The sequence below is a fragment of the Bactrocera neohumeralis genome, chromosome 4 (genome assembly GCF_024586455.1).
Source record: "Bactrocera neohumeralis isolate Rockhampton chromosome 4, APGP_CSIRO_Bneo_wtdbg2-racon-allhic-juicebox.fasta_v2, whole genome shotgun sequence".
NCBI classification, from domain to species: Eukaryota; Metazoa; Arthropoda; class Insecta; order Diptera; family Tephritidae; genus Bactrocera; species Bactrocera neohumeralis.
The window spans coordinates 28,402,316-28,642,740 of NC_065921.1; the positions used below are offsets into that span (position 1 = coordinate 28,402,316).

At 34.3% G+C, this 240,425-nt stretch overlaps 23 protein-coding genes and 1 non-coding gene across 33 annotated transcripts; 8 read left to right on the forward strand and 16 right to left on the reverse strand.

Moving 5' to 3' along the window:
• Positions 1-23,853: 23,853 nt before the first annotated feature.
• Positions 23,854-42,572, reverse strand: LOC126755619 (protein wech). Of its 2 annotated transcripts, XM_050468319.1 has the most exons (6): positions 41,718-42,572; positions 30,004-30,289; positions 28,094-28,259; positions 26,339-28,033; positions 26,105-26,257; positions 23,854-25,134 (listed from the first exon to the last, which is right to left on the reverse strand). In XM_050468319.1, exons 2-6 carry the CDS (start codon positions 30,207-30,209, stop codon positions 24,964-24,966), a joined length of 2,391 nt encoding a protein of 796 aa, XP_050324276.1. In that variant the 5' UTR covers positions 30,210-30,289; positions 41,718-42,572; the 3' UTR covers positions 23,854-24,963. The 2 variants fall into 2 exon arrangements, with proteins under 2 accessions (XP_050324276.1, XP_050324275.1); XM_050468318.1 differs by having other exon boundaries at positions 26,339-28,259.
• A 4,446-nt stretch (positions 42,573-47,018) lies between these two features.
• Positions 47,019-49,677, reverse strand: LOC126755928 (mesoderm induction early response protein 1). The gene is made up of 4 exons (XM_050468657.1): positions 48,689-49,677; positions 48,130-48,614; positions 47,891-48,067; positions 47,019-47,822 (listed from the first exon to the last, which is right to left on the reverse strand). The coding sequence occupies exons 1-4, from the start codon at positions 49,575-49,577 to the stop codon at positions 47,388-47,390; spliced, it is 1,986 nt and encodes a 661-aa protein (XP_050324614.1). The 5' UTR covers positions 49,578-49,677; the 3' UTR covers positions 47,019-47,387.
• A 377-nt stretch (positions 49,678-50,054) lies between these two features.
• Positions 50,055-53,343, reverse strand: LOC126755925 (DNA replication licensing factor MCM4). Its single transcript, XM_050468653.1, has 9 exons — positions 53,164-53,343; positions 52,791-53,107; positions 51,807-52,729; positions 51,554-51,748; positions 51,316-51,492; positions 50,891-51,257; positions 50,592-50,833; positions 50,317-50,527; positions 50,055-50,250 (listed from the first exon to the last, which is right to left on the reverse strand). The coding sequence occupies exons 1-9, from the start codon at positions 53,234-53,236 to the stop codon at positions 50,155-50,157; spliced, it is 2,601 nt and encodes an 866-aa protein (XP_050324610.1). The 5' UTR covers positions 53,237-53,343; the 3' UTR covers positions 50,055-50,154.
• A 333-nt stretch (positions 53,344-53,676) lies between these two features.
• On the forward strand, positions 53,677-69,084 carry LOC126755921 (unconventional myosin-Va). Of its 2 annotated transcripts, XM_050468647.1 has the most exons (22): positions 53,677-54,140; positions 54,806-55,619; positions 55,700-55,824; positions 55,893-56,006; positions 56,078-56,569; positions 56,647-56,740; positions 56,818-57,044; positions 57,285-57,308; positions 57,678-57,791; positions 59,049-59,935; positions 59,997-60,565; positions 60,629-60,776; positions 60,845-60,942; positions 61,053-61,248; positions 61,919-62,144; positions 62,221-62,386; positions 62,543-62,669; positions 63,717-63,848; positions 63,919-64,447; positions 64,521-64,652; positions 66,334-66,426; positions 66,507-69,084. In XM_050468647.1, exons 1-22 carry the CDS (start codon positions 54,111-54,113, stop codon positions 66,642-66,644), a joined length of 5,475 nt encoding a protein of 1,824 aa, XP_050324604.1. In that variant the 5' UTR covers positions 53,677-54,110; the 3' UTR covers positions 66,645-69,084. The 2 variants fall into 2 exon arrangements, with proteins under 2 accessions (XP_050324604.1, XP_050324605.1); XM_050468648.1 differs by lacking the exon at positions 57,285-57,308.
• Positions 69,085-70,890, reverse strand: LOC126755935 (elongation factor Tu). Its single transcript, XM_050468666.1, has 4 exons — positions 70,326-70,890; positions 69,723-70,259; positions 69,417-69,645; positions 69,085-69,353 (listed from the first exon to the last, which is right to left on the reverse strand). The coding sequence occupies exons 1-4, from the start codon at positions 70,725-70,727 to the stop codon at positions 69,154-69,156; spliced, it is 1,368 nt and encodes a 455-aa protein (XP_050324623.1). The 5' UTR covers positions 70,728-70,890; the 3' UTR covers positions 69,085-69,153.
• A 189-nt stretch (positions 70,891-71,079) lies between these two features.
• LOC126755932 (zinc finger protein 431-like) lies at positions 71,080-73,593 on the reverse strand. The gene is made up of 4 exons (XM_050468660.1): positions 73,227-73,593; positions 73,039-73,158; positions 72,596-72,970; positions 71,080-72,519 (listed from the first exon to the last, which is right to left on the reverse strand). The coding sequence occupies exons 1-4, from the start codon at positions 73,527-73,529 to the stop codon at positions 71,572-71,574; spliced, it is 1,746 nt and encodes a 581-aa protein (XP_050324617.1). The 5' UTR covers positions 73,530-73,593; the 3' UTR covers positions 71,080-71,571.
• Positions 73,594-73,843: 250 nt separating this feature from the next.
• Positions 73,844-76,192, reverse strand: LOC126755930 (zinc finger protein 506-like). Its single transcript, XM_050468658.1, has 4 exons — positions 75,813-76,192; positions 75,588-75,713; positions 75,159-75,533; positions 73,844-75,091 (listed from the first exon to the last, which is right to left on the reverse strand). Exons 1-4 carry the CDS (start codon positions 76,113-76,115, stop codon positions 74,039-74,041), a joined length of 1,857 nt encoding a protein of 618 aa, XP_050324615.1. The 5' UTR covers positions 76,116-76,192; the 3' UTR covers positions 73,844-74,038.
• Positions 76,193-76,471: 279 nt separating this feature from the next.
• Positions 76,472-80,057, forward strand: LOC126755923 (uncharacterized). Its single transcript, XM_050468651.1, is given in 11 exon segments — positions 76,472-76,782; positions 76,845-77,223; positions 77,286-77,465; positions 77,529-77,659; positions 77,726-77,858; positions 77,860-77,944; positions 77,999-78,207; positions 78,266-78,869; positions 78,935-79,082; positions 79,186-79,522; positions 79,602-80,057. Coding segments are annotated over 11 exon segments (2,766 nt in total). The 5' UTR covers positions 76,472-76,624; the 3' UTR covers positions 80,004-80,057.
• Positions 80,052-83,293, reverse strand: LOC126755922 (origin recognition complex subunit 1). The gene is made up of 5 exons (XM_050468650.1): positions 82,015-83,293; positions 81,749-81,954; positions 80,859-81,689; positions 80,657-80,792; positions 80,052-80,574 (listed from the first exon to the last, which is right to left on the reverse strand). Exons 1-5 carry the CDS (start codon positions 83,130-83,132, stop codon positions 80,094-80,096), a joined length of 2,772 nt encoding a protein of 923 aa, XP_050324607.1. The 5' UTR covers positions 83,133-83,293; the 3' UTR covers positions 80,052-80,093.
• Positions 83,294-83,579: 286 nt separating this feature from the next.
• LOC126755926 (uncharacterized) lies at positions 83,580-86,929 on the forward strand. Of its 2 annotated transcripts, none has more exons than XM_050468654.1 (6): positions 83,580-84,276; positions 84,340-84,720; positions 84,781-84,879; positions 84,942-85,289; positions 85,355-86,333; positions 86,432-86,929. In XM_050468654.1, exons 1-6 carry the CDS (start codon positions 83,767-83,769, stop codon positions 86,443-86,445), a joined length of 2,331 nt encoding a protein of 776 aa, XP_050324611.1. In that variant the 5' UTR covers positions 83,580-83,766; the 3' UTR covers positions 86,446-86,929. The 2 variants fall into 2 exon arrangements, with proteins under 2 accessions (XP_050324611.1, XP_050324612.1); XM_050468655.1 differs by having other exon boundaries at positions 83,581-84,276; positions 84,781-84,870.
• Positions 86,930-88,743: 1,814 nt separating this feature from the next.
• LOC126755936 (uncharacterized) lies at positions 88,744-122,358 on the reverse strand. Of its 3 annotated transcripts, XM_050468669.1 has the most exons (6): positions 121,967-122,358; positions 121,821-121,895; positions 91,821-92,645; positions 91,599-91,746; positions 91,384-91,536; positions 88,744-90,592 (listed from the first exon to the last, which is right to left on the reverse strand). In XM_050468669.1, the coding sequence occupies exons 3-6, from the start codon at positions 92,573-92,575 to the stop codon at positions 90,476-90,478; spliced, it is 1,173 nt and encodes a 390-aa protein (XP_050324626.1). In that variant the 5' UTR covers positions 92,576-92,645; positions 121,821-121,895; positions 121,967-122,358; the 3' UTR covers positions 88,744-90,475. The 3 variants fall into 3 exon arrangements, with proteins under 3 accessions (XP_050324626.1, XP_050324625.1, XP_050324624.1); XM_050468668.1 differs by lacking the exons at positions 121,821-121,895; positions 121,967-122,358 and adding an exon at positions 117,165-117,376; XM_050468667.1 differs by lacking the exons at positions 121,821-121,895; positions 121,967-122,358 and adding an exon at positions 100,344-100,738.
• A 1,686-nt stretch (positions 122,359-124,044) lies between these two features.
• On the forward strand, positions 124,045-127,316 carry LOC126755941 (cytochrome b5). Its single transcript, XM_050468675.1, has 2 exons — positions 124,045-124,313; positions 126,680-127,316. Exons 1-2 carry the CDS (start codon positions 124,191-124,193, stop codon positions 126,953-126,955), a joined length of 399 nt encoding a protein of 132 aa, XP_050324632.1. The 5' UTR covers positions 124,045-124,190; the 3' UTR covers positions 126,956-127,316.
• Positions 127,317-130,303: 2,987 nt separating this feature from the next.
• Positions 130,304-151,699, reverse strand: LOC126755940 (uncharacterized). The gene is made up of 3 exons (XM_050468674.1): positions 151,616-151,699; positions 147,639-147,919; positions 130,304-130,818 (listed from the first exon to the last, which is right to left on the reverse strand). The coding sequence occupies exons 1-3, from the start codon at positions 151,689-151,691 to the stop codon at positions 130,435-130,437; spliced, it is 741 nt and encodes a 246-aa protein (XP_050324631.1). The 5' UTR covers positions 151,692-151,699; the 3' UTR covers positions 130,304-130,434.
• A 5,252-nt stretch (positions 151,700-156,951) lies between these two features.
• LOC126755924 (sarcosine dehydrogenase, mitochondrial) lies at positions 156,952-162,102 on the forward strand. Its single transcript, XM_050468652.1, has 4 exons — positions 156,952-157,444; positions 159,483-160,670; positions 160,725-160,867; positions 161,024-162,102. Exons 1-4 carry the CDS (start codon positions 157,040-157,042, stop codon positions 161,979-161,981), a joined length of 2,694 nt encoding a protein of 897 aa, XP_050324609.1. The 5' UTR covers positions 156,952-157,039; the 3' UTR covers positions 161,982-162,102.
• Positions 162,103-164,049: 1,947 nt separating this feature from the next.
• Positions 164,050-169,560, reverse strand: LOC126755933 (gastrula zinc finger protein XlCGF26.1-like). Of its 3 annotated transcripts, none has more exons than XM_050468664.1 (4): positions 168,824-169,560; positions 167,852-168,765; positions 167,418-167,799; positions 164,050-164,375 (listed from the first exon to the last, which is right to left on the reverse strand). In XM_050468664.1, exons 1-4 carry the CDS (start codon positions 168,944-168,946, stop codon positions 164,193-164,195), a joined length of 1,602 nt encoding a protein of 533 aa, XP_050324621.1. In that variant the 5' UTR covers positions 168,947-169,560; the 3' UTR covers positions 164,050-164,192. The 3 variants fall into 3 exon arrangements, with proteins under 3 accessions (XP_050324621.1, XP_050324619.1, XP_050324620.1); XM_050468662.1 differs by lacking the exons at positions 167,418-167,799; positions 167,852-168,765; positions 168,824-169,560 and adding exons at positions 164,470-164,851; positions 164,940-165,883; positions 165,942-167,142; XM_050468663.1 differs by lacking the exon at positions 164,050-164,375 and adding an exon at positions 166,054-167,334.
• A 1,656-nt stretch (positions 169,561-171,216) lies between these two features.
• LOC126755934 (transcription factor grauzone-like) lies at positions 171,217-174,306 on the reverse strand. Its single transcript, XM_050468665.1, has 5 exons — positions 174,023-174,306; positions 173,691-173,966; positions 172,162-172,724; positions 171,711-172,089; positions 171,217-171,626 (listed from the first exon to the last, which is right to left on the reverse strand). Exons 1-5 carry the CDS (start codon positions 174,152-174,154, stop codon positions 171,402-171,404), a joined length of 1,575 nt encoding a protein of 524 aa, XP_050324622.1. The 5' UTR covers positions 174,155-174,306; the 3' UTR covers positions 171,217-171,401.
• A 637-nt stretch (positions 174,307-174,943) lies between these two features.
• LOC126755931 (transcription factor grauzone-like) lies at positions 174,944-177,069 on the reverse strand. Its single transcript, XM_050468659.1, has 4 exons — positions 176,859-177,069; positions 175,768-176,798; positions 175,327-175,708; positions 174,944-175,262 (listed from the first exon to the last, which is right to left on the reverse strand). The coding sequence occupies exons 1-4, from the start codon at positions 176,991-176,993 to the stop codon at positions 175,038-175,040; spliced, it is 1,773 nt and encodes a 590-aa protein (XP_050324616.1). The 5' UTR covers positions 176,994-177,069; the 3' UTR covers positions 174,944-175,037.
• A 426-nt stretch (positions 177,070-177,495) lies between these two features.
• On the forward strand, positions 177,496-178,510 carry LOC126755938 (S-adenosylmethionine sensor upstream of mTORC1). The gene has a single exon (XM_050468670.1). The coding sequence runs from the start codon at positions 177,596-177,598 to the stop codon at positions 178,499-178,501; it is 906 nt and encodes a 301-aa protein (XP_050324627.1). The 5' UTR covers positions 177,496-177,595; the 3' UTR covers positions 178,502-178,510.
• Positions 178,511-178,542: 32 nt separating this feature from the next.
• On the reverse strand, positions 178,543-181,446 carry LOC126755927 (transcription factor grauzone). The gene is made up of 5 exons (XM_050468656.1): positions 181,160-181,446; positions 180,846-181,101; positions 179,625-180,768; positions 179,172-179,559; positions 178,543-179,104 (listed from the first exon to the last, which is right to left on the reverse strand). The coding sequence occupies exons 1-5, from the start codon at positions 181,280-181,282 to the stop codon at positions 178,778-178,780; spliced, it is 2,238 nt and encodes a 745-aa protein (XP_050324613.1). The 5' UTR covers positions 181,283-181,446; the 3' UTR covers positions 178,543-178,777.
• Positions 181,447-181,763: 317 nt separating this feature from the next.
• On the reverse strand, positions 181,764-188,958 carry LOC126755939 (cysteine dioxygenase type 1). Of its 2 annotated transcripts, none has more exons than XM_050468671.1 (3): positions 188,751-188,958; positions 182,471-183,056; positions 181,764-182,401 (listed from the first exon to the last, which is right to left on the reverse strand). In XM_050468671.1, the coding sequence occupies exons 2-3, from the start codon at positions 183,033-183,035 to the stop codon at positions 182,220-182,222; spliced, it is 747 nt and encodes a 248-aa protein (XP_050324628.1). In that variant the 5' UTR covers positions 183,036-183,056; positions 188,751-188,958; the 3' UTR covers positions 181,764-182,219. The 2 variants fall into 2 exon arrangements, with proteins under 2 accessions (XP_050324628.1, XP_050324629.1); XM_050468672.1 differs by lacking the exon at positions 188,751-188,958 and adding an exon at positions 185,871-186,052.
• A 12,019-nt stretch (positions 188,959-200,977) lies between these two features.
• Trnad-guc (transfer RNA aspartic acid (anticodon GUC)) lies at positions 200,978-201,049 on the forward strand. The gene has a single exon. It is a non-coding gene; the product is annotated as a tRNA-Asp (tRNA).
• A 66-nt stretch (positions 201,050-201,115) lies between these two features.
• LOC126754999 (ubiquitin-like modifier-activating enzyme ATG7) lies at positions 201,116-210,722 on the reverse strand. 2 transcript variants are annotated; one of them, XM_050467251.1, is made up of 10 exons: positions 210,207-210,722; positions 209,916-210,111; positions 209,211-209,548; positions 208,941-209,147; positions 208,566-208,869; positions 208,310-208,498; positions 208,043-208,222; positions 202,726-203,004; positions 202,522-202,638; positions 201,116-202,395 (listed from the first exon to the last, which is right to left on the reverse strand). In XM_050467251.1, exons 1-10 carry the CDS (start codon positions 210,395-210,397, stop codon positions 202,342-202,344), a joined length of 2,055 nt encoding a protein of 684 aa, XP_050323208.1. In that variant the 5' UTR covers positions 210,398-210,722; the 3' UTR covers positions 201,116-202,341. The 2 variants fall into 2 exon arrangements, with proteins under 2 accessions (XP_050323208.1, XP_050323209.1); XM_050467252.1 differs by lacking the exon at positions 209,916-210,111 and having other exon boundaries at positions 210,207-210,338.
• Positions 203,896-208,022, forward strand: LOC126755007 (32 kDa beta-galactoside-binding lectin). The gene is made up of 3 exons (XM_050467262.1): positions 203,896-205,353; positions 206,945-207,532; positions 207,605-208,022. The coding sequence occupies exons 1-3, from the start codon at positions 205,262-205,264 to the stop codon at positions 207,888-207,890; spliced, it is 966 nt and encodes a 321-aa protein (XP_050323219.1). The 5' UTR covers positions 203,896-205,261; the 3' UTR covers positions 207,891-208,022.
• A 219-nt stretch (positions 210,723-210,941) lies between the features above and the next one.
• LOC126755013 (ARL14 effector protein) lies at positions 210,942-212,024 on the reverse strand. The gene has a single exon (XM_050467272.1). The coding sequence runs from the start codon at positions 211,903-211,905 to the stop codon at positions 211,501-211,503; it is 405 nt and encodes a 134-aa protein (XP_050323229.1). The 5' UTR covers positions 211,906-212,024; the 3' UTR covers positions 210,942-211,500.
• Positions 212,025-240,425: the final 28,401 nt, after the last annotated feature.

Here is a 240,425-nt window from a genome sequence, read left to right on the forward strand (position 1 = left end):
ATCGTTCAAAGAACGATTGGACGAGAGAAATAATAAAAAAATACGTTAACTGTGCTTCGAAACACGTCTATGACAATGTAACAGGTGATGAGTGTATGGCTATCTTAAGATAAGCCGAACCCAACAAAAGTTGTTGACGCACGAAACACTTCCAAACAAATTGTTACCTGTTTTTATTTGAAAAACTGAACAAATCGGAATCATATCACTATAACAACGCAGAACAGTAAATTCTGTGTGGTACACAATCATTTCTTTGCGTGTTGCCTTCTAAGAAATTAGGAAGCCAACCGCCGAAGATGGATCACTCTTCATCATGATAATGCGAGCTCTCAAACATCGACTGAAACAATTGCATTTTTGAGCTCTCAAACCGTCAATTTGATGAGTCTTTCATCGTGTAGTCCTGACTCAAGACCGAATAACTTCCTTTTATTTAAGAAAAAATAAACTAAGAGTTCAACGTTTTTCGAAACCTTAAGAGGCGGTTGATGAGTTTTGGCGGAACCTCAAACAGACCGTGCCTCGACAAATGGTGCCTAAAATAGATAAATTTGAGGATAAACTTGGCCTAGCCCCTGTAAAATATCAGGATTTTGAAACATTCGGTTGACATTACTCTATATAATTGTTTTTACACCTTAAGGTATTTTCCTGGCTTTGATTCTAGCAAAGTGCAAGAGTATAAAATGTTTGGTTACACCCGAACTTAGGCCTTGTTTCAAATTGTATTTTCTAAATATGAAGTTAGACGGATATTTTATATCGAGTTATTTACTTAGGTCTTACTGTACATTAAAAATTTATTCGATATACTTTTAATTTCATAACCTTCTTGTTACATATGTACATACACACGTGCATAGTACGCATAGCTGAAGTGTTGTTTAAAACCTTTGCAGATTGACGAGTATTCGCCGACTTACCGTGAATACAAATTTTTCAAGCACACCGCTCTTTGTCATACACAGCAATCAAACGTACTACATCAAACGCATGTATTTATGCATGCATAATACTTGCATATAGCAATTTAATAGCACACCTCAAACATACTATACGTGCATAGGTACGTAAGTTTGTATATCTAAAAGCGAAACAAAAAAGTAAGTTAGTAAATAGTCACAACTTGTTAGTTGATTTGATTTAATTGACTAGGTATTTATACTTAAGTGATGCAAAAAAGTTACATGCCATGACAGTTTGAATTAGATGCGATTAACTTGGTATATAAAGAGTGTATTTGCAAACATATAAGTACAAATGTACGAGTTCGGTACAATAAGTACTTGGCGCATTCTCGCACATGGTATCGAGCTATCGAACTCGTCGTTGGAGCTAACACGGAGGATAACGTGACAAAAGTAAATGGCAGACCGCGGTAGACGTCTCTAAAGACCGCGTACATTTAGGTTAGGTCGATCCGCTGGGATCTCACTTGGACGGCATAGAACCTAGGTCTTTTATAAATGTTCATAATTACCTCATAAATCGACAAAGCGATTTGAGCCTATCACAATTTTGCTGAGACGGATAATATCAGTTTCGGCTATGCCTCCTGGTTCGTCGAAGGTAAGACTGTTGAGCTGTTTTAACCTCAATCTTGCACGGCTGGACAATGGAGGAGAAAGTGCCTGGTTGTTTCCACATCACCTTCCTCCTTACAACTTGCATCAAACAAGATTTTTAGCCTTACCGCATAAATGCCCCACTTCTGCGATGAACTTCATTAAGGGCAAGTAGTTCAGTAGATCTCCTGCGTTCTACTCGAGGCCAAAAGGATCGCACAGCGGCGCCTAATCGACCAACGCCTGATAAGTATATGTTAAGCAAAATCCATTGATCCAGTGCTAGAACGCATGATAACAATGGAGATTCAACTTAGTCCCATTCCCATAAAAGCGTGGTAATAATAGCCTTAATAGCAGTCACTTTTGTCTGAAAAACACTATAGCGGGGTTCGGTAGCCTAGAGCTAACTGATTGTATAAGAGTTCCATACTGAGAACTCCTCTCCCCACTGATCTTCCGTCCAAGCTTCGACCCATCTGTGAAAAATTTAATTGCACTTCTGCTCCAGAGACTCCTTCCCATCCACATATCCTCTGTCGATATGTGAGCAAAGGAAAAACTACGATGAGTAGGCTCTGCGACAAAGTGATCGAGGTCTTCAGGAACTATGGACTTTACCCAGCGAACCTATCCTATCTGCTGGCAAAGGTGATTATTACCGCTTTTTGGGATTAAAAAGGTGGTATCTAGATTGATTTCTTAAAAGAAGGGCAAAATGTCTCAGGTCTCTACTATGCCGAATTATTGGGCGAAAAAACTGATTTTCTACCATCGCAGCTGCTCATTCCTCCGCTATTGTCGGGGCCAAATTGGTCGAATTACAGCCATCGTAATTACTATCCGACGTATTCCTCGAGTTTCAAAACTTGAAAAAGCCCCGCGTTGGGCAAAAATTTGAGTTGAATTGGGAAACTAACGCCACAGAGAAACGTATTTCTCACACGGGCTAAAGAAGTGGGATCGCTGAGTCAAGTGCCTATGTAAATCAAGAAATAAATCGCAATTGTTCGAAAAATTTCTTTAGGCCAAGTACTTATCTGACTGTTTGTAGTTAGTTTAGGAGTAATCAAAAGTCATATACATATGTACATATCAATTTGTACATAGTCATGCATGTTTTAATCGCCAATACGAGTATATCTTAGACAATTTCAATTGAATATATGTATACACACACAGAAACGTGCATACACGCATATATTCCATAAGTAAAAATTACATAGTATAAGTATGTATGTGGTATATGAGTGGCAGTTACTCTTTGACATATAACCGCATTTACGAATAATTACATGTTACGCTTTTGATTTATATTTTATACGTTCATTTATGTATATATATGTCGCAAGTATGTACATATATGTGAGTACACAGTATGTATTTTTATATATTTTCATGCACCTACATTTTAATGTTTTAATTCAACAAGTTTGGCTGGTTTTAAAAATATTGGGCCAACCGGTGATTTAGATAATTACTAGTGAAATGAAAATTAAGTTATTCGATTACTAGTAAGAGCAAGAACAAGAATATTAATTACTTTGCAATTGCTAACTACAACAAAAAAAGACTTGTTAAGAATTTTTATAGTACAATTTGCTCAAAATGCGCTAGTCGCAAACAGTGCATTACCTATAAACTCCGTTAATTTGAGCTTATGCAGTGGCTGCCTAAGGTTTATGAACATTTTCCGATATGGAGTTTTTTCTAAATGTTACATAAAACAGTTAAATACCGTTGTTGTTGCTATGGTGACCGAAAGCATCCCTTAAATAATTTGAAAGAATGCTGCCGAGTTGACAGTCCTTGGCCGAATAAAATTCTGGGTTCGTTCCGGTTGCTAAGACCTGACTGCCGTGGGAACAGAGAATTTAACTGTCTGTTAAGGCTCACCAAACGTTCCCTGAAGATGAGAGCTATATGCTAGCTAAGTGGAAAATCCAGCTCTTTCCAAGTAAAAAATTTCCACTAAAGGATTTTAGTTTCGTTCCAAAAAAAAAAAACATTGTACACGAAGCCTTATTTTGTACTTGGAATAATTTATATTATGCCGATCTCAACTGCAGCAATAGCTGTCCAAACCATAGCATCTCCCATTTTCACAATAAGTCTTACATTTTTGAGACTAAATGGTCTATTCTACCCTTTCTCAACTCGATTTCGGAAGCTTACATAAGAATATCCTTATTAATGTGTGTTTTGGCAAACTATAGATGGTGAAGACCATTTTTATGACTTTTCATAGACTGTATTTCGTAAATATGTTTTATATGTTTTTCATTTTATTTGTAAATTGTGACAAAAAAGCACCCGAAAATTTTAAATAAATTCCTGTCCTTATTTACTACCTATGCCAAATATGAGCGCGATCTGCGAACCAGCCTGTTTACAGTAGTTGCTTAAGTCGGTACACCTCAGTAGTGCGTTGCGATTTTTACAATAGATAAGAACATCGAACAAGGAATTTGTCTCAAATTTTGTATTTCTTACTAAATGCGAGATCATTGCGAATGTTGGAAAAGTCTTACGATTCAGTAAATACACAAACCTTCGAGTTGTACAAAGCCTTTAAAGTCGTCAGGCAAGTTTTAGAGAGATGGCAAGAGAGCGCGACATATTTTATCTATTTCCATACTCTTTTGGAGGTAGGATTTCTTATAATATTTGCTACAGGTGAATTTGGTTGTTGTAGCTTTAATGGTTAGGAGATATGTTTTTCAAACATTTTAAGCCCTTGCTACTCCAAAATGTAAACAAATTAATTTTTTTTTTCAAAAAACGAAAATTCACGTTATTTTTTGAACACAGCTGTACGTACATATGTACATGCACATACTGGTGTACGTATGTATGTATGTCTAAAAAGTAAACTATTCATAAAATATGCTTAAATTAAAAACAACAACAATATAATTACGTCAATAAGTGTAAGCATTCCATGCAAATTTTATTGTTTATCGACAACAGTGTCGCTCAAACTGGTTCCAATTCAAATCTATTTATCAATATCTGATTATAGGACCAAAGAAATGAATGTAATTTTTTAAAAAAGCTTTAAAGAACATCCTCGAGAAAGAGCATTAAAATTAATAAAAACATATTTAAACAACGCAATTTATATTTTTTTCTTATTATTTGTCGATCTTATTAATTTCAATTTTATATGGAGGCTTGATAGCCTCAGACCAACACTTTATTCGAATAGGTTTTTTTTTTGCTTACAAGCCCAAATGTGGTTTTACTTTTTATTTACTACTTACTCATTTGACGCTTACTTTTTCACAAGGTCTTTCGTCGAATCTAGCCGATTTCAATATCGTATTAACCAATAGTTCATCGCACTTTCATGCCAACCCATTATTGCATTCCTCGTTTTGTTTTTATTTTATGCCTAGTTCGTTTATCAACATTCTGTGAAGAAAGTAAAATCGAGCAGAAACTGGTTCGCGAGAATACAGGTAAAAATAAATTATTCTTCTATTTCGAATAATGAATGTTTTGAGCGCAATTAATTTCTATTCTAACTGTAAATAAGCTACATATGTACATATGTACATATAAATAGAATTTTAGATACGTAAAAAGAATTGTTTTTGATACAGAATTTATATTTACAACACAATAAAATTGTTTACTAAACAATGAAATAAAATATACCCTTTAAATCCCTTTTTTTTGTTTTTTTTTTATTCAAAGAAAATTAATTTCTTATCGAAAGGTCACATAAATCTACAACAAATTAAATAATTTAACTAATTTTAACACCTTGGATTACATTATAGGCGTTACAATAAGAATCCCTAACTTTTTGTTTATCGGAGATAGTGTAGCGTTCCAACGGTGAAAGAATTCTTCATTCGTCAAGCAGTTTCAGAGTCTATTCCAGTCAAACAAGCAAACAATCAAATCTTTCCTCTTTATAATATGTATGTAATATGTATGTAAATATAAACAGTTGCACTTCCCTCGAATCACCACAATGCACGAAAAACTTCGAGTTAGAGAGTTCGAGTTATAAAAGCTTTCTTTAAAACATAAAATGTTTCAAAAAGCTGTACAATATGTTTGTACATGTATTTGTGATGGTCAGTTGTTTTAATATGCATATTTAAATAGGAATTTAAAGGATGATCCATTTCTAGGTTCCCTACTTTTCTAAAGAAAAAACACAGGAACTTCAAATTTAATGGCGAATGTTTATTATCATTTGAAAGAACATTCTTTGGCATTTACTTTTTGAAGATTATCTCTTTCAAATGTTGACCGCGGCTACGTCTCAGGTGGTCCATCCGATGAGTCCAATTTTCGATGATTCGTTCGAGCATTTCGACTAGTAACTGGCGAATAACACGTGTGATGTTTTGCTTCAAGGTACATAGGCTTTAGACTTTGCATCTCCCCACAGGAAAAAGTCTAATGGTGAAATTATCTGCTTACCGAAGTGTTCTCTCAATAAATCCATTGATAGATGCGATGTGGTGGAAGTGGCGCCGTCTTGTTGAAACCAAATGTCGCCAATATCACGAACTTCAATTTTAGGCATCAAATAGTCGGTTATTATTGCGCAATAACGGTCACCATTGACGTTACGTTCTCAGCGGCATCATTTTTGTAGAAATATAAACCAATGGTTCCACACCAAACCGTTGTTTTTCTGGATGAAATGGTAGCTCTTGCATCTCTTCATATTGCTCTTCGTCCCAAATATGGCAATTTCGATTGTTTACACACCCGTTAAGCTAGAAATGAGCCTCATCGCTGAACAAAACTTTACTCGAAAGCGGAGGATCTTCTTGGAACTTTTCAAGAGCGAAGCGATGTCGCTTGGGAAGGACGAGCGGCCTCAGTTCTTACACAATCTGTATTTTGTATGCTTTCAATTTAAGATCTCGACGTAAAATGCGCCAAGTCGTTTCATACGTCAGTCCGACTTGCTGCGAACGGCCGCTATATTTTCTTCAGTGCGTGCTAGACGTTGTCGGTTCGGTCGAGTTCTTTACAGAACGTGAATTTCAATATTATTTGTAATAGTAACATTTGAAGGGATAAATAATTGGAATTTTACCAAAAAACGAGCCAAGTTAGGAATTAAATTTGTATGACATTTTACTTCTATTGCCAATTCATGAATTCGAGTTATAGAGAACTTCGAGTTCAGAAAGTTTGAGTTATGGAAGTTCAACTGTATATAGTTTCAGAAATATTTTAAGCTTTTTTATGTTAAACAACAACAATCTCCACATACAACTGTTAATGCATTTAGTTTCCTTTAAATATATGTACTTCTATGCGAATGAATCGGCAATTTCCGCAGACAATCTGTCAATAACCTGATTATATGTATATAGTAAACTGCTAATTAGATAATTGTTTTCAATTTGATACCGAGTAATGGTCAATTAACTATAAAATGACAAAATTAACTAATTGCCCATTAATACTTAATAGATAATCAATTGAAAAGTGCAATGTCTAAACGTTTTGAATAATTTAATTTTCTCCTGCATAAAGCTAAATTCCGATCAAAGGCCGTCTGAAAGTGGCTGCCAAATGCAAATTTGATTGAATTGAATTTTTTGAGCAGCGAAAACTATGAATCAATTTACATCTCAATTACCTCATATTTTGTATAACAAACGCTTTATAAGGGTATATATTGATTCATAACCCCGATACTGAGTACTTTACTCTGATTACAAATTGTTCGGTTCCGCCCAAACTCAGCGCTTCCCTATAAGCTTTTATACTCGTGAAACATGTTTGCTACAGAGTATAATAGTTTTGTTCACCTAACGGTTGTTTGGCCCACCAAATACTAACCGATGTATATAAACTTATCTATACGTGACCTGGTCTACGAAAAGGGGGCTAACGTGCGAAAACTATTTTTCTGGGAAAAGCTGTTAAAAATAATTGTCAGTTTCATTCATCTCATTAATTGTTCTCCTTTTTTTTGACACCTAAGCCCCCTTTTCGTAGACCAGGTCACATATATACATGATCAGGATTACGAGGTGAGGCGAAATCAACGTGACTGTTTGCCCGTCTCTCCTTCCTTCTGTCTGTCCATGCAGGCAATAACTTGAGTAAAAATTTAAATATCTTGATGAGCTTGGTAGACATGCTCCTTGACACCATAAACAGTTTTGTATTGTAGATGGAAGTAATCGGACCACTGCGACGCTTACAAAACCCCATTAATCGAAACCCTATAATTTGTCATAACTAAGCCACAAATTAATACATACGAGTATACAAATAAAACTCTAATTTGGTACAACGAGTCGCATTAATGAGGGCGCCTGTGGTTGCAAAATATTTGAAAAGTGGCGTGACCCGTCCACGCGATAAACCAATAACTAAATGCATCCGAGACATAAAATTTTACACCTAGGATGATACGAAAAGGCTTTATGTTACCGCCCACATTTAGATGCTACTCCTGAGGTATTATTACCGACCCACATTTGCGGATCAGATGAAAAGTCCATCTGATTTGTCAGGCGCTACTATATACTATTGTCGACCAATATTCAATAAAAATCGTTAGGAAGATACATTGTCAAATTGAAAGTTTTCCTACAAGAACTTGATTCCGATCGTTCGGTTTTTATGGCAGCTATATGTTATAGTGGTCCGATATCGGCAGACAAAAACACATTTACAAAATTTGCCCATATTACACAACTTTAAAGTCCTCATATGATATATATACTTTAAATCAATCACAAACTTAATATACCCTGTTCAAAATAAATATCCGAATAAAACTTTGAGCGAATAGTGCGTTTGAAGTGTGTTCCTTTTTGACCGAAAATTGTCCAAATCGGACTTCCGTTAGCCCACATATGCCTAACATAAAATTTTCAAACTTCCGGTTGAACTTATACCATATATATCGGTCAATTTGAAAGATGTCTTAGTTAAAAATACCCGAACATATAATATTGGATATTCTATGGTGTAATGCCGAAAATATGTTCGTAGACTAAGGATTACACCAACTCTGAAAGTATGTTCTCAAATATACCTGAAATATATCACAATTAATGCAACAGACCCATCCTTCTCTGCTCCCAATATAGCATATACTATATTATGAGTGCCGACTTTACACATGACTTTAAAGCATACAGATTGGGCAAAATGTGTGATACTCGTATTTTAACGAAACTGAATGGACAAGTTGTCTTAAAAATTATGTGGTTTACCGCTGAATATGAATGAAATTGCTAATGAGTTCCGATAGTCTGGTTGACGTTTGCACACCAATTCTTTATATTAAATTTAGCCTCTTCGGTTGAGCTGACGCGAAGTAAAATGTAGTAATAGTTTTAGTCAGCCTATTACCTTTAATATACTAAGAAAAATTTGATGGTAATTTATTCATGATTTCGTCGAATAAAGAATATTGAATTCTTTGGCAGTTTTTTTATACCCTTGCAACATATTGCTACATATACATATAAGTTTTTTTTCAACTAACGGTTGTATAAGGTTTTTTCAATAGGACACCACAGTAGAGCGATAGGGACAGCAAATGACGCCATAATTTTCCACTTCTTTTGACATTTCTCTTCAGTAAGACTTGCCCTTTTATCATGGAAAGATATACGATCCAACAACTAGCCGAAATTATTAAAATTGACTACTGAAATTCGAAATCAGTGGCCTTAACTTTAAGACTATGAATCATCTAGCGAGATAGATGTAGGGTTATTCATATGTAAATGATCAGAATTACGAGCGGAGTTGAAATCCGGGTGACTGTCTGTCTGTAGCTTGAGTAAAAATTAAGATATTTTGATGAAATTTGGTACACCCACTTTTAGGTGAAATCATATATCTCGAGACCCGCGCTATCGATTTCAACAAAATTTTCTGAATTTTTATGTTACAGTGATAAAATGGACGAAATCGGAGTACAGCCACGTCTACTTCCCACTTAACATAATTGTAAATTCTATTTGAAACATTCACTTTTCAGTATACAAATCAGTAATGAATTAATATATCAGGATATAACATTGCACGAATGGTGCTTTTGAGGTGTGTCACCTTATGACTAAAAGTTACCTAAACGGAACAAAAACTGTTCGAGGTAGGTAGTGTATTTGTGCACCCTTGCTTATAGTTTAATTTTACCGAAAATATCAGTCGATGTGAAATTTACCGATAATATTATATATGTGTGCTACAACCTTACCCCCCATTTACCTAATATATAGATTTTCGAACTTCCGAGCGACTTTATACCTTGAGTTATCAAAATAAAATTAAAATAGGGTGTTTTTGTTATAACGGTAGACATTTGTTTTTAGAGTGAATAAAATCGGGTGAAAACTCGCCCTAGATCCTATATAACTAATAAGCCTTTTGGACCTGAAGGTACTTTCTGGTCTTTGATCTTTTCAAGTTGCAAAGTTGCAAGAGTATAGAATGTTTGGTTACACCCGAACTTAGCTCTTCCTTACTTGTGTCAATTTATAACTATTTTAAAGTAAACCATTTTACGGTTATAACCGCGTTAGCGGTGTCTACGCCAATAAAAAAGAAACCATTAAGGCAGTGTTGGGCATCTCACCCGAGATAAAAAATGTTATTTATTTGCATTTAGCTTCTAGGACTTAGTATTAATGATTAATTATATACGTACAGTACATACATAAGTATATGCGTATGTATGTTAATCTTAAAGTAATTATGGCAAGATGGAAGATAAAGACTGCTAACGCTTTTAAAATGTCTGAAAACAGGTATTACAAGCTATAAAAATATCGGATTGATTCTTAAAGGTAAACGTAAGAATAGCTAAATAATTAACTCAACAAAAACCATATTTGAAGGTTAGCGGAACGTGTTGAGAGCAACAAAGCGTAATTGATACCGAAAAATAGAGTTAGAAATAAATTAAAAACAGAAAAGAAGAAGAAGTTCAATAAAGATTACACTAACATTTAAATTATAAAATGTTTTTAGGTATGGAAAAACAAAAAAAATAGTCCGTCACTACAAATATTTTTGCAAGCACATAATATTTGCAAAAGTAAGATAAATCACCTAAAATACTCTCATTGAACTTTAGATGCTTAAAAATTCAACAATAGAAGTATAAATGTTCAAATAAGACAAAGTAAATGTGTTAAGTCTCTTTATGTAAAAATTAGTTATAATTAGTAATGTCTAGATGAATGGATTGAGTGTGTGACTGTCATCGAATTTGTAGGAGCTCCGCTTCTATGCTCTTCTATGCTCGTCACTCGAAGTTCAAACTTTTGTTCTGTGGCGACGTCCTATTGTAAATACCATACTATACGACGACCTTCGTAGGTAAACGAAAATTGAACATCAAAGGCACATTATCTTTTGTATACTCGTGTGATCCATCAATAATGGGTATTCTAATTTCTCTCCATCCGATTTTTGAACAATTTCGGAGCTGAAAATATGCTTTGCGAATTTTGACTTATTTGTTTTTTAAGGATCATTTTTGAAACTGTGAGTATACAAGTAAACTTTTTTAGAATATTTTTAGGTAATGTATTAAAGTTACTTGGGTTTTGAAATTTCAAAAATTCTTTTTTTATCTTTTCTTTTTATTGCTGGGATATGTCTAGAACATCTTCCCAAAGTTTCAAGGCAATCGCAATAAAAGTGTAGGAGATAGGACTTTTGAGAGAGCGAGCCGTCAGGCTAGGCCGGTCGGCTATTTCAATCGCGTTTTTCTCAAAAGTCGGTGATCACGATTTCTCAGAAACCCGGGTAGCGATCTTATTAAAATTTTTCATAGTTCTTCTAAATAGAATAACATATTGATTGAAGCATTTTTATTTTCGATTACAAGTATTTTTTTCAAAGCAATTTATGGTAAAAATTAGGCCTAAAATCATACTATTTTGTTTGCAACTTTGCCAAAAGTTAACTTTTCCCCAAATCCTTCGAAAAATCACGACCTATACTTACATATGTACTAAACGATGAAATTTTAAATGAATCCTTTGTCTGTTATGATGACCACCGCAGGGAGACGTTTTTGGACGATACCTCCGGAAAACAGCTGCCAATGACTGAATGTCCGAAAAAATTATGAAAAATTCACAAAATATTATTCTCTTTGATATACAGGGTGGCGCAAAAGTAATCCTCCTATCAGAAGATGCTATAAATTTTGCAATTGACCTCTAATGTCAGTTCTGTTTTGACATTTGTCTGGTAAACACATGCGAAATACACGTAAATAAACAATGGTACGCTACACTGCTCCAGAACGCAGGTTACTGGTGACTATTTATTTGACTAATAATCGGTCGGTTACTTCGGCACGACGTGAATTTCGTCGCAGATTTCCTGGCCGTCCGACGCCTACTGGTGAAACACTGCGACGTTTAGCCGCTCGCCTCGAAGAGACTGGCACAACACGAGATGCTGCATGGCAGACCCCGTAGTAGGCGTTCTGCAGAGAATATTGCTGCTGTTGCCGAGGATGTCATGGAAGCGCCGTCGACATCGACTAGACGACGTGCCACGCAAATGGTTATCAGTCGACGGTTTTTGGTACAAGATTTGAAGGTGTTTCCGTACAAAGTCCAGACGGCGCATCAGCTGTTAGCTGACCGCCAATCGCGTCTAACACACGCTCAAGCCATCCTTAATCACCACCAAGAGGAAGATGATTTTTCATCAAGAATAACCATGAGTGATGAGGCACATTTCCATCTTAGCGGGTACGTAAATAATCAAAATTTACGCTTCTGGGGCACTGAAAATCCGCGTGTAACCCATGAAGAGCCATTACACCCGCTCAAAGTCACTGTATGGTGTGCTGTTTTCGCTGGAGGAGTCATCGGACCTTTTTTCTTCGAAGACGTCGCGGGCCAAACGGTTACTGTGAGTGGTGAGCGCTACAGAGCAATGATCAACGAGTTCTTTTTGCCGCAACTTGATGAATTGGGATTGGAAAACATGTGGTTCCAACAGGACGGTGCAACGGCATACACTGCACGTGCAACAACCGATATGCTGAAGGATGCATTTCCCGGGCGCCTAATCTGCCGTTTTGCCGATTTGCATTGGCCAGATCGCCTAATTTGACCGCTCCAGACTTCTTTTTGTGGGGATTTTTGAACTCGCGGGTTTATGTCAACAAGCCTCAGACTCTTGCAGCTCTTAAAGACAATATCCGTCAAGAATATGAGGACCTATCGCCGAAAGTTCTGGCCAAAGGAAAATGGAAAATGCCATAAAAAGGGCTCAAATGACAATCAACTGTGGTGGCGGCCATTTACATGATATCATATTCTCGACTTGATGTAAAAAAAATCTAAAAGACCAAATAAAAATAATCCACAAGCAGAATCAAAGTTTTCCATTTTTTTTTTTTAATTACAGCCAAAAAACATCGGAAGGTTATTGTTGTACTTAAATGTTGTAATAAGTTAATTTATTTATTATATGAAAAAAATTGGTGAAAATAGTTGTATACTTTTGTGCCCTCAGTTCATGAAGCTATAAGGTGCGTTCCAAAGTAAACAGGACTTAAAAAAAAACAGAACAAATGGTTTTTTCGGCAAAATCAATTTATTTTATTCAAAATAGTCTCCTTCTGCTTCAATACAGCTTTTTGCATGGTCCAAAAGCATGTCGAACGAGTGTTTTAGCTCGTTGGCCGGTATGGCCGCCAGTATGCCGGTGCAAGCCTTTTGAATGACCTCTACGTCTGCATAACGCTTTCATTTCATGGGCAAGTGCATTTTTCCAAAAAGGAAGAAGTCGCACAGTGCCATATCAGGTGAATACGGGGAGTGGTTAATGGTTAAAATGTGAATTTTGGTCAAATAATCGTTCTTCGAATATTTTACTCAGAGCAATTTCTGGTCGTCAGTCAATTTGTGCGGAACAAACAGTGCACGCACCTTTCGTAAACCCAAATGTTCGGTCAAAATACGATAAATCGATGTTTTGGAGATGTTCAAATCCATTTCCATGAATTTCAATGATGATTTCGGCTGATTTTTAATGAATTCACGCACAGTTTTGATGGAATTTCCGGTGATCACGGATTTTAGTTGGCCCACATGTTGATCGTCATTTATGTCCTCACGACCACTTTGAAAACGTTGAAACCATTCGTGTTGAAACCACTGTTTCATCAATTGAAACGTTTCGGTAAAAGTTTTGCCAATTTTAAAACAAAATTTAATGTTGGCTCTTTGTTCGAGGCTCATTTTCGCACCGATAACACAAACACTGACACTTAAAACGCACTTCCAATCGATGAAATGTCATGAAATTCTCACTGGATAATCGATAAAGATAGCAGATTCCCAGCACCAGTTGACATATAGATGGAGCCACCAGGGGACGCTAGATTCAAAAAGTCCTGTTTACTTTGGAACGGACCTTGTATAAATGGTTTGACGGGATTTGAGCTAATTTATTTTTAAATCTTTATTTTCATTTCTTCTTCTTCTTAATTGGCGTAGACACCGCTTACGCGATTATGGCCGAGTTAACAACAGCGCGCCAGTCGTTTCTTCTTTTCGCTACGTGGCGCCAATTGAATATTCCAACCGAAGCCAGGTCCTTCTCCATCTGGTCCTTCCAACGGAGTGGAGGTCTTCCTCTTCCACTGCTTCCCCTTGGCGGGTACAAAAATCAGAAAACATAAAAAAAATAACAGAAATATTTTAATGTTAGTTTTTTTAACAATAAGAGGGCATCGAAATAAACAGAGACACAAATATCGAAACAGTTGTTATAGTTATTTTAATAAACCGTCATTTATGAGATTTTCTTTTATATTTTTCTAGCCAATAATCTGTTTTTAAGAACTAGTGGTAATCTGCCTTCCAATCAACATTTCTTCCATCATACAAGTACTTAGATCTTAGTTGAAACACTCTCAGATTATTATGAATACAGTCTAACTTGATACTCAAATTTACTCCTAAAGTCTAACAGTTCGTCAGCATATTTTGCGGAATTTAGTAATTAGTGGTTGCCTAGGAAATTTTCGACTATCAACACAAACCTATTCCATATTTAAATTTTCGGAACAGTTATAACTTTGATATAATCTGTATCTTTCATTAGTTAATAGCCGTATTTGAGGACCACCTAATATTCCACCTTTCAAGCTCAAAAAATTTGTTGCGATTTGTTGACTAGAAAACTAATTTTTTATTACCAACAAGCCGATATCTGTCAAAATATTAGATATAATATGTAATTATCTTAGCTGTTTTATTCAAAGCAACGCTACAATCTACAAACGAATTTTTCACCTCACAAGCTCTTTGAGCCTATCACATGAATGAATTTTGCTAAGGGCAAGTAGTTCAGAAGATCTCCTGCAATCTACGCCAAAAGTATCTTGCAGTCGCACAGGAGCGTACTAAGCGCACGCAAGGTCCATTGGTCCATAACCAAGCACCTAAACTAGTTTGATGATGAAGTAGCTAGATGCTATTTCTGATGAAGACAGACACTCCTTAATTAATTTTGAACGCACTGTGAGCGAGCAGGGCTATTATTGCCGCTCTGCTATCGGAGTAAATGCTCCCCTCTCTGAATGTGGCTGCACTTTGTAGCAGTACGTCTACCACCACCTCAATAGCAGCCACTTCTCCCTGAAAGACAATAAAGTGGTAAGGCAGCCTGAAGCTAAAATTTACAGACTGCTCCTTACAGAATACTTCTCCTCCAACCTTCCCTCCTAGCTCTGACCCATCCAAGAGGAAGCTCAAATCGCCTCTTCTCCAGTGACTTCTTGTCATCCACTTATCCTTCATAGAAATGTGGACAGAGAAAAATCCGCGAGTAGCCAAGTTTTCAGGAATGCAGTTGAAGGGGGAGAGAACTACGGCGTGCCCTTGTTCGGACCTCTTCATATTCCCAGCTTCCTTAAGGCTTAGTGCTCACTTCGTAATATTGCACCTGTCAGCAATATCCATGGGTGCTGCGTATAAAATGGCGTTACGTGCTAATGTTGGTGCATCGAAGATGTCAATGGGAGCTGCTTTTTGGTAGCGTTCAATCTGCTTAGTAAGTGTATCATCTATTGCACGAATACACTATAGAAAATTATTAGCTTTACTATGCTTACCTTGAACCAAAACACCACCTTACGTAAGAAACACCACCTTTTCTCTATAGCTTCTTTACAGCAATATAGTATGCATTCCTTTTTCTCTCCTCAATATTTGGCCTCCATGAAAGGTTTCTATTTTTTGATAAGGTATCTTAAAGAAATTTTTCAGTTTGTTAGAAAAAAGAAAATGGTTATATTTAGTATATGGGCGTTCGACCAGATTTTATCTGTTTTTGCCAATACCACGTACTAAAAAAATGTTCAATGGTTTCATAAAGTATCTCACATACAATCACTAATCATATGGTGTAAAGACTGCCAGATGTTCGAAAAGTTCTAGTTTTAGCCCAATTCTACATATCTGTTGTAGGCATAAAAATACACTCTTCATTTTCATTTAGATAACTCACATATTGGCCGATATGCATGATATAAAGTTACCCGGAAGTTCGAAAATCTTTATATTGGGTGTATGAGGAGTCCGGGAAGTATTGACCCGATTCAACCCATTTCTGACACATAGAGATACTATTGTATTATCAGGAAAATATTTTCTCTGAATCCCGTACATTGGACGATATTTTCGGCCAAAAGTCAACCATAGATACTGGGGTCCACATATTCGATACCTAGGAGTTTGAATCAAATGGAATTTAAAACTGTGTTATATAGGAAGTGAGCGTGGTTGTAGACCGATTTCGCCCATTTTCGCACTGTGACATATTTAGATATAGATTTATCGCACTTTAAGTAATTTTTAACAGTACCACTACATAGGGAGAGGACGGGGTTATCTTTTGATTTCATCCATTTCCACAGTGCCGATTGGGGTGCTAAACGCGTGACGTGGCGTGGTCCGATTATGCCCATCTACGACTCGTACGTTTTTTGTTGGCAAAAAGCATGTGTACCAAGTTTAATCAAGATATCTTAGTTTTAACTTAAGTTACAGTTTGCATGAACGGACTGATAGACAGACAGTAATCTGGATTTCAACTCTTATTGGCATCCTGATCATTTATAACCTATATCTCTCAACCGTTTGGTGAACAAAATTATTATAAACTGCTGCAACATGTTGCAAGAGTATAAAAATAATAAGTGACCTCAGATTTCTCGCTCTCTGCACAATTTAGAAATACATACTTGTAGATAAGTATGTAATAAAAGAAAATATTAACAGCTGATAAAAACAACACAGGCAGTACTTAAGCGCTTACATACTATACTATATTTGTACATATGTATGTATGTATGCATCCAAATCTATAGCATTAGAAAAAATAGTCATACAAAGCGAAACTTGTTTTCAAACTCGGCTTTGGCTTCAATAGCATCGCAATGTGGACTGGTTGGTCGCCGAAACGACGATTTACGACACAACCATGACAGTGATCTAGAGACGCCGATGTTTCTAACAAGCAGCTGTTCTGCTTGCATTACTTTTAACACTGACCTGAGTGCATCCGACATACATAAATACATGCATACAATTCTAAGAGTTATTCAGACGTATTGCATTTTGTGATTCTATTTGGTGGTGCATTTGCTCCGGCTATCATTTGAAAACGCGTAAATAATGCTTTGCGCGCGCATTTCAATACCAAGCGAAAACCAAAATTCAAAAAATCCATATACATATACATTTGTACATAGGTACATATGTATGTAGTATAAATAAATACCATATGTGTAATGGAATGAAATACACACATCGGAAGATGTGAACAATAACTTATTTTCGATTCTTTGCCTTTCAATGAAGTTATATGTATGTATGTATATACTACTATGAGCAAAAAATAGTAAGACTTTGTTAATAATTTTAAATTATTAATTTATTATTCAAAAATCTGGCGAAAAACTCACGAAGAATCAACGCAATATACGACGGTGCATTATTGTGGTCCAAAAACCAAAAGGTGTCGGCCAATAATTCCGGTTTCTTTTTACGAATAGCTTCGCGCAAACGATGCAAATGATCTTCCAAAATGGTTTTCACTGATTCTTCCGATATTTCAACGATGCCAGTAATATCTCTGACTGTTTATCGTCGATTCTCAGAAACCAAATCTTTTATTTTATTGACGTGTTGTTCATCAGTTCGTCGTCAACACCTTCTCGACCCTCTTTGAATAATGTGTACCAATCAAAAGCACTTGCACGCGACAAACAATTATCACCGAGGACCCTTTTCAACATTCTGAACCTTTCGGCACCAGAAAATTAATTCCGCACACCAAATTGAATGGAACTTCCTTCTAGAATAATTTCACTCAATGCAAAAATCGCCGATTTTTTTGCATTTCGTTAAGTGTAATATCTTAAAAATATTCCCTGAAAATTTCACGTTGATGCGATTATTAGTTTTTGAGTTATTCGACAAATAACAAAGAGAGCTCGGGCACTTCAAAGCGCTAGTGTGAAACTTTAAACGCGTTTTTCTCAAAACTATGTTTTTTGAACCGGTGACAACTGTAACTCGAAAACCGTTCAGTAGATTTTAATGAAATTTATACAGCTTTTAGAATACATAATAAACTCGGGCCTGATCGAAGGATTTTTATTTTTTCGAAAATTTCGATTTTTTAAGAACATTTAAGTGTTTTCGCAAAAATTTAGAAAAAAATTTCCTGAGGCCGACATTTTGTTAATTTTGAAAAAAAAATAAAAATCCTTCGATCAGGCCCAGGATTATCTATTATAAAACTAATTTTCTTTTGTCCGATTGATTTTAGATGAATCCCCAAGGACTTATGCTTGTCACCGCAAGTACCTTTTTTTGGAACAGGGTCAACACAAACAACTATAACTTTGGAAATTAATTGTTTTTTTTTTTTTGAAATTTTCGTGACTTCAAGTCAACACATCCTATAATAATGCTATATTACTACTTTTTTAAAATAACTTGATTTAATAGCAAAAAAAAAATACTGAAAACTCTCATTTTTTCGCTCCTCTGACTACCCCTAACCCCTTAACCACCTCGCCCACTTTCAATTGGCTAATACGAGATCATTAACGGTTGTCGCATCATCCTTCGTAGTATCTGTTTTAAAGCACTTGGGCGTTGCTCATCAAGTACCGACACTTGAAAGATGCCATCAAAAGAGCAGGGTCACCATTTACATTACCGTAACGTTCTTTGATTTCACTACGCCATCTCCCTTCCAAAAAGAGGAACCGATCAACCGACTCATCCATCTTTCTAAAAATCCTGAATACATTAGCAATGTGAAACTTGATAGCAAATTCTGTTGTTAAAGTATTATTGGGTTGAATGAAAAATTTCGAAAAAGTATTCTAACTTGTTGGTGATGAATCAATTAACTATACGTACATACTTATATTCAAATGATAAATATATAAATAATTTAAAATACATTAATATGTCTACTAATTACGATTCATTATACGTGGAGAACGTGGACCAATTTTTACCAACCTTTGTTGTCATATTCCCATATGGTGGTGGTAACATTTTCCCCCCAATTGAATTAAGACGACTTCGTTGTTATAAGATACATACATATACATATCTACATACTTCAACAGTCCGTCGTATATTAACATCCTTATATAGAAGATAGGAAATTGTGCGATTTTGTCCACTCTTCTTCTTCCTTCGTAAATTACAAAACAGCTAACAAAATATTCTCACCTGAATAGATATCTGAGATACTGACCCCTTTATACGGGTTAAAATTAATCGGAAAATCAAAATCAGATATACTCTTATTTTTAATTCCAAAACATTCTTACTTAAGATTACTCTTATTCTTATCGATTTCATCTTTATTTCGAAGAAATGTTTCGCATATTAGGGGCTACGTTTTTCTTTCGACATTCCTTTGTTGTGATTGAAGTTTTTGTATTTAATGGCAAAAGTTGTCAGAAGGCTGGTACGGGATCGGAATCTTACGCAACCAATGCGATTGAAACTGATGTACTGGTATAAGAAATGATATTACACATAAAAGTAAGCGGAGGCCAAGCTGTGTGAGAAGTTAATTAAAATTGAGACCACATCGTAGCACCAAGTTCCACCAAGTTAAAAAAAAAGTATATAAATGAAAGCAATGTCGTTTTTTTTCTGCGGCTATAGCATGCAAATTCTTTATTGGTTCTGTAAAATGTTTCGTAAAATTATTTTCTCGTACAAAATATATTTATGTATGTATGTATGTTTTTTATTACGTACAATAAAATATTTTATTATCTGCTTAACGCTTACTTTGCGCACATTATTGTAAGTATGTAAGTATATGCAGATATTCAGTTTTATCTCATTCGATTTTACTGTTTTTGTATACAACTTTATCGATTTTAGTATTAAACTATTTTAGTTTGGTCTTTCGTAGTATTAATAGAGTTAATGTTATTTGCAGTTAATATAGAGATTTTAATTGTATTCAATACTTAGTAGTATGTATGCGTGTTTTTTTCTTTATGATAGAATATTATAAATTTCTCTTAGAGGATTTCGAGACTTTTTTACTTGAAGTTTGTATTCGTTTGTATGATAAGTTTATGTTAATTTGTTCTTTGCATATGCCAACTTTCATAAAATTGTTTTTGTTCTCAATTTTAAATGCATGTTAACCACGTGTTGTGTTTTTTGTTTTTCGATTTTTTTTACATTTTTTTAGCTACATTAATTTAATTTAATTTAATTAGATTTTCATATATGTTTCATATATATGCAGTTTAGAGTAGTAACTGCATTGAGTGTTTATTACTCAATTTATTAAATTGTTTGTATATAATAATATGTTTTTTCTTTATTTTGCTAACGCACTAATGCACATTTAAATGCCTTTAGCGCTAATTTGTACTTTAGATTTGTACTCGAATTGCTTTTCATTCAATATTTATGCATATTTAAGCATATATTTTGTTCATAAACATTTATCGTCTCGTTTATCGATATTAAAATTCCTTCGAACTCGCATTTTGCACTCGAAATGTTACATAATTAGTTTATGCTTTCAAATTGTTTACCGAAGCACGTCAATTTTTAATTTTAATTTTAGTTTAATTTTCTTTAATATTTTTAATATTTTTTTTAATATGTTTGCTCGATTTTAAGTACGTAGTAGTAATGTAGCTTTTTTCCATAATTGTTTGTAGGTATAAAATTGAGTTAAATATTTTAGAAATTTATGTATGTATGCATGTAGTTTTTAGTTCAAAATAGCATTTTCTTAAATTTACGATTTATGTATTTGTTGGGTATAAAATAATTTTCGCCCCTTTATCGTATAAATTAATCTTTTTTTAATAAATTTTTCATTTTTTAGCATCGATTTTTATAGAATTATGCGTTCTAATTACAAAATTGTAATTTTGTCTCACAAATTAATCTTTTTTTAATGAATTTGTCATTTTAGCATCGATTTTTATAGAATTATGCGTTCTAATTAGAAAATTTTAATTGTCTCAATTTTCTTTTTTTTACTTTTATAAATCATAATACAGAATTAGGCAGTTTAGCTTTTAGTTAGCAGCATATACATATGTATATGTATGTAGCCGAAAGAGTTATTATACTAAATTTAAATGCATATCGAAGCCGACTTTTTTATAAACTACTCTGCTTAACTCATTAAAAATTTGTGGGTATATTAGCTGCTCATTAGTTTCGAGCGAAACTGCGCTTATCAAGCAAAGTTTACATTTTAGTTTTTTTTTTATTATTTTTAATATTTGCATTGCATTTTTGACAGCCAAAAATAGTCGTAATAAAAGATTATTTAAAATTAATTATGTTATTCAAAATTAATAGTAAGAAATTTTAAAAACTGCGCAATAAAATAAATTTAAAATTTTTTAATATTTCTTCTTGCGTGTTTTGTAATAAAATTAATTTTAATGTTGCGTTTATGAACAAGCCTCATAATTATCAATTTGATTTAAAAATAATAATAATTGTTATTTTTTAATTATTATTTTTTTTAATTATCATTAATTTTTTTTAATTGTTGTTATAATTTTTGTTTTGTTAGCTTTCAAATAGTTTCAGCTGCTTGTTGAAAAAACTAGCTTTTGCTTTCACAATACATACATATATAATTGGCAAAATAAATTTTACTACATACAACGAAATTAATTTAGAGTTATACCGTATACGAGTTACTCAAAACTACAATTTGTACTAACAGAATGGTTTCGCGTTTACACAATATAATGACAAAAGTCAAAATTATATATATATATATATTTAAATATATATATATGCATTTGTTTACATGTATTTTAACGTTTTATAAAACTGTTTTATGCATAAATTAATTACTTTTACATACATTTTATATATATTTTTTTCAATAAATGTAATAGTAAATATATTTTTTTTTACACATATATTTGCATTAGTTGTAAATTTCAGTAGGTCTGTATGAATGTATCAGTGTAAAAAAATTTAAATTATAAAAATTTGTTAATCAAATATACAAACAGTGCTGCCAATATGTTGAACTAGCAGCAAAGAAAAGTATGGTGTAAAATCTGTTGTCGTTTTCTTACTGAAAATATTTTTTTTAACTAGTATTTTGATTAAAAGCCTATGGCTGCAACTTTTTTTAAATATAATTAAATGAAAAAAACAGAAACTAAAATGTAAAATATATATTTTCTTGTTTAATAACAATTTAAAATGGCTCTTATTTTTTATACTGTAAACTGTGTTTTTCGGTATGGCAGTCTTTGTTAAATTAATATTTCTAATTATTAAAAATAGCAATATAGGAATTCTATGAAATCAAAGTCATCAGTTCTTTGCAATGAAAAGCAGTTTAACCGAATGTAATTGCAAAAATTATCTCTATATTAAATGAGCAAGTTGGCAATAGTTTTTTAAAATACATTCATATATGTATATTTCACTTTAAAATATAACGGCATAATTATGTAAATTATTTCACTGTAATTTTATGCACAACAAATTATTTTAAAATAATTTTACCAACTCACTCCTTTTTGCTTGTTTTGCTACAGTTAATTTTAAATTTGAGATCATTTTACTTTGAATTTTGCATTTATTTATATAACTACTTGTACTTAAATAGCTTGTTGTTGCATTACATTTAAGCAATTTTTTGAAAAATCAAACTTTTTATTTGCAAATACCTATAAATATGCGACTTAATTGTTGCTGCTGCTTAATGTCTATTTAACTTTTGCTGTTTTAATATTTTTATACCAAAATTTAGCATTTAAATTTCTTTAGTAATTTTGCGCCGCTGTTTAATTGTTTTCTTCACTACACTTGCATTTTAATTTTAATAAATATGAAATATGCACTCAACAGTCTCAAAATCTCATTACAATGGCGTTTGTTTGTTCTTGTTTGCCAAATATTTTGTATGCAACTGCATTAATTGTTGTTTGGCTCAAAATCTCATTTCAATGGCGTTTGCTTAACATGTTTGTTCTTGTTTGACAAATATTTTGTATGCAACTGTAATAATTGTTGTTTGTTGTTTTTTCTTTTTCTTTGTTTCTTTGCATGCATATTCTTTTCTTTTATTGCTATCTATTGTGTTTATAATTGTTGTTGTTGTTTATTGGTTTTCCATACGTGTTTTACAAAATGTGGAATTCCATCAGCATATTACCAGGGATCACAAAAAATAGTCTATTTACATACATATATTTTTAATTTACTATATTATTTATTTTGTAATTGTTGTTTTAGCATCTAATTTAAAGTCTTTCAAAGAACATGCTGAACTTTCGATCACATTCTTAATGTTTAACACAATTACATACTTATGTACATATTAGTTTTTCCTTTGTTGCCTCTTTGTTTGCATGCGGAGAGATGTTCAATGTCGCGCAACTGCTTAGAAAATGACAACGGAAAACTTTATACATATACACGCTTACATATAAAAATAATAAATATACGCTTTGCAAATATAAAATCGTACGGTGTTTTATCTTTTCTTTCATTTTGTTTTGTTTTTTTGTTTTGTTTGCTTTTAGAGTGTCAATTATTTGTAAAACAATTTTCGCACGGCGCACACCCGTCTGACAAGTGGTGAATTTGCATTCGAGGTGTGAGTAAATGGAATTTAACTGCATTTAATGCTGGTTTTGTTTCTTTTTACTTTTTTGGAAGGACTTTTGGTGGTGTGAACAGCAGCCGCAGCCAATTACAAATTATGTAAATGTCACTGTTTTTAAATTGGGTTTTTGTATTTTTTACTTTCTTTCGTTCCCATTACGCTCGCGTTCTCACTTTTATTGGCCTACTAACCAATAGGTACAGTTAATCGTTAATTTATGCTTGAAATTCGCTAACTTACAACTATTTGCTTGTATGTATGTATGTATCTGTTAGATGTTATATAATATGCATTACAACTATATTTTCGCTAAAGATTTTCTTTTTATCATTAATACTATAGTAATAATTTCAAAATTTTCGCTTTGCTTCACATCAATTTTTTTTTAATTGTTTCACTTTTTTTTTTGGATCGATCGAGGAACAATAAGTTTTGGCTTGTTACTCAAGATGTTGTGTTTTTTTTGTAATTTTTATATATTCGTAAATATTTTTGCGTACTTTGCATAGTGAACTTTTCAAGATGTACATATGGTTGTATGTATGCTGGCACAAGTTTGAAATCTCATTAACCATATTGTAAGTATGTATACCATACATATACATATATGTATGTATGTAATTATACTCGTATATAATATAGAATTGCGTTTTTTGTCAAACATACGCGTATAAATTTACATACATATGTATGTCTTATTTATCAACATGCAAATTTGCTAAACTTTAGTAATATATATATGTATATATGTATCATATACCATATATGTATGTTATATGTATGTTTATATGAATACAATTTGTTAAATCTTGTATATATAATTTATACTCTTTCAATAGTAATATTTAATAGTATAAATTTTCAATATATAATATATTTTATGCGCACTTACAGACTAAATATTTTTTCTAATTTTTGTAACTTTTAAATTCTAATGAACACAATCAAGTGAATTTTCACATAAAACACTGTCGAGATTGGTATTAGTGGCGTGCTTATAATTTCATGTCTTAGTCGCTTTGGCAGTCAGTCTTCTTTAAAAAGGTATAACCAAAGTACCACACAAACATATGCACTTGATTACAGTTAATTACAGTATTAAAAAACAAAACAAAAAACAGAGTGTATAAAACAAAATAAAATAATTCAAATTTCATATGAACTTACAGACAATTGTTAATCGATATGCATTGCATACAATTGTTGAAATAAAATTTGCGGTTTTCAACTATAATTAAAAAACGTGTACAAATCTTTTATAAGGATTTGTGCCTTCTTTGGAATCCGGCGATAGTTCGATTAGGAAAACAATGCGGCCATCGGGCATTAGTGCAACATCACATGTGCGATCCTTCTCGTCGAGAGTTTGTGGCATCAATGGGTTAACCGATGGACGTATCTCAATCTGTGGAGAAAGAAATTAAAGGAAAATTTTAATATTTTAAATCAAAACAGAAAAAAGATATTTTCAGTCAGTGTGCCGCTATATGCTATAGTGGTCAATCTGAACAATATGTTCGAATATTGTAGCGATGCAATAGATATCTTCGGAAAATACATATATACATTTTCCATACGAGCAACTCACTTTAAAGGGTTACATGGGTTACGGGTTTCAAAAAAGAAACAATTTTTTTACAGTCTAGTTCTACAATACCTCTAGAATATTGTCCTAAATTTTCCGAGTAATAGTTTCGGAGATACTTGAGAACTTGTGCGCTCGAGGCTAGCTAAGCGAAGTGCGCCAGCTTTACATAAACGCGTTTTTCTCAAAATTGTGTTTTTGACGTCGGTTGGCAAGATTTCTCGAGAACTCTGCAACCGTTCTTCATAAAATTTTGCACAGGTCTTTGAGATACAATTCTTAAAGATTTGAACAAATGTTTTTTTTTCGATTATAACGATTTTAATTTTTTTGTAAAAATGTCTGCCAAAAATTCAATTTTCAGTTTATTTCTCCTTCATCCAAGTTCTATGTTAAGGTTTTAACAAAAAAACGTTTTTTTTCAAGTTAGATGATCCTGTAAGGAGTTACCCTTCCAAAGCGAGTGCATATTTTTTCCGAGGGCTCACCGGAAATGGCGTCGTAATGGCCAAGTTTAAAATATTTTTTTTCCAAAAACTTCAGATTTTCTTTGTTAATAGTGTATGTTTGTAAGGTTAAAAAATTCTAATAAAATATTTCATTTTTTTTTGTATCAGAAAAAAATTTTTGAAAAAAAGGCTGGTTATTACCCGAGGAAACCCATGTAAACCCTTAAATGCTAATACATTCAAAATTTGTCGAATTAAGAGAAGTTTCCAGGTTGAGCAAAAAGCAGGAATTACCGTAAATCTAATTAAGGATTAATTAAGAAATTTTGTCAACAACTTACACTCCAGAGATACTCCAAGCTAGGACTATAGACGATTATACGTTGATTCTTTGAATCGGCAACGATAATGCGTCCGTCGTCATCACAGCAAATACCAGAAGGGCGATTAAATTCTTGAATGCCAGTACCCTCATGGCCTTTAGCAGATATAATCTGAAACGAAGACACATACTTAAGTTACATTGTAAATATATAAACGCAAACATATATACACAATGTGCCAAACATACATACCTCATTAATATCTGGATCGATCAGGTATAGACAGTGATTGTCAAAGTCCGATACTATAATATTGCCAGTTGGTGTATAACATACACCGCGCGGTGAAGCAATGCCTTTATTCTGACCGTGATTATCGAATACGATTTGTCGTATGAAACGGCCCTCCGAGTCGAATTGTTGTATACGATGATTACGCGAATCGGTGACAACAATTTGACGACGCGAATTTACAGCCACATCCCACGGATATTGGAACTGTCCATACTCTTTGCCATAGCTACCGAATTTCAACAAATACATGCCAGCCGCATTGAAAATCTGTACACGATGATTATCCTTGTCGACAACAATAATACGATTATCTATGTCGACACAAATGCCAGCCGGCAAGTCAAATTCGCCATTGCCAACACCTTTGCGACCGAATTTGAACTTCAAATTGCCATCCGGATTGAAAACTTGCACGCGATTATTACGTCTATCTGAGATCAAAACATGACCCATCTTATCGACGCACAGGCCCCACGGGCGACTAACCTGCCCATCGTCATGACCCTCGGTGGCAAAAGACAGCGAGAGTGTATTGGAATTACGTGCCTTTACGTGCTCAAGCGAACCGGGTATGGCCTGTGTGCTGCGCGGTGCACCAAAATGCAGATTTGGCGAAGTGCGCAAAACGCTGAGCTCCCATTCGAGACCGGTACTCTGAAAACCACATGCGCTGCCACCACGTACTGGTGGTAACAATGGTGATGGAATGCTATGGAAACTATTCTCACGGATGAACGGGCGACGCATATTCGGTGGCATCGCAACGTTGGCCACTGGCATATTAGGATTATTGGTTATCGGCATAACGGCACCCATTTCGGCACCTACAGCGGCGAGTACGCCACCACCGTTCACTATTGGCATATTTTGTTCGTCCACCAACACAACTCCTCCTTGATTGCGTATATCTTGCAATATATTATAGTCCGGCGAAATGAAACCGAACATCTCCTGTTTTGGCTGAAGATCCTTATATATGGCAGCGAATTGTTCGAGTTGCCGCTCGCCGTTTGCGATCTTCATCGCAATCTCAATGTGATCCATGCGTCCGCTATTCTCGATAATTTTTTGCAACATATCGGAAGTTTCAGCAAGTCCGGAAAGTGCCGATTTCAAGCCGGCCATTTGATCGTGCAGCGTGGCCAGGCGACGTTGACGCAATTTATCAACAAAATCCAAGAGGAAACGTTCGCGATCCTCGATGGCAATTATGAATTGTCGAAAGGCTTTACGTATAGTGTCACTCAGTTCGATGCAATTGCGCTCAATCATTCGTATAAATGTCAATGCCTTATCAATACTACTCTTAATGCACTTGGTGCCCGTACGGCTACTTTCAATGGCCGATTGTATCTTGTCGTTAGCTTCATCGACGAAACTAGCTATGGAAGCGTAATTGTGCTCTTTGTGTTCGTGCAAAGTACAACATTGACAGACTAACTTTTTGCACGAATCGCAAACGTAACGCAACATCTCATTGTGTTGATCGCAAACGTAGCTGGGCGATGGTGGCGGTGCTACCGGTGGCGCTACTGGTGCTGCAGCGGTTAATGTGGCACTAGAGACTCCACTGGTGGGTGAGGAGGCTGTGCCGATCGGTGTGGGCAACGCCACGATTGCATGATTCGCGAATACAGGACTCTTGCGATGTTCCTGCAGACAATTATTGCACATAAACTCATTACAATCAATACAACGTATGGAAGCACTTACTTCGCACCAACCGCAATTCATGCTCGAATTGCTAGACGACTCAGATGGGAATTTTCTGGGCCGAGTTATAGGCGGTCTGGGCATCCCAATGTTACCCAAATCACTTGATGGCCGTTCTACACCACCAAAGTAGTTATTAAAGGTGTAGTCGGTGATTGGAGGCGAACTAAAATGAGAACAATGAACACAATCAAAGTTAGCGACTGAAATAAATCGTGGACGATTTATAAATATACTATTTCCATTGTGGAATTTCTTGTTTTAAAAGTAGTAAACCACTTTTAATTTTTCTTATTGGCGTCAGCTCATCAGATTTATGCTCAAACGTAATCTAACCTAATCTTAATTTAGACCCAACCCACGATCAGTGACATTATTATTTTCCTGTGAAAACCTGTTCAGAAAACTAAAGCATGATCTGGCTCATTTATGTTATGTTCAGATGTTTTTACCTTGAAAACTATTATTTTGGATTCTTTCCTATTACTCTCGGTATATGTTGCATGGAGTATATAAATTGTGTAATACTTAAAACTATGTATATCAAATTGATTATAAAAGCAAGACGAAACCATAAACGGTTGTCCTTTGCAGATAATAATTCAAGAAAAATAAGAAAAAAACGTTAACTTCGGTTGCATCGCAGCTCACAGATGCATTTTTAAAGAAGGAAAGGTTATACAAATATCTGTAGGGTGATTATGATCGATCAGTTTATTTGACAACTATATGCTATAGTCGTCCGCTCTGAACAAAAAAGCTTACAGCGTCGTGTTGTCTCGATAATAACCTGAGCCAATTTTCGTTAAGTTAGTTGGTCAAGTAAAAAAGTTTTCAATACAAGGACTTTATTCGGATCGATCAGTTTGTAAGGCAACTATATTCTATAGTTGTTCGCTATCGGCGGTTCCAACAAATGAGCAGCATCTTAGGGAGAAAATGGCACATGCAAAATTTCGGATCAATATCTCAAAAACTAAGATACTAATTCGCGTATATACAGACAGATGCGAAAATCGCCACGTTGATCATTTATATATACATTTTGTAGGGTCTCCAATGTTTTATTTTCGGTGCTACGAGTACAAATTTAGGTATCTTAGTAAAACTGTGCCTTGATACCCTAATAAGATCGGTATTGCCAAGCCCACAAAAATCGTTAATGGAAAAAATCTAGTGATTTTTCTAAGTTAAAAATCAATTACAATTAAATTTAGAGCATATAGTAAAATCCGAGTAGGGGAATCTGTGGCCGCGTGACCCATCTCTCAAACTACACAAAGCTATATCAATCGAACGCAGTGAGAACATTGCTTTTGACCATCTTATGATACAAAGTAAAAATGGATAAAGTTAGATAATATTACTCGCATCTCTTTACAACAGTATTTTATTGTAGGTTCAATTCAATCTAATAACGGTAAACATATGAGTGCTTTTGTTCAACGAAAGGTCTCTATGACAAGCATCAGCACTTAAACCGATCCTTCAACGTTCGGAGGACTCGATTGTAGATTGTTAGTTATTAATACTGAACAATGGAATGTACTGAATGTTTACTAATTTTCTTCGAAAAATTGAGTTTCTGTGCCATATTACCAAAATTCGTTGGAATAAACTGTAATTTTTTTTGTGCCTTCGATTAAATCTCGACTCTCTCTCTTTCTCGACTGTGGTCTAACTTTTGACTAGTATGTGAAGAAACTCAAATACCTTCGTTTTGACTTAGAAGTGAACAAATGGATATACAGACAGACTACCTTACATTCTTTGGGGAATATAATTCCACCGAACCCCATAAAATGTGTTCCTTAAGGGCATAAAATATCAAAAGACGTTTCCTACTACTTTTCCAACACAAAATCGTCATAATTGCATATAAATGATAGAATTAACTTATGTGTACTTACAATTCATTACTTAAATGCTGCATCGATTGCGGAGCGGCAGCACGAGCGGCGGTCATATCCCATGATGGAAAGGCATCGAAAAAGTCGGCTAGCAAACGCTCTGCATGGCCATTTGGCATTTGGCCATTGCTACCGTTCGGTGGGTTATTGCCGGCTGCCATTTGTTGTTGTACGCTGGGGGAGCTTCCCGATATGAGTTCCATCATAAAATTGTACTTAAAGCGGCGAGTAAACTTTCGCGATCAATCGAACACACGTCCACCACTCCAACAATTAACTTCGCACACTGAATTTGAAAATTCAAAATACAAAAATACACTAATTCACGCTTCTTCACAAACACTGTAAAATATTTAGAAATGTTTTTAGGTCTTTTTTGGTTTTAAATAAACTTTGAGTTTATTTTATGGTTGATTTTTTGTAGTTGTTGTAAATAAAATTGTAATGTTTTTGAAACAAAACCGAAGTGTTTTAAAAACAAAAATTTTATTTTTTAAAACAAAATGTTTAAACTCGACTAAATCGATGTCTTTCTGACGGTGGCGCGAACAACACTGTGCAACGTGCTGACTCGGCCGCGCTGTTAAAGGGCGTCAGACGCAGGTATCTTGCAGCAGGAAGACAGCACAGGTCACAAATAATCTTTGCTTGGCTTGCTATTGTTTCAATGTCGGTAAGCGCATTTGTGTGCGTATGTATGTGTGGGTCGTAGGTGCCTATGTATGGTTGCAATGTTGCATGTGGGTATGTGTGTATGTGCGGCTGCAACAATTCTAGCAACATGTGTTTTGTTTTTACTATTTTCGGGAAGCTATTAAATGGCAAAGTATCAGTTCCGCTCTTTGAGTGCATAGATTTGAGAAGAAAGACATTCGTTTTCAGCTGCCAGAAATTCATCAAATACAAGTAAAGGTAGGATTATCGCCTGCTCGGCTTATCCCTGTTACCTTGCAATAACTGTTTGTGTGTGTAGGTGTGTAGGACCGACAATGTCGATCTAGACTAAGTGCACATACAAGTACATATGTATACATTTGTATATAGACCAAATTTAGGCCGAAATAGGTATATTACATTAACGTATGTATATACATATGTACTTATAAAGGAATGAATACCTTTGCAAAAATGCAAATCTAACTGCATAAGCATTAATATAATTTAGTATAATAAAATACATATTTTTTAACAAAGTTGTCATTTCAACAATTTTTGAATAACCCAAGAAATTGATGCAGTCGAAAACGGCGCAACTACATATATCAAAAATCTCCCATATTCAGATTATTAAACTTTGCCTTCAAATCGCTAGCTCGAAACCGGTTTTAGACCCATAGTCTCCTCGGTAAATTCGGCAAAATAAAACATTTCCTGCATACTCGATTTTATAATAAAAAATCGACCCACTCTAATGTACATATATGTAGGCATATTTACAATTAATGTTAAATAATCACAAAATAAGAAAAACGCTATGATTATAATATATTAATAATACATAATGTATTATGATACTTCAAAAAAATATTTTAGCAAGGCGGTAGGACTGTCCTTAATTACAATGCCAAATATGAGCGCGATCTGTCAACCAGTTTTTTTACAGTAGCTGCCTAAGTCGGTACATCTCAGTAGTGAGTTGCGATTTTTACAATGAATAAAAGGTATCAAGCAAAGAATTTGTCTCAACAAAATTTCGTATGCGGCATCGTTGCGAATGTTGGAAAAGTCTTACGTGATTCAGTTTAATCACAAAACACAAGCCTACGAGTGGTACAAAGCCTTCAAGGCAGTCGAGAGATCATTGAAGACATGCTTCGTTCTGGACCACCTTTGACCTATACATCTAATAAAAATATTAAAAAAAGTGAAAGATATGGTGCTTGAAAATTGTCAGACAAGTGTTAGAGAGATGGCAGGAGAGCTCGACATCTCTCGTGAGTCCGTTCGAATGATTTTGATGAATATTTTGTGTATAAAACGCGTTCTTGCTCAACTCGTTAAACCGAATTTTTTTCAAAAAAAGTACCGAAAACAGTTCTCTTTGGACATGCTTTACCTTGCGAATTCCGATCTTACATTCATGTATAGCACTATAACTGCCGATGAGGCAAGGGTTTATGAGTTTGACATGCAAACAAGTCAACAATCATCGGAATCTAGGGAAAAAACAAGCCGAAACCAACAAAAAACCACGCCAAGGCCGCTCAAATCAAGGTGATGCTCATCGTTTTTTTCGATATTCGTGGTTTGGGGCATCATGAATTTATTCCGGAGGGACGGACGGTCAGTAGGGAGTTCTATTTTGCTGTATTGAGGTGTTTGTGTTAGAACATCCGTCAAAAACGGCCGAATTTGTGGAAGAACAATTCATGGATTTTACACAATGATAATGTACCATCGCATCCAACCACGATTGTGATCGATTGTGATTAAAGCCAAAAACGCAATGAATACCTTCGATCAACCACCGTATTCATCAGATGTGGCTCCATATAATTTTTTCTTGTTGCCCAAACTGAAATTGCCGCTCCGTGGAACCCGTTTTCAGTCGATCGAAGAGATAAATTCGCTGAAGGAGCTGAAGGCCATCCCAAAAAGTGCTTATAAAAAGTGTTTCGAGGCCTGAAAAATCGTTGTCATTAGTGTATTACATCTGGTGGGGTTTACTTTAAAGGCGACAAAATAAATATTGATGAATAATTAAATATTTTGCGTTTTATTTACAATTTCCGAGCATGGTATCTGGGAGTTCGGGTTTTTTGTCACAATGTACATATATAACAGTTTGATCCCGATCGTGCAGTTTATATATATATAACAGTTTATTATACATATCTATGCCTCCGACAAATGAGCAGCTGACGTGTGAAATATTTCAGAGTAGTATCTCAAAAATTGTCGAAATTAACGAGTTGCCAAACTTTGACCGCAACGTGTCTATGTTTAGACGTGAAACTTGGGGCCGCGCGCCGTCTTGTTGGAAATAGACATCGTCCGCGTCGATTACATCAAATTCCGGGGAAAAAATCGTTCAACATTATATTATAACGCAATTGATGGTAACGGTTTTTTGCCCCATTTCGGAAGAAATAAGACCTGTTAATGCCCCCATACCAAATACGCAACAAACGGTCAAGTTTTGGGTGTGCCTTTACGTTTCCTGAACCCAACGATGACTTCACTCACCGCTATAGCAAGAATTTTGTTTGTTAACAAGGCCATTAGCCGGAAGTGGGCCTCATCTAAGAAGATGATTGGATAAACGTAAATTTGTAAATTTTTCGAAGAAGAAGAAGGCTGGATCCAAAAGCAAAACATAACATCTTCGGCTCATCAGTTGTTGTCATCGTCCAGGCCTCTGCACCATATAGCAGGACGGAATTATGAGTGACTTATAGAGTTTGGTCTTTGTTCGTCGAGGAGGACTTTGCTTCTCAATTGCCTGCCTTACAATAATACCTAATGAAATTTTCGACTTGCATCATACTAACAAAATATTAACAGAGTCCAACCTAGCAGAATTTCGTAGTGAAAAGGACCAGCTGACTACATTTATTGAACTCATTACAGCTAGGTATTTTCATTTCATGTTAAGTACCGTACCGACAAAGGAAGAGAAAGACCTCCACTCCGTTCGAAAGACCAGGTGAAGAAGCACCTGGCTGCACTTGGAATCTTTAATTGGCGCTAAACAGAGAAAAGAAATAACGACTGGAGAGCTGTTGTACTAGTAGTAAACTCGGCCATAACCGCGGTATCTATGCCAATGATGAAGAAGAAGAAACTTCAGATCAAGTGATGTCTCCTTCTCGACAAAGAGATTTTAAATCAGCTTAAAGAACTTCAGATGATTTTGAAAAAGATCCAGATTAGCCAAGCAACCTTGTGTGGTTTTTAATAATCAAAGCTTCGAATGTTGTTCACGGTGTGAATTTGATGAAAGAGAGTATGTGATCACCTCATTAAAAGGGTGTAACCATTTTCTTCTTTGTTTAACAGAGTTTAGACCAGTTTTACTATTATTAATGGCATATATTTTTTATTTTAAAAAATTCACCGTTAGTGCTTCCAATCAATTTGACTAGCAGTCAAAACATGTTCGATTCGCTACACTGTAACAGCTGACAGCTCACAATAGCATAAAAGTTTCTAAAGCATGCTGTTAAAATCTTGGAAAATGGTGCCTTGATGCCGCAACTAGGTAACTGCATACCTGAGTAGAAGTTGCAACGAGATTATGGATATTTCCCACTAACAGATAGTGCATGCAGATGCACAAAGTCATACAATATGCACGTATTCAACTAAAATTACGTTTTTTTTTTTCAAAAATTGATGAGTACACACACATCCATATGCTTGTGTGCATGAATAAATAAATCAAATAAATTGAATTATTGTGCGATTTTGAAAGAGATGCTGAGAAGGCATTAACAAGAGAACTGCAGCGCAAATCAAATCAATGTCCCTCTGCTCATTACCGTCGAACGAAATTCTAGGCGAGTCATCTGTTAACGGCTGAATGCATGCATATCCGCATAAAGTAGGTATGTAGCACAAACATACTCACGCACACACATACTTGCATACAAATGGAAGTGCGTAAATGCACGTACTTCGTTTGGCGTAAAGCGGCAGAGGGTTTTCTAGTACGGTCCTCGCCTCGCTTTTCTTTATTATTTTGTTCTTCTGCAATCGAAGTGTTACGAATGCGTAAGGAATCATATGCGTTCCTAACTACATGCAAACATACACAGAAACATACACATACACACATGCATGTATATGTATGTGATTTTCTTGAGAAGAGTGCCGCAGACAGCAGAACAACTACAATAACAGCGGGGAAGAAGTTTTTAACGCTAGGCCATGAAGGCACAGACAGTCGACGGAAAACCACCCTTGTTATTCATAGAAATTTGAACTAAAAGTAAACTCACCCCTAAAAAGATTAAATACTATTGCGATTTGTATGTCCTTCTGGAAGGTACCCTAACTCACCAGCCATGTACACCCAAATCTATATGCATACATATTTACTTTTATGGCATTACAAAGCAAACACACACATACCAATGTACCGATATAGTGCCGTATGGAGTTAAGGACACGATATGCCAAATGAAATGCTAAGAACTGTATTAAGACAAGGGCAAAACACACAAAGTGCGCAGAATGCAAAAACATTATACCTTTGTATATGTGTGTATGTATGTATGTTTGTATGTATCTGAGAATTGCGTAGAATAATTTCTTGGCTACACTCTTGCACGAAATTTAATAACTTCGTACCTATGTATGTATCGGGTGATTTTTTTGAGGTTAGGATTTTCATGCATTAGTATTTGACAGATCACGTGGGATTTCAGACATGGTGTCAAAGAGAAAGATGCTCAGTATGCTTTGACATTTCATCATGAATAGACTTACTAACGAGCAACGCTTGCAAATCATTGAATTTTATTACCAAAATCAGTGTTCGGTTCGAAATGTGTTTCGCGCTTTACGTCCGATTTATGGTCTACATAATCGACCAAGTGAGCAAACAATTAATGCGATTGTGACCAAGTTTCGCACTCAGTTTACTTTATTGGACATTAAACCAACCACACGAATGCGTACAGTGCGTACAGAAGATCTTGGTGTAAAACCGTATAAAATACAGCTCGTGCAAGAACTGAAGCCGAACGATCTGCCACAACGTCGAATTTTCAGTGAATGGGCCCTAGAAAAGTTGGCAGAAAATCCGCTTTTTTATCGACAAATTTTGTTCAGCGATGAGGCTCATTTCTGTTTGAATGGCTACGTAAATAAGCAAAATTGCCGCATTTGGGGTGAAGAGCAACCAGAAGCCGTTCAAGAACTGCCCATGCATCCCGAAAAATGCACTGTTTGGTGTGGTTTGTACGCTGGTGGAATCATTGGACCGTATTTTTTCAAAGATGCTGTTGGACGCAACGTTACGGTGAATGGCGATCGCTATCGTTCGATGCTAACAAACTTTTTGTTGCCAAAAATGGAAGAACTGAACTTGGTTGACATGTGGTTTCAACAAGATGGCGCTACATGCCACACAGCTCGCGATTCTATGGCCATTTTGAGGGAAAACTTCGGAGAACAATTCATCTCAAGAAATGGACCCGTAAGTTGGCCACCAAGATCATGCGATTTAACGCCTTTAGACTATTTTTTGTGGGGCTACGTCAAGTCTAAAGTCTACAGAAATAAGCCAGCAACTATTCCAGCTTTGGAAGACAACATTTCCGAAGAAATTCGGGCTATTCCGGCCGAAATGCTCGAAAAAGTTGCCCAAAATTGGACTTTCCGAATGGACCACCTAAGACGCAGCCGCGGTCAACATTTAAATGAAATTATCTTCAAAAAGTAAATGTCATGAACCAATCTAACGTTTCAAATAAAGAACCGATGAGATTTTGCAAATTTTATGCGTTTTTTTTTAAAAAAAAGTTATCAAGCTCTTAAAAAATCACCCGATACATATGTACATATGTATGTATGCTTACAGATTTCTCTGCTCCAGATAGTAACCCTACTACATACTTACATATGTGCTGGATTTAGGAAATTTCCTACAATTTTCAACTTAAAGAAGTAAAGAACGCAGTCTCAGCCAGAATAAATTCAAACATTGGGCTTGCAGGTGAGTATATTCGAGCTGGCACCCTTTTTATTTCAAGCCTGTATTTTCAGCGTTTAACCAGTTTTGGATTAAGAAAATCGAAGGCAAAAATGTTGGTCTTAAGTCCACTTAAAGATCCTAAAAACATCATTCACTTCAGCCATTTTGTGAAAAATGAATGAAATGCGCTTATCCTGGATAGAAAGCTTTTAAGGAGCCCAAAATTGAATGTTCAACATACAGAATACGTATAAAATGCATTTATTACTGTAAAGGAGCTACATCCAAAAGATGGAGGACTCTTACTAAAGGAGATCTTTTGGCTCTAAGGACCGTAGCCAAGCCAAAAATGTTCTATGGTGTATTCATCTGGCTCCTATTGGCATCTGCGGTTCATTACGGACTACACCAACAATACCACTAAATGCCATTTCAAACATAGCACCGCGTATATTCCTGCGAAATGTGCTCTACGGCTCTGGTAAGCTGGGCATATGAAGGGAACCGAATAAGGACATGTCGAAATTCTCTTCTCTTTCAATTGTATTACTGGCGCAGTGAGCTTTTTCACGGATGTGTCGATGCTAGGAGGGAGTTACTACTACGAAGAGCAGCTTTTTTCAGGGAGGTGAGCATTTACTGCCGACAAGCGCGGTGGGCTCGCTAACTGTGCGCTCAAAGCTAGTCAAGGAGTGTCTGTACCTACTAGTAATAGCATATGCTAACCAGAAGGGAAACTCTTGCCCCCCACTCGCTCACAACTCCATAGGTGTCTTGCGTTCTAGCACTGTACCAATGGACCTCGTATGCGCTTCACGACTGCGAGATCGTTTTGGCCTAGAATAGAACGCAGGAGATCTACGAAAATACTTTACCTTAGCGAAGTTCATCGAGAAGTACGTAATTGACATTGTCAAATGGGCATTCATGGGGTAAGGGTAAAAAGTTGCCGGAAGCCAGTTGCCAATGTTCTGACTGAGGCTGACACATCTCATGAACTCATCATTTATGATAGGCTCAATTTGTAAGAGGCTTACTATATATAGAAGTTTTTTAAGTACCGCAACGGCCGCGCGTTCTAATCTGTCCAAATGAGATCCCTGTTAGCGTCGGCCCCTACCTAACCTAATTTATTTAAAGCCAGTAGCTGTTATTTACATGAAAAAGTATCCAAAAATTCTGATTGTGATTGAAATTGTGACCAGAAAAAACGATCAACAAATTTAAATAACCAACAATATTAGGCGTAATACATATTTATGCCTTTTTGCCAAAGCCAAACTTTGTTAAACAGTTAACGCCAACATTTTGTCGTTGTAGTACACGTATTGTCTAAAATGGCCTCATTTCGTTACTTCGTTTCTATATTTTTTGATAAAGGTATATTAATACGAAATAATTCAAAAATTTTAAACTTAGAAGAAGTTCGAATAGCAATTGCCCGCCTGAAGAACAACAAAGCGGCAGGGGCCGACGGATTGCCGGCCGAGCTATTCAAACACGGCGGCGAAAACTGATAAATGCATCAGCTCCTTTGTAAAAATGGTCGGACGAAAGCATGCCCAACGATTGGAATTTAAGTGTGCTTCTTATGCCCAATCCATAAAAAAGGAGACCCCACAATCTGCGCCAACTACCGTGGGATTAGCCTCCTCAACATCGCATATAAGGTTCTATCGAGCGTATTGTGTGAAAGATTAAAGCCCACCGTCAACAAACTGATTGGACCTTATCAGTTGGCTTCAGATGCAAATCAACAACCGACCAGATATTCACCATGCGCCAAATCTTGGAAAAGACCCGTGAAAGGAGAATCGACACACACCACCTCTTCGTCGATTTCAAAGCTGCTATTCGACAGCACGAAAAGGACTGCCTTTATGCCGCGATGTCTGAATTTGGTATCCCCGCAAAACTAATACGGCTGTGTAAACTGACGTTGAGTAACATCAAAAGCTCCGTCAGGATGGGGAAGGACCTCTCCGAGCCGTTCGATACCAAACGAGGTTTCAGACAAGGCGATTCCCTATCGTGCGACTTTTTCAACCTGCTTTTGGAGAAAATAGTTCGAGCCGCAGAACTAAATAGAGAAGGTACCATCTTCTATAAGAGTGTACAGCTGCTGGCGTATGCCGATGATATTGATATAATCGGCCTTCAACACCCGCGCCGTTATTTCTGCTTTCTCCAGGCTGGACAAGGAAGCACAGAAAATGGGTCTGGCAGTGAACGAGGGCAAGACGAAATATCTCCTGTCATCAAACAAACAGTCGTCGCATTCGCGACTTGGCACTCACGTCACTGTTGACAGTCATAACTTTGAAGTCGTAGATAATTTCGTCTATCTTGGAACCAGCGTAAACACCACCAACAATGTCAGCCTAGAAATCCAACGTAGGATAACTCTTGCCAACAGGTGCACTTCGGACTGATAGGCAATTGAGAAGCAAAGTCCTCTCTCGACAAACAAAAACCAAACTCTAAAGTCATCAAATTCCCGTCCTGCTGTATGGTGCAAGTCTTGGACATGTCAACAACGACTTTGCGAGTTTTCGAGAGAAAAGTGAACGAGATGTACGACGACACCGACGTAGTTCAGCGATTTAAAAGACAGCGGCTACGCTGGCTAGGTCATGTTGTCCGGATGGACGAAAACACTCCAGCTCTGAAAGTATTCGACGCAGTACCCGCCGGGGGAAGCAGAGGAAGAGGAAGACCTCCACTCCGTTGGAAGGACCAAGTGGAGAAGGAATTCGCTTGGAATATTCTTTAGCGAGAAGAAGAAACGACTGGCGCGCTGTTGTTAACTCGGCTATAATCGCTTAAGCGGTTTCTACGCCAATTAAGAAGAAGAAGAAGTTCGGCTAGTAAATCAAAAATAAAATACCAAGCATATCCTTAATCAAATAAAAATCATCCTTATTCAATATTAATACTTTGGGAACTTCTTAATCATCAAGAAGTCATCCTTGAAACACAAAATAAAATGAATATTTAAAAAAGTAAAACAACTGGAAAGTCATCGAACAAATTGATGAAGAATCACCGGCTCTATTTAACGCAACATAAATGAAGAATGACTTAGCTTTACTTTTTGTTTCGAATTGCCATTATTTGCAACAGGACTAGACTAGATGATGAAAAAGGTTAAGATCCGTTCAAACAAAAAGTCGAAATTGACTGAAAAATCGTTGTCTAGTATACGCTGCGAGTTATTTCGATAAAGATTTTTCATTGTCCTATGAAAAATTATATCATGTTGGACTATGGTGTTCTACATATTGTTTTCGTAAATGCCATCTTAAGCTTTACCCGATTTCTGATTGCTGCGAGCTAAAGAGCTTATGTGAGTGAGGTTTAAACAAAGTGATGTCAATTTATTAATTTTCATCTAAATCTTTTACCATCAAGGAGCCATTGAACATCAAAGCTACTTTTAAGTAAATACTTCGTAAGGGACGCTTAAAACACTGGACCTAATCATTAAGAACTGCCTAAATGAAGCTAACCAAAAGTTGCATCAACTCAGCGTCGCCATCGTTACATTTTTCTTCTCACCAAGTACAGCTCCAGTTTCACCACAGCCTGCCATTTTATAACAAAGTCGTTTGACATTCTTTGAAATCTGATTAAATGTGTTATGAAACAAAAGCTTTGTAAAAATAGGGTGACGAGTGCGCTGCTAAGTAACTAAACCCTTAATAATTGAATTTTAACATAGTGTCCGATTACGGTAAAAATATAACATTTAAGAGCGTGTGAGAGAATGTTTTTTACTTTCTCATTTAGCATAAAATTGAATTTGCGAACTCCTTTATTGCCCATTAGCGTAAATTCTATCACATATTGACCACTCTTGAGAGTTACGGAACCCAACTGTTAAAAGTCTATTGGATATTAGTCAAAACATTAAGGAATTCAAAACCTTCAACTCTTAATAGGTTAGATCAGTCAAGAGCCCTAAAAAACGGTCTAACTGTGACAATTTATTCAAGAAGTAAGGAAAGAGGAATTGAAATTCCTTGCTTTAACCTTTTTGATTAAATAAAAAGTAAACAGGACTTTTTGAATCTGGTGCCGCCATTTACATGTGCGTGAATTCATTAAAATCAGCCGAAATCATCATTGAAATTCATGGAAATGGAATTGAACATCTCCAAAACATCGATTTATCGCATTTTGACCGAACATTTGGGCTTACGAAAGTTCCGCACAAATTGACTGACGACCAAAAATTGCTCTCATCGATCGACGCTTGTGACCGATTATTTGACCAAAAATCACATTTTAACCATTAACCACTTCCTGTATTCACCTGATATGGCATTGAGCGACTTCTTCCTTTTCGGAAAAATGCATTTGCCCATGAAAGGAAAGCGTTATGCAGACGTAGAGGCCATTCAAAAAGCTTGCACCGGCATACTGGCGGCTATACCGGCCAACGAGCTAAAACACTCGATCGACATACTTTTGGACCGTGCAAAAAGCTGTATTGAAGCAGAAGGAGACTATTTTGAATAAAATAAATTGATTTTGCCGAAAAAACCAATCCTAAAGTGTACTTTATATAAAAGATTTAATTTTTTAAATTCTTGGACAAGCATAACCAAAGACAAATCCTTCAACACTCAGTCAAAATGGTCGTCAAATAATTTACATACATACATACATATGTGAATATGTATACGAATGTATGTACATATTCTGTTGATAACAATATGTGTCAGTGGAAACCAAAATCTATACCACTAGTACAGTTAGAAGTAGTTTTTCCAACAGGCTTAACCGCGCCGCTCAATACATACACACATGTGTATGTACACAACATTTTACATACATATGTATGTACATATGTGTGTATTTGAACTTTTATCATTCAGATCTTAGGCGATTTAAATGCGTTGTAGCGAATGCAGTCCCGAATATATCCTTTTTACCTTTACTGTGTCAATATGCGCACACATACACACACAGTCGTAATTATATCTGAGTACATACATACATACATGCGTACTCGCTGTCTATAGCAAACTTATCTATGATGGCTTGTTATTTTTATCATTTTTGTACTTACGTTTCTTGGCACAGGCATACAAGTTTGCGTTTGTATATGTGTATGCGTGTTCAGTTGTTGTTGTTGTATCTGTGTCGTCGTCACTGCTGTCAGTGTTTTCGTAAGCGAAGGAAAGGCCGACACCAACGTATCTATGGGGTCTTTTCCGTTTCCCTTATACAACGTTCTGACTATTGCCTGTGTGCTGCGTTACGCCGTCTTGTTCTGCTTCTTCTGCTTCACCGTGCTGTTTCTATGCTTCTAACGAATACGAATACGAATACGAATCTACTTGCTTTGCATATGTATATAAAGGTGCTGGGATTTTTGCTTTGCTTTTCGCTCCCCAAATCTTCTATGTATTGGTTTTTTCTTGTTTTCGTCAATTTGTGTTGTACACAATCGCTTGCGTTTCTCTTTTATGTTATTTTCTCTTAAATTAAATTTTTTTTGTTTTTCTGCTTTTGATTTATGAATACTTTTAGGGTTGTATTCAGTCAATGCTGGGCTAACCGACTCCCAATTGGATTTTTAACACTATGATTTTATTTTTGTTTTTGTTGCTTGCAAGGGCCACGAGTATGCGTTAATTATATATTTAATTATTATTTTGTTTATAATTTTATTTTCAAGTCGTTTTTGCTTTTGTTTTTTATGATTTTACATAGATATAGTACTTTGGAAGAGTTCAGTCGATTTATGCTGGTGTTTTGCTGTTGTTGTTGTTCTTGTTATTTTTGTAATTTTCCAAATCTCCACTACGTCGCCGAAAACTTACTTCGCATTATCTTTCTATGTTTTCATGCATACATATGTACATATGTGTGTATGTATTTACATATGTATGAAAAGTATTTGTTTGATTGAGTGCATACATATATTTGTATGTATGTATGTTCGTTTGTCAAATGCACATAGAAATGCTTCAATCTAATGCCTTTTCATGTGTTTATGAGCACTCTTCGCTGCTTCTCGGATTCCTGCTGTTAGTTCTTTTCGTTTTTTTTTTCTTGTTCTTTTTTGATTTCCTTTTCGAATTTCGGGCGCACCACAGCAATGAAAACGTAACAGAAGTTAAAAGTGCGTTTTTTATTGTTTTTGCATTATTTTTTTGTAGTTTGCTGTTATTTTACTTAATTTGATTTTTTGTTTTCTAATTTGTTGTTGCACTGCCCCTGTATTGTTGTATTTAATTTTAAGTTTTTTTTTTTCGCTAATGCATTATACAATGTTTATATATATATTTATATAATATATAGTTAGGTATGTATATATTGTAAAAGTACCGCTTTTGAAGCCGTTCCCTTTTGTTAGTTGTAATTATATGAATTTATTTTATTGTTAATTTATGTAAAATCAGTAATACTCCCCTGCTCCTTTTATTCGATTTTTCGGCTTTGAAAGCACTCTTAAAAACTCTTATACATATTTATTTACATACACTTGTGTATGTATGTATTTTAGTTATTATATTATGGCCTTAGATTATTGCATAGTGTTTATTATTTATTTATTTATTTATTTCACATAAATTTATTTAAGTCTGATCAAATCCATTGCACGAGCTTTGTACAATCGCCAAAGCTGCTTTTAAACGCTGACTATATATATATATGTATTTATTTGTATATATATATATATATATACAGATATTACTTTTTGATATATCAAATCCAACGGAGACGCTCAGTTGCACGATTTAAGGACAATAATAACGAAGACTATACACCTTTCACACAACAGCTCTGACATGACACTAACTCACCGTTGAGGCAGCGCGCCCTTATGTTGTGTTGCCCAATTTCCTATCAGCAAGTCAATGAGAGAGCCCAGCTGGCGTGTTGGGCGCACACAAACACCCAAACTTACGGCATGCACGCACACATGGACATTTCCAAGCTTGCATATGTGCATATATATTTTATAGCGCTGCATTTATATACATACATACATTTATGTGAGCGCACGCAGGCGCTTACACACATGCGTACATGCATTTATATGTATGTACTATGTATGTGGTCAATGCTGGGTCCCCTTTTGCTTAAGGTTTTGGGGCTACCAAACGACATAGTGGTGGTGGTGGTGGTGGTGGTGACTTCTTGGCTTGTTGGTGTTGTTGTAGGCTACAAATGTAAACCAATGCGCAACAAACAGGACGAGAGAGTGCCTTAATAATGTGTAGATATGTATTTGGATTTGTGTGCAACTGTCTGTAAGTACGTCTATATCTACTTAAATGTGTATGTATGTATATGATAGAGAAAACTACAAGATATCAGAAAGTCAGCAATAAAAATGAAAATGTAAACGCAAGTAAATTATATTTACATTTTAATACATTATACTAACATATACAACTTAGAATAATATACACAATAACGTGAAAAGATAAAAATACACAAACCAATTACAAACCTTAATCCTTACAACTAACTACTACATTGTTGACTTTTGAGGCATACTGCTTCGGTCGAGACAAACAAACATACATACATACAGTCACACACGTATTTGCAAATCTATGTATGTATGTATTAAACTTGCAGTACTCGCAATAGTCGCACACTCCCTTTTCTGCAGTGCGTTGAGCGAAGAGTAGACATAGTCACCCCTATCGCACGTGCTGCCTTGCTGTCGGGTCACAATACATTCCCAAAAATTAATATCCCGACTTGCGAGCAGAATGAGTGGATGTTTGATGGTAGAGGCAGGAATCAGGAGTACTCATTACTTAAAGCACGCACACATGCACGCACCGTATATACATATATAAATATGTATGTATATAGGGAGCTTTGTAAAAGGTGGCACAAAAGCGGTTATTTAATTTTCAAAACCATATACATATATGGTATAGAATATTTTTATACCCTGAACCGGGTAAGAGTATATTAAGTATGCCATGTAGTCTAAACCACCTAGAAGGAAATATCGGAGACTGAATAAAAATATATGTATGTACTATATATATATGTAAATCAACAGCGCAACGAGTTGAGTCAATTTAGCCATGCCTATCTGTCTGTATTTACGTTTTTAGCTCAGCTTTTGAGATAGCCATTTGAAAATTTCTCCCTAAGAAACTCCACATTTGTTGGAACCGCTGATATGGAATTATTATAACATATAGCTCTTTACAAAATTGGCATTGATAGTTGGCCAAGATAAGTAGAAGAATTGAAGAACTGATAAGAAGCATGCATCAGCTTCTTTGTAAAATATGGTCGCACGAAAGCATGCCCAACGATTGGAATTTAAGTGTGCTATGCCCAATCCATAAAAAGGGAGACCCCACAATCTGCGCCAACTACCGAGGGATAAACCTCCTCAACATCGCATATAAGGTTCTATCGAGCGTACTGTGCCTACCGCCAACAAACTGTTTGGATCTTGTCTGTGTGGCTTTAGGCCTGGAAAATCAACAACTGACCAGATATTCATTTGATACCAAACGAGGTTTCAGACAAGGAGACTCCCTATCGTGCGACTTCTTCTATCTACTCCCGGAGAAAATAATTCCAGCTGCAGAGCTGAATAGAGAAGGTACAATCTTCTATAAGAGTGACAGACGCTTCCACGTCACTGTTGACCGTCATAACATAGAAGTCGTAGATAATTTCGTCTATCTTGAAAGCAGCATTAACACCAACAACAATGCAAGTCTCGAAATCCAACGAAAAGGAAGAACGAGTGGCGCGCTGTTGTAAACTCGGCTATAACCGCGAAAGCGGTGTATGTGCCATTAAAGATGAAGATATGTTATGTTCTAAGAGATTTGTGGGGTATTTGAGGCGTTCTGATGACGAGTTTGAGTTCAAAATTTTCAATTACGTACAGCTATTTTTGTATGTTTAGTAAATGGTGGTAATTTGACCCCCACACCCCTTGACTACAACATAAAAAATGCAACGTGTTTACTATTGTTTTCAGTTTTTTGCGATCCAAAATTGGCAAGAAATACAATCGCAAAATGTCTGTAAAGTGTTATTAGGGTTAGCAGTAAACGAGAAGTCGATCTAACTTAAGATCTAATGAATTTATAGTGTTGTTCATCCTATGAAAGTGACGGTTTGTCTCTCAGGTGTTCTCCAAATAACAATTCTACTTTCTGTGAGTCTTTGCGTGGGTAGTCCTAACTTATAGATAGTTGGTCTCATAAGATGGCCGCAACTTTATTTAAAATTATATTAAGTTCTATCGGCTAAATAGCCCCGAGACGGTCATAAGAGAGACAGTGCTAGCAGATACTACTAGATGTTTTTAATTGATCTTATAAGTTGTGATCACTAGTGATTTGATGATCTATTTCAGTGGTCTGCAAGGGAAGAGACGAAGAAGAATAAGAGAAACTGAAGGATTAGATCATTAACCAACACATCGGGGTTGCATCCAACAGCGATTATATTGGCGAATTTGTCTAGATCACGTTTATCCACCCTAACAACAACGATCATGAAAATCAACCTACACTTACTAATTGTTGGGTTGCGAGTGATAACACGGCCGAATGCGGCGTATTTTGTGAAGCGGACCTACCGATTTAAAAACTATGTATACATTCTCTCAAAACACAATATTGTTGCAATCGTAATAATAATGTTTCAGTTCCCATGACAGTCTGTTCTGCGTTACCAGAACTCTCCCGGATTTTCTTCAGCCAATGACCATCCTTTGCACGATCCACGAGCCAGACGAAAATCCAAGCATGTTCAAGTCTGACTGAGACCGACCAGTTCCGTAAAGGCGATCTATTTGATATTATATTGGTCTTATATACAGAAACCGGACCCGACTGTAGCGGGAACGGAGGTGGCCTTGGTTGTTGTTTTTGTTTTAAAGGATACCTACATCTAATCCCCGTTAGGATTGTAAGGATCAGTTAGGTCGTCTTCGACGTCATCCAACGGTAGGCCCTAGAAACATGCTGTTTCAATGGGTTCGGCCCAAAGGTGTAGGGGGACATATATTGGATATGTCAGGGTCTATTCTGGATAAGTAGGAGTTTAACCTACTACAGTATACGCAACAGCTATACAGCTTCGAAGTTGCGCAAGGGTCACTCTCGGTTTGACTCCAAGTACGCCACTCACTGAAAGGGAGTCGGTAAAGGTGTTGATGGCTCCACCGTGAATAGATTAGCTTAGATATGGCCTTGGTAATTAATATTGGTGTGGTATCCTGTAAGGTACGATGTGCAGAAAGGTGTGTCTAATATGGGTATCAAATGAAATTTCTGAAAACTTACACTTTTAATGGAAATAACTTCTTGAAGATTTATTATTTTATACATATGAGATTATATTGTGTATAAAAAACGCATACTATATGAATTCATACAGATCATACAGTAAAGGATTCAACATTTATGCTAAAGTCTGCAAACTTAACTAACTTATATAATTAAAAATAGAGTAGTAATAGTTTTTAATTTAATTGACAATAAAAAAAAATAAATTAAATTATTATTTATGTATTTTATGTTATATATATAGTATATATGTATGTATATATGTCGGAATATATAAAGAAATGTTAGTTATTTAATACTATTTACTTTCTTAACATTAGCAACCTAAGCAAAGTGTTGCGTGTAATACGCCAGTACCAGTAGGGCCCGGCTTTAACACGTCGCAGTTTGATTTGCTTTCTGCTTTCCGCTGCACTAGGAGACTATCCAATGATTCGTCATCATTTCGTTTGTGCAACCGGTGCTGGTATATTTTGATTTATTGGATTCTCAAAGTTACTATTGGTGTTTCCTACAACATTGCGTTTCCGATTGCTTGCTACTTTACTAGTATTGCCATTTATTTGTGCTGTTGTTGCTATCGGCGTACCGCTATTAGTGGTGGTGTTGCCTACCATCATTATGGAAATTGGATTTTTTTGAACGCAAGCGTTATTTTTTCTCGCACCTAGCGTTGCAGCACCATTAGCGTTGGAAGAATGCCCCGTTGTGGAGTTACCGTTAATTCCCGCTGTTGGACTGAAATCGCCACCCTCGTTCAAATAAATGTCCATGTGATCTACTGTGTCAGAGTTAGCAAAATTGTGATCACGACGATCACTTTTCTTCCAGATATAATAGAACTGCACCAGCTCACGCATTGTACGCGTACGCACCTTTAAATAGCGACGAATGCTATAAATTAATGCTCCAATCCTTGAATCTCATTAGAGATTATACTTGCCTGATTTTGGCGTATTTTGAAAAAATCTTTGCCAAACTTTTGTATACCCTCCTCGAATTTATGACACTCTTCTTCTGACCACAGGCTCATCGAACCAGTCAGTGGGAGGGCATTTAGACGTTTACGTCGTAAGGCCTCTTTAAAGTCATAACCGCATTGGACGAGTAAATGAAGTGCCTGTCGCATAGAATTTCTATTATTTTAAATTATTTTTATATAAAAATGTTTAACACACGTACCTGCTCATTATCCTTAATCACAGCAGTTGCATCAGCGCTTTCACTTGATAATGAAGTAACGGTGCTTAGCATGTCATCTGCTTTATTAATAAGAGACGACTCTTTATTTTCGACATCGACGCCATTTGATGCAACATTTGTTGTATCTAGGGTCTGTTCCTCTGTATTAGTAGTTCTTCTAGGCTCTTCACCTTCCTCGTCGCCATTATCTAACAAACTTGGTTTGATATCCCGTGCCTTAAGCAAGTATTCCTCAACTTGTCTCTCACTAACCTGACTGGGTTCCCAGATCAGTTTATCTTCATTTTCATAGGGTAACACATCGCCATATTGTGATAAACCATCTGGTATAGTTGCTTGGTATGATGGTCCTACCATAATGGTCTTCTTTACATAGTCGCTGTCAAATTCATCTTCTTCCTCCTCTTCGGCATCATTTACATCTTCCTCATTATCATCATCATAAAGTAGGTCGATTTGTGCGTCTAAAATTCAAAATGAATTAAAAATATATACATATATATATATATATATATATATATAGTTGCGAGTTACAAACCTTTTTCGGTTCCAACTCCTGAATTTAATACTTCAGTGAAAGACTCCTCTGGATAAAGGTCCATAAGATGTGTACGACGGTATTTATTTTTATCTGCAAGTCCATTTGTTAATTCCACACTTTCTACAGTTTCATCTTGTTTACAATCAAATTCATCTTCTTCTATACATTCTTCATTATCCTCGCACAATTCTGGAACTATCTTTTTGGCAATGTTTTCTTCATCACCACTCTCTTCAATCAAAATGATGTCACTTGTCGCTCTTTCTTTAGTATTCGGTTCATTAACTTCAACAGTTTCTAAAGTAGGTTCTGTAGGATCTTCAGAAATTACAGCTGATTCACTTGCAACTTTGCGATGTTTAGAGTTCTTACCACCACCAGCCGAACGTTTATTCTTTTTTCTATATGCTCCAACGTGTACAGGAGCTGGTGGTGTTACTTGATATTTTGCCAACAATTCTTCTAAAGGCATTTCACTTTCCTCTTGCAATGTAGCAATTTCATCGTTAGGGTCTTGCTGTTCCATTGCGGCTAAGGCTTCTTCCTCGTTCAAGGTCTGTTCATCGTCAAAATCGTTGACCATCATATCAATTGATGGTTCAAATGTGGCATCTGCACTGCAGTTACCTTGTGAGGTTGATGTGGAGGACGCCGGTGACAATGGAGCAGCAAAAGTCTCTAAAAGAGTTGATATGGCAATTGGCGATTTATTGCGGCGTTCGCGTTGTTTGCGCGGGACCATACAATCTGTTTGGTTGCTAATTTCACCAGAATCCGTTGGTGCAACCATATTACTTGATGTATCTATGGCTATAGACTCCATTTCCTCTTTTACTGCTTCAAAAGAGTTGCTCGGCATTATATCAGCAACTGGCTGAGGAGACATTATATTTTGGTGCTGAATTTGTATTAAATAAATTAATATACAAGAAAAACTTTTGACACATTCGACTTTTGCCAAACTTCAGTATAGTTGCGTTTTATTTCAACGACGTTTGAATTGATATAGCCGCTGAGCTCAACTATTACAGCGGCGGCATAATAAATAGGAAAGGAGTTAGAAACAGGGGTGTTAAACGAGCTAGGCGGTAGATATTTAAAATTACACTAGTTTACCGTGATATTTTTAATTTTGGGTTGACAAATCCGAAATTCGAGTAAATATTTCTTAACATTTAGCATTTTTTTGTGCTGTAGACAAAAATAGCTGTACGTGATGGAAACTTCTAATTTGTTTAGTAGTGTTATTAGGATAGGATTAGCCAAACTAAATAAAAACTAAAAAATAATAAATAAAAATATACAAATAAAAGTAAAAAGAACACACAATTTTTAAATAAAAGCGAGAAATTCAAAATGCCAGTTTTTAAAATATGTTAAAGACATTTATTTGGAATAATTTTAGATAATGAAATAAAAAACTATGACAAAAAACGTATATATGAATGTTCATGTGTTTGTACTTAACAGATTCTGATGGTATTTTTACCCATCACAACAATGGCGCCTTCATCTTGAATTTCTTTCAACGCATCCTCGAATTGTTCGCGTGTAATAAGCTAAAAGAACAAATTATACGATTATATGTACGTTACAAATGCTGGAATGATTTACTAAATACTTACAATTTGTGAAGCATCTTTGACTTCTTTAAATAGTTTCTGATACGGAACAGTTGGCACTTTGCCTTTCTTCTTAAGGTTTTCCTTAATAGCTAATACGAGATCAGCTCGTTTCTTACGTGCGGCAGTAGATAAACCTGTTGTAAGAATACCCACATCTATCTTGCCAGAAAGTGGATCGGTGGCAGACTGTTTCAAAGCTTCACGGTGTAATCTGTGCAATAAATTCATGTATTATTAATATTTATACTAAACAATATGGTAAGGCCAATTATTACCTCCAAGCTTCTTCTACATCCTCTACAGTTACTACGTTACTTAAGCGAACTTTGGCATGTGCTTCCGATAAACGTATCAAACTTTCCAACTGTCTGGGATACGCTGATATTTGACCGCGACGTGCGCCAACTTTGCGCATATCAACATATGCTTGAATGAGGCGTTGCTGAGCTTCCTCCGACAAAGTAGGAGAGCAGTGTTCACGAGCATAAGCAATGTAGTCACGTAGTACACTAACATCCTAAATAAAAATCGTATTTAATAAAATTTCTTAATGGAAATGTACTGAATCACTTACAAACATTGTGTCTTCTTCTTCGTGACGAGTCACATAATAAAGGGATACAAGATGATTTGCCAAGCGACGATCAAATTGCTCATCCTGTGGATCCAGTACAAGGAAAATTAAATCAAATCTTGACAGGAGCGTATGTGGCAATTGCACATTGTCGATTATATTCTTTTTCTTATTCCACTGCGATTCCGCTGGATTAGCAGCAGCTAAAATGGAGGTGCGTGCATTAAGCTGGCAAATGATACCAGCCTTAGCAATGCTTAGGGTCTGCTGTTCCATGACTTCATGCAGAACACTGCGCGTAGAATCATTCATTTTATCAAATTCATCGATACAGCAAACACCATTATCAGCCAATACCAGTGCACCGCTAAAATATATAGAAATTATTGATATTGCTTTTAAATCATAATTTAATAAATACTCACGTTTGCAACACTAGTTGTCGCGTTTCCGGATCTTTTGTAACATAAGCAGTTAAACCAACTGCCGAAGATCCTCTACCCGACGTGTACTGTGAGCGCGGTACTAAATTGAAAACATATTGTAGCAACTGAGACTTTGATGTACCGGGGTCACCACACAAAAGCAAGTGAATTTCCGCTCTATTAATTAAACACCATTTCAGTAGTAAAATAATTAAACAATAAATATTTTTAAGCATACCTGAAATTCTGTCTGCCCAAAGTTGAATGCTTTTTCTTCGTACCACCAAACAATTGCAATAAAATACCTTTCTTGATGTCATCATTTTCATAAATGGAAGGAGCAATGGCTCTAGATAAACGATCGTATATATCCGGTTTCTGTGAGAGTAAATGTAACAATTCCACACGCTCTGGTGTAAAAATATGCATTTTTCTATAAAGAAATATATGAATTTATTTTTTTGAAATCAGATAGAAATTTCTTTACTTACCCTTCCTCCTCTTCGTACAAACGGTTGCTGTCAACTTTCCGATAATGCACTACGTCAACATGTGTTTTGTAAACACTCTTAATATTGCGTCCCTTATCCTTCAATGGGACAGCGCGATATATACCAGTTACGGTGACGCGATCACCAGGCTGAACCTTATCCACTAAATCATTGTGAGCATATAGAAGCACATTGTGTGGTGTTTGACCGGCAGCCATGTCGTCCGGCGACTCTTGCAATTTAATTAGTTGTTTATCTGTAAATTCTGAACGATTGTGCACCAATCGGAAACAGTGATTTGTATTACAATTTGTACAGAGGGTTGGTTGAGCAATGCGTCCTCTATCGACTTCAACTGCGGTGCAGAAAGCACAAATTATACATTTGAAGAAAGCTTCACGCATTTCCGGAATAACACCAGATGTTCGTATTACCATTCCACTAATACTTAACAACTGATCCATATCCTCAGGGTTGAGTGAACGCATGTTTCGTGTCTTATCCGCATTAAAGGGGCGTACTTGAATCTGATGCTCTAATACAGCTGCTGGGTATCGTTCGAAAAACATTTCATTTACTGCCATATCGAAAGCTGGGATTACTTCTTGAGGGTAACAAATCAACTGGCGATAGAGTGCTTCATCAAATGTTTTCAAATGTGCGCAATTCACATTTAGGTAAGGCTCTTCTAGAGTGTGAATTTCTTCCAACTTTTGCATATATATTGGCTGATTTATATCTATATTTTCAGAAATTTCATCGCGCTCTACGTCAGGATCAATATAGCGCATAAGGAAAACTTTGAATTTTGTTTTGCATTGATGCACCACAACATTGGTGCCCCAAACAACCATCTGCGGTGTTGAAGACGATTCAGACACAGTATCAGTTCCTTCTGAGGGCTTCTCAGGAATTGGATCCAACTAAAAAAATTCAATTTTTGTATAAGAAAACAAAAGCACACACAATAAGTTGCATACTTACACCGGGTGCAGAACCACCAATAGTCACTTGACGCATCCTTTTATCTGTGCGTATATCGGGTCGTGCTCGCAAAGGTGTGCCGCGAATACCCGAACGTGGTGTGCGAATAGAACCAATGGAGCTTGGAGTACCATAGTTCAATGGTGAACTTAAATCAATTTCACTCATGCCCAGCGCACGGGCTGGACTTGTTGCTGGTAAACTTAAACCGCCCGGTGATGTTGGAGGCAAACTAATCTCCGATGGCTGTTGGCTCTGACGTTGAGTTGTTGGACCCATACGCATCGGTGTATCTGTTGCATCCTGAACAACAGGGTCTGCAATAGATCATCGTGATAAGTTTTATGTAGATATTAAATATTTAAATACTTACTTCGTGTTGGAGTACGTTCGCCTTGACCTCTTGGAGTAACCCCACCTTCGGGTGTTCGAGCGGGACTTGACATTTTAATATATTGATATTATATAGTTACCAAATATTAATAATATAACAATTTGATACTTTGGTTTTATTTGATTATATTCCAACAAATTCACGCTGCAAATGGGAATGTAAACGCAACTGACAAATAAAACCGCGCGAAAATTCGGATTGACATTTCTGAAGCACGATTGCATTTCGATTTAGATACTTGAATGTAACCGGTTTTTCTTTGAGAATTTCCCATTTCAAATTCTGTTGAAATATTTAAATTTAGAAGTGTCCAGAACTCATAAAAGAACCTCTTAAATGTTATTATTTTTTAATTTGCAATAAAATTCCGGAATTGTTACAAGATGAATGAGATAAGAAAGATCTCAAAAGTAACAGTTTTCTGGTAACGCTACGGCCGGCAGGTGTTTGTGTACGTGTGGTTCTGTATTTTCTATTGCTTTTTTGTTGTCAACGTCAACGTTCAGTTGACTAGACGTCAGAGTGAAAAATTTAGTTTATTTTACAAATTAATTTTGATTTTCTTTGTTTGAGGCAGCGAAATTTTCTGTAATATTAATATAATTAGAAAATATAGATAAAAATAAGAAAAACGTTAAGAAATATGCATTTGAAAGAAGTGAAACGCGTACGCTAAATTATAATAACATTAAAAAAGTAGATATAATTTAAAAAATAAGGTCACACACATTCATATACAAAAATAAACACTGATTAGCATTTACCTGGTGGGAAGAAGATACGAAGACGATACCAACAAATTGATTGAAAATTGGTTTTACCGCCGTAGTAAACACTTTTGTTACTTATATACAGTTTATGTGTGAAGTCATATACTAATCGCCCGAGTAGTAGACAAGGAGTTCCATTGAGATTACTACAAAATCATGTCGAACGAAGACATGTTATATGCAAAGGTATTTATTATACGCCGCTTTTCGGTTGTCTGCTTGAGTGATCAACTTGGTAGCAGCAGCCCTACAAGTGCAAGTGTAATGTGTTGACAAGTTGGATGGCCGACGAGCGGTTTCATGTACATAGACTAAACTTTGATACAAACCAATACTTCAATTATTCGGTTGAAACTTTATTCATAGTCTAGCTGGTCTAACTAGAATAATTCTTATACGCAATCGATTCTATTTTGAAGGACAAAATAAAAAAATGTTTGTTTTAGTTTCTAATAAGAAAAAAAATTTTACCAAGTGTGGTAAAGGTAAAAAAATCAAATGATATCAAAAAAAAAGTTAAACTAAGGGTGCATGATGATTCAGTGGTCTATCAATGTGAAGTGACTATTGCCAATGATAAGGCCAAATACAAGAATAAGTAATTGCTATTTTTGTATACAGCACTTGACAGCGCAGTCATTTTAAAAGAGTTAGCAGTGAATGTTTATATGTTTTCGAGCTTTGATTACTAATTGCATAGTATTGGAAATATAAAACAGCTGCAGTAAATTAAACCTTCCGTATATAGTTTTGAAATTAATGGAAAGAATGTTATTAATTTGAGAAAAAATCTTTTAATATTAATGTGATATTAAAATGAAAACATTGGTTTTTCTATACATATATTTTAGGGGTCCAAAATCTGGGTTCCCCATCCAGAGCAAGTATGGGAGACTGCCACAGTACAGAGGGATTATCACAAAGGCGACATAACCATACAGATCGTCAAAGATTCCGGCACTTCAGTGGAACTTTCTACAAAGCCCGATGGAAGTAATTTGCCACCACTGCGTAATCCCGCTATACTAATCGGACAAAATGATCTGACGGCTATGTCATATCTGCATGAACCTGCTGTATTACACAATCTAAAGGTACGTTTCTGCGAACGACAAATCATTTACACCTATTGTGGCATTATCTTAGTCGCCATAAATCCATATGCCGAATTACCCCTCTATGGCCCAAGTATTATACGAGCTTACCGTGGCCGTTCAATGGGCGAATTAGAGCCACACATATTCGCCTTAGCCGAAGAAGCATACACCAAGCTAGAACGTGAGAAATGTGATTTAAGCATAATTGTAAGCGGAGAGTCAGGTGCGGGCAAAACGGTATCTGCAAAGTATGCAATGCGTTATTTTGCTGCAGTTGGAGGTTCTGAATCCGAAACACAAGTTGAACGAAAAGTACTCGCCTCATCGCCAATCATGGAGGCATTCGGCAATGCAAAGACTACACGTAACGACAATAGTTCACGCTTTGGTAAATTTACGAAACTACTTTTCAAGAATAATATGAGTGTTATGAATCTTACGGGCGCTACAATGCATACATATTTGTTGGAGAAATCACGTGTTGTATTTCAAGCGCCGGGCGAGCGGAATTATCACATTTTCTATCAACTTTGCGATGCACGTGAAATGCATCCGGAGTTAATATTAGGTGCGTCTAATATCGAATATATGCAAATGTATTTTTCTGTATTCATCATTTTTTTTTTTTTGATAATTACATACTTGTAGATCATCAGGATAAGTTTGAGTATCTTAAAATGGGGAACTCGCCACATATTGATAGAGTCTCGGACAAAGAGCAATTCAAAGAAACCATACAGGCTATGATAGTGTTAGGTTTTAGCACATTGCAGGTGAGTTAAATGAGAAATTTTGAAATATTTGCAGACTTATTAATTTTTTTTTATATTTTCTATTGCAGATAACAGATATCTTAAACATTCTTGCAGGTATATTGCATTTAGGCAATATAATATTTGTACCACAGTATAAAAAAGGCACTAACGACGTCGATCCAGATGGTTGTGATATCAATGTATGTAAATTTAAATATAATTTGTCTATAAAATTGTAGAAAACCATCAACTTTACGTAATTTTTAAACAGCACAATGACCTACACCTGCATGTGACTGCTGACATGTTAAAAATTAATCCAGATGAGTTGCGTCAATGGTTAAAAACACGTCAAATCGAATCAGTTAACGAACAAGTGCTTATACCGAACAGCATTAGCACCGCGCAAGCTGCCAAAGATGCACTCGCAAAGCATATCTATGCGAAACTCTTTCAGTATATTGTACAAGTTATCAACAAGAGCCTAAATACGGCTAGTCGCAAGCAAAACAGTTTCATTGGCGTCTTGGATATTTATGGCTTCGAGACATTCGAAGTTAATTCATTCGAACAATTTTGCATTAACTATGCAAATGAGAAATTGCAGCAACAATTCAATCAACATGTATTCAAATTGGAACAAGAGGAATATTTGAAGGAAGGCATAACATGGACAATGATAGACTTTTATGATAATCAGCCCTGCATAGACTTAATAGAATCGAAGCTGGGCGTGCTAGATCTACTAGATGAGGAATGTAGGGTAAGTGTGTGTGTGTAGAGTGTAAAAAATATACGGATTTACATATTTACTTAACGAAATATTTAATATTTGTACAGATGCCCAAAGGCAGTGACGAGAGTTGGGCTTGTAAACTTATTGAAAAATGCAATAAATATCCACATTTTGAAAAACCACGCTTTGGCACCACAAGTAAGTGTTGAACGCCTAGACTAATATGTTTATCAATTTTAAATAATATATTTAATAAAATATGTCCTTTATTTAAGGCTTTTACATCAAGCATTTCTCCGATACGGTTGAATATGACGTTTATGGTTTTCTTGAAAAGAATCGTGATACCGTATCGAAAGAGCTGGTCAATGTTATACGGCAATCGCAGATGTCGCTATGCAAACAATTAATGGATATGGAGGAAATTGATACGCTGTGCGCAGACGCCGCAAAAGTGACAACGCTAGGTGGGCGTGTGGTGATCAGCGCAACTAGGCAACAGGTAAGTGTAATGTGTAGGTTTAAAATGCAAAGAATGTCTCTTTACTGCATATACTTATATGTACATATTAAATTTAACTATTTGAAGATTTCAGCAGTTTTTCCTAAAAAAAAACAAATTAGTTCTATGTACGCATTTCAATAAGTAACTGTTTTCGTATTGTTCTTTTCCTCTTTTTCGTCAACGTCACTGTATTGATTGAACCTTGATAATGATGTCGTTATTTGCGTGGATGTTTAGTTAACTGCGGACAATCGCAAGCGAGTTAGTGCTTTTAAATAGCATTTATGTGTTGTTGTTTTCTAACACAAAAATACTCAATATTCCCCAATTTTCTTATGAATACAAACAAAAACTAACATATTTATAACTGTAATAATGTTCTATGTGTTTATAAACGTAACTAATTTGGTTGATAAGCAAAGTCTAACCGTCATTTGGTTTACTCACTTGTGTTGCTTTCTAATAACCCACTTTTGACTTACCAAAATTTTAACCAAAACAAAAAACTAAAACCAAAAACAAGAAACATTGCATGCCGCATACTTAATTTCGACATTCAGTTATTTTTAACCATTTTACATCATTTTAAAAAAAAATTAACTGATGCCATTATATCGCGCTATCTTCTAGATCGCTCCGTCAAAGCAACATCGTCGTTCGGTTGGCTCACAATTTAGAGAGAGTCTTTCATCGCTCATATCTACTTTGCATGCAACAACACCACATTACGTGCGCTGCATAAAGGTGAGTGACATTAAACAGCAAAAATAATTATTTTATTTAAGAATATGCTAAATTAGAAATTGTCAGTTTTCTTCAGAAACTTTATGACTAAGATATTGTTCAGTAAAAATCCAACAATATTGTGTTAGGTCTCAATTAGTTCCAAATGAAAAAAAAAATTAAAATAAAAAACATTTTGGTATATATATGTACATACATATTAATTTTTGACTCGCTTTTTTACGGTCTTAACGTTAAATTTTTTAAATTCCTATCAAATTGTTGTAAAATTGGATACAAATTTTTTGTAATATCCATATATTGTTTTTCAATTAACATTTTTTTTCTTCAATGTCACTTTGAGGTTAGGAACGCTTTTTGTTAATTTATTTTTGTTTACTCGCTTTTTTGCGGCCTTAACGTTTAATTTTTTAAGTTCTTTTCAAAATGATGAAAAATTGGATACAAATTTGTTGTAATATATACTGTTTTTCAATTAACAATTTTATTTCTTCAATGCCATTTTGAGGTTAGGATTTTTTTCGTTTATTTTTTCTGTTCTGGAGTATGTATGTAAATATATCTTTTAACTAAAAGCAAGAAAATTTCAAAAATATTGCCTTAACCTCTATAGTTTAGAATAAACTATATCACGATTTAAAAGTTAAATACACGTTTGTATATATTTCTTTACATATACATTAGGGTGCTTCAAATTTTGTTTTTAATTTTTTTTCAACCTTTTAACTCTAAGGTGTCTCAATTTTTTTTAGGTTCCCATACATTTAACATAGGAATTTTCATTTTTTCATTCAAACTAAAATTTCACCAACTAATTTTCGTTTCTCAAAAATAACCATCACATATTCATAAAGTTGGATTTTCAAACTATACAACAAATATACAGTATATGTTAAAGATCGTACAAGTTTTTAGACGCAATCAATGTAAAACTGTTCGTAGTAGGTGCAAAATGTTGCCTATTTTCTATTTAACGGTATTTGTTTATAAGCTAAATTGTTAATTTATACCAAAAGAGATCAAAATAGATCTGTTGCTCCCACTTTTTCCGAAATATGTGAATTTTGAAAACCATTCTTCAAACTCGACTGTTTCGATTAATAATTTTGAAGAAGTTTCGAAAAAATAAGTTTAGATATTCAAATACTATTTTATAACACTACACTTATTAAAATATGAATAAAAACTGACTTAATAATTAAAAAAATCTCTATAATAATAAATGTATCTCGCCCTTCCTTCTACCACACTCTGTAGCCGAATGATGACAAAGTGGCCTTCAAGTGGGAGGCTTCAAAAATCGTTCAACAACTGCGCGCATGTGGCGTACTCGAAACGGTACGCATCTCAGCCGCTGGTTTCCCATCACGCTGGTCCTACCATGACTTTTATATGCGTTACCAATTGCTGTCTCATCGCACGTTGGTCAACAAAAATGACATGAAGCAATCGTGTCACAATATTGTGACTAAATGGATACTCGATGTGGACAAATATCGTTTCGGCAATACGCAAATATTCTTTCGGGCCGGTCAGGTAGCCTACCTGGAGCAGGTGCGCGCAAATCTGCGCAAGAAGTACATAACGATCATACAGTCGGTGGTGCGTCGTTTCATACAGCGGCGACGATTTCAGCGTTTGCAGCGGACGGCGCTCGGTATACAACGTTATGCTCGCGGCTATTTGGCTCGCCAGAAAGCGCAACAAATGCGCGAAGAGCATGCGGCTGTTGTCATATCGAAATATGCGCGCGGCTGGTTGTGCCGTCGACGTTACCTGCGTCTGCGCCACACAATTTGCGGCATACAACAGTATGCGCGTGGTATGCTGGCACGCCAACGCTTCCAGGCCGCCATGGATCACTATCGCGCTGTGCAAATACAACGCTTCATACGCGGCTACTTGGCGAGACGCGCCTATCAGAAGAAACGACGCGCTATCATTGTCTGCCAGTCGGCGGTGCGGCGTTTCCTGGCGCGTCGTCAATTCAAGCGACTGAAGGCGGAGGCGAAAACAATTTCGCATATACAGAAAATGTACAAAGGTCTCGAGAACAAGATCATATCAATGCAACAGAAGATTGACGAGCTTAATCGCGAGAATGTTAGCTTGAAGTCGAAGTCCAGCGAAATTTCCGTATTAAAGTAAGCATATTTCGAAAATTTTATATGAGCTTATATAAGACTTTGTAATTTTCATTTACAGAATGAAACTAGAAGTGAAGAAATCACTGGAACTTGAAGTGCGTAATCTGAAATCGATCGTCGCTGAAAAGGATAACAATTTGGTGGCATTGAATAAGCAATTGGAAGTTGAACGCGATGAAAAAATGCAATTACTCGAGGAGAAAGATCACACTGAGGAGGATTGGGTGCAACAGAAGCAGGTTTGGCGCATGGAAAATATCGAATTGCGCAAACAGATCGATCAAATGATCGAAATGGCGAAGAATGCCGAAATGAACACCAGTTCGCGTATGGAACGTACATTCTCTGAAGTTGAAACCTACGAAATTAATGAAGCCTACCAGCGTGCAATCAAAGAGAAGGAGATCATAGAAAATGAGAATTACATGCTGAAGGAGGAGTTGAGTCGCCATCAGAAACCGAATGGCACACGTGATAATAATCAACATTCACGTTCGGTTAGTAATGCTTCGAGTCAAAATGAAGACGACGTCGGCTATGTTTCCGCCAAGAATACGCTCGAACTGCGTCGCCATCAAGGTGGAGAGAATGCCAATCAAATATCACCGGAAACTTTTACGACAATCGGTAAATATATTTCATATATGAAACTAGCACTTATAAGCCTAATACTCAACTAAATACTTACAGAAACTACATCAACGCCGAAATCGGGACAAACGACTCTGATTTTGAAATTGCGCAGCATACTCGAAGAGGAGAAAAAGAAAAACAAGCAGTTAACCGAACAATTAGAGCGGCTGACGAAGCGAAATAATCAAACAGAAGACTCTATACGGTGAAATAAGAAGAAGCATATTGTTTCAAATTTAAAAATAATATTATTTCTATATTCCACATGTTTAGCGTTTCCGAACTGGAGGTGGAGAATGAGAAACTACGTAGCGACTATGATCTCTTGCGCAGCAGCATCAATCATGGCTCCGAAATGAATGAATTAGAAGGTAAAACTATTGGTATTGTGTTAACTAATGTCTTAACCAAGTGTAGCAGGAAATCTAAGATATTTCCTAAAATAAACAAATTTCAAATAATTGTGCTATTGTAATTTCAGCTCAATATCAAGCGTTGCAAGAGGAACTCCGACGTCGTCGTGATGAGTGTATCCAGCTAAAAGCTGTTCTACAACAGCAGAGTCAATCGTTGAAGTCATTCGGTACCACAGGCGTTTCGTTGCGTGGCGTGGATTTGAAGAATTTAAATGATAATGAATTGATCGAGGCTTTCCAAGCCCAGAAGCTGGTCAATCGGTAAGCGACTTGTGAAGTATAAAAATGTAATATATTGCTTTGACTGGACACAAATTGCGCAAACTTTTCAAAATTTATAAAAAAAAAAATTAATTTTGTTGAAGATTTTTTACGGTCATTTCATTTTTTTTAATGTATGCAAAATTACTGCAAAAAATCGTCAATTATTGACATTAGTTCTGACAGTTTGCTTGACAACTCTATCTGGCGGTTGTTCATCTCTGTACTCCGACAAAACTCTCATTGCTAAACTAAATGCATAAATGACAGGTGAAAATATCCTGCAAGCTGTTTCATATCCACTTGTCATTTGCTACATTTGACAACCGATTTCGGAGTTTGGTACTTTTTTTTTTTTATTTCTTGGCAACTCTCATAAATGCAGTGTTAAAATGGTTTCAAAAACGTTCTGAATACCATAGCAGGTTAAATTGTTTTTCAACTAACTGGCAAACCTAAATAAAAGCGTTGAGCGGCGCGTTAACGCGTTAATAAAACGGCAATTCTTTTTAAACTGAAAAATATTTCAAAAAAAGGATTATTATTTAAAAATAACGAAAAGAGTCGTAACCTTCAAGATTTCATATATAAAAACTTTAATCTTCTCAAAAAGCAGTTGGATTGTTTTTTCGAAATATTAATTATTCTTATTGTTACTTTATTATTGCAGACAATTGGAGTCCGAGTTAAGCGCTTTAACAGAAGAGAATAACGCACATCTCGCCGATCTAACACGGCAAATTGATGACTTGCGTCACGAAAAGACACAACTACAGGAACTGCTACATAACGGACTGGAGCAAATCGATGAAAGCAATATTGAGGCATTGCGTCAGAGTGAACGGTATCTGCGTTACGAGTTGCAACGTTCGGTATTGCAATACTCACAGCTACAGGTGGGTATTGAAAACAAAACGCTCTGCATGTGTGCACAGATTTAATATGATTATTTTCCTTTTAATCTCTATTCAGGAGGAAATGAATGCCATGACTCGCAAATTTGAGGCGCTAAAACAGGGCAACGACAAGCTAATGTTCAAACTAAAGGAGCACGGCATTCCTCAAGATGGTAATAGCAAGGAAAATGATAAAAAGGCTGTGACTAACGTGAGCAAGCAGAAGATACAAAATTATCAAGGTGAGTGCATTTATGTGATTTGTGTGTGATTAATATTATATTCTTTGTTAATTTTTATAATTTTGTTTTTATATTTTCATTAAATTTATTTATATTTATTATTTTACTTTATTTGTTTATTAAGAAACTAATAACTAGTATTTCCTTGTCCTTTAGGTGTCATGAAGTTCCGCAGTGAAGATCTCGATAAAATTCTGCAACGTCTGGTGGGCGATATGACGCCACGTTTGGCTATTGGACTATTGCCCGGTTTCCCTGCGTATATAATATTCATGTGTATACGGTAAGAGCATATAAATACTATGTACAACCACACTTTCCGATTTTTTTATTTCATGATTTTAATATTATTTAATTTTTTTTATATATTTTAAATATTTTTTATATTGCTTACATTTTTCTAAATATATATTCTTAAAATATTTTTTTAAATTTATTGTTGTAATATTAATTTAATTTCTTTAGTATATCTTAAATATTTCTTTTTTTATACTTTTAAATTAGTTTTTATTTTTTAATTTCTTGTTTTTAATATTAATTTTATTTTTTTTTTAATTCATTTTAATATATTTTTTAAATTTTTTTATACATTTTTTGTTGTTAATTTTTTTATTACTATATAATGTATTTAAAATTTTTACTATATTTTTACTTTTTTTTAATATTTTTGTATGTTTTGTTTTATATATTTTTTCTAATTTTTTTAAATTTCTTGTAATATTTAATTTCTTTAATATATTTTAAATATTTTTATTTTTTTAAGTATTTTTATTTTTTTAAATATAATTTTTAATATTTTTGTATGTTTCCTTTAGTATATTTTTTTAATACATTTTAATATATTTTATATTTTTTTAATTTTTTAAATATGTACATATGTATATGTATATATTTTTTAATTTTGTTTATAATTTTTTAATATAAAGTTTTAAATATTTTTTCTAATTTTTTTAAATTTCTTGTTTTAATATTAATTATTAAATTGATCTTTAATATATTTTAAATATTTTTTATATATTTTTTTAATATATTTTTTTTAATACATTTTAAAATATTAAAAAAAATTTTAATTTACATACATATATGTACATATATGTATATTTAATTTTTTTTAATTGCCACTAATTTTAAATATTTTTAATTTTTTTAAATATATTTTTTTAAATTTTGTTTTGTATTTTTTTTCTGTTTTTAGTCTATTTTCTTAAAATATTTTTAAAAAAATTGTTTGAACATTTTATTTATTATTTTGTTTTTATGTTTTCATTTATTTATTTTTTTATAACTATTTTAATGTTGTTTTGTATTTTTATGCGAAATTCTCATTCAGTTATACGGATCTTATAAATGCTGATGACGATGTACGCGATCTGCTGAGCAAATTCGTGATGCAAATCAAAAAAATACACCGTAACCCAAACGTAATCGAAATACGTTCACTTTGGTTGGTCAATTCCATCACGTATGTAACAATAAATATTTGGTGTATATAATACATTTAATTTTTTTTTTATATTTTCACATGTCAACAGACTTCTCAATTTATTGAAACAATATGGTGACGTTGAGGAATATGTTAAATTCAATACGGAAAAACAAAATCAACAACAACTAAAGAACTTCAATCTGTACGAGTATCGGCGCGTAATATTAGACATAATTATCAGTTTATACCAGGTGTTGGTGAAGCAGATACAAACCCTATTGGAGCGTTATATCGTACCAGCCATACTCGATAATGACGAAATCCAACGTAATCGGCAAGTACAAGGTATGCGAGGTCGTACTGCCTCAATGGATTCAACGTCATCACCCGAGCATGGTAAAGTAGCTGCCTGGAAGCTGCTCATCAATCACCTGGAACAATTTTATAAACAATTCCAACACTTCGGCTTAGATCGTTGTTACTCAGAACAGATTTTCCATCAATTGTTGTATTTCATTTGTGCGGTCGCACTAAATTGTTTAATGTTACGTGGTGATATTTGTATGTGGGAGACTGGCATGATTATACGTTACAATTTGGGTTATATTGAGGATTGGGTGCGGAGCAAGGGAATGGTGAGTGTGCAAAATTCAGTTTTATTGCTTGCATATATTATATATTCATTTGTTTTAAACACTTTTTTCATAGTCAAATGATGTGTTGGCACCATTGGCGCCACTGAATCAAGTATCACAGTTGTTGCAATCGCGCAAGAGCGAACAAGATGTGCAAAGTATTTGTGATTTGTGCACATCGTTGAATACGGCGCAAGTGTTGAAGGTAAGTGATAGTTTTTTATGTTTTTATGTTTCGTACGTAGACTCAATTTTATTTATATATACTTTTTTATTAATTTTATTTAATCAAGTATTTCAATTTAAGAATTTAATTACGATTTTTTTACCATTAGGGTAAAATTTATCAAAAAAAATCTTGAATTTAAAGTTCACAGAATACAAACAAAAAATATTTGTTTTAATATTTCACTCTTGTTTTTTTAACTAAAACTTTTAAATATTTCAGTTTTATTTATAAAGAAAGTTCAAATTTAATAAATAATTTTAAACTAAAATTTTAAATATTTGAATTTGATGAATTGAGGCATTATTTTTTTAAAAGGTGTGTTATATAAATTATTGTTAAATTAAATATATTTTATACATTTGATTATATAAAATCAAATTTATTATATTATAAAATATTTTTAAATTTAAAAAATATTTTTATACTCAAAATGAAGAGAAAAAAAAACATTTAAAAGTATTGCTTAATTTATTTAAATTAATTTTTTTAGTTTAAGCGTATAAATAAAAAAGTCAAAATTCTATATAAACAATTTTTATAAATCGTTGAAATTTTTAAATTTAAAGATATTTAATAGGAATATTATAAGTTATAGTTAAAGTTAATTGTTATACTTACTTTCTAAATTCTTAAACTCAAAATATCAAATATTTCTATCTTATAAACTATTTATGTAAAAAAGCTCGTTAGAAACTATTAATTATACTATCTTTTAAATATTTGAAAATGTACAACAGGGTTGTGTAATAATGCATTACAAAAAGTAATAATAAAAAAATGTTAATTACATTTTTTGTGGTTGGAGCGGCAGAATTCTGAATAAACATTTCATTTACATTGTTTTTGTGTTGCTAATAGCCGAAATAATAATTAAAAATAATATTTAAAATTACAAATATAAATACCGAAATAAAACAAATAATATGGAAATTAAAAAAAAATAATTCTACGGGATCGAAGAAAATATTGATTAGAAATCATTTTTAAACTTTTATTTGCATTTATTAAAATTAATACCAAAATGAGAAATGAAAAAATTTATCTCAAAAAAAATTTAATTCAATCTACCGGATTGAAAAAAATCCCTAGCTTATAATTCAAATAAAAAAAAGTTTTTGAATCTAAATTTTATCACGTTTGCGTAACGAAATTAATACCGAAAAGAAAAATAAAAAAAAAATAATTTCAAAATAAATTTAATTCAATAATTGAAAAAAAATCAAGCTTTTAATTCAAAATTAAAAACAAAAATTGCAAGAATCTAAATTTTATCGCGTTTGTGTACTTCATGTTCTGTCACTTTCGTTAATAAAAAAAAAATTAAAAATATTGCTAAATATTCAATATATTTCTAAGCTATAAGTTATTCACACCTATGTATGTATATTATATTATATATATTATATTATACATTTTTTATTATACTAAAAAATAATTTAATTATTTATTGAAATTCTGTTTCTGTTTAATATATAAATTATTATACTATAGATAGTATTTCAAAAAATATATTTAAGTTTAATGAAAAAAAATTAATATACATATTAAAATTTACTTGCTTTTAATGTAAGAAGCAAATTCTAACCTAAAAACTTGTATTTTAAACAACTTGTAAACATAATTATTAATAAAAAAAATATTTTTTCACTATTTTAAGGTTATGAAATCATACAAACTGGATGATTATGAAGGTGAAATAACGAATACGTTTTTGGAGAAACTCACCAAAAAGCTAAACGAACGTGCAATGGTAATATCAACACTACTCATTTTATACTTCTTAATATTTTCTTTAATTGTCAACTACAAACCAACATACTCAATTTACAGATTAAAAACGACGAATTTACTATGGATCAGAAATTCATACATCCCTTCAAAGTGGTTTTCAAGTATAGTGATGTCAAATTGGAGGATATTGAATTGCCGAAACATTTGGGCCTGGAAGACCTATTGGCGAAAATTTAAATTAACCGTTATGTGTGTAAGATGTGTAAACAATGTTGTTGCAAATTTATACAGTCCAAACATTCCACCCTCCGACAAAGAAAGAAAATATATACATATACATAAATTAATATTAGAAAATGCTAAAATTATGAATTTACATTAGCTAAGCCTTAGTTACCTATATACTTCCAAGCTAAAATTGTTATTGTTAGAAAAGAGTTGTGACAGAAAGATATATTGTGTACCTTGCGCAATTTGTTGCCATTGAAACATACACATATTATTATTAAAGTAAATTACGTACTTATGAATGAATTGAACATTCCCCCCTACACGAAAAAAAGTATTTTGTAACTGAATACTTTAATACTAGCGCTAATATACATAAATATATTTAGAAAAAAAAAACATGCATAGCATAAACACTAAATGGACTATTTCAGTTACTTAAAATAAATTATATAAATTATTTGTGTTAATTTATATTAAGCTTATAAGCAATTTTATTTAAAAAAAAATTGTTATGTATAATTGTACATGAAAAGTGTAAAACGTTTAAGAATTTGTTTAGAACATATGTTGACATTGTGCAACGACTTAAACTCGCCTATTAGTTAATTTATTCACGACAAAAGCTAAGCATCTCCATCTTCATAAAATACTAAAACATTTGAAAAACTTTGTTAACGGTACTTGTTAGTATTATTGGCATATACACATATACACATTAAATGAATTAGTAAAATAATGCAATAATTGATATAATCAGCTATATTAAATTTTGCAAGGTTACATTGAAATTGGAGTTGGAGTTGAAGTTGTATTTAAAGCGTGGGAAACTTTTTGAATAGCTTAATAATGTTAATAATGGTGAAACCACAGCAACATAGTTGCCTTAGTGTTGGCGAGCGAGCAGCAGCAACAGCAACACCGACCACTGAGTATGTGTTTGTGAGCAATCGTACATGTGATAAAAAAAAATAATATAAAAAAGAAAAATGTTTATTTATACACATACATACATCCTTATACATATGTATTAAAAGTACACATTAAATCTATAGAAATATATTATAAAGAAATCTACGTCTGTTGAATATGCAAATTCCTAAAAAGTTTAACTGCCTGCACTAGTAAGTAGCGAAGAACATAGCCCTTTTCGTTTATAGAGCACGCTGCTACTACATATTTGATAGACTTGTATTTATTGCATTTTGTTTTTCATTTATTTAGTTATATTACTTTTAGTGCAAAAATATTGTGAAACACTTGTGAAAATTAATATTGATTATGATTATAATTATTGTAAAAAGAAAATAAAACACAAAAATAAATTTGGTAAACAATGTAAAAACAGATAAAATTAAAAAAATAAGAACAAATTTAAAAAAATCCAACAAAACAATGGCACTTCAATAATAAAATCATAATTTAAAGTTGTTAAACACTTTTGGCATAATTTTAGCGCATTTAGAATATCCATCAAGCCTTGGTTACTTAAATATATACATTGTGGCAACTATTACTTCGTGTATACAACATTTTCCGCTCATAATTTATATATGTTGATTACTTTTCTTTACTCTAAACATAATTTATTTTACATACAATTATTTATTTGCCAAAATATTGCTGAAATTGTAATAAAATTAAAAAGTATTTGAGAAAAATCTTTATTTTGATTAGCTCATAAGCAAAAAAACATAAATTAGGTTGCTTTAAATTACTATAATATATGAACTTAGCGCATTTTATACATACATATGTATATAATTGTATGCATACACATATACACATATATATACATATGTACATATATATATACATATGTAGTACTTGCTAACTTTGTAAAGCAGCTAAAAATGATTTTTGTTTTTGTAGAGGCTTTAACTGCATGACACATGTAGACATAACAATTTTGAGACTTTGCCTGTTTATAAATATAAATGTTTTAGATAACATAATACTTAAAAATATTTGTTTTGAATGCAAACATAAATATTTAAAATTAAATAATGCAACATAATTGAAAAAATATATAAAACTGTATCTGTATTGAAAATTATTTTTTAAAAAGTTATAGAAAAGTTGCCAAAATTCGTTTATCTGAAAAACACTAATTTATTCAAATTCATAAGTTTCATTTTCTTAATGCCATTTAATTATTACAAATCTTGCCCAAATGTCTGAAATATTATTATTAGCTATGCAAAATCGCATTAATAAAATAATTTACTCTGAAATATGCATTGTAATGTAAATTAGCCGAAATGCCAAACTTTACACAGTATGCACATTCCTGAATACATATGTACATATTTAAATATTTATGTTAAGCTCCAAAAACTTCCGGTATTGCCATAAAATAACAACGATTTCCAATGTTAAATTTCAAAACATGCAATTACAAAACTACGTACATATTTCAAATAAATATAATATACATTAAAAAAACCAATTTGTTTTTCTTTATTTGCATTTTATTACACATACATACATACATCTAAATATAAGTATGCATGTCAACTCAACAAGTTACCACAATTTTAGACAATTTATTTTTTGGTATATCCAACGAGGCTTTTCTTTCGGTAATCATGCCCGTCGCCACGGTTGCACCATTTTCTCTTATCGTAAAAGCTTGTCCTGGTATTAAAACCATTTTTCGCAGTAGTGTTATGCGCACCTTGCCATGTTCGCCAGGCATTAACATGCCATCGGAGGGTACTGCATAAAATAAAAAAAAAAAACATAGAATAGTGCCTAATTGTTTATTTGCAAAATGCTTACCAATGTCAATGCGTGCCGGCGCATTCCAAGTGGCGCTAAATAATTGCTGTATGTATTTGGAGAGCATAGGTTTACTGCGTCCACCTTCTGCACGTGATAGTAAATACATGGAGGCCTCGAAGTGATTTGAGATATTTTCGGTGTCAGCCGCACATAGGAGCATACCACGCTCCACGCTAGAAATTTTAACGGCTCGTAATAAGACTCCAACATTTTCACCCGCTACAGCCTAGCGCAATATTTAAAACAAAAAAATTAAAAAATAAAAAATTCAGGGCAATTCTAATATGCATACAATACGTTTACCTTCGGTACACTCTTTTTGAAAATTTGTATATCTCCTAAACTAGTTTTGATATTCTGATTGAAACCAAGCAAATCGGCTAAATCATTTTTAAGCATTGTTCCACGTTTGATTGTGCCAACGACGACCGTACCACGTCCCGCCACTGTGAATGCATTATCAATTGGCAATATGAAGGGAGATGTATAATCACGCGTTGGCGTCGGTACATAAGTATCTAAATGTTGTAGTAAGCTTTCAATTGCTGGCACACCAAAAGCCGATGTATCACCATTTAAAGCCAACAATGCGGAACCGCAAATTACCGGACTGTTAATGCCATCAAAACCAAAATCTGATAACATTTCACGCATTTCTATTTCCACCAATTCTAATACTTCCTGATCAACTAGATCAGCTTTGTTTATGAACACGATAATACGTTCAATGCCAACCTGTTTGGCAAGTAGAAGATGCTCACGCGTTTGTGGCATTTGTCCATCGGTTGCGGCGACGACCAGTATAGCGCCATCCATTTGTGACGCGCCAGATATCATATTCTATAGGTAAAACCATCGATGCATACATTAACACATATTTGATGATTTAATTAATTATTCACACACCTTAATGTAATCGGCATGTCCCGGACAGTCGGTGTGTGCATAGGAACGTTGCGCTGTTGCGTATCCAATGTGACAAGCATTTATTGTTATGCCTCGCGCTTTCTCCTCGGGCGCCCTATCGATTTGATCGTATGATGCATATTGCGCCAGTCCTTTCTCTGCCAGAATTTTGGTTATAGCAGATGTTAACGTGGTTTTGCCATGGTCCACATGTCCAATTGTACCCACATTACAATGTCGCATATCATCATCCTGTGCTGCAGCAATGCTCGTATTGCTAAACCATTTTTTTCTTGTATCACATACACTGGCTAGCTTGGCGGTGGTTAGATACGAGTCTGCGGTTACGATGCGAAGAGAACGTAAACTAGTGCCGGCTAATTGTGAAAATAGTTTAATCATTTTAACTGTTACTATTAAAGCTATAAATTTACACTTCTATTTATTGAATGCACTATACTAAAGCAGTTCATTCAAATATTTTAAAATAAATTATTTTATTTTAATTGATGAGCGGAGCGGTTTGCATCACACTTCACCAATTTGATAAGCACAGCTGTTTTTGGCCAAATCAGCCGTTAAACAGCTGTTTGCAGTAGTTCTCAAGCTTGTTGTGAACAACTTTATTCAATTATATGTATGTATATAAAAACAAAAAAAAAACTAAACAAATATTTTATAGTCATTTAGTTTTATTCTTCTAAGTATATTAAAAACTTGAAATGTTTGCTTATAAATAATGGTACATGTCTAACGAAGTTTGGAAATATATATAAAACTTTAATAAATACATACAAACAAGTTATGCGGTATACATACTAATTTCATTTAATACATATTTTTTATGTAATCATTTTAAATAAAATAATTTTTGCGCTTTTATATATATTTATGTTTATAAAATACATATGCATTCTTTCTTTCTGAAAGTCATATTTAAAATATTAATGTATTATATATATGTACTTATTTAAAATGTATAATAATATGAAAAATATTGCTAATCCATATTTAGTTTCTTGCGAGTCTCAATTAATAGTAACTCCCCAAAACTGAACAAGCTATCATTCTTAAACAAAAAAGAACTGAATTTCGGTACAATATTAATGTTTGAATTGCTTGGTAATTTTTAATTATCGTTCGTTAATAGTTGGTCACATCCATACTATTAAATTCACTTGAAAAATCTTGGCTTAACTTTGTTTCGCATCCTTCCATGTTAAAATCAAATTCTGGTCTGTTCATTTTAGGACTTTTGTTGACTTTTAACTATGCCATGCGTCCTTTTCATATGCGAGTTTAATCCAACAAATTGATGAAATTTCGCTTCACATAATTTACAAGCGAATTTTTTAATTTCGGAATGTATTTGTCTATGTCGGATGAGTGAATGGCAATTGGTAAATCCTTTGCCACATGTTTCACATATTTTGTCGCGTATATTAAGATGAGCCTTTATGTGGTCTTTCAAATCACGTGCTTTCAAGAAATCTTTCGGGCACATTGTACATTTGTAAGCTCTTGTTTTCGTATGTATGGCATCTGAGTGATAACCCAATTGTGTCTTACTGCGAAAGGCTTTTCCGCATAATTCGCATACAAAGGGTTTTTGACCAGTATGCGTACCTATGTGTCGCTGCAAATCCACTTGTACGGCAAAACGTCTTTCACAGTAATCACATTTATGCACCTTTCCAACATGACTACGTTGCTCGTGCATTAGTAATGTTGCCTTGAATTCAAAGGTACGTCCACATTCCGTGCATTTGTGTGGCCAATCGCCGATATTGTGCTCCCTAAAGAGATGACTTTGTCGCGTCGTCTCATTTTGGAAAACTTTATTACATTCCGTACATTTCAATTTCAAATTTGGCGCTCTATTTGGTAGAAAAACACATTTTTTCATATAAATTTGTGCTGCACTTGATAAATCTTTTTCTGCTAAATCTTTCTCAAGGCGATTTTTTAGTTTGTAATACCAATGGCGTAAGTAGTAGATCCCTTTATAAATTTCGTCATCACTGAATTCTATGTTTTGTTTAGATTTAATAATATTTGACATTTCCTTGTATGTTTGTTTACGGACACTGGAGTTATTATAATCTTCATGCTTAGTATTATATAATACTGGGAAAAGAGCGTATGTTTCAATGAAAGTCTCAGTTACAGGATTTAGTTTTGCAAAGCTTAAATTCTGAAAGAGTATTCAATGAATATATATGTATATACATACGTACAAATTACTCAAAAAAAATTTGGTTTATATTTACGGTATTTGTGATGGGTGTCTCCTCTACTTCTTTGGCAAGATCGTCTTTCGCCACAGACAAAAAAGAACATTTTTGAAAATAGTCCATCACAACACCTGGTAATTTTTTTGTCTTCGACTTTGTCTTTTTTTGTTTTGCTTGATGTGTTGCCTGGTATTGCATATGCAATTTGCGGAAGCAGCTTTTCACTGTTTGATCAGTTAATATAACTTGACAGCGTTTTTTCATTTCTTCAATTATTTCTTTTTGACAATTTTCCCGTGCTACACTATTGTTATACTGATCATCACTGGGATCCCATAAGCATGGAGCTTTTTTATAAAGTTCAATGAAAATAGTTGTGCTAGCGTTGCGCCTATAAAATGTTGGATTAAACTGAAAACAGTACGTTAATATATGTACGCTAGATTAAAAATAATGTGATTTGTATCCCATATCCATACTTTTTTGTTCCTCGACATATCTTTTTTGCCATCTTCATCAGAGGAATCTGTATCAGTGTCAACATAATTCGCATCATTATCTTGACTTTGTTCTACATCCGAGGCGGTAGAGTCGGCATGCTGAATATGTAATTTAAATATAATAATTATGTATGAAATTCCTGGAGAGACTTCACTGATTATTTTACCTCGGATTTAACCGATTCTCTATCTGACAGAAATTCCATTTTCACATCAGAGTCATTAGACGTAAATTCAGTTGTGTCAATTTGAGTCATAGTTTCATCTTTTATCAACCCAACTACGATGTTTTCCTTATAATCCAATTCCACTAGTGGGTCTATACAAGGCTCTTCATAGTTTGTATTGTGCAAACTCCGTATATGATTAACAAAGGCGTCCCATTCTTCTATATCTGTTTCACAATATAGACATTTGAGCGCAAAGTTGAGTATGTCTTTTGAAACCAAAACATTTCCACATATATCCATTTTTTAAAATTAAAACTCAAGGAACTATGAATCGGCGATAAAATTCGGCGATTGTGTATTTTGTTTCACTTAATTTGGTCCAATTCACAATGATTTCATTTGCGGCCGATGTGAATGGGTACTGTTTTTAAAGAAGAAGGGTGTAAACAAAGTTTATTGTTATCAATAATGCTTGCCCTTATTTAAACGCATTTATTTTGTTTATCAATTTACTTTAGATATATGTATATTCGGTTATATTAAACCCCTTGTGAAACATTTTAAAATTACCGATTACCACAAATATTCTTATAAATTAAAACAATTTCTTTATTTTGTGTTTCTTATATAAATATCTTTTTATTAAACAGTAAGAACTAAAATTAAAATTAGAAATATTGAAATAGCCATTATACGGAGTCGAATACTTCAAAAAGTTGTATTGCATCCTTATATGTACAAAGGTAAAGTACAAAGTTCTTTTATAAATAATTCCACGAAAATGCATCATTTTTGTTGTTATAGCAGCATTATACATTCTCAAAAATGTTTGGGAGAACGCTGCTGGCCATATTTGTAGTCGATGTTTGCGGTAGTGGCTGTGTGTGAGGGATTTTATCGATTTTCTTTCCGCCGTTCTTATAAATGCCATGCCGGTGTTTCATATGTGAGTTAAGCCCCACAAACTGATAAAATCGTTTATCACAAAATTTACAAGCGTACTTTTTAAATTCCGCATGCAATTGCTTGTGCCGATGTAATCCATGGGCGCTTGTAAAATCTTTGCCACATGTATCACAAATCTTATCTCTTATGTTAAGATGAGCCTTTATGTGATCTTGCAAATCGCGTGCTTTCAAAAAATCTTTTGGGCACATAGTACATTTGAATGCTCTTATCTTTAGATGTATTGCATCGTTATGGAAACGTAACTTAGTCCTATTACGAAATCCTTTACCACACAATTCACATATATATGGCTTGTGACCAGTATGTATTCCCATGTGAGTTCTCAGATCTGCTGGTATAGCGTAAATTTTATCGCAGAATTCACATTTATGTATTTTTTCCGTATGAAATCTTCGTTTATGACCATTTAAAGCGGGTTTATTGGTAAAGCTTTTATCGCATAAATCACATTTGTAGGGCAATTCACCGATATTATGCACAGTGTGAAGATGGGCCTGCCTGTCTGCATTAGTTTTAAATAACTCATCACACTCTGTACATGGCAAATCTGTGTCGAATCGCTTCTCACCCCTTGATCTTCTGGTAAGGAAAGCTAACTTTTCGACATAATGTTGTGCTGCTTTTGTCAAAGACTCAAATTTCAAATTCTTTCCAAGACGTTTTTTCAGCTTAAAATACCATTGACGCATATACTCAATTCCTTTGAAGATATCATCATCGCTGAACTCAACATTTTGTTCAATCCGAAGGATGTCAGCCATATCCTTGTAGGTTTGTCTACGTTTAGCTTGTTGGTAGTAATCTGGGTGTTTGTAATCGTAAAGAGACGGGAAACGTTCATATGTGTCGATAAATGCTATCGTTATAGTGTTTTTAGAAGCAAAGCTTATGTTCTGTAAATTAATTTTGTATTAATTAAAAATGTTAAATTAAAATATATTTGAATATGTCTATACAAACCCTAGCAGTATTTGGCGTATCTTCAAATATATCCAAAAATCCATCTAATGCTACAGAGAGAAATGAACACTTCTCATAATATCCTAGCACAGTTGGAGACAATTTTTTGTATCTTGAACCTGATTTCTTCTCTATGGCCTCCCCCACTGTCTTGTACAACATGTGCAACTCCCGAAAGCACTCCCACAATTTTTTGTATGTTAATGTTATTTGACATCTTTGTTCCATCCCTTGTATCATTTCAGTTTTACATTTTGAACGTTCTGTGTTATTATTATAATTTTCGTCATTAGGATTCCATAAGCAAGGAGATTTTTCATACATTTCAATGAATGCGTTTGTGTTTTTGTTATTCCTATAAAATGATGGCTTAAACTGTAAGAAAATATTTTATTTACTGATGCATTTAAGTAGTTTGAGTAAGCAAACCTTTTTTGGAACTTTTTGTTTATTTTTTTCTAGGTATTCTTGCGAAGAGTCTGAGTCAGAGTTACTGTCATTGTCTTCATCATAACTGTGGTCTCCGACATTATCAGAAACTGGGTCTTCTGTTGGCTGCGTGAAGAAAATATAAAAACGCATTAAAATTTAAAAAATCACTATATATATATACATATATATGTATGTATATAGGTACAAAATTTGGTAAATTACCTCAGTTTTACAGGCTTCCCCATCTGAAGGTGCTTCCACTTTTAAAGCATCTACATTTTCATTCCAATGATCGCCATCAGTGGATGGCATAACTTCATCTTTTAACCATTCTAAAGCATTGTTTTCTTTATAATCCAATTCCACTATGGGATCAATGCATGGTTCCTCTAGGTCGCTATTGTGCAAACTTTGAATGTGATTAACAAAACTTTCCCACTCATTTATATCTTCTTCACAATATAAACATTTTAAAGCAAAATTCAGCACGTCTTTTGAGACAAATACACTTCCACAAATATTCATGTTTCTGAAAGAATATGATATATAATGGATAAACTTTTACGATTAGTAGTTTGACAACTGTGTATCTTAGAAAATGGTTATTAAACTCAGAATTTAATTATCGAACAAATTTTTAGAGATGTGCTACTCGTTTTAGTGAAATTAATATAACACAAAATTTTTAAGCAATCTTACTTTCAAAAGTTGCAGCATGGTTTGATAATATTCACTAATTTTTCTTAAAAAAACGTTTCCATGTTCTATTAATATAAATTAAAAACAATATTACTTCAGGAATTGAAATAAAGAGTTATCGATTTCTTATCGAAAAGCTAAAATTATTGTGATGTTTGGGTTAAGGAAATGAACAGTGAACAGCTGATTTCTATGATTGTTTTTGATTTATTTTCAATAAATTTTTGATTAATCGGTGACTGCTATGGGATCAATTTCTATCTGTGTTAAATTTTAAATAAGAATAGGAAATTGTTTGCTTCTTCAATGATTGTTATGCGAATACGGCATTACAGATGGAAAAATCAAGTACTATTAGATATTTTCTAATGTGGATGATAGTGACGTTTATTTTTGGCGCGTCAATTTTTCTAACTGGCTTCTTCCCCATAAACAATTATACATTAGATCGTGCAGTAGCTGAAGACAAACCAAAAGATTTAGATGGATTGAGGTAAAGTAAATTAAAATCAATATATTCTTTAAAAAAGAACACAATTTTTATATTTTTCAAAGTTTAACGCCGCCAACTCAAATTTACGCACAAACCATACTAATGCTGGTGGATGCTCTACGTTTCGATTTTGCCAGTCAAAATGGTATGGAGTTTTCTTATAACAACTCATGTAATCGTCTCAAATTGCGAGTGAATATTCCTACTGTTACCATGCCCCGGCTAAAAAGCTTAACAACCGGCACCATTTCAAATTTTATTGATATAGTCTTAAACATTGGTCATGTTGAGCAGCTTGCAGACTCTTTAATACACCGCTTACAAGTACGTAATGAAATTACGGTTTTTGCCGGTGATCGTACTTGGATAAGTCTCTTTCCAAAACAATTTACACGTTTTACCGCTAACTCAGATTCATTTTATGTAAACGACTTTTATGAGGTGAATATGACGTATTAATGTGATGCACGTTTATATTTTTTAGCTCATCTTTGTCCTCATAGGGTGACAAGAATGTGACAGAAGTACTGACCAAAGAATTGCAAAATGACGACTGGATGTTGCTGGTGCTTCATTATTTGGGCTTAGATCACATTGGTCATGTTGAAGGTAGTGATAGCTCTAAAATCCCGCTTAAGCTAAAAGAAATGGATGACGTTGTGCTAAAGCTCTACAAAGCAAAGGTATTCTAAACTAATAATTTTGGTCTTGTTATGAGATGACACATATTTCGATATGCAAAACAGCATTTTCACAGGCAGCTACTAATATTAACTGGTGACCACGGTATGCGAGATGGTGGAGGCCATGGTGGAAGTACAGCTGGTGAATTGTATGTGCCATTATTTGTTCTCAAAGAAAATTGCACTACAAGAGGGTAAATAATTGCAAAAAAAATTAAAATAATTTTGTATAGTTTATATATTACATACATATATTGTAGCTCTAGTAAAACTAACGAGTATAATCAAATTGATGTGGCTCCCACATTAGCCATTCTGTGGTCCATGGAAATTCCACCAATGTCAATTGGCTGTTTAATACCCGAGCTCTTGCATGAATTTAACTTAGAGGAATCAACTATATGCTTATTACTATAATGCTTTACATTTAATGCAAAAAGCTAACAACAAATTTGGTCAAGATTATGTTAATAATAATGGTGAGTTTGCACATACATCCAGTTTTGCATTTAATTAATTACCATTTATTATAGCATTCAGCAAATGGTTTACAACAGCGAAATCTGCGCATAAGCAATTCCTTTTAAAAAAGCGTAATAATAATTTTGAAAATGCCTTTATTTTCGAGGACGCTAAAATACATTATATACGTTTGGCACGCGAAATTTCAAATCAGCTCTCCGATTCGTTAGTACAATTCGATTACGGGCTGATCACATTAGGACTTGCGCTAACCACAATTGTAAGAACTGTGTTAATGGCACAAAAATCATATTTTCTTAAATTAAACATATTTCCAGGTGGTGCTCAATGCGCTATTGGCTTTTTGCACGGCAACTAATCGCGTTTTTATCAAAGGCAAAGGCGCCTTACTGTCCCTATTAGCTTTCGCCGCATGCATAAATAAATGGTGTCATTATCATGGATATTTCACAACCACTGGCACAATGAGTACCGTTGTGATATTGCTGGCGATAATGGCTAGCGTTTATATGCTAATAAATATAGCGAATTTATTATTGCGACGAATGCAGACGAGCAATAATCTACAGAACTCACTTCCGAAACAAATTTGGATGCTGCTAAGCTGTTTACTAATTCACACACTAACGCTGGCCTCCTCTTCATTCATCGAAAGCGAGAATAAAACTTGGCATTATCTTGGTGCTAGCGCTTTAATTTTGCTTTGTGTGCAAAGTTTTCAAAAAGACTTATTGTCTTCAAAGCTGGAAGCGTGTATCAATGGTGTAGCGCTGTATAAAGTTGTTTTGCGCAATTTACAAAAATTACAGACATCCTTTCTGATAATTGGCGGGCTGGGTATTTTATACCGTTTAGACGGCGCGGCATCCTATCTAACGCAGGAAGCAACAAAAACATGGTTAAGTTGCATATTCGTTGCGGGTATGTGTGTGCTGCAGTTAAACGTAAAAACTATCGTAAACATCCATTTGAATGTAATATTGTAGGTCTACTCCTTTATGTGCTGTGTTTGCGCAAGCATAAACTCGTGCAAACGCGTAAGGAGCTTGTGATCTATCTTACAGCTGCCATGCTGATCTATTGCTATCGCGCTTCTAAGGGAGTGGTTTCCTCTGTGTTTGACACAAACTGTTGGTAAGCATTGCTATAATTTGATCTATATATACCTATATGTATATCGCTTATTCATATATTGTTTGTTAACATATTTATCGTAATTTCACTGCTACCCTTACAGTACTAAAATTGTTTTGCCCATATTTTGGATGGTTGTCATTATTGCTGCCTGCATTTCAACTGTGATATTATATACCAAACGTCGTCTTAGTTACCAAATTCAACACACTTTGTTAACTGGTTGCTTTAAAATTCTTCTAACTTTACTGCTGACAATTTGCTTGCTGCTGCATAAACCGCAAAACGTTTGTCTAGTCGCTTATTTGATATACACACTCTCTTTATGTTATGAGTTGTGTGACAAATTCGAAAAGAACACACTTCGCACTTCCAACTACAAGTATTTGTCGAAGCTGCTGTGCACTATTCTCGTGGGCAATATGTTTTACTTCTACCAGGTAAAAGCGCTGAAATTGTGTAGTTGATAGCAGAATTTAGAAAACATTTAACATTTTATTTATTTATATTGATTTGTAGGGTAATTCGAACAGTTTTGCCACCATCGATCTAAATCCAGGCTACATTGGTCAAACTTCATATAATCCAATAATTGTAGGTATTCTTGTCACTTTAAATATGTATTCCGCACAGTTTATTGCATTTTTATACTTAATTACGCATATTTTGCAAGAAAGTGATAATAACAAAACACATGATATGTCTGCAAATGAGCATATTGATTTCATTATTTATTTCTACACATTAAGCATATTTGTACCGGTTTTAATTTATTTATGGTTATTGCTATTCTTTCGTTACCACCTGTTTATTTATTCAGTATTTGCACCAAAAGCGCTGTATGAATTTTACCGAGTAATTGTACTTTTCTTTACATATTTAATGACAACAATTAACTTGTACATATTCAATCAAAAATAAAAGTTGTTTTTGTTAAATTATAAAATAATAATAATGAGTGAATTTACAAAGAAATGAGTGTATGTTATTTGTTAAAAACACAAGTGTTAGTTAAATACCATTCACGCGCAATGCATAATGTATATCATCGACACTAACATTGAGTAGTATTTTTTGGAAAATATCATTACGCCCACATTCGGCAATAAGCAAACGTTCGGCGCACAATTTTGAGCAAATGCGTAAACAATTGCCCGTTGTAGGCATGTTGATGCCCTCAAAGGCTGCCAGACTTTCCACTTGTGAGTAGACGCCCATAAATGAAGTTTCCTCGACACCAGTTCGAGTCACCTCCGCAAGCACAGCCTGCAGGAATATTTGCTCCAAGCAAGAACAATTTTTTATTGCTTGAACTTTGGCGCTAGCTATCATTTCGGAGAGTGCCTGTTGCACATGTGCAATACCGACAAACTTTTGCATTGGCATTACGTTGTCGTTATCTTTTGGAAGTATAGCGGATTCGGCAATTTCTGTAGCACGGCGACATATATCTAAGGCACGACGAGCATCACCAGATACTGCAGCCACCTTACTGTGAATAGAAAAATTTAATTTTTTTAGTATATACTATAGGCGTTATAATAATTTTAATTTTTAATTCAAGTCATACTAACCGTGCAACAAGTTGAACAGCATCACTTTTAAAGGCCTCGGAGCCGCTAAGGCGCATCGTAACGATCTCCTGCAATTGCTTATGCGTATATGGTTGAAAGGTGAGACGTGTTAGCCCCAGACGTGAAGTAACTTTGCCTAAAACAAATCAAATAAAGTCATGTAAATATTTTGCTAATATAACAAACGACAATCACAACATACCCATTAGCAAACGCTCTGGCAAATCCATTGTATTGGCTATAGTTATCACCACCAAATGCGCCGCAGACTTTGTGGGCCAATCCAATAAATTATACACAACATCTTGTCGCCGATTACACAAAATGTCCAATTCATCAACCAGCAGCACTGTAGTAACACGCCGTGGTGCCGGTGTTGTGAAACGTTTTTCCAGCAGCGAATGCGCTTGTTCCCACGAAACAGTTTTGCCCGTTAATTGTTTATAAATTTGTACGTACGCCTGGCGTGGTTCAGTTAAACGCATACCGTTGATTTCGACAAACTCAAATGGTGGTAATTCATCGTTCGCTTGTTTACGTTGTAGCATACGTATGACACCGGTAACGGTTGCTGTTTTACCTGTACCCGGTACACCAGATACATACATGCAACCGCCACATTGGTCCTCAATTTTACCTTCTAAAAATGCGAAAACATTGTCGAATTCTTTTTCACGACATGGCAGACTTTGTGGCACTACCGATACGTGCAACCGCTCGCGTGCCAATTGTAGATCGGATTTTTTTGCTTTTGCTGCTGTTGAAATGGAGGAGGTGGGCCTGCTTTCCATTGTTGGTGATAATTCGCCGCTACGGATCTTTTTAAGTTTTTGTGATGGTGTCATTGCGCCAGCAACTGCTGTTGTGGAATTTCGGCGACGGATTATTGCCGCATTTTTTATAGCCGATCGTTTGATGTCGTGATCATCGCCTTTTGGTTTACGTTTTGGTGTTGAAATCAAATCCTCATTGTTGAAGACGCGTTTTTCGACAACATCCGACAATTGTATACTTCGTTTTGGTGTGCTATCACCTAATTTAATTTTTTTATTAGCGACGGATGTAAAAAAAAAGTACTTACATTGTGATTACCTGTGCGTCTTACTGCTGATTTAAGTATACTCTTACGTCGCGTAGTTGGGGTCATTTCAGTCTCTTCGGTAATTCCTTTAGATTTTTTAGTTGGAGTGGAATAAATCTCCTCTGGTGTATTTTTAATTACACGCTCAATTTCCACATTAATGGAAAGTGGATCATTGAACTGTTCATCCATGGCTGCCAGTTTGGTTGTGCGTTGTCTAGTAAAAATGAAAAGTAAAATTTATGTTTTTTAAAACATTTGAATTCCTTAAACTTACTTAGCGGATAATCTGAGCTTTATTTTCATGTCATTAGTTGGCTCCTGCGCCGCAGTAGGAGTTTTTACGATGGAATAATTTAAGCAGTCAGAGTCCACACTGGTATCAGCACCAGTATCCAAACTTAAATTCAAATTACGCCGTGCGGCTGTAACACGTGTTGTTGGAGTGACATCCCCTCTGTTGCGTTCTGTGAGTGGTGATGTGGGCACGCAGCAACCCATTTCATCATTCGGTGTCGACATTTTCTTTTTCGCCGACAAACGGATAACATTTCTACCTCCTATTATTTTAATAGGAGACACTTTGTCTTCACGTTGAAACACATTACAATCAATGAACTCTAATGCGGTTGCAGCAGCCATGGAGGCACGACGTTTTCTTACGCCCACATTGCCATATGACTTATCCTTACGTGTTGATGCACTCCTAGAAACACGTGGTGTTTTCTTTTCCTTAGTATTTATACTTGGCGAGTCCTCTGCGCAGCTCTTCTTTCTACCACGGCTTTTTATCGCACTCTCTGTCGGCGCAGTTGGAATATCGGTATTCCATTCTAATGGCACAAGTTTGTAGGAGTTTTTATCCTTAATAAATTTATATCTGCAGACAAACATTGGATAGGTGTTGCGTTTAGCGTTATATTTGTGTAAAATAGCACTGGCAGATTCATCAGATCTACCAAATAAGACAACACATTTGCGAAAAACGGTCTCAAGGGAAATATCTGAATCATATGGTCGATATTCTTCAATCAATTCTGTGCCGAAATCAATGCAAATATCATCACGATCAAACTCTTTGTGAGGCACACACTCAGGACGAGAGTACCACTGTACGATTGCGCGATAGGGATCGCGATCGACAGAATCACATAATTCATATAAGTGTAATATCTTGCCGATGTCGCAGCCTTCCACTGTATCCGGCTCAGCAGCATCAGCATTCGACACAAGCACAAAGTCGCCCAAAGAAAGTGTTAAATCGCCAAAGATACACTTTTGATAAAAATTCACTTCTTTATGTACCAACCTGGGTACATCTACTACCGTGTCAGTATGATTTCCAATCCACTTTACAACTGGTCGCCCATTTATTTTATTCTCTTTGAGCACCATAATTAAAACTTTATAAAATGCAAACTAAGCAAATATATTAATATTTAGAACAACAGTGCTGGAAAAATCTCTGCGCCAGCAATATAATTTCTGATGTTGATTTCTTTTTGGCGCTAAATTGAATGACATTAGGGATGCATTTGTGTTTAAATCCCAATATGGGAAAGTACAAAAAGGGTCACAGTTGCAAATAATCAGTGAATGAACGTAACTTAGACACGTAACGCAACGTAGATAAAAAATAATTTTTAGATAAAAAATAATTTTTGAAATTGTCGAAACGTTATATTTTTCAGAAATGTTTTTATACACTAATGATTTAAATTTTAAGTTAATTATTTGCCATTTACATTATATGTATATATTACCTTATAGATATATTAACCATACTTTTATATTTCGCCATAGTACATGTGCACTAGCTATTCACAACTAAACTCACTTCAGAGTGTGAGTTTCACTGCAAAAAGAAGAAGAGTCCCGCTAATTTTTATTGTTTTGGTGGGAAAAAATAGTTTTCTATATTTAAGTGCATGTTTAAGTGTTTCGAACTATTAAAATTTAAAATTAAATATTTAACGCTTTTGAACAGTATTTAATACAACATTCAATACGGCGTTGGTACGTGCATATAATGAGTAATGCTAATATTTTAGCGGAGCTTAAACCTTGTGGCTATATTTTGGCAACAAGGCAGTATAAGTACTTTGCATTAAAATGCATTCATTGTGATAAAAAATATGGTCACTGGTCAACGTTTTTACAACATTTGAAAGAATTTCATAATGAAATTGAAGATGAGGCGCATTGGCTTTATGAATGCACTGAAGAAACATTGTCATCGACCTGTGAACAAAGTGAGGAATACCCTGTGGAGTGTCTGACCGAAGCCCTACCTGCAAACGAAAGGGAAGCTCCTACTAGCGCTTTTCTAATGGAAGGAAAAAATGATTGTGTCGATAATGATTTCAGAAATTTGTTTTCCGACAATAAAATGAACGAAGACTCCTTAGCGGAAGAGGCCGAAGATGTGCTCTCAAATAGAGAGGACTCGCCATCCCCAACTAATCGGTTTTTAAACGAAACCTTTGAAGATTCGCATGACCAATTAAGTAATTGTGTTACAGCTGAAAAAATCAAAAATGTAAGAGAAAAATGACCTCTATTATCTTAAAACAATTATTTTGTAAATGATTTATATTTATAGGTTACAGTTAATTTAAATATTGATAATGAAGTCACCGTACAGCTTATAACAATATATAGAAAATTTCCATCATTGTGGATTTTGGATAAAAATGCATCCAATAAGAAGAATGTAAAATTTAAAGAGAGGCAAGAAATGTTAAAATCGCTTGCAACACATAACGTACATATATCTATGGATGATTTAGAAGAGTGTCTGACACAACTTCATTTACAATATTGTGATATATCGAGAAGGTTAGAAGAAGGAATAGAGATTTCAGATATTGAAGAGAAATATTTCGAAATGTGTGCATTTTTGAAACCAATAAATAAACCACATCTTGTTATAACTGAAGATGAAAGTGAGAAGTCTGAAACTTTGGATGGAGAAGGTGATAAGGTAATTTTTGTATTCAATTTCCTCGCTTGTATATAATATACTTTTATTTGATAATTTAAGTTTATAGGCGATAATGATTTTAACGAAGGCTCACAAAGTGGATATGGCTCCTCCGATGGCGAAGCATTTCAAAGTAAATTGATTGAAACGGTAAGTATTGTATGTAGAAGCATGTATATGTTGTTGTTGTCGACGCTAATTTCATAATTTTATTCTCTTAGCAAACACTTGTTAGGTTTTCGATACGTAATAAAATCACCTCTGATTTTATAAAAGGTCTTCGAGAACAGCCCTGTCTATGGGATTCGCAAGACCCTGCTTATAATGACCCAAAAGAGCGTTTACAAGCAATAAATAAGTTGAAAGATTATTTTCTTTCTAACTACAGTATACCCCTTACGGAGGCAAAAATTACAACCGAAATAAGACGTTTGTACAGCTTTTATAAAAGATGTGTGGTTACGCGGAACACCTTGAATGCTAATCGTCAATATTATTATGACAGCTGCGCATTTTTGGCAGGTGCAGAATTGGATGATGTACTCCTAAAACGCACTTACACATATCGTGTGAGTAATTCCTTAAATAATACATTATGGTTGCTAACACTAAATCACTTTGTTTTTAATTGCAGAAAATTTCGTTTCAAACAGTCGATGATTTTACGCTGGGCTTCATTGATTTCTGCGCTATGCATCCTGTACTATGGGACAAAAGCGATCCCAATTATTCCGTATTAAATGTACGTCGACAGGCTTACGAAGAAATTGCAAAAAATTTACAACAAATTTACAATGTTGAATTGAATAATGATGAGATTTATTATGCAATTTCTCGGCTTAAGCATCATTATTATACGTTGCAACGCAAGAATTTACTAAACGGTTCCCTTAACAACATGGAGCAGGAGTTTTTAGAGCGCTGTAGCTTTTTACCAACTTCAAATAACAATCTGCAGTGTCTGATTTGTGAACGAATATTGCGCAGTTATTCCACCTTACAAACACATATGCTAAAAGAGCACAATATTGGTGAACTGCCACATAAATGTGAACATTGCGAACAACGCTTCGAACGAAGAGCTTTGAAAGTTGAACATGAAGTCCGCGCTCATACCAAGCAATTTGAATGGTTTTGCGCATATTGTTCCAAAGGGTTTGCCACGCGTCGTGATATGGAAATACACACATTGGTTCATACGGGAGAGCATACATGCGTTTGCGAACATTGCGGTAAAGGTTTTCGCCTGAAACATCAAATGACCGAGCATGTGAAGATCATGCACGAACGTTTGAAACGCTTCAAGTGCACCATGTGTCCAAAGGACTTCTTTCGAAAACGTCAACTTGACGATCATGTACGTGCACATCTGAATATACGGGATAAAATTTGTAATATTTGTGGCAAAGGATTTACCAGCATACATGGACTTTTCCGACACAAACAATTACATTCGGACGTAAAGAAATATGAATGCAATATTTGTGGTAAGCGTTTTCATCGTATTTCTGCTTTGAATTCACATAAAAAACTGACGCATAAAAAAGCTAAACAACAAGAGAGTTTTTTAAATATTATAAGTGAAGAAGAAGAGGATGATAGCGACGCTAATGGTAAGTGCATAAAACAATTATAAAATATACATATATTTATAAAATATATAATACTTTCATTTATGTAGTAATTGTTTTTATGAAATTTTCAATTTTAGAAATTTCTCTTTGATACGCTTAAACTTTTCAACAACATTCTATATGTATAAAACGTAAACATACTGACGTTCTACATTACGTTTCCATATAGAATTAATATCAACGTTATAAACTTTACTGACGGAGGCTGTCATAGTTAAATGGTTTACGAGTGTGTTCTGGATACATCTCTCGCATATTTGTAGACATACCTTTTTGTGCGTTATGCCACCTCCATTTCCCATCATCGACGATTTCTAAACTACTTTATTTATATATATATTAATAAGTATATATTTGAGTTTCCAAATGACTGCACTGTTGACCGGACATCCAGTTGAAACTAGTATATATCTATATTATTTATAATTATATTTTAGTAATAAATCAATAATAATTTGATAAATCTAAACGTAGTGCTAATATTAAATGCTTATAACTATGATTTTTTTACATTTTACAATTAAAATATTTGTCGGGAGTCTGTTTTATATAAATAAAAAATTATCTCTGGTAAACAGTTCACTTATCTACGAGCAATGTTAAGAATATTATTAAGAGTTATCACAACTGATTTTTTTTATAATCCATTTAATATCTTCAAGTAGTTAAACATATCCGGACTTGCGAGTTGTTAATGCAAATTAGTAATGCACAAAAATTTCGTGCATTTAGCTGAATTTACCAAATTTGAGTATGCAACACTGCCCAAAAATGGCCAATTTTTTCTATTGTTTGACAGATGTTGCTTGAAGTCTGCCGCCTTCTCCGTATTTACAGCATCAGAGGTAAACAGTTTTTATATTGCTAATTAAATTATGTGCAAGTATGTTAACAAAAACAAATTTTAATATTTTTATGTGGCAAAAAATGGCACAGTTTGCTAACAATTTTTCCAATATTCTTAACTTTTTCGCGTTACAATCAAGTATTGCTTTTAATTGCACTTTACTATCTTTCAACGTATTTAATAATGAACGAATTTTTTCGTTAAATTTATATTAATTTTCCAAAAATATCAAAATTGCCATTAATAATTTCCTCTTATCCATTTTTATTTCACTTTTTTTTAATGAATAAACAAATCTCACACTCAGCTGTCTAAATGCACGATTTTGCCGTCTGTCACCATAAATTTTTAATGCACCTTAGCATTTCTTAATGCGCATTAATTTTGCTCGTCTGCAAGGCTATAAGAAAGGGCTAAGTTGGGGGTGCAACCGAAAATTTTATACCTTGCAATTTGCATGAATCAAAGTCAGCTGGAAGTTCGAAAATCTTTATATTAAGTATGTGAGGCCTCAGGAAAGTATTGACCTGATTCAACCCATTTATTCATACACAGAATTACTATTGTCGGGAAAGGATTCTCTCTGAATTTCAAATGTATATCTCACACGTTGACCGATATGTTCGGTCAAAAGTAAACTATAGATACTGGGGTCCACATATTCGGTACCTAGGGGCTTGAAAAGTTTTGGTTGGATTTGGTCATACTTTAAAATAATTATTATTGCAAAATTGTATCCCGTTATACTAATTACTTCTTGATTTGATTGTGTTGTATGGGTTGTATTCGTGGATAAATTAAAGGGATCTACAAATAGGTAGATACATATGTAGTATCAAGCGATGACTTTTGACTTGAATGACATATTTTGGGTATGGACAGAACAATGCTGAATGTTTCTGATTCATAAAGCAATTGTTATTTTCTATTTTTGAGCTTTTTTAAATCCTGAATAGGTAATTACTATAGCACATAGCTACCATACAAGCTGACAGATCAAAATCTGTTCCCCATACGGAAAACTTTTTTATTTGACAAGATATCTTCACGAAATTCGGCATAGATTATTGTGCGAGACAACACTATAATATCCGAGCATACTAGCAGCAAACTGACCGATCCAAGTCAGAATAAATTTCTTTTTTTTTACCCTTTTATCCTATAAGACATGCACCTGTGAAGGGTATATAGCTTCGGTGTATCATAAAGTGACCGTTTTTACTTGTTTTAAACTCTCTTAATTTATTTAAGTCAAGTCTGCGAAATTAGGAGGGCTCAAAAATCCACAAATAGTTTGGAAACATTATTAATAATCTTTTCTTGTTTGTTAAAAACATGTGCTGTATTATGGATTATTCGCTGTTTTAGCATCCATATCAGACTTGCTTTGCAATTCTGGTTTGCAAGTTCATCCAAATTCTACGAAGTTTTCTAACGTTGCTAAAATGTATCTTGTCCAAAGATCGTTTATAAGCAACAACTGGATCACCACTGCTTGCTTTGCATCTTCCATCTTCATTTCACAAAAGAAAACTGAAACAATTTGATTTTAATTGTTTTTATTTAATAAATTTTACCTTAAATTCTTGTACATACAACACTGCAAAAATTTTCCGCCGCTTATGACAACAAATTCTGCCAGCTGATCAATAACTTTGAATAATATTTAATTTGAAATAGTACAAATTGTAGTTATGTACCAGCATAAATAGCGGTTTAATAATAGAATTAACAGTTTATAATAAATTAATATGAAACAGCTACAAGGATTTGAATTTTTATTACATTTTTTATTTCTTTACTTTTATTTTGTTTTTTTAATATGTATTTGTTCATTGTGTAGTACGATGCACTGAGAATAAATTTTTTAATAATTACAAACTAAAATTATAAATCCGTCAACACACAGTATGTATGTATAAATGTATGTGTATATATATATAAATATATAGGTACATATATATAATTAATTATTTACAAAAATATAACGTTTATAAAATAATCACAAGCAAGTAATTATAATTAATTATTGAAAGTACAACTAAAAATGAATTACCAATTCACATACTAATACATTTTGGTTGGGGGGGGAGGGGAGAAGTGATAATATTTTTACATTTTTATGTATATGAATGAAATAAATAATAAAAAAGTAATAAAAAACCAAATAATTAAGCATTAATTTTATAATCACAATAAATGAAGTCATATACATAATATTGACAAATATATGTATGTATGTATGCAATAATATTTGTTGCGCTTAAAGCAATAAGAAAATCAACACTAATGAAAGCGTTTTATTGCAACTAACTTAAAAACTAAAAGCTCTTACACTGCGCGTCTACATTTGTATGTGTGTGTGTATGGGTATGTTTGGGTCTTGTGATGAACCGTCTAAGTTGGTGAATAAAAAAGTAAAAACTACACTTTTCGTTAAACGCGACAAGAAGCCAACAAATGTTCAGAATTTTGTGTACATTTCCGATAATGTATGATCTTGTGTTTCCATTAAACTTAGATGTATGTAAATATATGTATGTGTGCATATGTAAGTATTGCATTCATGCCGCTGGCCCCTGAGCGATCTACGAATTCAGTCACTTTTATTAGAATTTAAATTTTTACGACTTTAGCAAACATATTTGAGAGTTCATAGGCGTGTGTGCATATGTGCTACTACATAGCTAGTTATCCTTTTTCGATAGTTTTTTCGGATGAGTGTGTTTTCAATATTGGCATGAATGCAAATTTTTTAGATAATACCATGTTTTCATGTTTTAGGTATATGTATATCTTATGTACCTACACTATATGTGATGCTTAAGTGTGTGTGTGTGATTTGCATTAATGAACCGTTATTACAATGTGGGCATATGTTGCATTGGTCGTCAAAAGCGTTTAAAAAAATCGTATGCATTATACACAAAAACTTCTGGTTTAAAGAATTTTTGTACACCAATTTTTTTCGTTAAATTAGACTGGTTACTCGTGCTTATTGGCTTTTGTGCTGACGACCAATGCTACATATTTTCCTATCCATGAAGGTTATAAATTTGTTGTTGTTGAATTTTTTTCTGATTTAAATCTAAAATATTATTATCCTCTGCTAGAATAAACATACAAATAATTTCTGTTGGTTATGTGTTAAATAATCATTATATGCCAGCGTAGGATCGCGCGTCCATATACCATTCCTTGCGGTTGGAGTGGAGTTGTGAAAGAAATACTTGTGATGTCGCCGTTACAGCCGTGACATTCGGTTAGTTGTGATCTATTCGATATCGTGAAATTTCAATAGGGCACGACCGGGTATCTCGGAGGTGCATAGTTTCTGCACGACCTCTGTTGCTTGTTCGCAGGGAAACACCGAATGTGGTATGGGTTCGATCTGAAAATATATAAAAAAATATTCAAATTAACAAATTTTTATTTTTTGAGGATACTATCAAAAATGATATATTTTATAAGTTTTAAGTCGCCTCAAAATGAAGGGTTTAGTTTAGAAGATATTCATGTTGAAGACAGAAAAAAAAAACAATTTTCATTTCATCAATTTTGTAGCTCTTGTAATTTGACTTTACACAGCTCCACTATTCACCTTTGCATGCATCTTTTATTAATCCAAATACATACTTATTTACATACATGCGTGGTTTACATAACCTGTACGATTGTTACATAACCTGTAACAATTATTTCGTTTAGAACTGGAAATGGTGTGCAACAACGACGTAATAATTTCTTTTTGTTTTTGAATTTAATAAATAAAGTTAGGTTAGGTCAGTGTACCGACAAATAATGCTTATTAGAAAGGGAGTTCTTAAGAAAATCCATAAAACATTGTGCAAGTTAGACTGGAGGACGTTTCTGTCTCTGTATTATTTAGCTAATTCTCATAAAGCATTCCGAATTTGTATTACAAGTCATCGCATAAGTTCGTACCAGTGTTTTGGTTAGTCTAACGTGACCTTTGGTAAGAAAAATTATCGAAACATCAAGTGCTAAGCTTTTAAGTTTAAATGAAAGTTTCGAAGATCTTTTAGGTCGAAAATGTTTTATCCATATAACCAGAGAGACTAAGGATAATGCCAAAAAATACTACGGACCTAGCTCCATTTAACTTCCCATTCAATTAACTAACCACAACAACAAAGTCAACTAATTCTAATTTTTACTCACCGTTTTGCTAGCCACTAACTGTACTAACTCGTGCAGCTGTTCCACTGTACCGTTTGATATGGGAATAATCTCTTGCTGATATTCGATTGACAAACGTGAAAATTTGGGCATCAATTTCTCAGCCACATCCTCACTCATAAGCACAACGCCGCCCTAAAACAACGCAATAACACACTGTATTTACCGTTACTTAATGAAATTCTACAATTAATTACCTTAGACAGGCAGTGCATTGAACGATGCAGACTGCGAGATGTTGTACCGAAATCGATGACAACATCCACCGGTCCGCCGCACACATCCTTGGTGCGCTCAATCAGTTGTGGCTCATAGAGGCATTCATTCCACTGCACAACGCTGACACTGTTGAATAAAAAAATAAATAAATGATTTTAGCTTGTTTTGCGCAACTTTCTTTAATTCTCGCATTAAATTACTTTTCAATCTCTGTGGCCAAGCGGAAGCCCTCATCCCGCAGACTGGCGACAGTCACGTCCACATAATTGTTGGCGCCAGTCGAGGCAAAGTGGTGTGTTGCGATGCGTACAGCCCACAACGCCAAACCACCGGTACCGACAATAAGTATTTTAAATTTCTTATTTGCCTCCTCAGCTGGACGCTTCTTCGACAATTCTGTAACCACTTCGTATGCCTTGAAGACGGCATTCATGGCCAACAAAGCACCAGTCGGCAATAGAGCAGCAATGCTTAGTGGTAAATTATCTGGAATCGGTACTATATATTTGAGATCGGGTACAACCATTAATTCGGCATAACCGGCTGGTGCCTCATCAAATGGATAAACGACAACACGTTGACCAATACGTAGGCCATAGTTGTTGGCATCTGTGATTTCGGAGCCGAGCGACTCGATAACACCGGCTACCTCATAACCGGCATAAATGGTACCCTCACGTAGACCTTGATGTGCGGGATTTTCACGCATCTGATGTGCAGGTGACGACTGGGCGGGCAAAGTCGGACAATAATCGCTTAAATCTGACGATACGGACGACATGCTGGTAATTGAAGCGGAACGATCGCGACGACGGAAGCACGCACCGGCATAAACAATCTTGATGCGTGCACCCTGTGGCGGTGTGTCTTCGATAGGTACGAAAAAGTTGAAGACACAATTCTTCACCACCGGTCCGGGCGACTCAATTGACACTTGACGACAGAGTTTGTTCATGTTGCGTGGCTTCTCTCTGGGTGGTAGCGACGAGGTATCTGCGGTCGATGCGGCTACAGAGCTGGACTCACTGCAAATAAAAATTAAATATAGTTTTATATTAATTAAATAAGTAGGTAAATTGCTTAGATTATAAAAAAGAAGATAAAAAGTATTAAATTTATTTTTAAATTTGCTATGTTGCTATTGGCATTAACAGTTATTTGTTCAGAAGTTGAATTGCAAATAGAAATCACCTGACTTAAGTGGCTCTCTTACGATAATTTTTTAAGAAAGCATTTGTATAGTAAACAATAGGATCTAGAATTGATTGCACTCAGCCTTGTTTTTTTTTATTTAATCGACATGACACTTTATTTGTTAAAAAAATATTATATATTACCTTAGATACCACTTTAAAGCGCTTGACAATCTTATTTCACATAATCGTGAAAAATACTACTAGCAATAAACTTGAATGCTTTAATTGTCCGGATTACGAGTTTGAGTTCAAAATTAAAAAAATATTAAGTTTAATTTAATTAAAAAATAAATTGCATTAAAAATTTAAAAATTTTAACAATGATTTCTTAAAATTAAACAACATTCAATGAAAAAAGTATTTTACAGTTTTTTTCGGTATCTGTTTTTTTTAAAATCATACTTTCCTAGAACAAAAAATGTTTCCTTGAAAAGACTCGCATGTTGTTTTGTTGTTAAGATGCCAGTGATTCTGTATATACGTATGTACATAAATGTATCCATGTATAATATTATATACATATGTATATTAGGGTGATTAAAAAAAATTTTTTTTTTTTCAATTGGTACTCGCAAAAATAGGTTCCTAGACACCTCTAAGAAAGCCTCTTCAAATATGAGTTTTTAATTGTAACGGGAAGGTTCTCCGCCTAACGGTTTTCTATTTTTTCTTATTATCAGATAGAAAAATTTATATCTCGCTTCCAACTACTTGAAAAAATATCTTGTTAATTAGGTTTTGTAGGAAATTGAATGCTCTAAAATATGGTCTCTTATGATTTTTTCGTAAACCCAACCGTTTAAAAGATATTAACGGTTGAAATTTGGCTATTTTTGGAAAAATTCTTTATTTCTTATTAATTTTATAACTCAATGAAAAAAAATTATTATGAATAGATAGATTTAATTGTAAAAAAAATAAAAAAAATTTTTTTTGAATCGCCCTAATGTACATATATATGTATGTATGTACATATATTGTATGTAGGTATAATCTTTGTCAATACAAAGATATGTACGTACATTTGTATGTATGTACTTACTTCTAATGACTTCCGTAATCACTATTCTATTCTAGTTTTAAGCTATTTATATTTCCATTACATTTTTGAAGGCCAAAAACGCTCGTAAAGGGTTTTTAATCTAATTTTACAAGCAACAATTTTTTTTATTTAACAAGTGCCTTCAAAATAACTAAAAACATGCTTACACCTGCAAAATCATGTATGTGCAAAATAAACATGTATGTACATATGTATATATTATTTGGAAGTAAGTGTGTAAATGTAACATATCTATAGCATAAGTATGCGTGACGTACGTTATGGGTGTATCGATACATACATATGTATGTATGTTTATTTACGACCTTTAATTTACGATTGCATATATGTATTGATATTCATAGTATACATATATACTATATATATGTTTGTATTTATTTACATATGTATATATGTATATCGTTTTTATTATTATCGAGTTACAAGTGTCATCTAATTGGCAAAGCAATAATACGCGTCATGAAAATTTTAACGATAATTACTTTGATAATGAAAAAACCGACATCTCAAGTTCGCTGCACCCACACACATGATTGACACTATTTATCATATGACACGAACATATGCAATGGTATAAGTGTCACGTTGCGTATGAGTGTTTACGAAAGTGCTTTGTTGTCATCTGTTTAGAATGTGTATGAAAACATGCCGAAAAAATGGCCCTGCAAGATTACAGACATAAGTAAATACCTGCGCATTTTTAAGTGTTACGATAACACGCAAGAATATTTAAAAGTTGGTAATTGAGAATACACACATGCATAGCCAAGTGACTGTATAAGTGCACGCGGTTCATGTGGCCGCCGGCTGCTCACTTTGTTTACTCATTGCTTTTGTTGCTTTTAAAGGTAAACAAAAATCGTTTAACATTTATAAACAGAATTGTTAATAAGCTAGAAAAAAACAAATATGGCATATTTAAAGAATAAATGTGTACTTGGACAATTAAAGAGCGATAGGTAATAAATTTCTCAGTTGCATTCGGAAAATTGCTTATTCTGATTGTTACCATCTGGCACGAATTACGAAATGAACTTTCAAAAGCATTTGCTGACATCAATTGCTAGTAATGCAAGTATAAAGAAAAAATATACTATGTACATATTTGTACCATACAAGTATGTGTATTGTTTTATATTCCATTAAATACAAACGTTTCTGGACACAGCAACTATAATATAAGTTATTTGTTTTTGTTTTCGAAATGCGCGTGTTATTTATGAAAACATTGTGTTTAGTTTTTGGTAATTAAATATATATATGTACATATGTACAAGCTTATATTTATAATTACATCACAATTCAATAGTGTTTACATAATTGTGAGAAAAAAATTAACTTTTGAATTATTTATTTAATTAATTTCTTGCTATTGATACTTTTTCTGCATATTTAGTTTTAAGTTTATTTAGTTGTATTTAATATATTAGCTTGATTTTAATTTTTTTAATTTTTTAAATTATAAAATTTTATATTCAGGTAATTTTGTATAATAAATTTTAGAATTTATTTAGATTTAATATAGATTGAACTATTTTAATTTTTCTTTTACACTTTATTTACATTTTAGTTAATTCAATTTAATTTTATTTATTAAAAATTGTTTTATTTCTTTTTAATTTCCAATTATTTTTTTAATTTTTTAAATTCATTAATATTTACATTACAAATATAAATATTTTTTTTTTATAAATTTTCTCTTATATGTTTTTTTGTTTATTTAAATATTTTTTTTATTTAAAGAAAAATGTATTCTTTCAAAAAATGTAATTACATAATTGTTTCACATCAAAAAATGTATACTCATACATTATTATTTCTTGTGCTTTAATATATGTATGTACATACGTACATGTACATATATGTATATTTTTAACCCTTAAACCCTACAATACAAAATTTATTGTAATATAATGTTTGTTTTGAATATTTAGCTTCATTTTTTTAATAATTTTTTGTAATTTTTATGACGTCACAATATGAATAAGAAAACGTCAACTAAAAATTAATAACTTTTTGGGAAACTGCGTTTGAAACAAATGAATAAAAGAAGTAAAAATAAATATAAGCCTTGTTTTTTTAATTTGATTTTTTAACAAAAAAAATTATTGTAACATATGTATGTATCTATGTACATATGTATTTGTTTTGAATTACTAGCTTTAGAATTTTTTAATTTTTTGGAATTTCATGACATTACTATAGGAAAATGGGAACGTTAAATAAAAATTAATAACTTTTCTGGAAACTTTGTTTGAAATAAATTAATGAAAAAGTAAATATACATAAATAAGCCTTATTTTTTAATTTGATTTATAAAATATATGGATATTCGATAACATGTTTTAAATATTTTTTTTGTTGTATCGTTGCAATATTTAGTTTTAAAAATATTTTCTTGGTTGTTGTTTACAAATATTAAAAAAACATAAATTATTGCTATTTAGTTTTTATGAAGCTTTAAATAATTATTTTTATTTAATTTGATTGTCTATTTTATTTATTTATTCGTATTATATTATGTATATTGTTTTTTATTTTATTTACTTCTTTATTTATTTTTTGTGAAGCTTTAAATAATTATTTTTATTTACTTAATTTAATATTTTATTTTATTTATTTATTTATTCATTTTATTTTATTTTTTTTTATTTTATTTATATTAATTCTAATACAAATTTAAATGTAAATAAAATTTATTCTTTGAATTTTATATTTTTTTCCAATATACTTATTTTTGTCATAACTTTCATTTTAGTATTTTAATTTATATTAAATTTTAGTTCTTTTAAATTTTATGTATATTTTGTAACAGTTATTTAATAATTTTTTAAGATTTTTTTTATAAAAAATACGTTTTTGCATATTTAAAATTAGTTTGAAACCCAATTTTTTTTAGTTAAGCTTTATTTTTAATTGCATTTTTGATACAATTTAATTATGTTCTTATTATTAGTTAAATTATTTTAAGTACATACATATATTTATTTAAAGAAGTTTTTTTTAACCATTTCACCATTTTTTCCATATATGTTTTTAAGAAAAAATACTAGTTTGCTTATTTTTTTTCTTTTTGTTACCCTATCTGGATTATTTAATTTTATTGAATTCGCTCTCATTAAATTATATTTACGGTATGCCACTGCCAGTAGAATGCTTACATAAGTCATAAGTGTCTTATTAAATTAAGTAAGTGGTAGGAGATTTGGTTAGTAAGTAGGCATGATTAAGTTGAATGGGCATTTCTATTCTTAGCAGAAATACTATTCTTAGCCATAAGTGTTTTATCAGCTTCTAACGGTAGTTAAGCCATAAATACGAATGTGTCTAGCCAACGGCTTTTAAACACACTCATGACTTTCTATTTCTATTTTTTTTATATGACAGTATACTACACATAAGCATTCATCGAGCGACTAATCACAATCAGTCATTCCAAAAATTTTATGACAGTTGCTATAAATGCAATTCGTATTTATCTAAATTTCTAGTCTGGTACTATTTTTGTTTTTATGAGCCCGCTCTTATCTGCAATAACCCACACGCTCTTGAACCCACTTCAAACAGGATAAACATGCATTAATGTACTTATTGATGAAAAGGGATTTAATGAAAATTTGCAATAAGCCCATGACAATTGCGTCAGCAAATTGGATTTTTATTTATCAAAACAGAAACAGGCACTTATAGCCATTTAATATATAATACATACATATATATACATATATGTATATTTGTATATAATATTTAATTAAAAACATTTTATTCATGCGATTGTATTGCATACTCCTCTTTTGAGAGCTGTTAGATTTAATCAAATGTTATCTATGCACTCGTTAATTGCAAGTTATCGCATTATATGTGTTTAGATACTTATAGTGAGCATTTGCGGATATTAACAGACCCGCATTGCAATATTTGTTTATTATAATTTTGTATATCTTCCTGATTAGTTGCATTTAATTACTTATGCATGGTAGATGTATGGATATATACATATATATATGTGCATATACATACATACATACATACATATGTATGTGTTTGTCACACAATTTTCCTTGTCTAATTCAAGGTGATCAATGATCGCAGCAGTAAACATATTTGTTGTTTTTTGCGATCAGTAATTGTTCTTTATTGCATTTCTTGCTGGCTCATGAGCATATTAAATAAATTACAATTGACTCGTGACAGACATAATTGTAATGACATAAAATATATGAGTTCCTATATATGTATGTACATATGTATGTATATAAAAAACAACAACTTTAATTGACAAGAAATAACCTTTGCTTTGACATATTTATTATGTAAAATAGTATTCGTACTAGGGTGAGGCGAGAATGTTTTAAGTCGAATATAAAAAATATACTACAGAATATATTGCCTACATTTCGGAGCGCTTATTAAAAAATTATACGAACAAACACTGCAAAGAAAATCACTTATTCGGATATAACTAAACCCTCTGATAATGCATTAAGTTGGGTTCCGTTATAGAGGCTTCAGCATAAATATTAGAATAAAATATTCACCGTTCTGTGAATTTTTTTTTAAATCTTGATTATACATACAATATTTTTCATTTTCATTTGTGCCTGCTTTAAAGTCAATTTAACTTTTAAAGTCCAATAATCGACCACCCTATGATTTATATTTATGTATGATATTCTTTAATATTATGATCAATTAGGAAAATTACCATTGCCATTATGTGAACTTTACACTTTTGTTTATTATAAACATAAAAAACAACAATCAAAATGTGATTGGTTAGTTGCGCCAATTTAGAGAATGGAAAAACTATTATTGTTCTTTCTAATATTCTTCTTAAAAAAGACTTTAATAGCAAATGTTTTTAAGAAGCATGCGCGTACATTGATTGAGTTTGTTAAAATGTTGATTAAAGTAATAAAAGAATTAGCTTCTAAAGTAAGCTCTTTGATGACTAGCAACTTTGACTAAATAGATTAAAAAATATATTATATATTTTTTATAAAATATATATATTCTATGTTTTATAAATATATATTTTTTTATTTATGCTTTATTTATTTTTAGTAAAATTTTTATGAAATAAATTACTTTGAGCAAACAGGCATATTTTAAAAGTTTAAATCATCTTATTTTATAAAAAAACTAAATTTTTAATAATAAAAATTATTTTAAACATGTTTTAAAATTAATTTAAAATATTAAAAATAATTAAAAAAAAAAATTAAAACAATTTAAGAATTCAAATGAACTAAAATAACAATAAAACATAAATATAATATAATTTTTGGTTTTAATATTTTCGTAAATATATACATACATAAAAATTAATTATAAAATATTTGAAGTTATCTTAAAATGTTAGAGTCTTAATTTTTTTTAATTATAAAACTATTTTAAAAAATTCTCAAAGTATTAAAAAAAACAATTTATTTAAAATATTTAATACCTTCGTGAAGATGCAATATATTTAAAAAATTTTAAAAATTATTAAAAAATTTTAAGTTATTTTAAAATATGATGGTTTTTCAAAAATTGTAACTTTGGTAAAATATGAAAAACTATTTTAATTTATTTAAAAAAAGTTCTCAAATTATTTAAAAAAAAATTCAATTTATTTGAAATATTTAATATCTTTCGGATATTTTACACAATATATTTCATAAAACCTTAAAAATTATTAAACAATTTAAGTTATTTTAAAATATTAGTCTTAATTTCTTTTTGTAATCGTAATTTTGGTAAAATGTTAAAAAATATTAAAAAAAAATAATTATTTAAAATAAATTCTTAAATTTTTTAAAATATTTATTATTTTCGTTAATATAATATAATTACTTCTTAATTTTTTGCGAAAATACATACATATACCCATAAAAGTTATTATTATTATAAACAATTTTAATTTATTTTAAAATATTAAAGTTATAAATACCACAAATTTTTAAAATTTCGAAACTACAAAAATTTTCAAATTATTTTTAAAAAAATTTCACTGTATTTAAAACATTTGATACTTTCCTAAATATACAGATATTTGATGCAATATATTTAATAATTCATTAGCTGTTTTTTTAATTTTAAAACTAAAAAAATCCTCAAATTATTAAAAAAATTTCAATTTATTTAAAATATTTAATATTTTCGTAAATATACAGATATTCAATACAATATACTTAAAAATACATTAAAAATTATTTAAAAAAACATTTGATGTTAGTCTTAAATTTTTTTTCAAAAATTTTAACTTTGGTAAAATATTAAAAACCATTTCAAAAAATCTTGAATTATTATAAAAAAAAATTTATATAAGAAAATTCTGGAATTATTTAATTTATTTCAAATTATTTAAATATTTTCCTAAATATAGTGTATTAAATTTGTATCGAGCAAAAGTAATTAAATTAACTATTTTTTATTTTATTACTACTAAAAATATTAATATGAACTTAAAAAATTATACATACGGCTCCAGCGTAAATGTGGGGCGACTGCATATATCAACCGGCATTTTGTATACAATTATTTTACACTTTTATTAAAAAAAATAATTAACCACTAGAAAAACACGTAATTCAACCCTTCAATTAACTAAAGAAATGTTTTGTAATTATTTTGCATAAACGTTTGTGTGCTTGTGGTTCTGCTGTCCATTAGATAAAATTTGCTCTTCACTGGCACTTCACTTTCTTTCTCTGTATGTTGTTTATTATAATGTCCTTGCAGGATAATAAAACACAAATTATGATGCGCACAAAGGACTACTTTGTAATAATTATGGAAGTCTATTATTTAAGAGCGCTAATTTAGGCTGATGCTTTCAGGCGTAGTAATACCATACAACTGAAACTTGCTTGCGCTTATGAGAGCCACAAATGTGGAGTGTGGCAGTACCGTGGTGGCGAACTCGTCATACATCGGCTAAATGTCTGATATATGTATATATCATATATGTATGTACATTTATCTACATACATACATTCATATGTGTTTGTGGAAAGACGTGCAAACTCATAAGCATGTGTCGTACAAACACACTTGTATATGGAAGCTTTTGTAAGTAGCGGGGTTTCCAATAGGCATGGTACGATTTTTAAATATCGTTTCGGCCAGTTTTAATATGTCATGATCTGTAATTTTTTTTTTCATTATCTTCAGTAATTTTTACAATTTTTTCATGGAAGACATACTCAAAACGCTTAAAAATTATTCAATATTATTATCAAAATAATCGTTTTCCAATTGGAACATTTCGTGCGCTCTTGCTATTTTATTTATGGTCGTTATAATCTTTTTTATATAATGTTGAAGTGTCAATAACACAAAGAACTACTCGAAGAAATGAAAATATTGCTGCCTTTTAGGCAAGTGTTGCTTAAGACAGCAATTTGTCGATTCTAAGACGTTCTCAAGTATTGGGACTGTCTCAAAGCACAATCTGGCAGATTTTGAGAAAGGATTTGGGCTTGCATCCATATAAAATTGTTCACACTTAGGAACTGAAGCCTTTGGACCATTATAAACGTCGTGAATTTGCTGTTTTCTCTTGGAACAACTTTGAAACGGCAACGATTTTTTTAAGAAAATCATCTTCTTCGATGAACAACCATTACATTCGCCTAAATTGACAATTTGTGTAGTGGTTTTGGTCCATACTTCTTTCGAAAAGAAGCTGGTGACACCGTTACTTTCAATGGAGAGCGGTATAGATCGATGATAACCACCCTTTTATGGCCGCAATCGGAAGAAGTTGATCTTGACAACATCTGGTTCCAACAAGACGGGTCTACGTGCCACACAGGCCGTGCAACAACCGAATTATTGCGAGAAAAGTTTGAAGATTCGATTATTTTAAGAAATTTTGACATGGAATGGCCTCCAAGAAGTAGTGATTTAACACCAATACACAACTTTTTGTGTGGTTATTTGAAGTCATTGGTCTTTAGCAAAAAATCAGAGTCTCTTCTTAGTGGAAAAAGTACTCGAAAGTTGGGTTAATTGAATTCGTTTCTGCAAAAGAAGTCGGAAGTCGTGGAGGCCATTTGAATGATGATATATTCCGAACTAAATTGTGTCGATTGTACTTCGCACTTCAAAAAAAAAAAAAAAAAAACATTTAAATTTCCTTAACAATTAGTGTGTGTGTTTTTTTAAGAAATCATATCATACTTATTGGAAAACCCTGTACTTCTACCTTCCACGCCGCTTACACATGCGCTTGTTTGCCTTTTTGCTTGCTTTTTGTTACCTTTTGCTCTTTTCCATGTGTGCTTTCGAGAACTTGTACTTGTTTATTTATTTATCTATTGGCCTTTTTATGCATTATTGGTATATATGAAACTCATTGTATCTACATATGTACGTAAGTATGCATATTTTTGTCCATGAAGTACATATCGTCTGTTTATATGTATGTTGTGTAGCTGCATGCGTGTGTTTGTGTTGCAATAAATACTCTTCTCTTGGTATATATGTACATAATTGTACGTAGACATGCATGCTTTGGATGATCTTGAGCCAACCCGTCTTCTTTTATAAGTCTTCCCGGTTGTCTGCACATGCACACATTCATATTTACACAGATATGCCAATTCAATCTTATACTGCAGCTCGGTTGCAATGCCAGTTATAATAATAGCATATGCATATGTACATATGTATGTAGGTATACTGCTTTTTCCGATGGCTAAATTGCTGTATTTCCATTGCCTAAGACTGCTCTTCCACAGAAACAAAAATGTATAAAAGTAAAAAATTGCCTAGCGTCACACTTTGACTGATTGCAAGAAAAATTTTTCCTTCTAAACTTTTATATTAATTGCCCTTACTAAATTGATACAATAGGATCAATGGCCTACGATCCTAAATTAGTTTTCTATTGGCTAACAATTAACGCTAGTTGTATGAGAACTAGTTCGATGCGGTTCAAATTCTCTTGTAATATTATATTTTAGTCGGTAATTTATACATATGTACGTACATATGTATGTATGTTATGTAATTAGGTACATACATATATGTGGGCCAAACTAAACTGCGTGGAAAGTAGTGAAAATAAAAACGGAAATTTATTTCCCAGATCTGCTGTACATAGTATATCCCAAAAACAAAATTTTTTTTTGGTTTGAAGGTCTTCTTTTTTTTATTAATTAAATATCTATTTTTATCTCATCTTTGCTCAAACAGGTTAGGGCTAGAAGACCAATTTCGCGTATTTAGCCCTTAGTTATGCCTAGAGGAGTGAGCATAATTTTGAAAAAGTCGGGATCGTTTCGTAAATCACCGTTTTATTTAAAGGGGCTGTGCTATAGTTTCACCCGAAACGAGTCACCCTTAATGGATTTCGTGATTTATAAAACGTTTTAAACACATTTTGAGTTGCTTGATAGAATTTTTTTTATTTATCTGCCAAAAAATTCTTAAAAAAATATTTTTTTTAACTTAATTTAATAGTTTTTTAAATGTATTTCAATATTTTTTTTTATTAATTTATTGTTATTTTTTAATGTAATTAAATATTTTTTTAAATTTATTTTAATATTTTTTAATATTTATTTTAATATTTTTTAAAATTAATTTAAACTTTTTATTTTTTCATTTATCTGCCAAAAATGTTTAAAAACATATTTTTTTAACTTAATTTAATATTTTTTTTTGTAAATTTAATTTAACATTTTTTGTTTTTTAAATTAAATATATTTTTTAATTAAATTTAAGATTTTTTTAAATTAAATCATTCTCAAGTCTAAATATAGAAAAAAACAAAAGATTCCGAAAAGTCCAAGTTTTACGTGTCAAAATCGGTTTATCTCGATTTCCGACAAGACTACGCGTCCTATGGAAACAATTTTTACAGCTAAGTTGTAGATAATGACAAGATTTACAATTTTTGTGTAATCAACTTTTTCACATAACCTCAAAATTTGTGCGAAAAATTCAAATAACCAATTTTTTTTGGCGAAATTTGAACTGAGCTAATCTTTTTATATGCCAAATGCATTGTTCTCATTTAAAATATTTATTTTTTCAATTTATTTTCAATTTAGTTCAGTTGTTTGCTACATTCGGCACTCTCTTAGTTTTGACAAATCGCAACTTTCAATCCGCGTCTGCAATCTTCTCCAGGCAGCAAAAACTAAATCAGACTTCTAGAAACTAGAAATAACCGATTCCTGAAAGCTTTCTATTGAATATAAAAATTGCAGTACTCCTTAGTGTTCAAAGTTTAGTGTTAATTGTAACATAAATATTTGTGTAAATGGTGTTTACAATCAACATTTATAGGAACTCAAATCTCACATTTTAGTTGTAGTTATTATTAGTAGACTTATGGGATTTCACATTTTTTTGTTTTTAATTTCAAAAAATTTCCAACTGTAGTTTTCCAAACATTTATACATATGTATGTAATTACTATATCCACATTATCCGCTATTATTTAATTCTACATCTGGGGTTTCGAAACTACAATTTACATTTGGTGAAAGGTTAAATAATTAATTGACAATGCAACAATAAATCAATTAAACATTCAGCTTCTAAATAGCAAAATGCAACTGGTTTAAATTGTCTAAAAAAATTGCCTTCCTTTACATACAAACATATCATGTACATATGTATATACCTATGTATGTGTATACATATATGCTTGCCGGTACTTATTACGAGCATGTAATCGCTTAGGGATATTATACTACTAGACTTTATTGCTTATGTCATTAAATTTTAGAAAGTCATTTTCATTTCGTTAACATTGTTATTTATACACAACAATTATAAATAGAAATATGTACAAATGTAAGTGCAAGTGTATACATAAACATTCTATGTGATGTTATGAATGTGAGAATAATCCTACAATGAAATCAATTATTTGCGGCTATAAATATTTAACTACCCATTATATTATATTTATGGCAATCAACTACATATGTATATATGTAAATACATATGTATGTACATGCAAGATTATATACTTTAATGCTAATGAAGAAGGTTTACGAGCTTGGCAGAGAAATAAATGATATGCCAATTTTCTGAGCTACTTTTATAGGTAAAACGTTCATGATCCGGAAATGTGTTAAGGATCTGTTGAGAGTCGCCAAACATTTACTTAAGTTCCTAAAAACTGTTAAATACTACTAGAAAATTCAATGTCAGAGAAAATTTTGTCAAGACCCATCAACTATTGTTATCATACATCAATAAAACTTTTATTTTAAATTATTCTTTTGGTTCAAAATAGACCTCGGTATCTGAGTATTCTTCTCAGCAAGAATTGTTGTGAGATTTGTGAACAGGAAAAATCAATGGGCGTCGCATTCCTATTCCGCATCCACTGCAATCTGGTGTATGGCAACAATAGTTGATTGGTCTTGACAAAATTTCCTTTGACCTTGACTTTTCTAGTACCTTTTGGGCATTTTCAACCTGATCCTATTGTATTTTGTTGCTATCGTTTTGATAGTCAAATCCATTATTCATAAACGATTTGTCCGATAGGTTTCTTTTATGTTTTTATACAGTATCGACCTCAACGGCAAACTTTATAAAACGAATATAAAAAATTATTTTGTGTGTTTTTTTTAAGTTTCGTGCGTCACTTTAAATGCTCACGGACCAATTATCCGACAGCTGTGAAATTTGCTGAACTTTTAAAGATTAGGCTTAACATGCAAATCAAATTTTAGTGCCCCTTTCAAAGAACCGATATGAATTTTGCGGCTTGCTTGCTTTAAAAAATGCTTTTACGTATATTACCATGTCCGTACAAAAAAGGTCCGTTAAAGTGTATAATATTGAATAGGTATCAATCTAATAGGTATTATTCATTAAATAGAGTTGAAATAACTTTTTCATTAAAACAAACATATTGCTTAATTCAGTATTGATCAAAAACGGTATCATATTTTCAAAGAATAACAGGATAATTTAAAAATAAAGATACCTATTCCGGTTCGAAATTTTTCCAAAGAAAAAACGATCATAGAAACTCGTTCTTCAAGTTCTGATTTTACAGCCTGAGGATACTTCAACAAATCAGAGCAAACAGAGAATGCTTCAAAAGCAGTCTGGGTCTCGTAATTGTATTAATACAGATTTGTATATGATTATGTACATATATAGATTTGTATGATCTTTTCAAGTTTACTAATTTTTACTATTTCACAGAAACTTCTTTTAATGCTACAACAGTATTTCACACCCAGAATTGGATATCGGACTTCCTACTAAATGAGGTTATGTTGTACTATAACTGTTTTAAAGGTTGACATCGGTTTAATTTCGGTATGCAATCTCTAATAATGTTAAATATTACCGCTATCTGCTGATTTTTTATTATAAAAATTCTGGTTATTAATTTTAAAATACTAGAATCTGCAGATGGTTCTTTCGTTTAGGCATTTTTTCGGCCAAAAATAATTTTGAAACTTCTATATCTTCGCTATTTTAATATTTTTTGTACTGGCGAGTGGCAACAAGCGCACTTGCCTTCGACAGCTGCCAAAGTATTACGTATATTCATTATTATAGCCAAAAATAATGCAAATCAACACAAGCAATTGTTGACTTCAAGAATACTAGGCATAGTTTCTCTATACCCTTAACAGGGTAAGTTAGGTTTGCCACGAAGTTTGTTTGAAGGAAACGACAGAGTTCCTATAAAATATAGATATAAAAGATCAGCGAGACATGCTGTGTCGATATAACCATGCCCGTCTGTCTGTATACAAGTAATAGGTTGTCAAGAAAGTTTTGCGGTATTTTCGGTAGTTGGCGCTGAAAGCGCGTAGTTCTAGTTTTATTCGTCGCATCGGGTCATGCTATACCTTTTTGGAAAACTCATTTCACGCGCTAACACGTGTTTGATTGATTGTCGTTTCTTTTAAGTCGTTCGTGAGTTATAGCGTCGCAAACATGGAGCAAAATAAAGAGAAAATACGGCTTATTTTACAGTTTTATACGAACTAATGCCGATCTGAAATTTTACATCCGTGCGTTTCTCACTACAAAGTTACTCATTTGTCGGAACGGCCGATATCGAACCATAATAACATACAAACTGAACGATGGCAATAAAGTACTTGTATGGTAAGCATTTTGAATTGAAGACATATCTTCAAGAAATTTTGGCATGTATTATTGCCTAAGGCAAAGATACAATATCCGAAGAAATGGTACAGATCGGAGCACTATAGCATATAGTTGCCATATAAAATAATAAAGTGCTTGTAAGGAATCTTTTGTATTTGTGAAGGGTATTATAGCTTCGACGCAACCAAAGTTAACGTTTTTTCTTATTTTTATTTAATTTTTTTTCTGTTTTTCAAATTCAACCAAAACGCGCCAACCGAAATTGAGAGCATTTTAATTTTACCGCTTATTGACAAACTGACCACGCACAAAGCATTGCCGTCTATCCCAAAGTAATCGTGATATTTCTTATTTTAACTTTTTTTTTTGGTTCAATGCCTACTATTAGACCATTTGACGTTGCTGTTGTTGTTATGCTGATGACGTTGAGGCTTGCTAATCGCGTGAGCAATACATTTCTCACGTAGCGCAGCCAAAATGAGCCGGCTGAAGCACACCGCTATCACATGCCAACGAAAGCCAAAAAACACATTTGCATACATATACTTTATGTAGGTATGTATGTGTGAGTGTTTGTCGCTTTCCAACTGTATGTAGATTTGTATTTTTTATACGCAAGCTGTTGTACTTTGGAACGCGTTGCATTTTCTATAAATACTTATAAAAATGCAAATTCTAAGCATACATGTATCTATGTATGTACTTGTTTGTATATTTATAGCCATATGTAGGTTTGTTGTGGGTGATGCTGCTTGTCAGGGTTAGCGAGTGCATAGTATATGCAAAGGCCGCGATTAGCAACTAGAACGCTAATTACATTCGTACATATACTTACATACATACATATGTTGATATGCGGATGTGTATGTGTGTATGTAATATTGTATATGTATGCGATTGAATTAATTAGCACAATTGACTCATTGTGCGGCAAAGTACAAATATTGGAGCGGCAGCCGGACTGGCTACACTATTAGTAGCGGCAAAACATAAACAAAATAGAATTTAGCGCTCAAAGGTAAATTGAGAAAATGAGAAACAAAAAATAAAAATAAAAGCATTTTACGAAACGATCGTCATAAACAATTACATTGTATTTATGTATGTACAGAAGTGCATAACACATACATACAAACGTATTTACATAACGAATAGATACACTCGCCTGCACATAAGTACATATTGCAAATATATTATACATGTACATGCCTATGCATGTATACATACATACATATACATATGTACGTTTATATTGCGCGCTGAACAGTAAAGGGAAACCGGCGAGAGAGCCACGCAGTTAGCCTGCCATATGCTAGATGGAACACAGCTGAGATATATGTATAAACAAAAGAAAATTAAACGAAAAACAAAAAGTTTAAAAAACAAGTAGGTGAGTTTGTTGCGCTTCAGTCAGCCGATCGCGGCGTGATCGTCACGCATTGCAACGTGATCAGCACAATTTATGCCAGCATTTTGCCCATTTTTTGTTTTTCCTTTTTTGCTTTTTGGTTTTAATGTGTGTATGTGTGCGTGTGTTTCGTTTTGTGCTGGATTTGTGGTTTTTGATTTTTTGAATATCAACATTGTTGCTCTGCTTTACAGCAAACTTTTTCGCAAAACAAAACCAAAAATCAAAAACCTCTCAACGACAGCGTGATATTGCTTGGACGCTTCTGTTGTTTGTCGCTGTCATCTTCGTTTCGCTTTTGACTGCATTTACCGCTTAGTTGTTTAGTTGCGCATGCGTGATTCTTTCTTTTCATTGCATTTGCGTCGCTTACTCGCATACACACATACAAAACATTCATATGTGAATAGTTGGAAATTTCCGTTGAGGAAAGCAGCGATAGCAACAGCGGATTTTTAAGTGTGTTAAAACGTTAATTGCTATTTGATTTCTTTAGTTGTCATACCCTTTTGAGCGGTAATGGTAAACGAGTATTTTAATTTTTTATACCCTGAACACGAAGTTTGTAACACCCAGAAGAAAAAGTCGGAGACAACATAAAGTACATTGTGACAAAAAAGCACCAAGAAATTGTAATGAAACTCGCCGGGTAAATGATATTTGAAACAAGTAAGGAAGCGCTAAGTTCGGCTGCAACCGAACATTTTATACTCTTGCAACTTGCAAGAATCAAAGCCAAGGATACTATAAGGTGTAAAACTAATCATATAAAGTAAAGTCCGCCGGATGTTCGAAAATGCTGATATTAGTTATATAGGGGCTAGGCCAAGTTTTCGCTCAAATTTATCTATTTTGGGCACAAAGATACACTGTTATAAATAAAACACGCTCTCTTATTTTCATGGAGATAACTCACATATTGGGCGATATATGCGGTACAAAGTCACCCCGAATTCCGAAAATCTTTATATTAAATATATAGGGGCTAAGAGAAGTATTGGTCCGATTCAACCCATTTTTGACATACAGACATACCGTTATAGCAGAAGGATTATCCCTAATTTCAGTTATACATACATATATATCACACATTGATCGACATTTTCGATCAAAAGTCAACTGTAGACAATTTTTGGTCATAAGGTGGCACACACTAAAGACATTTTTCGTGCAAAGTTTTATCCCGTTATATTAAACGCTTCGTGATATGCGTACTGGAAACTGAACGAATCAAGTGGAATCTAAAATTGTGTTATATGGGAAGTAGGCGTTGTTGTTGTCCGATTTCTTACATTTTTACAATGAGACATAAGAATATCAAAATGCTAGGTAGCAAATTTTGTCGAAATCGGTTGGACGAGTCCCGAGATATGGGGTTTCACCAAAAAATGGGCGGTGCCACGCCCATCTTCCAATTTTCACACCGGCTCTCATAAAGCTCTCTCATGCCATCTCGTTGGTAAAATTTAATGTATCTGTCGCGTTTAGTTATTGATTTATCGCGCTTTTAGTCGTTTTTAACAGTACCGTTATATGGGGAGTGAGCGTGGTTGTCCTCCGATTTCATCCATTTTCACACTGACGGTAGAAGTTCTTATAAGATTTGGGCTCAGCAAATTTGGTTAATGTAGCTTCAGTGGTTTAGGAGTTATGTCTTTTGTATTTTGTATCCCATAACCTAACATCATATTACATTACCTTACATCACATCGCACAGGCCAGTGTGATGTTGATCACTAAGCATCAGTTTATTGTAATTAGATGACATAATATACATCACATGATATTGCATCATGTCATCATATCACACCATGCAGCATCACATGACTCCTCACATCATACATTATTACATGAAAATTTCATTAACCTAACATCATATGACATTATATCACATCACATCGCATATGCCAGTGTGATGTTGATCACTAAGCATACAAAATTACACACTGTAACCTAACATCATATGACATTACAACGTATATTCAAGCGCTATGTTGGTCACTGAGCATTAGTTTAATGTAACTAGCATTAAAATACATCCAATAGCTAACATCTTATCACATCACAATATCACATCATATATGCCAGTGCATTGTTGATGACTAAGCATTAATGTAATTATGACATAATACATCACATGATATCGCATCATGTCATCATATTACAGGATCACAACGCCACATAATGCCTCACATCATACATCATCACATCAAAATTTGATATAACATTATATCACATCACATCGCATATGCCAGTGTGCTGTTGATCACTAACTATCACTTTAATGTATTTAGCAGTTTTGAATTATTGCAATTATTTGGTGGTAAGGGCAAAATACTTCAGACAAATGGAAATATATTTATATTTGTTTATATAAAATACCCGAGGTCTAGGTATTATAAAAAAACATATATGTAAATTTCTTTGCTTTCTCGCAAAATATATTTTCAACTGCATATATATATATAACAAGGTCATGAGAATACTGTAAATATTCATAAACTGGATCGAGAATATTTAGCGCAATTAACATTTAGATGATTATGCACAAATATAAATGTTTGTATGTATGTATATGTGTATATGAAATACAAGTACACAATTAGCGTGCTCATACCATTTCGGACGAGCCTACGAAATTTGTAGAGGAATTAACAATTAGAATAGATATTGAAATTGGAATGCCAAGCGTTTTCATGAGACAAGGTCCAACAAGAGCTTGGTTTGTATCTAAATGCTGAATGTTTTAAAGGCCCTTGCCACATATTTTGATCTTGTGTAAATTGCTTTTAGTGTTATTTATGTAATTTTTTTCATTTCATTTGTCATATTTCAGATTTCTTTGCGTTTCCTTTTATATATTCCACATATGTACTTATAAATATACACAAAGCAAGTGAGCTTACTTTTTTCGCATGAACTGTTCATTGTTTATGTTTACTTCGAATGTAACCCACCGGTAAGCCACCGCCTTTGTCGTAAATTTATTTCTTTTGTTCAAGTCAAAAAACAATTAACCTCCTCTTAAGCCCGTTAAACCATGTAAAAAGGAGCACACAAAAGACACTGTAGGTGGTGCGCATAAAAAGTAAGAGAGACTAAAAATAGACACTGAAAAAGTTATGGCACAAAAAGTGAAATTCGAAATTAAAGTCTTTATGTCCAGTTAAAAATTCAGACATGTCTATATGTATATCGAATTATCAATTTAATTTTTGGACATTTGTGTGTATTCTTTTGTTTTAAGTGATTCAATACACAAGTGTCAAATATTATATGTACCTCTTTTCATTCTTCCCACTTAATTGATTTTAATTTAGTATTCAACCAATTTCAACACAATTTTAAGTGTGTGACAAATGGTCGCGGCGAAAGAATGTTTTGAAAAATAATATTCAAAATAAGAGTTAGAAGTAAGTGCAGTAAAAGTCTAGAAAAAATAAGTCTTAAAGCTAAGTGCCATGTCTATGGCCTGATTTTTTTATGAAAATATAAAAATTAAATATATTATTTGTATATTTATACACAATAAATGACATTTGAGAGTTTGTTTAATTTTTTGGTTTTGTTTACTATTACTTCATTTTCATTCGAATTATTGACAGAATATTAACTTCCCTTTCCATTTAGTAATTAATTTGAGCCATTTATATTTCCTACTGGGTATCTATACATACATACATATACGATTGTTTATGCATAACAATATATTTGGAGTATTTGGCCGTAAAAACAACTTAAAATTAATGTGCCATATTTTAATAAAGATGTCAATTGAAATTGATTAGATGTTGTTTTCACGCCGTTTTTAATTGACAACACGCACTACTAAAGCTTGCTCACTCTTATCTGCGATAATTGTTATTGTAAATACTACAAATTAATAACAATTTAAATTTATTTATTCATATAACACTAGAAGGTGTTTTTGTAAATAGATATTCATGTAGATCCCCCAGAGGTGGTCTAGTGACTGATCTCCAGAGCATTCTTAAATTATGGAAGGAACACTTCTCCAGCCTGCTGAATGGCAGTGAAAACATAACACCTGGAGATGGTGAACCCGATTCTCCAATCGATGACGATGGAGCAGACATTCCATTTGCCGACCATGAGGAAGTTTGAATAGCAATTAGCCGTCTGAAAAACAACAAAGCGGGGGCCTATGGATTGCCGGCCGAGCTGTTCAAATACGGCGGAACTGATAAGCAGAATGCATTAGCTTCTTTGTAGTATATGGTCGAGCGAAAGCATGCCCAACGATAGGAAATTAAGTGTGCTCTGCCCAAAAAAGAAGGGCTCTCAATCAGCGCCAACTACCGTGGTATAAGCCTCCTCAACATCGCATATAAGAATCTACTTGTATAGAGCGTACTATATGAAAGACCCACCATCAACAAACTGATTGGACCTTATCAGTGTGGCTTTAGCCCTGGAAAATCAACAACTGACCAGATATTCACCATGCGCCAAATCTTGGAAAAGACCCATGGAAAGAGGGTTGACACACACCACCTCTTCGTTGATTTCAAAGTTGCTTTTGACGGCACGAAAAGAAGGTGCTTAAACCTATTCTTGGAGAAAATAATTCGAGATGCAGATCTGAATAGAGAAGTTGCAATCTTCTACAAGAGTGTACAACTGCTGGTGTATACCGATGATATTAATGTCATTGACCTCAACATCCGCGCCGTTAGTTCTGCTTTCTTCAGACTGGATAAGGAAGCGAAGCAAATGGATCTGGTAGTGAACGAGGTCAAGACGAAATATCTCCTTTTATCAAACAAACAGTCGTCACACTCGCGGTTTGCCTACCATGTCACTGTTGACAGTCACAACTTTGAACTCGTAGATAATTTCGTCTGTCTTGGAACCATTATTAACGACAACAACAATGTCATTGAGAAGTAAAATCCTCTCTCGACGAACAAAAACCAAACTCTATAAGTCACTCACTGCTATATGGTGCAGAGGCATAGACAATGACAACATCTGATGAGTTCTGCGGAAGATTTAAAGTCCTTTGCGCATTGGCAACGGCGAATACCGATCTTCGATAGAACGATGAGCTGTACGAGAAATACGACGAAATTGACATAGTTCAGCGAATTAAGAGACAGCGGCTCCGTTGGCTGGGACATGTCGTCCGAATGAATGAAAACACTTCAGCTCTGAGAGTATTCGTCGCAGTACCCGCCGGGGGAAGCAGATAAAGAGGAAGACATCCACTCCGTTGGAAAGACCAGATGGAGAAGCACTTGTATACACTTGGAATCTCCAATTAGTGCCAAACAGAGGAAGAACGACTGAAGCGGTGTTGTAAATTCCGCTATTACCGAAAAGCGGTGTCTACGCCAGTAAAGAAGAAGAAGAAAACTGCTGCTAGAGATCCCATAAATACAGATCAGTTAATGATACCCCCTCGGGGGTAGAAAATATACCCTATACAGTTGATTTGTGTTGTAGTTTAAAGTTAATCCGATAATACCAAATCGGATTAATCGTTGTAAGAGCTTTCGCTGGCATTAATCACTATAAAAAATTTACCGATTTTTAACGGTACAATTGAAAAATCGTTGACTAATTTTTGCGCGATACTATATGCATTGAAACAGATATACAATGTATAATAGCACGAAATGTTATTGTTGTAAGCGGTTAAAATGTACATATACATACATATATTTGCATATAAGAATGTTGAGTAAAAAGTTAAATTAATAGCGTAAATTTCTCAAGAGGTGATTTGTGATGTTCGCCAAGTTAATTGGGTTCAATGCCAAATATTTCGTGCTACAAACGATTATAGGTACATAATAACATGCATATGTACATATGTATATGTATTTATGTAAATATATATGTATGTACATAGCAATTGTTTCAATCAGCTGGTGCACTGTAAAAAGCACACTCATGAACTCTCTTGAAGCACTTTTTTTATTTCGAAAATAAGTATACTTTGTTCTGCAAATGAATTTCAATATACATACATACATATGTATATTTAAAAATTTTTTTTTAATTTTCTATATATGTACATACTCTTATTAATATGCATTTTTTCTTCATATTTTATGCAATCTCTTTGGCTTTTTATATTATATATCGCATATGCATCAGCTTATACATAGTATATACAAGTATAATATAATGTATTTCATATTTTTTCAAGTTGGCGTTTCCTTGACGAGTTCATTGCATTTTCATTGTTCTCTTAACGGCTTTTCGAAATTGTACAATTTTTTACAACGAATATTTCATATTCTAAATATATTTTACTCAGCTGTGGGCGTATGCCGTTCATTGCAATGCACGCTAATGTATACGTAAATGCACTATACGTGTGTAAGTCTATGCATTTGTACAGTGAAACCTGTTATAAATAAACTCTACAATCTGTGCTTCAAATTGTTTAAACCAAGAGTCTAAAATATATGTTTACTATATAAAATTAATAAATAAAATATTATAAAAGCATTATTATTATTTTTAAATACATATTTTGGATTGAACTACGGTAATTTTGCGAAAGAAAAGTTGAGAAGTTACTTCGCTTTTTTAAAATTTCTTGTATACTATTTACCAAATCCATTCTGATAAGCCAGAGTCGGCACAAAAACAATTTTTACTTTTCACCTTAGGGCATTTCTGATGGGATTCTAGGTTAAGTCTTTCACTTTCAGACTCACACTTTCTAGTCGTAGAGAAATGCTTGCTTATGTTAGAAATCCTGAATGGAACAGTTAGCAGTTTGTCTGCTGTCTGAAGTTAAATGTAATATCCCGTTTCACTTTTCGAGGCAGTTTAGAACCATACTGTTAAAATCTTCTAGATCAAATTTTGAACTTAACGAACCATTCCGTCACTAATGTCATGATTTTAATTCTCGCTCCTGCACGAGTTTTAAATTTAAAAGACCATATTGCTTTTTCCAATAAATAAAATCATAAAAATTTTTTATAACGTATTTTTAATCTTAGCTGTTGATATTTTTGGTTCTGTAGCTGAACAGTTTTAGATCTCGACACTTAAAAACTCGCTTGCGTCGCGTCGGTTGGCCGGGAGGAGGGTATTAATCTTAATGATTTGAAAAATGCCCGATTGTTTATTTCTCTTTGAGTTTCTTCATCTATTTGCCTCTACCTTAAGGCTTTAATGAGATTCACGGCTTCGAAAAAAAAAACAATTTTTTTATTGTCTTATTTAATTCTATAACATCAATAAAATATTGTCGTAAATTGTCAAAATAAGCTGAATAATAGTTTTGGAGATACAGCCTTGAACGTATTTTTCTTATAATTGTGAATATTTGTGCTTAGAATGAATAAAATCGGATGAAAATTCGCTCCAGACTCCATATGACTCCAGGCCTTATGTACCTGATGGTACTTCCTTGGAAGTTGCAAGAATATGAAATGTTCGGTTATACCCGAAATTATCTCTTCCTTATTTGTTATTGTTACTTTTGAAGATCCTGTAAGAAGTTCTGCTGTCAACGCAGAATGAAAGGAATATATGAAAAGGTAGTGATCAAAGGACTAGTGAAAATTTTGTTTTTTGAAGTTACATATTATTAAAATTCTTTAAGCAACCCAAATAGTTTGTGTTGCCATCTCCGATTCGGATTCGTGCTTCAACTATTTCACTGTCTTCTTTTCGAGATATTTTAATGTTTCTTCCGTTCCTCTTAACATAGAAAGCATAGATCTTCTATTACATTATACTTATTTAGAAAAAGAAATTGTTCTCTTCTCTTTAAAAACCTTAAGAAGTAACTTCGTCTAGAGGAGTTAGAGTACAGAAAGAGATCGGCATGTGAAGTAGGGAGACAGGGCTAATAAATAAAATATTTTTTATGAAAAGAAATAACGAACGACACTCAATCTAACTGTCGAAACGTCAAATCAAATATTATAAATTTTAGAACTACACTAGTTTGAATGCATAGGAAGAGAAGGAAACGTAAGCAATGAGCAATAACTTTAGTGAGTTTATTTTAGTATGTAATATTTTCGGAAACTTGGCATTGGTGCCCATAAAGAGGTGTTTCACTGTATACACATACATATGTATATATATATATTTGTGTGTGCCGCACAAAACCATAAACATACATAAGTATATAAAAGCAAAACTGAATACCATATATTTACGTATAATTTCAAGAACTCTTTGGTATTTTTTTTCAAAGCTGCAGAAAACGCACCGTCAGACGCATAACAACGATCTGATCAATTTTTAGACACAATCAAACGCTTCCTTCTGCCGTTCAATGCAAATATACATACATATGCATATGTATACTATGTACATATGTACATATGTACACGAGTGTGAAAACATGCTCTTCAAATATTAATTAATTTTGGTTGTTGGTCATAATCAGCGTACTTTGTTTTGCCACTTTTAACTAGCCAAGATAAAGATCTGATTTATAATGTACAGAAATACATATCTATACTGTATGTATGTATATATATGTACATATAGTACATCTGTGTCTGTAGATTACCACCAGCGGTCAGCAACTGAAAACCCGCAACACTTCAGCATTCTACAAAGAATATGACTTTAGAACTAACTTTACTTTGTTTTTGTAGTTGTTGTTTTAGTTTGTTTTCAATTTTTTCAAGGTATGGCGTTGCTCACGATTTATGAACAATATCAGTAATTTATTATTAACAAATCTACTTTTATGCGTTCATACATACATATGTATGTATGTATGTATGTGTGTACTGTTTACTTGAACTTCCTTAATTATTTTCGATTTTGCACTTACACTTGCTCGGCCATTGTTGTTTGGAACGTTGTTTTTCACTTTTGTGCGTGAATTGGTCAAAAACAGTTTTAGGTAATAATGGACCTAACCAAAAAGTTATCCACACAGCGTTGCAGCAATGATTACGAGCGATTTTGTTTGCACTGAAAGCGTTTTTGTATGAAATTCGTTTTGCGTTCTGTGTGTTTTTGTAAGAAGCGTCTAAAGCGGTGAATACTTTGCAACCGTATGATTTGAATTTTGTTGCTCTCCGCAGACTCGTGCGGCAAAAGCGCAAGCAATATACGTAACCGTTATGTATGTATATATGCATTGCATTTACATATGCAAATATGTTTTCCTTTTTTGTTGTATACATATGTAAATATGTGTATTGGAACATGCATTATATCTATTTGTTTGTTTGTTTTTGTTTACACCCAAAACAAAAGCACTGCTGCATTCAAGATGGCGCTGCTTTCTTTGTTGACGTTGAACTGCATACTATATAAGCTAGCGGATTAATGAGTTAGGCATTGACCTTTGCTTGCCAATATTTTATTGTGTGGGAAACCTATGAATAGGCAAGCGAAGGAACTCCCTTATATTGAGATCAGATTTGATTGAGGATGCCAAAAATCATAGAGGGAAGTACATAAGTATGTACATGAGTATATAGCTTATGGAACTCTGTTATATTATGTGTTGTTATACGTATTCTATTCTATAATGACTCATATACTGCTATTGGACCAAGTTATCAATAGTTGGTATTTTGAATTTCAACAGGCATAAATCCAAATTTCTGTTGGAACTTGTGTACTTCGTTATCAGAAAGCTGGTTGACACCAGTTTTGGTTTGCTTTATTAATATCACACAAATCCATTGGATAAAAATTTATTTAAAGTATATAATATGTATTACATGGGCTGAAAGATCTTTAGTCTAATAATGAAAGAACGTTTTTTGCATAAAAATATGGGTTTATTCTTCGGCATAATCTCCAACTAGAGCAGTACATTTGCTGTAATTTCAATATGGGTTCGACGGCGTGCAGGTTCGAACTCTTCAAAGCAGTCGTTTGTTACCGTTCTTGACCTCGTCTTTGAGTGAAATTTTGTTTTAGCTTCTGGAAAAAAATCACTAGGGCTCCAAAAAACGTCAATCGTTTCGTATTGAAATGCTGAGAAAATATTCGTGTAATGACAGCAGGGGCTTGTGGCGAAAATGTGTACTAGCCTTGAACTCATTAACAGTGTGTTAACAGCCTTTTACGAAAGCGCATGTACCGATGGTGAACCAGCGCCGGAAAAGCTTCCGAGAAATCCGGCTATCTGGTAGTAGAACACAAGGGGATATGGGAGCACCGACCCACTCCCCTTCTACCGATAACGGTTCTAGGGTACCTTTCCTTGGTTGCTCATCAGCTTTGCAATTTTCTGCAATTCCGCTATGGCCGCACCCTTACCAGTCTTATGACAAAGACACTCGATGCTATTGATAGCTAGGTTAGGCACTCCACGACCAACCTGAGCAATGCAAATGGGTTCGAGGTTAGTATCGTCGCTCTGCTATCTAAGTGAATGGTCACTTCTCGGTAATAGTCAAGAAGTCTGCAGGTGGAGTTGATAAGGGCTCCTGGCAATAAACACCTCCACTAACCTTCCCCCCAGCTTTGAAGAAGCTAACTGCGCACCTCTTTCAACGGCTCTTTCCCACCAACAACTTCTTCGTCGGTACAAGGGTAGAGAAGGTGCCGTCTTGGTGACTCCATGATCCAAGTGATCCGGTATGAAGTCACGGTGTGTGAGGACATCCGAGTGTTCAGATACGTGTTCTTTTAAGAACCCAGATTCTCCGAGTTTGATAGCAACTTTTGCAGCTATACACCTTCCGACGATGTTTACGGGCACTATGTGCAAGAGGGCTTTAAGTGCCATGATTGGAGTGAACCTTAGTGCACCACAAATGCTGATGAGCGCCACCCGCTGAACGCTCTCGAGTTTCTTTGCAAGTGTGGTCTTTTATAGATCCCTCCACCACCTAAAGACTCCATAGAACATAATGGGCTTGACTATGTTGTCATTGCCAATGACTCCTCTACAGCAGTATAAGGCAATCGATGCCTTGATGGTTGATCTTAATATTATTATTTCGGACATGCAAAACGTAGTAATGAAACCAAGTGAGCCTATGACCTATGCTACTCGTTTATGTTAATAAAATAGCAAATTTGGTTGTAATGCGTTCTGTTTTTTTCGAATAGTGCATGTTGAATTATTTCATAACAGTTTTCAATTAAAGATTTATAACACCTGAAGGTATTTTCCCGGCTTTAATCCATGCAAGTTGTGAGAGTATAAAATATTCGTCTATACTCGAACTTGGTCCCTACTTAATTCTGATTTTGGGACTAAAAATTAATTTCTAAATTTTTAATACCGATTTTGTAGTTAAAAATTGTAATTACAAAGCTGCAGCCCGGATATATGTATGTACATTAGAGTGGGTCAATTTTTTTTTGACAAAGCGGTTATCAAAATAAAATATTCGAAAATTTCGTATATTGTATTTTGTAAAAAAAAAAAATCCAATTCCTATACTCGACTTGTTTTGTAGCTCGAAAATTAGTCAAATTTGGTATGTGATATTTAAGCAGAAAATTCACAGATTTTAAAAATTTTTAATACCGATTTTGTATTTTACATCTTGAGTTTGGTATTCGGTGTTGTATTGAATTTCTGCTGTTATTTTATTTGTTTGCTATGATTTTATCATCAGAGAAAGCAAAGCAAGTTAATAAAACAAGAATCGCTTTATACATCCGAAGTTTTTCACCTAAGGAAGAAGTGTTTCTAGCGTCTTTTAATTATGGAGTCATCCCCTATATCAATTAGTACTAAAGATATTACATTATCAAATCTCTCGGAATCATATTTGAAGCATATGTCAGATCCAAATTTTAGTGCTTTTGGTTTGCCAAGTGATTGCGATGTTTTAAAATATTTTTGAGTGGTCGGTCTAAAAAATTAATTCGTACGCATCTTTTACTCCACAAGGGGCGGATAAATTGATTGAAATTTGGAGCAAATTGAATATTAGCATAATGACGAAGAAAACCGTAATAAACAAGCTGAAAATCTTGCTCAACTCAATAACTCATATTTTGCACATTCAAAAAATGTTCTACTAACAATGCTTTTTGATGCCAGAAAGGAAGTGCGCCAGAGTGCTTTAAAAAAAATTTTGTACTATCGTGAAAAACTTTACGACCCAACAAAATTAAGAGCTTGTTAACTGCACTGATTATGTTGAGATGATAAACTTAGATAACAATAGCATTTTGTCGGAGCCGCCCTTCACTGCAAACATACCCTATGACCATTTGCTCGAATACATAGAATTTGACAATCCTCCACTTCCGGATCCACAAATTCCTCCACATATTCAAGGAACAGAGCGCTTTGTGCAACTGCTGACTAGCGTTTCACGTCGAACTATAGAAAAAAATCGCGATGGTGTTATGGCAGTCACGGTTGCAAGTCGAAACGCAACATCTAGGATGGACAGCAAACAAGACCTTAAAACTAATTAATTCTGAACTTTAGAAGTATATTATATTTTGTGTGTCGCTTAACAGTTAAGTTTTTGCTTTATATATAGATATAAAATGATATTGTTAACTGCAATACGATTTCGCGGAAGATGAAAGCTATTAAAGTTTGAATTTTATTTATTATTATTTTAATTTTTATGGGTGGATAGGTAAGATATACACACACCGACCACAGCGGCCAACGACCATACCACGCTGAATACATCGGTTCTCGTCCGATTTCATTTCATTTATTGAAAAAAAAAAACAAAATGAAAAGTTTCTCGTTAAAAACCGGAGGCTCCGTTTTGATTTTAGAGCCATGGTTTCTTGGGCAAATTTTCTTAGAATTCATCGTAGTTTACGATTTTGATAGCCGCTTGGTGCATTTTTTTTGCTCCATACAAATTGACCCACTCTAATGTACATATAGTTATGATGAACTATTGCATCCGAATTTTCACCTTTCTTAGTTTCTTTGAGTACTAAGATAATTAGATTGAAGAAGAGCGGGACGAGAGTTATGCGGTTTTGTAACACCATAATTAAATTCCAAAATGTTAACTGTTTATTTGTTGCCAATTGTAGGTGCACATGCACTTTTTTGTTTTTTGCTTTAAGGAAAATGCAACCTAAAAGAGGCACTAGCATGGCGCACTGTTGGAATATGAAAACTTAAAGTGTAATACATACATCTGTATATACTTATGTACATATATTGATCCTTAAGCGCAGCTAATTTCCATTTACCTCGTTTCTAGGCGTATTTCCTGGTATACCAACACCTTTAAGAGTTTAAAGAGTAGAATGTTCGGGGAAAGAGATCAACAATGGCTTCCAGTACTGCCGTTATTACGCTTTGTGCCGTAATTTATGGTATTAAAGTATGATGAAAAAAATATTACTTTTGACCACTGTTATCGGCTTTACCTTTGCACGATTATTGAAAGCAATTTCACAAATAATTCCACCTATTACGTTATATATACACACATACATGTGTACTTATGTACATAACTCCGAATTTACATATGTACATAAGTACATACATACATAGCTCAATACATGAAACTTTACTTACGCTCAACTTTAGGAAAATTCGATAAAGTCCGAAGTGACACAGCGGCAGTTTCTTCTCATGCACGACTTTAGTTTGCTAAAAATTTAAAATTGCATAATATTAGCTTTTGCTTTTAAACAGCGATTTGTTCGCTCTTTAATTCTTACCGTGGTGATTCGTTTCCTTTTCACAACCGAGCTGCTGCCTCTGTTGCTGAATATTTCATGGATTCGTAAGAATTGAAAAATTACACAAGAATTTTTATAATCACTAAATTTATTAGGAATCAGAGTTCGTATTAGTTTATATACATATTTATTTATTACAAATATTGGAAGTACACGTTTATTCGTATTTTATCGTAAATGTAATATTTTTGTGTGTTTTTTTCTTAATTTTTTTCTCTCAATTGTATTTGGGTTTTTGGCGACAACTAACTGTTAACTGCGTACAAAAGATTTGACTTTGAAGTCTCCTTTGGTAGCGACGACTACTGGCAAATAAAAGGTCGCGTGAATTGTTGCAATGCTATTGAGCGCCCAACCACCCCCATTTTGGACATTGCGCAGGCACGTAATGCGCATTATCCTCTCGCATGCGTTCCACTTGCAATCCAATGTTTATATAATACCGCTTCGCTGCGTGGAGGAATAGGTTTTAAATTTTATAGACATTGTAAATAAAAATATGTACATATGTACATATGTAAATATGTGGTAGCAACGTAGAGTAAAGTAGAGCTTGATAATGATTATTGTTACTAGTGACGATTGTTTTTAAGTGGGGAACTATTATATAGTTGATACTGGATCAAAATCATTTTGATCCTCAGACTCCGACATTACAAAATGTCGTTTTTAATCTTCGCCTATCTTATACCTTAGACATCTTGTAATGTCGTAGTCTGAAGATCCAAATGATTTCGAACAATTTCTCTCTAGCTTTGTTAGTAGAGCACTGTGTCCGATTTATATTAACTTCAGAACGTTATTTTTAAAAGGCCAATCAACTGGGATCTTTCCCCAAAAAGCTTCACCTGTTGCCGCTCTCTTACCTCTGGCTGCGCCATTAATTCGTTAATACTTTGTGTACTTGATGCCTACTTTGTGTTTTCTTCCTGATCCTAGAGAACTATGCAAACTTACCAAGCTATTTTGCTGCTACATATTAGTGAGTTCTATATTCTCAATTTTATTCAATTTTACATCTTTATTATACACCGAGAGCCTTGGTATGATTCCTAAAGCAGAAGAAAAAGATTTATTACACTCGTATAACAAGAAATGTTTCTTTAAATTCACCTGTCATCATTGACATATCTACTCTTTGTCAGTCAGCGGAGTCTTGGGATCCAAATGATAGTAAATTACAGACGAAAATCTAGGTTTGTCTAGCGGGAGTCATTAATACCTGCACAAATAGGGTCAGTAGCAGGCCTCATTCCTATTTATCCGGACTACTATAACACTTCTCTTGATAGAATGTAAGAACTTTTAGTAGAAAAAAAAACAAAAATTTAGATATAAGCTCTAAGCCTGGATCAACTCAGCATATTCTAGTTATTATTTCGGGGATTAAGCTCATAACGACATGTAAAACATATAAGTATAAAAAAGCTAAAAAATCGAGGCAAAGTCATCGCTTAGCCGCTTTTTTCTATACAATTGATACCCTATATCTTCTTCTTGTTCCTGAAACTTAAAAGCAAAAGTTCTTCGGAACTCTTAAATATTTGAATTTCAACGAACTTTCCGTTGAACAGAAAGTTTTCTATTTCAGTATCAAAGTATGTAAACTTCAATTTCGTTTCATCAAGTTTTTGGTAAAAATTTATATTTTTTCTAAAGTAATCAAGTTTTTAGTAAGAATCAATATTTTTTACTATATATTACTACTTTAGATCCTTATTTTATTTAACCAAGTGCTAGTTACTTGATTTTATTGGTTCCATTATCATTAAATTATATATTTAAAATCCGGATTTATTTGTGTATTATCGATAAATATATTATCGATATATACATACATATATATATATATATATATATATTTTAAATTACTATCTTTCTAAAAATATTTTTTTTAGAAAGCTGTAACTTAATAGTTTGCACAAACTTTATGAAAAAGAATAAAGTCGTATGTGCACCCTGTGTCGAGAATGCAACCATGTATAAACGTGGTATTCGAATTTCGAAGTGCACTAATAAATTTCGGCGACGTCATTTCGACTTTCGAACCAACATCTACCTATTTGGTGTGGTAGTGCGATTACTATTATTTCATTTCCAATTCTTGAATCGTTCAAAACTTCATCACTTATATACGGTGCTTATTGTAGTTTTATACAATTTAAACGCAAATAAAGAAAACTAAAAATATAGAAATAATATAATGGCTGCCGAAGGAGAGGTTAAACTTTACTCACGCGAGGAAATCTCAAAACACAATTCAAACAAAAACACTTGGATGATAATCCATAATAACGTGTACGATGTGACTGAATTTTTAAATGAGGTAAGTAGGTACGAATAATTAACCGAAGTAGAAAAAAAAATAGACGTAGGGTTCAGGTCAATGTGCATAAAAATTTCAATAATATGCACAGTGTCGCATATTGCGCCATAATTGCCGATCTCCGCTCATTATTGAACTTGAAATGAATATTTTATGATAGCGGTTGTACAAAACAAAACTAGTAAATTTTATATAAAGAAATGTGTATGTGTTTGTTAACATGTTGCGCTCAAGTGTTTACGCTTCCAATCTTTAAGTTCATGAGCACATATTCAGTAACTTGTGGATCTACATATAAATATTATATACGTATGTATATTAAGAGAGGAGAATAATTATAGTAAAGCAAAAACAGATGATTTGATGTATTTAGTTTTAAGCGCGTATTTAATATTTTTTTTTGTTAGACTTGATTAATTATACATGCATGTTTATTCACAAGGAATATTATTAGGAACTTATTTTACAGTTTCACTCCACATCTCGTACATCTATGACTAGTTTACGAAATGTGTATTTTAATGTGTAGAATACCGATGTGTATGCGTGCTAATAATCACATCACATTAGTCAGCTAGTCAGTTAAATTGTTATCATTGCTGTATCATTGTCATAATACTGTAGTGTGCCACAGCGACAAAACTCGATAAGTATTCTAGATTAATATTTGTACCTTTTTCAGCTCTTCGGTACAAAGTTTCCAACAACATTTTTGTTAAATTTATAGTGTTATTAATAATGCCTATACTTCAAACTGACGCTATTTCTCAAGTGAAATTGTAAATATTGAATTAATTTGGTATTCACAACAGCAAAGTTATTTCATTTACAATTTGCACGTCATACATTTCCCTACTAATTAATTGATAAACGGCTGTCAGTTCATTTTATTTACTAGCACTCATTTTTTGCACTTTTTATATAAAATAAATATACAAATATAAAGTAATTTTTACATTTTTTTTGTATAAAATAAATATACATACAAATATAAAGCTACAAATATCGTTTTGAAGGTTTTGCACAACCGCATTTGCATTTCGCATCACATTCGTTTTACCTACCTAATATTTGTTGCTTTATACACGTTATATTTTGGATTAGTATGTCAAAAACTCTCAAACTCTTTTTCTCTTTGCTTACTATATATTTTATAATAATTGTGCTTTTATGCATGACTAAGTATTTTGCTGCTGAACTATATTTAAAACTTATGTTAAGGTAGCTCCTTATGTATCTTATCAATTTAAAATGTACACAAGTGTTATATAAGTTTGCGCTTATCAAAATCGGTCGAAAATGTTCATGTCATCGCCGGCTCTTATACACATATGTAGTAAACGATCTTATCAATTCAAAATATACATAAGTGTTATATAAGTTTATGCATATTGATGTCGGCCTAAATTCTTCAAGTCATCGCCGGCTCTTACACACATGTGTAGTATAAGGTAAATAAAACAGCTGGTGATGTTTAAAGTAATAGGCTATGTATTTGAAAACTATACATAAATTTATATGAATATACTTAGTAATGTTATTATATTTGTTTTGCACTCGTTCTATTGTGCTATTGTGGTTTCTAATCAAATGTTGATTAGATAAGGACAAATTTGCATTCACGATTTAATTCAAATGGTTTAATCAATTACATGATAGCTGGTAGTTAGAAATTTTATTTATGTAGTATTGACACGTATTTTTTTAAGCATATTTTGATGTATATTAGTATTTCATACGTTCATAAATTTTCAATTATTAATTGTTTAGCCTGATTTTTAAAATTTCCATAGATATTTTATTTCTTATTTGCCACATCCGCTAGAAGTGGAAATATTTTACATATTGTCTCCATGTTATACATATGCACATACATATTTTACAAAGCGTTAGGTATGGCGACAAAATAAAATGCAAATATCCAGACAAAGTTCAGGTGAAGAAAAGAGTAAAGAAAACTAAGCAACAAACAAAACACATACAAAATGGAAGTATTTATATATCGGCCTAATAACTTTTCATCTCAAGTTCAATAGGAGCACATCTATATACATATATCCATCCATGAGTAAATGTATAAACACATAATGAAAAAATGTTTGCATATTTTTAAGAGCAAACTATTCAAATTCATATGTACATGCATACATATATATTTAACATACACGTGTTGGAGTTTTGCCACGCTATTACGGCGCGTTTTAGATTATTGTGCCTATTGTTGAATAAAACATTTCTGTCTTAAAGTTGAACTATTATTCAAATTGCTACTTCAATACAGACAATACTCAATTGTATTGTATTTATTTGTTTATACATTTTTTCTTTGTATTTCACTTGCTTTAATGTTAAATTTAATATTCTAGCATCCCGGTGGAGAAGAAGTGCTGATCGAACAAGGCGGCAAAGAAGCTACAGAGAATTTCGAAGATGTCGGTCACAGCTCTGATGCGCGCGAAATGATGAAAAAATACAAAATCGGCGAACTAGTCGAATCCGAACGTACGAATGTGCCTCAGAAGAGCGAACCCTCATGGAACGCGGATCAGAAAACAGAAGACTCATCGATGCGTTCATGGCTAGTGCCATTGGTACTTGGTTTGGTGGCTACAATTTTATACAGATATTTCTTTAAAGTGTAAATTTTGCAAAAAAAAAGTAAACAAAAAAGCGTGCAAACAACAAATATTTTTACGATTAATTTCCTTCGTCGTTGCGTTGTAAAGTTTATTTAAGAAACCATTCCCTTTAATTAATTAGTAAAAGGAAGTGTCTGCATTTATGCCTAGAGATGCACAAAACCGTACCAAAACAGGAAGAATAATTTCAAAATATTTTGCATACAAATGAAAAGTGTATAATGGTTGCTGCTTGCTTAATAGATAAATTTTACCATATGTAATTTTTTAAAGAGAAAAATGTAAAAATTTATTATACATAGTATGTTTATATTCTATTGATGAGGAAATTATACAAATAAATATGTATAAGTACTTGGGTATATGTGTTTTGTGTTTTACTTTTATGAAATATTTAAATTTTATTGATTTCTCCGCTACGCTTCTGATATTATTCCGCTGTTCTTCAAAAATTTTAACATACTTTTAGGTGAATATGCTATATTTATATATTTTTCGGTATTGTATCAAAAATTGTATATTTACGATATAGTGAATATTCGATCTTTGAAAATATTCACTGCTAATTTTTGTCTTTTCAAAAAGTAAATTTTAGCTTAGAAAAATTGAAAATTTCCCACAGCTCTAAGAGCACTCTGCATGAATTTCGTTAAGGTAATAACGGCATTTCAGACACGATGATATTGTCTGCCAACCAGAAATCAGTCTCCATCGAAAAATGTCTTCTCATCTCGTACATTTCGGGCTTTCTCGGCGCTTTTTATTAAATTTTTTCTTTTATTTATTTATTTTATTATTTTGATTAATTAATTTTTATTTATTTATTTATTTGGTATTATTTTTATTTATATATTATTTTTAAATTAATTAGTTATTACTTAATTGTTTTTTTTTTAATATTTTTTATTTTTTAATTAAAAAAAAATTATATTTTTTAAAATTAATCTTTTTTATACTCTTACAATCATTTGCAACAGAGTATTATAGTTTTGTTCACCTAACGGTTGTACCTGTCACCTAAAACTAAGCGAGATAAATATAGGGTTATATACATATGTGTATATAAATGATCAGCATGACGAGAAAAGTTGAAATCCGATTGACTGTCTGTCTGTCCCTCCGTCAGTGCAAGCTGTAACTTGAGTAAAAATTGAGATATCTCGATGAAACTTGGGGTTATGTGGGTTCCTTAGTACAAAGAAAATTACGAGTTCGTAGATGAGCGTAATCGGACCACTGCCTCACAAATCTCCATTAACCGAAAGTCCCATAACTAAGCACTAAATTAAGATATAAAGAGGATCCCAGTAGCAAGAGGCATCTGTGGGCAAAATATTTTGAAAAAGTAGGGGTGCCCAAAATTGTGAAAACTGGACGATGGGAGTGGCACCGCCCACTTTTTGGTGAAATCCCATATCTTAGGACCCGACCAACCGATTTAGTACGTTGCACTCTTCTTAAATTCTTATGTCACATTGTGAAAATCGACGAAATCGGACAACAACCACGACTACTTCCCATATAACACAATTTTAAATTCCACTTGATTCGTTCAGTTTCCAGTAAACAAATCAAGAAGCAACTAATATAACGGGATACATCTTTGCACGAATAATATTATCAACTTATGACCAAAATTGAAAATAAGAGAGCGTGACTTTTTATATGTTCGATTATTATCAGCATTTTCAGAAATTAGGCTGACTTTACTATATATAATGGTTTTATGTCAAATTCCTGCAAATTGAATCGGACCAAGATATTCTTAGGCCCCATATGCTTAAAATAAAGATTTTCGAACTTCCGGTTGACATATATATGGCATTGTGTATATACATATTAATGTTTTATATTTTTATATCCCTCTGTCTGTCTATCAAGATATTTGGTCGTTGTTGTTGTAACGGGTACCTAGTCCTCATTAGGATGCTAAGGACTAGCTAAGTTGTCATCGAGGTCATCCAACGTTAGGCCCATGAGACGCGGCAGAGGGGTTTCAGATGAGTAGATGATGTCAAATACGAGGACTCGTTGTACGCTAGACAACCTTTTGTAGTCCGGAGTGCAGTGTTCTGATATGTCTTCCTCGTCTGCGTTTCACCGCATCCAGGCGACCATATTAATGCGGCGTAGTTAAGGACTGGCCGACCGATTGCCTGTATGTTGCCAACAACGGTTCTTTGCCTTTTTCCCTTGTGCTGCCGGCTAGCGACTTGAGAAAAATTGTCTGCGTGCGAGGAGTGGAAGAGCACAGTCTGATTCCTATACTCTTAGGGTTATTGACAATTAGAATTTTTTACGCAATCGACTGTAATATTAAGGTCAAGTCTGTACTCCTTCGTGCAGTTAATGAATATGGTCACTGTAGATTTAGTGGGTGAGTGTGTTAGGTTCCGTGCAAAGAGGAAGCGAGAAAAGTCGAAGAGATAGCAGTTTACGCTTGAGTACATGCCATAGATTCCATTGCCGAACGTCATCATCGTGCAATCATCAGCGTACGAGGTGATAGAAATTCCCTCTAGTGGTTGAGGAAGTTTCGAGATGTAGAAGTTATGTAAACAGCAACGGGGAGAGGACACCACCCTGCAGAATCCTCTGTTTAATTCTTCTCAATTTAGAGTTTTTACCTCGAAACAGTACGGATGATTGTCGACCGCTCAGGTAGCTCATAGTCCATCTCTTCAGTTCTGGAGGGAGCGTAGATTTTTCGATGTCCTCAAGTAGCGTTGTGTGATTGACTGTGTCAAAAGTTTCTGACAAGTCTAACGCTAGGAAGATCGTCCTCTCGCTGGGTGGTTTTTGGTTGAGGCCATGAAGTATCTGAGCGTTAATGACGCTAAGTGCTGTGGTGATGCTATGCACTTTTCGGAAGCCATGCTGGTGGTTTGCTTATCTCAGGTGGTGCATGAAGGTCGGGAGTAGCAAGACCTCAAGTGTCTTTACTACTGGGAAGAGTAGACGACTATAACATACAGCTGCCACACAAACTGGTCGATTAAACTCAAGTCCTGCTATGGAAAACTCTTTCAAACTTGGCAGAGATTTTTATCCAAGGCATCGCTACAATGTCCAAATTGTACAGATCGGATAACTATAGCATATCGGTGCCAATTGAACTAGCCAACTGTCTTTTTCTTCCTATTTTCTTCACATTTTTTTTGTTTTGTTTCTTTTTGTTTTTCTAAAATACAAACAAACAAATTTGTGGTTGGGCGCTACAACAAAATCTTTAAAGTCTCAACAGCAGCAGTGATTAAGTCGCAACGTTCGCAATTATTTATAATACGGCCATAAAATTCATCTTTATTATATAATAAGCTATTAGCTCTACGTACACACTTGTGTTAATACTTATTTCCTTAAATATATTTAAATAATTAATTTTATTTGCAAAGTATAAATCTGTGCATAAAATCTTAGGTATCTATACAACTGTAATTCTAAATATATTAATATGTATGTATGTATGTATGTGTATGTGATTAGCGTATTGAACTTTGCGCATTTGAGTGGTTCGTGTGATAAAGTTGATGATGCATTTGTGTTATGTCGTGATTATGTTTTACATGCTGTTCCGGTTGCTGTTCGAAAAAGACACAATTGTTGTTGTTGTTGTTTACATTGATGTCCTCCACCATGGGTTCGTCCGCGGTGTACCAGTGGTGTGAGTGCAGCATATTGACTGTTTCCTGCTGATAGCTCGCGCTGTTGTTGCTGCAATTGCCGTTACTCGTGTTGCTCATGCGTCCATATTTGGAAAATGCATTGCGCGAATTACTCCATTCGGTGGGCGAATATTGGAGTGCTTGCAGACGACCGCTGCTGTTGCTATTATTTTGCATGTGATGGAAGCCGAAGGGCCAAGTCTGTAAGAAAGACATGAGTATGTATGTAGCTCGTTAAATTCTTGTTTGTTATTATTAACAAAAATTTCAAAATCTCGTAAATATTCTCAAATAATACTAAAGAATTTTGTCAAGTTGATAAGCTTTGTACGGATGTAAATCCCGTACCGTTTCGATTACTTAGACCTGCAGTGGAAAAAATTATAAAGGGAGTTCCAAGTAGAGGTACTTTTTTCAATAGCCTTTTTTTTTGAAAGAACACGCGTGAGTCGTGTCAAGCTGTCATGTTATTTTTGTTTAGATTCGTTTGGAATTTCATAGTGGAAAGACTTGCGCCTGAACAACGTTTAAAAATCTTTCAACTTTATTACGAAAATTCACGTTCTGTAAAGAATGTGTTTCGCTCAACTTTTGGTCAATTCAATCGACGTACTATTCGCAACACCATCACCCATCTGGAGAACCAGCATTCATTATTGACTAGTAATCTTCCGAACAGACCACGTCCAGCACGCAGTGAAGAAAATAAAGCAGCCGTAGCTGAGAGTGTACACGAAGACCGTGGAGATCCGATTCGGCGCCGTTCGCACCAACTCGTTCTGACGTTTGGAACGATTTGGCGCATTTTACGTCGAACATCTTAAATTGAAAGCGTGAAATATACAATTTGTGCAAGAACTGAAACCGCTCAACCTTCCCAAACGATATTGCTTTGCTCTATGGGATCTTGAAAAGTTTCAAGAAGATCTGACGTTTTCGAGCCAAATTTTGTTCAACGATGAGTCCCATTTCTGGCTCAACGGGTATGTAAAGAAGCCGGTGGAATTATCGGTTCAGATTTCTTCCAAAATGCTGCCGACTATTTGATGCCTGAAATTGAAGCTCGTGATCTTGGCGACATTTGGTTTCAACAAGATGGTGCCACTTCCCACACATCGCATCAATCAATGGATTTATTGAGAGAATACTTCGGTGAGCAGATAATTTCACGTTTTGGGCCGGTCGCGCCTGCCATACGCCAGTTACCAGTCGAAATGCTCGAACGAGTCATCCGAAATTGGACTCAACGGATGGACCATCTGAGACGTAGCCGCGGCCAATATTTGAAAGAGATAATCTTCAAAAACTAAATGCTAAAGAATGTTCTTTTGAATGATAATAAACATTCCCCATTAAATTTGAGTTTCTGTGTTTTTTCTTAAAAAAAAGTAGGGAACCTCGAAATTGATAATCCTTTAAAATTATAAATTGGTAAACTGCTTATTCAAAGCTCAATTCTTCGAAAATAATTGGAATGCTTTCAATTAATATTGCGAATTAGACGCGACCTCGTCGAATTTCCAATTATCTGAGCATACTTTTCGGCAGACTTTGTTAAAGTTTTGGCAGCATAATTTTCAATTTTGTGAAATTCTGTTTAATTTTACTTTTTTGGACAGGTGGAGAGTCTATTTCAAAATAGAGGACTACCCGAATAGTGTTCTTAATTGTGTTAAGAGTGTTTGGTTTACTTATCATAACATTTTTAGTTTCGCTTAATTCATGAGTTACGAAAATCTTTCATATACTTAAAAAATTACTTTTGAAGAAGTCGGAAGTGAAAACTGAGTGAAAAATTAGGAAACAAGAACCTATTTTAAATGCCTCGAACCTTCACACTATAGAGGACCGTTACAACAAGCCGCTACCGATGTCACAGTATAAAAACAGGCGAAATGGGACAACAACCACGTTACACCACACCTATTTGTGCCAATCATGTAAAATCTGGTTTCCATAGTTTCCGCTTATGCGGTTAAAGCCGATTTAGCAACAGCGCGACAGTCGTTCTTCCTTTTCGCTGTTTGCCACCAATTGAAGATTCTAAGTATAGCCAGGTCCTTCTCCACCTGGGCTTTACAACAGCAGGAGGTTTTCCTCTTCTTCTGCTTCCCCCGGTGGATACTGCGTCGAATACTCTCAGAGCTGGAGTATTTTCATCCAATCGGTCGACAAGACTGGCCTCTGCAGATCGTATTATTTTCTCTTGGCTGAAACCTCATTTGGTATCGAACGGCTCAGTGAGGTTCTTCCCGATCCTGACGGAGCTTTTGGTATTGCCCAAAGTCAGTTTAAACAGCCGTATTAGTTTTGCGGAGATATCAAATTCTGACATAGCGGCATGAACGCAGCTCCTTTTCTTGCTGTCAAAAGCAGCTTTGAAATCGACGGACGAAGAGGTGGTGTGTGACGATCATCTTCTCACGAGCCTTTTCTAAGATTTGGCGCATGGTGCATATCGATAGAACCCGATAGAACCTTATATGCGATTTTGAGGAGGCTTATCGCACGGCATGCTTTCGTCCGACCATATTATACAAAGAAGCTGATATACATATGCTCCTTATCAGCTCGGCCGGGCGGACATACGACGAGCTAAGTGGATTTAGCCTGAGTTTTTTTTTTTTTGTTTTTTTTTTTACAAGGAGGAAGCATCGAAAGCCTGAACCTCATGCCAGTGTGGAACTTTAATCCGAACTAAACCTCCTTCCGTCATGTACCGTTCCCCCCGGTACCACCGTCAAGTATTACGTCGGGAGGATGGTTGAGTGACACTCAAGCGTACGTGATGGTCAAAATGCATTCAGTTACAAGTTGCATTTACTTGGCCCCACCTCTGTTAGTCTGATAACCCCCCTGTTCGTCGCCAACCCTTCCCGTCACGTCAACGTTTGTGTGTTTGAGTCGTGGTTGTCCGTTACATTTCTTCCCCGCCGCTGTTCGCTGGCACGTTGGGAATTTACAGCTGCAATTGTGGATCTTGCCTTTCTGAATCCGAATTGGTTGGGTGATAACCCACCGGCATCGTCGATTGCCTTATTTAGCCGTTGGTATATGATCCGCTCCAGAATCTTTCCAGCGGAGTCTAACATGCAAATGGGCCGAAAGTGGGACGGTTCGGTCATTGGTTTGTTAGGTTTCGGCAATAGTATCAGGTTTTGCCTTTTCCATATGGTGGGAAAGCGGCCTTCCTGGATGCATGTATTATACATGGTTCGAAAGGGGTCTATGTTTGTAGTAATCGCTGTTTTTAGCACTACATTCGGAATTCCATCTGGTCCTGGGGCTTTAGATGGGTTTAACCGTTTGCATGCTTCTTGGACTTAGACATGCTTCTTAGCCTGAGTGTCTGCCTGTCCATCTGTCTGTCCGTTGGTACTTATATACACGTAGAGGTCACAAAGTTTTTGAGACATCAATCTGAAATTTTGCACACGTTATTTTCTCCTCAAGAAACGAATAATTTTTCGGAACCGCCGACAGCATATAGCTGCCATACAAACTGAACATTCGGAGTCAAGTGTTTATATGGAAGGAATTTTCTTGCCTTTGATCCTTGCAAATTTTGATAGTATAAAATATTCGATTACGCCTAAACCTAACCCTTCTTTACTTGTTTATCATAACTTCTTGAAATCTTAATTTGATGAAAGGTGCCAACTCTTTTGTTAAAGTGTGAGTGTGATACATCAAGTATACAAATAAATCATACTGCGGATATTGCTTACATATCTATACGAGTATGTGTACATACATACATATGTACATATGTATTTATAAACGTGAAAACGCTTGTTGCTTCGTATATTTAACTGCTCAATAAGTGGAAGTGTTTAATGAATGTGGATCACCGCAAAATGCGAAATGTGTGAAGTGTGAACTGTGAACAGCTGTTTGCGGGGTGTTGCTCAATGGTATTCCGAGTTTTTTTATTTACACAAATGTGATTGCGTTAACAATCACTTAAACATAACAATAACAAAATAACAAAACAATCATAAAGCCTATTAAAATGAAGGATTGGCTACAAAAGGGCGCTTATTACATGCATATGTTTATTATACTTTATACAAATGTACATGCCTATGCAAAGGCATACACACACACACTCGCATATGCGTTTGCAGTCTCGGAAGAAATGTGCAGCCAAATGGTTGTTGACTACGCAAACATTAGGGTAAAAGCGAGCAAAGACAAAACAAAGCTAAACAATCCGCTATCAGCCAAAACAAATCCGCCGAGCGACCAATCATGCGCCCTCCCTATCAAAACAACAACTAACATAAAATGGAGCAAAGAAAAAGTCGCGGCATTTGGCAGTTTGGTGTGTGCCATGATCGCTGAGAACAGACGGTGAATGTTGATTTATTCGAGTCTACATAGAAATATGTAAACAAGACAAATTTGACGTTTCCCATGCTTAGTTATGTAGATCTATGCTCATACAGTTATGGGTACGATATTAAGATCACTTATAAACATTTTTGCTTTTTGATTTTAAACGTCCCTAAAGTATCAATTCCCGTTTGAAAGATTAAATTGCCGATGAAAGCGAGATGCACCAATGCTACAGCTCTGTATTGTTCTAAAGCGTGATACATTTCGAGGTTCCCTACTTTTTTAAAGAAAGAACACATAAACTTCAAATTCTATGGAGAATGTAAATTATGATTCGAAAGAACATTCTTTGGCATTTATGTTTTGAAGATTAACTCTTTCAAATGTTCATGTCCATCCGTTGAGTTCAATTTTCGATGATTCGTTCGAGCATTTCGAAGGTTAACGCCTGAATCGATGCGGGATTGTCCGCATAGGTTTTAGACTGTGCATATGCTCACAGGAAAAAGTGTAAGAGTTTGATATCACACGATCTTGGTGGCCAATCGACCTGCCAAATACGTGAAATTACCAGCTCACCGAAGTGTTCTCTCAATAAATCCATGATGCGATGTGTGAGAAGTGGCACCGTCTTGTTGAGACCCAATGTTGCCGAGATCACGAACTTTAATTTCAGACATCAAATATGTAGTTATCAGAGCGCGATAACGATTGCCATTGATGGTTACGTTCTCACCGGCATCAATTTTGAAGAAATATGGATCGATGATTCCACCGGCTCACAAATCACATCAAATTGTTGTTTTTTCTGAATGAAATGGCAGCTCTTGATTATGTTTATTTACATACCCCCACCCACAGAAACGGGCCTGATCGCTGAACAAAATTTGGCTCGAAAACGTTGGATCTTCTTGAAATTTTTCAAGATCCCACAGAGCGAAGAGATGTACTAGGGAAGATCGAGCGGCTTCAGTCCTTGCGCAAACTGTATTACGCTTTCAATTTAAAATCTCGACGTAAAATGCGCCAAGTTATTCCATACATAAGTCCCAGTTACTGCGAACGGCGCCGAATCGACTCTCCACGGCAGAGAAGGACGTGTGTAAAATTTTAGATCGATACCTCAAAAACAGGGACTCTGGCACTAGTTTGCGTATATACAGACAGAAAAGCGCTCAGTTCAATCCCATCTATCAGTTAATTTATATACGCGTTTTTCTCAAAACCTATAAATTTTTATTTCGGCATGCTCTTTATATAGTTCTCCATACAATGATCTACCAATTTTTTTATCTGAACTAGCCAAAAAAGACCAACATTTTGGGTAAAATTCAACTTGTTTTCTGGTAGAGAATTTTAGTTTTAATCCACGGATAAGGTTGGAATCACTGTATTAGTGGAGAACCTTTTTTTTAGGTCTGTAGGAGATTGCGAGTAACTCAAAAATTAATTTTTTCCTCACAATTTTTGCTGTGTATTCTTAAAATGTGTAAAAACATACTCCAATAATTGCCTTTCAAACTAGGCGTGACCCTTAACTGAAACTGAAACTTTAAATTCATCTAATTGTCATTCGTACACAATTCGGTAAAAATTAGATACCGTTCAAATTTGTCTTGAAAAAATTGCACTGGACACTCTTTGAGATTTTAGAGGCATCCGGTTGAAGTGTTATCCCCTGTCCTTAATATTTAGCACATGACTGCATGTGCTTGAATCTTTGAATAAAGTCGACATGGAAGTAAACAACGGACGAAACACCTTTAATGCGTGGCGCTTGTGGTTAACGCCACATTTAGTGGTTTGCCATTCATCACAAACTATTAAAAATTTGCTTAAAACCATATGTTTCGGTGTCTCATAATTCAAAATGTTTATATTATACATTCACCGTCATTTAACGGGTTGTGATTGGGGAAACAGACGCGAGGTGAACACATTAACAGCAACCCATTCATAAAGAGAGGAAGGACAAAGAGACACATAATAGATCCTAACGGTTTACTTCTTGATAGATGAGAAATCATCTTAGTCTAAGTCCATTTCCCTGGACCGTACATGGAGAGTACGGTGTTATTCAGCGCAGTAGAACATTCAATCTGGGTATCAACATTCTCTCCAATTATAAAAAGGCGTTTAGGAAAAGGGCGAGAACAGCAGGCAATGAAGGAGAAAGTAAGATGATCAGAAAAATTTAGTTAGGTTGTTTATCAGTTCACATAACTTTTTTTTTTAAACTTGAATTAGTATTTGTTCGAGCCAGACATTTTAGAAAAACTTGTCTCGGTGTAGTTAAATAAAAAAAAATAAACTTCGGGTCCACCGAATCTCCAGTACAGTTTACAAGTGTGTTTCTTATAGCATCTATGTAAGTATATATACCATCTGATCAAATTTGACCCAGATTGATATAAATCACTGTACCATATTTTAATACAAATCTATATTATCGCCTGCAAAATAGGCTCCTCAATCAATACAATCATGCCAACGCCTTATCCAATTGTTCATAGACTTGTTATAAGCATCGAGTGGGATGGTCGTCAGTGCATCCATAGATTTTTGGTGTTCGGTTAATTTCATTCGTTAGATTGTTGGACAGTTTCGATGTCATATTCATAAACCTACGCCTCGTTATCAGTAAGATCGCGTTTGATGAGTGTAGGGTCCTCAAGCATCTATTTTACAACCTCTATCCGACGTCGTTTTTGCAAAAGATTTAGATCTTTTGGTACAAGCTTAGCAATGGCTTCATACTCAAACATTAACCAAAATATGTTAATCAAACGTTCTGTAAAAGTTATTGAGATTATCTACTATCTCTCTGATTCTTTCACTTTTTGATGATTGTGACTTCACAAAAAACTTTTGCAACGCGTAGGCAGTTGAGTCCTCCCTCAATGAACAAAAACCGAACTCTATAAGTCCCTCATTCTTCCCGTCCTGCTATATGGATGAAAACACTCCGGCTCTGAGAGTAAGTCAGTAAGCAGAGGAAGAGGAAGCCTCTACTCCGTTGGAAAGACCAGATATAAAAGGACCTGACCACACTTGGAATCTTCAGTTGGCGCCAAACAGCGAAAAGGAAGAACGACTGGCGCGTTGTTGTAACCTCGGCTATAACCACGTAAGCAGTGTCTACGCCAATAAAGAAGAAGAAGCTTTTATGGTATCTACATATACGCTATAGTGGTCCGATCTGAACAATATACTTGGAGATTAAAGCGTTACTGTGGACAACGTAACGATATCGGCGGTTTCGACAAATATTCATTGGTTCATCTTCATGTGAAGAAAAAAATTTTTAATCGATAACTCAAAAACTGAGAGACCCGTTCGCGTACATACAGAGAGACAGACCATGGGCAAATCGACTCATCCATGTCCGTGGTCATTAGTCTCCGACGTTTCACTGTCTGTTCAGGGTATAAAAAAAAACTGATAAATTTCGTCCTTACGAGTCGCGATTCCGCTATTGATGCATCTCTATAGAAGTTGATTTCCAGCAAAGCATCAACCAATATTTCCATAAGCAAAATACTGGTAAAGTCCAAAGTTCGAGTATCTGGTACGAAGTGACTCTTAATTTTTCCATGAACCATTTTTACCTCAACTGTAAATCAATATCGTCGCACAATTTCCCGTGCTTGAAATGGTGACAGTTTGCACTGATCTGTCAGTCATTTTGAAGAGACGTTTTTAAAAATATCACTGTCACTGGTTTTTCTGAAGTGTTTTCTTTAAACTATGAAGGATAGGTATGTATATAAGAAGATATGTGAAAATGTATGCTTGCACCTAGTCTATGTATGTACATACATACATATGTGCACTCGCACCAAAATTGCATAGGCACCATTCTTGAAGATCTGTCATATTCATAGTTGAAAGTGAAAAATATCGAATTACAGGAAATTTGATTGTAGAATTGCGTGTTGACTTTTCAAAATTGTTTTTGCATTTGCGCGGTTACACACTTAATATACTTATGTATATTAAGGTACAAATGTACACATGAATATGTAATAAACATGAAATAAGTACGTACATATGTGTATATACATTATGTATATACAATATAGTATTTATTATTTGACATTGGATTATATTTGGTATGTGTGTCACGTATTATTTAATTTTTTTTGTGACTAACAAAAAGTTATTCGAAATTTGTTTTGTATAAATTGTGTTCACATATGCATATACAAACTCATATGTTAGTTTCAATCATTTGATTAAAATTTGGTTATGGCCATTGTTAATACATACATACATATGTATGTATGTATATTGATTCGCTACTTCTCCTCTCACTCTCGTTAAAGTGCCATATTCGTTTGATTTCAATTGCCGCTCGAAAAGTTCGTATCGTTTGAAGAAAAATGTTTTACAAAATCCGTTCTTGCATCCCGAAAAATACTGTTTGGTGTGGTTTGTACGCTGGTGGAATCTTTTGGACCGTATTTTTTGTATCATGCTGTTGACGCAACGTTACGGTGAATGGCGATCGCTATCGATCATGCTAACAAACTTTTTGTTGCCAAAATGTTGAAGAACTGAACTTTGTTGACATGTTGTTTCTAAAACAAGATGGGTTATATATGCCAACAGCTGATTCTTTCCGGAGAACTTCTGTCTCAAGAAATGGACCCGTAAGTTGGCTACCAAGATCATGCGATTTAACGCCTTTAGACTATTTTTTTGAGATATCATAAATGAAACTAAGCCAGCAAATATTCCTTGGCTTCCATGGAAGACAACATTTCGAAGATGAAAAGTGGGCAAATTCCGGCCGAACTGCTCGAAAAATGGCGGAACTTTCCGAAAACCTTTGTCATAACATTTAAATGAAAATCAAAAAGATATTGAAAATCTGAAATTTCAAATAAATCGATTGAGAGCAAATTTTATGCGTTTTTTTTTTTTAAAAACCCGATACTTATGTATTTTTGTACAAATGTACACATGAATATGTAAAGGAGTACATAGTGTGTATATATGTAGGTATGTACGATATAATATTTATTATTTGACATTGGATTATATTTAGTATGTGTGTCACGTATTATTTAATTTTTTTTTGTGACTAACAAAAAGTTATTCGAAATTTGTTTTGTATAAATTGTGTTCACATATGCATATACAAACTCATATGTTAGTTTCAATCATTTGATTAAAATTTTATATATTGTTAATACATACATACATATGTATGAGTATATTGAAATCGGTTACTTCTCTCACTCTCGTTAAAGTGCCATATTTTTGATTTCCAATTGCCGCTCGAAAATTCGTATTGTTTGAAGAAAAATGTTTTACAAAATCCGTTCAAATTATTGAAAACATACTTATAAATGATGATAATTTGGATTAGATCACTTTTTGTATCACGCTTTTTATAACATGCCTCGATCATGGCTATTACTTGTTTTGATAACATTTCATTGTGGGAAAGCTTCCTTCCAAAAACATTCTCTTGAGATCTGTGAAAAGACAAAGTCGTTAGAGGCCAAGTGTAGAGAATTTGGTGAATTCGTAAGCGCTTTAAAGTCCAAATCATGCCGTAATTTCTATACGATAGCATTTTTAATTTTTCCTAACCACTGTTCAAATAAAAACAACTATAAGAATCTATTTTTGGTGTTTTACTACTGTGATCAAATTGAAAGGGGAATTTTGTGCATTTCATTTCCTTCAAAGTAATCCCCTCCCACTGCAATACATACACTTATGTATGCCAACGAATTTTCCAGTCACCAAAGCATTTGGAAAAATCCTCCGTCGTGATGGCCATCAGAGCCTTCTTCGATTCAGCTTTTATATCGTCAATTGTGTCAAAACGGTGTCCTCGGAGCGGTCATTTGAATTTGCTGAATAGCCAGAAATTACACGAAGGTAAATCAGGCGAATGCGGTGGTTGCGGCACGATATTAGTTGAAAATGTGGCGGAATGATCACGAATAACCAATGCAGTATGAGATGGTGGATTATCGCACTTCTCTGTTCAATAAATTCAGACATAGTAGAAATCAAATCGAAAGATCGAAAGAATCGAATTCACCTTTCAATTTGCGACGGTTCGATGAGTAATGAACACGAAATGTACATTGTGACAAAAAAGCACCCGGAAATTGTAATTAAATTCCCTGGTAAACGATATTTCAGAAATATATATTTTGCTAAGGGGAGTTCAATCTCAAGATCAAGATCGTCCTATCAGTTAACAACGGTGCAGCGATGAACTTAATTCAATATTGGGCGATAAAGCTCCATCAATGACCAGTGTTTATCGACCAGTGCGTATCGATTTGTCAAGAGAAACGTTAAAAAATACGATAACGGTGCTTCGAAACACGTCTATGACAAAGTGACGGATGATGAATCGTGAGCCCGATATTAAACAGCAGTCGACCGTATGACTGTTTCACAATGAGCCGAATTCCAAGCAAATACTGTTTTTTTTAAAAAAAAACCGAACATGTCGCAACAATAACATTAGAGCAATACAGATCAGTAAATTATGAGTGGTACATAACCATTTGCTAACCAGTTGTTTTTCAAGAAATCAGCAAAACTAACCACCGAAGACGAATCACTCTTCATTACGACAATGCGAGTTTTCATGCATCGCTTGAATCAACTGCATTTTTTGAGCACTTAAGTCAAGTCGATGTTGACGAGTAAAGCAGCGTAAAGTCTTGACTTGGCATTGCATGACTTCTTTTTATTCTCGTATGTACGTAATAGAGAAACTAATAGGTCAACTTTTTTCGACACATGATGAGGCGGTTGAGGCGTTTAGAGCGCATGTTTTGGAGATACCTCAATCAAAGTGGTGAAAATGCTTCGACATATAGTTCAAATGCATGCAAAAGTGTATAGAAATAGAGAATATTGTGAAAAACAACACAGCTTACAAAGAAGCCATGTGAGGCTCAAAAAAATTAGAACGTAGCGCTTCAAGAATTCTTAGTAATGACAGACTTTAAATAAATGTATATTTGAAACCAAATAGCTAGCTATTTGGATAGCTACCGCTCGAGGGACTGGGTTCAGATGCCCGCTCGGAAAAATATACTTTAATTGACAGAATCATTTTCCTAATATCGACTGTACATTGGCTTCCAGTATTAAAGCTTGGACTTTACAAATTTTATTATATAGCTAGAAGACGAAAACTATTAAATTGAGATCAAACTCGAACAAACACCTAATAAACCACTTTATTTAATGCGTTAAATATTTAAATATGCATAACGTCTAAAGCCTATCTTCTTGTAGGTTACCCACAGAGTGGACGTTCAAAGCCGAACCGTGCTTAAATGCGCCTGTTGCGTCCGTCTGCAATAAGGGTGGCCAACTGTCTAAAAGCCCCAGCCCAGCCCGTATATTCTATTTTAAAAATACATACATACATATGTATGTATGTCTAATGATTTTATAGATCTGTACTTAGCAAATAGTTTTAGACTTTAATCCAGAGATTTATAAAAACTATTTTAGTATAATGATTTTAATTGAGAACTACTCGCCAGCTCGTCGTCTTTACAAACAAACATATACCCCACAAACATTTGCGGCGCACACTTTCATGTATGTATGTATTTAGATTATACATATACATATGTATGTACGTACATTTGTCCCATTGTGTAGATGCGGACGCTGCTTCGGCTGCTAATGTGACAGCCAAATTTGACATCGACGCTCGCGCCATTAATTGACAAAATGCACCTGTGGCCATATGGAGTACGTACTTAAATGCCGACGAGTGCTTCTGGAGCAGCAGCGGCAGTGACATCACTTAAAAATACACCTACTTACACACCAAAAAACATACATACATACATACATATGTACATGCGGAATAGGTTACTTTGCGGTATAAGTTGTGTTTGATTTTGTTTTTGGAGGGGGTGTTGAGGTTCGTATACTTATCGTCTCATATGTTTATTATGTGGCAAATTAAAGAGAGATAACTCAACTGTTGTAAATTACCAGTGGCAGAAGTGTTGAGCAGCGCAATACAATGTAATAAGCACTAATCGTTCTTTACGGATTATAACACGTAAATATGTGTGAGTTTTTTGAGTCGCAATTAACCAAGGACGGCTAATTAGATAGTAAAATAACAACATTTTATATAATTATATGTAGATAATTGTTAACAGTAACATAGTCAACATTGAGTAATATTCACTCACTTGAGATAGTGACGTAGTGTCTCGTTGTTGTTTTGTTAACTTACTATTTATATGGTAGATAATTTCTCAAGGAATATAAAGTCAATAATAAAAACCTGTTAGCTGTATTGTATTTGTATTTTCGGTGTTACATAGATTTTCTCGAGCATAAAACCGCATATCATCAACATTTTTTTTTCATATAAAAGATTAAATATTTTATTCAAATTTTTTATTTTGCCAAAGATACATACTACTGTGGGCGAAAAATAGTAAGACTTTCTTATTTAATTATTCATCGACATAATTTTTTCGAGGTTTGTTTAGGTTGTCAAATATCTCCCTTCCGCTTTTTTGCGCTTTATTCACTAGTTCATACGCTTTATAAAAAGTGTTACAGTGATCGGATTTAGTTCAAATGTGCGCCGTTTCGTGCGATAATCTGCAATTTTATAATACCCCCCTCGTAGAAGCCCCCCTCCTTATTTGCGAAGAACTCGGGCAGCCACTTTTCACAAGCCTCTTTTGAGTTCAACTTTACACCAACAAGAGCGTTCGCCAAGGACAGGAACAGGTGGTAATCCCGGCTATATAGTGGATGCGATAAAACCTCCCATCCGAGCTCCCTTAACTTCTGACGAGTCATCAACGAAGTGTGTGGTTTGGCGTTGTTCTGATGGAACACTACACCCTTCCTGTTGGCCAATTCTGGACGCTTCTGGTCGATCGCCTGCTTCAAGTGGTCCAGTTGTTCGCAGTAGATGGTAGAATTAAGCGTCTGGCCATATGGGAGCAGCTCATAGTGGATGATTCCCTTCCAATCCCACCAAACACACAGCAAAACCTTCCTGGCCGTCAATCCCGGCTTGGCCACTGTTTGGGGCGATTCACCGGCCTTCGATCACGACCATATTTCGCTTGATATTGTCCTATGTGATCCATTTTTCGTCGCCAGTCACCATCCGCTTCAAAAATGGTTCGAGTTCGTTCCATTTCAGCAGCATTCGCAGGCGTTGTTTCGGTCCAGAAGGTTTTTTTGCGTCAAATCATGCGGCACCCAAACATCAAGCTTTTGTTTGTATCCAGCCTTCTGCAGATGGCTTAAAATGGTTTGGTGACTAACTCCCATCTTCTGGGCGATGTCACGAGATGCCACATGCCGGTCTAACTCGATGTTTTCCATGATTTGATCGGTATTCGTCATCACAGGTCTTCCGCCGGCTGGCTTATTCATGGTGTCGTTTTCACCCATTCCTCCGCAGTTCGAAGTGATAGAGTACCATCCCCCAAAACAACATTAATCTCACGAAACGTTTCTCCAGCAGATTTGCCTTTAACGAAGGAAAACTTTAAAATAGCGCGAATAACTATAACTGTTGAACGCAATATCCAAACTAATCATGCATAGCGCGGTTTTGTAGGTTATTTCAAGACCTTTCAAAGATGTATAGTATTGCCAGATACGAGCTCTGTAACGCTTTATACATAGCCGCGAAATTCAAAAGACAAAAAGGCGGAAGGCAGATATTTGACAACCTAATATTAAAGTACACACGTTCTTAAGGACACAGTTATTGAGGCAGCTGTACAACTACATAACTGTGTCCATAAGAACGTGTGTATTTTAATATTTGATAGTTGTCGCTTGCAGTCTGTCGCACTCTATACGTTTAGTATACGCATGTATTTCTGAAGTACATAAAGATCATTCAGCGATTTTGACGCTGAGTGAAATTATTCAACAAAGAAGTTTCATTAAATTTTGTGTGCGGAATTAAATTTATGATGCCGAAACCTTCAGAATGTTGAAAAAGTCCTTCGGTGTTAATTGTTTGTCGCAAGCAAGTATTTTAGATTGTTACAAATTATTCAAGGAAGGTCGAGAACGCGTTGATGACGAACCACATCCAGGGCGGCCATAAACATCAACTGATGATCAACACGTCAATAAAATAAAGAAATTGGTGCTTGAGAATCGACGATTAGAGATCGATCGAGATCTTACTGGCATCGTTGAAATATCGGAAGGATAAGTGGAAAACATTTTGAAAGATCATTTGGGCCTCAGACAAGTGAAAGCGCGATTGGCCCAAAATCACTACATTTTTTCTGAAAACAGCGTCGCGTTAACGTCGTTGAAACAATGCTCTCCGACTATTAGGATGTCATGAAACGTATTATTAATGGCGATGAGTCTTGGATCTATGCTTACGACACGGAAACAGACGATAAATCGACCGAATATTGTGGCAAAGTTGAACCGAAGCCGAAGAAACCACGTGTGGTGCACTCCGGATTCCTTCCGACCGGCCAAACTGTTAACAAGCAATACTATTTCGATGTTATCTATTCGTAAAAAGAGGCCGAAAGTATGGGCTTACCACTCTTAGTTTTTGCACCACAATGAAGCACCGTCGTATACTGCATTGATTCTTCGTGAATTTTTCGTCAGACTTTCAATCAATATCGTACCGCAATCGCCGTATTCGCTAATTTAGCTCCGTTTGGTCTCTAGCTATTCAGCAAACTCAAGCGAACGCTCCGGGTAAACGGTTTTGAGTCAGTTGAAGACATTAAACGGCGATACACTTAAAATACCGAAGTTCGAAATGCCGACATATCAAAATACGGACAAAATTAAAATATGCACTAAATCAAAATACCGACAAATCAAAACATCGACAAACCGACATGTGAAAAGTATTTTACCTTGTCCGCCCTTATTTCTACCGAAGCACAGAAAGAAAATTCTACTGGTTATGATCCTGAGCGTGTTCGTGGCCGGAGACGGAAGGGCGCAGGGCTTTGAACGAACAACGCCACCTTTTCTTGATTTGTCGGTGTTTTTTTTGACTCTCGGGATTCTAACTTTCGAGATTTTTATTGTCGGCATTACGTTATACACCCAATTAAAAGTGAATCGTTACGCGCACTGAAGGCTATTCCGGAAATTGACTTTAACAACTGTTTCGAGGATTGGGAAAAATGTCGGCACAAGTGTATTGGGGCTAAGAGGAATTACTTTGAGGTGGTCGACATAGATTTTGGAAAACAAATTATGAACAGAGTCTTACTATTTTTTGCTCAGAGTAGTATTTTAAAAAGATTTTTGAAATTTTTAAAGGAAAATATTCAAAACTCGGCCATTATGAGGTCACATCCGGCGTCTCCAGCAGAATTACAGGATGATGAAGTAAAAAGAAAATAATCGTTTTTTGAAGTCATGCATCCCACTGTTTTATAAAAAATTACATTACCAGTGGCAAGCTGAAAAGTTCATATCGATTAAAATGAACTATTCTTGGGATGAAAATGGTGATGATACCAAAAAAGAGTTTGTTAAGTGTTGCCTGAACTCTGTGCAAGGTGAGACAACCATTTGTAAATGGTTTGCTAAATTCTGTACAAGCTATATTGCAACGAAGGCTTAAAATAAAATGTAATATTTTTTATCGTTGGAGCACCTCTAGAAGAACCCGCCGATTCGTTTGTGACCATCAACAGAGAATATATTGTTTGTAAGTTGTAACTTAAAGCTTGTGCTATGCTTCTAAAACACAACCGAAGAGATCTGACTGAGAAATGAAAAATTCAGAATAGAAGGCATGATTAATTTGATATGGTATACATATCTATGCAATTTCGGTTTTTTGAAAAAAAATATTTATTCGTTCGTATTCATTAACGTTGTCGGCTTTAAAATAGTACTCATTTCATATTAAGCACTTATGCCAGCGCTTCTCCAAATTATCTGAAACTCAATTTTTGGGATAGCCTTTAGCTCTTTGACCGATTTTCAGCAATCTTGTAAAACTGCGGCCTCTTAATTTTTGGAAATAGGAAAATGTCACACGAAGCCATGTCTGGCGAATATGGAGGCATCGTTACATTATTGTTTTTCACGAACAAGAAACGAAATGAGAGCTTTTAACAAAAGAAAATCCCTCAGCTCATAAAAACACGACTACCCTTAGCGGCTGCTACAGATGAATTAAGCAATGAATACAGCTGAAGATTGCATCGTACTTCAGAGGATTTTCCACACTCGCAAGCCATTTCTTTCTAAACATGCCTCAAATACAGCTTCGCAACCTAACCATTAGAGGATGTATTGTGAAAATAATTATGACTTCGCGTTTTTAAGGAAGCAAGTGTCCAGCTCTATTGTTAAAAAATAAAATGTTCTCTAGTAGTAGACGGTTTACTCGGTCTACGATTGGATCCGTACCGGTTATACAGAACGAAAGGTTGGTAGAAAGAAATCTTCAGGTTTATTATTCATATTACCCTTAGGTTATGTATTGCAAACATTTCCAACAGGTTAAGATAATTAATAACCAGGAATTTAAGACTAAACTTGCTTTTATTGTCGAATTTTGTGAGTGTGGCTTAGTGCATTGAAAATCTTTCTTAGTTTATGATTAATATGAAAAAATATTTAAAATAAACGAATATATGTATTAGTATAAATATTTAATAGTTACGAAAATATGTACTTACCATGCTTTGTGGCACGCCTTGCATATTGAAAATCCCCGCCGACTCTTGAAAGGCCTCTGGACTCTCTACCGTCGCTGTGCCACCTTCTACAAGCACTTTTAACTGTTTAATATACATTGTCGCTAAACGCAGTGTGTCCAATTTGGATAACTTCGTGTCCGGCGGAATGTTTGGTAGTTTTGTTTTGAGTCGCCCAAAAGCGCTGGAGAGAACACGCATGCGTGCACGCTCTCTTGCATTGGCAGCGTTACGTTGTATTGGTGGATTGCCATTTTTGGAACCTGGAAGTTCAAGTAGTAATGATTTTTTGTGATTATCAGCGAATAGACTTTATTTTTTATACATATTTTTAGCGAATTAAGCAGCCGTTAGTACTCAATATCATCAAAAATATGAAGAAAGGATCACACTCTCACTTCTGATTTATCATTTGTGCCAATTTTTTTTCTGGTACAGTTTCAATACATTTGAATTTTCGGTAAAAATTGTTAAAATTAGTAGACTGACATCAAATATAGACCACATTAAACCAAAACGATTATATAACATTTTTTTAATTTAAAACACACATACTCCCACTAACATTTTCTGAGGGTAGATTACTAGAATTAAATTTAAACTATTTATCTGTTCGACTGCATGCTGCCAAAATGTAGAAAATTATATGATTTTAGTGAGAATTCAGAAGGGCAGTTAACTTTTTACAGTGTGTATAATTTATATTATGACAAGAAAAAAACACCCGAGTTTTAATTCAATTCCACGGGTAAATGATATTTCAAGTTGCGATTTTTACAAAAGATAAAAATATCGGTCAAAGAATTTTGCATTTCTAAGCAAATTTCGTGTGCGGGATCATTGCGAATGTTGAAAAAGGCTCAGTTTTATCAAAAGCACAAACCTACGACTGGTAAAAATCCTTCAAACACGGTCAAGAGATCGTTGAAGACATGCCTCGTCCTGGACGACCTTCGACCTCTTCATATGATGAAAATATTAAAAAAGTGAAAGATATGGTTCTTGAAAAGCAAGTGTTAGAGAGAAAACAAGAGAGCTCGTCATCTCCCGCAAGTCCGTTCGAATGACTTTGGTGGATATTTTGGGTATGAAACGCGTTCTTACTAGATTCGTCCCAATAAAGCTGACTTTCTCAAAAATAGTACCGTAAACAAGTCTCCTTTCACATCCTTGAACGTGTGAAATCCGGTCCCACATTTATGGAAAACTTTATAGCTGCCTGTGGGACAATGGTTCCTGAGTTTGACATGCAAACAAGTCAACAATCATCGGAGTAGAGAAAAAAAACCAAAAAATTAACATTAAAGTCGCTCAAGAATCTAGGTGTTGCTCATTGTTTTTTTCGATATTCGTTGTTATTCGTCATAAATTTGTTTCGGGGGGACAGACGGTCAATAAGGAGTTCTATTTGATCGTTTTGAGACGTTTGCGTGAAAACATCCGTCGAAAACGGCCGGAATTGTGGAAGAACAATTCATGAATTTTGCACGATGATAATGCACCATCGCATCGAGCCACGATTCTGACCGAATTTAAAGCCAACAACGCAATGAATACCATCGATCAACCACCGTATTCACCATATTTGACTCCGTTTGATTTTTTCTTGTTCGCCAAACTGAAATTGCCGCTCAGTTTCATTCGATCGAGGAGATAAAATAAAATTCGCTGAAGGAGCTGAAGGCCATCAAAATGCTTCTGAAAAGTGTTTCGAGAACTTGAATCGTTGGCATAAGTGTATTACATCTGGTGGGGACTACTTTGAAGACAACAAAATAAATATTGATGAACAATTAAATAAGTTGCGTTTTCTTTACAACTTCCGGGTACTTTTTTGTCGCAATGTATATTGTATTCTTCAATAATTTAGTTTTGCATTATATTTCCGAAATTATTATTTTTTGACTTAGAAACGGTTTCTGCAAAAGTCAGGTCTTCATAACCTGAACGGACCTGTTTCTATGCTCGACGTTTATCATATAAAATGTTTAGTGAGTAAGGAAACATTATGTCCATGAAGAAAACGGATATAACGACCAATTTACATACTTAGTTTTGTTAAGATTTTTTTATCTTGAGAATTTCATTGTGAAGTCAACGGGAAAGTCAAAAATTTTTACATTCGGTGGGTGGGTTCGTTGGTATTGGCCGATTTTGATAATTTTAGGGAACTCTCTATAAAATTTCAGGTTTCATGTACCTAAATCTTTGATTGGATACTATAATTAGTCTCTGAGTTTCAGCGTGGTGTTTTAAAGGTGATGAGTTGCGACTTTTTTTTTGGTATTTTGGAAGAGAAAACGTTAATTTCGGTTGCATTGAAGCTAGAATACCCTTCACAAATAAAAAAATATTATATGCAAGAACTTGATTTAGATCAGTTAAATTGAATGAGAGCTATATGCTATAGTGGTCCGGTCTGAACAATTTCTGCGACGAACTCAGTACTGCCATGCCAATTTGATGAAGATATCTTCTCAAATGAAACTGTTTTCGATACATGCACTTGGTACCGATAGTTAAGTTTGTATGGTAGGTATATGTTATAGTGATCCATGAGTAATTTCTTGCAGAGAAACAGATTTGTGCAAAATTTCAGATAAATATCTAAAAAATTACGAATTTGTTCGCGTATATACTGACGGTTGGACAGACAGACGGACATGGCTAAATCGACTTAGCGACGCTTTCTTAATGTCTGGTTAACAGCTACTTATCTGTCACTTCAGTTGGCGGTGGCGGAGAAAACGGTTCAACGGCTATCTCTTCAATCTTTCTCGCTTCCTCACTGCACAGAACCTAACACTCTCCCCCACTAAATCAACAGAGGTCATATTCACTAACTGAACAAGACAATCGGTCGACCGGCCCTTAACTACGTCCCACCAATATCTTCACCTCCGGACTACGACAAGATGCCTCTTGATGTCTCCCATCGAACACCTGCACAGTGAGGCCCGTATGTTCCCAGTTAAGGAACTGCAGTATGTAAGCAGTTTCTGCTGGGGTGCTTTCGCGGAAACTATCCCTGCAGTCACCTGCTTGGAGCGTAACCGCCTCCTAGGAGCATCAAGAAGTCCTTCCTCAACTACGTCGACGACATAAAACAATACGCCGAAGAGACTTCGAACACAACAAACTTCAGACATGCACTGACCGCCATTTACAGTGTAGCCATAAACACCTTCACCGAAGCCCCTCAGTGAATGGCGTACTTGGAGTCAAGCCACAACCCATTGCAGACGAAGAGCTCGAGATGCCGCGAGAATCGAGAATCGAGAATGACCCTTGCGCAGCTTCGTTCTGGATACTGTAGCAGGTTAAACTCCTACTTGTCCAGAATCGACCCTGACATATCAAATATGTGTCCAATGTACAATAAGTTCCTGTATTACACTAACCACCTCTTTGCATGCCCTTCTAACCCTATACATCTGACACCCCTTTCCCTATGGTCCGACCCCGTCGAAACGTTTCCTTGGCCTACCGTTTGATGACCTCGATGACAACTTATCTAATCCTTACCATCCTAACGGGGATTAGGTACCCGTTAGAACAACAAAACGGTCCTTAGCTCGTAACGCTGCTCATTTATATATAATACATACTTAATGGGGTCTCTGATAGTTACCTATAGCGACAAGAAAACTCACACTTAATTTATTCGTGGTAAGAAAACATGATCAGACAAACACATTAAAATCAATTATCAGCTTTTTGAGTTTAGATATGCGTTTATACGCTTTTTCTGTAGTAACAATTAAAAGAAATAAGGGTATATGTATGTATGTATATCGTCTCGTTAGAAAAACCATATTATTCCTCTATGTTTTAACTACTCTTTAGGTAATTTTGACTGCTCTTTCAGCAATACTTTAACTAGAGTCCATTTATAAGAAGTTGTTTTTAAACACTTTGATATTCCATATTTTATAACGTGCTTTTCATTTAACACCTACTTTGCGAACTGGCGTCCTCATCAAAATCATCATCGAATGTATCAAATGGGCTGGAAGCTCGTTTTCTTCTTGGCATTATTATTTTTTTAAAGTTATGTTTTTTATCTATATGCTTTTATTTTCTTAGTAAAATATATATATATTTTTTTTAATTCACTTTCACTGTAAGTTTAATTTCATGTCACTTTTTTGTATAATGGTTTTCAAATTCTATCACAGTTTTTCTTTAATCACAGCACGAGAACACCAAAAAAACGATGTCGAATAATGCTTTATGCGCGTCAACCGACCGTAACGAACCATACACAATGCGTTTCTGGTATAAGATCTTAGAACATCTTAGTATTTACGCTCATTTACGCGCCCGAGTGCCATTGAATCGACCAAAGGACTATTTTTAGAGCATTGTGGGTGGAGCATATGATCAATATATATACATATGTACATATATATATATACTGGCGGTTCTTTAACTAGCAGATCTTAAGACAATCTCATTGGTAGCAAGCTAGCTGAGGAATAGACAAATAGAAGACGACTCTACGCATACGAATGAGTATGTAAGTGGTAAACATATGGGCGATCATGTAAATAAATAAACGAATCGAAAGGCGACCATGTGAAAAGTAGCTGAACGAATTGCTAAAGATACGGTCCAGCCTTGTTTTGATACCAAAATTTGTTTACATGAAATGTTTCGAGTTGTTAAACTAATGTGATAGATTTGTAGTTGAATGCATGCATACTTACTTTTCAAAACTATCGAAAGTTTTTCATCCCAGATTGTATTTCGTCATCGTTCCAAAGATTTAACTCTGTGATTATAGGCAAAACCGAAAATCTTTATCTATTCGAACAACGTTTCTTAATAAACGTAATACCTTATAGGACTTAAGTGATATTCGCCATTTTTAAAACGTAAAGATGCTTACGGCTTTTGGAAAATTTTTCAACAAATCTCTAAAACCATCTCATAAGATATAATCGTCCATGCCTTCTGCATCTTTTGTAGATGGAAATGCATTTTATAAAAGTTTAAATTGTCGGGCTTTATAATCAGTTTCCTCAACATTAGATAAAGAAGTTATATGACTATGTTTCGTCTGAAACCTCGCATTTTTTTCGGAAAAAATAGCGCGCTTTTGCGTTCTTACTGATCTGGTGAGAGTGACACTGAAGGCAGCACCATTTTGTGGTGGATAAAAACTTGTCAAACATCGGATTATATTAAGTTTCTGACAGTATATTGACGATTTTCCATGTCCAAAGCAAAATTGATAAGTTCCAATCAAATCGTCTATGATAACCTTTAGCTGTTGTTACAAACTCCAGAGGGAACCTTATTTGCGTTATAGTAGGCCTTTAGCTTTCGCCTGACCACATTCTACACCAGAATTCCGCTCTTTCTCAACCTTTGGCCACTGCATTTAAATAGCTTATAGTCTCGGTTAGAACGAAAGAAGCATGAAGAAATTCTTTATCAGCAGCCAGCTGTTTCGAACAAGAACATGCGAGCAAGAGTTCCTTCGTCGTCCTCTCGCCTACGAAAATCGGTTTGGCAGGCAAAAAGTGTCTGGGTCTAAACAAGCACTTATGTATGTCTGTATTGAGCGAGTAGTAACGACGAACTTGAGCGTGACGATCGCCAAAGGACAACAATAGTAGAGTTTACTGTGTTTTTAATTTTCAATAAGTATATAATGTACATACATATGTACATACTATAATAACAACTGTATGTATTAAAAAATTATATTTTTATAGCATTTAATATATTCTTATCTCTGATTTAGATGCCTCAAATTAAGTGCTAAACATTAGCCGAAACTGGTATGTCTTCAAAAGTTTGACTTGTTATCAAAGCTTTTCTTCAAAAGCACAATAAGCGTGTACTACTCTGATAATATAAGCAAATGTTCCAAATGTAAAAAATCAATAAAAATTACATAAAAAACTACTAAAGCCTAAAAATAAGTAGAGGTTAATTGATACTCAGACTGTCCATTCTAAACAGTTACTAATTACCTGGGAAGACATAACCTTATTTAATATATACAAGGTGCGTTCCAAAGTAAACAGGACTTTAAAAAAACAAATAGAACAAATGATTTTTTCGGCAAAATCAATTTATTTTATTCAAAATAGTCTCCTTCTGCTTCAATACAGCTTTTTGCACGGTCCAAAAGTATGTCGATCGAGTGTTTTAGCTCGTTGGCCGGTATGGCCGCCAGTATGCCCGTGCAAGCTTTTTGAATGGCCTCTACGTCTGCATAATGCTTTCCTTTTATGGGCAAATGCATTTTTCCGAAAAGGAAGAAGTCGCACGGTGCCATATCAGGTGAATACGTGGAGTGGTTAATGGTTAAAATGTGATTTTTGGTCAAATAATCGGTCTCAAGAGCCGATAATGATGTCCTTCGAATGTTTTATTCAGAGCAATTTTTGGTCATCAGTCAATTTGTGCGGAACAAACCGTGCACACACCTTTCGTAAGCCCAAATGTTCGATCAAAATGCGATAAATCGATGTTTTGGAGATGTTCAATTCCATTTCCATGAATTTCAATGATGATTTCGGCTGATTTTGATGAATTCACGCACAGTTTTGATGGAATTTCCGGTGACAACGGATTTTGATTGGCCCACATGTTGATCGTCATATATGTCCTTACGACCACTTTGAAAACGTTGAAACCACTCGTGCACTCTGCTACAGGATAGGCAATCATCGCCATAAAAAAGTTTTACAAATTTTAAAACAAAATTTAATGTTGGCTCTTTGTTCGAAGCTCATTTTCGCACCGATAACACAAACATACTGACATTTAAAACGCAATAACTTCACTTCCAATCAATGAAATGTCATGAAATTCTCACTGGACAATCGATAAAGATAGCAGATTCTAACGTACCAGTCGACATATAAATGGCGCCACCAGGTGCCTATTTATTTTGTAACGCACCTTGTACATCCTTTATATTTTTTGTACATAATTACTTGAATTATTACAAAAGTACTAATACAATTCTTTTAATTTCAGCTCCGGAAATTCAAAGTATCAACAAAACAACCTAAGTGGATAATCTATTAATAACACACTTAGCAAATAACATATTTATACAAATTAATCACGCAAGCAATAATTCTTATCAGGTAAGTAGTACTAATTTTTGTAAATTATAATTTCTATTTTGTAAACTAAAGCTTGTTAACATATTTAAATATAATTTTACAATGTTTTCTACATATAAATTCAGACTGTTCGAAGCAAGTGGTTTAAAACACGTCACTAATCTTTAAAATATGGCAATCAGTCTCGCAATGAATATAATCATCTTTATTTAATCATGGATGACATTAGACCGATAATACTAAACCGCAAATTAACCTTTGATTTTATGAGGTATCCGAGCTTGAGGTTCTGAGTGTTTGAAGGCCTAAAATCATTTCTTTAACTAACCGAAAACAACACATCATCTAATTAATAACAACTGTGACTTAGCAGTAATCTTTTCAAAGTATTTGAAGCATACATATACAATGTTTTCGAAGAACAGAATCGAAAAAACGGCATATTGAAATCTTTTATAAACCTAATCAACTTGCAAGTAGTATTTTATAATAATTAAAAATCGAAATTTTTTAAGTTTTACCCAATTCGAGCTTATAATACATCGCTGAATACTTATTTAAATTTTCGATACGCTTTCAGGGAAAAAATTTCATCGCCATCTGAAATGTTGATTTATGAAATATCGTATTTTTGGAAATTTTGGATCAAGTTTAGGGCGAAGATTCTTTATATCGGGTTCTGAGATGAGATTTGGCAGTTTCGGCAATTATCATTAATTCTACAGTAAGTTCTAAGCTTATTGTGATTAAAAAAATTATTTTCTGACTCGCTATTATGGCAAACTTATCCTCAGTTCTGCTGACCAATTATAATTACACCAGCCAATGTTCTCTGCGACATTTATTTGCTTTTGAGTTTCGACTAATAGATGATTTATAGGGTGTTATACCGTATGGAGACATCGAAGTGACATAGTCGAATTTAGAAATAGGTTTCTACATTTTAGTATTTATAAACTCCTGCTACGTGCAAGGATTAAAGCCAGGGAAGTACCTTCAAGTGCATAAGGCTTGTTAGTTATATGGGGTTTAAGGCAAGTTTTTACCCGATTTTATTCATTCTAAGCACAAATGTGCACCGTTATAAGAAAAGCACGCTCTATAAATGATAACCCTCATATTGACATTTTTGAGCGTTTCGAAATTTTTAAATAAAAAGAATTGAAATTTGGAGATATGGCGGTAAATCACTCCAATAGACCCTGATAAAATGTGGGTATCGTTTTGTTTTTTCCGTTTCCACTGCAGTCGGTTCTAAGTAACCGGAACGGACCCGGACTTCTATCCGGGCAAGGACTGTTAACTCGGCATCATGCCTCGACATTACTTCAGGAATGCTTTCTGCCGCTACAACAACAACAAGGTATCGCTTTGAAAAAGAGAGTTTCGAGAAAAAGGCGTTTAAAGTTTCGCGTAAAGCCGAACCAGTTTGGACGCTGGATCAGTAAAATACGTTTGTATATCTCCGAAAATATATTGAATTTTGAAAAATCCTGTTGTGAACATATTCTTGAATATTTAAAAAAAGTAAAAAAATTTAGACTAGAACACTCCGTTAAAAAAACTAAATTGTAAACTAATGGAATATTTCAAATATACATATTTGAAAGTATACTTCTTGTAAAGATTTTCATTTTTACTACATATTCTTTTTTACAATTATCATTATTATTTGTCTTTCGATTAGCTCTTTCTAAGAAGTTCTGCTGACAAAATTTATCCCACAAAAGCTATCAGCTGAATTTCAAATCGGAATGCCAAATGACACTCCCGATTTCTTCTTCCGATGAATGTTTTCTACAAATACTGAACATCGCAATAAATTCTTGAACGTAACTAAGTATAATTAACTTATACTTGTTATTTTGGAAATACCTAAATGCATATATTTCTCCCAAATGAATAACATAACCTCCAAATATTGATTAAATACCGAAAAATTATACCCAATCCCCATTTATGTATATACTCGTATAATCAAAGTTTTTCTATTAGACTCAAATTCGTGTACCTATTTACATACATATACTTTAACTTAAACGCCATTCAAGCATTTTCAAGTCCGTTTCAACTTTGCTTACTACTGGGCTATATAACAAACACTTTTATCTCCTTCCTTTATCAGCTTTCTATGACCTTCTGTTGGTAATTAGCCGTTATAAATATTTGCCATCTACGCAATCGTGCTTTTTTTTTGTAAAATTATTATTTAAGCTTTGATTTTGAATTAAATAGAAATAATTTCTGTTCAGTCGTGATTGAAAACTTAAGCGCAATACTTACTACGAATCAATGTGGAAGCTTAGCAGAAAAACATTATTGGCAGGAAAGACGAGCCTCTCGTCAAACACAGCGGCAGTGACAGCACAACAGCGCCATAGCAGTGTCAAGTCAGAGACTGCTGTGCCCCAAATACCCTCAACAGCAGATGTGGTTATCATTGGTGGCGGTTCGGCAGGATGTCATACATTGTATCACTTGGCTAAGCGCGGCGTGAAGGCGGTGCTGTTGGAGCGTGCTAAACTAACAGCCGGCACCACCTGGCATACGGCGGGCTTGATATGGCGTTTACGACCCAACGATGTGGATATACAATTGTTGAACAATTCACGAAATATGCTCACACAATTGGAAGAGGATACGGGATATGATCCGGGTTGGATACAGAATGGCGGCTTATTCATAGCACACACCGAAGTAAGAATATAAATCCAGTTGTGTGTATTTTAAAATTCAATATTATGGACATTTGTGTTTTGTGTATGATGAACTTGATAGACTTGAATCGGGTGAACAGAAATGCCTGCACTTCAGCGATTAAATATTATTAGACGGTGAACGATGGACTTTAAAAAGAAGTTGGCACAGGATTGGCTACTCTTATACTATATTTAGCTTGATAGCAAGTTTATAGAAGTCTGCCGATAGTGCTTCGAAATGGCGCATCCAGCGCTAATTGAGGTCAAAGCGTTTTTGAAACGACATTTTTTCGTACCGGTTACATACAACTTACTTCCTTCGAGGTTTCTATATGATAAACGTTCAATTTCAATGTCGAAGGTGTTCCAAATATTAATTTATATATGTAAAAATGTATGTTATATAGATTTTTTCTGTTATCGCTTAACTTTATTAATTAAAAGTACGGAGATTAATAAGATTTTTGAGATTACGTGGAATTTAATATAATATAAAGGTAGCATTTCGGCATTATTTGTTTGAACTTTTGCTTTATAACGGTAACCGGTTATGTCTAGTTTCAACAACCGTATTTTTTTATTAAAAATTTCTAATTTTTCGTGTGCGTTCAACCATTTAGTATGCTCGCAATTTGGAAGCATTGAACTTGTGTTAAATGAAATGAGACTCTACCACACTAATAGATATAGATTGTATTCTCACGGTACTCTATTGAGGGATTTGGTTTTTGTTTTGAAATAGGCCCCAGATTCAAATTTTCACAACAATATGTTCATCTGGCATCGTTGGAATATTGGAAAGATCAGTGAAAAGTGAAGCAGGATTAGTACCAAAATCAATAAATATTTTCGAAAACGTCTCTGAAACAGTGATTTCCGACGACCCGGAAGCAGACGATAAATCGATTGAATATCGTGACAAAGATGAGCCGAAGCCGTTAAAAAATAACGTCAAATCAGGTCAAAATTCAAGGTTATGTTGACAGTTTTCTTCGATTATCGAGGTGTACTGCACTCCGAACTCCTTCCGATCGGCCAAACTGTCAACAAGGAACACTATTTGAGTGTTATGCGTCAATTGCGCGAAGCTATTTGTAAAAAGAGACTGGATTTATGGGCCGACACCTCTTGGTTTTTGTACCACGATAATGCACCGTCGCATACTGCTTTGATTCTTCGTGAGTTTTTCGCCAAATTTTAAACCAATATCGTGCAGGAACCACCGTATTCGCCTGATTTAGCTTCGTGTACCTTCTGGCGATTCAGCAAATTCGAACGATCGCTCCGGCGAAACCGTTTTGAGTTAATTGAAGACATTAAACGTGAATCGCTACGCGCATTGAAGATTATTCCGGAGGATTTGGAAAAAAAATCCTCAGATTTGGTACTCTGAGGGGGACGACATAGATTTTGAAGAATAAATTAAGAATTTGAAAATTATGAACAAAGTCTTACTATTTTTTGCTCATAGTAGTATACTCATAAGTTTGTGGAGTTTCGTCCGTAGCCGAGAAAGACCTCTTCGTTCATCATTTTCGGTACACAAACGGTTTTTTACAAAAATTAGCAATCACTTATGAATGGTTATTTCACATAAAGCGAAGCAGAGAGAAAATAATTACTATCAAACTTTTTGAAAATACCAAAACTAGCGTTACCTAGAAGGCTATATCTTACGAACCAATTGTCCCTCAGCTGTGAAATTTAGAGATGTTTATTTTAGAGGTTGCGTTCAACTTCAACTGTGGATTCAATATTTTTGCATAACTTCATTTTGTGTGTGTGGCAATTTGAAGTTTCTTTAAGATCTTCTTTAAGACCTTCTACTCGAGATCGATTTGACTCGCCATGCTAATAAATTCAACAACATTCAGGTCAACATTATTATAACTATCGATGATAAACGCATTTCATTCATATGTAAAATACAATCGCAGCACAATCATCCTCATCAATCATCAAAGATTCTTCATCTTTTCAATTGTGGTTTAAGTTTAAAAATATAAACATATATTTCTTCTAATTTTAACCATTAGAAACGTTTGGATGAATATAGACGTCTCGCCACTGTGGGCAATGCTTTGGGCATTGAAAATCATATACTAGGACCCGAAGAGACGCAAAAGTTATTTCCACTTCTTGATCCGAAATCATTTATTGGTGCGCTCTATTCACCAGGCGACGGTGTCGTTGATCCAGCAATGTTGTGTACGGCTTTGACACGTGGTGCGGTTCAGAATGGAGGTCGGGTTATTGAGAATTGCAATGTCACAGATCTGTTAGTCGAAGACACGTCTAAGGGCAAAGAACTGGTCGGTGTGGCTACACCATACGGCAATATAAAAACAAAGACCGTCGTGAATGCGACGGGTGTTTGGGGTCGCGATTTAGTGCAAAAGCATGGCTCGTATTTACCACTTATACCCATGAAGCACTCGTATATTATTTCCGAGACCATACCCGGTGTGCGTGGCATACCGAATATACGCGACCACGATTATTCCACTTATTTTCGCATACAAGGCGATGCAATTTGCATGGGTGGTTATGAGCCGGATCCTATTATATTGGAACCGGTGGCGAAAGACTTTCACTTCGGTCTTTACGACTTGGATTGGTCCCTGTTTGATGTACATCTGAATGGTGCGATAAAATTGTGTCCTTCGTATGGAAATTATGGCGTGAAGAGTACAATATGTGGCCCTGAATCTTTTACACCCGATCACAAGCCTCTTATGGGTCCCGATACCGTTATAAATGGTTTGTATCATAATTGTGGCTTCAATTCGGCTGGCATGATGTTTGGTGGCGGTTGCGGTGAACAAACAGCACTTTGGATAATTAACGGTAAACCTGATTTGGCAATGTTTAGCTTCGATTTGCGTCGTTTCACGGTCGCACAGAGTCGTGACACACAATGGATACGCGAACGTTCGCATGAGAGTTATGCTAAGAATTATAGTATGGTCTTTAAATATGATCAGGTACTTGCCGGACGTAATTTCCAGAAAGATCCATTGCATGAGGATATGTTGGCACAAAATGCGTTTATGGAAGAGAAGCAAGGCTGGGAGCGACCTGGCTTTTTCATGAAACAAAAAGCGGAAGTGTTACCCTATGATTGGTATGGTTGTTATGGCAACGAGAGACACGTCGAAAGCGCTTATGAAGAGGCGCTCGAGGGTGACTTAAAGTATTCGGAATTTTCCGATCATCATAAATTGGTACGTCGCAAATAAATGAGAATAGTGCAACAGTTATATGTGTATATATTGCAGATTGGTGAAGAGGCACTGGCTTGCCGAAACGCCGCCGCTATCTTTAACATGAGCTATTTTTGCAAATTGGTTATGTCCGGACCGGATGCACAAAAGGCCGCTGACTGGATCTTTAGCGCCAACACTAATCGTGATGCTAACAAGTGAGTAACCGTTTAAAACTTGGAGAGTGTTAAACTCGATGCCGCTTATTGCGTCTCGGTGAATTTGACAGTTTCTGCGGTTTTTTTTTTCTTTTTACTCTCTATTACCACCTCTTCAATTGAGCGACGACATTAAAGGTTTCTATTTCTTACCAGAACCGTTTACACCTGCGTGCTCAACAGCAGTGGTGGTGTGGAAGCTGACGTTACCGTATCACGTCTCAATTCTGGCACTGGCGCAGTACACGATCCTAAGTTTACCGGTCAAGGATATTATATTGTGGCTGGTGGTGCCTCCGCATATTACACCTACTCTACACTACTCGCAGAAATAAGTCAAAAGGGCTTCAATGTCACGTTACGCGACGTTACCAGCGACTTGGGAGTTATATCCATACAGGGGCCACGTAGTCGCGACATACTCCAACGTATTATCGACTGTGATCTATCGAATGAGAACATTCCACCGAATGGTACACAAGTGACAAGTGTTAAGTGCCCAACAAGTAAGGGTGAACAAGTGGGTGTGCGCGTATTGCGTGTGAGTTTCGTCGGTGAGCTCGGCTATGAATTGCATGTGCCAAAAGAACATTGCTCTGCTGTCTATCAATCACTTTTGGCGGTCGGTAAACCCGATGGTGTGCGAAATGCTGGCTATCGTGCCCTCTACTCGTTAAGCAGCGAAAAGGGCTATCATTTGTGGAGTTTCGATTTAAGACCCGATGATACACCCATTGAAGCTGGTCTTTCGTTTACCTGCCGCAAAAATGGTGACTACAAAGGCAAAACGGCAATAGATCGGCAACGTAACGAGGGCATTAGACGACGTTTAGTGTATTTAACCTTAAACGAACAAGTGCCTATTTGGGGTTTAGAGGGTGTGTATCGTAATGGTGAAGCGGTTGGCTTCCTCCGACGTGCGGAATACGGTTATGCATTGGGAAAATCAATCGGCCAAGCATATGTTAGTCGAAAAGACGGCGAAATCATAGATAATGATTACGTTACGCAGGGCACATACGAAGTCGACATTTTGGGGAAACGTTATAAGGCTGAGTGTCATTTGAGAAGTCCCTTCGATCCAGAGGGTAAACGCATATTAGGCATTTATTAACTATGTACAAGGAATATACATATACGGATGGTAATTTAAGAAAAATTTAGATAAATTATAATTTTCATATATAACGTATGTCTAAATTCGAGATGAGGAAATAAATACATATAAGATAAAAGTCTTATTTCGTCTTTGAAAATAGACAGCAATTGCTGAAACTAGTTCTGATTGGTAGGATTTTTCTGAACCTCACTTATACTTCATTGTTTACCCAGGAGAGAATCTTTAATTACTAGAACAGGTTGAATATTTTTTCTATCATGTGAAGGTACTTAAATGTCCTGATGGAACCCCTCGTCATCCAAATTTGCTGAAATTCCAGATGAGAATTCAGCACATGTATTTTTAAGGAGATATTCAGTATAATTCATATACGGAGAAAGTAAATTCCAGTTGTTTAATTTACTATTGAACCTAAAACCTGAGTATGTTTTTTTGGGAAAATTTAAATCACGTATTAAATCGTTCAAATCACTTTGTTTCAATAAATTCGGTTCTTTTGAAGTTGACAGTTAATAACTTGGGTCACTATCTTCAGATACTTCATCGTGCTGACTTAAAACAGGCTCCAGTGTAGAATTCTGATTTTCTGATCGAGATGGAGTCTTTGGCACAGGCAGTTTGGCTTTATATAGGTTGGGTCTGTTGGCCGAAGACAAGCCTACCGTGTATAGTGTGTTTGAACTTAATTTTAATGCCATTTGTTTGAGTTCCGTTAAAACTGTTCGTTCAAAGTCAAAATAAAAATCTTTTCATACCCTTTTAATACATTCGAAAACTCAAAAGGCTCAAAACAATTGTTATAAGTTTAATTTTTTCAGTGTCTTTATTCGATCAAAAGACTGAATATATAATATTAGCCCGATAAACCGTATTTTAGAATGCATCGTTTGGGCACTTTAACTCGTACTATTGTTTTCGAATTGGAATAAACCTTTGCAAATTGTTAGATTGAGCTCCTTATCGTTTTTGTAATGTGTAGCGAGAAATGGTGAGTCCAACTAGGCACATGCCGCTTCTTAATATATTCGATATTTTATAATCGTCTTTTGTGGAGATATGAACCCATCATTAAACGAGTGCCGGTCAACCATAAAGAAGCAACTTTTTATTGAAAAATATTAATTTATGAGAATTATCCTCGATTGCAACCCTGTGTCTAAAGTCGCGTTTACTATCAATGGCTTGAAGGGAGTGATACTACAAATTTTTATCAAAACTGCTTTAATTCATCAGATCGGTGTATACATATGTATGTTTGTATGTATGTATTCATAAGTACAAACGCAAAGTGCATGTAAACCAAAACATTAAAATTTAACACTGTTCACACAGCAGGGACACTTAAGTACAAAGAAACTCAATGCCTTCGACGGCAGTGGCATACGTTGACGCAGCAATAAATTAAGTATGGCAAAGACAACTGTTTGGTAGTCAATTGCATGCGCAATATTAACCAAAGCTGAGCGTACACCGTTACAGATGTACTTTCCCACTGCCCTACAGTCCGAATTTTTCTCCGCATACAGAGGTGTTTCATTACTTTCTTTGAAGTGGCCCAATTTATTATCAATGGCTGCTTACATACATATAAATATGTATACCTATCTTTTCTCATACATATGTATGTATGTATATAAATGCATGTGTATACCGGAGGGTCCCCGCACTCATAGTTTTGACACTTTTGCGGTCACCGAAAAATTATAACTCAATTAAAATTAATGTGTGATTATGATAGTTTGAGTGTTTTTCGTAGAAGGCTTGCATTACGTGCAATTTGTACACATACATACAAACTGTATATCTCTACCTAAATGTGTTTTCAGAGGCAGCCAGACAGACGTAGCCCCGATGTGTACACACACATACATATGTATGTCTGTGTATTATATGTATTTCATAGCAGACGTTGTGTCGCCAAGCGAGCACTGAGTATTATAGTTAGTGGAGAAGGTAAATATTAAGTATGTTAAGTGTGATCTACATTAGGGTAGGCATAAAAACATTTTTTAAACAATTTTTTTTTTGTTTCAACAGCTCTAATCTATTATATAGTTTATGGTTCAGGCTAAATATTATTTCTTTATTTGCTGTGCATTACCATGTTTTCTAAATACTTTCAGAGAAATGGATATAAATGCTTCTTATTCACAGCATTAATAAATAAACAATTGTTAAATATCCTGACGCTCATAGATTTTTTTATTAGTCAGTTACGACAGGTTGCTTCAAGGGTACCGCTAAGCTTTTCTTCAACGCGCATTGCTGTGCCCACTCCTTAGCGTGTTTCTTCTTTCGATGAGAGTACATATTGGCATTAGATTTGAAAGTTTGTGGACAAAAACTACAGGTATATAAAGCTTCTCCGGTATGGGTGGCCATGTGCTCCTGCAATTTTAATTATAGAAAGTATTTGCACAATTATTTGTTTACAAATATAAGTAGATACATATGTATGTCTGTGCACAAGCTTATAACTCACTTTGAAATCGGTAAGCCGCTTAAAGGCCTTGTCACATAATTTGCAGACATGTTTCCTTTGCAAAGAATGCATATATTTTATATGGTTACGGTGAGCCTGCAGAGATGGTGACACTTTAGAGCACATTGGGCAGACCTGTGGCGTCTGATACTCTTCAGTATGCATAGTTTTCATATGACGTGCTAGACCATATTTTGTAGTGAGCGCAGCATCACATAGATCACATTTGATTAGTTTTCGTGGCACACCAGCATGCTCGGCCTGATGCCGTTCCAGAGCATCGCGCCCCTTTATCGATATACCACAAATATCACATATTTTTGCATAAACATTCAAATGGGTTAGACGCATGTGTTTTCTTAATTCAACGTCGTCTGGGAAGCTGAAAGAAATTTAATTTTTAAATAATTGAATTCTGGTACAATATACTTGTAGATCCAATATTTTTAAATATTTACTATAGTACTTACGTTTTACCACATTCTAAACACGGTACCGTTTTTTGATCTTCTGTAACGTGAATATTATAATGCTGTTTTAAACAAGATGCTCGGAAAAATCCTTTAGAACAAATTGAACAACGATGTACTCGTTCCCGATTTCCATGCGCATACTGAAGGTGAAGATCGAGGCTACGTCGCTCCGACATTCGCTTTCCGCAATGTTTACATTTGAAGTAGTCAGGATCTTCATGAAAATGAATATGATCAATTAACAAACCGCGTTCAGGTAATTTTTTACCACAACATAGCACATAACCACTCGTTTGATGTTCTTCACGAAAATGACTTTTCAAATGTTTGAAGTTTTCCAATGAAGTTTGACAAATGCAACAAGAAAATTTAAAATTTTTCTTTGCTATATATTCATCCGATTCCGCAGTTTTTTTATTAACACCTTTTCTTTTATTTATTTTACGATATTTTCTTTTTGTTTGTTTATCTTCTTCATTCTCACTCTCCGATTCTTCGTAGTCTGAACTAAATGTCGATATAGAATTATCCATACATTTTTCGAGCAAGGACTCATCTTTAACCTCTAAGGCTTCAGAAACAATCTGAGATTGATTACATATATCTTTGGGACTCATGGAGGCGGGTAATATTAGTTCTTCAATTTTAACTTGACATTCCTTGAGTGGTATGGAAGGCTCACAAAGGACTTCGACAGTTTCAGCTCCTCTTTGCCGTTTAGGACGTCCCCTACGACGTCTTGGTTCAACTTGTGCGTTGTCATTATTTATGATTTCTTCTTTTATTTCTAAGATTTCCTCTTCTAAAGTCACGCTTTTCAATGTATTCGCCGCTTCCTGGTGCACTTGCTTCACATGTTCATAAAAGTTATGAAATGTATCTACCAAATCCCAGCATTTTCGACAAATGAATTTTATTTCAATTTGAGACATCATATCCAACTAAAAAAATAAAAATACAATTTCACAAATAATAAGTGTAATCCGTACAATGACGTACCTCCTCTTTAAAATGCAATTCAATCACTTCCCGCCCATTCAAACCGATACCTTCTTTGCAGTCCAAATCTATTTGATCCTTTGAACTTTCCAAGCATAGTAAACAACATGACTCATTAAACATTTTTATATATTTTGTCTATTAAATAAAATAATCAACTTCTACAAAACAATTTGTTTACAACATGCCAGAGGTACCACTTGTTTAAAAGTTATTATTAATCGTTTAACAGGGTGATGCAACCTTATCAATGATTCAAGTAGATGGAAAATATATCGATAGGTTTGTAAAAAGAAGCTGTTGAATGCAAACATTTATCGGTGGAATTTGCCAGGATACATCCTTTTATATATAAGTATTTAACCTCTAAATATTTTTGATTTAATAAAAATATCAAATCTCAATATCGATTACATATATTTTTCCGGTTCATTAATGATTATAGAATGACCAAGCTCTCTTCTGACGGTAAATACTGTTTAAAAGGATATTGCCTGATCTCTTTGGTTTTATAATTTCAACGACATCTGATTATACTATACCGGATTTGACATAATGTTTTTATTTTAAGCGCTGTTATAATATCAATCCAATTATGTAACGCTTTAAGATAAATTTGTCTCTGGTAGGACGGTTTGTTCACTATCATTAAAAATTTTCAGAGCGTCTATTTGATGTCCATATACAGTCGGGCCTCGATTATCCGTGATGGTCGAGACCAGAAGCATTCCGGATAATCGATTTTCACGGTTAATCGAATAACAATTTTGAGTATAGTTTTTTTTTAAATATTTTTACATTTTTAAAACATGAGGCTTAAAAAAGAACATTAAGCAAAAAAAGAATACAATACGTATACAGACTTGTGTGAGCGTTTGCTTCCTAGATGCTTCTGTACTTAATAAAAACAAAAATTAAAAAAAAAAAATTCTGCCATCACGGATAATAGAGATAATCACGGTAGATTATTGTTATATTGACGAGAAGAGAATTTTTTTTATAATTTCTGTTGTTTATCTCACGAAACATTAATAATTGGCTATACTTTGCTATTGCTAATGTAATTTTTTGTTAGGTTCTATTAAATCGGAGTAGATGTTTGCGAGTTCATAATCAAACCGTCAATGAAAAAAAAAATAATTATTACATACTTTGACGCTTTCAAATTAGCTTTAACATTTTCGCACCGAATTCGCTAAAGTTTTTTTTATCAGTCAGTTGCGACTGTCTGATTTAAAATTACCGCTAAGCTTTTCTTCAACGCGCATTGTTCTGCCCACTCCTTAGAATGTTTCTTTTTTCGATGAGAATACATATTAGCATTAGACTTGAAAGTTTGTGGACAAAAACTACAGGTATATAAAGCTTCTCCGGTATGGGTGGCCATGTGCTCCTGCAATTTTAAATATAAAAAATTATTAAATTATAATACAATACAAATAAATATGTAGATATGCACACAAATTAATATCTCACTTTGAAATCGGTAAGCCGTTTAAAGGCCTTGTCGCATAAATTACATACATGCTTCTTTTCCAAGGAATGCATATATCGTATGTGCTTACGATGAGCCTGCAGAGACGGCGACACTTTAGAACACATTGGGCAAACTTGTGGTGTCTGATACTCTTCCGTATGCATTGTTTTCATATGACGTGCTAGACCATATTTCGTTGTGAGCGCAGCATCACATAGATCACATTTTATTAATTTTCGCATCATCCCATTATGCACAGCTTGATGACGTTTGAGAGCGTCGCACCCTTTTACCGATACACCACAAATATCACATATTTTTGCATAACCTTTCAAATGGGTTAGACGCATATGTTTTCTTAATTCAATATCGTATGAGAAACTGAAAGATGCGTAATATTGAAATAAATGCATTTAGGTATATAAGCACTTACGTTTTGTCACATTCTAAGCACGATATCGATTTTTGATTTTCTGTATCTTTAATTTTATAATGCTGTTTCAAACAAGATGCATGCTTATACTGGAGATGAAGATCAAGGCTACGACGTTCCGTCATTCTCTTTCCACAATGCTTACATTTGAAGTAGTCAGGATCCTCATGCAAATTAATATGATCAATTAACAAACCGCGTTCAGGCAATTTTTTACCACAACATAGCACATAGCCACGAGTTTGATGTACTACACGAAAATGGCTTTTTAAATGTTTGAAGTTTTCTAATGAAGTTTGACAAATGCAACAAGAAAATTTAAAATTTTTCTTTGCGATATACTCATCCGAATCCGCAGTTTTTTTATTAACGCCTTTTATTTTATTTATTTTACGAGACACCCTTTTCGAATATCTATCTTCGTTATCACTCTCTGTTTCTTCAGGGTCCGAACTGTATTCTGATACCGAGTTCTCCATATGTTCTTTGAGTAAAATATCATCTTTAACCTCTAATACTTCAGAAAAAATTTCAGATTGATTACATATATCTGTCCGACTAGTTGAACCGGAAACGGGTAATTTTAGTTCTCCAATTTTAACTTGACATTCTTTAAGCGGTATGGAAGACTCACAAGGGACTTCGACAGTTTCAGGTTCTCTTTGACGTTTTGGACGTCCCCTACGACGTCTTGGTTCAACTTGTACGTCGTCAATATGTATGAGTTCCTCTTTTAGTTCTAAGATTTCCTCTTTTATTTCTAAAATTTCTTCTTCCAAAGTCACGCTTTTCAATGAGTTCGCCGCTTCCTTGTGCACTTCTTTCACATTTTCATAAAATGTATGAAATGTTTGTACATAATCCCAACATATCCGACAAAGGAATTTTATTTCAATTTGAGATATAATATCCAACTAAGTAAATAATTAAAAATTTTATAAATAATAAGTGTGATCCATACAAATTACGCACCATCTCCTTGAAATGCAATTCAATAACTTCTCGTCCATTCAAACCGATATCTTCTTTGCAATCCAAATCTATTTGATCCTTTGAACTTTCTAAGCATAGTAAACAACATGTCTCATTAAACATTTTAATATATTTTGTGTATTAAAATAATCAACTTCTACAAAACAATTTGTTTACAACATGCCAGTGATCCCACTTGTTTAAAAGTTAATATTAATATCATCAACGTTATACAGGGTGTTATGTCATTCTCGATAACTGAAAATGATTGATGATGATGATGTCTTATTGCAATGAATTTGGATAATTGACTAAATTTGCAGACAGTATACATCTTCCAGTTAAAATGTCTTCCACTGTGACCAAATCGAACATTTTTTTAATTTGAGCTTACTATACTGTTTGAGTTTACTGAAAGGAATATCAGTGTAGTATAGTTATATGACTTAACGATAACTAATAGAAAAGAAAACTTTTAGTTTGACCTTTAACAGCTTGTAAACCCCATTATTTGCACATTTTTTTTTACAAATCCCAAATATATATTTCGAAAATAGCCAAGAGTTGTTTGTTTTTACTTTTTGCATAAAGTTGTATATATGTAAGTTTGAAAATAACAATGATTTAGGAGTATTATTATTAAAATAACAGCGTCCGGAACCTTTTCCAGCAATATGGCGCTTATTTTATGTTGTTTTACCGTTTCCTCTTTCTCATTTTGTAATTAAGTTTTTATGCTCAAATTAAAAAAATAACTATTCTACTGTTGATACCAATTTGTTCTGCGCCTGTTGCACCCTTCTAGTCGAAATAATTCGCTTTGCACATTTTTCAATCCATTCCTCTGGATGTTTTCTCTTACGATGTGCATACATATTCGACTTGGAGTTGAAAGTTTGAGGGCAGAATGGGCAAGTATATAATTTTTCTCCGGTGTGTGTAGCCATATGTTCCTAAATAATAATTTTTATCTAAATATTTTAACACTGGATTATATTACAGTAAATTGAAATGTTATTATTTACCCTTAAAGATTTAGGCAGTTTAAATGTTTTGTCACAAACAGTGCAAATGTGTTTTTTCACGCTGTGCGTATACTCCATGTGAGTTTTATGCGCCCGTAGAGTGGGAGATACTTTAGAGCAAACTGGACAGATCTGCGGTGTTTGAAACGGTTCGGTATGCATCGTTTTCATATGTCTCGCCAGACCATATTTCGTCTTTAGCTCCATATTGCATATTTTACACTTCTCCAATGTTCGTTGCACACCAGCATGTTCATCCTGATGCCGTTGGAAAGCTTCACTGCCGTTCACTGATTTGCCACAAATGTCACAAATTTTAGCATATAAATTGAGATGGCTCAGATTTAGATGTTGTTTCATAGTGTACTTATTGCAGAATCTAAATTCACAAACATATATGTACATACATCTTTATAAAAAAAAAATTATAAAGAAAAACTTACGTTTTCTCACACTGGGTGCATTTCACATTTCTCTTTTCATCGGGTGCGTGGATTAGGTAATCTTGCAATAAATTGATCATGGTCCAATGTTTTGTGTCGTTTCTTATTTCGGGGCTTAGGGGCTCTTTTTGTTTTTGTTTTCTGTCTTTTCTCTTCCTGGACATCTTCTTGACTTTCAGAGTTTACAGAAGATGAGCTCATTGACCTACTGTTTTCACCATCCGAGTGATCGGAATCTTTTTCTTCACTCTGTAAATCATAATTTTTATAAATAGATTTTATATACATATGTATCGCATTATTTGTGAAAATATACATACATATGTATATCGTCCTATTTTGCGCATACATATGTACATAGATAAGTATATAAGTACATATGAGCTTTGTTATCAAATACATATATGGAGAATATCTATAAATGATATCCATAGTCGTTTGCGCATTACAAATACGCGAATCTGTAAGCGTACATTTGTAAACGTTGAAATTAGCATCACTTTTCTCATTTAACAATGAAAATGCTCAATTCTGCTATTTTCGACCCCTTCATGTTAAATATTGGTGAAATCCACTAATAGAAAACTCAACCCCTCCAAAAAGAGGAACGTGATGACAATCGGCACACCATGAACCTTCTCTATATTATACGTTCTCTGGGAATAGTGTCACATTATTATTTCTGCTGTTTATTTATCTACGCATCCGATTGCGATTTTTAATTGGATCTGAATCCTCAGCTTAAAAATCGTATTATTTTAAATTTAAATTAAGCTTTCATGCGATAATGCGGTTATTTATCGAAACATCGATGCATTGTTCTAGATTATTTGATTTCTTATCACAAGTATTATAATTGACATTTTGGCTTTTTTATTTACATTACATTGGAGGAATTCAGATTAGTTAAATTGAAAGACAATAGGGCAATTTATGTTAAAAAAGTGTATTAATTATTTATGTATTTAAATTGATAAAATACTTAAAACGAAATTTTTTTCCCATTCCTCAATAACAATAATAGTTTTTATACAATTTGAATATTTTTATACACATTATTAAAAATGCATTCAACATTTAATGATTGTTAATGATAATGAGCTTCTCCATTTAATTTGTTTCATCCGTATCTTTCACTGTTTCGGTTATGGATTGTAAGTCATTTATTAGCTGTTGTCCCATTCCTGTAGAAGTACTTCGCTTCGCACATTTTTCAGCCCATTCTTTAGGATGTTTTCGCTTTCGATGTGCGTACATGTTCGCATCTGAATTGAATGTTTGTGGGCAAAATGTGCACGTATATAATTTTTCTCCGGTGTGTGTGGCCATATGTTCCTGAACAATAATTTATGTATATTTGTATATGTAAATATTTTAACACTGAATTATATTACAGTAAATTGGAATGTTATTATTTACCCTTAAACATTTAGGCAGTTTAAATGTTTTGTCACAAACAGTGCAAACGTGTTTTTTACCGCTGTGCATATACTCCATGTGACTTTTATGCGCCCGTAGAGTGGGAGATACTTTAGAGCAAACTGGACAGATCTGCGGTGTTTGAAACGGTTCGGTATGCCTTGTTTTCATATGTCTCGCCAGACCATATTTCGTCTTTAGCTCCATATTGCATATTTTACATTTCTCCCTTGTTCGTTGCACACCAGCATGTTCATCCTGATGCCGTTGGAAAGCTTCGCTGCCGTTTAGTGATTTGCCACAAATATCACAAATTTTAGCATATAAATTGAGATGGCTCAGATTTAGATGTTGTTTCATAAGGTACTGATTGCAGAATCTAAATTCACAAATACATACATACATTTTTATATGAAATTATATACAAAAAAATGTATAAAGAATAACTTACGTTTTTTCACACTGGGTGCATTTCACATTTCTTTGTTCTTCGGGTGCATGGATTAGGTAATGCCGTGCAAGAACTTTGCGTCGATAAAAACTTTTGCCACATATTTCACATCTATATATCGTACGTTCTTTGGAATCATGAAAATGTTGTAAATGTGATTCGAGATTACTTCGATCGCATAACACTTTTTCACAAAATTTACACTTGAAGTATTCTGGATTAATATGAAAGTGAATATGATCAACGAGAACGCCACGATTGTACAACTTTTTATTACAACACTTAGCATAGCCATTTGTTTGATGTTCTTGGCGATAATGAATTTTCAATTCTCGAAAATCTTTCAACGATTTTTCACATAAACAGCAGATCAATTTAAAATTTTGTGCAATAAATTGATCATGGTCCAATGTTTTGTGTCGTTTCTTATTTCGGGGTTTAGGGGCTCTTTTTGTTTTTGTTTTCTGTCTTTTCTCTTCCTGGACATCTTCTTGACTTTCAGAGTTTACAGAAGATGAGCTACTATTTTCATCATCCGAGTAATCGGAATCTTTTTCTTCACCCTGTAAATCATAGTTTTTATTAAACAGATTGTATATACTTATGTATCGCATTATTTGTGTAAATATATATCGTCCTTTTTTGCGAAATTATTGAATGTTACAAAAATCAAATTTTACAGGAGAGCGTTTTTTTTTCAATTTGGCTTGGGACAAAGTTACACAGCACAATAAATGTCATTCATTTGTGAAATATCTAATCATCATTTTATTCAAAGTTTCAATAATAAATTTTTGATACACTGCAAAAGTGATTCCTTCATTTACTAAGCTGTATTCAAAAGATCTATTACGCCTTTTTATATGTGTTTCGGGAGTCCTTCTACGGCCAATTGGTTTCGGTTTATTGCAAGACAATAACCATGCTTTTCTTCTTATTTCGGATAATCCCCATTAATTAATAATCCCATCATTAATAAAATACCTTCACGGGCAGTCTTAGAAAAGCGTAACCAAACGCACTCAGTCTTAGTATTGGCATTAAGAGTAGCCTTAATTGCCGCTTGGCTATTCACTAGAATGTTTATGGATTTGCTGGTCAGAGCAAAAGCCTAATTCGAACAATCTGTTATGTCAACAATTTCGGCCTGAAATACTGAATTGTAGTCATTTAATTTGAAACTACTTTCTGTGTATGGATTTTATGGATTACTACAGAAGACCGCTCTATTTTCTTTGTTGTTTTTGGTAATATTCCATCACAGTATGTAAGTGTAAAGGCATATCTTTGTATGGCACATACGATAATATTGCTATTAAAGATAATCGGCATGGCACAAACGCTAAAATGTAACTCGTCATAGCTTTTTCCATGAAAGGAATGTCTTTATAATATTTTACTACGTGATGAGTAGGTTACTTTAGAACAACTTTGCATAAAAACCGCAATTTCGTCAAAAATTATATACACTAAAATTTCGTAAAAACGAACGATATAAGCATACACATATTTTTTGTTGTTTTTCTTACGACTGGTGATGAAGCCAATGTGTCAACAATATCCGGTTCCACTTTAATGTCTGTAATCGTTATTTCCTCCAACTCTTGCAAAGCCAATTTGTCTTCAGCATCCGGTTCCACTTTAATGTCTGTAACCGATATTTCACACTCTTGCAAAGCCTTGAGTTTGTTATGCGCTTGCAGATGGGCTTGTGTTACTTGGATATAAAATTCATGAAATGACTTCAGCAATTCCCAACATTTTTTACATACAATTTGATTTGATAATGTTGGCATCGTGAAGATCTATGTAGAAACAAAACGTGAAAATAAAATCACATTTTAATATAAATTATGTTTACCTCTTCCTTGAAATGTTGTTCAATTATATTCCGCACATTTACCGATTCCGAGTCATCGCTATTGATATTTATTCTGTTGTCAGTGGGACTAACTTTTTCTAAACATAACAGACAACACTGATCAAAAGGCATTCTGTAAATATTATCCTAATAAGGTACTTCTTAAAATAGTAATTATCTGAATTCTGTATTTTGATACAGTCACAAGCCAGTCTCTGAATTTGGGATTTTAAATTAAACAATTTAAGGTACTCAGTACACGAAAGTCACAAACAAGAATAGAGGGATCCCAACTTATTCCAGGGTGAGAGCGCCTCCACAATAGCGTTTTTCATAACATTTTCCATTGTAGCCAGATCGAAATAAATAATAATTTTTGGGTATTAAAATTAAAACACCCAAACATTTATTACGATTAAATATTATTATGAATTGGACTTTTAATATATGGAGAAACTTTTTAAACCTTTTTTTATGAGTTTATAGTACATTAAGACAACTGACTTTGAACTTTCAATATTTAAATGTTAGCTCTTAATTAATAAATGTTTTTACATACATTTAAATTGCGCATTTTCTTTAAATTTCATTACTTTTAATTTTTTATTTGCGATCTTGAACGCCGACAACAAATCCCCTCGTTCACATATATTTTTGTTAGAATTTCAATCTGGCCGTTCTAGTCATTCCAATTGCGAAACGTCAAAAAAAGTCGGGTAGATGAGCTGCTCTCTCATTTCCAATGACAGGAGAGTTGGGCATCTCTTTATCTCTGGTCACAAAAATCTCTCAATTGAAAGCAAACAGATCTAACCAGCTGTTAGAAAGAAAATAAACACTTGTCGGTAACAATTATTAAATTTTCTATAACGCAGTCAAAAAGCATAATAACATTCCCTACACATTAAATCGTAGAATTGATTTAAAAGTTTTTATAGAATTTGTATATTTTTATACGCATTATTAAAAATACAATCAACATTTAATGATTCTTAATGTTGATGGGCTTCTCCATTTAATTTGTTTCATCCGTATCTTTTACTGATTCGATTATGGATTCTAAGTCCTTTTGTATCTGTTGTCCCATTCCTATAGAAGTATTTCGCTTTGCACATTTTTCAGCCCATTCTTTAGGATGTTTTCGCTTTCGATGTGCATACATATTCGCATTCGAGTTGAATGTTTGTGGACAAAATGTGCACGTATATAGAACTTCTCCGGTATGAGTTGTCATATGTTCCTACAATAAAAAATGGATTTTATGATAAATATAAAGTTTAACAAAAACATGTAATTTTTTATACTCGTAAGTCTTTGGGTCGTTTAAAAGCTTTGTCACACATTTTGCAGGAGTGTTTTTTCTCGGTGGCATGCATAAATTTAAAATGGGTATGATGTGCGCGGAGAGACGGTGATATTTTAGAGCATACTGGGCAAACTTGAGGTGTTTGATATTCCTCCGTGTGCATTACTTTCATATGCCGTGCTAAACCATACTTTGTCGTCAGTTCAGCATTACATAATTCACACTTAATCGGTAATCTTGGTATACCAGCGTGCTCCTGCTGATGCCGGCGGAATGCTTCACCTCCATGGAAGGATTTTCCACAAATGTCACATATTTTCGAATACGAATGTAGATGAACTATTTTTAAATGCTGTAGCATATTGTATTTATAGCAGAACCTGCAATATTACGAACAGATTCAGAATTGCTGATGAAATATAAACTCTGGCATACTTACGTCTTCTCACACTGAGGGCATTTGATGTTCTTCTGTTCTTCAGGTGCGTGTATAACGTAGTGCCGAGTGAGTAATTCACGACGAAAGAATCCTTTGGAACAAATATCACAGCGATAAATACGTTCTCTAGAACCGTGTGAAAATTGAAGATGCGCCTCAAGGCCACGCCCATCGGCAAACAGTTTTTCACAATGTTCGCATTTGAAGTATTCTGGGTTGGTATGAAATTTTATATGATCAACAAGTACGCCACGTCTAATTAGTTTTTTACCACAACATTTCACATATCCATTAGTCTGATGCTCTTCCCGAAAATGTATTTTAAGTTCTCTAAAGTTTTCTAGTGGGTTTTCGCAAAGAGCGCATGTTAGTTTAAAATTTTTGGCAATAAACTCATCATAATCCGATGTTTTATTTCGTTGCGTGTTTAATTCATTTTTAATTCCTGTATTTAATGCCTTACTATTTTTCTCGGTACGCTTTCGTTTTTGCCTCTTCTTGGTACGGACTGTTTTCTGTTTTTGTGGCGCACCGGTTTCTAAGTTCTTTGCAGGACTGGTAGGTACTACCGCAATTCCTGATTCGCTCTCATTATTAGACATTTGTGGTGAATAAATTGGATCAATAGATTCATTTTCATCAGGTATTACCTCACTCTTAACTTCCAAAAACTCCAAGTTTTTATCTTCGGTTTTGTTGATGTTACTGTTATAAGGAAAAGTTAGTGGTTCAATCCGAACACTGCACTCTTTTAAAACAATTGATGGCTGTGATTCCAAAACATGTTCGTTCGGCTTTTCTCGCCGCGGTCGCCCCCGACGACGTTTTGGGGGCGAAGCCAGCTCGTCTAATGCATCAGGTTCCATTTTTATTTCAGTAACCGCTATCTCTAACTCTTGCAAGGACTTTAGCGTGTTAGTTGCCGTCAAGTGAGCGTTTTGTACGCGCACATAGAATTCATGAAATGATAGTAACAGTTCCCAGCATTGTTGACATAACACTTTGTTTGTAAGGTACGGCTTCATGCTGAGCTATAATTAGGAATTGATACACATGTAAGCTATTCTAAAATCTTTTAACAAAAGGTTTACCTCTTCCTTGAAATGTTGTTCAACCATCGCGCGAGCTTTTACTGCTTGCGGATCATCAGATTCAATATTTATTTGACCGTTTGAAACATTGTTTTTTTCCAAGCATAATAAACAGGACAGTTTGTCAAACATCATCCGTTTTTATAAAATGAAAAGTTAATTATGATTTTATAAAGTGTAATTCTTAATATTTTTGTTTTAATACTACAAAATCATAGTTTATTTGCTAAAGTTGCCACCAGATATAATTTTTATTATTGAAGGAGAAGTAATGTGGAGATTAAAGTCAATATTTATGGATGAAAAGACAGAGATTTAAAATAAAATTATAATGATTATATGAACGGATAGAGGAGGTTTTCTTAATAATATATAGACTTATAGATTTTATGTAATTTGTTAACATAAATAATAATTTTAACCTGTTGAGTATGCTTTTATAGATTACACAAATTTAAATTTTTCAAATTATCCTCTTTTAGAGTATCGATTTAAAAAAAGCAGTACATTGCGATTCTAAAATAAATTAATTAAATACGGATGACTGATATTTTATTTGCTAAAATAGTTATCACATCCATGTGCTAACTTATTTATTTTTGCTTAATTTCGTGTAAATCATTTGTAACGACAGCACTTCTCAAACATTCAAATACCAGCTGATTTGGTTTGAGTATTTTGTATAGTGGCAAAAATTTTGTATTTTTTTAAGTAAAATAATAAATAATAATACAAAGATGGATGAGTGCGCTAATGATTCTAAAGAGGAACATTTGCGACTGGCATCGATCATCAAGGACTGTCACGACAAATTGAGATCTCAATCCAAATTGAAAGGAATGAAAGAAGCTTGGAGTGAGCATTTACAGAACACTGCGCTTTTGGAGCAATACTCGACAGCTATGCATCGTTTAGCTTCTATTTGGGAAACTAACACTACAAATCCTAATTTATATGCTCGCAGTCGTGTAAAATGGATAATTGACTACTGCAATTCATATTTTTTTACGAACAAAGTTTTTCTCGAAAAACGTGATCGTGAACAACGACTGGCGGCATCGTACACAGATATGCCAACATTTGAAGCAAGTGAATTAAGAACATCCTTTACAAATTCTGTAAATGTACTTGACGTAGGCAGTTGTTTTAATCCCTTTGCTGGCGAAAGCAATTTTAACGTCACCGCAATTGATCTGTGCCCAGCGACAAGTGATGTTCTAAAAGGAGATTTCTTAAAAATTATGGTAGACAAAAAAATAATCACTGAAGGTGGAGAAGTGCTACGCTTACCATGTGAATATTACGATTGTGTTATATTTAGTCTACTATTAGAATATATACCATCGCCAGAGGAACGGCTACATTGTTGTCAAAAGGCGTACGAACTTTTACATGCTGAAGGCATTTTGATAATCATAACACCAGATTCACAGCATGTAGGCAAAAATGCGAAATTAATGAAAAATTGGCGTTATACACTGGGTACCTTGGGATTTTATAGAATCTGTTTTGAAAAATTGGCACACATCACTTGTATGGTATTCAGAAAATCGCTTATTCCAGCAGTCGCACAACGTTGGGCTGAATTGCATCGCGAGGATTATATGTCAAAGACAATAAATATACCACAAGATAAAGTGTGATTATAAACACTACATGTTTTTTTATACTTGAGTGTGGAATCTGTCGATTTTTTTTTTCATTATTTACTATCGAAAATTAAAAAGTTTAATTCAATTATGTAAAACTCTTTTAAGCATGCCTTTATTTGTATGCATATACATACTTATACAGTTTTTTTATAACTGTTGGAAATACTATTATAGTTATTTTGAGCGACTTATATTTAACTTAATAAATAACTGTGTTTATGATATATATATATGTATATATATTATTCTCTTTAATCTCAGTGAATCTTATTGTATAGTCATTTCTAAATGTTGTTGCACGGCCTCCGGATTGGCATTGACACTTTCTGTACTAATCGTACTAACACTCGTGTTCATCTTTTGTGCGAAAAAAGCCGTTGCCGCACCTACAGCTTGTTTTGCTTTCAAAGCGGCTGTCGCACCCATAGCCTGCGCCATAATATTCGCTATATGCCTGGGCTTTTTCCTATCCGCCTCCCATTCAGCACGATGCAAACGCTGTCGATGTTTATACATATTAGCATTCGAGAAGAAAGTCATTGGACAATTAGGACAGGTGTATAACACTTCACCAGTATGTGTTGAGGTATGCTCCTATAATTATAAAATACAAAGGTGAATATATATAAACTTGTATATATTCAACGGCTACTGCCATTACCCTAAGATCTTGTGGTCGCTTGAATGCCTTCTCGCACATTGTACATTTGAATTTGCGCTCACATTCATGATTGAGGTAAATATGACGCCTGAGTGCGCGTGATGTTGTCGAGACTTTATTACAAATCTGGCAGCGATGCTCACCACCCGGATCTTCATGTATCGATTTCATATGCTGTTTAAGGCCAGACATGTGTCGCAACCAAGTGCCACATATCTGACACTGCATTGGCTGGGGCACAGGCCGTGGCACTTCGGAATGCTCCAGTTGATGGTGCTTTTTAAGGTACTGCGTGCGCACCTGTTTGCCGCATTTGTCACAAATAATTGTGCTTTCCGGATCGTGATTATACTTAATGTGATCCTTGAGCTTACGTTGTGTTGGTAATCTAGTAAAGAGATTATAAATGCGTATATTTTTAAAAACAAAAGCGAAATGTTGAAATCGACTTACTTTTTATTGCACTGCGTGCATGCGAATTTGAATTCTGACTTGGGCACGTGCTTGGAAAAGGAGTGATGTTCAAAAGCCGCCTTTGTTGTGAAAACTTTCGGACATTTGTCACACTGGAACATTTTGCGCTCCTTCGGTTCGGGTGGATTAACATGCGCCTCTTCATGTTGCTCGAGATTACGACTGTCGGTGAATAGCCTACCGCATGTGGTGCATTTAAAGTGTTCTGGATTCCAATGTAAATAAATATGCTCGGCCAAAGCTTTTCTCTGTGGAAATTTGCGACCGCAACACATCATATAACCCGGATCCTCATTATGCGAAGCACGAAAATGCCCACGTATTTCGGCAAAATTTTGTACCAGCAATTCACATTTAGGACAAGCAAAACGTCCGAAAAATTGACGTATTACTCTATCGTATTCATCTTGTTGTGCACGCTTCGCCTCGATCTCCTCACGTGACATACGTTTAGGAGGCACAAGTGGTTTTTCGCGTTTACGATACTTTTTCGGCTTAACAATCTTTCTTTTCGGTATGACAGCATATTGTGGCTTAGGTTCGAAGTCGGGTAAACTGTGATCAGAATCTGTATGTTCGCTGCTGGAGTCAACGCTATCATCTGTTCCAGATACGCCGCCGGCAGGGGCAAAGTCGTGATCATTGTCTACAAATTCGTCGTCGCTATTCATAATACTACACTCATTTTTTATGTCACCTTTCGTGTCATCTTTATTATTAGGTTTTTCTTCATCATTTCGTACTTTTCTAGGTCTACCACGTCTTCGTTTCTCCGGTTCCGCAGTTGCGGTAGTTGTAACTTCTTTTTCACTTGATTTTTCGTCTTGTGGTAATGTATCAATAGAAGATTTAGCATCTTCCTTGGTATCAGTCTTGATACTAGTACTTAGTAAGACAGATAAAGGCAATTCGGTTTCTGAATCATCATCATCATTATTTTCAGCACACGGCTGAGGTGTTTCTTGCTTTACACGTTTAGTAGTTGCTGATATTTTGGCATTTGCATCTTTTGGAGGACGGCCACGACGCTTTGCGCGTTGTGCCCTTTCACTTATGGGTGTGCTCTCTTCGATGATTTCGATTTGTGGTAATAAATCCAAATCGTACACTTCCAATTTTACTTCTAAATATATATATATTTTTATATCAAAACTTATTAGTTGTGCACAAAACAAACTCTTTTAGTATATTTACACAAACCTGAGTCGAATATGTTCTCTTCCACATTTATAGAGTTTTGTAACTTTTCCTCGGTATCCACCGCGTCTTCCGATTTAAGATGAATTTCTTGTGGCAATGGATCGTTTTCCTGCTCCTGCTCAATATGAGCAAATGGAGTCTTCCAATCTGCACGATTATGTACCTCGGCTACACGTTGATAAAATATATGAAAGTCCCGTAAAGCCTCCCAACATGTCCAACAGATGCGTTGACCCGTACATATATCCCGTTCAGGCTAAATACCGCTCCACAGTTAATAATTAAATTTTATTTATTACATTTATTTTACTTACTTTCAACCACAAATGCTTGGCTATAATGCTGCAGACTGTCATTTGGCAACCTTCTTCAGAGAAAATATCAATGAAACGTTGTGCCGGTGTTGTGGCAACCTCCATGCAAAGCAAACACGCCATTGCACAAATGTTAAAATATTATATTTTTTAAATTAAACGCAATTATTTGTCGTACATTTGCATTAAATATCCTTCTAAAGCATAAATATGACACAAAAACACAACTAAAATCAGCAACTTCTGAAAATACACAAAACTGCAACAAAAGCGTACCCACTAACACAAACAAGCTATGCAAAAAATATGAGAAATGTCAAAATGACAGACATCATAAAGCGAAATGTCAGCGCTTTTCAAATTGGACAGCCTCGTTTCAAGTTAGAATTCAATTTTTTTTTACTATATTGCAACTGAAATATTAAAGTTGAGTTTTTAATTTTCGAAAATTATTTTAAATTCTCATTTTTTTACAACATCGCATAAAATACATAACTCAAAACACGTACATATATGGACTGGCAACTCTATTTACATATTTGTGTTGCCGCCAGTGTGATGTAGTGATACAGAGTGGTTGTTAAGAATTAAAACTTTTAACACATATTTTTAGTATTAATTATTTTATTATGTTTTTATTTGTGCATTTTAAATTTTATTGCCTTATAAATAAGTTTGTATATAAAAATCACAAATTTTCAATATAACAAATAAATTAAGGTTTAAGTTTGAAGTCTACTATAATAAAAACTTTAAATATCTATACAAAATATTATATCATTTTTTTTTAATCTTTCTTTTTTTTTGCCTATGATTTCTTTTTATACAATTTTATATATTTTAGTAGAAAAACCAGTTGCTGGTTGTTTGGAATGTTGTTTTTTCTTAAATTCAACAAACATAAGAAAGTGTTTACATTATAATTTATATAAAATATACATATATTAAATTCCTAAGTGAATGAGCATAATATTAGGATTTTCGGCGATCAACAAAAATCACGTTAATTGCTGCCCAAAAGTGGACAAACTAGCCAATATAACGGCTATTTCACACGTAACTATTTGTTGGACTCAGTTTGACGCACGCCATACTTGCTCCAGAATGTAACGGGACATTTTATACGCTTGCCAGAGTTTTTGTGAAAAACAGAACACTCATCGAAAGGTGGACAATATAAATGCAGTGACACAGCGGTCTCAATGTGACTCGGATTCTCCACACGATGCAAGCCGAGGTTATCTAAGATTATAAAAAAAGAAATTAGTTTAATAAACAGTTTAACGCCAAATTGTTTGACGAGATGCCTACCATTTATGTATGCCACATCATTAACAGTTATTGTGGTGTCGCCCTCGGCTGTCAGTTCTGCACTATCGAAAACATGCTCCCCCTCACTATCGCTATCCACTTGTCCAATGTCCGCCCCATTGGACATCTCTATGGCCTGCGTGCATGGCATTTTGTAGCGCGTCTCCTTCAGATCACCCTTAAGCATCTTCATAAAACAATGCGAATCGGCATGATCGTGTATGGCGGAGCCTTGGCCTTCACCCCAACATAAGATCATCAAATTGAATTTGCCATTGCCGGCATCGACCAAATTGCGCGTGTACTTAAAACGATCGAACTTGGCGAAACGCTTCCATTCGCGTGCATTCGATTTGTATGTCAACATTATGTGATTGACCATCTCGATATTTACGAAGTTCGTCTCGAACTCTTTGTGTAGTGCAGTGATCAAATCACTTAAGCTATCTATGCTGGGACCATATTTCAGTGGTTTTTCTATGCCACAAAAATAACGTGTGGCATCACGCAAATAACGCTCCTGCTCCAAATCTGCATTTCCGCTGTTGACTTTGGCAAGCGCCATATCGGTGCAAGTTTGATTAACCTGTGTCGGAGCAAGAAAATAATGATTGAAGTTTTTTCTTTGTTAAAGCTTGTATTATAACTGTTTTAAAGAGAATTCTACTAAATTTTTCTAAAGACGCGTTTCAATACGACTGACCAAGTGACCAATTTGATCTCTTTTCCTAGAAATCGGATTTCTCTGATTTGTTAGGTCTCTTATAATCTAAACATTTTTGATTTTTGATTTCTATTATCTTTGACCACTGGTTTGTCCCATTAGCTCTAGAAATTTTGTTGGAAATGTCATTCTTTTGATAATGATTTTTTTTTTTCAAATAATTAAAACAAATTATGTGTATTTTCGATTTAATGGTCAGAAATTATCTCTATAATGCGTGTTTAAATTGGTTTTATAACAAATAAAACAAATTGACTCAATTGACATTACTGTATATTTAACGGTACATTTATACCTATTTGATAACCGCTTTTTAAAATTTTATGTGTTAATAGTTTTAATTTCCGGAATACATATGTATGTATATGTACTATATATACAATACGTGTGAATATGTATATATGTACATATAAAGTATATTGACACAATTTTGTGTATGCGCAGTAGAAAGCATTTGTGATAATATTTTTTGAAAAAAAAACAGCAAACAGTTTGTGATTCCTTAACATCTGTCCAAAGCACTAAAATAGTCGCATACTTGTGACATATACATATATATGCATGTGTTTGTATGTGTACGTACGTAGATAAGCTCTGATTTGTGATTGCTTCTGGTTTTAGGTTTTTATATGTTTGAAAATATAGTTTCATCGTCACATGGAATGAGTGTGTCATGTGCGCTTTGCTACAGACAATAAATTTAATTAAGAGCATTAAACAAAAAAATTTTACTTATATTTGATTGATTGCAAATTAACCAATTTGTACTTTTAACACAATCGAAACGAAGTCTAAGCACCATGTTATTATTATTAACATCTAACATACAAATGTTAATATGCCTATTGACAGCGTTTTGACATTTTGCTTTTATTTTGACTAATATAAAATACTTGCAAAATAAATTATTTAATTTATATGAAGAAAAAAAATTGTAATTTTAATGGACAATACTAAATATGTCTTCGATCACATTAATACTCAAGATGATCGGTCTAAACCAATTAGTCATTTCAATATCTGCAGTTAAAGGTGATCTGCATTTGTACTGCAAAGGCAGTTAAGACCGAAGGCACTAATTTTATCACGTTATAATAACTAGTGTTTATTAATAATACGCAATTACATATGTATATAATTTGTGTAATTTATATAACTATAGACAAAATTGAGTACTGGCTAACACATTTGTTGGCTTGACTGCGGAGAAGAGGTTATGTTAACACAACTAGGAGTAACAGCCTCAAAAGTACGCAGTTTCGATTGAATTATAAAATGTATATAAGATAATAACGATAAATTGGATAGTAACTCAAAAATTCTCATTACGCCCAAATTGGGTATATAATAATAATGTACCCAAATAGTTGGAACTTTTAAATTTGTATGTAGAATGTGGAATTTTTGTTGCAAAAGTTAAAGTTCCAAACACACCTGGTTAGTAGTGGGTCAACAAGTTTACCTAATTAAAAACATACAAAATTTATGTCAATTAAAAAGTTTTTCACTAACATTGAATAGAAAAACATTTAATTTCTAATCGACAGGTGTTTTTTACACCCTAAACAAATACATACTCACACACTCATACCCAAAACTTGAATCATTGCTTCAGATTTTGCACACGTTTTCAAAATAACAGTTAAACTCACCATTTGTAACACGTGAATTACTGGGATTTCCGCAAAGCGGTATTATGTCTGGTTGTGATGTGTGTATATGCACATGAATGATAATCTTAGAATTATATTTTTGATTTTGATGCTGTAAAACATATTCGTTCTTATATGAGCTACATAAAATTCTTATCGCTTATATACAACTATGGGCAAAAATTATTTAATTGAAATTTCGCGCGAAACCCATTCGTCGAAAAAACGAATTAAACGTGAATCGCCAACGTATTGAAAGTTATTCCGGAATTTGACTTTAACAACTGTTTCGAGGTTTGGAAAAAAACCTTGGCACAAGTTTGGGGCCAGAGAGGATTACTGTTAGCTGGACAACATAGTTTTGAAATATAAATTGAGAATTTAAAATTATGAACAAAGTATTTGTTGCTCATAGTATATTTTGCTCATAGTAGTATAACCAAATACACCTTTTATTGTGTAATTATTCGAGTATGTGTATGTTTTACTGTTTTTCTGTAAGCAGAGTTTACAGATTGGTATCCCGGCTTTTAAATAATTTATGTATAACGGTAGTTAATTAAGCTGAGTTCACACGACGCGATATTCGGCACTACGTAAGCAGAAGTGTGCCGAATTTATCGAGGATTATTGTTTTCGCAACATTTTCCAAAACAATTTGACGAATATCTTAAATAATCCAACAATAAAATAATCAAAATAGTGTTATATCTGAGCTAAATCGATATATGCATTTAAAACGTAATTGAAATATAAGCTTATTTATTTCATATGTACGAGTATGTAGTATGTGAGTAAAAAAAGAGCGTTTGGTGCTTTAAGGTCAATATTCATTAATTAATCAGCAGATTACGGCATCAAAAAGTGATTTTTTCATTGTGATAAATATATACATAAACATACGTATTTATTATTAATTAATATTTCTGTCCGCAACTAACACTTCGAATTTAAAAAGAAATACTAGTAATAAAAATAAAATTTCTCTCTGAAGAAACATCCTTGTAATATGCTTTAAACTTACACTTGAATTTGTTTGCTATCCTATGTACGTGTATATCCGTGATTTTTTTTGTATTGTCTTTATACATTCAGCTTTTAGCTTTAAAATTCGATATTAAATTGAAAATATTTTTCGAATGTTTTTGTTTTTAATTTTTTAATCACTGATTTAGGCTCGACGCGTACGTTTCGAAAAAGAGAATATGAATGATTCGAGAATCACAATTCTTTGCTGAGCTGAGATTGAAGCTCGCGATAGATGCCTTTAATCTACTTGTATACATACATATATACATATATACAGTAAATATAATTTTTGTAAATAAAATAAATCATATATTTACAAATACATGCTTATAAATTTATGAGCCAAAGTAGAGTTACATACATGTACATATGTGTATGAACATACATATATACATGTACTATATACATATAGATATATATATATACATATACGAGTATATGTAAACATTATGGCAATTCCGTTAATAATTTCGCAGTACTGTTACATAAAAATTTGGAATATGCTTGAGCTTTAAGCGTAAATTGGACTATTTAAAATCAATAATATTTACTTCGTATCCGGTTATGTTTGTATGTATGTATGTTAAATTAAGAGAAATTTGTTGTAATTTTACGCAAATAAAAATATTTATTTATTTACGTGCAATTAGATTAATCAGAATAGTTATTTTGAAAAAAAATATGTTGTGAATTTTCTCGTATGACATACCAATGACGTACATACACAAATTAAGTAAAATAATACAATATTTATACCGTACTGTTTATACATAAATTAGTTAAGGTCTAGCCACCGAAGAATTTTCAAAATAAAAATGGAATGGAGTACACAATTTCAATGTTTTCGGGGTATTTTCTTAACTCAATCGAAAGTCTAAGCGCCATATTATTATTGACATTGTCCAACATATAAATATTAATGTGCAGATTGACAGCCTTTTGACATTTAACTTTTATTTTGACTAATTTGCAAGATTTGCAAAATAAATTATTTTACTTATAAGGAGACAAAAAATTTGTAATTTAAATGGACAGAATTAATTAAGACTTCGATCACATTAATGCTCAAGATGACTGGCCTAAACATTTACATAAATATCTGCAATTAAACGCGATCTACATTTATACTGGCTCTGCAAAGCCAGTTAAGGTCGCAGACTCTGATTTAACGTTCCATCCATCGCGATATAATAATTAGGGCAGTTTTCTCAATGTCTGGTTAGCAGCCATCCGTCAGTTAAGATCTGGTTAAAAAAAGCTTCTTTACCGAAAGTCGTGGTTAAGTTAACAAGAGCTTAACTGTCAAATGTCTGCTAACTCGACATTAAGTAATGTTTTAATGTTTTTTGACACATTTGTTAATGCGCAGTTATGTATATAATTTCGGAAACTCATATGACTATAGACAAATTTGAGTGCTTGTAAGTATATACTGGCTAACACAACTAAGGATATAAGGTTAAAAAATGCGCAGTTTTGATGTGATTATATAGTGTATGGTATAATGCATAGTAAATAATGAATTCAAATAGTGTCAGGCTCAAAATTGCTCAGTTTTTTATTAAAAAAAAAATAAATAATTTCGCATTTTAATTATAAAAAATATAATTTTTTTTACAAAATTTTTTAAATTATGAAAAAATAAAAAAACAGTTTTTTTCTTGGATCTGGTGGTCAAATTCAACCATTAATTGTAAAAATCTAGAGTACATTCTAATAATGTTTTCTATTCTATATTTTCTAATAAATATTTTGGTTCCATTTAAAAAAATATGCATTTATTTTATTTCTTTCAATTATTTTTGTATAATATTTAGCAATTTTCTACCCCTAAACTAAAATCTATAACATCGTGCCACTTGGCTTCAATGATTTTAGAACTTTGCTCCTAAATGTAGGCAATATATTTTCAATTCGGCTCGTCATTAATGTTTTCACGAAAGCACAGTTAGTTTAGAATACCAACCTACGCAATTCTATTCGGAGTAACATATTGTGAGAAGTAAAACCAACAAACAAATACATTTGAAAAAATTTCGTTCGCAGTCCACATACAAAAAAATGTATTTTCTATTCGACAGGTGGTTTCTTTCTAAGAGCAATGTATCGTCCGTGTTTTTTACTCATACACAAAACTCGTATAGCTGATTAATATTTTCCACACGTTATCAAAATCACACTGAACCCATTATTTGTGACACCAACGCGATAGTGACAAAGTATACTCGTATGAAAGCATTTCACGCGATTTTGTTTTTTGGAAGGTGGTATACTCATGCTCATATTTTATTTTTAAGGTGTAGTGCAGTCGTGCTAATTTGGCTTTGCGCTACATAAAAACATATATGTACATATGTATATTAAGAACTAAATAAATAAATCTAAATAATTTTTGTTGAATTTCTTCTACCCTAATTACTTACAAATACAAAGTTGACTATATCATTTTTTTTGGTAATTGTTTTCATTATTGTAAGCAGAGGTCATAGAGTACTGATTGCAATACTCTTACACCTACACTGAAATCACTTATAACGGTATCAACATTTTTAAGTTGAGAGTACAAATGGAAAAATAATAAATGCATTTGAGCCACTCGTTGGGCTTATCTCTCGGCTAAAACGTTACTTTAAAACGTAATTGAAAAGTGTGCTTATTTATTACGTATCTTTGTATGTGCATATGTAAGTATGTATGTATGTATGGCGTACGGTGCGTTAAGGTCAGCGTTCATTAATTAAACAGCTGATTAGGGCATCAACATTTTTTTTTTACTTTTTCTATAAATGTTTATGGAAAATTCCTGACCACAACCTTTTTGAATTAAAAAAATAATAATTTTTTTCACAAATATTCTTGTCTTGTTCGAACTTACAATTCAAATTGCGTGTTATCCTATATGTGAGTGTATCCGTGTTTTATATATATGTATGTGTGTATATAGTAATCCCCTCTTGCAGCTGATAACTCGATATTAAACTGAAAATATTTTTCGTTAATTCTTAAAACGTTCTTAATTTCAGAATTTTCAAAAGGCTCGACGCGCACGTTTCGAATAAGAGAATATGAATGATTCGAGAATCCTAGTTGTTCGATAAGCTGAGATTGAAGCTCGCGATAGCTTCTTTTAATAATATATAGGTTCAAGTTTTATATATAACATCAAATAAATATCTGTTTGTATACGCTCACGTACATACATACATAAATAAGTTCAAATATATGAGTCAAATAATATATACATATGATATTTATAAATGTATGGTATATTAAGGGTGTTTTTTAGCGGTATAGAGTTTTTATTTCAAATAACGCAAATAATGTTTAGGCCTTTCATTATGTACCATCCTTGTTGGAACAATTTCGCACTACATTTTCCAGCATAGTCCTCCTCCAACAAGTATAGAATATTGACTCAATTACTAGATTTAACGAAATCTGTTTGTTGTTTTTTATTTCAGAGAATCCAGTTCAGAGATATAGTGATCACCGCAAAACGTCTTTTTTTGAGAGGAGCTCCCGGAGATCAGCTGTAGTTGCTTTCCAAATAAATATTTTTACTAATACCAAGTCTTATAATACAGTTAAAATATACCATAATATGTGGAAACATTTTTGGATCAATATACATATTTAAAAGTTTTCTCAGAAAAAATTCTGGAAAATTCGCTTTTTTCGGCCCTCTCTGTATATAACCCCTAAAGTGCTTGTACAAAAAACGTACTATTATCTGACAAGTGTAACCGCCCTCCAAAAGTGTCTATTCTTTATATAAATATATCGGGAATAACAGTATCGAAAAGCTTTAACTCTAGCACTCACCACTGATGTCAAAGTCTGCTATGAAAAAGTATAGACCAATAACGCCTTAATCATTCAAAACACCATAGATTGTAGTTTTATAAATGTAAGAGGCCTAGGGAGCATTTTCATTCGAGATCAATCGGACACCGTTGTTTTTTTAAACAGTGAAAGTGTATTTACTTTGACAACTGAGGTTGAGATCTTTCTCTCTATGAAAATCTGTACCTCTAAAAAAAATACCCTATACTTAGTATGGGTTTTCCTGCGATTGGGGGTTTTTTCGTGACAACATTTTAGAAATCTACGAGATATTTTATTTATTTATTACTGTCTAAAAACATGAAGCGTTAAAACTTTCGTGGTAGGTGTGTTATATGAGCCTAACATTCTAGTGATAAGTAGACCATTAGATCATTTTGTTCATTTAGTAATCACAATCATATGTTCATGTCATATGTGTCAGGGAAGTACCTTCAGATACATAAGGTCTGTTAGTTATATGTGGTTTAGGGCGTGTTTTCACCCGATCTTATTCATTCTAAGCACAAATATGCACCGTTATAAGAAAAACGTCGTATAGTCACCCGGAAATTCGAAAATATTTATATTAAGCTAAAATAAACTATAAGTACTAGTGTCCTGTCTACATATTTGGTACCCAGGGGCTTGAATAGTTTTTGTTAGTTTTGGACAATTTTTGGTCATAAGGTGGCGTACTTCAAAGGCAGTATTCGTGCAAAGTTTTATCCCATTATGTTAATTGCTTCTTAATTTTTACACTCGAGAGGAAGGAATCAGATGAAATTTAAAATTATGTTATAAGCGACTTCGTGGCCGCAGTCCGTTTTCGCTCATTTTCACACTGCAATATGAAATTGTCAGAGGAATGCCACGTACCAAATTTGATTGAAATCGGTCGGTCAGTAGTTTCTATATATTTTTGACAAAATGATTCGGAAAACCTAAAGAAAAGTGATAGAAACCGTCTTTTCAAAACCCGCAATGAAAACTTGGAGACAATAGACTTCATTTATGAGAGTTCAGTCACATATATATGTAATTATTTTCTATCTAGTCTAACATATATACTATCTTTGTAAGCCTAGATACAACTTTTTTCGGCGATAAATTGAAAAATACAATTTTGTGCTCAGTTTGTGAGGCTTCACCGAGAGTTTTTTGGAGTTTGGCACGATTTTCAGCAAATGGTGGCATTGTAAAAGTGAATTAATATATATATTTTATCTTATTCTATAACCATTCTTTGACTAAGCATCAAGTTTTCAAAAATATTGTTCTTCTCGAAGATATTTTGTTCATTAAATTTCTGATGACAATTGCTTTGAGACAAGATATATGTACATGAGAAAAGGGATATCCGACTCTGAAATGCTGGTAATCAACTCTCAGCTCTTAAAATATATTATATATTTTTTAACGAAACATGTGCATTCGATGGAACGCTGAGCTGTATGAGATATACAACGACATTGACACAGTTCAGGGAATTAAGAGACAGCGGCTGCGCTGGACTATGGACATGTCTAAAATATACGACATATGGACGAAAGGACCATCTCTAATTGCCGCCACCTTGCAAAAAGTAGAAACGACTGGCGCGCAGTTGTTAACTCGGCTATAACCGCGTAAGCGTTGTCGATGCCAGTTATGAAAAAGAAAATCGAAGTGAGGTAAATATGTATATCATTCGTGCTCATGCTCGTGGGATGAATATATCATTATATAAGCTTCTCAGAAGCAGCAGAGTGAATATAGCGGCTTTCAGAGTGATTCCCAAAAATGTTTATATAGAAGACATATCAAAATGACTTGCTATTATTACATGCGGGCCGATGTGCCCAGCCCCTTCACATGCGCCAGCTTTATTTTGACAAATCAATTAAAATTTAGCGGCTACTATGACTAACTCAACTTAGCCGAAGGGTTCTCAACTCACTAGCTCCAGAAAGCGCTCAATCTGACAGTTCTTGGTTGTAGAAGGGTTTGGAAGGGATCAATTTGTAAAAGTGTAAACAAAATCTGAGCTTTCGTTTGGCCAGTTCGAGAAGAAGCTGACAAGTTTTTTACCATGCTAGTAAGCAAAAACTGCCGAGACCTTTGTTATTGTGGCCTTCTGGTCCCACACATTTTTAATCTAACATATGCCTTGCACTTCTCTGAACATTTTTCTAACCACCAATTGCAAATAAATTAGTTAGACTCACCATGGTGGCACTTCTGGTCTCCGCAGTCCTTTGATTATCGCTGCTATCCCGGTTCGTTGACTCGACAGTATCTTTCTTCTCAGTATTGGCTGAATGCTGTAAACGCTTGCGGCGACACATTAGTGGAAACTCGCACTGATCGCACACACTTTATAAAAGCCAAACAATTTAACGAGCGCGCAATTTACCTCAACGCTTAACGAAAACCGTTGCAATCGATGATTGCGCTCGCTTCAATGCCGATGAAAGTTTAAGCTGCACAACAGTAATATGGCAATATGGCAATAAAACAACCGACTGCAGCAAATGATCTGCTGTGTTATGATCCTCACTTGATGTATAAAGTTTGTGTGATTAGCTTGTGGTTGCAAAGACGCTGGCGTGTGGCATGAATATTCACGAGCTGATAATGTTTTCTCAATGCACTTGTAACATTTGGTTTTTCACTAATTACTGAATGTTTACGATGTTGTTGCCTTTGTTGTTGTTTTTGTTGTTTACACGAATTGTTTGCATGATTTAGTGGCATTTGTTAGTCGACGCAGCGAGTTGTAACTTCGAATGGCTCTGAACCGTTAGTGTTGCGTACCTGCACGTTTGTGTGGCTTTTATCCACAGCTCAGCCTCGCACAATCACAACAACAACAACATTTTCGTATCATCACATTTTCATGTGATTTACTCAATTCCATTGGCTGCTATGCCAGCCACACAGCAGACGCGGCTTGCTAGCTTTCCTTGTGTGTCTCCAGTTTGTTGTTGTTGCTGTTGTTTTGCTACCTTTGCTATCATCAATGGCGCTACAACCTCAACCTGCGCTCTATTCTGTTTTTTGTTATTTTAATATTTTCTCTTTGAGTGTTTGCAATCAGCGGTGCCTGTGGTACCGCAACAACAACACGCCGTTGTCGCATTGATCCAATTGGTGGCTGCTAAGTGTGTATTGACATGTCTGCTCTTTGAGTGTTTTCAAATCGGCAATTAATGCCTGCCAACAGTAGCACTTCGGCGGTAGTTTTCGGGTCATTAACATAAATAACGGTAACTTAGGGCGCATATGTATGTATGTGTGTGTAATCTACATAATTATGTGGACATCACTTGCTACCTGTTTCTACGTGCGCGTCAACATTGTTTGTTGTAATATGGTTTTTGTTGCCATATTAGTTTGCCATCTTTCACCTTCTCTAATAAAGACATTGAGAATTATTTTTTTTTTTCGTTGTTTGCTTTGCCCAAAATAATATTTACTAAAGAGAAATGTTACGTGTTCTTCCGTTGCTCGAGCGTCTTAGCTCAAGTCTCCTCTTAGGCAAACAGTTGCTCAAGTCGAGGTTGCAGCTGTTCAGCTGATAATTTGTTTCCAAATAGTTTCATCAGCAATTTTTGGCGTTGTGGGGTCATGTTGTTGCAATATATTATGATAAACTAATTCAGAATGAAAAGAAGATGAAAAACATTACGTGTCTCGCATTTTATTTTATGCATAATTGGAAAGTTGTTAGTTTGTTACACTGACGTGGTTTTCGATTATGTAAATAGGGTTCTTTGTGAATTTACTTTTAATGTAACTGTAAATAATTGCATTATAGTTACATATATATGTGACATAATTATCAGAAACAACTCGCTGCTTAAAAGTCTAGTAAAATTAAAAGTTTTCCTTACAAGGACTTGAATCTGATCGTTCAGTTTGTATGGCAGCTATATGCTATAGTGATCCGATATCGACGATTGTTATAAATGAGCAACTTCTGGGGAAGAAAAGGACGTGCGAAAAGTTTCAAATCGATATCTCAAAAACTACGGGACTAGTTCGCATATAAATAGACACACGGATATGACTAAATCGACTCTCTTCTCTGTTAAATTTCCCGGGAAAACGATATTTCAAAAAAATATATTTTGCTAAATTGATAGGACTGTCTTTAATTTCTATGCCAAATATGAGCGCGATCTGTCAAACAGTTTACAGTTTACAGGCGCTACATAAAACGGTACACATCAGTAGTGCGTTACGATTTTTACAATGGATAAAAATACCGAACAAAGATCTTGTCTTAAATTTTGAATTTCTAACCAAATTTCGTGTGCGAAGTGATTGCGAATGTTGGAACAAGCTTAAGGCGATTAAGTTTTATCAAAAGCACAAGCCAACGAGTGGTACAAAGCCTTCAAAGTCTGGACGCCCTTCGACCTCTTCAACTGATGAAAATATTAAAAAAGTGAAGTGTTTGAAAATCGTTAAGCAAGTGTTAGTGAGATGGCAAGAGAGCTCGACATCTCTCGCGAGCCCGTTCGAAAGATTTTGGTGGATATCCGATAAAGCTGAATTTTTTCAAAAGATTGGACATGCTTAATCGTTGGAATTCCGATCCCATATTCATAGATTAGCTCCGGAGGAACAGAAGGTCAATACGGAGTTCTATTTGTCTATATTAAGGCGTTTGCCTGAGCACATCCATCGAAAACGGCCGGAATTGTCGAAGAACAATTCATGGATTTTACACGATGATAATGTACCATCGCATCGAGCCACGATTGTGACCGAATTTATAACCAAAAACGCAATGAATACCATCGATCAACCACCGTATTCCCCAGAATGTGAATCCATGTGATTTTTTCTTGTTACCCACCCTGAAATTGCCGCTCCGTGGAACCCGTTTTCAGTCGATTGAAGAGATAAGACAAAATACGCTGAAGGAGCTAAAGGCCATCCCAAAAAGTGCTTATGTAAAGTCTTTGAAGACTGAAAATCGTTGGCATAAGTGTATTACATCTGGGGATTACTTTGAAGGCGACAAAAGAAATATTGATAAATAATTAAATTTTTGCGTTTTATTTACAATTCCCGATGTATAAAAACCTATATAGTTTATAATATCTCCGATATTTCCTTCTGGGTGTCATAAATTTCATTTAATATACCAAAACAAATGGTAGTCAAAAGAGGCAAGGTCTGCCCTACAAGGCGGGTGAGACAAAACTTTCCAGCCGGCGTTTTCCAAATACATAGTTGGAAAATTGTTGCCTTGTCTAGTTGCAAACTCCGGCTTTTTTCGGCAGTCTCTCGCTTCAATTCGTTGAGTTGTTGTCGGTAACATTATTCATTAATAGTTTCACTTGGCTTTTCTAGCTCATAATACTGCACGCCCTTCTGATCCCACCACATACCATATGCAGAATTACTTTGGCGATATGGGTATTCGTCTTTGTTGTTGATTTGACTCGCTGGCCAAATGTAATGTATCCGGCTGCTTTTAACCGGTTTGAAATGTCTGCTTGAGTGACTCCCAAGGATTGTGTTTGGCAACAATCTTCATCGAATAATGCTTTCAATTCCTCATCTTCAAACTTCTTTGGCTGCTCAGGACGTTCCGAGTCAAAACCACCTAGCACCGATCCACCAAAGGATCGGAATTCATTATAATGATTAATTAGATTAATATACAAGGTGTGTTCCATAGTAAACAGGATTTAAAAAAAAACGAAACAAATGATTTTTTCGGCAAAATCAATTTATTTTATTCAAAATAGTCTCCTTCTCCTTCAATACAGCTTTTTGCTTGGTCCAAAAGCATCTCGAACGAGTGTTTTAGCTCGTTGGCCGGTATGGCTGCCAGTATGCCGGTGCAAGCCTTTTGAATGGCCTCTACGTCTGCATAACGCTTTCCTTTTATGGGCAAATGCATTTTTCCGAAAAGGAAGAAGTCGCAAGGTGCCATATCAGGTGAATAAGGGGAGTGGTTAATGGTTAAAATGTGATTTTTGGTCAAATAATTGTCCTTCGAATGTTGGATTCTGAGCAATTTTTGGTCATCAGTCAATTTGTGCGGAACAAACCGTGCACACACCTTTCGTAAGCCCAAATGTTCGATCAAAATGCGATAAATCGATATTTTGGAGATGTTCAATTCCATTTTCATGAATTTCAATGATGATTTCGGCTGATTTTTGATGAATTCATGCACAGTTTCGATGGAATTTCCGGTGATCACGGATTTTGATTGGCCCACATGTTGATCGTCATTTATGTCCTCACGACCACTTTGAAAACGTTGAAACCACTCGTGCACTCTGCTACAGGATAGGCAATCATCGCCATAAAAAAGTTTTACAAATTTTAAAACAAAATTTAATGTTGGCTTTTTGTTCGAAGCTCATTTTCGAACCGATAACACAAATATACTGACACTTAAAACGCAATAACTTCACTTCCAATCAATGAAATGTCATGAAATTCTCACTGGACAATCGATAAAGATAGCTGATTCTAACGTACCAGTCGACATATAGAAAAAGTCCTGTTTATTCTGGAACGCACCTTGTATTAGGGATATGAGGTTCAATTTTATTTATTTATAATAAGCACTAAACCGTTAATATAATTTAATAACTTTTAAAATGTCTCTACTTAATTTCATTAAAATATCACACATTTTGACCAACCTGGGGTCAAGTGCAATAGGATATAGTGGGGGGCAAAGAAATGGAAGGGCTGATTGCATTAATTTTTGACATTGCCTAAATATACTTGAGGACTTATTCTCAAGTAATTTATGGACTAAAGCCAGCCGGATGTTTAAAAAAAGTTTTGGCGCGATTTTATCAATTTTAGGCACAAAGATACACAGTTATTAGAATTTCATTAATATATCTCAAAGATTGACCGATATTTTCGGCAAAAAGTCAGTCATACGTACTGGCGTCCACATATTCGGTCGGATTTTAACAATTTTTAGACTCGACTGGCATACGTCAAAAACACTATTTGTGCAAAGTTTTATTCCGAATATACATATTCATTGAGGCTTGATTTGGTTTCTTTCATTGGGAGGTGTTTTTTACGTGACCGGTCCCAAACCCAGCGCACAACCCTCGGAACGGATGTTTTTTAGCTACCCAGAGGATATTTGGTCTAAGGCCGGAAGTCGTGTGCTGCTTGAGCCATATATATGTAAAATAATTGTTTCTGACCATTCCCAAGTGAATGACACTCAAAGAACTTTCCCCACTTGCGTGCACTTTTACACATGACTCCATCTGCGTTACAAGTTTTTGATAGAAAGGTTCTGCGGAAGATTTATCTGAAAACACTCCATCTCTGAGAGTATTCGATGCAGTAGTACTTTTATCTATTTTCACATTGTCGGGGGTTCTTATAATATTTGCTGTCAACGGTTGTTGTAATCTTCTGCACCAAATTATAGATTAATATCTCAATTTGGTAATTAGTTATGTCATTTTATAAGCTCTCGATTAATGCCCTTCTATGAACTCCTTACTTTTTTGCCAAGGAACGTGTACCAAGTTTCATTAAGATATTGTATATCAAGTTATCACTTGCACGAACGGACGGATAGACAGACAGTCAGTCGGAGTTGAAGGGGATCAATACTTCCCTGCGCTCACATATAATTAATATAAAGATTTTCGAACTTACGTGTGACTTTGTACCGCATATATCGGCCAATATGTGAGTACTCATGACAGTGTATTTTTTCTAAAATAGCTGAAAAAGGGCTAATATTTTAAGCGTATTTTACTCATGACAGTACGTACCTTAATAGAACATTTTTTAATATGTGGCATTAATAGACGGAATCGGTTAGATACTACTCCAACTCCCATATACTATATATAATGATTTTCGTTTTTCTAACAAACCTTATGTCGGTCTGTGTATGATTTATATATATATAGTGATGTATATATAAAATTGCTTGAAGTCCGATCGTCTGGCTGACGTTTTACATCGTAAGTTATTTCCCTGACTTTGATTGCTGCAGTTGCAGAGATTATAAAATAATCGGTTGCACCCGCACTTAGCCCTTCCTTACTTGTTCTATTTATTTTTTATTTTTCTGACATGCCTTTTGGCATTAATCTGCACTTGTATAAAATATGTACAAATTTATTTACGACAAAACACACTACATATATACTGCATACAAATGTACATACTTATATTTATATATGTATGTATGTGTTTACCATTTTATATTAACACAGTGATAACAGAATATCATTATAAACAAATTAATTAATCTGAAGACTTGTTTATATATTCATAACAATGGCTTTGGCCAGATGTCAATGGGCAAAGATTTTTTGTTTAAGGAAGTTAGTGAAATTAAAATATTAAAATGTTTTAAAATAAATTATAATTTTTGCAAATTAATATGAATAAATATTAAATTTATTTTGTATTAAAGAAGTAGAAAATAAATTAATATTTAGAAACTCGGTTTAAGACCTTTATATGGTATTCTAAAGACATACGAGTATGTACATACCTATATTATATAGATATACATATGTATACAAACTTTAAAAATAATCCGTATAATACTATTAGTAAAAAATAGTAACACCTTTTTCATAATTTAAAAATTCTTAATTTATTCTTCAAATCTACATCGTCCCCCTCATAGTTATAATCTTTTGCAATCCTCGAAACAGTTGTTAAAGTCAATTTCCGGAATAGCCTTCAATGCGCGTAGCGATGCACGTTTAATGTCTTTAATTGACTGAAAACGGTTTTCCCTGCGCGGTCGTTTGCTGAATAGCCAGAAGACACACGGAGCTAAATCAGGCGAATATGGTGGTTGTGGCATGATATTGGTTTAAAAATTTGACGAAAAAATCACGAAGAATCAATGCAATATGCGACGGTGCATAATCGTGGTGCACCAAGAGTTGTCGGTCCATAATTCACTTTTCTTAGGCCCAAATGATCTTTCAAAATAGTTTTCAACTGGTCCTTCCGATATTTTAACGATGCCAGTAAGATCCTTGACTGATTTCCAACACCAGCTGTGTCAACAGTGATTCATTACAGCAGTATTAAGTATTTCACATCAGAAACCAATTGATTCATTATAATAATATAAAATAAGCCTTATTAATAAGGTCAGGTGACTTTGTAAGTCAGCCAGCTCATAAACTCAATTTCATTTCAAATAAATGAGTGTTTTGCCAACATGCTGGTAAGCTTGGGGTCGTTGTCTTGTTGATAAAGAAATTTCAGCGGCAATATCTTTCATCTTGTGGTAGCGTAGTCGACTTCATTATTTCAACGTTTAATTTGGCATCCATGTTTCCTTTAATCCAAAATAACGGACCTCTACTGTAGTAAGAGAAGCACCCCCATACGTTGGTTTTGGCGCCTCCGTGTATTACTGTCCGGGAAACACATCTAGTATCAAATGAAGCATATTCTGGCTTTCGGTGTCCTTGGTAACCAAATAAAACAATTTTCGTTTCGTCGGATCAAAATATTTTGCGAAATGTTTCATCTGTTTAACTGTGGCCTGCACATGACAGGGTTAAATTTGTGGATTTTTTCTTAAGCTCCTGCCGAAAAGGTCAGCTATTATCAACATTTTTCTTAATGTGGACATAGGAACACTAATTTTTCACTAATATTTAATTTTTTTAGTTATAAAATGGCTTTCTTTGGTCCCAAATCACAACTTTTCTCAACTGGGGTCGCGAAAGAGCCTCTTTCTGTCCTCTGGATTTGGCTTCAATTTTTTTGCATTCGCAACTACTTTGGCAGAACATCCGAGTAAATATTCGATAAACTTGTAAGATTTTCCTTCTCCCAACAACTTTTTAATGAGATTATATTCTTCTTTAAAACAGTGACTGAAAGGGCTTTTTTCAACAAAGGGGGGTTAAAAATTTACAGTGAAATGTTCATGTAATATTGAATGTATGCTGATCGCAATAATGCCTCTAATTGTCTTAATCTCACGATTGGTCACCTGACGATCCTGCAGTTTGCACAGAGCATCAATAGTTACCGGAACAACTGATATTGGTTTACCTTCCTGAAATTCCTTTTAGAGTGATCTACGACCTCGATTGAATTTACCATGCCATCGATAAATACTGGTCATTGATAGAGCTTCATCAAAATTTAATTAAGTTTATCCAAAGAAATGTTTCAGAAGTAGTCCACGTTGAAAGTTGTAAAAATAATTACGCGAAAATGTTCGCCATTTAATTCCATTTTTTTACTGAGATGAATATTTTAAGTTCCTGTAAACAACACAAATAGCCGTCGTATGACAATCGTTCTCAGTATGTTTAACATCAAAAATGTCAAACTTTTCGATAAAGTTGTGAGTTGCCGGATTGCAACACCAGCATTGCCAAATTTCGAAATATATGTAAAAGGAACCTGCGTATGTTACATAATCTGTTGGGTAAGGGTAGAAGACAATAGACACAACAAACATGTATAAACACATATAGTTGTATTAAACATAAATGTACTTAAATTATTACTAGTATTTTAATTTTGTAATAAATAATATTATTTTTTTAGTTTAATAAATATTTTTATTTTTATTTGTATATTTTTTTTAAATAAATATTATTATTAATTTATTAATATATTTTTTTAAATAAATATTTTTAGCATGTTTTTATTAGTTTTAAATTAATAGGAAATCATTAGGGGGATTCTCTTGCTCTTATAAGATTGCAGATTGCAAAAATCCTATACCGAAATACATAAGGGCACGAGAGCACCCATTACAGAATCTAGTGATATCATTCTTAACAAAGAAAACTGTAACAAATCTTTAAAATTTAAATAGAATTTATAAAATCTATTTAAAATTTACATTCCTCAACAATTTAACGTCATAATATGTATTTAAGTAAAATGACAGCTAGCATAGGGTTGCAATTATTTTTTTACGTGTCATTGCACGTAAATAAACATGGGTTTTGGTCTGACATATTTTACAGCCCTTGCAAATATTTTTCTGCGTGTGTTTGTTGTAGTGCCGTTGCATTAGGTGGAAAAATCTGCAAATCGTGCACCGTGCAAGGGTTTTGCAAGAGCAAGAGAATACCCCTAATGATTTCCTATTAATTTAAAACCTCTTCTCCAACGTATATTTTGCTTCCATGTCGTTTGATTTCTTCAAAAGCTCCATCGTTTACTTATCATTATGTATCAAATAAGCTTTCAATGAAAAACTGTTGCTTCCGAACAAAGAATTATTCGCTGTCATTTATCATAAATACACATATTGACAACTTATTTTCAACATCCTCGATAGTATAGTGGTCAGTATCCCCGCCTGTCACGCGGGAGACCGGGGTTCAATTCCCCGTCGGGGAGATTACGAATAGTATTTTTTTCGTTGCAAAAGATTTTTATTTATTATTGATAACACATTTTAATAACTAATTTTTTTATTTATTTATTTCAAATGTGACACATTTTTTTAATTTATAAAAAAATACTTATATATTTTCATATAAAAGGTAAATTATGTAAGTTTTGAATTATTTTGTGCAATAATTTCATTCGGTGAGTAGATGTTTCTTTTCTTATGAACTATTTCTCGGTTAACCTCATTAAATCCACACCAATGGGGACAAGTGGAGTTTGTTTGACATTTGTGTTTTATACAGGTGTAAGCGCCATGTTATTGATTGTTATGGTGTGTTTTGGTTAACAGTAAAGCCGAATGACGTTTCATTCAGTTTATAAATTCGGTAAATATTTTTATAAAATTAATTATAAAATAACTTGGAATTGGAAAAATTAAGAAAAAAATAGGTTCAATCGGTTTATTAATAAATAAATCTGTATATGTAAACGAGCGTACACACATATAAACATATAAGAATGCACATGCATATTACTGCTTTTATTTTTTTGTTTTGATAAAAGTAGTTCGGGTTTTGATTAAAAAAAATTTGTTTTTCGTGTTTTTTATAATTTTTATTTAGCCAACATACATATCTATACAAATATAAGCCGTTTTAATTTTGTAGAAATATTCGGTTATGGTAATTGAAATACTTTCTTAATACAAGAATTTTGAAAACCCTAATCAATTCATTTTATTACAATTAATGTAAAACTTTAGTTATTTAGTTGGTATTGGAATTTCATTGCTTAAATTTCTCAAAACAACTTTTGCCCTCTTATTAGTTTCCAAGCTCATTAACTACGTAGCATAAAATATCGTTGTTAATAATTTCTTTGTATTGCAATTTCATTAATCAATTAATTTTTATTTTTATTTTTTTTTTTACTTTTACACTTTATACACGTTTAAATATTGTATGCAAAGGACTAAACATAAAACATAGCACAAATAAACCTACCTAGTACGTTGTATATTTACATACATAGGTACTATATATGTTTAAAATTAAGCTACATTCTTTGGGCTTAAAAATTAAGGAAATTTCGTGTTATAAAATCTTCGTTAAACATAATAATTTCAGTTTTTTATAAATGCTATAAAATCGAATTTAAAAAATATATGCTTAAGGTTACTGTTAAAATATGCAATTGACTTTTATGAATATAAATATGTATACAATTACTGACGCTAAAAGCAAACAACCACTTTCAAGCGTTAAGTCAGTAAGTATAAGAAATTGCGTTGCTAAAAATTACATATCCTCCGTTTCTGACATTTCCAAGTCGGAGTCATCGAAGTCGATGATCTAAAAAAAAATAAAAATTGTTTAATATTTGTTTTTAATATGTTTTAGAAATATTATAATATATATATAAATATGTATGTATGTACATATTTTTTTTAATTATTATTTCTCTTTATTCACACTCACCGCACTATCCAATGCCTTAAAATCAGAGATGCCAGTCAAGTCTTCTAAATATTTGGCCGTTTCGAACGCTTTGAATAAAAATGCATTGCCTTGCGCGCGATATTCCGCAATTATTTTCTGCGAATAGCAAAAGTGTGAAATATTCATTACATTCATGTACATATGTAGGTATACAAACAGTTAGTTATTAATAAAACTACTTACCTCCGAACATGCAATGCACTGGGAGAATTTCTGCGTTGCCGGCAAAATATTTTCGAAATTGCTCAGCTGCCCGCGTATCGAGTGCGGTATGACGCCGAGTAGCCCCTCTGGCTCCTTGTAATTTGATTTGCCGTTAGCACAATAGTAGGCGGGTGCATGGTCGCGCAGTGGATGCTGCAGCAGTGACACCAACAGTTCGACTGCATAGCTAGCGGCAATACACGATACACCTGGTCGTGTAACGGTACATTGCTGATCCAGTGTGCGATCCTTGAGCGACTGGAGTTAGAAAAATATTTGGAATGTTAATTCGGCATATAAATTTAATTGATATTTATTTAATATGGTTTAGAGTACAGTTATATCCACATATTTAGGAGAGCGTAAAGAAGACATTGGTTACTTTATACTGCCGTGGAGGCGCTATAGGCTAAAGGTGTGGAATCTCAACAAAGGGGAGGTCCGCTCTCAATCAATCTTAGCTTTAACCTGCAGGACCACTAGTATTATTCATCCAAAAGGAGCTGAGGAGGATGAGGAGGAAATATTCAGGCACGTTTTCTGCCATTCTTCAGCGTTTGTAAGACTGAGGTTCAAACATCTCGGTAGTTTCTCCTTCGGCGAATCAGAAGTCATAAAATATTACCCTTTAACCTAACCTAACGTGAAATGAGAAGGCTGCTCTGCAGAAAACCCCTGCGAAAAGTATGGATCAAAGGTTCAAGGGAAACTTTTTTAGACGTTTTTTCTCGGGTCTAAACTTCGAATAAAATAACATATAATCATATTTATTCCTGTTTATCATATATAAAAATTGTCAGGTTTTATATTTTGCAGGTTTTGCATATTTTCTTATTACAAGCAATAAATTAATTGAAACTAGCTAATACTGGGGAATACCCTTTAGTTAGCTTTAGTAATTTATCAGAATTACAAAAAAAAACTTAAATTTTTCAAAACTATCCACTAGTGGAGCTCGTTTAACATTTGGTACAGGTGTAAGCGCCATGTTATTGAGTGTTATGGTCTGTTTTAGTTAACAGTTAAGCAGAATGACGTTTCATTCATGTTTATACATTCGGTGAATGTTATTTTTATAAAATACTCGGCACTGGAAAAAATACAAAAAGAAGCTGCATTTAGGTTATTAATAAAAAAATCTGTATATGTAAATATATGTAGATACATATGTAAATGAATGCACATGCATGTGATTGCAATTTGTAAATGTTTAGTATGAGTGACTATTATTTGTTTTGAGTGCAAAAGTGCCCGGTGAACACAACGAAAGTGTAAAATTTTAAGACAAAACAGAGAGAAGAGCGCCGTGGCATTCATATCAAACGGTGAGCAACATAACAAAGAGTTAATAAATTGCTAAGCTGCGTGAAAAGAGCCAAAAGAGATAATTGTTAAATGTGACGTAAGAAGAAACAAGTTTCAAATAAGCAAACAAACAAAAATTTAATAAAAACATACGATTACAAAAAGTGAATTAATTAGAGATGTTAGCGGGCACGCACAACACGCACGCAGCAGACAAATGCGAAAATGGTATGTACAAATGGCAAAAACTGTTTGCGGTGTATTTTTGTGTAAATAAGCGTAGTGAATTCGCATAAAATAATAATTATTTTTATAATCGGCAATGAAAGTAATAATGTTTGCATACTTAATTTCGTATGCAGTCGCTGTGGGTCATGCGAAACTATTGCGACTCGAGAACACATTGACTGGCGCGCTTGTGTTGACTGCAGACGCTATCGGAGGTGCTGCTACGTGGAATTAGCAAGCATGCGATTGAGCAGCAAGTGCCGGTGGGAAAATATTAACAAAATGACAAAAAACGTGTGTTTAAATATCTGTTTTGTGGAAAAGTATGTATAGTAAATAAATAAAGCTGGTAAAACAGCTGAGTATTTTTATGAGTACGGAGAGTAACAGCAAGTGCAACAGTTGTGTTGAAGCAGAGTTATAAACAGATACTAAGGTGCGCGAGCAAGAAACAGGAATAAATTAAATAAAGAGCAACAAAGAATATAAAAATTAATAGTGACAACAAGTTAAAAGTTAAACAACAAAACATAAAATAAAATGAAATCGAAAATACAACAATTAATAACAAAAAATTTTCCCGCAGCACCAAGGAATTCCAGCAACTGTTTATTTAATGATTAGATAAAAGTCAAAACAACAACAAATATACTAAGTCAAAGCCCAAAAGTTACACATACGCCTAGTGGCGACTACACATACTACGATAGCAGTAAATGAAACATTATCAACGTTAAAGCAGATATGTACTTAAACACATTCGTACAAAGTACATATGTATGTATGTATGTAAATATGTATTTATTGAAACTTTAAAATATCTAGGCAATACGCTGATAACATTCGCGGTTTTTACCTTTCGCAGTTGATTTTTGCCTTTTGCGAAGTGCGGCCAAAACCGTTTTGTGTTGTGAGAACGTGCGGGTTTATAATAAAATCAATATAAATTATTAAAAAAATAAAAAAATTGATATAAGCAAAAATGTTAACAGAATTTGCGGGCAATTTGGCACATCACCTGGAATTTGGTCATGCCTTGGAGATTGTGGCGAAGACCATAGACAGCGCCTCAAGGTAAACGGCGATTGTGCTTGCTCCAGTTCAACATATGTACATATGTGTGTATGTATGCATAAACAAACGACCATTTCAATTAGCTGACACGCATAAATTTTGGCAAAACATGTATTATACCATATTTTCTCACGCGAATATAATTTCATGCGTTTCATTTGTAATTACAATAAATATTTGAAATAGCTGTGTATTTCAAAAATTCGTATCGTTATCAGCTATCAGTGATGAGCAATACGCTAAGTGACGTGTTAGACAAATACATGCAAACATTTGGCAGCGTTTAACAAAAGTAATGATAATGTAATCTACTTTCGTAATAATGAATAATCAACACTGATTATATACACATTTATGATTTTATTGACCGCAAATATTTAAATTTAACTATTAATAAATTTTTAAACGGTGTGAGTAATGTTTGCGTTATTATTTACACATTTGTTACTCGCAACTGAAGTAAAAGCCATATTAATATAGAAGTTATAAAAAACATGAAAACACAGTTTTTTGGGTCGTGCGCAAAATTTCAGTTCGGTATCTTAAAAGCTTAGAGACTATTTTGCGTATATACAGAAGGATAGACAGCGGACATGTCTCCGACGTTTCCTTCTGTGTGATTCGAACTTCATGATAAACTCAGTATACCTTGTTCAGGGTATAATAATAAAAAATATATTTAATTAATGTAATAATTTGCATACAACTTAGAGTATTTTTAAAACTCCTTTTAGAACACTTAACTGTTGTCCATAAAATTGAGTTTGAGCAATGAAATATAGTTGTTATTAATGTTAAAAATATAAAATGTACTTTCATAAAGGTGTAAAAATATTTTGTTTCAATTTGGACGAAAACTCTCAAATAAGTTACTACAAATGTAATAAAGCTATTTCTTGCCAGACAATGTTAGGAGACAATGGCTCTCTCGCTTTAATTTTTTTGTGGAAGAAAAAAAACAATTCTCTCAATACTCGGATGATTAATAAATCAATTCTAACAAAGTAAAATCCCAACCCCTTCAGACAACCCAGCTAATTACACAAATATCAATCTTTAGTTAGTCGTTACAACAACACCAAACAATAGCGCTCGCTATTACTGACAGCAGCTAATAAGCTACTGAGATGATCATACCTCAACGTTTTTCAGATTGTTGTAACAGCATTGAGTCGGGTTTTGATTTGAACTTAATCATATAACTTACTAACAGAGAATAACGAATTCAAAACTGCCGCAAAACAGGGGCTAAAGAATACTGTTATCTCTTAACTAACCAGCTTTAGAGGCCTTTCGCTTAGAATGCTAAAAAATTAGTTAATTGGTGGTTGTTGTAATTGTAATTGGTAACAATCAACGGTATAAACTTAATTTGTAGTATACATTTGGGCGCATGAATAAAAATAGGAGAAGGGAAGGTAGATTCCAACAAATATTAGCAGTTTACGCAAACAGCTTGGGCAATGCTTTGTGAACTACAAAATTTAACCGTTAGAAAGTTGAAAAAAGTCGTTTGTTTATATACATACATACATGTAAGTAAATAAATCGTGCAATTTTTGACTAATTAACATAATTAATTCGCTTCAAGATTCCAAATCAGTTTGTCGACGACCAAATCGGTGATAGATCCAAATGCCGACATCGGTTTGCGCTTCGCTTGCTACTTTCGCAAGGACATAATTGTGCGCAATGCACGTATCGGTGGCGTGTGGGGTGCGGAGGAGATACATGACATTGAAGGTCATTCATTGCAGAATCCCATTGAGTCGGGAGAGTTTTTCGTAATTTACATACTCGCTTGTGAGGAGAAATTTCACATAGCGATCAACAATCGGCCCTTTTGCACATTCAGATACCGCATGCCACTCCAGTCGCTGCGCAGCATCGAGATAAGCGAGCAAATACAGGTGATTAAGCAGGTGGATCATCGCGCTGTCTTTCCCTATCCCTGGCCAGCAATACAATCATCCGATTTTGGCAAAGCTTTCAGTAATGATTCGCCGATAATGTTCAGCCCCGGGCATTTGATTGTGATAACCGCGCGTTGTTTCGATAATAAGAAGGGTCAATTTATAATTAAGTTTTTGGATAGCGACACGAAACGTGAGGAGCTGCATTTCAGCGTGCGTTTCGATCAGAAAGCTGTGGTGCGCAATTCAATGAATAAGGCCTTTGAGTGAGTCTACTAAAAATAACTATTATAACAATTTATAAATTTATTTTCAATACACACATTGTATCTACACAGATTTGGACAAGAGGAGCGCCATGGCGGTTTTCCATTCGTCTTTAATCAGCAATTCAAGCTTGCCATCGCCTTTACGGAGCGCGAATTCCTCACCGCCGTGGACGGCTATAACTTCTGCAGCTATGCCTATCGCACAACAAATGTATTTCAAAATCTTGTCGGCTTCAAGGTCACATGCATAAATGGCTTGCACATGCATGTGACGGGTGTGGACCACTTGCAAATGGGTGACCCTTCTTGCACGGGTTTCGAAAAGTATTCAAAGCACGACTATGAATGTGCTTAGCACCAAACATACCGTAAAACAAATTTTCTTGTTTCACGCATTGAATATAAGTATAAATATTTTTTGTACAAAACTATTAGTCATACATAAGATTTCAAATGCGAAATAAAAATCGCCTACGAATAATACATATTTTTAATGCTTGTACTCACATTTCCTGGCGCTGTGACGTCGTTGCAGAAGTAACAACCCAAATTGCCACCACCGATACACTTCAGATCACCTAAATCAATTGGTTGCGCAGCATCGCCAGCTGCTTCGTTGTTTGGCGAACCGGCGCCATGACGCATCACCAAGTAGCTGTCAAAGCCTAACGCGGCGTTGATAACTATCTGTAAAAAAAAAATATAGAAAGGTAATAAAAAAGGAGTAATTTTCATTCGAAATTAAGCAATTGCAAGCTATCACTCCACACGCACCTTTTGAAAAGTATTACCCAGCAGTGTGGGCAGCCAACGGCTCTCGCGCGAATCGGTCAACAAGAAAATAACGTCATGCTCCTCTACTAAACTTTTGATAGTGTTCAAATCCTCATTGGTTTGTTGCTCCATCGATGCGCCTATGGTGTGACCCGGCATAGGTATTTGCATGACATGCCCCGTGGAGACCTAAAAAGTGAAATACATAGTTTTACAACTACAAATCACCACTACAAAGCTACAAAAATTTACGCACAGCAGTTGGATTGATTTCCTTCACGCGCTTGGCCGCCGTAACCGCCTTCATTGCATTGCCAGCAATGGCGTCAGCGTGCGTGTAGAGCGTTTGCCGCAATGGATTTGAATAGCTGACACGACCATTATCCAGAAACGTTAAATGCTTAAAGCCCCAAGCGAGTAAATTGCGCGCCACATTACAACCGAGTGTGCCGGCGCCAAACAGTAAACATTTCGTGTTCGCAATTATGTCTAAATTCAAATCGGGCACTAAACGCCATTTCATCAGTTTCAAATTCAAGTTTATGGCACTTTCGACTAGACTGGAAATAATAAAAAATATATATATGTACATATTTTTAATTATTTTGCTGCTACCACGTGCAAAACTTACATTTTAGGATCCATGCTGTCCCGCATCGACACCATACGTGGACCCATTTTGTTATTGCGGTTGGGTTCCCAACCAACGAATGGCGTGCTCTCATCAAAACTCACCGGCTCGGTTTGTAGCACCGTCCAAACGAGGCTATTGCCACAATTATTTTTACTATCGTAGCGCAAACCCAAAAATTTCACCGTTTTACCAACTAGGTCGGGACTGTATTTGTAATAAAATAAAAATTATAAATATTAACGAGAATCAGGTTTAAATTTAACTAACCATTTGTAAAAAATGTACGCCGCATATACACGCATCAGCCACGAGGGATGCTCGTATTCACTGGGGTCCGCGAAACCAAAATAAAGTTCATCACTTTGCTCTGCTAATGCCGTACTAGTTGCAAGTAAATCTTTAAGTGTATAAATAGTATCCTTTTCGTTGCTTTTGACTACAAAAAAATTTGGCTTTTGTGTTTGACTTTTAAGCAAACTTTCTAAATGCTGCAATTCTGGAATGTCTGACAACGACTGTGGCGAGGAACCATTTTCAACTTTTAGTGTTGGTGTTAGTGGACAGGGAAATGCAAACCAGTAGTAGTAATTGTAAGTAGTTAGATCCTGAAAGGGTATAAATTGTACGGCTTAACAAAAAATTAATTAAAATAATATCAAATATTATTCTAAGATACATTATTACTTCAAAACATAAAGAAGAACGAAAAAAGTTATAATACCGAACAGATGTCATTGTTAAATCGAGTTAGTTCGTCAAGCTGACCATTTATAAATATAAATTTTATTTGGCCCTCGACGTTTTCTTTTGGGTGTTACAAATGTCAGTTTGCTTCTTAATATTAATTTTTTTTTCAGGGTGTAAATATTAGTTCATCTCTACAAACATATATATTACGAATACAACGGTTGCAAAATTCCACCCCGAATATTCAAAAACAAGTGACGTCATAATTAATAAGGTATATATTACCGCAAATGAAAGAACAAAGAATCGCGCAAGTAATTTGGGGTCATCCAGTACACGGTCAGTTCGAAAATCATCCACCAATTTACGTCCCTCTAACCGCAACAACTCATTTTTATCACAAGCTTTGAAGTCTTCAATTGTATTTTTGTTGTACAGCGTACCGACGGCAGGGTAATATAGTCTTGGCGCCATAAAGTCGCTGGAATTTGCCAAGTGTTTTATTTACATTAGCAATTAGCGCACAGCTATCTTAGATTATTATTTTTTTTTTGCTCATCTTATATATGAACTCACCCGTTGAAAGCAGCATAATCTGTTTCTAACAGACATGCCTTTGCGTTGAAATTGGTGTAGTAAGCAAAAATGGGCTTTGGCGCATCCGATAGTCGATCATGGTTCAATTTAATATCAGACAATTTGTGCCAAAATGTTGGATTCACAAAGGATTGCAGTGGTGCATATTGTAGGACGGTTGGGTCTGACATAGCGCACTAATTTTAGTTAACTGTCACTTTTAGATAACACTTAATTTGATAAACTTTCTGTGCTGCTGATAATCCAGCCGTCGTCGTCGTTGGTTTTATCTCAAATATACATCTAGCTGGAGCAGCTCTGTAAAAATATTGTTCTTTGTGTCTACTCACGCAAGCGTATTTTACGTTTTGTTTATTTCACTTCGTTCTGCTGGTGTTTTTGTGTACACAATGCCAAATCTAGACGCTGAGCTACTAAAATCAATATTCTATAGATAAAAGCAAAAGAAATATGTATTGTAATCAATGTTTCGCAAATAAAAACACAAACATTTGTAAGTCGTAAAAAAACTCAAATCGTCAGCTGATAGAAACAATGACAATTGTGTTGCCACCTCAACTGAATTTCACGTTTTAACCCAAAAATTACACTTTGGGTGCACGGTGACCGATGTACATGAAAAGTAAGCAATAATTTTCATAATGTTTTTTTTTATTGGTATCATTATTTATTTATCATTATTTATTAGATTAATTTAAAATATAGCATTGATAATTTGACTTTGTACTTGAAAGATTTTTATTTGAAAATGGTGAAAATAGAAAATATTTGTTATTGTTGTCGTAACATAACATATGTCGTCTAAATAATTTTGAGGAACGCTGTCGCACGCGCAGGCTTTGGTTGGGTAAAAGTTGTGTCATTCCGGTCGCGTCAAATATACAGACCTTGGAACAAAATTCTATTGAGGTGTCAGTCCTTGATTTAGAATTGCTGTTCTAATAATAATTTATTTTATTATAAGTTTTCTTATAAATACAACTGAAATATTATTTATTTTAAAAATTTAACAACTTTCTCAAAATGTCCTATATTGATTTAAATTAATTAAGATACTTTTATGATTACATTTATAGAAAAGGTATTATAATTTATTCCATAATCACTATAGTTACATACAATCTTATATTATAATTAATAAAATCAATGCGCAGAATAATTACTTAAATACTCAATGCCATATAAAATATTAAAAAGCAGTCTCGTACAACTGTGCAACAGAAAGTCTGCATGAAAATCACGCAATTCTCTTTTAAAACCTCACTTTTATCAACTACAATACGAATTTGTTTTTTATCACCACATCTTTGCCATCAAATGTGATTTCATCCACGAACTGTTTTCTATTCACACGGCACTGTACGCCACAACGCGTTGAGCCACAATTTTTGCACTCAAACCAACAACCTGGACACTTCTCATCCAAGCAATCGCAAATATCCATGCCATTATGACGCATGTGACCATACTCATCGTAAACAGTGGAACGTGAATTGGTTAACTTTCGTTTCAGTTTGCGCTTTTCACGATTTGATTTTTCAGGGTCAAAATCCTCTAGGAACTTCAAATCTTCCGAGCGTTCGCGTAGTCGCCGATCTGACTGTTGTTTGCGTGGCCGTTCACGCAAAGACATACGCAGTGCGCCGACACCCTCAGTTAGCTCGCTATCAGCATCCATAATAATATGTAGTTTTACTATTTTCTCTTAAAATAATTTTAGAATAATTAACTTGAAGAAATAAATATTTTTTTAGCGCTAGCGTTGTAAATTTTAATTTTTTGACAGCCGGATTATTGATCAGCTGTTTAATATATCTTGTAGTTGCCAGACCAACATGAATTCTTAACACTTTTTAGTTGAGGAATTTAAGTGCAATAAATGCTGAGTGAGAAAATAAAGCAGTGTATTAATTATGAGATTGTTTTCTATAAATTAAGTGTTGCCACTTTTTATAGGGAGTTTTTAGAAAGCGATATATAAAAAAAATAATAATTATTAAAATAAATATAGAAAATATATTTGAACTAAATTCTTATGGCAATTCACTTCTTTCCACCAAAAATGCTTCAGACTCCGGAAATCTTTTATATATTTATATACAAATATATGTTTATAATATTTATATGTATATAAATATTTGTAGATATATACATACATATTTACTTCATTGTCACCTATTTTTAAACATTAGCTTTTACTTTCGGTTAACAACGAGTATTTTTTGGCAATCAGTCTAAATCAATCTAGTCTTAGTTTTGGCATGAGCCAACTTACCACTTTCTATTTATTGTTGGAATTTGCTCATCGTCCTCGGCGTTGGTTTGTTTTAATGTATGTACCATATTTATTGCTTTCCAATTATGTACTTAAATGTATGTGGAAATAAATTTATTATGCGCACCTATATTTATAGTCTTTTGTATGTGTGTAGTGAGTTAATGGCTAACGCCAATTTAGCGGCTAAGGTGAATATAAAAATTCCAACACGTTCACTCACATTATGAAAGCAATGCATAGTTTTAATACAACAAGCGTTGCCTCAATAATGTGATAACTCAAATATAGAAAACAATTTATTTTTTTTAGAAATTTTTATTCCATAAATACATATTGTCACCTAAAATGCGAAACAAATCGAAAATCGCTGTTAGATATAATAACCAATCTATAACCATTTTATAACAATTATATAACAACAACTCAAAACTTGTTTCAATATGAGTGCATGATAACCAGTATATAACCATTTTATAACCACAACTGAAATTTTGTTTCAATATTAGTGGTTTCTATTATATTTTTACTTCGCCTGTAAACTTATGAAAAGTAATGTTACGTTATTTTACATTTTAGGTGACGTTATTTATATTCGGAAATAATTTATTTCATTTTTAAAAACATGAAAATATGATTTTGCTTTAGTTTAATTTATTTCTAAGAACTCACAACTGGCATACATATCCATTTATTTGAAATAGTGCTTTTATTAAGAAACTCAATGCCGATTTTGCGGTTTTCAACTTGAAATTATAAAGCTTACATACAGATATACATTTGTGTATTGAAGAAAATTTGATAGCAAGCACTTTAATATAGTATTATTTCGAGTATAGTTTGGCAGTGTTTTCATAAACTTGGTCCAGCAATATTTTCATCATTTCTAGGCCTCTTTAAATTATTTTCATTCCGTTTTGCTTTTGGCGCCATTGTTTTAGTCGCCATGGTTTCCAAACTGTGGTTCATGCTTTTCCGAAAATTTTTTCCATATCCGAGGCATAAGTCTTCAAAGTTTATAAATAGTGTTTCTAGATTCTTTGTAGGATAAGATTATGTTGACGTCATTATTTCTCTATGCTTGCCGAACACTACCAATTTGCTTCTACATTCACAAGTATTTACCATAGTTCTCCATGTAAGAATCAAAAATCGAATTTTTCCAGGATAAAACCGACCAAAATCTAAAAAAATTCAACAAAATTGGTAAATTTCTGATTTTTCGACCGAGCGTCATTGTACGGATAATAATTTCTAGAGCAGATTTCTTTTGGCTTTCATCCACGGAGAAGGTCGGCCCGAGTCCGTTTTTAGCGCCGTCGTAGAGCGTGCGTAACTCGAAAAATATCAATTTTTTATAAGTTTACTGAATATTCTTAAAATATGTATAAATATACCCTTTTAAATATTAAAATAATTCATAAAGTAAAGTATCAGACGCGCCCCTTAAGTGTTATGAAAAACTGAAAAGTAACAACAACGATCCCTTACTATAAAAAAGTTGAGGTTCAAGTCTCAATGTCCCCTACTACAGCAAGTTTAGATAAGAATTCTACAGATAGCGCCCGTGATGTGAAGTAAAATCTCTCCGAGCCGTTTGATACCAAACGAGGTTTCAGAGAAGGCGACTTCCTATAGTGCGAATTCTTCAATCTACTGCTGGAAAAAATAATGCGAGCTGCAGAACTAAATAGAAATGGTACCATCTTCTTTAAGTGTGTACAGCTGCTGGCGTACGCCGATGATATTGATATCAGTGACCGCAACAGACTGGATAAGGAAGCGAAGTAAATGGGCCTGGTAGTGAAAGAGTGCAAGACGAAATATCTCCTGCCATCAAATAAACAGTCGTCGCACTCGTAACTTGGATCCCACATCACTGTCGACAGTCATAACTTCGAAGTCTTAGATAAGTTCGTCCATCTTGGAACCAGCATCAACACCAACAACAATATCAGCTACGAAATCCAACGTAGAATAACTCTTGCCAACAGGTGCTACTTCGGACGTAGACAATTGAGAAGTAAAGTCCTCTCTCGACGAACAAAGACCAAATTCTACAAGTCATTCATCATCCCCGTCTTGCTATATGGTGCAGAGGCAAGGACGATGACGATGAGTCGGGGTTACGAGTTTTCGAGAGAAAGGTTCTGCGGAAGATTTATGGTCCTTTGCGCATTGGCAACGGCGAGAAATACATACTACGACATCGACTTACATACATAGTTCAGCGAATTTAGAGACAGCGGCCACTGGCTGGCTAGGTGATGTCGTCCAAATGACTGAAAACACTCCAGCTGTGAGAGTATTCGACGGGAAGCAAAATTCCACTTGAAATCCATCCAAATTAAAAAAATTTTAAAATTTAATTCACATCGACGAAAAAGTGTAATTAATTCACCATTTTGTAAGCCGAAGTTTTGCAATCTGTTTAATATAACTTACAGCGAAGGACCTACTTTGTCTTCTGCAGCCAAATCTAATATTAGAAGCGATGGATAAGATAAAAATTCACCCACTCCGTTCTCACTATAACCTTAGTAAGGAATGTTTTCTTTCGCTGCAACATCAACTCAAAACTTTACACACGAAAGCTATCCGAAGTTTAAATAACAAAGTTTTTATTGTATTTTTCTAAGTTTCATAGAAAAGGACCGTTTCCGAAATATTCAGCTCTTCGTAATAGGAACGAAACAGGATTTTATCTGGTCAAAGACTCTCAACTCGGCTGCTACCGTCTAGACGGGTTTAAATGTCGTGCAAAATGTAAAAATGTTCGGTCGTCACTAGGTGGGGAGTGAATTTTGAGTTTTTTTCTTTTTGGCTTGAAAAACGTTAAGGCGACCCATTTTACGGTTCTTTAAGAAAAAGGAGTAAAAGTGGAGCTTAGTAGTGCCCGCCCGGGAACTCTAATATACATAGATGATCAGTATGTTGAGCTGAGTAGATTTAACTATGTGCCACTGTTTGTCTGTATATATGCGAATTAGTCCCTCATTTTTTGAGATATCGGTCTGAAATTTTGCTCAGCTTCTTTTTTCCCCAACAAGTTGCTCGTTTGTCGGAACGGCGGATATCGGATCACTATAGCATTATAGCGGCTTTAAAAACTGAACGATCGCAATCAACTTCTTCTAAGGAACTTTTCTACTTATTATAGTTACTCAACAAGCAAAATAAAATTGGTTTACTGAAAATCTATGCTATTTTATATAAATATGCGTAGAATAAACACATTTAATGACGCTCGAAATAGGTCCTTCTATTGTTTTGTACAGCAGTGTATTTGTTTTTCTTGTCGATTTTTGAATTGTTTTTCAGGCGATGTTTCTTTGAGGCAAAGAGCCAAATATTTTTACCGTTATTATTTATATTCAAATATTATGTAAATTATTACCGTTATTATTTATATTTTTATTACAATATTTTTACATTATTCTGTATACCAATATATGTCTTTTACCGTTATTTTGTATATTTTGTTCACACAATGTTGCTTGCACCGTTGAAATAATTGACTAGATGAGGCATAGCCGCTTTCAAAGAGCATGGCGCACAAGCCTAACTTCAGCTATGCCGACATCTTGCCAACTGATCAACAGATTTTTGATGAAAAAATCTGGATGAAAAAATTTACACGTTGTGTAATTAACTTCATTTTTTTAATCAAATAATTTTTTTCTCAATTTGAATATTTTTTATACTTTAAATATATGTATATTTTTTAAATTTGAATATACATATATAGTTTTTAATTTAAACATTTTTATTAACTCAAATAGTTTTTTATTAATTTTTTTTTTTCAATTTAAATATTTTTTATTTAAATATAATTTTTTTTAATTTAAATTTTTTTAATATAATTTTTTATTTTAAATATTTTTTTAAATTTAAATATTTCTTTTTTTATTTTTTTTTATGAAATATTTTATTTGTATTATTTTTTTAATTTAAATATATTTTTATTTAAATATTTTTTATTATATATTTTTTTTATTTTAAATATTTTTTTTTAATTTAAACAGTTTTTTATTTAATTTTTTTGTTGTACATTAAAGTTTTTACTATTAAAATATGTTTTTTTATATTTTAATTCAATTATTATTTTTTAATTAAAATACTTTTTTCTGAATTGCTTTTTTTAAACAATTTTTAACAAAAATATATTTTTAATAAAGAATATTTTTATTTTAATTTTTAATATAAATCTTAGCATAATAATTTTTTATATTATATTGTATTCGAAATACTTTTTTATATAAATAAATTTGTACAAAATTATATTTTTAGTTTTTTAATCGGAAAATTTATTTTTAATTTATGTCATTGAATTTTTGTTAATAATTATTTAATATAGTTGTTAACAAATTTTTTTTCGAAATATTTTTTTTCAATATTTTTTTCAAAAATGTTTTTTTTATTTTTAAACGGGAAATTTATTTTTAATTTATGTAATTTAATTTTAATTTATTCTTTTTTAATTTAAAATTTCTTTAATTTAAATAAAAATATATTTATTGAAATATGTTTTTATTTGAATTTTTATTTTATTGCATTTTTGCATTGAAAATTTCTTTAATTGTAAGTACATTTTTATTTTGTGTTTTTTAATATTTGTTTTTGTGCTTTTGATTTTTTTTTTTTACAATTTTTTTTTTTTTTTGTTAAAAAAAAATACAAAAAATTGCGAAAAAACGCTCGGAAATTTTATTTGTGATTTATGTCATTTACTTTCTATTAATAATATTTTAATTAAAATTTTCTTAAAATTTAAATATCTTTTTTTACATTTTTTTTGAATATTGTTTTTTATGTAATTTTTTGTTTGTTTTTAATTGAAATGTACTTTTTGTTTATACACGTTTTATGAAATTTTTTTTGAATATATTTTTTTATTCAATATTTGTTATTTCAGTTTTTTGGAATGTTAAAGTTAGTTCTGATAAATTTTGGTATTTTTGATAAATTTTGATATTTTTTAATATTATGAATTTTTTTCATACACATTTTTTATTCAGTATTTTTTATTTACGTTTTTTTTTTTAATGTTTTAAATATTTTTTATAATTTTTTATATTTAATATAATTTTTAATTTATAAAACATTTTTTTTAATTTTTAAAATTTTTCATATTTGTGATATTTTTATTATTATGAAATGTTTTAAAAATATTTTTTTAATATATTTTTTTATTCGATATTTTTATTTCAAGGTTTTTTTTAATGTTTTAAATATTTTATATAATTTTGGATTTTTTTATAATTTTTAATAAATTTTGTAAGTTTTGTTATTTTTTATAATTTTTAAATTTATTCAATATTTTTCATTTCAAGGTTTTTTTAATGTTTTAAATATTTTAGATAATTTTGTATTTTTTTTATAATTTTCAATAAATTTTATAAGTTTACTTATTTTTTATAATTTTTAAATTTTATTTTAATATTTTTTATTATTTTTGATGTTTTTTACAATTAATTATATTTTTCAATATTTTTATTTTATCTAAAAGGAGCAAATATATTGAGCTCGTTACGCACAGCTAATCTCCAATATTAATCCGTCAGTCGTGGTGACCGATTGGCAACTGATTTGTTAGACCCTGCACGACCTCAGCACCACACCTTCTCGCCGGCTCAAGAAATTCACTGAAAACATAAAGTAAAAAACACACAAATTTATTTATCGAAGAAGTTTACGAAAATACAAATTGTCGCATTGTTGTTGTATGCGTGCGCCATTTGCATGTACACGCCGTATACGTGTGTCTGTATATGTTTTATACGTAAACGGCATTTAAATCACGCATGCATGTGTGTGTGAAAACGGCTTGTATGGTGGTTAGAACTCGTAGATATTCGAAAACGCTGGCGATTTGTTACGTGTAATGGCAGAAAAGAAATTATAGACAACAACCAAACGCTAAGTAAATGATTTTTTAAGCACCAATACAACAAAAAAGTGCGGGTGTTTCACCAACACCAAGAGAATGAGGCCTACACACACACACCCAAAGCAATTCCGGTCAACAGGTAAGCAAGCCGTGGCCAACGCACGCGCACACTCACACACATTTACACGACACACATAAGCAGTGCTGTGCGCATGTGTGCGTTCCCTCCACACAATGGCGCCTGAGTTGAATTTTAATTAAACTCATTTCATTTCGTCTTTAGCCATAAGCCAAGTAAGCAAATATCGATGCTTGTATGTTTGTACGTGTTGTTGTTGCTGCAATAATCGTCACATAACTGAAGTAAGGCAGGCGTATGGCTATGATTCGTAAGCGAATAGTTGAATGAAAGTGCTGAGCAACAAGTGCCTGCCAAGCACTAGCGTGAGTACAGCACAAAAATATTTAACTCTCCGCCAAAGGAAAACACACAGACACATACATATGTACATATAAGCAACTTAAAATTAAACAGAAGTAAATGGAAAATATAAAAAAGAAATTTATAAAAATTTCTATGTTGCAACCGCAAACTGCATATTTACATATAAATATGCTTATAAATATGTTTTAATTGTTATGTATATATGTACATATATACATATGCATGTATTTGTGCGTGTGTGAGCGTCTCATATCGCGTATCCCATCGACTTCTTCCGGTGGGTGCGTTTTAGACCATAATGTTCGTGACATATTTTCAGCCTAACATGCTTGTAAAGGCATTTGAAGCTTATAAAGGGGTTGTCAATAGGAGCGTTGCGGTGTTCAAAATAATTTATATAATTTATGTGTGGAATATTAGTGAAATTCTATATTCTATTTGATCTCCACATATTGTTTTTGGGTTATATGGCCGATTTGCTGCTCTCATTGCTGCTATACAGGGTGCTTAAATCGCAGAACTACCTGCGCTGTTGATGCGGCCAATGATATCAAAATTATCGGCGTGCGCCAGTAGCTGTACACTCTTATAGAAAATTTTAACTTTTCTATTTAGCTCTGCAGCTCGTGATATTTTCTCCAGCAAAAGATTGAATAAGTCACACAATAAGGAGTCTCCTTGTCTGAAATCTCGCTTGATACCGAACGACTCGGAGAGATCTTTGCCGATCCTGAAGAAGCGTTAGAAGCTTTTGTTGTTGGTCATCGTCAGTTTACACAATCGTATTAGCTTTGCGGGGATACCAAGTACAGACATAACGGCATAGAGGCAGTTCCTTTTCCAGTGCTGTTGAAGGTGGATTATAGCTCTGCCGGTAATCCATCGGCGCCGGTAATTCAGCGCGTATCTTTGCTCCAAAGATGTAGTGGTCCGAGTCGATGTTAGGTCCTCGGAGCGTATGCACGTCAAGAACACTGGAGACATCTCGTCCATCTATCACAACTTGATCGATCTGGTTTTGAACATTTTGATCTGGAGACATCTAAGTAGCTTGATGAATTTTCTTGTGCTGGAATCTAGTACTATAGATAACCATACTTTAAGCCCTTGCGAAGTCGATCAGCCTCAATGCAGTTGCAGATGCTTCGCCATGAAAGCTGAAGTTTAAAACTTTCTTTGCCCAGCCTGGCGTCAACAAGTACAACAACAAGTTGCAGGGGCAATTGTCATAAGCGCATTCAAAAGTGAGAAGACAGTTCTTTAACATATCTTTCTCTTCCGTCCGAGCTTGGGAGCAAATCCGTATTATGTTGAAGGCTTTTGCACTGATGCAATTAAACTTCAGCGAACATTTAAACCGAATATTTCGAAGTGACTCCGCTTAAGCTTCCTCTATTTAAGCCGCGAACTTACATACGTGTTGCTCACGTTTTCAGGGTGCGTGGCGAGGACGATAGAGTAAGAATTGGGTATAGCCCTACCACTGTAACTTACCTAGAAGAAGGAGTGTACCCCATTACACCCCACCACTTGTCTCTGGCTACTTGTAGATACTTAATCGACAAAACATGTTATAAATATGGTATAGTGAGTCTCAGCGGAGTCAATCCCTGACTTGCTCAAGAAGTAGGCAAATGTGGCATGAATGGAATATGGGGCGCTCATGTCGACTAATAAAATTCTAAAAGAATGATATAAAAACTCTAGTCGGAGTACTAGCCATCACTGTCTAATTGTTAGATATGCCAGCAGCCCAGGAACACTATATAATTGTAGAAGCTGTGAGAAGGTAGAAGAAGAAGACACTATAAAACATATTCCATGTGAAAGAAACGTTCTATACTGGAAAATAATCATAATTATCGGTCGAGGGAGCACATGCTTCAAGTGCTTCAGAGAGAAGATAATAGAGTGAGGGTATTTAGATCCCAGAGGTTTCACAATGGTGCTCCTAAAGGTCTAGGTGCATCGGCAAACAACCACTCTACCTCTTACCTATCGCGCCTTATACCAAAATAAATCCATTATGATTTGTTTTTGTTCTTGGTAGCAACTCTATCGATTGCTGAAAAGTCACGAATAATGATGGCAATAACTTTTTGAAGGTACTATGAAACCAAAAAAATCTAAACTTGAGCTTTCGTCGACAAATATAAATAATACACTTAAAAAAGGCAAGACATAGTCTAGGCAAATGAAATAAGCAGTGTACTTGTAATAGTTCCCTACAAAATGTATCTACCGCTTTCAAGACCGTAATGGACTTGGTTTTATGCCTGTTAAAGAACTGTCTTCTCACTAGAATTCCTTGAAACAATCAATGAAATTATTCCTTACAATAACAACATTAACAGTGCCGATTCGGGGTTTCATTGATTTACGAAGGTTATCGCATCGGTCGTCTATAATCTCGCCAACCTTAGTCGGTACAGTTCACGTAGGGGGAATAATCTTACATTGTCGACATTTTTTGATGATAATAATTGTTGTGTAGATCTGAAATCGTTTACTGAAAAATAAATGTTGTATACTCGCTTCAAACTCTTCCATATTTTTAATAGATAATTGAAATATTCTTTTCTTGGGTTAGTGAATGGAGATGGCGGTCTCAGCCTTAAAAAAATATTGTCTTATTGCAAAGGAGTCACCAAAGATCTGTCAAGTTTTGTACGGAGGTTGTGGCTCCAATATATAGCAAATATGGGTTTTATTATAAGAGTGATTCCGAAGAGTTTTTGACATTTCCTTTCTAAGATCATTGCTAGGAAATATAAGTTTTTGTAGTAAGAAACCAAAACAACCCATTGAAAAAGGCCGTAGACGCTTTAAAAATGATTAGACTTTTTTATGACTTCGGGGCTGTAGTGTATCCTTATAGATTTATGTATAAGGAACCTCGCCTTGAACTGCTTTTCAGAGATAACTTCAAATTTGTGGGATTCTTTGGTTGTAGGCTTCTATATGATTTTTTTTCCTAAGAATAGAGCTTTAGCTTCTTAAGTACAGAAATATATTTTATTTTCTTTTCTTATTACTTTTTTAGCTTTTGATCTAGTACGTCTGCGGTGCTTGTATCTCTAAATTTTCCAGCAATTATTTTTTTAAGTCAATAACTATTTGTTGAAAATGTCTCTTCGTACCGCTTTGTTTGTCTACCAATTGTTCGCTTAGATTCTTCGGCGTTGCATGCGGGTCGAAAAAGACAACGACAACGTCGGCGAAGACGTAGAAGAAGACGATGGTTTTTGTAATACCATACCTGCATCTGAGCCGATTAACACCCCACTCACGTGCCGCTGAGACACTCGCCTCGCTGAAAATACTACAGTAGCAAAAAAAGTGCTGGCCATTCTTACGTGTGTCGCTGAAGTAGACGCGACTTGACAGAACTACGTATAAGTGTATAAGTATCGCGGCGTCAGAGATGCGTGTGCACGGCTAATGGTTGATTCGTCTGGTGAGCCGGTGATGGTACCGTTTTGGCATCGACAGCGGCTTGAGTCTAACAGTCAGTCGGCTGGCTGGTTGGCTGGTTGGCTGACTGGCTTACTATTTACTTCGTTCCACATGCGCGATGCGTGTGCCGATCGTGCGGAGTCTGTCAGACTTGCTGTTACGAACTCTTTAGCGTCTGCATTCTAAACTTTTCTTTATTGATGAAGTTTTTGAGGAATTGGAGGTGATGTAAATATTGGAGGGTAAATCCTTTCATGTCGCCTCGAAGTTTGTATATAAATGATTGGCGTGACGAGCAGAGTCGTTTTAATCAAGTCGGTCTGGCTGTACCGAACTATGCGAACTAGTCCCTCAGTTTCTGAAATATCGATCTGAAACTTTGTACACGTCTTTTTCTCCCGCAGAAACTGCTCTTTTGTCGGAACTTCTGAACATTTTATTTTTATACATATGTAAATATTAATATTATGTAAAATCAAAAGGCCCACGAGTTGGTGAGACTTAGGAAACTATTATGCAAAAGCTTCGCCTCGCCCGGTCTAATTTGAAAAAGTTGTGGAGGTAGACAGACAACTGCCAGGACGCATTTTAAGACCTAATCAGTGTGTACTTTCAGGCTGTAAGGACGCGGTAAGTCCTATCTTCGACTCATATAAATCTCCCGATACAGATGGAATCATTGCAGCAATGCTACAGAATGCGCTCTGTCTATTCGTGCCATAGCTAAAGGCAATTTTTAGGTGATTTTCAGTTAGGGCAGATAGAAACATCTCAAGCTACTCAAAAGAGTTTAGGTTTATAAGCTTAACTTCCTTCCTGCTGAAAACGCTAGAGAAAATAATGTATACGCACATTAGAGCCGCAGCGCCTCCTAGAAGCTTGTCGAAGGCACAGCACGCATATACGAAGGGCAGTTCAGTAGAGATTGCACTCCATACAATGGTATTTAATATCGAAATGGCTCTTGAATATAAGGAATACGCTCTTGGAGTATTCCTGGCCATTTCTGGAGAGTTCAACAACGTGTCTACGGATTCTATTCTGATCCTTCTATACAACGCTTGATCAAAAGCCTTTTGATCTCTAGACGGATAGGAGCGACGCTAAAAGGACAAAGCATGTCTGTAGAGGTACTCCGCAAGGTGGAGTACTATCTCCGCTTCTATGGACATTAGTGGTGCATAAGCTGCTAAGGAACTTGGAAGGCAAGACCTCTAAGATAGTGGTATATGCGGACGACATTGCCATTTTAATAACGGATAGGTGTCAACAAAGTATTAGTAGTATTATGACCTCCATTCTCAATACAGTCCAGAATTGTGCATTGGAAGCGAGTCTGCGGGTTGAATCCGGAGAAACGGATTTGCTTGTGTTTACAAGAAAGCACAAAGTTCCGCTATGGAGAACCAAAGTGGTCATTGCGTGGTTAGTGGCCTACCAGATTAACCTAACCTAACCTAAAATCTTAAAGTTTCTATAGTTCTCATACAGGCTTGCTATATTTTGCCAAACAGTGAATATATGAGTATACTATATGTAGATCTATGTACATACAAATATACATATATGGTATATATGTGTATACCTTTGTGTTCAGAAATGCAGACATTCCTTTCGTGTCTCCTCAGAAAAAAATTCAAATATTGAAAAAATATATATTTTTAATTTTTTTCTTTAATTTTATTTCCGTTTTGTTGTATTTTTTTAAATTTCGTTATTAATATGCCATGTATCTATTGTCGCATTTAGATACCATTGGCGTGATCAAATTCCATATATGTATGTATGTATAAGCCATTAACAACAACTAGTAAGCAAACAAAAAATGTAGAAATAAAATAATTATATGCAATAACAAAAATCAATAAACAACAACAACAAAAATAAAAAAATCAAAGTTTTTGTTGTATTTGGTCATGTGTCCAAAAGTGCTCAGGCTTTTGAATCGGCCGGCGATCGAGCACAAGCAGCCTATTGAAACGAGCCACCGCCATCCTGATCGTCGTTTGATCACACACACACTCACATACATTTGTACAGAAGTGTGTAATGGAGAAAGAGTCAAAATGAGACACCCGCAAAAGTGTTGTTGCATATTTTCGTTAATGTGTTCCGAAAACATTTGAATACGCGTTGACTAATAAACTCATGTACATGTGTATGAATGTGTGTGTGTGTCTATATGGCAGCATGGTCACATATTTTTATATTAATTAAATATTTTGTATGACAAGCACACATCGACGACTTGCGGGAAATGTGTTTTAGCGGTTTTATTGAAATTCTGCCACAAGGAGAATTTGACTTTTTGCTTTCTTATTTTCTTTTTTTAATATTTTTTTTTTTAATATTTTTTTTTTAATATTTTTGTTCTTTTGTGTGTTGTAAGAATTCTTTGAATCGTCTACCTAACTTGTAGCTGTCCAAATATGTATGTGTGTGTGCTCCTTCTATTGTTAGCAGAGGAAGCGCTCACCATTTTCATTGAAGTTATAAAATAGATAAAATCTAGGCGGAGTGTAAAAAAAAAAACATATTAATCAGACTATAAATATGCATAATACTTTGTTAAGGAAATATTGTTGGTTTATTGCTTATGGAACCGCTATTCGTGCCGGAAGGAGCAGGCAGAGCCGTTGTCTGCACTTAAAAGGCGCGTTGAGTGCGAGTATATTTAAAAAAGTATGGACTTCAGTGTTCTATAAATGCCGAATTTCTTAAAATGGCTTAAGTCAACTTTGGTTAATTTGTGTTATGTCGATTAAATGATTTTTTAGTCTCAAATTTTGAGTTAAAACTACAAAAAATATTTTAGCTTTTAAAGATTTTAAATTTTTTAGTTGTTGTTGTTGTAGTAACGGATACTGAATCCCCATTGGTAAGGATTAGATAAGATATCATCAAGGTCACCAAACGGCAGGCCCAGGAAACGTGTTATTTCAACGGGGTCGGACCATAAAGAGAGGAGTCTCAGATGTGTAGGGTTAGCAGGGCATGCAAAGAGTTGGCTAGTGTCATGCGGGGACTCATTGCACGCTGTACATATGTTTGATATGTCAAAGTCGATTCTGGATAAGTAGAAGTTTAATCTGCTACAGTATCCAGAACTAAGCTCTCACTCGATTCTCGCGGCAGCTCGAGCTCTTCGTCTGCAATAGGTGGTGCTTTGACTACAAATACGCCATTCACTGAGAGGGAGTCGGTATAGGTGTTTATAGACCCACTGTGAATGGCGGTCAGTGCATGTCTGAAGTTTGTTGCGTCCGAAGTCTAGTCAGCGTATATGTTTATGTAGTCGACATAGTTAAGGAAGGACCTTTTGATGCTCCTAGAAGGCGGTTCCGGCTTGGACAGGAGTTCATTATGCTAGGTGTTCGATGGGAGACATCAAGAGGCATGCTGTCGGTATTCGGAGTGCAGAGTTCTGACATGTTTGTAGCTTCCTCGTCTGCGTTTCACTGCATCCAGACGACCATATTGGTGAGGCGTAGCTAAGAACCGACCGGCCGATTGCCTTGTATGTTGCCAACAACGTTCGTTTGGCTTTTCCCCATGTTCTGTCGGCTAGCGACTTGAGGATTTTGTTGCGGCTCTGTACTTTGGCAATCATCGCGATCGTGTGAGGTGTGAAGGAGCACAGGCTGTCGAATGTCACATCTAAAATTTTAGGTTTATTGATAGTCAAAATTTCACCGCCATCGACTGCAATATTAAGGTAAAGTCTGTACTTCTACGTCCAGTTAGTGAATATGGTCGTTGCGGATTAAGTAGGGGAGAGTGTTAGGTCGTTTATGTTTGAGCACATGTCATCTATTCCATTGACTGGCGTCATTATTGTGCAATCATCAGCGTGCGTGGTGATAGAAATTCCCTCTGGTGGTTGAGGGAGTTTCGAGATGTAGAATTTAAACAGCAACGGGGTGAGGCCACCACCATGCGGAACTCCCTGTTTAATTCTCAATTTAGAGTAGAATGATTGTCGACCGCTCAGATAGTTCATAGTCCACCTCTTCAGTCCTGGAGAAAGCGTACATTTTTCGATGTCCTCAAATAGCGTTGTGTGTTTGACTGTGCCAAAGGCTTTTGACAAGTCTAACGACTCCCCTATGTTGGCGGGTTTCTCTAATTTCAGTAGTGGGACCACTCTTCCGATTTTCAACAAAACGGGTATTTCAAGTGTGGTCACCGACAGGTTGTGGACCTTGGTGAGGAAGCTTACTTCCATCGAGACTAGGTGCTTGAGCATCAGCATGCTTATTTAATTAGGGTCTATTGATTTGGACGATTTTTCCTTGTTGATGACATTTTTAAGTAGACTAGGGTAACTAACAAAGAGACGCCCCTCCTCTTCCTTTTTTCGATCTCAGATCGCTTGTAAATTATTTTTCCCTTAGTGTCGGTTATTTCATCTTCCGTTTCAGCAGCCAAAGACGGATCACGCTTCACCACGCCAATGCCAGCTCTCACCCCTCGACGGAAGCAACTGTACTTTTGAGCTCAAAACATTGATTTGCTTGGTCATCCATCGCTTTTTCTTGATTTGGCACCGAATGACTTCTTTTTATGCCCGTACGAAAAAAATAAACGAAGAGATCAACGTTTTTCGAAACCTGAAGAGGCGTTCAGATCGCATGTTTTGAAGATACCTCAATTAGAGTGGCAAAAGTGCTTCGACAATTGCTTCAAACGTATGCAAAAGTATGTAGATCCTCATGAAAAATATTTTGAAAAACAATACAGCGATATTCGCAGATTAATAGAAACATTAAATGAAATACCCGAATTATTCTGAGTTCAAGCATACAACTTTTTTGTTTCACGAATTACCATAATCCACATTTTTAATTTTTTTCCGAGAAGTTGTAATTATACTCTCGCAACAAAGTTGCTAAGGAGAGTATTATAGTTTTGTTCACATAACGGTTGTTTGTAAGTCCTAAAACTAAAAGAGTCAGATATAGGGTTATATCGGGTGATTTTTTAAGAGCTTGATAACTTTAAAAAAAAAAAAAACGCATAAAATTTGCAAAATCTCATCGGTTCTTTATTTGAAACGTTAGATTGGTTCATGACATTTACTTTTTGAAGATAATTTCATTTAAATGTTGACTCATGTGGTTTCAACAAGATGGCGCTACATGCCACACAGCTCGCGATTCTATGGCCATTTTGAGGGAAAACTTAGGAGAACAATTCATCTCAAGAAATGGACCCGTAAGTTGGCCACCAAGATCATGCGATTTAACGCCTTTAGACTATTTTTTGTGGGGCTACGTCAAGTCTAAAGTCTACAGAAATAAGCCAGCAACTATTCCAGCTTTGGAAGACAACATTTCCGAAGAAATTCGGGCTATTCCGGCCGAAATGCTCGAAAAAGTTGCCCAAAATTGGACTTTCCGAATGTTGACGCAGCCGCGGTCAACATTTAAATGAAATTATCTTCAAAAAGTAAATGTCATGAACCAATCTAACGTTTCAAATAAAGAACCGATGAGATTTTGCAAATTTTATGCGTTTTTTTTTAAAAAAAGTTATCAAGCTCTTAAAAAATCACCCGATATATACCAAAGTGATCAGGGTGACGAGTAGAGTCGAAATCCGGATGTCTGTCTGTCCGTCCGTCCGTCTGTCCGTCTGTCTGTCCGTCCGTCCGTCCGTCTGTCCGTCCGTCTGTCCGTCCGTCCGTGCAAGCTGTAACTTGAGTAAAAATTGAGATATCTTGATGAAACTTGGTACACGTATTTCTTGGCTCCATAAGAAGGTTAAGTTCGAAGATGGGCAAAATCGGCCCACTGCCACGCCCACAAAATGGCGGAAACGGAAAACCTATAAAGTGTCATAACTAAGCCATAAATAAAGATATTAAAGTGAAATTTTGCACAAAGGATCGCATTAGGGAGGGGCATATTTGGACGTAATTTTTTTGGAAAAGTGGGCGTGGCCCCGCCCCCTACTAAGTTTTTTGTAAATATCTCGGAAACTACTATAGCTATGTCAACCAAACTCTACAGAGTCGTTTTCTTCAGGCATTTCCATATACAGTTCAAAAATGGAAGAAATCGGATAATAACCACGCTCACCTCCCATACAAAGGTTATGTTGAAAATCACTAAAAGTCCGTTAACCGACTAACAAAAAACGTCAGAAACACTAAATTTTACGGAAGAAGTGGCAGAAGGAAGCTGCACCCAGGCTTTTTTTAAAAATTGAAAATGGGCGTGGCGCCGCCCACTTATGGACCAAGAACCATATCTCAGGAGCTACTGGACCGATTTCAATGAAATTCGGTATATAATATTTTCTTAACACCCTGATGACATGTACGAAATATGGGTGAAATCGGTTCACAACCACGCCTTCTTCCAATATAAAGCTATTTTGAATTCCATCTGATGCCTTCTCTGTATAATACGAGTATAAACATTAAGAACCAATGATGATAGCGGAATAAAACTTTACAAAAATACGGTATTTGAAAAATATGTAAATGACGTATTATGAAATCTCGATTATCACTTTACCATGCGAGAGTATAAAATGTTCGGTGACACCCGAACTTAGCCCTTCCTTACTTGTTAAACTTATTTACGTATAGTAAATTGCTTTTTCAGTGAATATTTACAATTTTTTGCTAGAAAAAAATAAATAGGCCCGGTTCCTGTTGCGTGGTAGTAATCATTATAAATTGTGTTCCGTTTCAAGGTTCCCTACTTTGTTAAAGAAAAAACACAATGGGGAATATTTATTATCATTCGAAAGAACATTCCTTGGCATTTATTTTTTGAAGATTATCTCTTCCAAATGTTGGCCGCGGATTCGTCTCAGATGCTCCATCTGTTGAGTCCAATTTTCAATGATTCGTTCGAGCATTTCGACTGGTAACTAGCGAATCACACGCGTGATGTGTTGCTCCAAAACCAGAATCGAAGCAGTGGTGTCCGTATAGACTTTAAACTTTAGATATTCGAACAGGAAAAAGTCTAACAGTGTGATATCACACGGTCTTGGTGGTCAATCGATCGAACGTGAAATTATCTGCTCACCAAAGTCTTCTCTCAATAAATCCATTGATTGATGCGATGTATGGGAAGTGGCGCCGTCTTGTTTAGACCAAATTTCGCCGAAATCATGAGCTTCACGAGCGATGATTTCAGTAGGCCACAAACCACATCAAATCGTCATGTTTTCTGTATGAAATGACTGCTCTTGAATTTCTTCAGGTTGCTCAACGTCCCAAATGCGGCAATTTTGCTTTTTTACACAGCCATTGAGCCAGAAATAGGGCTCATTGCTGAACAAAATTTGGCTCGAAAACGGTGGAGGTGGAGTTTCTTGGAAATTTTCAAGAACCCATAGAGCGGAGCGATGTCGCTTGGGAAGGTCGAGCGTCTTCAGTTCTTGCACGAGCTCTATTTTATAAACTTTCAATTCAAGATCTTGACGCCAAGTCGCTCCATGCATTGAAAAAAGTACCTCTTGGATCACCCGTTAAATAATTCGGAAATTGTGATTGCACCCAGTTCATGTGGTGTGGTAGCCCGCTTCTTTAACCGTTATATAATAAATAGCACTTGAAGCTTTTTAGTTTATTGGTAAAGCGTTTTAATGAAAATTAAATTGCCTCCTGGCTTCCAAATTGCATACGGCAGATTCTGCAAATTTTATTCTGTTGGGTTATAGGTTTTCGTCGATTTTTTTTCATGGAGAATAAAGTGCTTGACCTCATGTCCCTACTACCGTTCACCTTATCATGATAAAGTCATAATCCACAAAGCAAAGATTATTACCTTCGACTAGGTTAAGCCGATAAAAGAATGGTTCGCTCGCTTCCGTTCTGGAAATTTCGATTTACACTGATGAAAGTTTTACACTGATGGAATAATGTCTCTAGCGGAAAAATGACAAAAAGTGGTCGACCAAAACGGTACATATTTGTTTATTTATTTATTAGCATAAATATAATAAAAACGTAAGTTGAAGTTTTATTAGAAATACGAAAGGACTTTTTCGACTACCCAATATATTCCATTCTTACTGAAATTCTAACACTTCTGCGTAACACGTTTAAATGAGTTTTGATTAAAAAGCATTATACTAAATAATCACAATAGGGATGTTTTTGCTATTATGTCATATCTATATATGTGACCTGGTCTACGAAAAGGGAGCTAACGTGCGAAAACTAATTTTCTGGGAAAAGCTGTTAAAAATAATCGTCAGTTTCTCGTTATCTTATTAATTGTTCTCCTTTCTTTTGACACCTAAGCCCCCTTTCCGTAGACCAGGTCACATATATTGATTTCTTAAATTTTCAAGAACTCATTCGTTGTTGTTTCATCTATTTTCGAACTATTAAGTATTCATTGAACTCGTCATACTATATTATAGTATAGTAGTACCCTGTGGCAGAAGTTTATCCTGAAAGAATCGAAATATCTCATTCAAAATATAATATGATCTAATCTAATCTGGTTTGCTTGAACCAACTAAGTCTGTAACCTTGAAGATTGTACGATAACGGAAGAATGGTTACAGTAATAATATAATAATGTATTTATATTAAAAGCTCTGAGAGATCTCAGTTGCGTAAATAAAAGCAGTTTTTGCTTTTCGGAAACACACACGACTTGACGGACTTTTAGGCACAAGACCGCGTACTTGGTGAACGAGTTTGTTAAGATACTCCCAAATGTCTGCAGAATAGAATACAATTTTAATTGCAAAATTAAGATGTATATTAATAGCTTACTACTTTACTTGCAAGTAAGCATATTGCATAACCCTTTACTTTGATTAACATAGCTTATGGCTTGAGCGAAGCGAAAACCAGATTGCATGTCGGACACTTTGACCTTTGTGGTTGACATTTTCAATTCTACACCAGAAATGTTTGTGTTGCGGTTGGAAAAAATTAATTCTTGAAATTATGCATTAAAGAACTGGGTCAATTTTGCTTCTAAATTTTTAAGTAGATTTTCATAGCATTAAATACATAAGTACATAGCAATGTTAAGTTTTTAAGAATATGAACAGAAAAAAAAAACAAGTAAGGAGGGGCTAAGTTGGGTGTAACCGAACATTTTATATTCTACAAAGCTCGGGAAATTCCTTCGGGCAAAGTTTTATATTAAAATATGTTGCGAAAGAATACAACTTAGTTTTATTGATATATTTTAGTTCTCGTCGAGATACATATGTATGTATGAGATATGTGAGAAATGTGTGATATGTGTTACAAACTCAACCGAAGAGGTTGCGTTAATGAGAGTTCATGTGGAAAATGTTAACTAGAGAATTGGAATTCATAATATAAGGGATATGAGGCAGTTGTTTATATAAATAGCACTCACTGACTAACATATTTGGCACAAAACTTGTTAAAGTAACGAAAATCATTCTAAGGCTTATATGGGAGTTCTGGGAACACTATTAGCCAGATTTTATCTATTTTTACAACTACCACAGTCAACTAATATGACACAGATTAATAAATGCTCCCAGAGTTTTATCAAGATGCTTCACATACAATCATCAAATTATTTGCGTACATTTGCCGATTGTTCGAAAATTCTGGTGTCTGTTATAATGGTGGCTAGGTCAAGGTGCTATATATCTAAACATTTTCTAGGTCTATATGGTATGGAAAGTTGAAGTTAAACACAAGGTTCATTAATTCAGCTTAAATTTAACATTTTCGGCATATTTTTGTGATTTAGATTCCTCGCTGCGGGGATTAACCTTGACGGCTATATGTATACTGCCTCGGTTTAAAATTACAGACATCCAATTTAAAGAGTTTTTTAGGAACGCTAGGTCATAGATTTCTAGCAGGTGGAGATTACAATGCAAAATACATGTATTGGCGCTCATGACTAATTAATTCGAAAGGACGACAGCTGCATCAAACTGTTATAAATAGGCCGACAATGTTGGACTAGTGATCGCAATACTTGTAAAATACTAGATTTAATTGATTTTGCTGTAATCAAAAATATAGATAAATCGTACATAACAGTTGATACATGTACTGACCTATCTTCTGATCACTCTCCTGTACTGATAAACATATGTAAACGACCTATATTCGTTGATCCAAAAGTGGATTTAACATCTTATAAAACGAACTGGCTAAAATATAAAAAATACGTGAGTACAAAATAAATACAGTAAGAGATATTGACGAAAGTATAAGAGAACTCAATAATAAAATAACTGACGCAGCTGTCTTAGCGACACCAAACAAAAACTATAATGTAATATAATGTCCATAAAGATTTTGGTATTCCTATGGAAAGAAGTCGAGGACATCAGAATGAAATATATATTTATCTAAACTCCGAGATTACCCAAACCCAGTGGCTAATGCCTTAGTATATTCCTGCGATCAAACACTCCTAAAAAGAAGACTACATACTAATGAGGGGCGAATCATCAAAACAATTCAATCATTTGCTTGAGCTTGTCTAGTTTTTAAATAGAAAAAAATATTGAAACAATAAGATTCCTGGTTGGACTGTGATTTTTAATGCATTAATATCGACCGATTAAAATTTGCTATTTAACAAGATTTTTAGGTGTGGTAATACATAATATCACCATAGCGACCAGTTTTCATATATATTTATATATTTACTAGTGGATCCGGCCACGCGTTGCTGTGGAATACATTTCTTACCTATTATTCATGTAATAAACTATTCAATACAGTTAAAATTTCATTTACGAATATAGGCGAAAACGTTTTTGTAGGTATTAGAATCCAGGGGATTGTACTCGAGGTTTAATTTTGAATATTTTCATACAAATAAATGTCAATGGAAAAGTAACGAATTTAAGGCTGTTTTTTCAGTTAGGTTAACAGCATCTGTCAGTTTTAGTTAAAAAAGTTTCTTTACCGAAAGAAGGAACCTTGGTTAAGTTACTAGAAATTAGCTAACAAATGACTGCTAACCAAATATTGTGAAAATTACCCTTAAGATTTGGCATTTTATTGAAAATTATAATTACAGTTGAACTTTCCTAACTGAATCACCATATTCCACAACAAAACTTCGAGTTATGGCAGGAAACTTGTATGCAAGTTGACTTATATTGCAAATTCAAGAGTTCGAGTTATGGAGAACTTCGAGCTATATAAGTTTAAGTTATGGAAGTTCAACTATTTTATTTTTTCGGGATTGTTAATACTTGCGGTTTTTTTTTTTTGTTACCGGAGGGGAATCTTCGGATAAACCGTCCTGTTACAGACATTAATATCGCGATTAAAATTTGCACGATTCATCCATATATATTTATATACGCGCATTTGCTGAAATTACCAGGCGATTGTACTCGAGGTTTAATTTTGAATATTTTCATACAAATAAATGTCAATGGAAAAGTAACGAATTTAAGTGCAAACTTGCGTTAAAAAAGTTTCTTTAGGATGCTAACAAATACTGCTAAACCAAACTCCGTCATTTTATTAGCTATTTATTTTTTCCTTGCGGGACCGCCGCTAGGCTTTTCTTCACAAGGATAAGCTTTAGCCGTTTGGCTCTCGGTCTATAAACAGACACTGACGACCAGTCTCTATTGTCAGTTATTAGAGTTGCCCGCTTAATAGAGCGTCCATTTAATACAGCTTTCACTGTATTTCTTATTTATGAATTGTTTTGACTATTCTATCTTCTAAGTTGCTTCAAAGTGGGCACAGTATGCTAAATTTTGCTAAAATCGGTTCAGTAGTTTAGGAGGCCATCGCGGACAAACAACGTGACACGTAATTTTTATATATAAAGATATTTATTGCTTTCTTCTACTTGTATTCATATTTATCGTATCTCCCCTAGTTTGAGACAGAACATTTTAAAACTTTCTAGCTGCATGTGTGTGATTTATGTATAGTATGTATGTTTGTATACAGGCGTCTATCAATACAAAGAATTATGATAAAAAAGTATGATATTTCTGTTGCATACTTTTAGGCGTAGTCAAATCTGTTTCGCATTCATTTTGTTCAAGTAAAGCTTTCGCTTCAGATTTTTATAATTACCGAATGCATATTGTGTAATTTTTTCATTATCATTATACCCTGAAGAAGTTATATTAAGGGGTCCCGGTGGTCTAGAACGCTGAAATTAAGCTGGGTTGTTTTCTGATTTTTTTTTTAAGGTTTAAAAAAAGAGCAATCGATTTAAAATTTTTACAGTTTATTTATACACTTATGAAAAGTACAAAAATATTTTTTTTGTTTAATAAAAAAATTTTTAACAATATTAAAAATGGCGTCCAAAAAAAGCTGTCTTAAAAAATGACTCCCGGTGCCGTTGTTGATTTTGACTCTTCAGAACATCTGAAACATAAAAACCAAATAAATTATTAATCACTAGGAGTGCAGCTATCGCTGGCACTACAACCAAAAAAAAAATTGAAAATTAAAAAAATTTCGCGCTTTCGAAGTTCAGATTCTGAAAACAGCTATTTTTGGACCAGTTTTAGATCGAAAAAAAAATCGAAGTTCTTAAAATGAAAATTTGATCGTAGTCCCGGCGACAGATATTGATCTTATAAACACCATATTAAAATTTCAAGTGATTCGGATGGATAGTTTTTTTTTTTCATCAACGGCACGCCGAAAAAAGTAGTTTTGAGATAAATGACGTACAAAGCATCCATTCATTGAACCCTTCGATCGCGCGCTACCTGCTAAAACGGCTGTGGAAGCTAAAATAATGTGAATATCTTTCCAAAAATTTTACAGTATATTCTTAAAGGACTATACTTTCGAACTATCAAACAAAAAAAAAAAATCGATTTTTTGAAAATTCTAGACCACCGGGACCCCTTAAGTCGTCCACGAAGGTTTTTAAACAAGCTGAGTTGATTTAGCCATATTCGTCGGTTTGTATAAATGTATATGACTAATCCTTCAGTTTTTGAGATATCGATTTGAAATTTCATACGCCCTTTTCTTTCCAAGAAGCTGCTAATTTGTCGCAACGGCGGATATCGGACCACTATAGCATACAGCTGCCATACAAATCAAGTTCTTATAAGGGCATTTTTTTATTTGACGAGGTATCTTCTCGAAATTTGGTCCAAAACACGCTACAATCTTCGAAGAAATTGTTCAGATTGGACCACTATAGCATACAGCTGCCATACAAACTGAATGATCGGGATCAACAGCTTGTAATGAAAACTTCCTTATTTGATGAGATATTTTCACGAAATTTTGCATGGATTATTGCCTAAGGTAATAACGGTGTAATCTCTGAATCTCTCTATAGAATATAGCTGCCATACAAACTGAATTTTTAAAGAAGAAATTTTCTTCTTATTAAGTAATCTTAATTCTACTTGAGGGTTATTTATATAAGACAACGTGTCAAGCGTTTCCGTCCGGTTAGGTTAGATTTTTAGATCGAGCTATACAAAAATACGCATAGTACTGCACTGATCCGGTAACTTAAAAGGTTGCTTTATGCCTAACTCTGGACGTTATATTTCCGGACCAACTCCATCGTCCATTTTCGAGCTATCCGTATACTACAGATGTTTAGAGTGTAGCTAACATACCTCTACGCCAGCCATCTTTTTCTATGTTTATCTTAAACCTTCCTTCCCAGTGGGGTCATGTAGAAGGTTCTAATGCAAATTGTCCTGCAGCCAGTAGTCGTCAAGCCGATTTTGCTGCGCAGTTTTCAGCAAACAGATCTATAGGTGGCAGATTTAGTACCAGTTTAAGAGCCGCTATTGGAGTTGTTTTTAAAGCTCGCGTTATCCACCATACTACTGCACCGTAGATACTAGACAATTTGTAAAGACTTTTTCTACAACAAATTGGCTGTCAGTATTAATTAGGGCTTGTATGATGAAATAGTTTTCGATGTATCAAAGACAAGCTTATAAAGATTCATTTTTTATCATAGAGGCCATGTTTTCAAGGCCATGTCAGAATTAATTCAGGTAAAAGTTAGTTCTTAGCTTTATCATTATCATTATTATTCAGAATTAAATTGCGAGTAAATATGTACTGAATTTAGATTGAATAAAACAACTATAAAAGACACACCCATGTCATTTGAATTGTATAATTCATATAAGCATAAACGCAATTGTACTAGATTTGTGTCAGCATACGAAAATATCTTCGTTATCTCTACACTGCATTTCATTGCTTTCATCGACGTCGCGTATTCGCCGTGTGGTCCCTAATAGTATACAGAGATACATAGTATATGGGACAAACATTTATGGCTTTATTGCTGCATGACGAAAGTGCAATAAATAAATGCGAATATGTAAAGGAACAGCAATAACTTGCGCACCATCTGATTTATTGTACTATTTACTTTATATATAGAATGGCTTATGATCGATTCGCAATATTTCTGTGCAAAGTCGAACATTATTGTATCGCGAGCGATAACTTTGTGCTGTAAATAAATATTGATTTTATTATTATTGTTGGCATGGTACATATAACAAAAATAAGATATTGTTTCAAATGAAAAATCATGAGAGCAGTTCTTCTATATTTGAAAACAGAACAGTTTTTTTTTTCTTTTGTGTTCTTGAATGGGCCTACAAAAGTAAAGCTTAAGCGTTTGATATTTCTTTGATATGTTTTCCAAACTAAACACTTTTGAAATCTAGCCTTTATGCTCGTAATAAATGCTTCTTCTTGTAAGTTATTGAAATCCTTGGATCATTTGTTTCGATTTTCTTAATTTTTTCCATTTGCGACTCATAAAAATAAATTGAAGAGCAAAAAAGTGCATCCGCATTGACAGCAGTTATTTTTGTTTAGGAGGCTAAAATGCAATGTTTAAAAATAAGGTTTTCTCTGCTTAGGGCGTTAATTTTTTTCTTCAAGTCAATGTATACGAAACGCCGATTGATTTTTTAACTGATCTTCGGAGACGAATTTTTTATTTGACTAATTTCTTGTTGTCTGGACATGGTGAACCTGATTCTCCAATCGATGACGATGGAGCAGACGTTCCATTGCCCGACCATGAAGAATTTTTAATAGCAATTACCCATCTGAAGAACAACAAAGCGGCGCCGCGGCGGGGTCCGATCGACTGCCGGCCGAGCAATTCAAATACGGCGGCAAAGAACTGATAAGAAGCATGCATCAGCTTCTTTGTAGTATATGGTCGGACGCAAGCATGCCCAACGATTGGAATTTAAGTGTGCTCTATTCAATCCACAAAAAGGTAGACAACACAATCTGCGCCAACTACCGTGGAATAAGTCTTCTCCACATTGCATATAAGGTTATATCGAGCGTATTGTGTGAAAGATTAAAGCTCACCGTAAACTAACTGATTGGATCTCATCAGTGTGGCTTTAGGCCTGGAAAATCAACCACTGGCCAGATATTCACAATGCGCCAAATCTTTGGAAAGACCCATGAAAAGAGGATCGACATACACCACCTCTTCGTCGATTTCAAAGCTGCTTTCGACAGCACGAAAAGGAGCTGCCGCGATGTCTGAATTTGGTATCCCCGCAAAACTAAAACGGCTGCCAAAAGCTCCGCCTGGATCGGGAAGGATCTCTCCGAGCAATTAGATATCAAATGAGGTTTCAGACAAGAAGACTCCCTATCGTGAGACTTCTTCAACCTACTCCAGGAAGAAAATAATTCGAGTTGCATATCTGAATAGAGAAGCTTATAGCAGAGTTTACAACAGCACGCCAGTCGTTCTTCTTTTTTGCTGTTTGGAGCCAATTGGAGATTCCAAGTGCAGCTAGTTCCTTCTCCGCCTGGTCTTTCCAACGGAGTAGAGATCTTTCTTTTCCTTAGATATAGAGTTATACAAGGTCTGTCGCAAAAGAAACAGAACTTTTTAAATATAACTGTTTCTGGTGGCGCCACTTATTGGTGGGTATATGAAATAAAAAGTTTGATCTCTAACTACAATTGGGAAAACGTTTACTGAAACATTTCAAATGATGAAAAAAGTTTATGGTGATCAGTGCCTATCCCGTAGTAATGTGCATGAGTGGTTTGAGCGATTCCTAGAAGGTCGTGAGGACCTCTGTGACGATCGGAAGTCGGTCGTCTTCAGAAGTGAAAAATAAAGACAATGCTGATTTGTTTTTACGATTCCGAGGGTATTGTACACCGATAGTTCGTCCCACCTGGCCAAACGATTAATGCTGTGTTTTACCTTGGTGTTATGAAGCGTCTTTTGTCACGCATTCGTCGTGCTCGACCACAATACCGTGAGGCAGGGTCCTGGCGCCTGTTGCACGATAATGCGCCGCGTCATCGGTCGACGCTTGTCACTGATTTTTTGACAAAAAACTCCATATTAACCATTAATCACTCACCCTACTCACCTGATCTGGCACACTGTGATTTTTACCTATTTGGAAAACTTCATTTGCCCATGAAAGGACACTGGTTTCAGGACATTTCAGCTATCCAAAAGGCGACAACCGATATTCTCAAGAGCATTCCGAAAAATGACCTTAAACACTCATTTGAAATGCTAATTGACCGGGCTAAACGCTGTATCGAAGCACAAGGAAACTACTTTCAATAAAAAAATATAACTTTTGAAAAATATTAAGTTTTTGTTGTTTTTTTAACAGTTCTGTTTCTTTTGCGACAGACCTTGTATACTATATATATATATAATTGATCAGGATCACGATCATTCAACACGAGTTCAAATCCGGGTGACTGTTTGTCGGTTCATTCTTCCTTTCATCTGTTCGTGCACAATGTAACTTGCGTAAAAATTTAGATATCTTGATGAACTTGGTACACATGTTCCATGGTACCAAGTAATCGGTTTTTTGATGCGATAAGAAGGGGTACTGTAATTTAAAAATCTTTAAAAAATGGGCGTGGCCCCGCCTCCTAATAGGTTTCTCAATTCTTGTCACCTCTTACGACAGTGTGAAAATAGGCCAAAGCGGATGATAAACTCGCCTACTCTCCATATAACGGTTTCGGTAAAAACTACTAGAAATTAAATTTTACACATTAGATGGCACCAAAGGGCTTTATAGGAAGCGGGTTAAAATTAGACGATAAATGTGGTTCCCGCCCATCTTTAGGTGAAATTACATATCTCCGGATCTACTATATCAATTTCAACCGAACTCGGTAGTTAACATTAACTTGACATTTCTTTGTCAATATGCGAAATGAAACTACAACCATGCCTACTTTCTTATAACACAACAACGCCTGAAGGTACAAATTTCACTGGCTTCGATCGTTGCAAGTAGCGAGAGTATAAAAAGTTTGGTTCCACACCAACTTAGCTCTTCTTTAATTGTACATAATTTAAAAAAAAATTCCATATTTTTCTTTTACGAAAAGATATTAGCAATTAAAAAGATATATAAATAAGAATTCAAAATGATATTTCAACAAAAATATTTAACCAATCTTATGTCTGATATCCAACAGGTAGTGCTCAACTGCAATTCGTCAATGCCGACAAAACTCGGCACCTGCTTCGAATTCGCAATGCGAGTAAATCCGCCGCGCTTCTGTGAGCTCGAGCTAAAGACTGAAGCGTGTAGCAAAGCTGAGTGTTGACAATAAAGTTGGAAGCTTTTTTGGAAGGCAATGCGGAGAGTAAATTGTATGAGGAACGCATGCAATTTGGATATCTATGCAAGTACACACACAGCCATATCGATATGTATGGGTGCATATTTCGGCACATTTCCGAATACTAAGCCAAAATACGAAACAAACGAGTCAATAATCGGCGAGAAAAAAGTATGACTAACGCCAGGTAGGCGCAAATTTTATTATTGTTGCGTGTACATATAAAGGGTGCTCCAAGTAGAGGTAGTTTTTTTCAATAGCCTTTTTTGACAGATCATGCGTGAGTGTCAAGCTGTCAAGACGTCATGTTATTTTTGTTCAGTATTGTCTGGCATTTCATTATGAAAGGCCTTACGCCTGAACAACGTTTACAAATCATTCAACTTTATTTCTGGCTCAATGGGTATGTAAACAACCAAAATTGGCGCATTTGGTTTAGGGTGGTTTGTGGGCCGGTGGAATTATCGGTCCATATTTCTTCAAAAATGATGCCGGTGAGAACATAACCGTCAGTGGCGACATTTATCGCGCCATGATAACCGACTATTGATGCCTGAAATTGA

What these genes read in the sequence shown, in the direction of transcription:
- LOC126755926 (XM_050468654.1), top strand. Translation starts at nt 83,767, where the DNA reads ATGAGTAATGCTAATATTTTAGCGGAGCTTAAACCTTGTGGCTATATT. An exon ending in TGGATGGAGAAGGTGATAAG is followed by an intron (nt 84,721 to 84,780) that starts GTAATTTTTGTA and finishes TGATAATTTAAG; the next exon opens with TTTATAGGCGATAATGATTT. An exon ending in TGATTGAAACGGTAAGTATT is followed by an intron (nt 84,880 to 84,941) that starts GTATGTAGAAGC and finishes TTATTCTCTTAG; the next exon opens with CAAACACTTGTTAGGTTTTC.
- LOC126755928 (XM_050468657.1), bottom strand. Translation starts at nt 49,577, where the DNA reads ATGTCTCCTCAGCCAGTTGCTGATATAATGCCGAGCAACTCTTTTGAA. An exon ending in AGGAGTTGGAACCGAAAAAG is followed by an intron (nt 48,615 to 48,688) that starts GTTTGTAACTCG and finishes TTTGAATTTTAG; the next exon opens with ACGCACAAATCGACCTACTT. An exon ending in TGATTAAGGATAATGAGCAG is followed by an intron (nt 48,068 to 48,129) that starts GTACGTGTGTTA and finishes TCTATGCGACAG; the next exon opens with GCACTTCATTTACTCGTCCA.
- LOC126755941 (XM_050468675.1), top strand. Translation starts at nt 124,191, where the DNA reads ATGGCTGCCGAAGGAGAGGTTAAACTTTACTCACGCGAGGAAATCTCA. An exon ending in TGACTGAATTTTTAAATGAG is followed by an intron (nt 124,314 to 126,679) that starts GTAAGTAGGTAC and finishes TTAATATTCTAG; the next exon opens with CATCCCGGTGGAGAAGAAGT.
- LOC126755931 (XM_050468659.1), bottom strand. Translation starts at nt 176,993, where the DNA reads ATGATGTTTGACAAACTGTCCTGTTTATTATGCTTGGAAAAAAACAAT. An exon ending in AACAACATTTCAAGGAAGAG is followed by an intron (nt 176,799 to 176,858) that starts GTAAACCTTTTG and finishes TCCTAATTATAG; the next exon opens with CTCAGCATGAAGCCGTACCT. An exon ending in AACGACCCAAAGACTTACGA is followed by an intron (nt 175,263 to 175,326) that starts GTATAAAAAATT and finishes TTTTTATTGTAG; the next exon opens with GAACATATGACAACTCATAC.
- LOC126755940 (XM_050468674.1), bottom strand. Translation starts at nt 151,691, where the DNA reads ATGCCAAGAAGAAAACGAGCTTCCAGCCCATTTGATACATTCGATGAT. An exon ending in TGAGGACGCCAGTTCGCAAA is followed by an intron (nt 147,920 to 151,615) that starts GTAGGTGTTAAA and finishes TTGAACTTCCAG; the next exon opens with GTTCCAAAAATGGCAATCCA. An exon ending in AAGGCGTGCCACAAAGCATG is followed by an intron (nt 130,819 to 147,638) that starts GTAAGTACATAT and finishes TCTTTCTTACAG; the next exon opens with ACTTGGCCCTTCGGCTTCCA.
- LOC126755619 (XM_050468318.1), bottom strand. Translation starts at nt 30,209, where the DNA reads ATGATGGAACTCATATCGGGAAGCTCCCCCAGCGTACAACAACAAATG. An exon ending in CAGCATTTAAGTAATGAATT is followed by an intron (nt 28,260 to 30,003) that starts GTAAGTACACAT and finishes TTCTCATTTTAG; the next exon opens with TTCGCCTCCAATCACCGACT. An exon ending in TCGATCCAGATATTAATGAG is followed by an intron (nt 26,258 to 26,338) that starts GTATGTATGTTT and finishes TCTTCGTTTCAG; the next exon opens with ATTATATCTGCTAAAGGCCA.
- LOC126755932 (XM_050468660.1), bottom strand. Translation starts at nt 73,529, where the DNA reads ATGGATATATGTGGAAATGTTTTGGTTTCAAAAGACATACTCAACTTT. An exon ending in GAGAATCGGTTAAATCCGAG is followed by an intron (nt 73,159 to 73,226) that starts GTAAAATAATCA and finishes TTACATATTCAG; the next exon opens with CATGCCGACTCTACCGCCTC. An exon ending in AGACACCCATCACAAATACC is followed by an intron (nt 72,520 to 72,595) that starts GTAAATATAAAC and finishes ATACTCTTTCAG; the next exon opens with AATTTAAGCTTTGCAAAACT.
- LOC126755925 (XM_050468653.1), bottom strand. Translation starts at nt 53,236, where the DNA reads ATGTCAAGTCCCGCTCGAACACCCGAAGGTGGGGTTACTCCAAGAGGT. An exon ending in TTGTACGAAGAGGAGGAAGG is followed by an intron (nt 51,749 to 51,806) that starts GTAAGTAAAGAA and finishes ATTTCTTTATAG; the next exon opens with AAAAATGCATATTTTTACAC. An exon ending in TCAAAGATGCTTCACAAATT is followed by an intron (nt 50,251 to 50,316) that starts GTAAGTATTTAG and finishes TTGTTCTTTTAG; the next exon opens with CTTATTACACGCGAACAATT.
- LOC126755927 (XM_050468656.1), bottom strand. Translation starts at nt 181,282, where the DNA reads ATGGCGTGTTTGCTTTGCATGGAGGTTGCCACAACACCGGCACAACGT. An exon ending in AGAGAACATATTCGACTCAG is followed by an intron (nt 180,769 to 180,845) that starts GTTTGTGTAAAT and finishes ATATATATTTAG; the next exon opens with AAGTAAAATTGGAAGTGTAC. An exon ending in TGCACGCAGTGCAATAAAAA is followed by an intron (nt 179,560 to 179,624) that starts GTAAGTCGATTT and finishes TCTCTTTACTAG; the next exon opens with ATTACCAACACAACGTAAGC.
- LOC126755930 (XM_050468658.1), bottom strand. Translation starts at nt 76,115, where the DNA reads ATGAATATTTGTGGAAGTGTATTTGTCTCAAAAGACGTGCTGAATTTT. An exon ending in GGGAAGCCTGTAAAACTGAG is followed by an intron (nt 75,714 to 75,812) that starts GTAATTTACCAA and finishes TTCTTCACGCAG; the next exon opens with CCAACAGAAGACCCAGTTTC. An exon ending in ATACGCCAAATACTGCTAGG is followed by an intron (nt 75,092 to 75,158) that starts GTTTGTATAGAC and finishes ATTAATTTACAG; the next exon opens with AACATAAGCTTTGCTTCTAA.
- LOC126755007 (XM_050467262.1), top strand. Translation starts at nt 205,262, where the DNA reads ATGTTAACAGAATTTGCGGGCAATTTGGCACATCACCTGGAATTTGGT. An exon ending in ACCATAGACAGCGCCTCAAG is followed by an intron (nt 205,354 to 206,944) that starts GTAAACGGCGAT and finishes ATTCGCTTCAAG; the next exon opens with ATTCCAAATCAGTTTGTCGA. An exon ending in TCAATGAATAAGGCCTTTGA is followed by an intron (nt 207,533 to 207,604) that starts GTGAGTCTACTA and finishes GTATCTACACAG; the next exon opens with ATTTGGACAAGAGGAGCGCC.
- LOC126754999 (XM_050467251.1), bottom strand. Translation starts at nt 210,397, where the DNA reads ATGTCAGACCCAACCGTCCTACAATATGCACCACTGCAATCCTTTGTG. An exon ending in TCTTTGTTCTTTCATTTGCG is followed by an intron (nt 209,549 to 209,915) that starts GTAATATATACC and finishes ATACCCTTTCAG; the next exon opens with GATCTAACTACTTACAATTA. An exon ending in ACGTCACAGCGCCAGGAAAT is followed by an intron (nt 203,005 to 208,042) that starts GTGAGTACAAGC and finishes TTCTAACTCCAG; the next exon opens with TCGCTCAAGGATCGCACACT.
- LOC126755936 (XM_050468667.1), bottom strand. Translation starts at nt 100,387, where the DNA reads ATGCCGGTTGATATATGCAGTCGCCCCACATTTACGCTGGAGCC. An exon ending in CCCACATTTACGCTGGAGCC is followed by an intron (nt 92,646 to 100,343) that starts GTATGTATAATT and finishes TTTTATTTGCAG; the next exon opens with TGAGTCCAGCTCTGTAGCCG. An exon ending in TTGGCCACAGAGATTGAAAA is followed by an intron (nt 91,747 to 91,820) that starts GTAATTTAATGC and finishes TTTATTCAACAG; the next exon opens with TGTCAGCGTTGTGCAGTGGA.
- LOC126755939 (XM_050468671.1), bottom strand. Translation starts at nt 183,035, where the DNA reads ATGGCGCTTGCCAAAGTCAACAGCGGAAATGCAGATTTGGAGCAGGAG. An exon ending in TGATGTGGCATACATAAATG is followed by an intron (nt 182,402 to 182,470) that starts GTAGGCATCTCG and finishes TTATAATCTTAG; the next exon opens with ATAACCTCGGCTTGCATCGT.
- LOC126755938 (XM_050468670.1), top strand. Translation starts at nt 177,596, where the DNA reads ATGGATGAGTGCGCTAATGATTCTAAAGAGGAACATTTGCGACTGGCA.
- LOC126755013 (XM_050467272.1), bottom strand. Translation starts at nt 211,905, where the DNA reads ATGGATGCTGATAGCGAGCTAACTGAGGGTGTCGGCGCACTGCGTATG.
- LOC126755921 (XM_050468647.1), top strand. Translation starts at nt 54,111, where the DNA reads ATGTCGAACGAAGACATGTTATATGCAAAG. An exon ending in TGCAATACTCACAGCTACAG is followed by an intron (nt 62,145 to 62,220) that starts GTGGGTATTGAA and finishes ATCTCTATTCAG; the next exon opens with GAGGAAATGAATGCCATGAC. An exon ending in TGGTTGGTCAATTCCATCAC is followed by an intron (nt 63,849 to 63,918) that starts GTATGTAACAAT and finishes ACATGTCAACAG; the next exon opens with ACTTCTCAATTTATTGAAAC.
- LOC126755922 (XM_050468650.1), bottom strand. Translation starts at nt 83,132, where the DNA reads ATGGTGCTCAAAGAGAATAAAATAAATGGGCGACCAGTTGTAAAGTGG. An exon ending in ATCAGCAGTAAGACGCACAG is followed by an intron (nt 81,690 to 81,748) that starts GTAATCACAATG and finishes AAATTAAATTAG; the next exon opens with GTGATAGCACACCAAAACGA. An exon ending in GCCAGAGCGTTTGCTAATGG is followed by an intron (nt 80,793 to 80,858) that starts GTATGTTGTGAT and finishes GATTTGTTTTAG; the next exon opens with GCAAAGTTACTTCACGTCTG.
- LOC126755933 (XM_050468662.1), bottom strand. Translation starts at nt 166,064, where the DNA reads ATGTTTAATGAGTCATGTTGTTTACTATGCTTGGAAAGTTCAAAGGAT. An exon ending in AATTGCATTTTAAAGAGGAG is followed by an intron (nt 165,884 to 165,941) that starts GTACGTCATTGT and finishes TTATTTTTTTAG; the next exon opens with TTGGATATGATGTCTCAAAT. An exon ending in AGCGGCTTACCGATTTCAAA is followed by an intron (nt 164,376 to 164,469) that starts GTGAGTTATAAG and finishes TTAAAATTGCAG; the next exon opens with GAGCACATGGCCACCCATAC.
- LOC126755924 (XM_050468652.1), top strand. Translation starts at nt 157,040, where the DNA reads ATGTGGAAGCTTAGCAGAAAAACATTATTGGCAGGAAAGACGAGCCTC. An exon ending in TATTCATAGCACACACCGAA is followed by an intron (nt 157,445 to 159,482) that starts GTAAGAATATAA and finishes TTTAACCATTAG; the next exon opens with AAACGTTTGGATGAATATAG. An exon ending in TTTCCGATCATCATAAATTG is followed by an intron (nt 160,671 to 160,724) that starts GTACGTCGCAAA and finishes TATATATTGCAG; the next exon opens with ATTGGTGAAGAGGCACTGGC.
- LOC126755935 (XM_050468666.1), bottom strand. Translation starts at nt 70,727, where the DNA reads ATGATTAAACTATTTTCACAATTAGCCGGCACTAGTTTACGTTCTCTT. An exon ending in GACATGCCGATTACATTAAG is followed by an intron (nt 70,260 to 70,325) that starts GTGTGTGAATAA and finishes TTTTACCTATAG; the next exon opens with AATATGATATCTGGCGCGTC. An exon ending in GCCGGCACGCATTGACATTG is followed by an intron (nt 69,354 to 69,416) that starts GTAAGCATTTTG and finishes TATTTTATGCAG; the next exon opens with TACCCTCCGATGGCATGTTA.
- LOC126755934 (XM_050468665.1), bottom strand. Translation starts at nt 174,154, where the DNA reads ATGCCTTTTGATCAGTGTTGTCTGTTATGTTTAGAAAAAGTTAGTCCC. An exon ending in TGCACCCAGTGTGAAAAAAC is followed by an intron (nt 172,090 to 172,161) that starts GTAAGTTATTCT and finishes TTGTGAATTTAG; the next exon opens with ATTCTGCAATCAGTACCTTA. An exon ending in AACTGCCTAAATGTTTAAGG is followed by an intron (nt 171,627 to 171,710) that starts GTAAATAATAAC and finishes ATTATTGTTCAG; the next exon opens with GAACATATGGCCACACACAC.